At 43.4% G+C, this 281,472-nt stretch overlaps 10 protein-coding genes and 1 non-coding gene across 20 annotated transcripts; 3 read left to right on the forward strand and 8 right to left on the reverse strand.

Moving 5' to 3' along the window:
• Positions 1-11,902: 11,902 nt before the first annotated feature.
• Positions 11,903-14,407, forward strand: gadd45aa (growth arrest and DNA-damage-inducible, alpha, a). Of its 2 annotated transcripts, none has more exons than XM_046321841.1 (4): positions 11,903-12,068; positions 12,710-12,811; positions 12,954-13,167; positions 13,519-14,407. In XM_046321841.1, the coding sequence occupies exons 1-4, from the start codon at positions 12,019-12,021 to the stop codon at positions 13,630-13,632; spliced, it is 480 nt and encodes a 159-aa protein (XP_046177797.1). In that variant the 5' UTR covers positions 11,903-12,018; the 3' UTR covers positions 13,633-14,407. The 2 variants fall into 2 exon arrangements, with proteins under 2 accessions (XP_046177797.1, XP_046177798.1); XM_046321842.1 differs by lacking the exon at positions 11,903-12,068 and adding an exon at positions 12,107-12,317.
• Positions 14,408-19,814: 5,407 nt separating this feature from the next.
• Positions 19,815-74,973, reverse strand: gng12a (guanine nucleotide binding protein (G protein), gamma 12a). Of its 4 annotated transcripts, none has more exons than XM_046320676.1 (4): positions 74,649-74,973; positions 20,663-20,710; positions 20,446-20,554; positions 19,815-20,234 (listed from the first exon to the last, which is right to left on the reverse strand). In XM_046320676.1, exons 3-4 carry the CDS (start codon positions 20,536-20,538, stop codon positions 20,109-20,111), a joined length of 219 nt encoding a protein of 72 aa, XP_046176632.1. In that variant the 5' UTR covers positions 20,539-20,554; positions 20,663-20,710; positions 74,649-74,973; the 3' UTR covers positions 19,815-20,108. The 4 variants fall into 4 exon arrangements, with proteins under 4 accessions (XP_046176632.1, XP_046176631.1, XP_046176633.1 ...); XM_046320675.1 differs by lacking the exon at positions 74,649-74,973 and adding an exon at positions 34,599-34,657; XM_046320677.1 differs by lacking the exon at positions 74,649-74,973 and adding an exon at positions 24,742-24,825.
• Positions 74,974-84,832: 9,859 nt separating this feature from the next.
• Positions 84,833-113,841, reverse strand: LOC124009305 (protein wntless homolog). The gene is given in 13 exon segments (XM_046320969.1): positions 84,833-86,013; positions 87,375-87,528; positions 87,745-87,828; positions 89,951-90,094; positions 91,231-91,294; positions 91,581-91,678; positions 98,128-98,296; positions 102,030-102,166; positions 102,376-102,537; positions 102,827-102,951; positions 108,886-108,993; positions 108,996-109,157; positions 113,447-113,841. Coding segments are annotated over 13 exon segments (1,611 nt in total). The 5' UTR covers positions 113,553-113,841; the 3' UTR covers positions 84,833-85,915.
• Positions 113,842-115,339: 1,498 nt separating this feature from the next.
• On the reverse strand, positions 115,340-137,990 carry LOC124009349 (gelsolin-like). Its single transcript, XM_046321054.1, has 17 exons — positions 137,839-137,990; positions 134,398-134,585; positions 132,241-132,395; positions 126,585-126,746; positions 124,419-124,568; positions 123,615-123,704; positions 123,175-123,307; positions 122,789-122,877; positions 122,306-122,521; positions 121,896-122,029; positions 121,489-121,579; positions 120,099-120,269; positions 117,524-117,698; positions 117,076-117,191; positions 116,790-116,867; positions 116,607-116,667; positions 115,340-116,086 (listed from the first exon to the last, which is right to left on the reverse strand). Exons 2-17 carry the CDS (start codon positions 134,576-134,578, stop codon positions 115,926-115,928), a joined length of 2,163 nt encoding a protein of 720 aa, XP_046177010.1. The 5' UTR covers positions 134,579-134,585; positions 137,839-137,990; the 3' UTR covers positions 115,340-115,925.
• An 18,388-nt stretch (positions 137,991-156,378) lies between these two features.
• ccdc18 (coiled-coil domain containing 18) lies at positions 156,379-193,300 on the reverse strand. The gene is made up of 27 exons (XM_046321684.1): positions 192,711-193,300; positions 192,306-192,510; positions 191,946-192,101; positions 191,747-191,856; positions 191,479-191,607; positions 191,134-191,230; positions 190,923-191,044; positions 178,134-178,422; positions 177,888-177,975; positions 177,350-177,567; positions 177,112-177,222; positions 176,844-176,975; positions 176,412-176,546; positions 176,120-176,197; positions 175,726-175,842; positions 175,376-175,543; positions 168,880-169,022; positions 165,689-165,852; positions 165,270-165,483; positions 163,433-163,532; positions 163,162-163,278; positions 162,934-163,002; positions 162,414-162,554; positions 162,133-162,270; positions 161,456-161,668; positions 159,668-160,396; positions 156,379-157,678 (listed from the first exon to the last, which is right to left on the reverse strand). The coding sequence occupies exons 1-26, from the start codon at positions 192,812-192,814 to the stop codon at positions 159,695-159,697; spliced, it is 4,260 nt and encodes a 1,419-aa protein (XP_046177640.1). The 5' UTR covers positions 192,815-193,300; the 3' UTR covers positions 156,379-157,678; positions 159,668-159,694.
• A 7,058-nt stretch (positions 193,301-200,358) lies between these two features.
• mtf2 (metal response element binding transcription factor 2) lies at positions 200,359-210,962 on the reverse strand. Of its 6 annotated transcripts, XM_046321757.1 has the most exons (16): positions 210,746-210,962; positions 209,160-209,172; positions 208,825-209,038; positions 208,605-208,686; positions 206,931-207,026; positions 206,628-206,728; positions 206,240-206,376; positions 205,878-205,973; positions 205,688-205,756; positions 205,332-205,455; positions 204,757-204,824; positions 204,435-204,608; positions 204,174-204,282; positions 204,036-204,091; positions 203,817-203,924; positions 200,359-203,660 (listed from the first exon to the last, which is right to left on the reverse strand). In XM_046321757.1, exons 3-16 carry the CDS (start codon positions 208,915-208,917, stop codon positions 203,294-203,296), a joined length of 1,680 nt encoding a protein of 559 aa, XP_046177713.1. In that variant the 5' UTR covers positions 208,918-209,038; positions 209,160-209,172; positions 210,746-210,962; the 3' UTR covers positions 200,359-203,293. The 6 variants fall into 6 exon arrangements, with proteins under 6 accessions (XP_046177713.1, XP_046177711.1, XP_046177712.1 ...); XM_046321755.1 differs by lacking the exon at positions 209,160-209,172; XM_046321756.1 differs by lacking the exons at positions 209,160-209,172; positions 210,746-210,962 and adding an exon at positions 210,570-210,695 and having other exon boundaries at positions 206,240-206,373.
• Positions 210,963-214,053: 3,091 nt separating this feature from the next.
• Positions 214,054-222,244, forward strand: LOC124009495 (divergent protein kinase domain 1A-like). The gene is made up of 5 exons (XM_046321318.1): positions 214,054-214,394; positions 218,700-218,834; positions 219,125-219,232; positions 219,573-219,749; positions 219,958-222,244. Exons 1-5 carry the CDS (start codon positions 214,341-214,343, stop codon positions 220,768-220,770), a joined length of 1,287 nt encoding a protein of 428 aa, XP_046177274.1. The 5' UTR covers positions 214,054-214,340; the 3' UTR covers positions 220,771-222,244.
• A 253-nt stretch (positions 222,245-222,497) lies between these two features.
• LOC124009496 (60S ribosomal protein L5-like) lies at positions 222,498-227,169 on the reverse strand. The gene is made up of 8 exons (XM_046321319.1): positions 226,910-227,169; positions 225,674-225,743; positions 224,981-225,096; positions 224,744-224,878; positions 223,986-224,188; positions 223,300-223,477; positions 222,906-222,994; positions 222,498-222,631 (listed from the first exon to the last, which is right to left on the reverse strand). Exons 1-8 carry the CDS (start codon positions 226,910-226,912, stop codon positions 222,529-222,531), a joined length of 897 nt encoding a protein of 298 aa, XP_046177275.1. The 5' UTR covers positions 226,913-227,169; the 3' UTR covers positions 222,498-222,528.
• Positions 223,668-223,791, reverse strand: LOC124010268. Its single transcript, XR_006834404.1, has one exon. It is a non-coding gene; the product is annotated as a small nucleolar RNA SNORA26 (small nucleolar RNA).
• Positions 227,170-254,062: 26,893 nt separating the features above from the next.
• Positions 254,063-257,798, forward strand: LOC124010019 (zinc finger protein Gfi-1-like). Its single transcript, XM_046322322.1, has 6 exons — positions 254,063-254,244; positions 254,499-254,693; positions 254,944-255,338; positions 255,479-255,616; positions 256,045-256,210; positions 256,425-257,798. The coding sequence occupies exons 1-6, from the start codon at positions 254,133-254,135 to the stop codon at positions 256,601-256,603; spliced, it is 1,185 nt and encodes a 394-aa protein (XP_046178278.1). The 5' UTR covers positions 254,063-254,132; the 3' UTR covers positions 256,604-257,798.
• Positions 257,799-257,995: 197 nt separating this feature from the next.
• On the reverse strand, positions 257,996-268,568 carry rpap2 (RNA polymerase II associated protein 2). Its single transcript, XM_046322316.1, has 12 exons — positions 268,450-268,568; positions 268,128-268,176; positions 263,425-263,539; positions 263,051-263,149; positions 262,877-262,942; positions 262,676-262,764; positions 262,535-262,570; positions 261,173-262,262; positions 260,909-260,994; positions 260,605-260,685; positions 259,759-259,827; positions 257,996-258,534 (listed from the first exon to the last, which is right to left on the reverse strand). Exons 1-12 carry the CDS (start codon positions 268,502-268,504, stop codon positions 258,351-258,353), a joined length of 2,019 nt encoding a protein of 672 aa, XP_046178272.1. The 5' UTR covers positions 268,505-268,568; the 3' UTR covers positions 257,996-258,350.
• Between the last annotated feature and the right edge of the window lie 12,904 nt (positions 268,569-281,472).

The following is a 281,472-nucleotide window of genomic DNA, read 5'->3' on the forward strand; positions in this document are numbered from 1 at the left end:
GCCAGTTCTAGGAAGGGTCTTGGTGGTTCCAAACTTTTTCCATTTAAGAATGATGGAGGCCCCTGTGTTCTTGGGGACCTTCAATGCTGCAGACATTTTTTGGGTATCCTTCCCCAGATCTGTGCCTCGACACAATTCTGTCTCGGAGCTCTACGGACAATTCCTTCGACCTCATGGCTTGGTTTTTTCTCTGACATGCACTGTCAACTGTGGGATCTTATATAGACAGGTGTGTGCCATTCCAAATCTTGTCCAAACAATTGAATTTACCAGAGGTGGACTTGAATCAAGTTGTGGAAACATGTCAAGGATGATCAATGGAAACAGGATGCAACTGAGCTCAATTTTGAGTCTCATAGCAAAGGGTCTGAATACTTATGTAAATATCTGTTTTTTTTTTTTAATACATTGCAAACATTTCTAAAAACCTGTTTTCGCTTTGTCATTGTGGGGTATTGTATGCAGATTGATACCTTTTTTTATTTATTTAATCCATTTTAGAATAAGGCTGAAACGTAGCAAAATGTGGAAAAAGTCAAGGGGTCTGAATACTTTCCGAAGTCACAGTAACTCTGGTATATCAAAATGAAACATGTCTTTTTTTACAACCCAACAAAATGTCCCTTGCCAAACAGCTTTCTCTAGTTTCCTATATTGCTACACAATTTACCTTGCTGCAGTTTCCTGTATCTGTATTCGATTTGCTACCATATAGCAGCTCCATCCATAGACCCACAGGAGCAGAGAGGGCTCCACAACGTTGATGACATGATCCATTTCTCCCATGATAAATGTAGCAATCTCCCACCCTGTTGCACTGTCGGCCTAATGTGTTATGATGTGACACAGTGGAGGCTTGGTCGACTTGTTGCCAGTAGGGTCCAGCAGCTGAGTGGGATGAGAACTTCAAAAAAGACCAAGAGGCTGACAAAACGTTTCCTTGCTTTGATTTGTTTAGTTCTGGTGTCCAATTGATGGTTTGCAGTAGGCTAGTAGGCGTCATACTCAACGGGATTTAATTGCAGTTTTAAATCCACTATAGTTTTGGGTTTAAATGTAAAGTACAAACCGTGTATTGGGGAACATACTGGGAATATTCTCTGTCATTTGTCCTTTGAATATGGCCATAATCATAACCGCAAACCCAAGAACTTTGTCCAAGGGACATATAATGCATTCAGAAAGTATTCATACCCCTTGACTTATTCCAGATTTTGTTACAGCCTGAATTCAAAATGGATTGCATTGATTGTTTTCTGTCGCCATCTACACACAATACCCCATAATGACAAATGTATTGAAAATGAAATACAGAAATATCTCATTTACATAAGTACTCACACCCCTGAGTCAGTAAATGTTAGAATCACTTTTTGGCAGCGATTACAGCTGTGAGTCTTTCTGGGTAAGTCTCACCTGGATTGTACAATATTTGCATATTATTCTTTAGAAAGTTGTCAAGTTGGTTGTTGATCATTGCTAGACAGCCAGTTTTAAGCCGATTTATGTCAAAACTGTAACTAGGCCACTCAGGAACATTCAATGTCCAGTATATATTTGGCCTTGTGAAAGGTGAATTTGTCTCCCAGTGTTGGTTGGAAAGCAGACTGAACCAGGTTTTCCTCTAGGATTTTGCCTATGTTTAGCTCTATTCCATTTATTTTTATCCTAAATAAAGACGCTAGTCCTTGCCGATTACAAGCATACCCATAACATGATGCAGCCACCGCTCAAAAATATGAAGACGTACTCAATGATGTATTGGATTTGCCCCAAACATTTGTATACAGGACAAACATTTAATTTATTTGCCACAATTTTTGAAGTATTACTTTAGTGCCTTATTGCAAATAGGATGCAGGTTTTGGAATATTATTTTCTGTCCATGCTTATGTCTTTTCACTCTGTCATTTAGGTTAGTAATTGTGGAGTAACTACAATGTTGTTGATCCATCCTCAGTTTACTCCTATCACAGCCATTAATCACAGCCAGTTGTGATACAGCCTGGAATTGAACCAGGGTGTCTGTAGTGATGCCTCAAGCACTGAGATGCAGTGCCTCAGACTGCTGCGCAACTCGGGAGCCGAATTGGCCCAGGGTTGTTTAAACTCTGTAACTGTTTTTAAGTCACCATTGGCCTCATGGTGAAATCTCTGAGCGGTTTCCTTCCTCTCTGGCAACTGATTTAGGAATGATAACTGTATCTTTGTAGTGACTGGGTGTATTAATACACCATCCAAAATTGTAATGAATAGCTCCGCCATGGTCAAAGTGATATTTTTACCCATCTACCAATTCTCTGCAAGGCATTGGAAAAACCTCCCTGGTTGAATCTGTGTTTGAAATTCATTGCTCGACTGAGGGACCTCACAGATAATTGTATGTGTGGGGTACAGAGATGAGGTAGTCATTCAAAAATCATGTTGCACACAGAGTGAGTCCATGCAACTTTTTATTTTGACTTGTTAAGCAATATTTTACCCCTGAACTGAATTATGCTTGCCATAACAAAGGGGTGGAATACTTATTGACTCAGCTTTTCATTTTTATTAATTTGTAAACATGTGTAAAAACACAATTCGTGTGTGTTGGCCAGTGACGCAAAATCTCAATTGAATTAATTTCAAATTCAGACTGTTGACAAAACAAAAAGCAGAATAAACCCAGGGGTGTGAATATTTTCTGAAGGTACTGTATTGACAGCATAGCTGACACCTTCAGAGAAACAATGCACCCACTTCAGTGGGGCAGAAGTCTGTGTGTTGTAGTGATTCTGGATGGGCAGATAGCTAGCAACAATGACAAGACGCTCTTTTCAGCTCGTAGTATATCGTTATTGATACCATGTCTTGTTTTGAGGTGTTTTGACTCATGTCAAGTATATGCTAAAATGGCATAAAAAAATGGCTAGCTAGCTTAACCAACAACTGTAACAATGTATTTGAAAGACAACTAGTGCTCAATGAGCAAAAGTATGTATGTTTTCGGTAAACATTGGAGACAAAATATAGCTCCCACGTCGTCAACAATCTCAGCCAACTGTCTGTTTTGCCCGTTTGCCCGCGTGCGCAACGCGTCTGGTTTGTTGCTAAACAACCAACTCGTCTAGCTAGTATGAGTAGACTAACTAGTCCAAAAGCCCATCAGAATCATCTCTCTCCTCCCGTGGGTTAAAGGTCAAGTTAAAGCTGGGCAGGATGTGAGAAGTAGTGATGTACAGTTCGCGAACGATTCGTTCTTTTTGAACAACTCTTTTTACCAACTCGAGAGTCATGATTCGTTTTTCTGAGTGACTCGCGTTCATTTGCCCTGCTGGCCGCAGGAAAATACAACATGAGCATAGAGAAGAAAAATACACGGTTAGAACTGATAATTGATTGCATGGTGCAAGAATGACCGCAATTCATTAATAATGAAATGTTATGAGCGACACAGCCTCTGCTCAACAAACTCAAACTCGAGAACGAATCGTTTGGGGGGGGCTGCAGTTCGGGAACGACTGGACCTATCACCTTCGGCAGTCAAGCAAAGCATTCCGCCAAGAGTCGTTCAAAATCTAGTCCCTTCCGTGGCCACACATAGGCCTCGTTTCAAATGTACTAAGAAATAATCACATTTGTTTGCCTGGCAATCAACAAATGTACATTGTTTAAAGCACACGTTTACAAGTCTACAAATTACAGCTCCAATAAGCCCCCTATGGTGAACACCATGTGAACAAGAGGCTCGTAGAATCATGACTCTTTCAAGTTTTCAGTTCATCGTTTGCCGGTAAGGGGGACGCTGAAGTATAAGTAGGGAGGTCCTGCGTCTGCATGCTCTGGGCATGACGGAATCAAATGAACTAAATGAGTCGAAACATTTGTTCTTTTGACTGAACAAATCACTAGTAAGAAGACCCAGACCCGAGATCCACTGTAACAACAGGGCAGCGAACCACAACAGAGGATGAATCACCGAGCGGAGCAACAGTGAAATGTGTCACCTTTTGCTGCAGATCAATGATAATTACCTCCCTGACACGAGTATTACTTTACAGGATCAGGGACAGGGGGAGGAAGGGCTGGGGAGGGGCCACCGAGCTGGTCAATATTCTCTGAGATATGGCTCCTGTTGGCCCCGGGGCCTGACCTAATAGCAGCTCAACAAGACATTACAGCCTCCGCTGGTCTGGCAGGAAAACACTGTGTGTTAGTGTGTGTGTGTGTGTGTGTGTGTGTGTGTGTGTGTGTGTGTGTGTGTGTGTGTGTGTGTGTGTGTGTGTGTGTGTGTGTGTGTGTGTGTGTGTGTGTGTGTGTGTGTGTGTGTGTGTGTGTGTGTGTGTGTGTGTGTGTGTGTGTGTGTGTGCACGCACTAGTCCAACGGCATACCAATAGAAGCTTGTACAGATAGAGGCCGGAAAAACACATTGCTTTATCAACCCAACATAAAGTGTTACTAAATTGCTCCATTTAAAAACACATACTGTAAATGCATTGTGAGAGGGCATCTTACCATGTGGCCCTGAGTGAATAGTGAACACATGTTGATAAACATAATTCTTTTAGTAGCAGAGCTATTTCCCACAGCCTCAGTAATAATCATAACTCCCATTGTCAATGCACATCCTACTACCTGAGCACAGAGGGGTATGATAATCCACCAGCATGGCTTCTGTTGTTGCTGGATTGCTCAGATCTGTAATGCTCAGGTATTTACTTCACAGAAATATCACAGGTGCGGTAGTTAGGGGGAAGCCAGGTAATAGCCTATTGTATTCAGCAGGTGGTATACAAGCATTCTGTCACAGAATCTTAGCGCTTAAATTGGACTTGTAACAGATAACACTTGCAAAAACCTTTGACTACTTCCTCGCGATTAGTGGTACGGCTGATACACATACGTATGATACAATTTAGGAAAAGATCCACTGTGGACTAGGGTCAGTCCTTGTTCTCTCTGTTACAAAGAAAACCTCTTTTGGTAGCAGCCCAGCCCAGGGCAAACTGGCTTCATCTCTCTCCACCTATCCTCTCGGGTCCTTCTCCTCTCGCCTCGTGGCGAGAGAGCGGGCGCTCGACAGTCGGTGGGCTGCATGAATGTGGCTCTCGGTCTCCAAGACGGGATTTGGATTGTTCGGCCCTGATTTGAATCCTGGGGTTTTGAGGAGAGAGGCAGTCTGGCCAATCAGAAGGCTCTCCTCTGTAGGGGATAGAGGTCAGAGGTTGTATACGTAGATCCTCCACTTCCACTACTGTTTTTATCCCAACGGCGGTCTGTATAAAATAGTCTCTTTTATACGCTAATGTAAATGAAAATGACATGACCTCTTTTCCAAATCTAATGCAAATGTATGTTGGACAACTTTGTACCCAAGTTTTCTGTTTGATAGTAAACATACTTCATGGCATTGAAAGTAAATGTTTTTAACTTTCATGGATAGTTACACGGTTGTGCATTATATAACTCTGCTGTCTTTTGTACGCATAATGTAGTTCAAATAAAGTGTTACAGCACTAATACCCACCCCAACTGGCAGCTTTTATGCAGCTTAAATACTGGATACCAGTCTCCTTTGTTTCAGTATTATATCTGTCACTTGTTTGTTTAACTCATTTGCAATTCTGGTCAGGCTTATGTCCGCATCCTCTCTTATAACTTAAGGATCTTTTGTTATTATCTGTTTCCATTTGAAATGTTTTAACTTTAAGACTTAAAACTCTAGGACTTGGCTGCGTTTGCAGACTCTGAGCTTGTGTTCTTTTCTCTTAAATGAGTTGAGTTTCTTTGAATGCCCTACTGTTCATAATACAATTGATAAAGGAAGTCATAGCCATCCTTATCAACAAGTGGTTTACTTTTGGTGAAGAGTACCTCAAACGGTATGGTAAAGCAATGCATATTCTGTCCTGTAATTTAGACACTCATGACACGTGTAAAACTTCACACAGTTTGTTGTGTGTTTGAATATGCCTACTGCCGATGGTGTGCACATTTGACCATTACACATACTGTACAAAGTCAATTTATTTTACAGATGGGGGATCTGAAAATGAAGGCGGTTATCTGACTTGGAAAGTCAATCACAATTCCTCTTCTTCTGATACAGAGCTCAGTGCTGAGGATTGTTCCACATTCCTTATGCATACTCTCACAAACACAGTCTCTCTCTCTCTCTCCTTTTCTCTTCTCTCCATCCTGATCTCTCTCCCCTCTCTCTCCTCCACACTCGGTTCCTCTCTCACTTTATTAAACGACCTGTCTGCCTGTACAGGCTGTCTGTCCCAGGTGGCTCTGTATGTTCAATTCTATCATTAAAACCCATTACCCAGCTATCAAAACCCCCTGTAAATCCAGCTAATGACCTCATTTCCCTAAGTGTCACCTGTGTCAGTCAGCGGCAGGGACGCTTGCACTGGCGTACATCCAAAAAGGGTCCGGATGGAGTACCCCATAACGCTCCCTACCCTCCATTCCTCTCGCCTCTAAAAAGAGGTTAGAGAAATCAGTGGCCAACCAAAAATTACATGGCAAGGTGACGAGGGACAGTGTGTGTGTGACTACTCAAATATTCTACTTTAATAACTAGGCCAGATCAACTAGGGGCCCAATTTCAATACAATGAAGAAGAGAGAAATAGGTAAGAGGGGGTAATGGCTGCTGTTTGACTAAATCCATTCCAAATCCCATACACATCCATCATAAGTGAGGGTTTATGTACTCCGAAGGGGTGATAATAGCATATAGCATTTTCACACAGCTTCCCGTGTTCTGGATTTGAGTGGAGAGAACGAAGGGTGAAGAAAGTGGAGTAGGGGACGCGGGTCGTTTCTTTTCACCTCCTTCTTCCTCCTCTTCCTCCCCCTCACATGCTCCTTCCTCTCCTCTCCCACTCTTTGGGAAATCATTCCTTGAATTGGAAAAGGGGCCCTGGGGCCACCGGGGCGACCAGTCACTAGTTCTTTTACAGTGGATAATTGACTCCCTTCGCCTGGTAATTCATCGCTTGCATATGCCAGCTAATACATCAGTGGGAGAGAAGCTGCCGACCTCCCAACCTTCTCTACCCCCCCCTGCAAAACGCACACACACCACCTCACACACACACACCCCCCCTCTACAAAACGCACACGCACCACCGCCCACACACTCACACACACACACACACACACACACACACACACACACACACACACACACACACACACACACACACACACACACACACACACACACACACACACACACACACACACACACCCCCTACAAAACGCACACGCACCACCGCCAACACACTCTTACCTCACACGCACCACCTCACACACACTCTTACCTCACACACACCACCTCACACACACACACACACACACACACACACACACACACACACACACACACACACACAAACACACACACACACGCACCACCACACACGCACCACCTCACACACACACACACACACACACACACACACACACACACACACACACACACACACACACACACACACACACACACACACACACACACACACACACACACACACACACACCACCTCACACACACTCTTACCTCACACACACCACCGCCCACACACTCTTACCTCACACGCACCACCGCCCACACACTCTTACCTCACACACACCACCGCCCACACACACACACACACACACATACTCCAACTTCACACACCCCACTTTCCAACCTCACACACACACACGGGGCCCAGGCCGGGCCCCTCCTTACCAAAGAGCCAGGAGCTGGGAATGAGAAGAGGGAGCGAGGTGGCGGAGGAAAAACCTGAGATGATAGATGGGGCGTATTGTGGCATTATGAATGAATTATGCCTCCCAAATACCTTGAGCAGTGCAGACTGTCAGCCTGTATCTATACTAATCTGGGAGGAAATATGACTGTTTCCACATTAAAGAGGGCCGCAAAAGAACCAGCTATGGAATTAATTGAGCAATCAGGCCATTAGAAGGAAATGTCGTACACGGATTCTCTATCGCCGAGACCACATTTATCATCCTCGACTGGCGGCCCCATTCTTTTATGTGTTTTCCCCCCCTCCTCTCGCTTATCGTTTTAATGTACCCCTATCACCAAACAGATTAGGATTATTGTGACAAGACAAAGGTATATTTTTTTTCTTTTCGATAGTGGTGTCAGCACCTGATGCATTTATCATGGGTGTCACCCAGAACTATCCCCTTCAACTTCCGCGCCGCGCTCCATTTTCCTCTGTGTGGCACCGTCTTACTAATGCAACAAAAAGGACGTTTATTACTGCTGAATGGAGTTACAATGTTTGAATTCGATTTGTATTAAAGCCATAGTTGATCAAATTACGTCATTTTTAGACACATAATTCACAGATAAATGTTTCATCTTATATTTTTCTTGATTGAGGCCTAAACCCATCTTTATTTGTTTCTCTTGATGTATGTATATTTAATCATGTGCTTATACAGTATCACTTGAGCATGTCACCTTTCATTTGTTTTGTACAAGCAGCTCTAATTGGAGAAATAGGTTTTTGTGTTTGTTTAGCGTTTTCTTTTGTGTTGCTTTTACATACCTTTGTATGCGACTCCTCGGGTGAATTAGTTTATTTAATCGTTTTTAAAGTTTCCCTAACTTGATTTCGTCTCTAATTTTATGAAGCCCTTAAAACACCATTTCAGGAGTGGTCTAAGCCGACCACTAATATAACACAAGTTGAGGCGGAAGCGGTTGTGCAGTACAATAGTGATTTATCATCTGATGGTCCTGTATGGAAGTACATTAGGCTCCCACTCTCCGGTGTAGACTGGTGTAGGCTCCAGGCCACAGCGTTAACCTTGCCCTTGTTCCAGGCTGCGGGCTGGAGGAGAGAATAAAGTAAGAATGGGGCCGCTGGCTCCTCAAGGGTACTGTAGCTACTACTGCTCCCTGCTTAGAGAGAGGAGCTTTGAGCTTTTGCCCATTACAAAACACTCCCGGGGTTTTTTTTTTTTCATTAGACTCATAAAAGCTTTAAGTTTGATATAGCTTGCATGGGCTCCCTTCAGTAATTACATTAATATGATGTACTGTCATATTTTGATTGTATGCATTTCACATGTAAAATAAGGGCAGCTCAATATCCCACAATGCCAGTCACAAAATAAACACTGACTGTATACACGACGCTAGAGTATGAATTTTTGGAAAATATCAAATGTTTGACCATTTCTAGTGGGACGGCATTAGAAAAAAAATCATAATAATTCATATTCATTAAAAATACTATTATAGGTATAATATTATTAACCTACACAGTCTACTGGTAACATGACTTGGTAAAATATATATATTTTTCTTGATATAGTAGATAAAACAGTCATGTGTAACCAAATGCAACCTGATATTAAAGTATAGATAGGCTTGAAGCGTAGTGCTGAATATTCTCTGAGACAAACTGATGGCGTCAAAAGGCCAAAATCAAAGTTTGTTTTCTAGAAGTGAGCTCCATGCTGCTCTATGATCAATGAAGCTCTATCTCCCCCTGGAGTATAAAAAGGGACATTACATGAAACGATCCAACGTTCAAGGACTATACATTTATCGATCTTGAAGAAAATACATTTAATTCTAAAACAAAACATCTAAACTGTCATCATATTGCTTTGTACACCAAGTGACCAATATACTAAAGTCCAACAGAAAACCATGAAAACAGTTAAATAACACAGCGTAATCCCTGCCATGTTTCGGTAAGAACCTGAGGGATGGGGCTATAAATGTAACCACTCTCAGATTCATAGACAGCGATGGATGGAGAAACTGACCATCAATCCGTGATATCAAAATTGACATTTGAACCATATTTTTAGGCTATAATAGTTTAGATTTATTTTGTTTACAAACAAGCTTATATTTTGGGTTCTGATGCGGTACGAGTCGACAGTTGAACTAAATTCATGAGACATTTCTAAGTTATAGTCTGCAAGGACTCTATTCAATGCATATTGCAGAAATACAGCGTTCTAGCGTGATTGAAATGTAGAGGCAACGTTCCCACGTTGGTGGAGACTGTATTCACAGATTGAATCAACGGGTACATATAATTAATGTATAAATCAAAATTACTGTATATAGCAACTGCAGATTGCCCCTTTAAGATCGCGTTTTAACTCACCTTCAAGTTTTGTTCAGCCCTCTGAGCTTCCTTGGCGCCATGTTTATTTTATTTGATCTTTATTTAACGAGGCAAGTCAGTTAATTAAGAACAAATTCTTATTTTCAATGACGGCCTTGGAACAGTGGGCCTTGTTCAGGGTCAGAACGACAGATTTGTACCTTGTCATTTAGCTCTGTAGAGGAACCGAGTTTGGAGGAGAGAAATACCCATGAAAACTCAGCAGAGGGCAATGGAATTACATTTTGGTACCACTGGAACTAATTTTTCCAGGCATGCATTTGTCTTAAAAGCATAAAATTAGCTGGTTATGCCAAATGTAGATACAACTGTGTAAAGATGCTTCTGTAGATGCGTCCTTCTGTGCTAAAGATGCTGTAACGAAGAGGAAAGAATGTATGCACACATGACTGTAAGTTGCTTTGGATTCTACTTCTACCTGTGACATAACAGTCCATACCTACAAGCAGATGTCTAGACTGGACACCCACATACAGAGAATAAATACTATTCCACTGTGTCTTGAGAAACAAAAGCCTGAGAGAGCACTGGCCATTATCCCACTGTTGCCACCTATATAGTGATTGAGGAGGGAACCAGCAACTATGTAGTAATGGAACGTGTGCACTGTCACCTCTGCCATAAGGCCCGACCTCTTGTCAGAGGCCATAACATCTCTTGTCAGAGGCCGTAAACCAACACTCCCATAGGGAGACAGTAGTCAACGAGAAGAAGCACTGCATTTGATCCTTATAGGTCAATTGTATTTATATTGTCATCATACCAAAGATTACCGATATATTAATATTGACAACCATAATTCCCAGCTCATCTTAGTTGAAGATAAAATAGGCCTAATAATATACTTTTTTTCACCTTTCCTATTTGAAGATGGGCCTCTGAAATGTAGGCCTCATATTCCTTGACTCATATTTTTCTTCGTGCATGCCTAGGCCAGCCTACTTACCTCGCAAAGTCTTTGTCACCATTCTCGCGCCATGCGTTTGTACTTTCCCCTCCAGGAGCAGCGGTTTTGCACGCTCTGCCGACTGTCCAATCAGAAACCGGTAGCGTCTCGTTGCTCTGTCTCCATACCCGGCTCTTTCTCATAACCGGTGAGGTTGCATAATTTCCCTTGCAAAATACAGGTGATCAGGTCATCATATGTAGACCATTTCCATTTTCGATAATACAATTGATGAACGTATTTTTTTTCTGGTTTATGAAGTTGACTTCTTTGACAGACGTGGTATCTCATTCTATGATGGTTTAGCATACAGAGTAGCCTAGTAGTTCAGGGCAACTTTGGAGCACTTGCCACTTGATATTACCGCTCTCTTTTACTTGTCATCGTTCTTTAGACCCTTTGGGTACGTTTGCGTATGTGTGTGTTGTGTGCTTGTTACAAAATGCACAAATGCACTGACAGATAGCGATACGGTCAAAGCATTTCTTTCAAACTTTTGAAATATATATTTTTTATCTTGAATAACTAAATTGACCTTGAATAACACATTTTGACCGGTTTCCTAACGAGGCACAGCACCTCACATATTGTAGCTGCAACAGCTGGAGAGAAACCACGCCTCTCTAAAATCGTCTTCCAATCAGATTATCTCATTACTGTTGCCACTCAATTTACAGCCATTCCCCACCCAGAAAGGATCTTAGTAAATTAGCATGTGGCCAATGATGTTAAGTATGCAAATATTTGACATTATCCTAAGCACTTGCATTGTTCTTGCGATATTATCTGTGGACACCGGTTGTTGTCTCATTTCCAACAGCGATAAACAGAGTAGCTACAGTGTCACAACTTCACTAGCACTAACAGTGACATATCAGCAAGCAATATTGTTGTCTCGATTTTGATTTCATGTGCAAAATGACATTTGAGGAACTAAGTGGGGATTATTCTGCAGAAAGGTAAACTACTTTAAAGCGCTTTCGTCAATGCCAGTGCAACTTGCAAAAATGTCTCTCTTTTCACTTGAACTTGGCAAGCAATGCAATGCAAACATTTAGTGTAATTGTTATTCAGATATTTGACAACGTTGCTATGACTTGGTTAGTTGAAGTATTATTTGCAGTATTCGAATATATGTTGCGCTCGCGAGACGCGTTCCGGCCAGCCAATCTGCAGTTCGCCTAAACACTGTAAAACGCCGGTGTCAGGTAATTTTAGGGAAACACACAAACTTTTAAAACTTCAGTGTAATTCACTATCTTTGTACTCCTCGTTACAATTAGGAGTTTTTTTGTCAATTATGGATGTGACGTGCACCGAAAAACAAACGCGGTGTCAAAGAGTTTGAACTTGCAAATCAGTCAGTTGGCCTCGCAGCTTGGTCAAGGTACATAACTACCTCCGCTAGCTAGCTTAGCTAACGTTAATCCTCGTAAGTACAACGATAGCCAGCTCCTGCGCTTTGGCAGTAACGTTCGTTTGCCAGGTCAGATAGACGAGCCCTGGCAATTTTACCCTCCTTTTCAATAAGTTGAGCTTCGCCCATGCATATGTGAAAGTTGACGTGAGTTTTAATAATACACTTTTTTCTCTGTTTTAGGATGGATACAGTGGCAAAAGCATTGGAAGAGGTTCTCTCATTGGCATTACCCCAAGGATGCATTACAGTAGGGGTCTATGAAGCAGCAAAATCATTGAATGTGTAAGTAGGCTACACTTTAAAACCCATGAGAGTTCAAAGTTCCAATGATGTAGTTTTTGTCTATGCATGCTTGTTTACAATGTCTGCATTTCATGTTCTGTTACTGTGTTACTAACCACATATCTGTTACTTTCATCAATAGAGATCCAGATAATGTGGTTCTGTGCATCCTGGCAACAGATGACGAGGATGTAAAGGACGTGGCCCTTCAGATCCACTTCACCCTGATCCAGGCATTCTGCTGTGAGAATGACATCAGCATCCTGCGAGTTAACAACACCAGGCGTCTGGCAGAGATCCTGGGCGGAGGGACACAGGGGGGAGAGCCCATGGATCTGCACTGTGTCCTGGTCACTGTAAGTATCTATTTCCATTTTATTCACCTTATATTCACTCAAAAACCATAACTTTCAAACACAAACAGGTGCTAAAAATTATTTTATTTTACTGGGGCACATGAGACACTCTCTCTGGACATGCCAGAACATTCCCACACCCACTAATTACTCACTCCTTGTGTCCTGTAACCGAACAACTCAGTCTTGCTACTAATGACTTCTGTGGAATTTTAATTGAGGGAAATAACTTGAATTGCTCATCGTCTTGAAACTCCCAGGTGTTTATCTATTTTATTGCAGGCCATAAAATCAGGCATCAGAATACTTTTGCAACTATTGACTCTCTCTCTTTTTCTCTTGTCTTTGCAGAGCCCACACTCCTCCTCCTGGAAAGACCCAGCCCTGAGCAAAGTGAACCGCTTCTGCAGGGAGAGCCGGTGCATGGACCAGTGGGTACCCATCATTAACCTCCCTGAGCGATGAAGGGTCCCTCCAACAGCAAGACCTGTGAAGGACTCTCTCTGTACGGGAGTAGAGTGATCCCTGATGGACACACTACCCTGAGGAAAATTCCTGATGGAGGAAAAAGAAGACAAACAACTACAAAATAAAGCATTTTGAGAAGAAAAAAAAGAAGATCAGATCCAGCCATCTAGATGGGATACAAAAGGGGGTGGATGTCCACTGGGTCTGGTGGAGTTGAACTATCAGCTATGGCAGTCAGGGCGAGATGACGAGGCACTTTTTATGTTCAGTCACGAGACCGAAACCGACGTCTGTGCTTTTTAACGGAAGATGGACACACTGTACAGAAAGATAAAATCATGTATGGCAGAGCACTTCACCTTGTGGGGACTTAAAAGATTGAGAGAAACAAAAAGATGAGCTCTTTTGTAGCCACTGTTGTTAAGACAACCAAGGCCTCTCTTTTTGCCGAAACAGAGCACTTGTAGAAGCACTGGACTTGTTGTATTTTTGTATTCACAATGTTGATGTTGTCTTTACTATTGTTATATAATTATTTAAAAAGGGAAGGGCTAAATATCCAATGAACAGTGAAGATACTATGCATTCAGTCAGTGTTTCCATTGCCAACAGTTTTTTACACAAGTGAATAGTTCTTTTTTTACAGTTAAGTTATTTCTTATGATATTTAAATGTATTTATGTTTACAATTTTTATACCATTATCCCTCTGCAATTGTCTGTAAAGACACAGGTATATTATTGTTGTCAATAAAAAAGTATTGGAGCCAGAACTTGATGGTCCTCATTCATTTATTTTCTTCATTTCTGGAAATGTAACCAAGCTAGTTGAGCTTTGACCCCTCTGACAGTTGTATAGGGAATCACGTGTGGATCATGGAGGTCACACTGGCCTCTATGGACTCTGTGACATCCTCATCCCTGGGTGACAATAGCCCCCCTCCACTCCACTCTTTGTTCTGCTTGGGTCAGCAAGGCCGAGCTCATTCATCCGAACGGTTTTCACCCGTCCTGAGTTCAGCCCATGATTGAGCTGAGTGCCCTTTCTGCATACCTCTTTGAATGCATTACGTCTGCCTACCGCCTCACGAGGAAAAGTACTGCACGCACATTTGACACTCCGGGTTTCTGCTTGGTACAAATGCTTTGATTTTTCACTTGCGTGCCAAACTAGCTATTGAATTAGACAATAGTGAGTGCTCAGGTGAATAAAAGGTAGAATGGAAAAAGGAACAAAGTTCCTGGCTTCAACTAATAGTGTATGGCCAGTGGGGACATATTACATACAATACAGCATATTACAAAACCTCTGCTGGGGTAGGTAATAGTGTAAACTCATGCAAAAGCAAGGCTTTTTGAGCCGGTTCGTCTTTCACAGGGAAGGTGTGTTAGAGGACACATGACTGGAAGTCTTTGTAAAGCTTTGTAAGGGAGAATGCAGTGGGTGCAGATTGTGTAAACCACCCACTCCTTCCTCCACTTGCTATTGAGTGACATGCTCACATGTGACGCTGGTCGTCGAGTGTGGATGATGTCAGAGCTCATGTAAGGCAGGCTTACCCCCGTTTCATTATGATCACGAGAAGAGCTTGTCACCTTTGCAGAACAAAACCCAGTTTCTTTCCACATGAGAAGGATATTTCACTGTTGTGTGTTCATTGTAATTGGCTTTAAGAACCTTTTGGAATACTGTTAAAAATATTTAAAAACTCAAGATATTTCCAAAGCTCAATGATTTTTAATTTTTTTTTATATAGTTTTATTCTGGGAGCACAAACTAAAAAGAAGTTGTTTTAAATGGATTCTATTATGTTTTTATTAATAATATTGTATATTATATAGTAATAACACCGGATTGGGTAGCCTTCCCGACCGCACTGTGTTGAAGGTTACCATGATGTAACTTAGGTTTGTGACCTGGAGAATGTGGAGAATTCTAACACTGATGTCATGTGGTATTGTGTTGGTGTAGGGGAAAGGTTATTCTTTTATTATATATAATTAGGGTAGGGTTGATGTAAGTGTTATGTTGGTACTGGAGGAGTTCAAGCAAGGGATTTGACAATCCCCAGGCTTTAGTATCTACCCAATCTGCTCCTTGGGTACCCCTGTGCATTCAGGTTATCACAATCAACACACATTTTAGAAGGTTGTATAAGGCAATAAAGACTCAGGTGATGACAGATTTCATATTAATCAGACTCATATTTTCCACTCAAAGTATCTGGGGGGTCTTGAGACAATGTTTTACATCTACAGGACACTCAACGTGTTACACTTACGCAACAAAGAACACTAACTTGTGTAACAACAGTGTTATAATACCATGAGGGTGCACTGGTTGGTAGCAGCCAGTAGATTAGATGCCATGGTTGGCACGGGGGGGGGGGACTGCCAACAGTGCAGAGATTGAATCGACACTGCCCCGCCCCTCCCCGCATCCCCCACATCAGCACATTCCAACACACTGACACTGTAACTGCCAAGCTTTCACAGAGGGAGGCCCGCGGTCAGTCGGCCTGCCAGGCCTAAGCAATGTGCACACCAGGGTCGCCCTGGAACAACAATGATATTATGCTCACCAGGATTACACTGTGTGCTTCATGGCTGATATGTCTGCTTAGAGCTGATATCATTACACAGCTACTGTGCAGCCAGGCTTGTGCACGACACTGTGCCATAAGGATTCCACTGTGAGATGGTAAAACTGTGCCTAGCTTTCCCAGCTGCAAGAGGGAACCATAGCTAAGATGTCTCTTTTGGTTACGATCCACCATTTTCCTCATAGTGGAAAAAAACATGTTTACCCACCAGCTGCCCAAAGATAAGGACAGAAAATCAAGGGCAACAAGCTTCAGGCTATGCTGACAAATCCCCAAAATAGCTCCTCCTCTCTCGGAGAGCGGAAACAAGGTTTTCGTTACATTCTATGTTTAGCTCTCTCCTGTTCACTGGGCCCAGATGGCCATGGGCCAAGGCCTATTCTATTCTCTTCATGGTAAGGTATAAATACATGTCCGCTAGAACCCACGTAACGGGAGGAAGCAAGGCTAGGCCATAGATAACTTGCAGTAGCTCTCTTTAGGCCACATGACTGGAGCTGAGCCAAACTGCTGAGTGGGTGGGAGTCCTATGGATGAGCTTGGTCTGCATCCCCTTTTAATTTGAATGTTATTCCCTTCTGATCTGAGTGACATTGGATGCTACATTTAAATATTACATTTACATTTAAGTCATTTAGCAGACGCTCTTATCCAGAGCGACTTACAAATTGGTGCATTCACCTTATGACATCCAGTGGAACAGCCACTTTACAATAGTGCATCTAAATATTTTAAGGGGGGGGGGTGAGAAGGATTACTTTATCCTATCCTAAGTATTCCTTAAAGAGGTGGGGTTTCAGGTGTCTCCGGAAGGTGGTGATTGACTCCGCTGTCCTGGCGTCGTGAGGGAGTTTGTTCCACCATTGGGGAGCCAGAGCAGCGAACAGTTTTGACTGGGCTGAGCGGGAGCTGTACTTACTCAGTGGTAGGGAGACGAGCAGGCCAGAGGTGGATGACGCTTTCTGAGATTTATTGTTAGATTATCTTAACGTAATGGGCACAATTGAAAAAAATACTTCCCTGAGGGAAGCTAGCATGTTACGCGAGAAAGCAACAAAGAGGCAGACAAAACAAGGTGCGTTGATAAAACCATGTTTAATAACAGTAGGAGCGACTGTACTACGGCAGAGAGAGAACAAAGCCACATACAGATGTCTTTAATCCACCAGATTCACAAGGGTCACGTAAGAGTCTCCCAAAAGGTACATTAAGGCCATTTCTGGTATGCTGGTTGAATCAGAATTATCCGGTGATGGCACACAAATTGACGGTAGCCTGATTTAGCGTACTAAGTTTGTGGCAATTAAAACCCACCGTTAGAGAGAAACATAGTCGAGATACAATTGTCATCGCTGAAGAATTCGTAATGGATTACTGGGTTTCCTTGTCTCTGATTTCAAGACCGTTATGACTAATGAAGTACCTTTTAGAGGAGGGAGGCTAACACCAACAATACAAACAGTAGCACCAGGTAAGTACAATCAGACATGTTTTTGCTTCTCTTTTACTAGTGACAAAGGCGTAGACATAATGGCACGATTCAGTTAGAAATCACTGCAATCCAGCACAGAAAGATTCATTGTTCCCAAAAGATAATTGTACTTTCCAGCCCGTAGGTGCTAACCACACAGATACAGCTGGTTAGTTTCATCTAGATTTGTCACGGGGGACATGTTCCCAACAGCTGAACGACATACAGCACATTCTATTCCTTACTGTTCAACAGGACACTTATCTCTGGACTTTGGGGTCAGCCTTGAATACATGATATAGTGCACATGGTTGGAGTGAAAATCATTTATTACATTGTTAATTACAACCCACACGCCCAGCTGATGCATCTTCTATGGTCTCTCCCAACGGAATACTTGTACCTCTTTAAAATACCAAACTATACATTAATTATATGATCTCTATCATAAATAATACGTAAGGCGACTTGGCTCACAGTGTTAGGTTACGTAACACCTGGGAGGAGTGCTGTATACTAAGGTTGTCTAGGTGAATGACCTGCCTCGGCAATACATTGCAGTTTCCTATCCGACAATTGGCATTGAGTTGACATATGCACTGCACTAACCAAACACTTCTGCTCTTTACATTAATAGAAGGCTCTGATGATGTCTACTTCCTCCATTGGTCACTGACAACCCAGGTGACTCCCTGCTAAACCAGGAAGTTATTAATAAACAGCATGAGTCAATGGAGAGAAGATAATACAGTCAAATGTCCCAACCCTGACTCCAAAGACTGAAATACATTATATACGGTCATTGTAACAGACATGACAGCAGATACGATTGAAGACAAATAACAGACTTGTTAAAGTGATGGGTGGATACCATGGTTAAATCCACTGAGCTAAATCAGACAGACACTAACAGTCAGTGTCCCAATGTACACTGCCGTTCAAAAGTTTGGGGTTACTTAGAAATGGCCTTGTTTTAGAAAGGGCATTTTTCTGTCCATTACAATAACATCAAATTGATCAGAAATACAGTGTAGACATTGTTAATGTTGTAAATGACTATTGTGGCTGGAAACAGCTGCTTTTTAAAGGAATATCTACAGTTGAAGTTGGAAGTTTACATACACTTAGGTTGGAGTCATTACAACTCGTTTTTCAACCACTCCACAAATTTCTTGTTAACAAACTATAGTTTTGGCAAGTCGGTTAGGACATCTACTTTGTGCTACAAGTCGTATTTCCAACAATTGTTTACAGACAGATTATTTCACATATAATTCACTGTATCACAATTCCAGTGGGTCAGAAGTGTACATACACTAAGTTGACTGTGCCTTTAAACAGCTTGGAAAATTCCAGAAAATTATGTCATGGCTTTAGAAGCTTCTGATAGGCTAATTGACAAAATATGAGTCAATTGGAGATGTACCTGTGGATGTATTTCAAGGTCTACCTTCAAACACAGTGCCTCTTTGCTTGACATCATGGGAAAATCTAAAGGAATCAGCCAAAACCTCAGAAAAAAATTGTAGACCTCCACAAGTCTAGTTCATTCTTGGGAGCAATTTCCAAATCGCCTGAAGGTACCACGTTCATCTGTACAAACAATAGTAAGCAAGTATAAACACCATGTTGTGCACCAGGGCCTCCCACTCCTCTTTCTAGAGCTAGTTTGTTCTGTTCTGTGAAGGGAGTAGTACACAGCGTTGTTCGAGATCTTCAGTTTCCTGGCAATTTCTCATATGGAATAGCCTTAATTTATCAGAACAAGAACAGACTGACGAGTTTCAGAAGAAAGTTCTTTGTTTCTGGCCATTTTGAGCCTGTAAATCAAACCCACAAATGCTGATGCTCCAGATACGCAACTAGTCTAAAGAATGCCAGTTTATTTGCTTCTTTAATCAAAACAAAAGTTTTCAGCTGGGCTAACATAATTGCAAAAGGGTTTTCTAATGATCAATTAGCCTTTTAAAATGATCAACTTGGATTAACTAACACAACGTGCCATTGCAACACAGGAGTGATGGTGGCTGATAATGGGCCTCTGTACGCTAATGTAGATATTCCATTAAAAATCTGCCATTTCCAGTTACAATGGTCATTTACAACATTAACAATGTCTCCACTGTATTTCAGATTAATTTGATGTTATTTTAATGGACCATTCCTAAGTGACCCAAAACGTTTGAATGGTAGTGTATATTCTAACTGTTTACTGTATGTTATGTATGTAACTATGGCAAGTTCAAATTGAGTGATAAAATACAGCATTTTCATTAAAGGGAAATGTTACAGGCTTTAAGGCAAGATTGATGGATGAGCAGTGGTTTTAGATCCCAATTCTCCCCGGAAAATAAAACACAGGCAACATTAAGAAGCAAACAGATAAATAAAAAGGCTTCACTACAATATAGTGCAGGGCTTTTTATCCTTGAAGGGGTTCTCTGAGGCAGGTATGCCCATGAGCAGAGGGTCGTACTTGGCGTGTTCGCCACAGTAGTGCATGAGGTCCGCAGAGGCTTTGGATACCTACAGGACAGAGAGACATGAGAGTGTGAATGGGAGGGTTTCTGACGACACAGGAGTCTCACACATACACACCCATCCCACAAGCTCGCGTACACAGACACTCACTGACAACAGATCATCCTTAGCTGCAAGTCGGTGTCCATTAAGGGAGACATTTAGGTAAGGATGAACACACAACACTGCTTTCTACTCAGTCTAACTTTCAGCATACCTTTATCCTCTCAATACTGGCCTCTATCCTCAGCTGTTGTACTGTCCTCCTGGCTTGGGCTATGTTGTTAGCGCTTGGCATCTTCGATGACATCTTGGCCTCCACACCACTATATGCATTAAGTATAACAAAAGTGCCTCATAGAATATGAACGTATAATGAAAAAAAACACAAATATAAGTACTGCAAATATATAGACAAATTGGACAACACTTACCTAGTCAAAGACTTGAAATCCAACCTTATTGAGTCTTGGGAAAAAAACCTGCAGAGAAAAAAAAAGAAGAAAAAAAACCTGATTAAGGTTTCTGATTTCTTTTCAATCTGTATGGCTGAAGCATGACAGATTGCGCCATAGGAATGTAAAGGTAATTTCCACTTGAACCGACGGCATGCAGCGTTTTCCCTGAACGCGGGAACACTGCCTTTACATTTCAATTGGGCTTTAGTGCTGGACCTCTGCTATATGGACTGAATAGGGCCCTAAATCAACCTGCAATCATTTCATTAAAAGCATGACCACTCTCTTTAAAGCAAGCATTGGGACAAAACATTTCCCCCCCTCCATCTTGCCCCAGACATACATCCTACAAATCGGAAGGTAAAGACCAACACATCTTTGACACATGAGAAGCAGTTATGACACTTTTCCAGCCACTTGAAAAATCACCGTACGGTAGAGCATGTCAAAACAAAGCAGTCATATGTCGGCAAAAGGACCATAACGGTAAACAAATAATACAACGAAAGAGCACAGTGAGACGGTGGCTTTTGTGGAGGAGGGTTACTGTTGTGTCAACAAAGTGTGATGTCAATCAGTTCTCCATTATGTCTTTGCGTGATATAACCTGTTAAGACTCTAGGGGGCAGTATTTCATTTTTGGATAAAAAGACATGCCCGTTTTAAGCGCAATATTTTGTCACGAAAAGATGCTCGACTATGCTTGGAATTGATAGTTTTGGAAAGAAGACACTCTGACGTTTCCAGAACTGTAAAGATTTTCACTGTGAGTGCCATAGAACAGAATCTACAGGCAAAACCAAGATGTTTGAGTGACCAGGAAATCAACAGGACTTCTGGAGGCACGTTTTCCATGATCTCCTTATATGGCTGTGAATGCGACAGGAATGAACGGACACTTCCTATCGTTTCCCCAAGGTGTCTGCAGCATTGTGACGTATTTGTAGGCATATCATTGGAAGATTGACCATAAGAGCCTACAATTACCAAGTGTCCCGCACGGTGTCTGCGTGGAAATTGGTGCGCAAAAGTCAGGTACCAGTATTTTTCCATCCGAATCAGAGAAGAATGCACGCTTCCAGGGAAGGGATTTCAATGAAGAGATATATGACAAAACACCTTGAGGATTGATTCAAACAACGTTTTCCATGTTTCAGTCGATATTATGGAGTTAATTCGGAAAAAAGTTTGACGTTTAGGTGACTGAATTTTCGGTTAGTTTCGGTAGCCAAATGCATAGTAACAAAACGGAACGTTGTGTCCTACACAAGCATCTTTCAGGAAAAACTGGACATCTGCTATGTAACTGAGCGTCTCCTCATTGAAACATCTGAAGTTCTTCAAAGTTAAATTATTTTATTTGATCCCTTTGCTGGTTTTTGTGAATGTTGCGTGCTAAATGCTAACGCTAAATGCTAAGCTAGCTATCACCACTCTTACACAAATTATTGATTTTCTCTGGTTCTAAAGCATATTTTGAAAATCTGAGACGACAGGATTGTTAAGAAAAGGATAAGCTTGAGGATAGGCATATTTATTTCATTTAATTTGCAATTTTCAGAAATCGCTAATTTTGCGTTATGGTAATGAGCTTGAGGTTGTAGTCACGATCCCGGATCCGGGATAACGGTAAACAAATAATAGAACGAAAGAGCACAGTGAGACGGTGGCTTTTGTGGAGGAGGGTTACTGTTGTGTCAACAAAGTGTGATGTCAATCAGTTCTCCATTATGTCTTTTCGTGATATAACCATGTTTCAGTGGTAGGAGACATATTAAAAGAGGCGCTGCAGCCGGTTGCAACATGAGGGTTAACGGCTTCTGCTCACACACTTTCTCTTCTCAGGCTTTGTCCCATAAATAACATCACAAGGGCTTCCTCATTGTGCACAGAGACACACAACGCCAGAGTCGGTAGTACAAACCATTAAGACAAAACACGCACGCACGCACGCACGCACGCACACACGCACGCACGCACGCACGCACGCACGCACGCACACGCACACACACACACACACACACACACACACACACACACACACACACACACACACACACACACACACACACACACACACACACACACACACACACACACACACACACGCCGTGAGCAGCTGCCCCAAAGTAAGGTGGTGGAAACTGCCAAACTGAGCAAAATATCTTTTATAAATATTATATAAATAATATATATATAAATATCCTTTACATAAGAGAAGGTAGTTTAAGTGCACCAAAGTAGAGCATCGGATCTAAAGTATAGTCCTGAGTGGTCGTGAACAGTGGGGTGAAGTTCACAGTTGGTTTGGAGGAGACATTCTCTCTGAGCTATAATTCCACTTCCTGATAATCATTTACAGGGACGTTGGGAACATGCCTGGACACATCCTCTACTCGGCTTCCTGGGATCTCTGGTTTCGGTGTCTTTTTCACTCCCCCCCTCTCCCTCCCTCCCTCCCTCCCTCCCTCCCTCCCTCCCCTCCCTCCCTCCCTCCCCCACACACACACACACACTTTATCTTTTACTGCCAGAGACAGGAAACCTTTCGGCAGAATATATTGTGTAATAAACAGAAGCATCACATGTGCAATAAAGAGGCCCACATAAATGGAGCACTACCTCCATTAAAGAAAGGTCTGCCTCATTCCATGTGCTCTATAAGCTGAGACCGGTGGTGTTACTCAAATCCTCAACTAAGCCAATCAGCATCCACCGTTAACAGTCCTACAGTGTGTTCCTATTCCAAACACACTGTCGAGGAATTGCCGCAGACTGAAATGTAAGAACTAAACGTCTGCAATCAGTGCAGTCTTCAGAATGTCATAGGAGAGTTTGTAAAGAAATGCAATAAATAAGATGAAGAAGAAGTAAAGGACTTTACACACAACGTAACAATCAAAATACAAAAGTGTGCACAGGGCCAGAGCTGGGAGTCAAGCTCTCCTGTTCCTCCATTGGTTAGAGTGATTGGGTTGTTTTGATTGACCCCTGTGCCCAACAGGATGTGGTCCCTTCTGAGGGCTTTGATGCTACAACAGGAGTCCACTGTATCTCTCTTAGTGTCCAGGAAGGAGGGAGGACTCTTGTTTCCTGGCCTGACTGATTAAAGCACGACGCTCCGGAGCAAAAATAGCTCATTGGAAAAAGTGGGAGACAATAAGGATAGAACTTCAAAGCTTTGTTGCTGCAATAAATATGTCAGATACTTTCAATTACTTTCTTGATGTAGCTTTCCGTGTACAATACAACCAATGTAAAACATTTAAAAAAGAGTCAGTGCCACAAGTTCAATCTCTGCCAACCCCGCATGCCAGTGAAGATGAATCCATCTGAAACCAACAAAAAAACTATGCAGCTGTGTTTCTTATTAACTCTTCCGGAGACTCTTCTGGCCGAGAGTTCTGAGGGGTAAAAACTCCCTTTTCCCACCTAATGTTTTTTTTGCTGGGTCATTTCCTGGTGTTTAACTGACATAATGACCCAAGCTAACGGAGTTGAACAGTCAACGACCAGAGGAGAAAAGTATGTTGCATCGTCCTCGGACAAAAGCGTGATACCATATTTTTTGGGGACATATTCTGGTAATAAATGACTAGCTATTCCTTGTAAAAAAATCAATTACTCCAGCATCCTTGGTCTCCTTAGAAACCACGATGAGAGACTCATTGTGTAATATTCAGAGCAGGGCAAATACTGCCACAATGAAAAGAGCAACCTGTTCACAGTCAACAAGTTAAAGAACACCGTTAGAGTATCACTGGCGAAAGTAAAGACCCCTCCTGGAAGCAGTAAACAGCGACCAGATATTTATTTCCTGCTCTTGGAAAGAAGGAAATGTAGGCCAGAGCAGTTTAGCTAATTGTGTTCCGTTGTCCCTAAAGGAAGACCGTGCTTGCATTACCTAGGTCGAACGGGGTTCTGCTGATTCTGATAGTGCTGCAGTCAGTTGATGTTGGCTGTCACTTGGCAATATTTAAATTCAACCTGAAATTCGTAGAAGTTGACAGTGCATGCTTACAAAGAACAGAATATGGTATACAGGACCAGCTTACCAAATGACTGTGTAGCAGAGGTAAGCTGGTCTTGGATACTGAGTCCTCGTACAGCGATGGTACCTGAATTAACTGTCGCCCCCGAACCATTGAAACTCTTCTGTGGCTTCGAAAGACCAGTTCAACCAGCCTGTAGTGAAAGGGAGTTTTCAGACCTGCCCAAGTGAGTCAGGTTGGCAAGCCTCTAATCTGACGCCAACCAACACCACCACCATCCTAATTGACTTTGGGAGGGCACCCCCATCCCCCTGCAGTAACTCCAAGGCATGGGGCCACACAGGCTTCATCATACAGTAGTTCTACCGCCTGGGATCAGAGAGAGGACCACCCCATAACATAGCACACCCCATCGTCCCCCCAACACCACCCTCCAGCCCTCATATGTAAACCTCAACAGGACCACCAACAGCACGGAATAGAGCGGACCCACTATTCTACTGTACCTTACACACACACACACACACACACACACACACACACACACACACACACACACACACACACACACACACACACACACACACACACACACACACACACACACACACACACACACACACACACACACACACACACACACACACACGCTATTAATTAACATTACATTCCAAGCACAATGCTTGGGAGTCCTTGTGAGTCTCTAGAAAGAATAGAGTTTGCTCTGAATAGGCTCTGTAGCTCAGTTGATAGAGCATGTCACTTGCAATGCCACAATAGTGGGTTTGATTCCCGGGAACACCCATATGTAAAATGCATGCATGACTGTAAGTCCCCTTGGATAAAAGCATCTGCTAAATTACTTATATTACATTCAGCATATTACTTGACACCTCTGACAATATGTGTGCAGCTGTACAGCTTTGCCTGACGCCAGCACTTATAAACAAACATTTTTGCAGGAGTTTTTTTCCCAATAATTTAACGTCATCATGATTATATCTATAGAAGGCTATGGCTTATTGAAAGGTGTTCATTTAAGTTGTCTATAGACATCGTGTGAGGCTATGGGCGTGTGCCAAACAAGTGGTGACGCCAAAGTTTCCTCTTTTGCATGGAAACAGTGTAATGGCGCGATATTTGGAGTCTAGACAGAAGTCTGTCTCTTTGAACTTTTTTCGAGTTCAAAGCCCTGGGCTGCGAGCCAAAATCGGTCTCTCCCTCACAAACACAGGGTGTTTTTCAATATGCATATTACCGTGCTCCGAACACGCACATTGGAGCACAGGAGGGTCGGAGAATGAGTCCAAATCAAACTATCCGAAACGGAGCACCTATCCTGCTGTGTAAATTCTCCTAAACTGCTACAAAAAGTCAAATCTGACAAATGCTGTATCCCATCTAGGCAAAACCCATTATTTTTGCTTAAGCTAAATAAAATAAACTCTCACAGCTCATATGTTGCCTTACTACAATATTTGATACGTTAATAAATATATACTGTGTTAATTTTGGCATGTTTACCTGCCTACAATTCTCTTATTATGGGGCTTGTGCATAGATCAAGTCAGTAGGGCTAACTAGCTAGCAAGCTAGCCATGAAGAATTGACAGTTAGTCACCTAGCTTGATAACATTCGTTTTAGGTGATTTTTTGCTGTTAAACTAGCTGGCGAGCTAGATTATTACGATTCACATATATTAGGTTGTCGTTGGTGATGAAATATCACTTCCTTACATTATAAAACACTTTCCTTTTTTTTACATTACATTACATTTTTGTAATTTAGCCAAAGTTCTTAACCAGAGCGTCCTAGTGCATTCATCTGAAGATAGCTAGGTGGGACAACCACATATCACGGTCATAGTAAGTACACGTTTTCTCAATAAAGTATATATCAGCAAAGTCAGAGCAAGTAAGGGGAGTCTTCAAAGTTATTCCTGCAGGTGGCAAAAAGCAACATTTGCATGACGAGCTGAATTAAATCTAAAAAGCTTTGAAGATAAAAAGCTTGCGGTACGCTCAATGCTCCGTTGACATTTCACAGAGACACGCTTGTCTTTGTGAGAAGTCTTGGAGAAGAAGGATGACGAGTTGAACGGGAATACGAGCCTGTTAGGTAGTTCATTCTCGCACAGCATCCAGCCGAGCTGATGCAATTTTCCTTATTTTTTTACCACTTTTTCTTCTCTGGCCTCCATTGATTTAGTCACACAAATGTTGGCCATCATACAAGGGTAAAACTCCAATAACTCTTGAACAGATTATGATAGAGACATGAGGTCCATTTTCTTAGAGGATTATCTACACATGGCAAAAGTATGTGGACACCCCTTCGAATTAGTGGATTCGGCTAAACTCACCCGTTGCTGACAGGTGTATAACGTCGAGCACACAGCCATGCAATCTCCACAGACAAACATTGGCAGTAGATAGGGCTGTGGCGGTCATGAAATGTTGTCAGCCTGTGATTGTCAAGCAAATAACTGTAAAATGTGGTCTATTTCATAACAACAGAATAGCATATATGGCTATGGGCTACCCTAGTTCATTTAGCAGACATTTTTGGCATTTGGCATTATTTGGCATTATTTGGCATTATTTCACATTATTTTATAGTATGAAGAATACAATTGAATGTACCTGAGTAAAATGAACATAGCTGAGTAAAATACAAATTATATTTCCTCCAAATTATGCGCACATGTGGCTATTCTGTGTTGAGTGTTTAACAAAGAAACAGGTACTCCTATATGCTGAATTTAGAGTTATTTATGTAACTTTAGTTGTGATACAAACATTGGGCTATATGTTTTGATTAATAATACACTGTAAGGCTGCATGATGCGACTCTAATGATGATTTGAAAAAAGTTGCATGAACGTCGTGATCTCTGCTCTGTTATTTGCTGTAATAATAATAATATAATATATATATGCCATTTAGCAGCCGCTTTTATCCAAAGCGACTTACAGTCATGTGTGCATACATTCTACGTATGGGTGGTCCCGGGGATCGAACCCACTACCCTGGCTTTACAAGCGCCATGCTCTACCAAATGAGCTACAGAAGGACACGATTCATCAGTATCTCACTCACAATTTGACAAGCACTTGATAATGCATCGCATTTCCCAGCAGCATCCCCTTTGTGTGGCCGTAACGCCCCCTAAATAAACCCTTTTGTGGCCAGTGGCCGTTGTGCCCTTGGGCTGAACATAATAATTAGAATTCCCTTCTCCGGCTGCGTGCTACGAGGCACCTCTCACTCACATGACTATCCATCATGTGATCGGGTCTTTCTCACAGGCTACAAGTGAAGACAGACACATCAGGGATGCAACTGCAAGCGTCCTAATCCAATTCCGAGGCGCATGAAGATATTGGAAGATCTGTCCACATTTACTTTTCGTCAACCAACAGGATGAGTAAAGGCCTAACGAACAGCAAAAACACGAGCCTATGTCTACTATCCCCCATAGTACAATATTGACCTATTCTATTCTGTGCAAGAAATAAATATTCCAAGCATAGCCTGGGACAGTTGTGGGTATAACCGCGATTGTACCATTAGCAGGACAACACCCTTCTCAAAAATGACCGCAAATGTGATTATGCTTGTAATGCTTTTATTATAAAAGGTGCATTTATATGGTGAAAATTATCTTCCCCAAACTTGGAACTCACTCGGGTTTAAGATTAATGTGCTTCATTTTGCGAAGTTATTTGGCCACTTTAGTTGTGATTACAAACCTTATCAAATACAAATAGGCCTATGGGCTAGGCTACATGAGTTGTGCGACAATGTTTTTTTTTTTTTATCGCTAAGCTTTTTTGCCTTAAGTGGGGTATCATTCACAAGTGATAGGCTAATATTGTCACCCATCAGACTACTCTTGATTTAATAGTCTTGGCATATAAAAATTATATACAGTACCAGTCAAAAGTTTAGACACATAAATTCAAGGGTTTTTCTTTATTTTTACTGTTTCCTACACTGTAGAATAATAGCGAAGACATCAAAACTATGAAATAACACATATTGAGTAATGTAGTAACCAAAAAAAGTGTTTTTAGATTCTTCAAAGTAGCAACCATTTGCCTTGATGACAGCTTTGCACACTCTTGGTATTCTCTCAACCAGCTTCATGAGGAATGCTGTCTTGAAAGAGTTCCCACATATGCTGAGCACTTGTTGGCTGCTTTTCCTTCACTCCGCGGTCGAACCCATCCCAAACCATGTCAATTGGTTGAGGTCAGGTGATTGTGGAGGCCAGGTCATATGATGCAGCACTCCATCACTCTCGTTCTTGGTCAAATAGCCCTTACACAGTCAGGAGGTGTGTTTTGGGTCATTGTCCTGTTGAAAAACAAACGATAGACCCACTAAGCGTAAACCAGATGGGATGGCTTATCACTGCAGAATGCTGTGGTAGCCATGCTGGTTAAGTGTGCCTTGAATTCTAAATAAATCACAGACAGTGTCACCAGCAAAGAACCCTCACACATCACACCACCTCCTCCTCCAAGCTTCATGGTGGGAACCATACATGCGGAGATCATCCATTCACCTACTCTGCGTCTCACAAAGACACGGCAGTTGGAACCAAAAATCGCAAATTTGGACTCATCAGACCTAAGGACAAATTTCCACCAGTCGAATGTCCATTGCTCGTGTTTCTTGGCCCAAGCAAGTCCCTTCTTCTTATTGGTGTCCTTTAGTGGTGGTTTCTTTCCAGCAATTCAACCATGAAGGCCTGATTCACACAGTCTCCTCTGAATAGTTGATGTTGAGATGTCTGTTACTTGAACTCTGCGAGGTGCAATCTGAGGTGCAGTTAATTACTGATTTCTGAGGCTGGTAACTCTAATGAACTTATGCTCTGCAGCAGAGGTAACTCTTGAGTCTTCCTTTCCTGTGGCGGTCCTCATGAGAGACAGTGTCATCATGGCTCTTGATGGTTATTGCGACTGCATTTGAAAGTCCAACTGCACTTTTTACAGATTGACTGCACAATTTTACAGATTGACTGACCTTCATGTCTTAAAGTAATGATGGACTGTCATTTCTCTTTGCTTATTTGAGCTGTTCTTGCCATAGTATGGACTTGGTCTTTTACCAAATAGGGTTATCTTCTGTATACCACCCCTACCTTGTCACAACACAACTGATTGGCTCAAACACATTGAGGAAAGAAATTCCACAAATTCACTTTTAACAAGGCACACTTGAGAGAATGCCAAGAGTGTGCAACGCTGTCATCAAGGCAAAGGGTGAGAAACACCTTCAGTTTCACTCCACAGGTGTAAGATCTGAATTTGATCCCCCTGTTGCAGGATAACTTTCCTGCAATGCAGGACATTTAAAACAGGTACTGTACTTGAGGTTTAAAAGTGCCTCTGAAGTTTATAATTTCCTATTTGAAATGTTCCCTTACTAAAAATGTATCAACCCCTACAAAAAATGGTTAATTAATGCTAATCCACATCCATCATTCACATTTTCTGTTGCTGCAGTGTTGTTTTCCTGCTGTGGCAAGTTTGTCTCAAATTAAGATCCTACAGCTGTATGTTTGCTGCAGGAGTTCCCTTGTCTGCAGGGGAAAAGCTCAAAGTAGTTGTTCACACCAGTCGAGCCGTGCTCTTTTGCCAGTATGAGCATTTTCCAGCTGAGTCTGTGAATAAAATAAAATAGTTTTCTCCTACAACACCATCATTGTGGTTCATAGAAGAGCAGCCCCGCTGGCAATCACTTGTTTACAGTAAACACTTTGTCGTGTTCACTTCGTTACCCAGTTTACCGAACGCCATAAAAGACCATTGGTTTTGCTGAGTAAAGTAGGATAGTTTTACGAGTCGATGAGAGAGAGAAACAGAAAAGCTGCTGATGGTAGGAGCTTGTGTTTGTTGAAGTGTGAGAAACACCGAGGCACTGAGGAGCTAGAGAGGATGACATCATTCCATTCCCACCAGAAAAACTGCTCAGAGTTGTTTAGCCTTTAGCTTGCCAAGCAACTGTTGTCATGCACACTGGTTGGGACTGCACTGGTCCAGTCTTTCTGTTGGATACCTTTTGTCACCTAGGCCAATCGAATAGCTCGGACAACTCGAACAGTAGTCGGTGGATGTTAAAAATAGAAAGATTAGATCATGCAGACAACTCACAAGGTTCCAGTGTTTGGAAGAATGTAGTGCAGGGAGAGTTCAGTAACTTCATAAACCGAGTGGTTATTTGAGCTGTACCATTAGTAGGTTCACAGAGAAAAAGCTGCAGGGGTGAGACATTGGTGACGTCAGTTCTGGGGTAAAAGATGAGGAAAAAGTGCACCACCCAAAGAAGAGGGCATGGTTCCAGAGACAACTTAGCTTGGGTGACCCCACCCAGTCTGGTATTAGCATTGGTGGCAAATGAGAGTCAAAAAAGTAATCATTAAGGGCCTGTGTTCTTGGTACACCAAGACCGTGTTAGCCTGCTGACCTTAAGTCCTGATATTATCTCTGGAAGCCACCATAACACACCACAAGTATTCTGGTCTCAGACCAGGTGGCTCGTCACGCTATGCCAGCGAACTACCTCCACCGACTACGGAAGATTACTTGATATATTTCTGTTTCACACACACAAAAGACACTTGTCCAGTACTGTACTCATACAGTCATTTCCTTGTCCACACATATCTCCAGACATACATGCACACAGGCGCTCTTTATTAAAAAACGGTCGTGTTGCTTTTAGAGGTTTCACCCAATGCTCAGCAAGCTCTGGTCCAACAGCACAACACAGCTCTGTCTAGACAGCTGCCTCTAGACTGAACTCATTTCAGAAGAGTCGACAAATCCCAAATTCCCATGTAATTGCTTTAGGCTCATTTCTGCCCCATGCACTCTTCAACCCATGTTGAGTCTTTACTGACAGAGCAGCCATAAAAGTGTCCTCTAGAGATAGAATGCCCGCCTCTGGGAAGAAATGTTATCCTGTTAGCTGGACTATTTCTGCATTCAACATCGCTGTCGTAGAATCATTGGCATGACAATATCTCGTAGGCGAATAAATCAAATCAAATGTTCTTTTTCACATGTGCTGAATACAGTTTCTCAGTCGTGTACAAGCAATTTGTGTGGAAACGTGTCTAGCAGGACAGCGATGATCAAATGCTTAAATACATTTACAGAACTAATGATCATTTTCTTGCCTAATTACCCGACTTGCATATCTTATAACAACTTATGCAAAACTTTAAATAAAAATGTCATCAGTGAATACAAAATTCACTGTTAAGTGTTTTGTTCACAGAATTGAATACGTTGTTTCCCTCAGAAGAGAAATGTGTGCAATTGTGTTCCCTGTTTCCGGCAATCAGTACTTTTAAGTAACTTTAGGTAACTCATAAGACATCATCCTCGATACTAACCACGTTTTCATCCACAATTTTATGCCAGTTAAGTCATACTGACTAAAAAAATAATTCAGGACCGCATTGACGGAAACAGGAAGCTTCTGTATAATTTTACAAATGCCGACAGATAATTTGTTTGTTTGACATGGTGGGATCTTTTTATGTCGGTAAAATGTATAATGTGACCTCCCACTGGTGCAGTGGTCTAAGGCACTGGGGTTCGATCTCAGCCGGCTGTGCCTGGGAGACCCACGGCAGTGCCTGGCGGAGCACAATTGTCCCAGCTCCGTTCGGGTTTGGCTGGGGGGGGCTTTAGGAGCTCTAGCGTCTCCTTGTGGCGGGCCGGGCGCCTGCAAGCTGACTTCGGTCGTTAGTCGAACTTTGTTTCCTCCGACACATTGGTGCAGGCTGGCTTTCAGGTTAAGCGAGCAGTGTGTTGAGAAGCAGCGCAAATATTGATATTATGATATGGTGTGTGGTCCTCCCACTACGACTCAGGAAATCATGCAGTTTATTAGGCTACAATTAAATAACTGACGAAGAACTTCACAGGGTGGTGATAGTGAACGTTGATCTTGGTGCTCCTTTCCAATAAATATTGAGAGTCTGATTCTGGTGACATTATGATCGATGCTTGACTGTCGTTTGACAAATAAACATATTATCCATAATAACCTCCTACCCGCACAACTTTTCTGTACTGTATCTGTGAGCTGTTGGCTAGAGCACAGGTGTCAAGACTAGAGTGGTCACATTTACTAATAACACAACAGCTTTTGTGCCGAAACAGTAGAGTTGAAAATGTGATGGAAACTCGACATGGCGGGATCTTGTGAACTCTGTTTAGAAAATCTAAAACTTTGTTCCAAAATGTTTTACGTGTTTGAGAAACTCTAATGTTCTCATATGGATTGGGCCAAAATTCACCCAACATATTGTGGGAAGCTTGGGGAAGGCTACCTGAAACGTTTGACCCAAGTTAAACAATTGAAATGCAATGCTACCAAATACTAATTGAGTGTACGTAAACTTCTGACCCACTTGGAATGTGATGAAAGAAATAAAAGCTGAAATAAATCATTCTCTCTACTATTATTCTGACATTTCACATTCTTAAAATAAAGTGGTGACCCTAACTGACCTAAGACAGGGAATTTTTACTCGGATTAAATATCAGGAATTGTGAAAAACTGAGTTTAAATGTATTTGGCTAAGGTATATGTAAACTTCCAACTTCAACTGTAGTTCTAAAAGGGGGCTACATTTTCCAATTTCAGCATTTGAAATGTCCTTCCACCCAATGAAGTTCCTATGTTAGAATTGCCAGAACAATGAGATACCAAAAATATTGGAATCGTGGAATCACCAACTTATAATGTACTTTTATGGCTGTTGAATACCAATACATCGCGAAGCAACTGCTCTCGATGTATCCCATCTTGATCAAGCAATCTTCTGTCTCTTATGTAGCGGGCGTAAAAGAAACACAGTAGAACATTGGCCTGTTGGAAGCTACATCTCCCTACTACATCGCACAGTACCGGCATGATCTGATTTACCTCAGGATAAACTGCAGCGCATGTGCGCATTGAGCTCGCAGAGGAAAACGTAACGAAATGGAATTGAATTAGTTGTATAACTGACACACATGGTGAATTGCTCAGCACGACCAACTTGTAAAAAAAGCTATCCTTGTTCACCCTTTACTTGATGTAGGCCTAAGCATCTTAGAAATGCAAACAGTTCTGACCTTTCATCATTCCAGCCAGTGATTTCTTCAAGAAAGGAAGTGCATTGTTTAATATTTTAACAGGGCACTAGAGACCGTACACACACTGTTGTCATGGTCTTCCACAAGAACTACATTTATGTGCAGAATCATTTTTCCCCGAGTGTGGAGAAGGGGTCTTTAAAAGCCATTGAATCATTGCACTAGAATTTTGCTTCAGCGTTGGGGGTAAACCTAATGGAATTTCCCCATTGAACCATGCACGGAATTGAGTTATAAATAGCTTGTGTCAACTGACAGTTTCTTCTCCATGACCTCAGTGAAGGGGAATGCAGGCACCTGCCCCACATCACAAGACCATAATCACAAGGAGGAAAGGACAGAATGTTTATTATATATCCTGAAGCCTATTCACCTTACCCCTATATCTCCATTACTCCAGTATCCCTGCACATTGTAAATATGGTATTGGAACTGACTGACCTTCATTTGGAAAGTATACAGACCCCTTCGCCTTTCCCACATGTTGTTACATTACAGCCTTATTCTCAAATTGATTTTTAAAAATAAATAAATCATCAATCTACACACAATACCCCATAATGACGAAGCGAAAACAGGTTGTTAGAAATGTTTGCAAATTTAAAAAACCGAAATACCTTATTTACATAAGTATACAGACCCTTGGTTGTGTTTCCATTAATCATCCAAGAGACGTTTCTACAACTTGATTTGAGTGGTAAATCCACCTGTGGTAAATTCAACTGGTTAGAAATTATTTGAAAAGGCACATACCTGTCTATATAAGGCCCCATAGTTGACAGTGCATGTCAGAGCAAAAACCAAAAGCCAAGTCATGAGGTCGAAGGAATTGTCCATAGAGCTCCGGGACAGGATTGTGTCGAGGCATAGATCATGCTGTGGTGATTTTTCAGCTGCAGGGACTGGCAGACTAGTCAGGATCGATAAGATGAATGGAGCAAAGTACAGAGAGATCCTTGATGAAATCTGCTCCAGAGTGATCAGGACCTCAGACTGGGGCGAAGGTTCACCTTCCAACAGGACAACGACCCTAAGCCCACAGCCAAGACAACGCAGGAGTAGCTTTGGGACAAGTCTGTGAATGTCCATGAGTGGCCCAGGCAGAACCCGGACATGAACCTGATCGAACATCTCTGGAGAGACCTGAAAATAGCTGTGCAGCGACGCTCCCCATCCAACCGGACAGAGCTTGAGAGAATCTGCAGAGAACAATGAGAGAAACTCCACAAATACAGGTGTGCCAAGCTTATAGCCTCATACCCAAGAAGACTCAAGGCTGTAATCGCTGCTAAAGGTGCTTCACCAAAGTACTGAGTAAAGGTTCTGAATACTTATGTAAATGTCATATTTCCATTTGGGTTTGAGTTTTTGCAAACCTTTCTAACAACCTGTTTTTGCTTTGTCATTATGGGGTATTGTGTGTAGATTGATGAGGAATAAAAAACAATTGAATACATTCTAGAATAAGGCTGTAACGTAACATTTGGACAAAGTGAATGGGTCTGAATATTTTCGAATGCCCTGTGTTATGCTTACATACTTTCTTGTGTTCTTCTAATTTCTATTTCTTGTGTTTTTGTTCTACCTTGTTATTTTTTTCTATTATATTGTTATTATCACTGCAGTGTTGGGTTTTGAGCTTGCAAGGTATCTGTTCAACGTACGTGCGTAAGGCTCGCACCGGACACAAGGCATGTAACCTTTGTTGCTCTTCTGAAGGTGAAAAGGGAAATAGCTCAAAAACGAAGGACGTGTGGGACATAGCCATGAAAGTCATGGGACATAGCCATGAAAGTCATGGGACATAGCCATGACTTCATGGGACATAGCCAAGGGACATAGCCATTAAAGTCATGGGACATAGTCATGGGACATCACCTTAGAGTGGCCCGGGGAGAACTGAGTACAGGAAGGGTGTACGGATAACGCGTGGATGTCCCCAACACGTTTAGCCGAGGCCAAAGCCATGAGCATGGAGGTTTTGTAAGGGAGGATCGTCAGATGCAACCAACTCCAGAGGCTCAAAGGGACCTGCACACAGTGCCTCCAAAACCAGTGCCAAGTCCCTTGTGGGCGCAATACGTTTAAAGACCGGTCTGAAACGTTGTACACCTTTCAGAAATCACACAACCAGGGTGTGAGCCCCCGGTGAGACTCTGTAAACTCCCCCATGAAAGGATGAGATAGAGGCCATGTACACTTTTAGTGTGGATAAGTCCCACCCTGCTCGAAAAGCTCCTGTAGGAACATAGGATGCCCCTCTCAGAGCATTGAACTCAAGGTTGAAATCCTTTATCTTGTCACGAGAGTTCAAATGCGTGCCACTTATTTGGAGACAGCCCTCTTCTGGAGGGTACCTTTGCAGACTGAATGGTAGCATACCATTGTGAGGTAAACTTCTAGCCATCAGATTGGCCCTCTCGGGGCCCATAGGAACCAAATCTCTGGCCTTGCGTGCCAAACCCGCCAGTGCACCTAGGGCAACAGGTCCCTGCACAACTGAAGTTGCCACGGGTCCCCATTTAAAATGCAAATGATCTCTGTGAACAGGAAGCTGCAAGAATCAATGACAAGCCCTCCCGGTGCACCCTTTACAATGTGGGCTGAATAAGAACCATTGGCAGAAATGAGTAGAGGGTCCGAGGCCACTGGTGAACCAGAGTGTACTTTCCCAACCGGGCACTCGGGTCCTTCATTGAGGAAAATAGATGACACTGCATGTCTTCTCGCTATGCGTAAAGATCTATGTCGGCCCTGCCGAACCTTCTCCATATCTGGGCATCTACTCAGGGGTGTAGCCTCCACTGCTGAGAAAGATACCAACCCCCCGCAGATAGCAGATCCATACCCAAGTAGGGCCAACCAGGAACATGCATTGCTCGAATTGAGAGGAAATGCACACTGCTCCACAGCAACAGCAATGGGAAGTGAGCCCAGGTGGGAAGGGGGAGGGACCGAGTCCCCTCCTGCTTGTCGATGGTACGTCCATACTCCCCGAATTGAGTAACCCTCGAACAGCATACCTCAGCCTTAGGGGGACACATCTGTCATGACCACCTTGCAGGACAACACCTGGCCAATGAGAACCCCTTGAGACAGTAGCCAGGGATCCCTCCACTAGGCCATTACTGAAGGCATGTCGAGGACACCTGAAATCAACCAGTTTAGGTGGTGAGATGCATCCAAGCATGTTGTTAACACCCCAACACTGGAACAGCCACATCAATAACAGTCCCAGGGGAAAGCCATCATCCCCAGTAGAAGCAGGAACCTGCAAAAACTTACTGTGCGCCCCAACCAAAATTGGGCCAAGCAGAGCTGGAAACCGGACACACTGTCCATTCATAGAAAAGCGTGGTTTACGCATAAGTCTTTCTTGAGACGCAGGAATGGAATGCGCTGCAATGGGGTTAGACAGCTGGTGTACAATAATACCTAGAGACTGAACATGGAACACCAGCCTGGATGTGTGTAACACTGCTTGTTCCCTTGACTCTGCTGCTCTCAGCCAATCGTCCAGACACACTCAGCCCCTGGCCCTTCATAGGTGCCAGAGCCTCCTCCACCACCTTTGAAAAGACACGAGGCGATAGGGACAAGCTATCACTTCGCAATGGAACCTCAGGAACTTTATGTGACTGGGCACATGAATGTACGCATCCTTTAGGTCGAAGGTGGTGAACCGGGACACATGGACCGTAACAGCCGCCGGTTTGTGAGCATTTTAGACTTACAAACTCTGAGATGCTTGTTCAGGGCACGCATATCTAGAATGGGGCGCAAAACCCCATCCCTTTTGGGAAATACAGACTGTACCAGCCATCCTGAATTGTAGCCTCCAACCCGACACCATTGTTTGCATTACCCAGGGCGACACTACACATGCGCGCCATTGGTCGGAGCAGGCAGTAAGTCTCCCATGAAGTGACATCTGAGGGGGCATGATGCCCTCTCGTGGACTGTGAGAAATCATTTAAATGTATTTTTATTTAGAATCGGCACCATTCTCTTTAACCTTGTGTCTGGGGAAATGTTTTATTGAACTCACATGTTGAACTCGAAAACAATTGGGTTGAAACAATGTATTTAGATGCAAACGTTCGCCTGAAGCCTCATCCACTCTGGATTCGGGTGCTTCGACCATCCGTGACGTATCCCGATTGGCCGGCGGAGCTCTGCCTGTCGGCCTTCTGGAAGGTGCCCCTCCCCGGCATCCAAAGGACCACCGAGGGAGAAAAGCGGGCAACGCCTCTAACTGCTTATTTTTGGCTTGCATAGTCTCCAGGGCCGAACAACCCAATGGGAGCAATCGGCTAATCGTGCTACATCTGTCTGTCCCTCCACATGCTGTGCCACCACATGCTCTTCCCTAGCGGTGCACCAGGACATGCGCAGAATGGATCTCATCCAGGAGCTCTGTGTGGGGCTTACCTGTGGCCAAAGCCGTGCCCAGCTCCTCCAGCAATTCTGTCTGGTAAACCTGCAGCACAGTGACAGATGACAGTGATCGGGCAGCCACCCCCTCTGCACGATACACCTTATCCAGCTGAGCAGCCAAAAAGTGACAGTGCTTGTTAGGGAGCATAGAATATGCATTGCCATGGGCTAGGTACAGGGCTAGGTAACCAGATAGCTTGCCATACTATCTCCCTGCTGGGATGCTAATTCCACCTGTTCTGAACATTGCCCCAATTCCCTCACCGCTTCCTGCACCTCTGTCCCAGCCAAGGCACAGACATCCGGAAAAAGGAAAGTCACTATTGGTAACTCCAAGCTTCGTCAACAATGCTAGTCTTTTCAGGGAGTTTGCACGCAGTACATGGCAATGTGTCCACGGACTGGTTAGAGTGAGGGCCGCCTAAGCGTGTTCCAAGGTAAGAGAAACTATACACAAATCGTGAATATCTTTCAGAGAACTAGTATAACAGCATAACTGGGGGCATGTTCTCGACACCCAACCCGGCTTAGCCATCGTCATCTCGGTTGTTTTCTTAGCCAGCTTACTCATTCCTCCAGCAAATTGAAGAATAACTAATTGTTCTTGATAAGGAAGCAAATACAAACTTCAGCACACAACATCCAGGGAGTGAGCATGCTCTACCACTATGGGGTAGTTTAATTGGCGCAATATAAGACCATCGCGTTTTCCAATTGTTTGTTTTAGTAGCGTGAATCATTCCTGTTCACACTGAGGTGAAGAGCGGAATAACTGAACGAATGAATCCGAGCCTCACGCTCATCGCCTGTGAAAGGTGGGGCTACCAACGAGGCGTAGTTTTCATTGGTCTTGTCAAGCGCGATTGTAGATCCTTCAAGCGAAGTCGCGACAGTGCGACTCCCCATAGTATGTTGTACCGAAGTTGACTGACTGAATGGGAACCCAGCCAATGTGATGACAACATAAGCCTCATGCAGCAGTCCTAAAAATAGCCTGGCCAGTGGAACACCACGACCGGAGAGTAAGCAGGGAACAGGAGGAGTTGCCAGCTGGGTAGGATCCAGATTCCAGACAGTGGGTCTTCCAGCGAAGTGCACAGGAGCCCTAATTCTCCAGTAATGGGGCCATTATCAGGTCCCAGGCAGCCAAAACAAACAGAGGCTTTATGGGAGATAATGTCCCTAAGACGTCACCACAGACGCAAGAGGGTGACAGGCAGTAGCCACGGTGGCCAAGTGTCAAAGGCAATGCCTAACAGCCCTTCGGAAAACAAATGGCATTGTTTTGAAAACTAGGCATATACAGAACTAGGCCTATAAACCAGGGCCACAGAGCAAGATGATCACAATATATATATTTTTTTTTTGTGAAAACAGGGAAAGTTGTGAGGACTGGAGAATTAACACCTGAGGAATTTGGGAGAAGAGGAGATGAAGTGATAGAAAGAGGGGAGGGAAAGGAAAGTGGGAGGTGGAGGTGGGAGAGAACAAAGTAGAGACTGTGAAAAATAGAATAAGTGTGAATAGAAAGAGAGAAGCAGAGAAAGAGCGAGGGAGAGTTTGAAACAGAGTGAGCAGAGAGAGAGAGATAGAGTTCAGATGGGGAAAGCAAGCACTGCAGCTGTATGTGTGATGCCGTAGACTCCGTGCCAAAATCTGCTCCAGCAACAGTAGCACCATAAAACTTAAAGCTATTGTGTCCTCGTGCTCTCGCCTCTCCTCTACTGAATACTGCTATTCATGATGCAGGCGGAGTGATACTTCACGATTTCAACACCAATCTCCATCTCTCGCCCCAAGAGAGCCCTGACTGTATGGAACAATAAACAAAGTATTCTTCCTGTCCACTCCCAGAGCTAGTCCAGCTTCATGTACATTACTGCGTTACTGTTTCCAAAGAGAGTAGGTGGCATTTACAAGGCTAAAGGTCCACGGTGCACCCTGCATTCCGCCCTCTCCCTCCTCCCTCCCTCCATCCGGGGCAGGTTTAGGGGTGAGAGAGCGAGGGAGCAGGGACAGGAATAATGGCATGCGCACGTCATACCAAGCAGGACAACAAAGGGAGCGTCATAAAAATCGGGTTTATTTTCCATGTTGAGAGGAAGTTGGCTTAGTAGAACGTTGGAACAGGTTTGAGAGAGGGAGGAGAAGACAGACAGGAATACAGTAGGAGCGAGCCAACAAAGGACTTCAGTGCACATCAGCACACCATATGGGTCTTTGATATTTCGCTCCTGGCCAATCAGCAAGCAGGAACATTCAATTAGTGACAACATTCTGCCTGACAACATAACCCCTGCCAAATTCATGATATGCCACAGCCTCTTGTGCATGATCATTTTAGCACATGTTTATAAAAGAGCCATTAAACCATTCACTACAGATGGACACGAAAGAGAGAGAGAGTGGAGCCAAAGGAACCATTAAACCATTCACTACAGATGGACACGAAAGAGAGAGAGTGTAGCCAGTCCACATCACCTTTTATGAGACAACATCAGCTGCAGCCTCTGCCAAGAACAATCATTATAAGATCAATAGACATGCACTAAGCACACCACTGGGCCACTAAACTCAAAATGAAAAGTGATAAACTAACAAACATCACTATGAAAGGGTGGTCAAAAACAAAAATCACACATTTCCATGTTGGCACCATTTCCTCTGCAAGAAGCAAATGAATTTACCTGTTTACACATTTGCAGAATGCGCGTGTGCTGTGTAAGTACGTGTGTGTGTGCATACGAGCATGTTCATACGAGTAGCGCGTGTGCATGTGAGCAGTATGCATGTGTGAGAGAGTGCACATGCCTCAAACTACAGCACCGCCACCACGAGTTCATGGCAATCGTTAAAATCAAGAAACGTTTGAGAACATGCACATACTACATCTGTGTCAATAGTATGTTGACCTTTGCCCCTGCAGCTCAATAGTATGTTGACCTTTGCCCCTGCAGCTCTTTAGGCAGACTAGATATCGGTTTTCTGCCACCTGTCATGTTCTGAAACCACTGGAAGTGGCAAGGATCAAAGCAGAAGAGACACTCAACAAACTGACACTAATAGAATGCTAGACTGTTAGGTTCTGTATGTAAAGCTTCCTCCTAGTCCTTAGCTTTAAAAGGTGTGGAGTGAAGGGGGATGCTGCTTTCAACTCTTTTTAAAAACAAGAAAAGTATCTCATACACTTTTACAACAAACTCAATGAATGACAATAACAAAAAAAGGCAGGAAGAAAGGCAACAATTATCAATAAGTGTGTTGACAATAGCGAGACAGGGGTCGGCTCTCTGTGCGCACTCAAGTACTGAAGATCGACCGAATCATCCACCATCCACCAGGAGTTTTCTGAATGAGCCAGGTAGCCTTCCTCCACACATCAAATCTTCTAAATCAAATGTGATTCATCACATGCTTTATAAACAACAGGTTTAGACTAACAGTGAAATGCTTACTTTACTACAGGCCCTTCCCAACAATGCAGAGAGAAAGAAATAGAAAAGTAAAACACGTAATAAAAGCAATATTAAATACACAATGAGTAATGATAACTTGACTATATGCACAGGGTACCAAGTACCGAGTCGATGCGCAGGGGTACAAGGTAATTGAGGCAGATGCACTACATGACTAAAGGTATGTGGACATCTGCAAGTCAAACATCTCATTCCAAAATCATGGGCATTAATATGGAGTTGGTCCCCCCTTTGCTGCTATAACAGCTTTAACTCTTCTGTGAAGGCTTTCTACTAGATGTTGGAACATTGCTGTGGGGACTGGCTCGTGCGGTCGGGCACTGATGTTGGGCGATTAGGCCTGGCTCACAGTCGGCGTACCAATTCATTCCAAAGGTGTTTCGATGGATTTGAAGTTAGGGACAGTCAAGTTCATCCACACAATCTCAACAAACCACTTCTGTATGAACCTTGACGTGGTGAAGTTGAAGCCAGGTACAGAGAATGGACCAGACAAGGAATCCTCTGTAGCTCAGTTGGTAGAGCATGGCGCTTGTAACGCCAGGGTAGTGGGTTTGATTCCCGGGACCACCCATACGTAGAATGTATGCACACATGACTGTAAGTCGCTTTGGATAAACGCGTCTGCTAAATGGCATATATAATTATTATATTATTAAGGATAAATGTAATACTTTACTGAGAAAAGATAACATAAGGATCACAGTAACACAGGAGAACACAACAAACACCAGAACTAGAAACTCACTCAGGGGACGACCACACAGGGCGCCCGAAATCAAGCTTTTGCAGAAAGAACAGAAATCATAATAAGGAAATAGAAAACACCTGAGTGTAATAATAGTCTCTCTGCCGCCCTCTGGTGCCACAAAGTTGGAAGCGCAGAATCATCTAGAATGTTATTGTATGCTGTAGCATTAAGATTTCCCTTCACTGGAACTAAGGGGCCTAGCACGAACCATAAAAAACAACCCCATACCATTATTATTCCTCCACCAAACTTTACAGTTAGCACTAGGTAGCGTTCTCATGACATCCGCTATACCCAGATTTGGCCGTCGGATTGCCAGATGGTGACACGTGATTCATCACTCCAGAGAACGCGTTTTCATTGCTCCAGAGCCCAATGTCGGCAAGATTTACACCACTCCAGCCAACGCTTGACATGCGCATGGTGAACATAGGTTTGTGTGCAGCTGCTCTGCCATGGAAATCCATTTCATGAAGCTCCCGACAAAACAGTTATTGTGCTGACGTTGCTTCCAGAAGCAGTTTGGAACTCGGTGGTGAGTGTTGCAACTGAGGACAGACGATATTTATGCACTACGCGCTTCAGCACTCGGCAGTCCCGATCTGTGAGATTGTGTGGCCCACCACTTTGTGGCTGTGACATTGTTGCTCCTAGATGTTTTCACTTCACAATAACAGCACAAACAGTTGACCGGGGCAGCTCTAGCAGGGCAGAAATTTGACGAACTGACTTGTTGGAAATCCTATGACAGTGCCATGTTGAAAGTCACTGAGCTCTTCAGTAAGGCCATTCTACTGCCAATGTTTGTCTATGGAGATTGCATGCCTGTGTGCTCAATTTTATACACCTCCACAAATTCCACAAATTTGAAGGGGTGTCCAGATACTTTTGTATCTAAAAATATAAACAGAACTTGCAACAACTTTGATTTGATTTGATTGAGTTACAGTTCATATAAGGAAATCAGTCAATTCAAATGAATGTATTAGGCCACCATCATCTATGGATTTCACATGACTGGGAATACTTTGGTCACAGCAAACCGCTCGCCAACACGACGCCATACACACTGTCTGCCATCTGCTCGGTATAGTTGAAACTGGGATTCACCCGTAAAGACCACACCTCTCCAGCGTACCAGTGGCCATCAAAGGTTAGCATTTGCCTACTGAAGTCCGTTACGACACTGAACTGCAGTCAAGGTCAAGAGTCTAATGAGGGCGATGAGCATCCCTGAGATGGTTTCTGACAGTTTGTGCAGAAATGATTGGTTTGTGCAGCTGTCCAGGGGCTAGTCTCAGACGATTCCGCTGGTGAAGTAGCCAGATGAGGTCTTGGGCTGGCGTGATTACACGTGGTCTACAGTTGTGATGCCGGTTAGATGTACTGCCAAATTCTGAAATTACGTTGGAGGCAGCTTATGGTTGAGAAACTAACATTCAATTCTCTAGCAACAGCTCCAGTGGACATTCCTGCAGTTAGCGTGTTAATTTCATGCGCCCTCAAAACTTGAGACATCTGTGGCCTTGTGTTTTGACAAAACTGCACATTTTTGAGAATTTTTATTTTGGTATTTTAATTTGGCCTTTTATTGTCCCCAGTACATGGTGCACCTGTGTAATAATCATGCTGTTCAATCAGCTTCATGATATGCCATACCTCTTCGGTGGATGGATCATCTTGGCAAAGGAGAAATGCTCACTAAACAGGGATGTAAACACATTTGTGCAAAATATTTGAGAGAAATAAGCTTTTTGTGCATATGGAACATTTTTGGGGGACCTTTTATTTCAGCTCATGAAATATGGGGCCAAAACTTTACATGTTGCGTTGAGATTTTTGTTCAGTTTACATATAACTAGGAATAAAGTGACAAATAATCAAAAGTAGTAACAGTGTATGTAATGTGTCCAAAAAGTTGGTGCAAAAAGGTTCAATGCAGACAGTCTGGGTTGATATTTAATTATTTACCAGTCTTATGGCTTGGGGGCAGAAGCTTTTCAGGGGACGGTTAGTTCCAGACTTCGTGCATCGGTACCGCTTGCCATGCGGTAGCAGAGAGAACAGTCTTTGACTTTGGTGGCAGGAGTCTTTGACAATTTTTAGGGCCTTCCTCTGACACCGCCTGGTGTCAGGTCCAGGATGGCAGGGAGCTCGGCCCCAGTGATGTACTGGACCCTACGCATTACCCTCCGTAGTGCATTGTGGTAGGATGCCAAGCATTTTCCATACCAGAATGCAGAATGCAGCCAGTCAAGATGCTCTCAACGGTGCAGCTGCATAACCTTCTGAGGATCTGAGGGCCCGTGCCAAATCTTGTCGGCCACGCAGTCATGGGGAACAGGGAGTACAGGAGGGGATGAAGCACGCACCCCTGAGGGGCCCCGGTGTTGAGGGTCAGCGTGGAAGATGTGTTATTGACTACCCTCGTCAACTGGGGGGCGGCCCATCAGGATGTACCGGATCCAGTTGCAGAAGATGTTCAGTCCCAGGGTCCATAGTTTAGTAATGGGCTTGGAGGGCACTATAGTGTTAAACGCTGAGTTGGAGTCAATGAACGGCATTCTTACATAGGTGTTCCTCTTGTCCAGGTGAGAAAGGGTGCAATAGAGATTGTGTAGTGCAATAGAGATTGCGTCCTCTGTGGATCTGTTGGGGCGGTAAGCGAATTGGAGTGGGTCCATGGTGTCTAGGTGTTGATGTGAGCCAAGACCAGCCTTTTAAAGCATTTCATGGCTACAAATGTGAGTGCTACCGGGTGATCGTCATTTAGACAGGTTACCTTTGCGTTCCTGGACACAGATACTATGGTGGTCTACTTGAAACATATGTATTACAGACTGGGTCAGGGAGAGGTTGAAAATATCAGTGAAGAAGCTTGCCAGCTAGTCAGCGCATGCTCTGAGTATGCGCCCTGGTAATCCGTCTGGCGCTGAGGCCTTGTGAATGCTAACCTGTTTAAAGGTCTCACTCACATTGGCTACGGAGAGAGTGATCACACAGTCTACCAGAAAATATGGTGCTCTCATGCATGGTTCAGTGTTGCTTGCCTCGAAAATAGATCATAGAAGGCATTTAGCTCATCTCGTAAATTCCAATCACTGGGCTGCTCGTGGCTGAGTTTCCCTTTGTAATCTGTGAAAGTTTACAGGCTCTACCACACCCGACGAGCATCAGAGCCGGTGCAGTAAGATTCGATCTTAGTCCTGTATTGACCCTTTGTCTGTTTGATGGTTCGTCGGAAAGCGTGGCGTAATCCGGATTGGCATCCGGATTAATGTCCCGCTCTTTGAAAGTGGCAGCTCCTGCCTTTAGCTCAGTGCGGATGTTACCTGTAATCCATGGCTTCTGGTTGCGATATGTACGTGCAATCACTGTGGGGACATTGTCGTCAATATTAATGAAGCAGGTGACCGATTAAACTCATTAATGCGGATGAATTGGATGAATCCCGGAACATATTCCAATCTGTTCTAGCGAAACAGTCCTGTAGTTTAGCATCCACTTCATTGGACCACTTCCGTATTGAGCACGTTACTGGTACTTCCTGTTTGAGTTTTTGCTTGTAAGCGAGAATCAGTAGGATAGAGTTATGGTCAGATTTCCCAAATAGAGGGCAAGGGAGAGTTTTGTATGCATTTCTGTGTGTGGAGTAAAGGTGATCTAGAGTTTATTTTGCCTCTAGTTGCACAGGTGACATGCTAGTAGAAATGAGGTAAAATGAATTTTGTTTTTCCTGTATTAAAATCACCGGCCACTAGGAATGCCGCTTCTGGATATTTTTCTTGTTTGTTTGTCTATACAACTCGTTGTGTGTGGTCTTAGTGCCAGCATCGGTTTGTGGTGGTAAATAGACAGCTACGAAAAATATAGATAAACTCTCTTGGTAAATAGTATGGTCTTCAGTTTATATTGAGGTATTCTAACTCAAGTTAGCAGGACCTCGAGCTTTCCTTAATATTAAAGATCATGCAGCAGCTGTTGTTAACAAAGAGACACACACCTCCTCCTTTGAGCTTACCCGAAACTGCCATTCTGTCCTGCTGGTGCATAGAACAACCAGCTAGATGTACTGTATTATTATTTTCCATGTCTTTGGTCAGCGATGACTCCGAGAATCATAGGATATTACACTTCTTCGGTTCCCGTCGATAGGATAGTCTCGAACGGAGCTCGTCCAGTATGTTCTTCAGTGATTGTACTTTTGCCAATAGAACGGAGGGTAGAGGCGGCTTATGTTATCCCAGATGTAGTTTCGTCAGGGTGCCCGCACGTCGGCCTCTATTACGCCGCCTTTTTCTTTTTCTAGTCTCTGGGATTAGGGCCTTATCCAGGTTGAGCAGTATGTCCCGAGCCTCCAACTCAATGAAGTAGAAATCTTTATCCAAATCAAGGTAAGTGATCGCTGTTTTTTTAGTCACAGGAAACGATGGCGGAAACATTACGTACAAAAAAAGTTTACGCTGCAATATGTAACTTATTGGGCAACCCAACCAAATTCACATAGAAATGTAACTTATTGGGCAACCCAACCAAATTCACATAGAAATGTAACTTATTGGGCAACCCAACCAAAGTCACATAGAAATGTAACTTATTGGGCAACCCAACCAAATTCACATAGAAATGTAACTTATTGGGCAACCCAACCAAATTCACATAGAAATGTAACTTATTGGGCAACCCAACCAAATTCACATAGAAATGTAACTTATTGGGCAACCCAACCAAATTCACATAGAAATGTAACTTATTGGGCAACCCAACCAAATTCACATAGAAATGTGACTTATTGGGCAACCCAACCAAATTCACATAGAAATGTGACTTATTGGGCAACCCAACCAAATTCACATAGAAATGTGACTTATTGGGCAACCCAACCAAATTCACATAGAAATGTGACTTATTGGGCAACCCAACCAAATTCACATAGAAATGTGACTTATTGGGCAACCCAACCAAATTCACATAGAAATGTAACTTATTGGGCAACCCAACCAAATTCACATAGAAATGTAACTTATTGGGCAACCCAACCAAATTCACATAGAAATGTGACTTAAGTCTAAGAAGAGGTAGATCTGTTCTATGTGCTCTATTTCCATGCTTAAGTTTTATTTTATTTTACATTCTGTTTTGTACACCAGCTTCAAACAGTTGAAAATACAATATTTTTGGTTATGGAAAACATATTTCACAACGGTGTAAATGATACAATGATTCTCTACACTATGCTTGCTAGTTGTCACACAAACTGAAATGAGGTAAATCATTAGAATTGTAGCAGCCAAGAAATGGCGGCGCGATTTCTGCATAGTGTATCATGAAGAGCAGCACAAAAAATATATTAAAAAATAGGTCAGGAGCCCATAACAATATACATTGTAGCGCCATGCTCTAACTGGCAAAGGGATTGTTCAAGGAGGATCCCATGAAAGGAAAGAGCCAGTCATAACTCAAGAGTTACTGTAGGACATGCGTGTACTGTGACCTAATCAATGGAAATCCCCAGTTATTAGTGTCACATGAAAACAGTGTCACTCCGAGAAAAAAATACAATTGGGTTATTGGCATGAAAGTTGCTTCAGGGGCCTCCAGGGGCCTCAATGCAAACGTCTAGGCGAAACACTGACAAAGTCAACACAACGAAGAAAAGGTAGAAATGTAATATAAGAGCAGCCCTATTGCATTTGCTGCAATATCATGTCGTCGTTGCATTTGTATTCAGATGATACTACACAGCTGCTACGCTAAAGGCATGTTTGTGATTTTATGATTTTATGACAGGTTCAAGGAAAGGGCAGGGAAGCGGGAATGGGCAGGGCCAGGTCATGAGAGTTCAACCCAGTAACATCTGACTAAGGGAAAACAGAGAGTGAAAGGAGAAGAATGTAACAGTACAAGAATGTAGGCCTAGGAATGCCAACCAATGTGTCAAGACTTCAAGACATTTTCAAGTGGATTTCACATGAAGTTTCCAACAATGTATCATCGCCTGCTCAAAATCACACAGATATTACAGAATTATAGAAAACAAGCTTTTTTGAGATGGAGGACAAGAGACACAGAGGAAGGAAGATGAAGGCTTTTGGATTTGCTTTTCAGACATTGAGATGGAGGACAAGAGACACAGAGGAAGATGAAGGCTTTTGGATTTGCTTTTCAGACATTGAGATGGAGGACAAGAGACACAGAGGAAGATGAAGGCTTTTGGATTTGCTTTTCAGACATTGAGATGGAGGACAAGAGACACAGAGGAAGATGAAGGCTTTTGGATTTGCTTTTCAGACATTGAGATGGAGGACAAGAGACACAGAGGAAGATGAAGGCTTTTGGATTTGCTTTTCAGACATTGAGATGGAGGACAAGAGACACAGAGGAAGATGAAGGCTTTTGGATTTGCTTTTCAGACATTGAGATGGAGGACAAGAGACACAGAGGAAGATGAAGGCTTTTGGATTTGCTTTTCAGACATGAGCGAGGGGTGAAGAAAGAGAAAGGGGCCACTGACAGTGCAGTTTTGTCATGCAACACAATGTTTCAAGTTTTTTTACCCCCTTTTCTCCCCCTTTTCATGGTATCCAATGAAATTGGTATCTTGTCTCATCGCTACAACTCCCGTATGGGCTCGGGAGAGACAAAAGCCATGCTTCCCCCGAAACACAACCCAACCAAGCCACACTGCTTCTTAACACAGCAGAGGAAACACTGTGCACCTGGCAACCTGGTTAGCGCGCACTGTGCCCAGCCTTCCACAGGAGTCGCTGGTGCACAATGAGACAAGGATATCACTTCCGGCCAAACCCTCCCTAACCTGGACAATGCTAGGCCAATTGTGCATCGCCCCATGTACCTCCCGGCAGCGACAGAGCCTGGGCACGAACCCAGAGTCTCTGGTGGCACAGCTAGCACTGCAATGCAGTTTCCTAGACCACTGCGCCACCCGGGAGCATGTCTCAAGTTTTGAGGGAGTGTACAGTTGGTATGCTGACTGCAGGACTGTCTACCAGAGCTGTTGCCAGAGAATTTAATATTCATGTCTACCATAAGCCACCTCCAATGTCATTCTAGGAAGTTTGGCAGTATGTCCAACTTGCCTCACAACCGCAGACCACGTGTATGGTGTTGTGTGGCTGAGCGGTTCGACGTCAACGTTATGAAGAATGCCCTGTGGTGGGGATATGGCATGGGCAGGCATAAGCTACGGGCAATAAACACCATTGCATTTTAGCAATGGCTATTTGAATGCACAGAAATGTGCATGCTCAGATGCATATCTGTACTCCCAGTCATGTGAAATCCATAGATTAGTGCCTAATTTATTTCCATTGACTGACTTCCTCATGTGAACACAGTAATCTTTGAAATTGTTATGGATATTTTTGTTCATTATACTTGTTGCCCTAAATTATGGCCATGCCCTCAGTTTGCTATTAACGCTAAATGCTATGGCTCCTGCTATTGCTCCTTTGTTCTAATTATGTTGGTATTCCTCCATTTATAGATCACGTTAAGCCCATATTCACCTGGCACTACTAGGATTTCATGCATCGCTTTTTTTTATGTGTACCTAATGTTTCCCTTCTATATTGCCCTTCCAGACCACCACATCCTTCCTATCCAACCTAAAGGTCTTACAAACACAACTCCTAACACCCCCCCCCCCCATGCGGTAATGTCAGGGATCCAAGGGAGTGGGGGTGGACAACACGGGGTCAAACTGAGGTCACTTCCTGGAGAGACCACCCTGATATCTGTCACAATGATGCCCTTTACATCCCCTAACCCTTTGCTCTCGTCTCACCACTACATGGGGCTGTGGTCAAGGCTGCACCTTTCACACTACCATAAAGATGGAGCAAGTTGTGTTTAAAGATGGAGCAAGTTGTGTTTAAAGATGGAGCAAGTTGTGTTTAAAGATGGAGCAAGTTGTGTTTAAAGATGGAGCAAGTTGTGTTTAAAGATGGAGCAAGTTGTGTTTAAAGATGGAGCAAGTTGTGTTTAAAGATGGAGCAAGTTGTGTTTAAAGATGGAGCAAGTTGTGTTTAAAGATGGAGCAAGTTGTGTTTAAAGATGGAGCAAGTTGTGTTTAAAGATGGAGCAAGTTGTGTTTAAAGATGGAGCAAGTTGTGTTTAAAGATGGAGCAAGTTGTGTTTAAAGATGGAGCAAGTTGTGTTTAAAGATGGAGCAAGTTGTGTTTAAAGATGGAGCAAGTTGTGTTTAAAGATGGAGCAAGTTGTGTTTAAAGATGGAGCAAGTTGTGTTTAAAGATGGAGCAAGTTGTGTTTAAAGATGGAGCAAGTTGTGTTTAAAGATGGAGCAAGTTGTGTTTAAAGATGGAGCAAGTTGTGTTTAAAGATGGAGCAAGTTGTGTTTAAAGATGGAGCAAGTTGTGTTTAAAGATGGAGCAAGTTGTGTTTAAAGATGGAGCAAGTTGTGTTTAAAGATGGAGCAAGTTGTGTTTAAAGATGGAGCAAGTTGTGTTTAAAGATGGAGCAAGTTGTGATATCAATTCTGAGCATTCTGAAGCCTGAGCTCCACAAAGAGAATAGTTTACAGAAGATGGCGCTGCAGATTGGCAGCACAAGAAACACTTCAATGTCAGCACATTATCGTATCACTTTCATTGCCCATGCTTTTATCAACTTGACTGCCTGTCATGTGCATTTGAGTCACTTCAGCCGACCCTCTTAGGGTTAAATGCCTATCTCAAGGGCACAATAACAACATTTTCACCTAGTGGGATCAGGGATTCAAACCAGCAACCTTTTGGTTACTGGCCAAACACTCTTAACTGCTAGGCTACCTGCCACCCTACGTGCTCTTGAACTTCCTGTATTTGAATGTCATCAAACAAATGCATTATTTATACCACTTCCTCCATATCGGCCCATCCCAGGTGAAGACATATCTACTCTATGACATTTACCTTTCTGGCAGGAAGTTGGTGGCTCCGCCCCTTAGGGGAAATGCCCATATAAGGAAAATCGGGTTAAGAAATACTGTAGTGTGCAGGCCAGTGTCAATACTAATATTTGTGCATGTTAGAGAGAGTTGGTGTCTTTATGAAAGGTGTGTCTTCCTGAGTCGACCTGACAGGAGTCTACATAACTCTTGGCCCAAAGATACACTCACGGGAAGCCTTTTATGCAACTCTGACACGGCCTACACAAAGGAGACCTATAAACCATGGAAATATATGGATCCAAAAAAGGGCGAATTGCAAACTGACAGGAAATGTGCTAGTGGTGATCGCAGGTAAATTGGGTAAATTTAACACTCGCAAAACATCTAAAATCACCAAGAGAAAATGGAAAATGACAGTAGCCTAAACACATTTCATGAGAAAGTTATCATTGGCAGTCTGAGTTCGAGAATAGAAAATAACACCTGCCAGTGTTTCATCAAGCAAACCACGAAGCAATAGGCTATACAGTGTACACATGTTTTCTTAGAGTAAACGAAACACTGTTTGAGCCACCAGCAACCCACAGTGTTATCAGAGCTGGTGACAGCATAGTGGGATCAATAAACGAGAGACACATACACACTCCACAGGGCTGCTAGAGGCTACTTTAATGGCGCCAGGTCGCCCGGATATCCAGACAGCGTAAACTTTACCTCAGTGACCCAACTGTCGTTTGTATAACACACAGACACACACTACTCTACCGTGTGTGTGTTTGAGAGAGGATAGGAGAGAAAACAGTATGAAAGGGCAGTGGATGAGACTCAGGAACGGTTGAAGTTAGCCCACCTGGCAATGCCAAGTTGGCAGAAGGAGGAGGGAGGGAGAGAAGGATTGTCAGGACACCTGGACCATGTAGTAAAGCCCCTCGTCCCTGTTTCCATAGTAACACGTGACGTGGGGTTAACGAAATCCCACAATGCATAACTTCCCATCCTGACTGCATCATTAACTAACAGGGAACTATGCACCTGCAAATGAGGACCCTATTACCCTAGTGACTAAGTGCATTGAATTTAACACACATTAACATAACGTTGTCCTCTACCAAACAAAGCAACCTAGTTTCAAGAATAGGACATTTAGCAGAGTTGTGGACTCGAATTACAATGACATGGATTTGAGTGACAAATTTGACTTGACAGAAAATAAAATAACTTGAGAGACTTGACATGGAGCTTCAAGACTCGTATTTGACGATTTTAAATGATCTGGCGAGGTTGTTACTCATTATGTGGCGCAGATTCTCTCTGGATTACTCTCCACGCAGCCAGCGACAGTAGCTGCAGCAGCGCCTTTGCAAAAAAAAAAATGTGCAACAGATTAGCTAGTGAAAAGCACACTCGGCCATATGATTGGACCAGTCAATCCACACAGGTCGGGTGAGTTAGCAAACGGATTACTGATTTGCTGTGCAGCTAACTGATTGGGTGCAGCGCAAATGACAAATTGTAGGGAGAGAGGATTGCCATAAATAAATATGCAGCTCCAAAAGATGTTGGTGATCCAGAATATTAACTGTTTACTTTGCAAACTCACCAGCATAGGGGCGTCAACCAATAATTACTACCTTTGGCCTACTGGTCTTTTGGTATGTCAAAATTGCTTGCAATTGATCATTTACTTATGAAGCTTGCCGTAAATGCGTCTCCACTTATGCTCTCGAAACTCTTCCCTGTGGAGACCCCGTTGGTCTCTTGTTGAAACGCTTGCTGTTGCATTCACACGTTTAAATGCATCTGTGGGAAATCTATATTCCATCTAATCCTACAATAATTGCTAGCGTTTCATCATTCCCGTACCATTTACCGCAACACTTAGACATTTCTGTTTCATGTTTGATGTGATACAATTTAATTGACTGTTTCTTACCCTCACGTTGGCGCAGTGGTCTAAGGCACTGCATCTCAGTGCAAGAAGCATCCCTGGTTCAAATCCAGGCTGTATCACATCTGACTGTGTTTGCGCAATTGGTCCAGTGTTGTCTGGGTTTGGCCGTCATTGTAAATAAGGATTTGTTCTTAACTGACTTGCCTAGTTAAATTAAAAAGGAGAATAATCCTGGTTTGTGTCTTTCAGTGCTTTCAAGACAACTGGGAACTCTGGGGAAAAAAACAAGGTCAAATGATGACATCAGTGACCTTCAGGTCGGGAAGTAGCTCTAGTTTTGGAAGATGCCCAAGTTTCTGACTTGGAATTCCACATTGGAAAAAACAGTCAAAGCTCATGTTGTCACGTGTTCCCAGTTGATTTGAATGCACTTAAATCAGAGATTAGAGTTTTGAAAGCGGCGTGTGTCCTATAGATGTGGTAAAGCAGACATTCCATTGATCATATCGGCTCACATTCAACAAATCTGATGTAGCAAAGTGAGTATTTGTCTAATCCGTCATGAATGTGGTTACTAAGTCCGATTTGGATATAAATTCAGCAAAATTAAGAAACGTCCTCTCACTGTCAAGTGAGTTTATTAACTAAACATGTGTAAATATTTCTATCAACATAAGATTCAACTACGAAGACATAAACTGAACATGTTCCACAGACATGATTTGCACCTGATTTGCACCTGATTTGCCAGTTCTTGCTGTGAGATGTTACCCCACTCTTCCACCAAGGCATCTGCAAGTTCCCTGACATTTCTGTGGGGAATGGCCCTAGCCCTTTACCCTCCGATCCAACAGGTCCCAGACGTGCTCTATGGGATTGAGATCCAGGCTCTTCGCTGGCCATGCTACAACACTGACATTTCTGTCTTGCAGCTAATCACGCACAGAACGAGCAGTATAGCTGATGGCATTGTCATGCTGGAGGGTCATGTCAGGATGAGCCTTCCAGGAAGGGTACCACATGAGGGAGGAGGATGTCATCCCTATAACACACAGCGCTGAGATTGCCTGCAATGACAACACGCTCAGTCCGATGATGCTGTGACACACCGCCCCAGACCATGACAGACCCTCCACCTACAAATCGATCCCGCTCCAGAGTACAGGCCTCGGTGTAATGCTCATTCCTTCGACGATAAATGCGAAAATCGACCATAACCCCTGGTGAGACCAAACTGCAACTCGTCAGTGAAGAGCACTTTTTGCCAGTCCTGTCTGGTCCAGCGAGGGTGGGTTTGTGCCCATAGGTGATGTCTGGTAAGGACCTGCCTTTACAACAGGCCTACGAGCCCTGTCCAGTCTCTCTCAGCCTATTGCCAACAGTCGGAGCACTGATGCAGGGATTGTGCGTTTCTGGTGTAACTCGGGCTGTTGTTGTTGCCATCCTGTACCTGTCCCGCAGGTGTGGTGTTCGGATGTATCGATCCTGTGAAGCTGTTGTTACACGTGGAAGACGATCTGCTGTCCGTCCTGTCTCCCTGTAGAGCTGTCTTAGGCGTCTCAGTACGGACATCCCTCGCCACATCTGCAGTCCTCATGCCTCCTTGCTGCATGCCTAAGGCACGTTCACACAGATGAGCAGGGACCCTGGGCATCTTTCTTTTGGTGTTTTTCAGAGTCAGTAGAAAGGCCTCTTTAGTGGCCTAAGTTTTCATAACTGTGACCTTAATTGCCTACCGTCTGTAAGTTGTTATTGTCTTAACGACCGTTCCACAGGTGCATGTTCTTTAATTGTTTATGGTACATTGAACAAGCATGGGACACAGTGTTTAAACCCTTTACAATGAAGATCTGTGAAGTTATTTAGATTTTTACGAATTATCTTTGAAAGACAGGGTCCTGAAAAAGGGACGTTTATTTTATTTGGCTTTTTTCGCTGCATAACATGAAGAAGTTGTCCCTTTTCAGGTCTACAAGTGACTGCTAAATGCTAACTCATGTTCATATAAACTGGTTAGCATAGCTAGCATTCATAAATCAGTGGTGGAAGTCAAAGTTGTTTTTAACTGTAATGCAGTTGATTGGTGATGATGACTTGAACATGTATCGGGGTCGACATCGATACAAGCGTTATACTCAGATTTTTACCTCAACATCAGTGTGAAATTCACATATAAACAATAGCCTAAATGCTAATTTTGCTAAGGGCAATGAGGAGACTTTGGACAGCCCTTTCCTCCTTGCATTTCCATGGCAATTCCATTGTTTAGGTCGAGTTCAACTTGGCCTTGACTTGAGACTCGACCCCATTCTAGTTGGGACTCGAATTGATAGTCGGATCTTGTGACTTGCTTGTGAGTCGAATAATAGGGACCTGGTCCTACCTCCGGTATTTATTTAGTCTAAGGTGTGACTTTAGTGTATTTACATTCTTTAATCCACATTTATGCACACGAGACAGTTATCTAAGGCAGCAAATCCTCACATAAGCACAACATCAGAGTGATGTGATGTATTATCCAAATATTATATCTCACTATAAGCAAGGTACAATGCACTACAGCAGGAAAATGTATACTGCCTGATTGCACAGATAATGTGAGACGGGTGGGAATGTGGTCTACTGCGCCATTAAGTGGCCATAAAGAGGAATTGCCACATATGAGCCATGCCAACACTAACCTCAAACATGCTAATTCCGGCTGATTGTAAAGGCCCAGTGCAGTCAAAAACATGATATTTGTATGTTTTATATATATTTCCACACTGAGGTTGGAATAATACAGTGGAATTGTGAAAGGTGTGATAATGCCATTTTTAGTGTAAGCTGTTTGAAAACACAGTGTGAAATCTCTGCCTGTTTTGGTGGGATGGCGTTTTGGCCTGCCTGGTGATGTCACAAACGTTCCCCTCAACACTCCCAGACAGCCGAAGCTAAATTCTTGCTTGAGAATTGCTCTTTGCTAAGAAGCTATTTCTGTGTCTTTTTTTTAACCATTTTAATTGAAAACAAATCACAGTTTTACCCAGAAATGATTTGATATCGAGATATAAATGGCTGCAATGGACCTTTAAGAAAATAAAGTGTAATTAACTTAATTATTACCTATGTTTCTCTCAAGTACATGTAATGTCAGGACAATGTTTTAGAGAAGTGATACCTTTGAGAAAGTGGCCCTTTTCGAGGGATGAAATGTCACTGACAAAAACAATGGCAACCTTTCATAATCTGAGATGCTATAACATAAAAGCAAAGTTTCAGCAACAAAGTTCCACAGTAAAATGATCACTTTTTCCCACGAGGGGCACAGAGACAGAAACAACCCCTAGCTAGCCCCGACAATCGTGTTGATGGCTTTGAAGCGGTAACGGTAAAAGCTACATTTTGCCCCCATTTTGCCCACCAAGTGGAACTTCTGCCATATTAATTATACCTATCCTATCCTTTCAGATCTACACACGTGCCTTTGACCAGGGCAAGGAATTATTTATAGACAGCACCACCAACATATTAATTACATCATTTAATACACATTGTATTGCACACATATTTTGCATACTTAGCAAAATACACATACAGTTTAGCATTTGTTTTGAATGTGCTCTGTGATTGACTGTTGGTCTTCCTGCTTGCAGGTTTTAAAGGTACAGTGCATTCAGAAAGTATTCAGACCCCTTGATTTTTTTCCACATTTTGTTACGTTACAGTCTTATTCTGAAATGTATTCAAATGTTTTTCTCCCTCATCAATCTAAACAAAATACTCCATAATGACGCAGCAAAAAACAGTTTCGTTTTTTTGTGGGGAAATATTATGTTTACATAAATATTTCAGACCCTTTACTCAGTATTTTGTTGAAGCACCTTTGGCAGCGATTACAACCTCAAGTCTTCTTGGCACACCTGTATTTGGGGAGTTTCTCCTATTCTTCTCTGCAGATCCTCTCAAGCTCCGTCAGGTCTCTCTAGAGATGTTCAATCGGGTTCAAGTCTGGGCTGTGACTGGGCCACTCAAGGACACTCAAGAGACTTCTCCCGAAGCAACTCCTGAGTTGTCTTGGCTGTGTGCTTAGAGTGGGTGTCCTTTTGGAAGGTGAACCTTCGCCCCGGCCTTCTTCACCACACTGTCTATGTGGGTGGACCATTTCAGTTTGTCCGTGATGCGTACGCCGGGGACCTTAAAACTTTCCACCTCCACTGCTGTCCCGTTGATGTGGATACGGGGGTGCTCGCTCTGCTGTTTCCTGAAGTCCACGATCATCTCCCTTGTTTTGTTGCCGTTGAGTGAAAGGTTGTTTTCCTGACACCACACTTCGAAAGCCCTCACCTCCTCCCTGTAGGCCGTCTCGTCGTTGTTGGTAATTAAGCTTACTACTGTTGTGTCGTCTGCTAAATTTGATGATTGAGTTGGAGGCGTGCAGGGCCACGCAGTCATGGGTGAACAGGAAGTACAGGAGGGGGCTGAGCATGCACGCCAGTGTTGAGGATCAGCGAAGTGGAGATGTTGTTTCCTACCTTCACCACCTAGGGGAGGCCCGTCAGGAAGTCCAGGACCCAGTTGCACAGGGCACGGTTGAGACCAGGGCTTTAAGCTTAATGATGAGCTTGGAGGGTACAATGGTGTTGAATGCTGAGCTGTAGTCAATGAACAGCATTCTTACATAGGTATTCCTCTTGTTCAGGTGGGATAGGGCAGTGTGGAGTGTGATGGTGACTGCATCGTCTATGGACCTATTGCGGCGGTAAGCAAATTGAAGTGGGTCTAAGGTGACAGGTAAGGTGGAGGTGATATGATCCTTAACCAGCCTCTCAAAGCAATTCATGATGACAGAAGTGAGCGCTACGGGGCAATAGTCATTTAGTTCAGTAACCTTTGCATTATTGGGTACAGGAACAATGGTGACCATCTTGAAGCAAGTGGGGACAACAGACTGGGATAGTGAGAGTTGAATATGTCCGTAAAACACACCAGCCAGCTGGCCTGCGCATGCTCTGAGGACACGGATAGGTATGCCGTTTGGGCCAGCAGCCTTACGAGGGTTAACACGTTTAAAATGTCTTAGTCACGTCGGCCACAGAGAAGGAGAGCCCACAGTCCTTGGTAGCGGGCCACGTCGGTGGCACTGTATTATCCTGAAAGCGGGCAAAGAAGGCGTTTGAATTTGTCTGGAAGCAAAGACACCGGTGTCCGTGGCGTGGCTGGTTCTCCTTTTGTAGTCCGTGAGAATCTGTAGACCCTGCCACAATCTTGAAGCGTGGATTCCAATTAGTCAGACCAGCGTTGAATAGTCCTTAGCATGGGTACTTCCTGTTTGAGTTTCTGCCTATAGGAAAGGAGGAGCAAAATGGAGTCATGGTCAGATTTGCAGAAAGGAGGGCGCGGGAGGGCCTTGTATGCATCGTGAAAGTTAGAGTAGCAGTGATCCAGTGTATTGCCTTCATGAGTGCTACAAACAATATGCTGATAGAATTTAGGTAGCCTTGTTCTCAAATTAGCTTTGTTAAAGTCCCCAGCTACAATAAATGCAGCCTCAGGATATATGGTTTCCAGTTTGCATAAAGTCCAATGAAGTTCCTTGAGGGCCATCGTGGTATCAGCTTGAGGGGGGATATACACGGCTGTGACAATAACAGAAGATAATTCTCTTGGGAGATAATATGTCTTCCTCTTTTCCGGCAGCGTAGTTTTGGGTCGGCCTGGGTGCTGCGGACAAAGGATCCGCATCAGGAAAGTCGTATTCCTGGTCGTAGTGCTGATAAGCTGACGTCGCTCTGATATCTAATAGTTCTTCCCGGCTGTGTGTAATAACAAACACTTAAGATTTTCTGGGCTAACAGTGTAAGAAATAATACAATTTTAAAAAACGAAATATTGCAAAATTTTCTAAGGACTAGAAGCAAGGCAGCCCTCTGTCAGGGGTCATCATCGTCCTGAGTGCCTTTTACTCAGGAGTGGCTCCCGTCTGGCCATTCTACCATAAAGTCCTGATTGGTGGAGTGCTGTGGTGATGGTTGTCCTTCCTTAAGGTTATCCCATCTCCACATAGAAACGCTATAGCTCTGTCAGAGTGACCATCGAGTTCTTGTTCACCTCCCTGACCAAGGCCCTGCTGCCCCGATTGCTCAGTTTGGCCGGGCGGCAAGCTCTAGGAAGAGTATTGGTGGTTTCAGAAACTTCTTCCAGTTAAGAATGATGGAGGCCCCTGTGTTCTTGGGGACCTTCAATGCTGCAGACAAATATTTTGGTACCCTTCCACAGATCTGTGCCTCTACACAATCCTGTCTTGGAATTCCTTCAACCTCATGGCTTGGTTTTTCCTCTGACATGCACTTTCAAATGTGGGACCTTATAGACAGTTGCCCTTTCCAAATCATGTCCAATCAATTGAATTTACCACAGGTGGACTCCAAGTTGTAGAAACACCTCAAGGATGGTCAATGGAAACTGGATGCACCTGAGCTAAGTTTGGAGTCTCATAGCAAAAGGTCTGAATACTAGCCCCGGGACTGCTAGCGATCTGAATCGCCGTGTCTCTGGCTCACCTAGCTACTCTCTGGACCCTAAGATCACTCGGCTACGCATGCCTCTCCCTAATGTCAACATGCCTTGTCCATGGCTGTTTTGGTCAGTGATTATTGTCTTATTTCACTGCAGAGCCTCCAGCCCTGCTTAATATGCCTTAGCTAGCCCTTTTGTTCCACCTCCCACACATGTGGTGACCTCACCTGGTTTAAATGGTGTCTCTAGAGACAAAGCCTCTCTCATTGTCACTCAATGCCTAGGTTTACCTCCACCCTATTCACATGCTACCATACCCTTGTTTATACATTACACCTTGAATCTATTCTTCCGCGCCCAGAAACTGCTAATTTTACTCTCGGTTTCGAATGCACCAGACGACCAGTTCTTATAGCCTTTAGCATTACCCTGTAGAGGTCAATCCAGGCCCCGCAGAGTCTAGCTCTACTCCCATTCCCCAGGTGATCTCATTTGTTGACTTCTGCAGCCGTAAAAGCCTTTGTTTCATGCATGTTAACATGAGAAGCCTCCTTCCTAAGTTTGCTTTATTCACTGCTTTAGCACACTCTGCCAACCCGGATGTCTTAGCCATGTCTGAATTCTGGCTTAGGAAGGCTACCAAAAATCCTGAAATTTCCATCCCTAACTATAACATTTTCTGACAAGATCTAACTGCCAAAGGAGGTGGAGTTGCAATCTACTGCAGAGATAGCCTGCAGAGTTATGTCATACTATCCAGGTCTGTGCCCAAATAATTCAAGTTTCTACTTTAAAAAATTCAACTTTCCAGAAACAAGTCTATCACCGTTGCCCCCAGCTGTGCCCTGGACACCATATGTGAATTGATTTCCCCCCATCTATTTTCAGAGCTCGTAGTACAGTTTGGTGACCTAAACTGGGACATGCTTAAAACCCTGGCCATCCTACAATCTAAGCTAGATGCCCTCAATCTCATACAAATTATCAATGAACCTACCAGGTACAACACCAAATCCGTAAACACGGGCACATTCATAGATATCATCCTGACTAACCTGCCCTCTAAATACACCTCTGCTGTCTTCAACCAGGATGTCAGCGATCACTGCCTCATTGCCTGCGTCCGTAATGGGTCTGCGGTCAAATGAACACCCCTCATCACTGTCAAACACTCCCTAAATCACTTCAGCGGGCAGGCCTTTCTTTCCCCCGTGATATGCAACTTTTCAGGGAAGTTAGGAACCAATATACTCAGGCAGTTAGGAAAGCAAACAGAAATTTGAATCCTGTGGCACAAACTCCAAACGATTCTGGGACACTTAAGTCCATGGAGAAAAAGAGCATCTCCTCCCAGCTGCCTCCTGCACTGAGGCTAGGAAACACTGTCACCACCATCACTGGTCAACATAGCAGCACCCACCCGTAGCACGCGCTCCAGCAGGTATATTTCACTGGTCACCCCCAAAGCCAATTTCTTCCAGTTCTCTGCTGCCAATGACTGGAACGAATTGCAAAAATCACTGAAGCTGGAGACTCATATCTCCCTCACTTTCCTTCCAGTTCTCTGCTGCCAATGACTGGAACGAATTGCAAAAATCACTGAAGCTGGAGACTCATATCTCCCTCACTAACTTTAAGAATCATCTGTCAGAGCAGCTTACAGATCATTGCACCTGTACATAGCCCATCTGTAAATAGCCAATCCAACTACCTCATCCCCATATTGTTATTTATTTATTTTTGATCCTTTGCACCCCAGTATCTCTCCTTGCACATTCATCTTCTGCACAATTATCATTCCAGTGTTTAATTGCTAAATTGTAATTACTTCACCACTAAGGCCTATTTATTGCCTTACCTCCCTAATCTTACCTCATTTGCACACACTGTATATAGACTTTTTTCTATTGTGTTATTGACTGTACATTTGTTTATTCCATGTGTAACTCTGTGTTGTTGTTTGTGTCACACTACTTTGCTTTATCTTGGCCAGGTCGCAGTTGTAAATGAGAACGTGTTCTCAACTAGCCTACCTGGTTAAATAAAGGTGTTCTCAACTAGCCTACCTGGTTAAATAAAGGTGTTCTCAACTAGCCTACCTGGTTAAATAAAGGTGTTCTCAACTAGCCTACCTGGTTAAATAAAGGTGTTCTCAACTAGCCTACCTGGTTAAATAAAGGTGTTCTCAACTAGCCTACCTGGTTAAATAAAGGTGTTCTCAACTAGCCTACCTGGTTAAATAAAGGTGTTCTCAACTAGCCTACCTGGTTAAATAAAGGTGAAATACATTTTTTTACTTATGTAAATAAGGTATTTCTGTTTTTTATTAGTAATACATTTGCAAACATATCTAAATACCTGTTTTAGATTTGTAATTGTGGAGTTTGTGTGTAGATATGAGGGAAATGTATTATTTAATCAATTTTAGAACAAGGTTATAAAATAACCAAATCTGGAAAAAGTCAGGGGTCTGAATAATTTACGGATGCACCGTAATTGAGCTCCCTTTAAAAGAGGAACACATGGTGTGCTCCGGGGGCTGATAGGTAGATAGGGAGACGAAGCCAGCGGTCGGGATCCAAGCTGGCATGCCGCTCTCCCGCAAGGGCGATTTTTAGTGTTCTTATTGAGCTTCATTGTTAAAGTGAAATTAAGGTAAAGAATATTGGCTGTTGCTTGGCAACTTGGAGAACAACCAGCTAAAGCGCAGAGTTTTTATTGCATTTCATGCTGTGAACATTCTACATTTGCCTAGAGCCATAATATTTAGTACAGTCAAGGCCAAAAGTTGAGAATGACACAAATATAAATTTTCACAAAGTCTGCTGCCTCAGTTTGTATGACGGGAATTTGCATATACTCCAGAATGTTATGAAGAGTGATAAGATTAATTGTAATTAATTGCAAAGTCCCTCTTTGCCATCCAAATTAACTGAATTCCCAAAAAACATTTCCACTTCATTTCAGCCCTGCCACAAAAGGACCAGCTGACATCATGTCAGTGATTCTCTCATTAACACAGGTGTGAGTGTTGATGAGGACAAGGCTGGAGATCACTCTGTCATGCTGATTGAGTTCTAATAACAGACTGGAAGCTTCAAAAGGAGAGTGGTGCTTGGAATCATTGTTTTTCCTCTGTCATCCATGGTTACCTGCAAGTAAACAGGTGCTGTTATCATTGCTTTGCACAAAAAGAGCAACTTCTCCCAACCATCCAGGAACAGTTTGGTGATGAACAATGCCTTTTCCAGCATGATAGAGCACCTTGACATAAGGCAAAAGTGATAACTAAGTAGCTCGGGAAACAAAACATCGATATTTTGGGTCCATGGCCAGGAAACTCCCCAGACCCTAATCCCATTGAGAATTTGTGGTCAATCCTCAAGAGGAGGGTGGACAAACAAAAACCCACAAATTCTGACTAACTCCAAGCATTGATTATGCAGAAATGGGCTGCTATCAGTCAGGATGTAGCCCAGAGTTAATTGACAGCATGCCAGGGTGGATTGCAGAGGTCTTGAAAAAGAAGGGTCAACACTGCAATATTGACTCTTTGCATCAACTTCATGTAATTGTCAATAAAAGCCTTTGACACTTATGAAATGCTTGTAATTATACTTCAGTATTCCATAGTAACATCTAACAAAAATATCTAAAGACACTGAGGCAGCAGACTGTGAAAATGTATATTTGCGTCATTCTCAAAACTTTTGGTCACAACTGTAGTTGTACTTATTGCTCCTGAGTGGTACAGCAGTTTAAGGCACTGCATCTCAGTGCTAGAGGCGACACTACAGACAACCTGGTTTGAATCCAGTCTGTATCCCAACTGGCCGTGATTGGGAGACCCATAAGGCGGTGCACAATTAGCCCAGCGTCGTCCGGGTTTGGCCGGTGTAGGCCATCATTGGAAGTAAGAATTTATTCTTAACCGACTTGCCTAGTTAGATATACATTTCTTTTAAAAAATTGCGATTAACTTGAACTTTTGTGTGGCATCCTCACGTTTGCTGTGCTAGTTTGCTGCGTATCCACTGAACCTAACCGGAATGCTGTGTATTCACTAGAAATCTACCATGTGCTGTGCTATATTTATTTATCTTTGTACCCAGTTCAAGTCTACATTGGCAGTCTACAGTCTACATCAACACTACTTCTAGGCCCGAACAGCAAGGAGGTTCCAAAATCGCATTCATGGTAAACGCTGCGCATTTATTTCAGCTCCAGCGTAAATTACCTTTCAAAGTCAGAGAGCAATGCGTTGCCTTATATTGAATCCTGGCCCTAGTCTTCCAACATGATGAAGAAGAAGCATTAGAACAGTGACGAGGACACTTGTCGTGGTCTGAGCCCAGAGCTCCATATCAACCACAGAACGATGTTGACGTTAGCCTGAGCCGCTCACCGGACGAGAGACTCAACTGTTATGACAGGAGCCACAAATTAAGAAGCAATATTGTATCCCCCTCAGACTGGTTTAACATATCTGCCTTTAGGAAATGAATATCACACTTCCTGAGATCCTTGGTTTGGATTGGATCCACTGTATCAACCTCAGTGGTTCTAAATCACTATACAAACACTGCCAGATAGCACAATAAGGAAATGGACTGCAGGCTATGTCAAACAGCCACCCTTCACTTTCTTGGCTAGTACTAGTCTTCTCACAATCCCACAAAATGGTGTCAGAGAAGGGATAAATAATCAAGGAGGGGCTATGCATCCTATGGAAAATTTTGCATTGAATGCATAGCCCCTTGTTAATCATCCCTTTCATACCATGGATATAATTGAACACATTTGCTGGTAGAAATGTGTGCAACATCCACTGAAATAGCTAGGGCTCAAACCACCCAGTTTATAAGTCCTTGTAAACCATATTGTCTAAGTGGATAGAGCATCTTGGCTGAGTTTTCACTGCTTACTGTACCTGTGTCTTTGAATTGAATAACAGCAACCTATGGGCTAACTATGTGATCAATAGTATAGTATTATATTTAAGCAATAAGGCCCGAGGGGGTATTGTATATGGCCAATATACCATGACTAAGGGCTGTTCTTCAGCACCTCGCAACATATGGTATATATATATATATTTTAATATACCACAAAACCCAGAGGTGCCTTATTGCTAATTTAAGTTGGTTACCAACGTACAGTTGAAGTCGGAAGATTACATACACCTTAGCCAAGTACATTTAAACTCAGTTTTTCACAATTCCTGTCATTTAATTTAGTACAAATTCCCTGTATTAGGTCAGTTAGGATCACCACTTTATTTTAAGAATATGAAATGTCAGAATAATAGTAGAGAGAATGATTTATTTCAGCTTTTATTTCTTTCATCACATTCCCAGTGGGTCAGAAGTTTACATACACTCAATTAGTATTAGGTAGCATTGCCTTTCAATTGTTTAACTTGGGTCAAACGTTTTGGGTAGCCTTCCACAAGCTTCCCACAATAAGTTGGGTGAATTTTGGCCCATTCCTCCTGACAGAGCTGATATAACGGAGTCAGGTTTGTAGGCCTCCTTGCTCGCACCCGCTTTTTCAGTTCTGCCCACACATTTTCTATAGGATTGAGGTCAGGGCTCTGTGATGGCCACTCCAATACCTTAACTTTGTTGTCCTTAAGTCATTTTGCCACAACTTTAGAAGTATGCTTGGGGTCATTGTCCATTTGGAAGATCCATTTGTGACCAAACTTTAACTTCCTGACTGATGTCTTGAGACGTTACTTCAATATATCCACGGAATTTTCCTTCTCATGAAGCCATCTATTTTGTGAATTGCACCAGGATCTCCTGCAGCAAAGCGCCCCCACAACATGATGCTGACACCCCCGTGCTTCACGGTTGGGATGGTGTTCTTCAGCTTGTAAGCCTCCCCCTTTTTCCTCTAAATATAACAATGGTAATTATGGCCAAACAGTTCTATTTTTGTTTCATCAGACCAGAAGACATTTCTCCAAAAAGTATGATATTTGTCCCCATGTGCAGCTTTTTTTGCGGTTTTGGAGCAGTGGCTTCTTCCTTTCTGAGCGGCCATTCAGGTTATGTCAATATAGGACTCGTTTTACTGTGGATATAGATACTTTTGTACTTGTTTCCTCCAGCATCTTCACAGGGTCCTCTGCTGTTGTTCTGGGATTGATTTGCACTTTTTACACCAAAGTACGTTAATCTCTAGGATACAGCGTCTCCTTCCTGCCTGGTATGATGGCTGCGTGGTCCCATGGTGTTTATACTTGTGTACCATTGTCTGGACAGATGAACGTGGTACTTTCAGGCATTTGGAAAGTGCTCCCAAGGATGAACCAGACTACAATTCTACAATTGTTTTTCTGAGGTCTTTTGGCTGATTTCTTTTGATTTTCCCATGATGTCAAGCAAAGAGGAACTGAGTTTGAAGGTAGGCCTTGAAATACATCCACAGGTACACCTCCAATCGACTCAAATTATGAGGCTTCTAAAGCCATGACATCATTTTCTGGAATTTTCCAAGCTGTTTAAAGGCACAGTCAACTTAGTGTATGTAAACTTCTGACCCACTGGGATTGTGATTCAGTGAATTTTAAGTTAAATAATCTGTCTGTAAACAATTGTTGGAAAAATGACATGTGTCAAGCACAAAGTAGATGTCCTAACTGACATGCCAAAACTATAGTTTGTTAACAAGACATTTGTGGAGTGGTTGAAAAACAAGTCTGAATGACTCCAACATAAGTGTACAAACTTCCGACTTCAACTGTATATATTTTTTATTTAAAATAAATAAATGTTTTGTCATACCCTGAATGCTGAATGGCTGAAAGCAGTGGTATATCAGACCATATACCACGGCTTTCAGCCAATAAGCATTCATGGCTCAAACCACCCAGTTAATAATGATTAATAAGACATCCTCCCTGGGTTTGGACAAGCAATCAGTTATTATTGGCGTTACCCTCAGTATCCACAGCTGCTCACCTCACTCGGATGCATTCAAAAAGCCAGGCTATGAGTGCCCAGGGATTGATCTGAGCTTCCCATAGACTGCCTTAAATTAAATGAAAATGCCATTGTTTCATAACAGCTGTGTGTGTGTGTGTGTGTTCTGTGTGTCTGTGTGTGTGTGAGTGGCGTCAGTGCATGTGTAAATTCATTGAGAACCATTCCTTCACCATAAGTACAGTGCGTGAAAGAGAGGGGGAGAGAGAGCACCAGGTGGAAGACAAAGTCCACTGAAAAGGTCTCTGCATGGGACAGCTCCTACATGGCAACCACTCACGTGGTCACGGCGACGGCACGTGGCACAATGCTGCATGCACCCAAAAATAACCCCTTTTCATATCCCGCTTTTCTTTGTGGTCTTCTCATCAATCCTCTCATCCCCCTTCTAGCGGACATCTGAGAATTACTTTTGAAGGGTATTTTACACTAAACAAAAATAGAAACGCAACATGTGAAGTGTTGGTCCCATGTTTCATGAGCTGAAATAAAAGATGACAGAATTTTACATACGCACAAAAAGCTTAACTGGTTTTCTTATATGAACTGTAACTTAGCCAGAACCTGAACCAGCCAATCAGAATTGGTTTTTCCCCCACAAAATGTCTTTATTACAGACAAAAATACTCCTCAGCACTCCCTCAGACTGATGTGGAGTTTCTGGGCTGGCGTGGTTACATGTGGTCTGCGATTGTGAGGCCGGTTGGACGTACTGCCAAATTCTCTAAAACGACGTTGGGCGGCTTATGGTAGAGACATTAAATTCTCTGGCAACAGCTCGAGTGGACGCTTCTTCAAGACTGTGTTGTGTGACACAACTGCACATTTTAGAGTGGCCTTTTATTGTCCCCAGCACAAGGTGCACCTGTGTAATGATCATGCAGTTTCATCAGCTGCTTGATAAGCCACACCTGTCAGGTGGGTGAATTATCTTGGCAAATTAGTAATACTCACTAACAGGGATGTACAGAGTCAAATTGAGTAAAATAAGCTTTTTGAGCATGTGGAACATTTCTGGGACATTTTATTTCAGCTCATGAAACATGGAACCAACAATTTACATGTTGCTTTTATATTTTTGTTCAGTGTAGAATACATGACCAAAACTGAGTATTACCCATGTAGCTGATGGAAATAGCGAGAGAAATTGCTAGAAAGGAAGGGAAGAAGAATACATTAGACAGTGACAGTGTCACACAGGGGTTATAAGGACGAAACACAACATGTTACAAAACGCCGGAGATGATGACTACACAAATTAGGAGGGAAAATGAAGTCGGCTTCTACCCATCTCAGATGGTTGCTACGACAACCCCTCAGTTAGCGCAGCACGCGTTTGGTCTTCATTCAAATCAGATTAAAATATCAGTCCAGACACACTTCCTGCATCCTGCAGAGAGGAAGATGTGTTTATCTATTATATGTCATTTCCTGTGAAGTAATATGTAGTTCTTTATAAAATTGAGGGGGGGTGTGGCTAAAAAGAAACAACTCTCAGGGCACAAAGGTTGTTATAACACAATTTTGTCTGTAAAATATTACCCTGTTGGTGCATTGATTCCTTGGGCATTGATACTGTATCTGAGACTGACAGATGCATATCTGTATCCCAGTCATAGATAAGGCCCTACTTAATGTATTTGAATTGACTGATTTCCTTAGGCAAATCTATCGTTTTGGGTGAGACGAAATGTGACTCAAGCACCAATAAAGGCGAATAATCTATTGTCGGATTCACTGAATTGAAATGATCATTTTTAAACTTAAACTTTAAACTCAACTGAAAAGGTGCTATTGATGTTCCACAGCATTATGATATTGTCTTGGGGATAACAGTTGACGGATTGCAATTAGGCTGTGGAGTGAGCAGTCATATCCTCTGACTAATACTAGATACGCGGTAGAGAGATTTAAATACTAAAGAAGGTTAATCAATCACCCACATAAACGTGGACTGACTGGAAGAGAGGAAGTGAGTTGGAGAGAGTGTGTTCACACACGTTTGGATCACTGGCAAGACTGTTAATATTAAACTGTATCAACAAGAACTTAAGGCCTCGCAAGCAGAACACACACAAACAACCGAGCAAATATCGCATGGCATCCATTGCAATATGAAGAAACATAGCCTAACCCTAAACAATGTTTAATTCTCTAAGCTCGGCCTTCCTCGTACACAAACCTGAGAGTTTCAGTCCAAAACGGGAAGGAAGGAAGACAGATTAGATTCAAAGTGAAATTACTACTAGTAGATTCAAAGAAATTACTACTACTAGATTCAAAGTGAAATTACTACTACTAGTTTCAAAGAATTTACTACTACTAGTTTCAAAGTGAAATGACTACTACTAGTTTCAAAGAATTTACTACTACTAGTTTCAAAGTGAAATTACTACTACTAGTTTCAAAGTGAAACTACTACTACTAGTTTTAAAGAAATTACTACTACTAGTTTCAAAGTGAAATTACTACTACTAGTTTCAAAGTGAAATTACTACTACTAGTTTCAAAGAATTTACTACTACTACTAGTTTCAAAGAATTTACTACTACTACTAGTTTCAAAGAATTTACTACTACTACTAGTTTCAAAGAATTTACTACTACTACTAGTTTCAAAGTGAAATTACTACTACTACTAGTTTCAAAGTGAAATTACTACTACTAGTTTCAAAGTGAAATTACTACTACTACTAGTTTCAAAGTGAAATTACTACCACTAGTTTGAATATGAAATTACTACTTTTAAAATAAAACTACTAATACTAGTTTTAAAATTAAAGCTACAATGAAAGCTTATGTACAGTGGGGAGAACAAGTATTTGATACACTGCCTATTTTGCAGGTTTTCCTACTTACATGTAGAGGTCTGTAATCTTTATCATAGGTACACTTCAACTGTGTGAGACGGAATCTAAAACAACAATCCAGAAAATCACATTGTATGATTTTTAAGTAATTAATTTGCATTTTATTGCAGCTCGTTGTGGCTGGGTCTTCCAGCATGACAACGACCCGAAACACACAGCCAGGGCAACTAAGGAGTGGCTCCGTAAGAAGCATCTCAAGGTCCTGGAGTGGCCTAGCCAGTCTCCAGACCTGAACCCAATAGAAAATCTTTGGAGGGAGCTGAAAGTCCGTATTGCCCAGCGACAGCCCCGAAACCTGAAGGATCTGGAGAAGATCTGTGTGGAGGAGTGGGCCAAAATCCCTGCTGTAGTGTGTGTAAACCTGGTCAAGAACTACAGGAAACGTATGATCTCTGTAATTGCAAACAAAGGTTTCTGTACCAAATATTAAGTTCTGCTTTGCTGATGTATCAAATACTTATGTCATGCAATAAAATGCAAATTAATTACTTAAAAATCATACAATGTGATTTTCTGGATTTGTGTTTTAGATTCCGCCTCTCACAGTTGAAGTGTACCTATGATAAAAATGACAGACCTCTACATGCTTTGTAAGTAGGAAAACCTACAAAATCGGCAGTGTATCAAATACTTGTTCTCCCCACTGTATGTAGTCATAAATACCTCAAATTGGAAGTTACAGGAAATTCTTAGAATGACAATGAAGCATTCTTAGAATAATTGTTTTATCAGTAACTGGACCGATATTCCAAGAACAGGCTGGGGAGCCTTATGACCAGACAAGCCATGGTTTGACTAGACAGCCTTCTCTGAAGAGCTCCCTCATTCATAGAAAAACAATTATGCCAGAGGCAGTGCCAACAGCGACAGCCTGTCTGTTCCCGATTGAGGGTCAAGATAAGATTATTTTATCTTGTGGGACTTTTTCTGGCCACAGATGAGCACATGAAGAGTTTATTTCAAAAACACCAATTTTCAAGAAATTAATATTTATGGTTACTTTATGTCTGTGTAAAATAATCATGTGTTTTGATGCTAAATGCTATATATCCATTGTTTACCTGGAATTGAATGTTCTTATCCTGTAGATTTAAAAAAATAAATAATAAAAAAAGGATTTTCATCAAAAACCAGATATTATAGTGAAACGGAAATTCTAGTCTTCATTTTGAGAGTTCGTTGAAAAAGTTGTATTTTTTAGTAAATCTGTCCATTCTCCCCTAGCGGTTCAAATCAGGTGCCTCTATGTCATCTCAAGGGTGGGGTTCGGTATGAAATACGCTCCCTTCTAGATGTGCTGGGTGGTACCACCTCAAGGCTTACTCAAGGCTCCAGAGTGGCGCAGCGGTCTAAAGCACTGCATCTCAGTGCTTGAAGTGTCACTACAGACACCCTGGTTTGAATACAGGCTGTATCACAACTGGCTATGATTGGGAGTCCCACAATTGACCAGCCGCCGTCCGGGTTTGGCCGGTGTAGGCCGTCATTGTAAATAAGAATTTGTACTTAACTGACTTGCCTAGTTAAATAAAGGTTCAATAAAAAAGATATACAGTTGAAGTCGGAAGTTTACATACACTTAGGTTGGAGTCATTAAAACGTATTTTTCAACCACTCCACAAATGTCTTGTTAACAAACTATAGATTTGGCAAGTCTGTTAGGACATATACTTTGTGCATGAAACAAGTAATTTTTCCAACAATTGTTTACAGATAGATTATTTCACTTATAATTCACTGTATCACAATTCCAGTGGGTCAGAAGTTTACATACACTAAGTTGACTGTGCCTTTAAACAACTTGAAAAATTCCAGAAAACAATGTCGTGGCTTTAGAAGCTTCTGATTGGCTAATTGACATCGTTTGAATCAATTGGAGGTGTACCTGTGGATATATTTCAAGGCCTACCTTCACACCCAGTGCCTCTTTGCTTGACATCATGGGAAAATCTAAAGAAATCAGCCAAAACCTCAGAAAAAAATTGTAGATCTCCACAAGTCTGGTTCATCCTTGGGAGCAATTTCCAAATGCCTGAAGGTACCACGTTCGTCTGTACAAACAATAGTACGCAAGTATAAACACCATGGGACCACGCAGCCGTCATCTCGCTCAGGAAGGAGACGCGTTCTGTCTCCTAGAGATGAACGTACTTTGTTGCGAAAAGTGCAAATCAATCCCAGAACAACAGCAGAGGACCTTGTGAAGATGCTGGAGGAAACCGGTACAAAAGCATCTATATCCACAGTAAAACGAGTCCTATATCGACAACCTGAAAGGCCGCTCAGCAAGGAGGAAGCCACTGCTCCAAAACCGGCATAAAAAAAGCCAGACTACGGTTTGCAACTGCACATGGGGACAAAGATCGTAATTTTTGGAGAAATGTCCTCTGGTCTGATGAAACAAAAATAGAACTGTTTGGCCATAATGACCATTGTTATATTTGGAGTAAAAAGGGTGAGGTTTGCAAGCCGAAGAACACCATCCCAACCGTGAAGCACAGGGGTGGCAGCATCATGTTGTGGGGGTGCTTTGCTGCAGGAGATCCTGGTGCAATTCACAAAATAGATGGCACCATGAGGAATTAAAATGATGTGGATATATTGAAGCAAGATCTCGTAACATCAGTCAGGAACTTAAAGCTTGGTCACAAATGGGTCTTCCAAATGGACAATGACCCCAAGCATACTTCCAAAGTTGTGGCATAATGGCGTAAGGACAACAAAGTCAAGGTATTGGAGTGGCCATCACAGAGCAATGACCTCAATCCTATAGAAAATTTGTGGGCAGAACTGAAAAAGCGTTTGTGAGCAAGGAGAACTACAAACCTGACTCAGTTACACCAGCTCTGTCAGGAGGAATGCCCCAAAATTCACCCAACATATTGTGGGAAGCTTGGGGAAGGCTACCTGAAACGTTTGACCCAAGTTAAACAATTGAAATGCAATGCTACCAAATACTAATTGAGTGTACGTAAACTTCTGACACACTTGGAATGTGATGAAAGAAATAGAAGCTGAAATAAATCATTCTCTCTACTATTATTCTGACATCTCACATTCCTATAATAAAATGGTGATCCTAACTGAAGTAATACAGGGACTTTTTACTCAGATTAAATGTCAAGAATTGTAAAACAAAACTGAGTTTAAATGTACTTGCCTAAGGTGTATGTAAACCTCCAACTTCAACTGTACATGCCTGTCATTGAACAACCAAATGCCATTTAAAAATTATTATTTTTACAGATGACACTGATGTGTTGGTCTCATTGGTCTTCTGGCACAGAGTGAGAGGATATAATGTAGGCCTATACATCCTCAACTTAAACACTGATCAATGCTGTGCCTGTGTCCACTCTTTGATGGGCGAGAGAACACATAGTGGGTTATTGTCTGTGTATAAACGCCTTGGCAGAGGAGCTCCAGTGCTGGCCATAATTCAGCTGCATCATCCATCTCAGAGTCCAAACTGGTCTCAGAGCATTTCATATTATTATCTATGTAAATCTGAGACACTCCATTTAGTATGATATGCTACGTTTCATATGTTATGTATTCATTTGTGGATGTCTATCACCCATTTCGTATGATGTCTTACGAATTACAATTTGTATTTTATGTTAAGAATGTGCAAACGTATCATATTTTATGAATTTTAAAAACGTATGATACAGATAGTTAAGAATTCTAGCTAGGTGGCTAACGTTGCCTAGCTGGCTAACATTAGCTAGGCTAGGGTTTAGGCTTAAGGTTGAGTTTAGGAGTTAGGTTAACCGGTTAGGGTTAGCTAAAAGGGTTAAGGTTCCGGGAAGGGTTAGTTAACAATGAAAGTAGTTTCAAAGCAGCTAAAAAATTAGAAAGTAGCTGAAAAGTTGTTAATTACCTAAAATGTTAAAGTTGTCCATATGAGATTTGAACTTGCATGTTTGTGTTATACGCCCACTAATCCACCCCGACCAGCCGTCCTATTTCCTTTTTGAGATAAATAACCATCTGTCTTATGTAACCATACCAAATGTAACATATCATACTAATTTCAAAGGCACGCATTTACATTTACTATGTTCCGCCTAGTCTATGAGACCAGGCTGCAAAGTCAGTGCTGTTGTTGTGAGGATAAGAAACACATTGGACAGAACTGAGCTCACAGGTCTGTCAAACTTACCTTAAGAAGCCAAGAGCATACAATCGTGCACTTTTTTTTAATGGGTTAAAAATGTGGAATTCGTCATAGAGCTGTCATGTGCCATGTTAGCGACTAACCTCAACTCCACGATTAATGATGTTGTTGAGCTGCAACTAGTGTGTGCGGACTGTAAAATTGGACAATATTGCATGCTATTCTTTGGGTGCTGAAATCCATAGTAATCGATCAAAATAAATGGTATGTGATGTCGGAGCTCCAGTCCGCCCAGACTAGCCGCTGCTCAACTCCATCGTAACTCTTGGAGTTGAATTTAGTCGACTAATGCCATGTAATGGTTGCTCGGCTAACTGGTTTAGTACAGTAGGCTATGTATTGCCTTTTCACAAGAGATCTGATTATCTATTGTATGCATATGATTAACAATGGTTCGCTAACAAGTCGCCCCGCATGGTCTGTTGAAAGACGAATTGGAAAGATGAACCGCACAATGTACAGTGTTTATTACACAATTAGACTATTGCAACTCGTTCTTGGTCAGAAGTGCGATTACTGTCGACGCCCAAAATCATAGCATACCATTCTCACGGCAATAATTTATTCGCATATTACGCACGCTAGAAATGTGACATAATATGTCTGAATGCACGCATAATTGGCAACAATGTCAATATTTTATGTTGTCAATATGGGTGACGCAGGAGTACAAATGAAGACTAACATTTGAATGGCAACAGTTATCTTTCTGAACGTTTTGTAGCGCGTAAAACTGTGAATGTTATAGGCCTATTGATAAAGCCTTATGACTTCCAAGGTAGACTGACACGACACACTTACCTGGCCAGGACAACGTACAGGCTCCGTGTCGCCTACTGTAACCGTCACCAACTAGGAGGACACCTCCCTCAGTAACAGCCCTCTATGGGGACAGCTATGAAAAGCAGATCAAACGACGGTCTTTGGGAATGCCAACTGGTGCCACTTTCACACTGTGTTGGCTGTCGCTTATAGTCAATATCGTTCACTTGTTATTTTCTCCACCTTTTTGCGCGTAGGAATACGCTCTCCTCCGCGTCGCGAGGAAAACAAACGAACCGTGACGGGTGGAGAAATGGAGATTCACAGAATAGTGGGAAGGAACATCGCGGATGTTTGAGAATGTTATGTTTTGCGGTCTCTGCTCCTTTATTTATTGGCGCCTCCAATGCGCCCTCTGTCTGTGCAATAGCGTTTCTTACACAGACAGTGTTTACTAAGGCTTTAGAGAGCAATGGCGTCTTTTTTAAGCACTAATGGCTGGTTGGAATCTTATTTATAAGGCTAATGGCAACTACTTCTAAACTTCCAACGAGCCAATCAACCATAGACAAAGGATAGTATACCTAGCGTCACGTTAAAACGATGTCCTTTGGGCAAATCAGATGTCAATGTAGCCTACATAAACACAACCTTACTCCTGGCGAATTAACTTTAACACATAGCTTGTGTAAGAAAAGTTCTGAGTTCATTTGAAATATTAACTGCTATTTAGGTGTGTAAAAAAGTGAGTATGGAAGCTGATCAATGTCTAAATGTGTTGACATGATAGCTCAGCTGAACAACTTGTTTCCATGGCTAAGCAGGGTACATAAGAGTTAGGCTACTAGATGGTCAACTTGTTTCCATGGCTAAGCAGGGTACATAAGAGTTAGGCTACTGGATGGTCAACTTGTTTTCAAGTAAGTGCATTGCCCCTCATATACACTGCTCCAAAAAATAAAGGGAACACTTAAACAACACAATGTAACTCCAAGTCAATCACACTTCTGTGAAATCAAACTGTCCACTTAGGAAGCAACACTGATTGACAATAAATTTCACATGCTTTTGTGCAAATGGAATAGACAACAGGTGGAAATTATAGGCAATTAGCAAGACACCCCCGATACAGGAGTGGTTCTGCAGGTGGTGACCGCAGACCACTTCTCAGTTCCTATGCTTCCTGGCTGATGTTTTGGTCACTTTTGAATGCTGGCGGTGCTTTCACTCTAGTGGTAGCATGAGACGGAGTCTACAACCCACACAAATGGCTCAGGTAGTGCAGCTCATCCGGGATGGCACATCAATGCGAGCTGTGGCAAGAAGGTTTGCTGTGTCTGTCAGTGTAGTGTCCAGAGCATGGAGGCGATACCAGGAGACAGGCCGTAGGAACGTGGAGGCCGTAGGAAGGCAACAACCCAGCAGCAGGACCGCTACCTCCGTCTTTGTGCAAGGAGGAGCAGGAGGAGCACTGCCAGAGCCCTGCAAAATGACCTCCAGCAGGCCACAAATGTGCATGTGTCTGCTCAAACGGTCAGAAACAGACTCCATGAGGGTGGTATGAGGGCCCGACGTCCACAGGTGGGGGTTGTGCTTACAGCCCAACACCGTGCAGGACATTTGGCATTTGCCAGAGAACACCAAGATTGGCAAATTCGCCACTGGCTCTCTGTGCTCTTCACAGATGAAAACAGGTCCACACTGAGCACGTGACAGAGTCTGGAGATACCGTGGAGAACGTTCTGCTGCCTGCAACATCCTCCAGCATGACCGGTTTGGCAGTGGGTCAGTCATGGTGTGGTGTGGCATTTCTTTGGGGGGCCGCACAGCCCTCCATGTGCTCACCAGAGGTAGCCTGACTGCCATTAGGTACCGAGATGAGATCCTCAGACCCCTTGTGAGACCATATGCTGGTGCGGTTGGCCCTGGGTTCCTCCTAATGCAAGACAATGCTAGACCTCATGTGACTGGAGTGTGTCAGCAGTTCCTGCAAGAGGAAGGCATTGATGCTATGGACTGGCCCGCCCGTTCCCCAGACCTGAATCCAATTGAGCACATCTGGGACATCATGTCTCGCTCCATCCACCAACGCCACGTTGCACCACTGACTGTCCAGGAGTTGGCGGATGCTTTAGTCCAGGTCTGGGAGGAGATCCCTCAGGAGACCATCCGCCACCTCATCAGGAGCATGCCCAGGCGTTGTAGGGAGGTCATACAGGCACGTGGAGGCCATACACACTACTGAGCCTCATTTTGACTTGTTTTAAGGACATTACATCAAAGTTGGATCAGCCTGTAGTGTGGTTTTCCACTTTAATTTTGAGTGTCACTCCAAATCCAGACCTCCATGGGTTGATAAATTTGATTTCCATTGATAATTTTTGTGTGATTTTGTTGTCAGCACATTCAACTATGTAAAGAAAAAAGTATTTAATAAGAATATTTCATTCACTCAGATCTAGGATGTGTTATTATATAGTGTTCCCTTTATTTTTTTTGAGAAGTGTACCAGGAGTCACTGTTCAGGCAGGAATCATTGGACTGTGGCTTTACATTTTATTTCAAAATTAATCTATTTAGGTTGACGTCATGACGTTGAAACAATGACGTTTATTCAAACACCATTTTACTATTAACATTGAAACAAGGTCAAATAACGTGTCTAAATGAAATATGAAATTCAACACCTGCATTGTTTGCTGTTTGGGGTTTTAGGCTGGGTTTCTGTACAGCACTTTGAGATATCAGCTGATGTACGAAGGGCTATATAAATAAATTTGATTTGATTTGACCTACATTTCAACGAATTGCAACATTGCTGAATTTGGAGACTTATTTCCCTCACCAACTTTAAACATCAGCTATTGGAGCAGCTGACCGATCGCTGCAGCTGTACATAGTCCATCTGTAAATAGCCCACCCAATCCACCTACCTCATCCCCATACTGTTTTTATTTTATTTACTTGTCTGCTCTTTTGCACACTAGTATCTCTACTTGCACATCATCATCTGCTCATTTATCACTCCAGTGTTAATCTGCTAAATTGTAATTATTCGCTCCTATGGCCTATTTATTGCCTACCTCATGCCTTTTGCACACACAGTATATACACTTTCTTTTTCTACTGTGTCATTGACTTGTTTTGTGTGTTATTGGCTTGTTTATTGTTTACTCCATGTGTAACTGTGTTGTTGTCTGTGTCACACCACTTTGCTTTATCTTGGTCAGGTCGCAGTTGTAAATGAGAACTTGTTCTGAACTAGCCTACCTGGTTAAATGAAGGTGAAATAACAAATAAATAAATAAACCACCCAACTCAACGGACAGTTTATTAGGTACACCCATTTAGAATCAGGTCGGAACCGCCTTTGCCTCCAGAACAACCTGGATTATTCGGGGCATTCTACAAGGTGTTGGAAACTTTCCGCTGTGATGTTGGTTTGACCGGTGTAGGTTCCCTCTGCGAACATATTCAGACCCCTTGACTTTTTCCACATTTTGTTTTGTGGAAAAAGTCACAACCTTTATTTAATCAATTTTAGAATTGTTTTTCCTCATCAATTTACACACAATACCCCGTAATAAAGTGAAAACAGGTCTTTCAAAATCTTTGCAAATTTATTACAAATAGAAAACAGAAATACCTTATTTACATAAGTATTCAGACCCTTTGCTATGAGACTTGAAATTGAGCTCAGGTGCATCCTGTTTCCATTGATCATCCTTGAGATGTTCAACTTAATTGGAGTCCACCTGTGGTAAATTCAATTGATTGGACATGATTTGGAAAGGCACACACCTGTCTATAAAAGATGTCACAGATGACAGTGAATATCAGAGCAAAAACCAAGCCATGAGGAATTGTCTGTAGAAATCCAAGACAGGATTGTGTTGAGGCACAGATCTGGGGAAGGGTACCAAAAAATATCTGCAGCATTGAAGGTCCCCAAGAACACAGTGGCTTCCATCATTCTTAAATGGAAGAAGTTTGGAAACACCAAGACTCTTCCTAGAGCTGTCCGCCCGGGAGATAAGCCTTGGTCAGGGAGGTGATCAAGAACATCATCCCTACGATGAAGCATGGTTTGGCAGCATCATGTTGTGGGGATGTTTTTCAGAGGCAGGGACTGGGAAACGAGTCAAGATCGAGGGCAAGATGAACGGAGCAAAGTCCAGGGAGATCCTTGATGAAAACCTGTTCCAGAGCTCACAGGACCTCAGACTGGGGTGAAGGTTCACCTTCCAACAGGACAACGACCCTAAGCACACAGCCAAGACAATGCAGGAGTGGCTTCGGGACAAGTCTCTGAATGTCCTTGAGTGGCCCAGCGAGAGCCCGGACTTGAACCTGATCAAACATCTATGGAAAGACCTGAAAATAGCTCTGCAGCAACGCTCCCCATCCAACCTAACAGAGCTTGAGAGGATCTGCAAAGAAGAATGGGAGAAAATCCCCAAATACAGGTGTGCCAAGCTTGTAGCCTCATACCCAAGAAGACTCAAGGCTGTAATCGCTGCTAAAGGTGCTTCAACAATGTACTGAGTAAAGGTTCTGAGTACTTATGTAAATGTGGTATTTCCATTTTTTACTTTGTATAAATTAGCAAACATTTCTAAAAAACTTATTGTAATGGAATTTTTATTGTTTGTGCTTTTCTTCAAACTAATGTCTATTCATGTGCTGTTATATAAACCAATGTCTGTGTTCATTCAAGTGTCTGACTGTACAAATCCTCACTATCAGTAGCTGCTATTTGGCAGTACGCCCAGACCTGGTTTTGCGAACGAACGATATCTCAGTTTCAAGGTCTCAGCTTAGAGAGAAGAAGCCTCAAGAGGTGTTGGTCTGTCACATGTTATGAAACAGTATTGGTCAGTCACATGAATGAAACAAGATGGTAATTATGAATTAATTATGCTAAATCATGCAAATATAACTTGTATGTGTATAGCCGTATATATAAAACAACTGCTGGGTCTGCCCAGGCAGAGCTCCTGATTGTACAATGTGTACAATGGTGCATTGAGTTGGTTGGAACCTCTCCAGCTCTCCTCTCACTGATAATAAACAATGATTAATTTAAGATTGACTTTCAATGTTCCCGTGTAAGAATTTCCACGACACTGTTTGCTTTGGCATTATGGGGTATTGTGTGTAGATTGGTGAGGGGGGAAAAACTATATAAATCCATTTTAGAATAAGACTAACGTATCAAAATGTTGAAAAAGTCAAGGGGTCTGAATACTTTCCGAATTCACTGTATGACCAAAAGATCAGGGTTGGTGTTGATCTTTTCTGATAAAAAAAACTAACACCCATAAATGAAATGTTGTGCTGCCCTTATGCACCAACTCCTCTCTTCCACATAGATACAATACAGGTCCGCAAATAAGAATAACAATTGTCTACCTAGATGACACAATATAGTGCAATGTACAGTAGAACCTATGGGCCTTGGATAGCCAACTTTCATAAACATAAAAACTAACAGTAAAATATTGTCAAAATAACAAAAACACATGACATACCTGATAAAGAAACAAACATCCATAAATGAAATGCTGTGCTGCCCTTGTGAACCAACTCCTTTGTAAAGTACAAATGAACAACAGGGGACTTGAATAGCCATGCTAGCCCAATGACAACATGTAGCATTCAGTAGAAAGTAAAGCTCTCTAGCTAGCATGTACAGCGTTCACAAATCAACAGATGAAAAGTGAAGAAATTCATAAATATCCCAATATACTAGTAGATCATAATATTACAATGTCAGTGACAATATAAACTCAATATCGGTGTATTAACATAGGATTGAATATGTTTTTGTAACCTACCTCTTCCACATGGATACAGTAGACAGGGACGAGGTAAGGGGGCAAGGGATGTTTGAGGGGGAATGCAGAAGGAAGTGTGGATAGTATGAAAATAACTCAAAACTTCTCAACATCTAAGTTTATTCCCTTATCAATAACAGGGGACTCTGTCCAATCAATGCCCTTTGGCGTTTACAATTTGTTGTACCATAGACTATCAGTCTTTAATCCACTTCCAGTCTACACATTTCCAAACCTAGAAGTGGGGTGACGTTTCTGTTCCACAGTCAGGGTGAAGAGGGGCTTTGTGATGGAGGAACATCCGGGGATAAACTGCTGGTAGTAAAGGACCATCCCTAGGATGATCTCACTGTCTTCTGTGATACCTTTCAATCGACTGAACACAACTTCAAGGCATCGCAAAGACTCTTACTCTGAAGGATGAAAGACGAGCATATCATCCAGGTAGCGCAGAAGGCTGGAAAAGTTGAGGTCACCAAAAATGCTGAGCATCATCCTCAAGAAGGGGCGGCAGCGTAGCCTAGTGGTTAGAGCGTTGGACTAGTAACCGGAAGGTTGCGAGTTCAAACCCCCGAGCTGACAAGGTACAAATCTGTCGTTCTGCCCCTGAACAGGCAGTTAACCCACTGTTCCCAGGCCGTCATTGAAAATAAGAATGTGTTCTTAACTGACTTGCCTGCTTCAAATAAAGGTAAAATTAAAAATTTAAAAAATTTAAAAAGAAGGACGCCGGACTGTTGCACAAATCTTGTGGAAGCCTATTGTACTCATACAAGCCCAGGGGTGTCAGACTCATGGAGAGGGACATTGTAGAACCCTGACCTGAGGTCCATGGTGCTGAAATAGGCATTTCTACCAAGGGCAGCCAGGTGAGGTGGCAAAGGGTGAATGTCCTTGATGGTCCTCGCGTTGCGCACGCAGAAGTCAGTGCAGATCCCAGTTCCTTTTCCAGACCATGACCAGTGGCGAGGCTGACTCACTGACTCACTTGGTGATGAGTTGTTTCTCATCCATTTTGCTCAACACTTCTCTCAACTCGATAGTGTGAAGGAGAGACACGGCAGTAGGAAAGCCTGAAAGGACGGTCGTCGGAGAGGTGAATGCGGTGCACAAAGTCCTTCGGTCCTTCGTCCCTCCCCACAGTTCAGCTTGTCCTTCGAGAAGACATCTTGGTACTTCACGAGGATCTCGGCCAGCTTTCCACTCAGCCTCGATATTCCCACCGCTCAAACCACAGTGCTTCAGCAGCTGTGTGGGATCAGCCAACTCTTGTGGAGAAGTGGCAAGACTTGGGGTGTCACACTGTCGCTGCAGCCCCTGAGGGACAGGCATATCCTCAACTGCTAGGCAAGGAGACCTCCGCTAGCTTTGCGTTGCGGCACAGTATGACCGGGTCCAGTGACGCGTTCAGGACTTTCATTGGGACCCAGCGACCTCCCCACATGGGTGTTATGACTCTCCCTGCCAGAATGTTATTTGGGGCTGAGTGGGCGGAGGTGGGCTCAACAATGGCAGTGCTCCGAGATGACACACGAGCACCGCTTGGCAACTTCCCCCATACGAGGTACTCCTGCTGTGGAAGGAGAGTAACAGCTTGCCGACTCGGGGCCTGCCCTGTCTGAGGAACTGCTCACACTCGGGGAGGAGATGCCTTCCCAGTACTTCTTATTAGACTTCATCTTCTGAAGGACAAACTTGATCATGATTTTTCCCCAAGATAAACATCTCGTTGGCCAGAGAGGGCACAGTGAACTTTGATTAGTAAACTTTTATTTCCAGGTCATACAGTATTTACATTTGGGCTTCGTAGTCAGACCATCACAACTGACAAAAACCGGGAAGAACATCAGCAGCTTTCAGTCTCGACACTGCCTCTTCACTGATTGTGCATGACAGAGACTGAGTCCAACATTACATGCAATGTTAACTGGCCACTAACTAGTACTGGGGCATAAAAACGCTCACTATGCCCTTCTAGTCTCCATGGTCCGACAAAAATGGCTTTCTGGTCGTCTGACAGCAGCCTACAGCTGCCTACACCTTTATTTAACTAGGCAAGTCAGTTAAGAACAAATTCTTATTTTCAATGACGGCCAAGGAACAGTGGGTTAACTGGTGCATAGACACAGAGGAATGCAGACAATCCAGTAGCGGAGAGAGGAAGGGGGTCCAGTGGTGATGGAGCAATCCGGCGATCATGCGAGCGGTGATCTTGTAGATCTGAAAGGAAACGGCAACAACTGTGACCGGTGTAGATTGCCTCGGTGTTGTGTTTTGATCGGCGTGCATATGACCAAAGGATCAGGGTTGGTGTTGATCTTTTATTCTGATAGACACAAACAACATCCATAAATTAAATGCTTTGCCGCCCTTTTAGCGCCAACGACTCTATTCCACATGGATACAGCTACTTGAGTGAAAGTAAATATACCTTAAAAAAGAAAATCAAGCAAGTAAAAGTGAAAGTCACCCAGTAAAATACTGGTTTTTAGCTGATAGGAGTGGAACCCGGTGAGGTCATCTGCTGAAATGGCCAATCCGTGACAAGGACCGAAGAGTTGTGTGTTCCGAGATGCCGTTCTGCACACCACTATTGACTGCGCCATTATTTGTCTGTTTTTGTCCCGCCTGTTAAAGAACTTGCAAGATTATTGCCATTCTCCTTTGACCTCTCATCAATGAGCTGTTTTCGCCCACAGGACTGCCGCTGACTGGATGTTGTTGCTTTGTCGGACACATTTTTTGGTAAAAACCCGAGACATGGTCGTGCGTGAAAACCCCAGGAGGGTGGGCGTTTCTGAGATACTGAATCCTGGGTGTCTGGCACCGACAATCATACCAAGCTCATAGTCGCTTAAGTCACTCGTTTTGCCCATTGTAATGTTAAAACAAACAGTAGCTGAATGCCTAGATGCCAGCCTGCCTGCTTTATATAGCAAGCCACGGCCACGTGACTCCGTCTGTAGGAGCAATCTATTTTCATGAACGTGGTGGTGTACCTAATAAACGGGTGTATTTTTATATTGGATCAAGGATAAAAAAATATTTGATGTTTATGCAATTTCAACATTTACATAGTTCTGATGATTATGTTGAAATGACGTTGTAACAACCTGTTAGTCCGGTTAAATCAATGTATTCACAAGTTGTTGAAACAACATTGATTCAACTCTCAGTTCCTTCTGCAATCACAGCGAAGAAACAGCAACTTCTTTTAGAAAGACAATTGTTTGCCAAAGATTAGTTAGCTTTCATATATGAACCGCAATTTCATGCCAGGTGAGACATTTCCATTTAATCTATTTTTAAAATCCCAAATTTATAGAACATTGAGTAGAAATGGGATAACAAAAAATTTAATCCAGGTATGTTGGCTGTGCTTGTTTTACACCAAGCAATTATACTATAGATTTGTTCTCATGAATCAATACTTTTTATTGATGATATCTGAAAGGAAAAAGTAATGGATGAGAATACAACTTCTCTTCTCCAACTTTTTGTTTGTGTTGCCATGGTTTCTTTCAGACCAGATTTCACCTGAGGTTTTTTAACTTGATCTCGATAGGTGGGAATCCATGAGTATGCTTACACTGCCTTCGAAAGCTCCCCGTCCTTATCACTTAATGGAAGCTTTACTTCCATAAGCAGCATAGACACTGCAGCATCTAGGACTTCACATGTCTCCTGTCTGGCAGACCAGATCTTTGGCCAGGTCCTCGATAAGGCAGCTATTTAAAAGTACTCTAGAGGAGCAAAGCCTGTCCAACACAGAGAAAACATCTGGGGTTCCCCCTTTCAACCAGAGCCGCCAGTGAGCTCTGTGGCCCCTCAGGATGGCATGCTTCTGGCTGAGGCCTCACTGCAGCAGCCTATGGTGATGTGCTGACCACTGGCGGAAACATGCACTCCTTCAAAGCAGCCATGTAGCAGGGGAGACCAAGGCAGCAGAGAAAGAACTGTCCTCCACCAGCCTCTCCACTGCTACAGGTGAGAGGAAAAATACTGTAGGAACTGGCTGCTTCCAGGGACTATGGAGAGCACTGACTGGAGACAGAGGAAAGAGGAAGCCTGTAAGCATGACATATTGTACCGTTGTACTCCATATTTAATTTATCTAATACTGTAGCAACACTTCCTGTCAACACAGGATATTGAAACGACAAATTTGTGAATAACAGTTTTCTTTTTTCTCCCCAGGCTCATTGAGTTGCTAAGGTAGATAAACTACTGCAAGCACGAGAGGAATAATTCCCATGTTCAGTAAACTTTTGTAATTCTTTTGTAAAACGGTTTGTTTTTCCAATTAAATTATAAGTACTGTCTGATACATTAATTAAGAACATTATCAAAAAAATAAACTGACAAAGAAAATTCAATACAAAAACGTGAGTGAATATACTTTACTTAGCAAATATTAAAATACATGGCATAAAGTTAGTTAAATTAGCATAGTGTAATACAATCTTCAAATTTCAAAACTTTATCTTTTGCCAACAGACAGTAAGTTATACAGCATGTCAATATTCCATACAGTTGAGAATAAGCACTTTATAAAAAATATATATCTAGATGGTAACAATGAACTTGGTGTTTCACAAAAAAAGACCTTGTGGTTTGTACATTTTCCCCACAATCCAAAAAGGCAACCCCCACTTGTAAGTGATAGACAAGTGAATCCAGTAGTCTAGAACTCTCCATGGACGTGTACAGGATAGAGTGAGTGCAGACAGAAGTGACAATAAAGCTTGCCGTTATTAATGACAACTTGCGGAGACGTGCTTTCTTTTGACAGATCTTCCGAAAGTGGCCATGTTGGACGTTGTACGATGAGGCATATACACTCTTGTATATCCTACTGATTATTTTCAATGTAAAACTGCTGAGGTGGTCAGAAACAGCATCGACACAAACATTTGTTCCCTCTAAATAACAAATTAATGTCTTCAGTGAGGCAACCAGTTACGCCTCAGAAAGCAGTTACCGCTGGACACTGATTTAAGGTCAGATTTGTACTCCCTCCCCCTAATGGATACATTTATGATTTTGGGGAGGGTAAACTGATCCTAGAACTGTGCCTGAGGGCAACATTACCTGGAGCACGATTTCCTCCACAACTCCCTCTTATGGCCACCAGACGGTGTCCTTCTACTTCGTTTCCATTTCAAAAGCAGCTAGTCCACAACCTGGACATCTTAAGGAAGAGTGTACAGGTGTGTAAAAACATTACAAACACCGATAGTTAACAGACTGTGTCAAATGTCAAAGAGGGATATACAATCCGGCCCCCATGTCTGCAATGAAATTAAATGGACCGTAGGCCTACAGAAAAGTTGCTTTTGAACTTTTGGGACAGTGACTGGAAGGGGGACATTGGGATTTGGTTAAAGAAAGCAGAGCCAGGGTTCGAGGGAGGGACTTTTGTAGGGTAGGTATTAGAAGGTGGGAGGTCCAGGGGTGGGGTGGGGGGGGCTACTCTTGGGCCTCTTTGCCCGTCATCTTGTAGATCTCGGTGGGTCCGTCCACGTGGGTGATGGTGGTGGTCAGCTGGATGTCCTCCCCACTGGCTCCTGAACAGAGCACAGTGACCAATAGACAAATCAGTACACAGTACAATCTGGGTCATCTGCGTCGAGCTCGTTAGGCACCAAACGGTAGAAAACGGAGCGATACAAGAAAAGCTTGTCGTCTTCAGTTGAAGTGTGTCAAGAAAAGATCTCTATCCCGAGAGCCCTGATGGTTCTGAACAAACCTTGTGCTGTTGTGCTTCCCATTTCAGTCACAATGTATAAAACTGGACTTATTTTGTCCCCCGAAGCAGGCTTTTAACACAGCAATGCATTATTTTTTTTTTAAAGACACAGCTTTTGTTAAAACATTTCCTTGTCAATTTGCTCTTTATGTCAGGCCCTTTGGTTCACGGCAGACGTCATTTATTACTTTGTCTTTTGAAACAGTGACCTGATTAAATGTACAGAGAGGGAGAAAGAGATAAGGCGAGACACCACTCCGGGCTAACGCATTTCAGGGAACCGTTTCCTGAACTCCAGGTATTGAATTATCCCTACATAGGCCAAAGTGATTTAGAGTTGTTAAAACGGGAGTGACGGGTGTGTTGCTGTTACGGTAGTATTGTCCAATGTCCGCTTTCAACAACCATGAGAATTGGTTAAAAAAATAAAAAAAGTTGTGCATGTCAACATATTAGGCAATAACTAAGAGTAGGCAAAGTGATGGTGTCAGAGGAAAGCTCAACATTTTACCATTGCAACATTTGATGTAGTCACATCCACAGTGGTTGTCTGAAGCGCGCTAGATTCCACAGCCGGCGATGCCTCGTAGAGATTATTGCAAATGATGAGGAATAACCATGTCAATGTTGCAGTACCGCACTGAGTTTTTTTGAGTTGATTTTACTCCTGGCTCAGAGTTTGCCTGGGCAGTGTCTTAACGTCCTCCTATAACAAGGGTAGGCAACTCGGTTCCTGGAGTGCCGCAGGATTTTGTTCCAACTAGGCACCACACCTGACCAATTGAGGTAATTGATTAGTTCAGGCCTAAATTCAACACACCTGGTCTACCAGATTGGTTGAATCAAAAAATATTTAGTGCCTGTGGCACTCCAGGACCAGGGTTACCTACCCCTGTCCTATAAGCTACTCTGAGCTGGGAGTTTCTTTAGTCTTGAAACAGGTTTTGACAGGATTCCCAGGATCTTCTCTGAGATTCTTTGTCCATCAGACACACCAGATTCCCTTAACCTCAGATAGACTGAAATGTCCACAAGAAACATACATCTGAAAGTAACGTTACTACCTCAAAAAGGAGTCAATATTTGCTCACCACAGTGAAGTTTATTGGAACTCTTATGATGTCCTTTAAATAGCATTTGACCTATTGACCTTTAGAGGCGGGTGTTCGCTGGACTCACCCCTGGACTGCTCATCTCCGTAGCGTTTGTGTGAGGGAGCATACAGGAACATGATGGCAAACACGTAGAGGTTCCACATTCCGTAGATCCCTGTGAAGAAGGCACTGTTCACCTGCACCGTGTAGTCTCCCCAGTGCCAGTGGCCCTCGTTCACCTAGACACACACACACAATATGGGTTGTGTTCAGTAGGTACAACATTTAAGAAAACACCACGAAACTATCTGAACTTGGTCCAATAACAGTTGTTTTCGATTTCCGATACAACACATTTTGTAATGGAGTTCCCTAATTAGCATGACCCTGCTTCAAAACCTAACCCTCTCCAGAGGATTCTGGGATACCCCTGGAGGCACACAGGCAGAACTCACCTGACTGATGATGAAGAAGATGACAGTCATGGCAGCGCAGGTCAGAGTGACCAACATGAGGAACTTGAACCGGAAGATGAGCCCCTTCGAGAGGAAGATTAGAGTTAATACTACTATCCATGAAAAAATTAAAAACACAGACACACCAAATTCATTGAAGATACAAATGTTTAAGTCTGTGGAGGCTGCTGAAGGGAAGACGGCTCAGAATTGCTGTAACGGAGCAAATTAAATAGCATCAAACGCATGGAAACCATGTGTCTGAAACCATTCCACTTATTCCACTCCAGCCATTACCACATGCCCGTCCTTCCCAATTAAGCCGTCACCATACTCCTGTGATTTAGGTACATAGAGTACACACATTTAGACAGGGACTTAAAGTGCCTTCGGGAAGTATTCATACCCCTCGTCTTATTCCACAACTTGTTACAGTCTGAATTCAAAATGGATTAAATTGTTTCTCTCACCCATCTACACACAATACCCCATAATGACAGTGAAAACATGTTTTTAGAAATGTTAGTAAATGCATTGAAAAGGAGATATATACATCTCATTTACATAAGCAGTCACACCCTAAGTCAATACTTTGTAGAAGCACCTTTTGCGGCGATTACAGTTTTGAGTCGCCTTGGGTATGTCTATATCAGCTCAGCACATTTTCTCTTAACTTAGATGGGGAGCACGGCCTCCCGAGTGGCGCAGTGGTCTAAGGCACTGCATCGCAGTGCTAGCTGTGCCACAAGAGACTCTGGGTTCGAGCCCAGGCTTGAACTTGGGAGGCCCACAATTGGCATAGCGTCATCCGGGTTAGGGAGGGCTTGGCCGGGCTTGGAGTCGCACACTAGCGACTCCAGGTTGGATGCGCGCTGTATTAAGAAGCAGTGCGGCTTGGTTGGAGGATGCGTGCTCTCGACCTTCACCTCTCCCGAGTCTGTACGGGAGTTACAGCGATTAGACAAGACTAACCACGAAAAATAGATGGGGAGCGGCGGCGAACAGCAATCTTCAAGTCTTTACACAGATTTTCAGATGGGATTCAAGTCTGGGCTTTGGCTGCACTTCAAGGACATTCTTGTTCTGAAGCCATTGCAGTGTTGCTTTGGCTGTACGCTAGGGGTCATTGTCCTGTTGGATCGTAAATCTTCGCCTCAGTCTAAGGACGTTTTACTCTGAAGCAGTTTCTTATCAAGGATTTACCTGTATTGGTCCCTCTATCCTTCCCAGTCTCCTAGTCCCTGCCCTTTCAAAAGCATCCCCATAGCATGATGCTGCCTCCACCATGCTTCACAGTAGGCATGGTGTTAGATGGGTGATGAGCTGTGCCTGCTTTGCATTCAGGCCAAAGTGTCACATTTTTGTCTAATCAGACCACAGAATCTTTTGCCTTATATTCTTTTTTAACCTTAGTCTTTCACGTGCCTTTTTGCCAACTCCAGGTGTGCGGTCATGTGCCTTTTCCTCAGGAATGGCTTCCGTCTGGCCGTCTCCCATAACGCCCAGAGTGGTGTAGTGTAGAGACTTGTCCTTCTGGCAGGTTCTCCCATCTCAGCCAAGGAACTCTGTTGTTCTGTCAGAGTGGTCATTGGGTTCTCGTTCACTTCCTTGACCAAGGCTCTTCTTGCCCAGTTTGGTCGGACGGCCAGCTCTAGGCAAAGTCTCGGCAGTTCCAGATGTTTTGTTTCCCAATGACGGAGACCACTGTGCTCTTGGAAATGTTTGGTTTCATACCTTTCTCCAGATATACACTACCGGTGAAAAGTTTTAGAACACCTACTCATTCAAGGGTTTTTCTTTATTTTTTACATTGTAGAATAATAGCGAAGACATCACAACTATGAAATAACACATATGGAGTCATGTAGTAAGCAAAAAAGTGTTATATTTTTAAAAAAAAAAAAATGTTTTTGAGATTCTTCAAATAGCCCCCCTTTGCCTTGACAGCTTTTCACACTCTTGGCATTCAAGTTGCAGGGGATGATCAAAGGATGCGCCGGAGCTCAATTTGGAGTGTCATAGCAAAGAGGTGTGAATACTTCTGTGAATTATTTTCCAACAAAATCTAAAAAAACACATTTTCACTTGGGTGTCCACACTGAATTCAGGCTGTAACAACAAAATGTGAAATAAGTCCATGGGTATGAATACCTTCTGAAGGCTCTGCATGTCCCGTTTACACACACACATTTATGTACACACAAACCTCATAGTGCAGGCGTCTGGCCTTGGACATGGCGGGCAGGGAGGACCTCTTCCCACTGATGTTGCGGAACACTTGGAACACCATGAAGCACAGGAAGAGGAAGTAGAGACAGGCACAGATACCCGCCACGATGATGAACGCCATCTGTAAATCAACCTCAGTCAAGGAGCTAACGTGCATGGTGACACTAATAATACAACATTGTGTAATCGAACGATTTATTAAGCTAATTGAAAGATTAGACTCTTACCATTAGACAGGACTGACCATAACTGAAGCCCCATATATAGACCCCCAGCTCTAGCCTGACACATCTTAATGCACAGTAGCAGTAAAAGTACATTTTCAGACATTCCACTTAATTCTAGGAACACTAAATAGAAACCACCATGCTTGATAGAGATGGCCATAGTTTTTATTTTAGTTCATACTTATACCCCTTTTTCTCCCTAATTGGTAGTTAGTCTTGTCCCGTAGCTGCAACTCCCCGATGGACTCGTGAGAGGCGGAGGTCGAGAGTCAATGAGGCCTCCGAAACACGACCTCGCCAAGCCGCACTGCTTCTTGACACACTGCTCGCTTAACCAGGAAGCCAGCCGCACGAACCAGGAAGCCAGCCGGGGACAAGGAAACCCCCGGCTGGCCAAACCCTCCCGTAACCCGGACAACGCTGGGCATCGCCTCATGGGTCTCCCTGTCACGACCAACTTCTTAAAGGGATTTTTTTCTCCCACTGGACTGGAGAGTGAGCAAAAAGAGAGCGAAAGAGAGAGGGACTGCTAGAGAGGGAGAGAGGTGAAGCAGTGATTTAGCAAAAGCTTCTTGCTGCTACTAGTTTCTGATGGGGGTTGTTCTGATGAATCTTGCATGACCTAGGCCTGCGGGTTACCCCTAAAGTGTTAAATAAAACACACACACACAAAGAGAGAGGAGGCTGGGAGAGGGTAAAAAAGGAGGAGATGGCCCAAGGCAGGAGTAGGCACTGCCAGCACCACTGAATTATTGCTAACTTCAGGACAGAACACAGTGATGAGAGGGAGCTGTGACTGTGAAACTAACAGAGGAGACGTGCTCTGATTAATGTTAGTATGTTGATGTCAAATGCTGATACACAATCTGGCCCTAAGTTGAAGAAAAAAAAGGATAATATAAATAATTCCAGGACACACTTGAAACTTGTATGGGGATATACAGTACGGATGGACACATGCTTTTTCAGACAAGAGATAATTCATCCCTAATTTAGTCTCCTTTGGGCCATCAACGTAATCAAAGGATACAGCCAACTCAGTCCCCACGTCGGAAGCCCAAATACTGTAGAAAGGGTTCTTCAACTGGACTCCCCTGGTGGGGAAATAATATAATAATAATAAATATGCCATTTAGCAGACGCTTTTATCCAAAGCGACTTACAGTCATGTGTGCATACATTCTACGTATGGGTGGTCCCGGGGATCGAACCCACTACCCTGGCGTTACAAGCGCCATGCTCTACCAACTGAGCTACAGAAGGACCCAGGGAAAACAAATACGGCAGAAATGGTCGCTGGAAATCTGTGGGGATAACCTTTAAATAGTTTTGAGCTTTGTTTTGAAGTGTGGTGAAGTGTGTGTGTGTGTTCAGCCTCACCTCTCACACATGTCGAAGATGAAGAGGCAGAAGGAGCCGAAGACAATGGGTCCCACCTGCTTCCAGTAGATTGAGAAACGGTTCCTCTCCATCTGGTCCTGGGGAGAAATTATAAAAAAGTGAGACAGAACAGTAGGACAGGGGGATAAAATAATAAAATGCAGTTAAAAATACAAATGTATCCAACTACCATGGATACATTTACACTTTAGTCAACGTTATTATCCAGAGCGACTTACAAGAGCAATTAGGGTTAAGGCACAGACTTTTCACCTGGGTTCAGCGACCTTTTGGTTACCTGTCCAACGCGCTTATCCGCTAGGGTACCTGCTGCCCGAATTAAATGGATACCAGTCATAGTAAGTCGATGGATACTAAAAGTCATACCAAGTCAATGGATACTCAAGGTAGTTTTAAAATCCTTCAAATTCGGCCCAGACTCCCCCAAACCCAACTCATCAGAATGCCCCACTCAATGACCGAACTGGATCAGTCCGATGTGGTCCTGATGTCATGCAAAAAAGGAACAAGGCCTGTACATTATGTATAGGAGCCTTGATCGGCCTGAAACATCAAATATAATGTTACCTGAACCCAATGAGCCCTACAAAAATACATGTTGAGTCCAAGCCAGAAAAAGCCCAAATGATTGTGCCGTTAACCAATACATACATGACCAAAAGTATGTGGACGCCTGCTCATCGAACATCTCATTCCAAAATCATGGGCATTAATATGGAGTTGGTCCCCTCTTTGCAGCCTCCACTCTTCTGGGAAGGCTTTCCACTAGATGTGGGGACATGCTTCCATTCAGCCACAAGAGCATTAGTGAGGTCGGGCACTGATGTTGGGCGATTAGGCCTGGCTCGCAGTCGGCGTTCCAATTCATCCCAAAGGTATTCGATGGGTTGAGGTCAGGGCACGTTGAGGTTCGTTCCTTGTCAATTATTGGCTCATTGGTGAAATTAGCATTCAGACCTTAATTAATGCAATTGTAGACAGAAGTTGACAACAGGAACATAGCGCGCACGTTTCCGAGTAAGTTCTGCACCTAAAGACACAGCTCATGCTATACGTGTGATCACTCCCTAGTGGTATGATCAGCTACGTCAACGTATGTGTGTATCAATAAGCCTGAGCTTACCTTATTAGGTAAACTTTTTCAGTAGCTTCTTAGAATTGATTTGAATCACAAGATCAAAACCTGACCGTGGTTACTTCTCTTTATCTAATTTCAGTCTGACTCACACCCAGCCTGCAAGCACACTCTCGCAACAGCCAGGGCTTAACCACAAAGACTAATATAGATGGCTTGTGCAACATATAGTGGCAGAGTTTTTAGACACATAGAAACAGTATCTTATTATAAGGTCTGCAGAAAAACATAGGAATCTTAAGGTCCCCTTAATCAATAAAGGGGAGGGTCTTTGGGACCCACCCCCTACAGGCTCTGTGCTGGCCAGCCAAGTTCTTCCACACCGATCTCGACAAACTATTTCTTTATGGACCACTCTTTGTGCACGAGGGCAGTGTCATGCTGAAACAGGAAAGGGCCTTACCCAAATTGTTGCCAAAAAGTTGGAAGCACAGAATAGTCTAGAATGTAAATTGTATACTGTAGAGTTAAGATTTCCCTTCACTGGAACTAAGGGGCCTGAACTATGAGAAACAGCCCCAGAAATGTATTCCTCCCCCAAATACTACAGATAGAGTTCTCCTGGCATCCACCAAACCCAGATTCATCTGTCGGACCGCCAGATGGTGAAGTGTGATTCAGCACTATAGAAAACGCCTTGGCATTGTGCATGGTGATCTTAAGCTTTTGTGCGGCTGCTCGGCCAAGGAACAGTTATTGTGCTGACGTTGCTTCCAGAGGCAGTTTGGAACTCGGTAGTGAGTGTTGCTTCCAGAGGCAGTTTGGAACTCGGTAGTGAGTGTTGCTTCCAGAGGCAGTTTGGAACTCGGTAGTGAGTGTTGCAACCGAGGGCAGACGATTCTTACACGCTACCCACTTCAGCACTCGGTGGTGCCAATCTGTGAGCTTGTGGGGCCTACCACTTCATGGTTGAGCCACTGTTGCTCCTCGACGTTTCCACTTCACAATAACAGCACTTACAGTTGTCCAGGGCAGCTCTAGCAGGGCAGAAATTTTACGGATTGTCTTTTTGGAAAGGTGGCATCCTATGACGGTGCCACGTTGAAAGTCACTGAGCTCTTCAGTTAGGCCATTCTACTGCTCATGTTAGTCTGTGGAGATTGCATGGCTGTGTGCTCGATGTTATACACCTGTCAGCAACGGGTGAGTTTAGCCGAATCCACTAATTTGAAGGGGTGTCCACATACTTTTGTATATATAGTGTATGATTGGCTACATTACACAAGACATCAAATCTTAAAAACCCCATAGATGTATGCTGTCTTGGGAACATCTAGTCATCTTATTCATTGCATGTGGACTGCATTATATGTACTGGAATTACACACCTCTTTCAAATAATGAAGCTGGGATAAAACACGCACTGCTGATGGTTCATTGATTTGTGCAGGACATGCAGCCTACAAAGTTAAAATGATAGGTTAGTCAATTTGAGTGAATTTGTTTATAATCACAGGGCCTATTTAACACGTACAGTGCAGTAGGAAAGCATTAAGACCCCTTCAGTTTGTTACGTTACAGCCTTATTCTAAAATGGATAAAATATATATTTTTTAAATCCGCTACACATAATTTAAAAAATTCCCTACTTCATTATGGGTATGTTAGCACATTTATTCTAAATAAAAAACAGGAACACCTTAATTATTCAGACCCTTTGCAATGAGAGTCGAAATGGAGCTCAGGTGCACCCTGTTTCCATTGATCATCCTTGAGATGTTTCTACAACTTGGAGTCCACCTGTGGTAAATGCAATTGATTGGACATGATTTGGAAAGGCACACACCTGTCTATAAAGGTGCCACAGATGACAGTGAATATCAGAGCAAAAACCAAGCCATGAGGTCGAAGGAATTGTCCACAGAGCTCAGAGACAGGATTGTGTCGAGGCACAGACCTGGGGAACGGATACCAAAAAAATGACTGATACATTCATTAAAGGCCCCCAAGAACACAGGGGCCTCCATCATTATTTAAATGGAAGAAGTTTGGAACCACCAAGACCAGGCGGAAGCCACTCGTCAGAAAAAGGCACATGACAGCCGCTTGGAGTTTGCCAAAAGGCACATAAGACTCCCAGACCCTGAGAAACAAGATTCTCTAGTCTGATGAAACCAGATTGAACTCTTTGGCCTGAATACCAAGCGTCATGTCTGGAGGAAACCTGGAACCATCCCTACTGTAAAGCATGACAGCATCATGCTGTGGGGATGTCTTTTAGCGGCAGGGACTTGGAAACTAGTCAGGATCAAGGGCAAGATGAACGGCGCAAAGTACAGAGAGATCCTTGACGAAAACCTGCTCCAGAGCGCTCAGTACCTCAGACTGTGGCGTAGGTTCACCTTCCAACAGGACAATGACCCTAAGCACACAGCTAAGACAACACAGGAGTGGCTTCGGGACAAGTCTCTGAATGTCCTTGAGTGGCCCAACCAGAGCCCGGACTTGAACCCGTTCGAACATCTCTGGAGAGACCTGAAAATAGCTGTGCAGCAACGCTCCCCATCCAACCTGACAGAGCTTGAGAGGATCTTCAGAGAAGAATGGGAGAAACTCCCCAAATATAGGTGTACCAAGCTCATAGTGGCATGCCAAAGAAGACTAAAGGCTGTAATCACTGCCAATGGTGCTTTAACAAGTACTGAGTAAAGGGTCTGAATACTTAAGGTTGAAGTTGGAAATTTACATACACTTAGGTTGGAGTCATTAAACATTTTTTTCAACCACTCAACAAATTTCTTGTTAACAAACTAGTTATGGCAAGTCGGTTAGGACATCTACTTTGTGCATGACAAGTAATTTTTCCAACAATTGATAATAGACAGTGAAATAATCTATCACAATTCCAGTGGGTCAGAAGTTTACATACACTAAGTTGACTGTGCCTTTAAACAGCTTGGAAAATTACAGAAAATGTCATGGCTTTAGAAGATTCTGATAGGCTAATTAGGCTAATTGACATCATTTGAATCAATTGGAGGTGTACCAGTGGATATATTTCAAAGCCTGCCTTCAAACTCAGTACCTCTTTGCTTGACATCATGGGAAAAATCAAAAGAAATCAGCCAAGACCTCAGAAAAGAAATTGTAGACCTCCACAAGTCGTTCATCCGTGGGAGCAATTTCCAAAACGCCTGAAGGTACCACGTTCATCTGTACAAACAATATTACGCAAGTATAAACACCATGGGACCACCAGTCGTCATACCGCTTAGGAAGGAGACGCTTTCTGTCTCCTAGAGATGAATGTACTTTGGTGCGAAAAGTGCAAACCCACCATAAAAAAGCCAGACTACGGTTTGCAACTGCACATGGGGACAAAGATTGTACTTCTTGGAGAAATGTCCTCTGGTCTGATGGAAAGAACAGAACTGTTTGGCCATAATGACCATCGTTATGTTTGGAGGAAAAAGGGGGAGGCTTGCAAGCTGAAGAACATCATCCCAACCGTCAAGCCCAGGGGTGGCAGCATCATGTTGTGGGGTTGCTTTGCTGCAGGAGGGACTGGTGCACTTCCCAAAATAGATGGCATCATGAGGTAGGAAAATTATGTGGATATATTGAAGCATCATCTCAAGACATCAGTCAGGAAGTTCAAGCTTGGTCGCAAATGGGTCTTCCAAATGGACAATGACCCCAATCATTCTTCCAAAGTTGTGGCAAAATGGCTTAAGGACAACAGAGTCAAGGTATTGGAGTGGCCATCACAAAGCCCGACCTTAATCCTATAGAAAATGTGTGGGCAGAACTGAAAAAGCGTGTTCGAGCAAGGAGGCCTACAAACCTGAATCAGTTACACCAGCTCTGTCAGGAGGAATGAGCCAAAATTCACCCAACTTATTGTGGGAAGCTTGTGGAAGGCTACCCGAAACATTTGACCCAAGTTAAACAATTGAAAGGCAATGCTACCTAATACTAATTGAGTGTATGTAAACTTCTGACCCACTGGGAATGTGATGAAAGAAATAGAAGCTGAAATTAATAATTCTCTACTATTATTCTGACATTTCATATTCTTAAAATTAAGTGGTGATCCCAACTGTCCTAATACATGGATGATTTTTTACTAGGATTAAATGTCAGGAATTGTGAAAAACTGAGTTTAAATATATTTGGCTAAGGTGTATGTAAACTTCCGACTTCAACTGTATGTAAACGTGATCCGTTTGTTATTTTTAATACATTTGCAAAGATTTCTAAAAACCTGTTTTCATTGCCATTATGGGGCATTGTGTATAGATTGAGGGGGGAAAAAAACAATTGAATCAATTTTAGAATAAAGGCTGTAACGTAACAAAATGTGGAAAAAAGTCCAGCGGTCTGAATACTTTCCGAATGCACCTTTCCGAATGCACCTTTCCGAATGCACCTTTCCGAATGCACCTTTCCGAATGCACCTTTCCGAATGCACCTTTCCGAATGCACCTTTCCGAATGTTGCGTGTCGTCCTTCTCTTTATTATCGTAGCGACATGCTTGAATAATATAGGACTAGAATAGGATCCAACGGCTTTTGCGTCTTCACAAAGATGGAATAGTTACGGTCTAAATACATAACTGCTATATCCATTTAGACCATCACACATTCTCTCCTTTCAACATTTATTTTGGCGGGCCTTCTTTTACATTCAGCAAACAAGAGCAAGCTTGTTTATTTTTATTTTACAAGGTAAGTTGACTGAGAACCTAATACAGTATGTCGTCAAGCTTGCATTTCTCTTCGAATGAAAATGAGCCTTACGTAAGGTTCCAAAAACAAAGAATTGTATTGTTGTTTGAAAGGGAGTACAAAACTCTAGTCTCAGCTGTAAACTGCAGCGGAATATGTATTTTAAATAAAACGCTCAAAAGCTCTACGTATTGAATACACGTTTCATTCCGAATTAACTGCATCTAGCCTAGGCCAAGTTAGGCAACCACTTGGAGAAGTCTACTCGACAGTTTACAAGGTACAGAAATGCAATTTGAATGGACCGATTTAAAGCAATGATATTACTATAGGCTATGTTCTGCAGCAAATTTACCTGTCACAAGAAAATACAACAAAAAAAAGTTACCAACTGGTGAGATACATCCATTGTGAACTGCGCTCCATATCAAGACGCTCCATATTCCCCCACGTGGGACCAATGACATGCTTTGGGAACAGTGATTGGCTCCTGATTTGCTAGTGTCAAACTGACGACCTCATCAGGTTTTCCGGGAGAATGTCAGCCAACGCCCTCCAACACACTCGCGTCATGCTCCAAGTTTGTATTCACAGTACTTAACTCTTCCGAGTTGGCTACATTTATATTCTCCTTATGTCACACTCAAGCCATATTAACTCAAAAGGATAGATACTAAGACATCAGAAGAATACTTGGGAGAGGTGAAAAGACCGGCGACAAACCATGAGGTGCTCTCCACAGAAGATGATCCAGAAGGAGAGCAGCATGGCGTAGAAGATGCCCTGCCGGATATCCCCGAACAGTAGCATCCAGGTCCAGTTGAACCCCACAGAGAACCACTCCACCGGGATGTTGATGAAAGTCATGCACAAGCCCAGGGCGAAGATCACCCTGGAGGACACAGCAGCATCATCAGCAGCAGCGGTACCACCGAAATTAACAGGTTCAATTAAAATACCAGTCGTCACCATAACACACTATATTAACATAATGATCATAATCAATATCATTATTATGTCCGTTAGTTTTATTTAATGGTCAGAATTGTAAAAAAAAAAGATAAAAAAAAGTGAACAATCTCCTTTGTCATTCAAATCAAAATGCTATTTGTCACATGCTTACAGTGAAATGCTTACTTACAGGCCCTTCCCAACAACGCAGAGAAAGAAAAGAGACGATAGAAAAGTAATAATAAATACACCATGAGTAACGATAACTTGGCTGTATTACACGGGGTAGCAGAACCGAGTCCAGGTAATGGAGGTAGATCTGTACATAACTAGGAATAAAGTGACGAGGCAACAGGATAGAGAAACAGTACCTGCAGTGTATGTGATGAGTGAAAAAGGTTTGTGCCAAAAGGATCAACGCAGATAGTTAAATTGTTAACCAAATAGCTACCTGGACTAACTATTTATCTGTCTTATGGCTTGGGGGTAGAAGCTTTTCAGGGACCTGTTAGTTCCAGACTTGCCGTTTGCCGTGTGGTAGCAGAGAGAACAGTCTATGACGTATGGCTGGAGTCTGAACATTTTTGGGGCCTTCCTCTTACACCGCCTGGTATAGAGATCCTGGATGGCAGGGAGCTCGAACCCAGTGATGTACTGGGCCGTACACACTACCCTCTGTGTAGCGCTTTGCGGTCGGACAGTTTCCATACCAAGTGATGATGCAGCAAGTCAAGATGCTCTCAATGGTGCAGCTGTAGAACTTTTGAGGATCTGAGGGCCCATGCCAAATCTCCACCACAGCCCCGTCGATGTGAATGGAAGTTGGCCTGGCCCTCCATTTCCTGTAGTCCACGATCAGCTCGTTTGTTTTGCTGATGTTGGGAGGGAGAGGCTGCCGTCCTGGTACCACATTGCCAGTTCTCTCACCTCCTCCCTATAGGCGGGGTCTCATCGTCGTCGGTGATCAGGCCTACCACCGTGCCGTCGTCAGCTAACTGAATAATGGTGTTGGGAGTTGTGCGCGGCCATTCATTCGGTAATAGACGACATCCGCTGAGAAGGCATTGGCGCCATCAGAAACACTTGGGACACAGAACCCCAGTGTGTAGCAGGAGAACTTATACCTGGACGTTTCTCCGTAGACCCCTCAGGGAGCCGTGGGGTAGGACCTCCGGGAGACTCCATACTCCATCTCTCCAGTCACTGGACCACGCTGCTATGATAAATCACACTGGCTAAAATAAATAAATCAAACCAACCTATTACAGACACAGAACAAGGCTTCTCTGTTCAACCGCTGCAAGTCCCCGCATGCCGGGACAAGATGAAAGGATAATCGCATAGAGGGGAGAAAAGGAGGGAGGGGGGGGTGCAGTTGAGGGATAGAGAAGGGGGTGTATTGCAGGGAGGGGAAGGGGGTGGAACACGGGCTGAGGGAAATGGTGGTGTGTGGATGGGGGAGGGGATTGGGGGGGGGGGGGGGGGGGTGCAATTGACTCTTAAAAACATTAATCACATTCCAGAAGAGCTGGCAGCGAGATACGTTCCATTGGGCTAGTATGAATGGAATGTCCTGCGCTCTGTGAATATACAGATGGGAGAGATAGAGGTGTGTGTTTGTATAAAGAGCACTTAAACTAAACAAGCTGCAGAGCTAGCTCCATAACTTGTAAGAGAGACATAAGCAGCAAGAGGACTCAACCTACAACCTGGGGAAATAAGAGCACTAACTACCGTATATAAAGGAATAGCTTTGGTGGAAACAGACTTGACATGCACTGCGTGTACAAAACATTAGGAACGCCTGCTCTTTCCACAACAGACTGACCAGGTGAAAACTATACAAGGACTGTACATGTGTGCCATTCAGAAGGTGATTGGGCAAGACAAAAGATTTAAGTGCCTTTGAACGGGGTACGGTGGTGTGTGCCAGGCGCACCGGTTTGCCAGTCACGAAGCGATTCGCTGCTGGGTTTTTCATGCTCAACAGTTTCCTGTGTGTGTCAAGAATGGTCCGCCGCCCAAAATGGGGTGCAACTCAATATTAGGAGGGTGTTCCTAATGTTTTGTACTCTGTGTAGACTCGTTTATTATTTCAGTGTGGACTACTGCCATTTCTTCCAGTGCTTTAACAAGGCCAATTACTGATAAATGACCTTCATGTACTTTCCACAAACAGAGTTCGAGTGCGGGAGGAGAGGTTGGGGGTAGAAGTGTTAGCGGAGTGCTAGAAGATTGTGGAGCGCGTGTCGCGCTTGGACGAACGTTCCTGCTGGGGTGAACGCAGCGCCACACTGATATACCCTCCCAGCGCCGCACTGATATACCCTCCCAGCGCCCAGCGCCGCACTGACATACCCTCCCAGCGCCGCACTGACATACCCTCCCAGCGCCGCACTGACATACCCTCCCAGCGCCGCACTGACATACCCTCCCAGCGCCGCACTGACATACCCTCCCAGCGCCGCACTGACATACCCTCCCAGCGCCGCACTGACATACCCTCCCAGCGCCGCACTGATATACCCTCCCAGCGCCGCACTGATATACCCTCCCAGCGCCGCACTGATATACCCTCCCAGCGCCGCACTGATATACCCTCCCAGCGCCGCACTGATATACCCTCCCAGCGCCGCACTGATATACCCTCCCAGCGCCGCACTGATATACCCTCCCAGCGCCGCACTGATATACCCTCCCAGCGCCGCACTGATATACCCTCCCAGCGCCGCACTGATATACCCTCCCGCCGCAGCGCCACACTGATATACCCTCCCAGCGCCACACTGATATACCCTCCCAGCGCCACACTGATATACCCTCCCAGCGCCACACTGATATACCCTCCCAGCGCCACACTGATATACCCTCCCAGCGCCACACTGATATACCCTCCCAGCGCCACACTGATATACCCTCCCAGCGCCACACTGATATACCCTCCCAGCGCCACACTGATATACCCTCCCAGCGCCACACTGATATACCCTCCCAGCGCCACACTGATATACCCTCCCAGCGCCACACTGATATACCCTCCCAGCGTCGCGGGGGACAAACCAAACTGAACACATAGCGCTCGGCACAGGGTATCAGTCTACATTACATTGGTACATCATTTCAATCTGGCGTTAGTTATCGTTTGGAATAAAGTTGTCACCACTACAGGTCTTGAAAAAGCTACACCTGGTTCTCATTTAACAGTGTAGCTGCCCAACTGCTGCTCTAGGATCAGTTTTTGTCTTTTTAGATCATTATGAATAAGATTACATGACAAACAAGTGGGACCTGATCCTAGATCAGCACTCCTGCCCTGAGACACTTGATGAATACGGGGCCCAGGACTGAGAACATCTGACCTAGATGCACAATCCGTCCATAGCGAATCGAACGGCATGTCTCCTCCTGTTCTTGCTAACGTTGCCATAAGCCCAAGACCTAACTGGTATCCGCTGGGGGTTAGTGAGTTCTACCCTGGCTGAAGACCTTACTCGCATGTATGAAGCTAGGACAAGGATATCCATGCATTTTGGATTCGAGATCAATCCAATGCACACCTACACGGTGCACCAGCTCACGAAGCAACCAGCGCCAATAGATGACTGAAACGACGTAATACACAACAAAGAACCATCCCAGTTCACAGTCCCATAAACAAGATGGCGGCCTTTTACTTTTCCAACAGCACAGGAGGTCGCGTCATGAGGGTGATGCGTCTCCAGTACCACACCAAGACGATGAGGATGCTGGGCGTGAGGACGGTCTTCATGGCAAACCACACCTTGGTGAAACCGCCGTTCTGATGGATACCCTGATAGGAGAAGGAAATTAAAAACGTCAGCCAGACTTTCACACGGTTCACCTCAACATCTCGTTCGGCCATTTTGTTTTTTGAAGTATCTCCACACGTGTCCAAGACAAAAACGTAAAGGATATTCAATGATCGCAGATATTTTAGGAATAGCTTTGACTTCATTGAGTCGCTCTTCCAGCACCCACACACACACACACACTACTAACCACCAGACGGATGTCCTTGATCTCCCCGATGCCCACGTTGATCTTATTGCGTTCGCTGACTGGCAGGCGGATGTTGAGCAGGTAGTACTTGTGGGCCACATTGCCCAGTTCCATGAAGGGCAGCAGGTCACACTCGTAGTAGCGACCCTCGTTCTCATACGTCTACAGGGCACAGCGAGAGATGACTTAGACACGTCTGACAGGACACCAACTATACAGGATTTCTTTTAAAACACTCAATTCTATTTAAAATCAGCTGAAACCACAGAACTTTGGGAGACTGATTTAAAACCTGAATGATCACGTGTGGACTAACCAACCAATACTATAATAAAAAAACAGAGCAATCAAGTGATTAAAACCAGTAGCACAAAAAAACTTTTAGGACTGGAAGTGTTTAACCCCAGAGGGAAGGGAACAGTTGGAACACTCCACAGTGTCCTGTGTTTACCTTGGTGGTGGTGAAGTTGCAGCTAAGCTTCCGTCGCTCTATGGAGTGGGCCATCTCTGTCCATTCACTGAGCATGTCATCCCTGTAGGCCACACCTACATCAATGGTGGCCACTGCTCCATCCTCTGTAGGAGGAAGATGTCAATACATCACACTTTAGGGAGATCCTAAAGGTTTACCGACTACCAAATTTTATATAGATGCCCAATTTGTAAGTCGCTCTGGATAAGAGCGTCTGCTAAATGACTTAAATGTAAATGTAAAATGCCAAATAACAGTTGGGGAGACTTCATTATAATGGCATATATATCCTGTTTTTGCTCTACGCGTGTCTTAACAAGCAGGTAAGCATTGAAGTGTGGATTTGCAATGAAAATCAAATTCTCCGCCTGCAATTACCTATTGCGTAACTCAATTTATAGCCATGACAACAATACTTTGGTGTAAACCAGCGGTGACTGGGGTGAAATAAGTCTCGGATGACAGACAGTCACAGCCTTTCGGGAAAAGACCAGAGGAAGCAACGTCTAGAGCTATGAAAAGAATGCATTCAACGCTGTAAATCCACAATCTGGACTGCTACACATACAATCTGTGCTAAGAGCAACACTGGGTCATTTTCATGCCGTCAAATTAGCAGACACTTCATTTGCTTTCACTTAGCATGAAATGCTATTCATTTCCTAGACAATGCATCCACTATAGACGACGAGTGCAACTTTAAACTATTCCAAAGGCTACAACATGTGGTACTGGGCTTATTAAAAGGGATAGATCAGCCCACAAAAAGTTTGTCAGTTAGATTTCAGTTAATATCTTGAAAATGTGTCCTAAAAAAGGTGGCTCATCTGGAGTTTGAGACTGTTTGAGATATGAAAACATTGGAGAAACTTTCAAGGGGTGATCTATCCCTTTAACTTTCAAAGTATGCAGGAAAGAATGCATGTAATGAAAAATACTAACAAGACAGAACAGATTAGAGGTCGGCCGATTAAATCGGAATGGCCGATTAATTAGGGCTGATTTCAAGTTTTCATAACAATCGATAATAGGTATTTCTGGACACCGATTTGCCGATTTTTTTTAATATATTTTTTTACACCTTTATTTAACTAGGCAAGTCAGTTAAAAACACATTCTTATTTTCAATGAAGGCCATGGAACGGTGGGTTAACTGCCTTGTTCAGGGGAAGAACGACATATTTTTTACCTTGTCAGCTCAGGGATTCGTTTTTGCAACCTTTCAGTTACTAGTCCAACAGCTCCAGCTAACCACCTGCCTCTCATTGCACTCCAGGAGGAGCCTGCGTGGCAGGCTGACTACCTGTTACGCAAGGGCAGCAACGAGCCAAGTTAAGTTGCTAGCTAGCATTAAACTTATCTTATAAAAAACAAATTAGTCCTAACATAATCACTAGTTAACTACACATGGTTGATGATATTACTAGTTTATATAGCTTGTCCTGCGTTGCATATAATCGATGCGGTGCCTGTTCATTTCTCATTGAATCACAGCCTACTTGAACAAATGGGTGATGATTTAACAAGCACATTTGCGAAAAAAAAGCACTGTCGTTGCACCAATGTACCGAACCATAAACATCAACAACTTTCTTTAAAATCAATGCACAAGTATATATTTTTAAACCTGAATATTTAGTTAATATTGTCTGCTAACATGAATTTCTTACAACTAGGGAAATTGTCACTTCTCTTGCGTTCCGTGCAAGCAGTACATGCAGCAGTTTGGGCCGCCTGGCTCATTGCGAACTGTGTGAAGTCCATTTATTCCTAACAAAGGCCGTAATTAATTTGCCAGAAATGTACATAATTATGACATAACATTGAAGTTTGTGCAATGTAACAGGAATATTAAGATTTATGGATGCCATCCATTAGATAAAATACAGAACGGTTCCGCATTTCACTGAAAGAACAAACATTTTGATTTAGAAATTATAGTTTCCGGATTTTACCATTTTAATGACCAAAGGCTCATATTTCTGTGTGTTATTATGTTATAATTAAGTCTATGATTTGATAGAGCAGTCTGACTGAGCGATGGTAGGCACCAGCAGGCTCTTATCAATGCACAAACCGCACAAAAGTGCTGTTTGAAATGAATGCTTGACTTCAAGCCTATCAACTCCTGAGATTAGGCTGGTGTAACCGATGTAAAATGGCTAGCTAGTTAGCGGGATGCGCGCTGATAGCTTTTCAAACGTCACTCCCTCTGAGACTTGGAGTAGTTGTCCCCCTTGCATTTGCATACATTCTACGGGTAACGCCCACTACCCTGGCATTACAAGCGCCATGCTCTACCAATTGAGCTGGCTGTTGTCAATGTGTTCCTGGTTCGAGCCCAGGAGGGGAGGGACGGAAGCCATACTGTTACACTGGCAATACTAAAGTGCCTATAAGAACATCCAATAGTCAAAAGTATATGAAATACAAAATGGTATAGAGAGAAATAGTCCTATAAACCTAAAACTTGTTACCTGGGAATATTGAAGACTCATGTTAAAAAGAACCACCAACTTTCAAATGTTCTCGTGTTCTGAGCAAGGAACTGAAACGTTAGCTTTCTTACATGGCACATATTGCACTTTTACTTTCTTCTCCAACACTTTGTTTTTGCATTATTTAAACCAAATTGAACACGTTTCATTATTTATTTGAGGCTAAATAGATTTTATTGAGTTATTATATTAAGTTCAAATAAGTGTTCATTCAGTATTGTTGTAATTGTCATTATTACAAATAAATAAATAATCGGCCTCATTAGTCGGTATCAGCTTTTTTTGGTCCTCCAATAATCAGTATCGGCATTGAAAAATCATAAATCTGTCAACCTCTAGAACAGATGCACCAAAATCTCACATCGGCGTGCCATGTTGATCCCAAAATAGTCCAAGGATGATTAATGATCCAAAACATTTCCCTGTTGAGGGGCTTAAAGATAGTTTACGTAAGGCCTTCAGTTCAGTCTCCTATACAGTTGGTAATGATACAATATTACTGACTTGAAGGTGCAAAACGTTGAGCTGAACCTGGTTTTGTGTAGCTCAGTTGGTAGAGCATGGCGCTTGTAACACCAGGGTAGTGGGTTCAATCCCCGGGACCACCCATACGTAGAATGTATGCACACATGACTGTTAGTCGCTTTGGATAAAAGAGTCTGCTAAATGGCATATATTATATTATTATAAGTGCCTAGAGAAACAAAATGGCCGTCGGAATGCCAACACAGGCTTTAGATCTGTGCTTCACCCTTCCAAAGAGACTCATGTGGTTATGAAACAAGTTGGAGAGCCCTGAAAGAAACCCGGTGCCCTGACCGGGAGAGGGGGAAGAGAGGGAGGAGTTATTGGCAGTCCGCTCTCCTCTACTGTCTCCATATACCCCTCTTTCCCACCCCTCAAGTGAACACCGCCAAATATCCTGAATGTCAGCTTACCGCACACAAACATTCCACCCTAGTGCACTGCCCATCGCCACTAAGCCTTCTCAACAGCTGTGTTATTGCTGGACCCCTGCCAGGGGTGGCTGTTGCCTGGGTGGAGTGGGGAGGGGGAGAAAGAAAAGGGGACAATTCATCTCAGGGACCAACCTTCGGCATGGTAAATGTCTAAAGAAAGTGGTTCTGGTTGAGTTATAGACAGGCCGACGCCATTTTGACACACGCAGGGTTCTGGTTTTCATTGCTTACCTCTCAGAGAGATTTGGATGCCGTGAGAAAGTAAATCACGAAGAGCTCAATGTCAATAGCTTTGCTGGAAGTTCTATTCTTTGAACAAACTGTTTGCAGAGACGAGCCACAAATGAAGAACATTCCGGCCTGAGACCATCTGACCTCTGTTGAGACCAAAATGAGACCTAAGAGCTCAGCAAGCTAATGTGGTCTTGAGTGGCAAGGACAACCTGGATTTGATTTGCGATCGGTTACATTACAGCTACACGTTTCAGCACTGAAGCTGAATGCGTCGTTTTATATGCAGCCGCATGCTATTTCTGTGCATGGCGACTCTTAAATTTGTATTTATTTTTAAAGCACAGGCAATCTGTCCATTTCTCCTCTGTGGCTCGGTCATAGACAGCTGTTGACATCAGGGTGATCCTCAGGCCCCCACACAGTAAAACCTCTGGCAGGGGATCAGAGGCAGTCTGCCCAGGCGGATTAGCGTGGGGCGGACAACCGTCCCAGAATTCTTGGACGGGGTATTGAAATCGATGAGTAGTCTGGCAGCACAAGCTGTAAACAAACGCCCTGCCTGGGACTGGAGGTTTTTTGTTTTTTAAATGACTCGACATCTTGAGGAGTAACAGTACATACTGAAACACAGCTACAGTTCAAATTGGAGTACACAGTTCAACCTAGAGTCAAACAAGATCAAACTTTACTTTTAGCTTTTCTATTGTGGTAAAAATGCAGTGCGTCACTGCTCTAAACTATACTTTGCAATGCATCTTTGGTGAGAGGAGGATGTTACGGAGTGCCTCGTGCCCTACTGTACATGCCGTGCAGTCCATGCTGTAGGTCATCCTGCAAGACATCTGTAACAACATAAGAAGTTGGTCCCCATCTCTGCCCCCGTCACTTTCCCAGGCCGGCACGCCAACCCCCCCTTCGTTAGTCCTCCGTCATCCCTCGAATCCCTTCTTTCACAGCCCCAGACCAGGCGCAGCTCCGATTCCCGCCCTGTCAGTGGCCTCTCCTTAACAACCAGAGATATTCCACTTGCCGTCAAGGAAGTCGAGGAAGGGAGCTCAAGCTTCCATATGACCCTTAATGCCAGATCAGAAGACTGTTGCCATGTCTGACTCTTTGTCTGAATGTAATAACTGTGCACACTTCAAAACAAACCCTCATCCCTACACCTGGGCTCTTCTGGGAGAAAGGGACTGGAATTGGTGTAAGAAAGATGGTGACATTTTCCTATGTCTATTGCCATATTGTAATGGGTGTACAGGAAGTACATTGGGTTCTGATTGAAATTGGGGACAGATCTGAAGGGTACCATGTTCAGATAAGGACCATGGCAAACCCTTCCTTGGTCTGAACATAAAGGAATATTAAGAGATACAGGGAGATGTGGGATGTCTGCTTTGATGATGTAGCTTTTATCAGATCAGGTGACAGTTAATTGAGCAAACACATGCTGCCAAAAATGACTCAATATTTCAAGAGCTTTTATTTTCTAATTTTACACTGACCTCAAGGATACACTACCCTGCAATGGAAAGTGAGAAATTCCCCCCCAACACTCCAAGTGATGTACCAAATACCATGTTACAATTCATCGTAGGGATAAGCAAAGCGAAGGGGTGAAAAATGTGCACAGCAAAGTGTTATTCCACTCCATAATAGGAAATTGCAAAGCTATCAGTGTCCAATTTGAAACAGCCCACCACAGTTCGAGCAGCCCCCAGCTACCTGTTCTATAGAGACTATAAGCCACTGACATGGAGCCCTGAGGCTTGTATCGCTATGGAGAACCAGCAGCATATCCATCATTGTTAGGCCTTTCTCTCAGTGCGAGGAAAATCCAATCTACCGAGAGAAGAGAAAAGGCACATTCCTCTGGGTGCTCATGCATTCGTCACAATAAACAGGACAGAAGCAGGCGATACTCTGAGGTGACAGGGGGGACACTAATATTAACAGCATCTACATACACACACACATCTGAATACTTTATCAATTGGATCCACAAGGAGCGTAAGGGCTAGCAACCAAAACAGGTCAATAAATTACATTAAAAGGGCAAAGCACCCAAATATTTTAGCGGTAATACAGATGCTTGTACGTGTGAATCGTCATGAATCACTGACACAACAAAGACATACCAGACAGAGAGACAGACAATTAACATCCTAAAGAAAAACACAATTGACAGAAACACAGACACAACATATCCCCCCCCCCCCCCAGACACAACATAACACAAAAAGAGACAACGATCAAAGATAAGAATGACTTGACAATAAAATAACACACAGTCAAAAAAAAATGAAAGAAAATCAACACCAATCACATTGAGTCTGCAGTTTCCCCTTACCTATCTGGTTGTACATTTTGAAGGCGATGTCAAACTGCAAGATGACCAGCATGAACTGGAACCAGGGGCTCATCTCCTTGTTGGGCAGGGGGATGTGGACGGCAAAACGATGTTGTTGGCCTCGATCTTCTTGGACATAGCCTCATCAAAGTCCTGGATCTTGTCGCACTGGTTAGGGCCCCAGGGCATGAACCACCTGCCACTCTGGTGACGTTTGACCGCGTCCACACATTTGGTAGCCAGGTAGTGGACTGCCGTGGTGGGGCCGGGAGCTACAGGGAGAGGGGAGTTGCTAGGTTACTGCCCGATCACTATGGTGGTTGACCTAGGTCCATAAGATGTCCTAGTCATCTGTCCTGAGGATGAGACCTTTTGTGGAGAAATAAAAAAAAATGGTAATTCTCATCTAATACTATGTTTGATGGTATAAGCTATAGAAAAACCTGAATAAGCGTTTTGGGGGAATTTTTCTTTGCGGACCACACTGGCAATTTTGTTTAGGTTCTCATTTCATTGCTTGGCTCCCGAGTGGCGCATCAGTCTAAGGCACTGCATCTCAGTGCTAGAGGCGTCACTGCAGACCCTGGTTCAATTCCAGGCTGTATCACAGCCGGCCGTGATTGGAAGTCCCATAGGGCAGTGCACAATTGGCCCAGCGGGTATGGCCGTCATTGTAAATATGAATTTGTTCTTAAGCGACTTGCCTAGTTAAATAAAAGGTTTAAAAAATATATATATATGCTGTATGTGTATTGTGTAACTTTTTATTATTGTGCTGAAATATAAAGCCCATGTGCAATCATCGGGGGAAAAAAATGTAAAAGCCTATTATATTCTTCAATTACAGAAAGCACTAGAAATAATTAATTCACAGTTAGGCTAATGGTGAGGTTTTAAACATTAATACATTTCCAAACTCATAATCAAAGCGTTGTTCCGGAGTTTAACTTGTGTCAGACGGCTACCAAGCTCAACAAAGTACGCACACGCGAAGAAGTTGAGTTTAAGATCAAACCGAGCCAAATCCTGGTGAAACAAAGTGACAATTCATTCTAACCATGTTGACAGAACACCCTGTGGTAAAGGCCCAATCCCTTTAAAAGGTGGCTCCCGGGAAAGCCCCCAGCACTCAAGTCATAATACTGTATCCGTATAGAGATTCATGAGCCAAATGAGGTTGGCCACTCTCTCATAGGATTTCACTAGTCGTTGGGAAAGGTCCTAAACATTAGCATTAGAAAGCGGAGGATATGGTTGAAGTAAAAAAAAAACACAAAAAACACATGAACTGTGCCGTGATAGAGCAAGGAGGCTTGAGGGATGAAAGACGGAATAGGTTTGAGGACTAGAAAAGGGTATCATCGACCGGGTCAGAAAAGGTGTCGGAGGTGTGATTAAGCAGTGGTTAAGACCCTCTTGGTCACTAAGGGGACCGTAGGTCCATAAAAAGGACCAGGGTGTATTGATAATAGGTATCAACAAGAGCCAGACCCTTAGGGCCAGATACAGACATTAGCCATGAACAAAATGACTTCTAAACTCTACCATGTATACATCAGTGAGGTATACATCAGTGAGGTATACATCAGTGAGTAATACATCAGTGAGTAATACATCAGTGAGTAATACATCAGTGAGGTATACATCAGTGAGGTATACATCAGTGAGGTATACATCAGTGAGTAATACATCAGTGAGTAATACATCAGTGAGTAATACATCAGTGAGGTATACATCAGTGAGGTATACATCAGTGAGGTATACATCAGTGAGGTATACATCAGTGAGTATACATCAGTGAGGTATACATCAGTGAGGTATACATCAGTGAGGTATACATCAGTGAGTATACATCAGTGAGTAATACATCAGTGAGTAATACATCAGTGAGTAATACATCAGTGAGTAATACATCAGTGAGGTATACATCAGTGAGTAATACATCAGTGAGTAATACATCAGTGAGGTATACATCAGTGAGGTATACATCAGTGAGTATACATCAGTGAGTATACATCAGTGAGTAATACATCAGTGAGGTATACATCAGTGAGGTATACATCAGTGAGTAATACATCAGTGAGGTATACATCAGTGAGGTATACATCAGTGAGTATACATCAGTGAGTAATACATCAGTGAGGTATACATCAGTGAGTATACATCAGTGAGTAATACATCAGTGAGGTATACATCAGTGAGTATACATCAGTGAGTATACATCAGTGAGTATACATCAGTGAGTATACATCAGTGAGTATACATCAGTGAGGTATACATCAGTGAGTAATACATCAGTGAGGTATACATCAGTGAGTATACATCAGTGAGTATACATCAGTGAGTATACATCAGTGAGTATACATCAGTGAGTATACATCAGTGAGTATACATCAGTGAGTATACATCAGTGAGGTATACATCAGTGAGTAATACATCAGTGAGGTATACATCAGTGAGTATACATCAGTGAGTATACATCAGTGAGTATACATCAGTGAGTATACATCAGTGAGTATACATCAGTGAGTATACATCAGTGAGTATACATCAGTGAGTATACATCAGTGAGTATACATCAGTGAGTATACATCAGTGAGTAATACATCAGTGAGTATACATCAGTGAGTATACATCAGTGAGTATACATCAGTGAGTATACATCAGTGAGTATACATCAGTGAGTATACATCAGTGCCACTATAATTCACTTTAAAACCTGCTCAAAGTGAAGGAATACGGGACACCTGCAATGCACCGAGTTTGCAGGAGTTACTTCAGTTCTAAAATCTCATATACTCTTGATAACTTATCCTGCTAAAACAAGGAAACGCGTCTGATTACAATGCCATGGTCGGTGCTGATCGCCCCTACTTAACACTGTGGATAGTCCATTTTTAGTTGCTCTACAGACTCGAGTGACATTTCAACTTACCATCTACCAACCCTAACCCTTATTCTAAACCTAACGCTAACCCTAAGCGTAACCTTAGCAACCAACTTTGCTTATCAACAGATAGTTTGACCATGTAGAGCATCTACAGATGGACTATCCAAATCAAGTGTGACCGGTCTCGATTACTAGCAGACGTTGAGCCCATTTACTCTCAATAGGGTAAAAGACAAAAACATAAACACAGCATAAAATCACCCTTGAGGCTGGGCCTTTGGCACCCCCCTCAGAAGTAATCCAAGGCCATCTTGAGAAGAGTATCAACTACACTCGCAGAGAGAGAGAGAGAGAGAGAGAGAGAGAGAGAGAGAGAGAGAGAGAGAGAGAGAGAGAGAGAGAGAGAGAGAGAGAGAGAGAGAGAGAGAGAGAGAGAGAGAGAGAGAGAGAGAGAGAGATGTCTTCTTAGCTAGGTGCGCCAATGTCGCCTCACAATGGACTTGGGCCTACTCGGGAACAAGCACAGACACGCCAAATTGAATTAAACCAGCTCCACGGAACCCTCAGAGTTCAATTATCCTGGCACCCTGAGAATCTGGGAGCACACGGCTCCTCCAGTCTCCACCCCAGTGTGTCCGCAATAATGGCCGCCTCTCAGCCCAGTGACCTCACGCTGTGTTGGAATTGTCCAATAACAGGGGGAGACGAACGCCTTTCTACTCAATTACCCTGGCTGGCCCCGGCCACCGGGCAAATACAAAAGGCATCCGGCTTCATTAAAACTATCTTGGGCAGGAGTAGCCCAAACAAGCTCATTTATCAGCAGCCACCCAGCTCTAGAGAGGAGAGGAGACAGACTGGCTGACTGGAGTGTTTTGCCAAAACTAACCAGAGATTGGGATCTGTAACAACAAGCCTCATAGGACTCAACTACTGAGGCATTGAGTTTGTGGCAGTTTGTATGAGTATGTATGTGCGTGAGTGTGTGTGTGTGTCAGTGGGGAGCAGAGTCATGCAAATGGCACAGGCAGAAGTCAAAATATGCAATGCTGAGAGGGGTTTGTGATTTATGGAGAGAGGGAGATGCAAGGGGGAAATAAAGGGATGGTGCCTGCCTGGGGCTACGGAGCAGACATACATAATGAGAGGAAGGTGGAGAGAAGTGGGGCAGACAACATTCTGTGCTGGATCGGAGTTAAGTTATACACACCAATTCCTATGGTGTTTTACAGTCAAATATGTCATTCTTCAAGAGAAAACAAAACTATGCAAATTAAAAGTGAATTCACTCAACACTTTACAATAACGGTATTATTAAATATAGGAAAGGTGCTTTGTATTAGTAAATGCAAATACAGAGGGGAAATATTGAGTTGGAGGCAGACGAATACCACCAGTAAGTTATTTTTCTTGCAACTTATCAAAAATTGATACGTTTGATACAATGCAACTTCGTTAAAGGCTACATTGTTAGTAGTTACATAGACAACACTTTCACATGACAAATCGCATCAGTGATAGACTAAATAATTAAATTGTTTTCATTATTTGATAGGCCTTACATAGAATACTCAATGTACTCGACAAATAGTGGACATTCAACCGCCGATGTCGAATAACAAAGCCAGAGGTTGCAACAGGAGAGAGAACAATTGGGAAAACCATGCTTACCAATCAAACCACCGACCATAAAAGAAAACGCTTGGAACAAAAGCAGAATCACTCCCACGATCACCAACTTTTTGGTGCTCATGTTTTCAATAATTGCCCCGGCCATCTTAAAAAAAAAGTTGTTGAAAACTACGCCGGGTGAGGAAAAATAAGGTGAGTCGGGACGAAAGTCACCGCATCTAGTTAGCACTCTAGATGCCGAGATTGAGGAGGCACCAGCACTGCCTCGCTTGAAAATCAACTTCGAAGGAGGACTGTAAAGGAAGAAAAAAGGTGAATCACATGACGGAATAGCACGCCTGCCTGTCCCTTTTCTCGAACACTACACTGCAGGAATATATGTGGAGCGCCGCAGCGTAGCAATAGTGGTTCGTAATGCCAGGTTGCTTTTGTCCGAATAATAACATAACAGCCTCTATTATACCAGCCAAGGGCTATGCAAAGGAACGTTTTCAGTGAAGCTTGATGTGTTTTGGTCTTGACGTGATTTTCCCCTCATTGCCAATGTTAAAAACTCTTATCAGTCCCATAAATGTCCGAAGTCTGAATATTTGTGATATTTATGGATGAGCCTATACAAAAAAAGTATCATATCACGCATCTTTAGAGAAATTCATGTGTGAAGATTTCATGCAAATTATTGAATTGAAAGTTATGAACTCCTTATGCAAATATTAAAGCTTATGCACACTTTAGCTTACTGTTTTGTTCCACCTATAAGTCACTTATCTTTTTTTTTTAGATAGTGTTGGAGGGAGGCGAGCTTCAAGGAGTGGGCGTATTTGTCACGCGCGCAAGCGGTTACAGGACAAATGTCACTTTACTTGGTGACAAGAGAAGGAGTCCAAGGCCTAGCTACAGAAGCTTACACCTGTGGTAGAAGACAGTATTTTTTATTTAACTAGGCAAGCCAGTTAAGAACCAATTTTGATTTTAAATTGATAGCCTACCACGGCCAAACCCTCCCCTAACCCGGACGATGCTGGGCCATTAGTGATACAGCCCAGGATCGAACCGGCGTATGTAGCGACACCTCTTGCATTGAGATGCTGTGCCACTTGGGAGCCAGACTACCTGAGTCCCAATTAATGACCTTGGTGTATCCTACTGAAGATTAAAAGCCTAGCTACAATATCAAACACTTAGATGAGGCCTAACCAAAAGCTTTCAACCTATTAAAAGGCACTCAGCATATTTATTTTACCAGAATGCCTTACCTACACAGGCCTGCCATGTGGGTCACTCACTCACACATATATATATATAGGCCTACTCTATAGGCTTATTCCTCTCTTGCAGAAAAACAGAAAGCTTTCAGCTCTTTGTTTCTCTATGAACCTTTCTCAGTTTCTCATGAAGTCCCCTTAGGCCTGTACAGCTGTGAAAGCGATTGTATAAGAAGCTTTCATGTCATTTCTTCGAGCCACGGCAAGCAGCAAACCGTTTTCACTTTCCCGAAGAGTGACGGGAAAGATCTGTCCGCCCAGGCTCCCGCGAGACTGGCTGATGAGCAGTTCGATCAAGGTCACCCTGTCAATCATGCCAAGCGCTCTGCCACTGTCGCTCTACAAGCCGGAAGAAGGAATTCAGCCAATTCTCCTTAGCCAAATGAAGCGTAAAGGGGAAACATTCTCTTGGCGTCTTCCTTTTTCAAAAGTATCCTAGACGGCTACTATGGTTGTCTGTTCTCATAAGTTAGATACGTTTTTTCCCCCCACCATTTGACCAACTTCAGAAGACAGAGAAATGTTACATGGAAGCAAGAGGTTGTACTGATATTAAAAGTGTGAAACGGGCCTGCTGTCATTCCTGTCCGTGTGGCCTCCTGTCAACATAGAAAATGTAGGCTACCAACATGTTCTTATTTCTACCACAGTCCACAGAAGACAATCCTTTAAAATACTAGGAATTTATTTAAAAGCCATCTGTAATAGCATTTCAGAATAATCAAAAAATAATGTAAAAAAGATATCATGTATTTCTTCAGTTAGATACACTACATATACAAAAGTATGTGGACACCGTTCAAATGAGTGGATTTCAGCCACACCTATTGCTGACGGATGTATCAAAACGAGCACACAATCTCCATAGACAAACATGGACCAACTCCATATTAATGTCCATGATTTTTGAATGAGATGTTCGATGAGCAGGTCCACATACTTTTGGCCATGTAGTTTATCTTGTTATTAAAATGCAGCATGGCATCAAATATCAAGACGAAGTGCAAAAAAAAATTGGGGGGAGTCAAAACACTAGGCCTACTGGAGTGAGAAGGCTCCCAAATATATGCTCTAACAGGAAAGGTAAAAACATGCTAGGCAGACATTTCATACATCTTTAAAAAATGACAACATTATGTCATTTTTTTCAAGCTAGTGCAATGCACTGGTACAGAATAGAGGCAGAAACTCCCAAACAGCAGTGCATGGGAGTGGCAAGGGAATGGGTATGGGCAAGTGGTGGAGTTATGCATTTAGAACGCTGCACGGATTCTCTCCAGAGGGTCTGTTTCCCACATTTTGGGGTCCCAAGCCTGGAACCAGCCAGTGAAGGTTGGGGGTTCTGCCCCCTGTTTGATGGTGGAGATGGGCAGCCCTCTGCGTCCAGAGGGGTCTGAGTCCACATAGTCCTTAGCTAGAGGGGAGATAGAGAGAGGGATGGGGAGAGAGAGAGGGGGAGGGGAGAGAGGAGAGGGGGAGAGAGAGAGAGAGGGGAGAGAGAGATGAGGGAGAGGGAGAGAGGGGAGAGAGAGAGAGAGGGGAGGGCGGGTGGGGGGAGGGAGGGAGCATAAACATTATTCCTGTATATTGACAGTCCAAGTCTCTAGTTAAAGAGAGAAACCAGAAATACAGTACTGTTATGTTATGTCACAAAAGGAACTCATCATATGCATTGATCCAGAAAATATTTTTATGAAGGCCACAGAAAGTGAAGCTTTTAACCATAGGCTGAAACCAATTTCAAGTTCAACTGTATGCAATGGTGAGCGTCGGAGGGAGAAAACAACATTTTACAAATATAAAGGTTTTGATTATATAGGTAGATACAATGAGTGTCATAAGATAACTCATGTTCTCCTTAATCGGTTGTGACCCCCGTCTGGATCCTAAGTAGGGGCCACTGTAAAAGTTTGTTTCTCTGCGTGTTCTCGTACCTATTTTGGGTGCTCCAGACCTCTCTTCCGCATTCGCATCGTTACCGATCCAGAGGAAGATCTGTTGGGAGGCCACACATGCTGTTAGCTTGTAGACTTTCAGATTCACTCTGCATTGTTTTTTTGAGAGCAGAAGATGAACAAGCTTGTGAATTAGGATTATGACGGGGGAGCTTCACTCACCTGGTCCCAGGTGTCCAGCAACATGACATCATCAGTGGCCAGGTCAGACTGTTGGAAGTCTCCGGGAACCTCTTCCACCTGGTGATTGGAGGATTAAAATGCAGCACTGTGGAACATGGGGCACATTGGACTTTTGCATTGTATTATTCCACATTGTGTTACCTATGCAATGTTCTCTCCTTCTGAGTGACACTGAATTTCTCATTGCGGGTTGAATTGAGTAGTCATCTATCTATCCAAGCGAGACGCTACGATAGACACACTCATCAACACTCCCATCACTTACACTGAGGCATCCGCTCTTGTTGGAGCAGCCAAACAGGCGTGGAGGTTTGACCATGTTCTGCAGACCCTTGGAGGTCTGGTACTCCTTCTTTCCTCCAAGGGCAGACCAGAACCCAGCTAGGACAGGTAAAACCAGCATAGATTAATTTAATTGGTTCTTTGTTGTGATATTAGCATGTGTGATGTTATCTCTTCCCTGTGTTGTTTTTGGGGCACATTTCAATTGTCTAAAGTTGTTTCCTCTCCTTGTAACCTTTCCTTCATCAACACTGATCTGAAAAAAAAGTTAAGATAGTCAAGCAAATACATGAGAGGAAGCCACCACCAAATAGCCTTTACCTATCCTGTGATTTCAGCCTAGTGTAGATGAAGGAGGTAAGACAAGAAGAGGAAGACACGTTAGACTATGAAGATGCGCCCCACTAATACAATAAAGATGGAATCCTTACCTGGCTCCTTGCCCTCAGACACATCACTGGCACTGCCACCCAGGATGCCCACCACATGCTTGGCGGCGGCCATTTCGTCCTCGCTGGCGCCCATCCCCCTCCACACAAACATGGCATCGGGAGATTTGAGCACAAACACGTCATTGGCATTCAGGAAGGAAGCGGAGGGCTCTACCTGACAGGGAGAAAAAGACAAGAGGTGTTCAAAAGTGGTCTGGTAAAATTAGAATCCTACTTCTTATCCTACACTGTTTCTATACTTCTACTAGATTATAGTCTTAGATGTTCTTCTGTCAATCCTCCACCCACACCAATGGTCATTATCTCAACTTTTTATTTGGTTTGTAATTTATTCAGAAGGGTGTTACAGCATAGCGCTGTGGCGGTCATACAATTTTGTCAGACGGTTATTGTTCTCACGGTAATTGACCCGTTAATTCATATAAACACATTCAGTATCACCAGGCCTCCACGCATGCAAGCCACTGATGCGAGCCTTTGGAACATCTACATTGACAAAAGTCTAATAAAGCAATTTAATATACGCCATAACAATACATCCATTATTTTAGTCAGGTCTAAAGAAACATGATATGAATGAAGAAAATGTATTTCCGAAGAACAGAATAGGAGTTGGCCTCCTCTTTGTCTGGCTATGCGCCATGCCATAGGCTGTAGGCTTGTTTATGTAGCAGATAAGTTACGCTTATAAGTCCCATGTCATTATTTTATATCATATGATTTTATAGTAAGAAGAATATAATTGAACTTAGCTGAATAAAATAGAGACGATATTTTTCCCATTCCAGAACGAGTGTGCAGATGAAGTGGCTAAATTGAGCATAAAAGTGCTCATTTGAAACAGGTCCTATAAACTAGATTTAGAGTTATTTGGCATCTTTAGTTGTGAATGATTACAAACCTTAGAACGTCGTAGAAATCAAAACATACATGGGCTGCATGATGGGACTACAGGCTACTGATGATTTGAGAAAGTCGCAAAAAAAAATCATGAGCTCTGCTCCTTGCCTCAGGCTGCACATGTTGTTCTCTCATCAAGTGATCCTATTTTCACCCATCAGACTATTCTCAATGTAATCTTATCTTTAATAATATGTCAAATGAGTTTCGATTTAGAATGGACCATTTTCAAATGGGCAGGAACAGGGGAAAAACGACGTCATCCATATGCACTCGAATAGCGAATGGAGGCCACTTTCCCGCCTGTTCGTTTTTCAATCATGCCAGGTAGGCTACTCCGGTTATTTCACCTCACGCATCAACCACGCTGGGCTACAGGTTATATTCCGACCAAACGCCATGCCATGGGCTCTCCAACCCTGTTCCTGCAGGTAGCCAGTGCTTAATTTGGGAAACCAAGTGAAATCTGTTCTGAAACATCAATAGCAACTAAATATATTTCATGAAACTGTTGCCAGCCCCTCTCTCTGCGCACTGGAGAATGGAATGAAGGAGAGAGGGCATGAGATGGAAACGCATGATGATGAGATATTCAGTAGCTAAAGGTAATGTGACAGCCTATCAATGAATTTAAAATATATTTTTTTAAATCCATATTACTAGGCTATTCCAAATCAAATACAAATTCACTATAATTGTAGGCTAACTCTATAAGCCGCCCTGCATAATCAATGATCCAACAGCATCGCCTAGGCCTATTCAGTACGTTCTCTCCCAGACTCTTAAATAGGACGTTTGGAGCATAGAATAAGGTAACCAGTCCATCCAATATGCATAACAATACAGTCCACAATCAAAGGCGATTACTATAATTAGTTTAATTTTGAAGTATATTCTAGATCAATTATGTACGTAGGACATCTTAAATCTGTTTTTTTATATGTTTTTCTGACATGTGCAATATGTGATAGGCTATGTACTGTATAATGGCACAATCAATATTTTAATTTCGGTATTATTTGGGGCATGGGCTCATATATACATAGGCATATGCGTATGCATAAGCTCTAATATGCGTTTGGATGTACCAGACCATTAAGACTGATGGAGGGACAATATAGCCCTGAGTACCAGACCATTAAGACTGATGGAGCAACAATAGTGCCCTGAGTACCAGGCCATTAGGACATGATGGAGAGATAATAGAGCCCTGAGTACCAGGCCATTAGGACCTGATGGAGGGACAATATAGCCCTGAGTACCAGACCATTAGGACGTGATGGAGGAACAATAGAGTCCTGAGTACCAGACTATTGGCGACCTGGTGGTCATTAGCGAGATGGGTACTACCAAGCATGCCCAGAGTGCATAAAAGGAGATTACCGTTACTCAGCGGTCCCGTGGAGTTTTACTGCGGTCATGACACATGACTGCCAGTGTGGCGGTAAAATGATTAACCCAACAGCCCTAGTTACGGGTACAGGTATAACATTCAAAGTCATATTAATTCAGATATATTCATATATTCAGTTATCATATTTGCATTTCATATTTTCACATATATTTTCTTGTACCCATAAATAATATACCCCTGTTGAACCCGACCGGACTTATCTGGTCCTCTCCCTCACACATAGACACACTGAGAACTCACCTCTACAGCTCGTGTAGCGCGGGTGGAGGACTGCCGAATGTGGAAGAGTCGTGTGCTGCCAGTGCCCGTCTGTCCTCCTTTACGGGACGTTCCTCCAATGTGGACCATCATGGGCTTGCCCTGGAACAGGCTCATCAGGTGGGGGGGTTCCTGGCCCTGGGTCACACGCACCTGATGGGGGAAATAGACAAACATGGACGCATAATGATGTAGATTAAGAAAAAACATTCTAAAGTGATGGGTCATTCTGTTGATTTAATGAAAATTGAGGCAAAGGTTGCTTTCCTTAATATACCGAACTGTCACGATGTAACATTATGTGCCAATATGGTGGTACCCATGAAAATGTTAAACACAAAACTGCTTGAAACACCCAACTGGAAGCAAAACCAAGAGTGATTGCCCTCTGCTGGTCAGTATCAAAACCTTTCCACGCAATTATTCCGTCTATAAAGACAGGACAAAGTGCATAAGAGACTCAATAATATGACCTCGTTTGCTAGAGACTGGATACCAACGCAGCAGCTGCCTTTGGCAAAAGATCATACATGCACAGGCAAACTGTATGCAGTCAATCACAGTGCCATCCGTTTTGTCACCAAAGCCCCATATACCATCCACCACTGCGACCTCTATGCTCTCGTCAGCTGGCCCTCGCTACCTATTCGACGCCAGATCCACTGGCTCCAGGTCATCTATAAGTCTTTCCTAGGTAAAGCTCCGCCTTATCTCAGCTTACTGGTCACCATAACAACACCCACCCGTAGCACGCGCTCCAGCAGGTATATCTCACTGTTCATCCCCAAAGCCAACACCTCCTTTGGCCACCTTTCCTTACAGTTCTCTGCTGTCAATGACTGGAGCTAATTGCAAAAATCGCTGAAGCTGGAGACTTATAATCTCCCTCACTAACTTTAAGCATCAGCTATCTGAGCAGCTCACCGATCGCTGCAGCTGTACACAGCCCATCTGTAAATGGCCCATCCAACTACCTACCTCATCCCCATATTATTGCCTTATTGCCTTACCTCCTGACTCCATTTGCACACACTGTATATAGATTTTTCAATTGTTATTGACTGTACTTTTGTTATCCCATGTGTAACTCTGTGTTGTTGTTTTTTGTCACACTGCTTTGCTTTATCTTGGCCAGGTCGCCGTTATAAATGAGAACTTGTTCTCAACTGGCCTACCTGGTTAATAATTTTTTATCATTTTTATTTTATCTGCGTTATGAACCACAATAAATGCAACGGCTTGACAACCTTTGAACTATTGACTGAAAGTGCTTTGCCCAGTGCCCTTACGAATAAAAATGCCACACCGTCATAGCTATTGACACGGATTGCGTTGGGGACAGGAAGATGAGCTGGAGATTAAAGAGACCCACCTGAACAGGGGCTCCTCCCATAGAGTCATCCAGCTTCACTGTCATGAAGGCAGAGGCAGCCAGCTCATCCTGGGTGCACTTCAGCCCCTGCCTGATACACACACACACACACACACACACACACACACACACACACACACACACACACACACACACACACACACACACACACACACACACACACACACACACACACACACACACACACACACAACCCCATTGTGTAATTGATTTGTTGTACACAAACCTGGCGTCGATGTAATTTGCACTGTCCAGGTGCACAGTAGATGATTAGTCATTTGCACTGTCCAGGTGCACAGTAGATGATTAGTCATTTGCACTCACTAGGTGTAAATAAATGATACCATGTTTACAGCATAGTTGTGGATGATGTCATATGTACTGACCAGGTGTAGATGATGTGCTGCTCCCTGCCTCCCAGTCTGTAGCTGTAGAGGATGAGGTAACAGTCTCCTCCATAGAACTGGCCATAGGAGGAGGGATCCACAGCCACTTTATCACCATCCTCAACACGCCAGATCTGAAACCAAAGCAATAGTTAGTGGTGCTCAATCACAATACAATTTTCAACGTTTATGTTGCTGCCCTGATTTGTTCTGAAAGTGCCCAGCACCCTGACTGCTGACTTAGTTCAGGGGTCTGAAACGTTCGGGTGGTGGGCCAGATCCGGCCCACCAGCCGATATAATACGGCCCGTGGTTGTCTATGTAAATATAAACAGACAGACCCTGGGAAAAATTAGTTTGAGACCCTTGACTTAGTTATTTCCATTGTAGTCCAGTATTATGTGTTTTACCTGGACTTTGCCTTTACCATCATCCACCATGCCGTGCTGGGCGGCCATGTTTTTGTTGGAGTGGAGGGTGGAGACGTCGAAGGGCACCTGCTCCACCTTGGCAATGCGGCCGATGCTGTAGGCCTTACTGGGACCTGTGGTCTGGTCCTTGTCCTTCCAGTCACTGAAGAACTGCTTGAAAAGAGTGGTCTCGCCTCCTGCTGGAAGTACCTGGATCTGCAGGGCCGAAGAAGAAACGCACATATTTTTTTTGTTTGCCATAAACCACAAATTCATCTCATGTTCGTTCCAATAGCTGAGTGATAAATGAGACTTGGAATTATGGTCAATCTTTCTTTATATTCAAAAGTTGAAGTCACTTTTTTGTTTGTTGAAAATGGACATGGCTAACAACATTTGGACCATTTCCATTGCCTGAGCAAGACCTAGGAATGGTCCAAATGTTTTTTCAAAATTAAACTTCCCGTTATTGCATCAGTGTACCTGTGTCTTATCGGAGTAGCCCTTCTCTTTGATGAACTTCTGGGCTGCTGACATGGCTGCTTTACGTTCCGATGTGTTGGCCTTGGGTCCTGTGATGGGGAAACAGATAGGGATGCTGAATTATCAACCCAACAAGACTCTGAAAAAAACACAGACGATCGCGAAAACAAACACGTAAAGAGAGAACTCTGAAAAGAATGCTGTAAAACATTACACGTTGAGGTAGCCATTTATGCCCCGAAACTATTTTTGACCAGACAGAGCCATTTCCCCAGAAGTTACATATTTTACGATAATCGACTTTCCTCGTCAAAGTGCGTCACATAACGATCAATATCCAAATGTTTCAAAAGCAGAGAGGAGAGGAGAGGAGAGGAGTAGCCTACCTTTCCATACAAAGACGTTCTTGTCCACTCCGTTGTCCAAGATGTAGCACTCCTCAGCGGTCAGCATGGCCTGTTTGAAGGGGCTGGACGAGGCCACCGACGACGACTTCATAGAGCCAGAGGCATCAGAGATCTACAGAACACAGGGATTAGATATCAACAGACACATACTCATCCTGTACATACGTTGACAGTACTCCCTTGAAAAGCCATGTGTTCTTCTCTACGGACTCCCATGTATAAATAAGGGATCAAATATGGAATCAACAAATAGATACAACATCAGAGATCTACAATGTACGTCAATAAGCTTGAGAGATCAACGGTACGTGAGAAGTGAAATGGATAACCCCATAATCAAGAGAAGACAACAATGCGATAAGAGCAATGACAAATCACGATGCTGATGCTAAACAGCAAAGTGCAGTAACATCAGTTACCATGTAGAGGGCACCCTTCTTCCTGTTGGAGGTGTCCACCTTCTCATCATCCGGGGTGCCAGGGGGGATACTGGGTTTGGGCCCCAGAGCCTATGAGGATCCAACATGGAAGATCAGCTTCATACAGAAAGACAGAGAATCCTTGTTGCTGGCCACATACACATGCATGGCCAGTCTCTCTTTTCTCTCTCTTATTCACGTTCTCTATCTCTCTCCCCCATTTTATTTATCCTTTTCTCTCTCGTTAGTCTTAGAGACAATTGCCATATACTTGTTTGGGGGGGGGGCAGTTTAGCAAAAGGCTAAGGCATAGAAGTGGCACAGGGTACAAAAAAAGGCATTTGTACCCATCTGCATTCCCACGGTGAAGGCGATTTCAATAACCAGGAAACGCCTAAAAAAATGCCATTTTATGATATGTTATACAGTAATTACCACGTCCAATGATGAATATTTGAATGTTGTTTGAATGTTACTTGGATACTGTACATCTCTATAAGTATGATTGAGTGTGTGTGTGTGTTGGTACATGCATCCGTGTGTGTGTGTGTGTGTGTGTGTGTGTGTGTGTGTGTGTGTGTGTGTGTGTGTGTGTGTGTGTGTGTGTGTGTGTGTGTGTGTGTGTGTGTGTGTGTGTGTGTGTGTGTGTGTGTGTACATGCATCCGTGTGTGTGTGTGTGTGTGTGTGTGTGTGTGTGTGTGTGTGTGTGTGTGTGTGTGTGTGTGTGTGTGTGTGTGTGTGTGTGTGTGTGTGTGTGTGTGTGTGTGTGTGTGTGTGTGTGTGTGTGTATCCCTATCCTTCACCTCAGTAAGTGCCTGTGGCTCAGCCCCATCCTCCACCATGTGGAGTTTGGCCCTGCCGTTCCTCTCGTTGTCCCTGATGTCGATGGCCACCTGGGAGGCCTTCAGACGCTCAAAACGGTTACACTCACTGCCACACCACTGGTAGATGTCCTGAGGAAGAGGTCGAGTGGAGAAGATGAGGAACTAAAAGGTTTAGCTAGCTTTCCAGTGTCACCTAGTTACATGTCTTTTCGATGCCTAAGGGATCTATACGTGTATTGAAATTCAGCTATGTGATTTCTGGTGTACATCATTTTTGCTTCTCATGTTACTTAGCTATTGCCCTTCAGGCTTGAACTCCTATTCTGAGACGCCTAACTTTAAATGTTATGCAAATAATCATTGACGTCAATGCTTGATTTACACAGAGATGTGAGGTGCTGTAAATATGTGTTCAGGTTAATGGTGATGATTTCACCAATTCTACCGACTACAGAGTCCCTTCAAAGGTGTAGCCACATCATTTTGCTCATCATATAACTTAGCTAAAAGCTCTGACTCTAGCTTTCAAATACCAACACCTACATCATCATTCAAAGGTTTTAGAACACCTACTCATTCAAGGGTTTTTCTTAATTTTTTACTATTTTCTACATTCTATAATAATAGTGAAGACATCAAAACTATGAAATAACACATATGGAATCATGTAGTAACCAAAGAAAAGTGTTAAACAAATCAAAATATATTTTATATTTAAGATTATTCAAATAGCCACCCCTTTGCACACTCTTGGCATTCTCTCAACTAGCTTCATCTGGAATGCTTTTCCAGCAGTCTTGAAGGAGTTCCCAAATATGCTGAGCACTTGTTGGCTGCTTTTCCTTCACTCTGCGGTCCAACTCATTCCAAACTATCTCAATTTGGTTGAGGTCGGGTGATTGAGGAGGCCATGTCATCTAATAAAGCACTCCATCACTCTCCTTCTTGCTAAAATATCCCTTACACAGCCTGGAGGTGTGTTGGGTCATTGTCATGATGAATAAAAAATTATAGTCCCACTAAGCCCAAACCAGATGGGATGGCATATCGCTGCAGAATGCTGTGGTAGCCATGCTGGTTAAGTGTGCCTTGAATTCTAAATAAACACAGACAGTGTTACCAGAAAAGCACACCCACACCATAACACCACCTCCTACATGCTCTATGTTGGGAACCACACATGCAGAGGTCATCCGTTCACCCACAACGCATCTCACAAAGATGGGAACCAAATATCTCCAATTTGGACTCCAGACCAAAGGACACATTTCCACCGGCTTAATGTCCATTGCTTGTGTTTCTTGGCCTAAGCAAGTCTCTTCTTATTATTGGTGTCATTTATTAGTGGTTTCTTTGCAGCAATTTGACCATGAAGGCCTGATTCTCACAGTCTCCTCTGAAGAGTTGATGTTGTGATGTGTCTGTTACTTGAACTCTGTGAAGCATTTATTTGGGCTGCAGTTTCTGAGGCTGGTAATGAACTTATCCTCTGCAGCAGAGGTAACTCTGGGTCTTCCATTCCTGTGGCTGTCCTCATGAGAGCCAGTTTCATCATAGCGCTTGATGATTTTTGCAACTGCACTTGAAGAAACTTTCAAAGTTCTTGACATTTTCTGTATTGACTGGCCTTCATGTCTTAAAGAGATGATGGACTGTCGTTTCTCTTTGCTTATTTGAGCTGTTCTAGACATAATATGGACTTGGTCTTTTACCAAATCTTCTCTATACCCCCTTCCTTGTCACAACACAACTGACTGTTCAAACGCATTAAGAAGGAAAGAAATTCCACAAATTAACTTTTAAGAAGGCACACCTGTTAATTGAAATACATTCCAGGTGACTACCTCATGAAGCTGGTTGAGAGAATGCCGAGAGTGTGCAAAGCTGACATCAAGGCAATGGTTGGCTATTTAAAGAATCTCAAATATAAAATATATTTTGATTTGTATAACACTTTTTGGTACTACATGGTTCCATATGTGTTATTTCATTGTTTTGATGTCTTTGCTATTATTCTACAATGTAGAAAATAGTAAAAATAAAGAAAAAACTTTTTAATGAGTAGGTGTTGTAAAACTTTAGATCGGTAGTGTATATACACAGGTCTACATTTCACCAAGGCTGTACTGCGTAGACGAGTGTTACCTTTCCCAGGTCCACGATAAAGCAGTCTCCCTGGTTGAAGCTAGCCCAGGACAGGGCCACCTCTGTGGCTCGGATGGCCCGCCTCCCCTTGATGTGCAACAGGCGCTTCACGCTCATGTCATTGGTCACGACGTGTTGGAAGCCTGAGGCCACACCCCCTTGCTGTGATGGGAGGGGTCAGATTAGGTGAAAGCGTGAAGAGGAGATCAGAGTCTGTTTTTCCTGGTGGGTCTCTCGATAAACTAGGGTACCAGTGAGTGTTTCTTGTCCTGGACAACTGTTTGGAGCTGTCACAAAGTCATTAGTAATCATTTGCCTTTTTTTCCTCATGTGAATACATTAAGATATAAAGAGGTGACATAGATACATTCAATATAATTCATGAGTTGAATCAAAAACCTATGTTTAAACTACCTTTCTTTCCTTACATTTATCATACTGCTGTTTGTTATTATATCATATACTAAGCATTTAACAATTGAATTACACATCGAATGACAAAATCCATGATATTGCTGTTGGACTCCTTGTATGGCGATCTCGGAAGTGCACTGTGTGAAAACAGTTTTCATGGGCACACATATCCCAAACAATGTATGGATTGCAAAGTCAAATGCCTCTAACAGAAAGAATATTGTAACTTTAACCAGATGAATCAAACAAAAATCAATCCTGTCATTTAAAGGGGTTCTTTAATTGTTACGCATATAACAGTTGTTTGATGAGCATTTGATGTCTAGCTCTTTAGTTATGTGGGGAAATTACCGTGCAACATCAGCCGATTCAGGAAAGGATTTTCTGAGTGAGAATCAAGTGATAAACAGCCAGTGTCAGTGGCGACCAGTCATTCAGGGCAGGTGGAGCAGAGCCTGTTTTGAGCCACACGTTCTTTATTGGTCTTGCCTGTTTTGAGCCACACGTTCTTTACTGGTCTTGCCTGTTTTGAGCCACACGTTCTTTATTGGTCTTGCCTGTTTTGAGCCATACGTTCTTTACTGGTCTTGCCTGTTTTGAGCCACACGTTCTTTATTGGTCTTGCCTGTTTTGAGCCACACGTTCTTTACTGGTCTTGCCTGTTTTGAGCCACACGTTCTTTACTGGTCTTGCCTGTTTTGAGCCACACGTTCTTTATTGGTCTTGCCTGTTTTGAGCCACACGTTCTTTATTGGTCTTGCCTGTTTTGAGCCACACGTTCTTTATTGGTCTTGCCTGTTTTGAGCCACACGTTCTTTATTGGTCTTGCCTGTTTTGAGCCACTTTACTGGTTCTTTCTTTACTGGTCTTGCCTGTTTTGAGCCACACGTTCTTTATTGGTCTTGCCTGTTTTGAGCCACACGTTCTTTACTGGTCTTGCCTGTTTTGAGCCACACGTTCTTTATTGGTCTTGCCTGTTTTGAGCCACACGTTCTTTACTGGTCTTGCCTGTTTTGAGCCACTTGCCTGTTTTGAGCCACACGTTCTTTACTGGTCTTGCCTGTTTTGAGCCACACGTTCTTTATTGGTCTTGCCTGTTTTGAGCCACACGTTCTTTATTGGTCTTGCCTGTTTTGAGCCACACGTTCTTTATTGGTCTTGCCTGTTTTGAGCCACACGTTCTTTACTGGTCTTGCCTGTTTTGAGCCACACGTTCTTTACTGGTCTTGCCTGTTTTGAGCCACACGTTCTTTACTGGTCTTGCCTGTTTTGAGCCACACGTTCTTTACTGGTCTTGCCTGTTTTGAGCCACCACCACACGTTCTTTATTGTTCTTTATTGGTCTTGTTTTGAGCCTGTTTTTATTGGTCTTGCCTGTTTTGAGCCACACGTTCTTTACTGGTCTTGCCTGTTTTGAGCCACACGTTCTTTACTGGTCTTGCCTGTTTTGAGCCACACGTTCTTTACTGGTCTTGCCTGTTTTGAGCCACACGTTCTTTACTGGTCTTGCCTGTTTTGAGCCACACGTTCTTTATTGGTCTTGCCTGTTTTGAGCCACACGTTCTTTATTGGTCTTGCCTGTTTTGAGCCACACGTTCTTTATTGGTCTTGCCTGTTTTAAGCCACACGTTCTTTACTGGTCTTGCCTGTTTTGAGCTTCTTTATTGGTCTTGCCTGTTTTGAGCCACACGTTCTTTATTGGTCTTGCCTGTTTTGAGCCACACGTTCTTTATTGGTCTTGCCTGTTTTGAGCCACTTGCCGTTCTTTACTGGTCTTGCCTGTTTTGAGCCACACGTTCTTTATTGGTCTTGCCTGTTTTGAGCCACACGTTCTTTATCTTGGTCTTGCCTGTTTTGAGCCACACGTTCTTTATTGGTCTTGCCTGTTTTGAGCCACACGTTCTTTATTTTATTGGTCTTGCCTGTTTTGAGCCACACGTTCTTTATTGGTCTTGCCTGTTTTGAGCCACACGTTCTTTATTGGTCTTGCCTGTTTTGAGCCACACGTTCTTTATTGGTCTTGCCTGTTTTGAGCCACACGTTCTTTATTGGTCTTGCCTGTTTTGAGCCACACGTTCTTTATTGGTCTTGCCTGTTTTTTGAGCCACACGTTCTTTATTGGTCTTGCCTGTTTTGAGCCACACGTTCTTTACTGGTCTTGCCTGTTTTGAGCCACACGTTCTTTATTGGTCTTGCCTGTTTTGAGCCACACGTTCTTTACTGGTCTTGCCTGTTTTGAGCCACACGTTCTTTATTTGTCTTCCCTGTTTTGCATCTTATTTTGGCATTAATACATGTCACATATCAGTTTGCAAACAATGTAAAAAAAACTGAAATAAGAGCGTAGACATTGTTAATGTTGTAAATGACTATTGTAGCTGGAACCGGCTGATTTTTTAATGTAATATCTACGTAGGCGTACAGAGGCCCATTATCAGCAACCATCACTCCTGTGTTCAAATGGCACGTTGTGTTAGCTAATCCAAGTTAATCATTTTAAAAGGCTAATTGATCATTAGAAAACCCTCATTCATGGGGACACTATGTCACCTCCAAGTCTAATTGTGGACTTAGAAAATTCCAGCCCCTTGGATGATGCCATAGAGTTACATTAGGAGCGCCCATCCAAGAAGGCTCAAGGTCATTGGCCACAGATAAAATGACGTCATTTCGCGTTATATCTACAGTAGCTTTGATTGGACTGTCAACATCATACTTTCCAAATCTTAGCTAGCAGTCATCATTATCATCACGAATCAAGTTGACAATCTACTGGCAAATCCTTTTTAATCCTTGTCATATGAAGATAAATAATGACGAGATATTATAGATAAAATGTATCGGTGCTCATCGGCCATTGTACATAAACATTACACAACCAGTTGGAAATCGTAAATTCAACAATGAGTGGTTTTGGAAGGAATCTGTGAGTTCAAGACAACTGGGAACTCGGGAAAACAAGCTACTAATGGGAAAATACGTTCTGAACTTTAATCCAATTCGGGAATTTTAAATGAGGAACTCAGGCCTCTTTCTAGAGCTATGATCTGAAGATCACTGACGTCATCATGACTTGACAATTTTTCCAGAGGTCCCAGTTGTCTTGAAAGCACCATAAATCCAGAGAATGCCAGACTTTGATGACAAAGTTTGATGACGAAATTTGCCCACGAAGCACCGCCGCGCTACCTTCCTGTTCGACCGCTACCTTCCTGTTCGACCGCTACCTTCCTGTTCGACCCCTACCTTCCTGTTCGACCGCTACCTTCCTGTTCGACCGCTACCTTCCTGTGAGTTCAATTGCACAACAAGGTGAGTCCAAAAATGTATTGTATGCTGTTGCATGAATGATGTAATATGTGAAGGGGATATGTATACTGTAGCTAAGAAAGTAATACTAAGTGTATGTTGTGTAGTAAGCTGTTAGTAGCCCATGTGCCTCATCCTAATAATTTGGTCTATTTTCCCCTCTTAATTTTGCCTACTGTTCTGACTTGGTGATGCACATGTTTTTGAGAAATGTAATCATAGAATATTGTAAGAGCTTTCATTGTTTGCTTATATGCCCCCTTTATTTTTCCTATGATTCGGACTTGGTGTACAGGGAGAACACTGAATTCTATCGCTGTACATTTCAAAAGTGCTGAACAAATAGTTATATTGACTAGCGTCCGTCCTAGTTCGCTCATTGGTGTCGATATCAAAATTACGGATTGCCTCTTATCCGCTCAGGGAAAGTTATTTTCATTAAATAAACACACACAGTGATTTATTAGACATACAGCGATGATTTAAAAAAGACTGCATGGGGGCTTTAATAGTTGAATCTCAATTGCATTTTCTTCATTAGTCGCATCCGCACTCCTTCTCAAAACTCATTGGATGAGAAGGTCAGAGGTCCTTCCCTGGTTTCCCCCATTCCTCACCTACCTCTCAAAGCACATTGGGAGAGAGGAGTGAAGGTTCCTCCCCTCAGGCTGCAATGCACTTTCAAGAGCATTCATTTGTCGTTTTTAGACACAGACTTTGCCAGATATGAATATAAAAACAGATTTCCGTTTGCAAATCATAGATATCACAGTCCAAACTACAATTTAACTCAAATCATTTTAGGTTTCCACCATTGATAATGCTTGGTTTTTCTTTTCCTCTTAAGGGAATTCAAAGCTTGTTGTCATGTGGCTATTAATGAAATTGCCAAAATGAGAAACAGATCCAGTCTGAGGAAGAGAGGTTCTCCTGAGAAAAACAGAGAACTTTCCATGGCATAGATGCAGCAGGAAGGAATGTTTTATGACTGCAGTGTAACAAAGGCCTCAGATATTCAGCCCTAGCTTCTCTCTCTCTCTCTTATGCTCTCTCTCTCTTATGCTCTCTCTCTCCCTCAAGGACACAGTGTGCAACTCTAAAATAGAAGGAAGTTTCCAGTTTCCAATGGTAAACAGAAATGATTCAATTACTGTGGCTTTTATGGAAACATAAAACAGATGGTGAGAGGAACAACAAGGGGCAAAACTCTCAAACCCCATGGTTGTAGTATTATAACAGAGATGTTACTGTATTACAGGCCACTACGACCAACCCCTCTTGCTCTAACCCTTACCACTTCCTTATCATCAACTGACTGCTCTCGTTCAAAATGTCTGCTCTCGTTCAAAATGTCTGCTCTCGTTCAAAATGTCTGCTCTCGTTCAAAATGTCTGCTCTCGTGCAAAATGACTGCTCTCATGCAAAATGACTGCTCTCATTCAAAATGACTGCTCTCATTCAAATGACTGCTCTCATGCAAAATGACTGCTCTCATTCAAAATGACTGCTCTCATGCAAAATGACTGCTCTCATGCAAAATGACTGCTCTCATTCAAATGACTGCTCTCATTCAAAATGACTGCTCTCATTCAAATGACTGATATCATTCAAAATGACTGCTCTCATTCAAATGACTGCTCTCATTCAAAATGACTAATATCATTCAAATGACTAATATCATTCAAATGACTGCTCTCATTCAAAATGACTAATATCATTCAAATGACTGCTCTCATTCAAAATGACTAATATCATTCAAATGACTGCTCTCATTCAAAATGACTAATATCATTCAAATGACTGCTCTCATTCAAATGACTGCTCTCATTCAAAATGACTAATATCATTCAAAATGTCATTAGTGGACCATACATTGGAAAATAGTTGCTCTCCCAACTCATATCTGTCTGATTGTTAGTTGAAAGCGACTGACCTTGTACTTGATGCCAGACTTGAAGTAGCCCATGAAGGTGATGGACTCATTGTTCTGGACCTCTCTGAACTGGACCGGCCCTCCACCCAGGAAGTCATCCAGCTGCGTGGCAAAGATGGCCGCCGCTCCGCTCTCATCCTGAGAACACTCATCACCTGGAGAAAAGAAAGAGAAGAGGGGAGAAAGTGAGACATCAATCATGCACATACCAAAGACTTGCACAGACCAAAGACTCGCTTCCAAGCATTTATTCAAAGTGTTCTCATTTGAACCGCGGAGTACAGTCTGAGGACGGCCTGTTTTGGTTCTGGACAATTCTTTAGAGAGTGCTCCAAGCTAACGGAATGAGACTTCATGCCAAAGTTTACATACAAAAAATGAGTACAAGAAAATGCCCATAGTAGAACTGGTTTGATCTGATCCACCAAGGGCCAGTCTATCCTTTATTACGGGTAAACGTTGCTGTGGTTGGGCCCCAGGGCTCCAACATGGGGTTAAACCGTGGTGGGTGGAGTTGTTCGCCATTTTGCATTGACCCCTCACAGATCTCGAACGGGGGGGATAGAGAATGTCAGATCTGTAATGCCAGCACCACAGTAAAGAAATGAAGCATTGTTAGCAAGGTACCACATAAACACGTCCAGACCCATCTGTCTATTGTGAGTGGGTAATGACTACCCGGAACTGGTATGCCATGTGCGGGAGAACGGCTCGGCACGGCTCGGCACGCACACTGGGTTCACTCTGGTTTGAAGTTTATAGCAGAGGAGAGATGGAGGGAAGGGAAGACAGCAAGAGAGAAAGAGACAGACAGAGAGAGAGAGAAGCAAGGAAATGAGAGGAGAGAGAGTTTTCTAATTTGATGTGGGCTTTCTTTAAAGATAAGTGTACTTGTATGTAGCCTACCATGCCCCGAAAGATCTTTAGCCAATTGAATTAAGCTAATAGACAAGACAGGAAAGCAAGAGGGCAAATAGATTTACACAAATAGATTTCACACATGAGTGTGAGTACAAGGAAGGAGAGTTTCAACATCACTGTTATCGCAACACAACATTGCCAAAGCATCATAGTGATGTGTTGCTGGGAATGCTTTCTCATGTGGTCACCTCACTTCAAACCAAGTGTGAGAAAGCGGAACATTTTCTGCACAAGCAATTCCTGCTCTATATAGATTTACCAAAGTGTCTACATGTAAATTGACCACAGCTGAAGGGTGTTACTCTTTACACACATACACACTCTGAAAAAGTCACGTTTTCTACGAGTGTAACTCATGATTGGGAAAGAACACGACATCCGCTCTTATTGAAATTCATACGGGTGTACTTCAGAGGAGGCTGGTAGGAGGAGCTATAGGAGGACGGGCTCACTGTAATGTCTGGAATGGAATCAATGACATGGTCCCAAACACATCTAGCGCATGGAAACAACGTGCTTGACTCGGTTCCATCGATTCCATTCAAGCCATTCCAATGAGTCCGTCCTCCTATAGCTCCCCCCACCAGCCTCCTCTGGTGTATTTGTCTGTGGGAATATCTATAACCCATCCATATGTCCATACTAGTCTGTCTGTGTCATGTCTGCCGGTGACCCAGATCCAATAACTCCTCTCTTTCTCAAAGTAACCATTGACCTAAGAAGACTGGAAGAAAGCAAGTCCTCCACTACATAGCTTTCTCTACTACATAGCCTCCACTACATAGCTTTCACTACTACATAGCCTCCACTACATAGCTTTCCCTACTACATAGCCTCCACTACATAGCTTTCACTACTACATAGCCTCCACTACATAGCTTTCACTACTACATAGCCTCCACTACATAGCTTTCTCAAGTCCAGTCCATCTCTGATCAGTAGTTACTTTGAGGAATGTGAGTATTATCAAAGCATGTGAGCTGGGGGGGTCAGTGACATTTCTTCAACATCTAAAGAAATGGCTGTTAAGAGCCCAGTAGGTGTAGTGTGTGTGTGTGTGTGTGTGTGTGTGTGTGTGTGTGTGTGTGTGTGTGTGTGTGTGTGTGTGTGTGTGTGTGTGTGTGTGTGTGTGTGTGTGTGTGTGTGTGTGTGTGTGTGTGTGTGTGTGTGTGTGTGTGTGTGTGTGTGTGTGTGTGGTGTGTGTGTGGTGTGTGTGCGTGTGTGTGTGTGTCTTACCCATCCACATGTGTATGTAGTGGGAGGGGGCTGCGGTGGTGTAGAGGAGGATGTACGCGTCTCCTGTGAAAAAGTTGCCGTGTAGGGCCTTGGGGACTGGCCTCAGGTCCATGTTCTCAATACGCCACACCTGCAGCCCTGTCTCCTTCCCAGCGGCCACAAATTCCTTGTGGGACACCATGATGACTCTGAGAGGAAGAGAGAACATGATCGTATCTCAATGTTCCTCAAAAATGGTGACAGTTTCTCATTTCTAACCTTTACCGTCACTGTTTTCATCATTGCATTGTCTGTTGTAATTAGACTGCATATACCATCTTTTAGATGAAAAAGACAGGCTTTTAAAAGAGAAATGGACAAAGAGAGAGAGAAAGAGAGAGAGAGAGAGAGAGAGAGAGAGAGAGAGAGAGAGAGAGAGAGAGAGAGAGAGAGAGAGAGAGAGAGAGAGAGAGAGAGGAGACCTGTCATAAATGTTGTTTGGGGAACCAAAGCTATCGCCTATCTCAACAGGACCTCAGGTAGGGTTTGTTAGTCTAGGGTTGTAGTAGTCAACTAACAACAGTCATTACTGAGGTTATAAATACCCATGTTATCTTGACCACCTAGTTGATCATTTTGTGAGAAGCGATTATATTTGAAGCCCTAGACACCGAAAGCATTAACACAACTCTATATGTGAAAACGTGCTACTTCCTCTGAAAGTAGTGGTGGCCTACGGCAAAGAAATTAGATTGGTATCACAGGCGCACAGGACAAGATTATGGTGACATAAACCTGGCTTCAGTATGCTTTCTTTACATTTACATGACACAAGGACGATGAGGGAGACTAATTTAAGTTTAAAATGACATGTCTTCATTTGGCTTATGTATGCTACGGGATACACATGGTATTCACTGTCCAACAAAATGCTTACTTACAGGTTCCTTCTCCACAATGCAACGACAATAAGAATTAATACAACATAAGATTACGAACATGAAGAAAATGGTTCAGATTCAACTGAAAATAGAAGCAAAGATAATGATGAAACCACTACTTCGACTGGTGCATTTCACATCAGCGATGTTATTGTATGATAACTGTAAAAACCAATCATTACACATCATTACACTGTAAAAACCAATCATTACACATCATTACACTGTAAAACCAATCATTACACATCATTACACTGTAAAACCAATCATTACACATCATTACACTGTAAAACCAATCATTACACATCATTACACTGTAAAACCAATCATTACACATCATTACACTGTAAAACCAATCATTACACATCATTACACTGTAAAACCAATCATTACACATCATTACACTGTAAAAACCAATCATTACACATCATTACACTGTAAAACCAATCATTACACATCATTACACTGTAAAACCAATCATTACACATCATTACACTGTAAAACCAATCATTACACATCATTACACTGTAAAACCAATCATTACACATCATTACACTGTAAAACCAATCATTACACATCATTACACTGTAAAACCAATCATTACACATCATTACACTGTAAAACCAATCATTACACATCATTACACTGTAAAACCAATCATTACACATCATTACACTGTAAAACCAATCATTACACATCATTACACTGTAAAACCAATCATTACACATCATTACACTGTAAAACCAATCATTACACATCATTACACTGTAAAACCAATCATTACACATCATTACACTGTAAAACCAATCATTACACATCATTACACTGTAAAACCAATCATTACACTGTAAAACCAATCATTACACATCATTACACTGTAAAACCAATCATTACACATCATTACACTGTAAAACCAATCATTACACATCATTACACTGTAAAACCAATCATTACACATCATTACACTGTAAAACCAATCATTACACATCATTACACTGTAAAACCAATCATTACACATCATTACACTGTAAAAATCATTACAATCATTACACTGTAAAACCAATCATTACACTTACACTGTAAAACCAATCATTACACATCATTACACTGTAAAACCAATCATTACACATCATTACACTGTAAAACCAATCATTACACATCATTACACTGTAAAACCAATCATTACACATCATTACACTGTAAAACCAATCATTACACATCATTACACTGTAAAACCAATCATTACACATCATTACACTGTAACACCAATCATTACACATCATTACACTGTAAAACCAATCATTACACATCATTACACTGTAAAACCAATCATTGTAAACACTGTGAAGGTATTGAAAGTTTAAATGAAAGCCTGTCACAGTGTTTAGATTGTAAACACCAGAACATATTTATTTGCTGTGTGACTTTTTAATCACATGAACACAGTACAAGGCATTAGGATTTTAAACACTAAACACTGGGGGTGTTGTTTGAACACTGTATGATGTAAAACCCCTGTATTTTTGCATATTTCCCAGCATGCCTTTCTAGTGAACGTGAAAGATCACTTAGGATATATATATGTTCTCCTGGTTGGAAACTGACTCGAAAAATCTGCATATCATGTTTAATCTTGCATTCTCAACACCTGTGTTTAAGATGCGAACACGTATTGGCAAATATTAATGCGTATTGTTTCAGTTTTAAAGACTGAGATTTAGGTTATAAACATGCAAAACCATGAAACATGTGACACTGTAGAAATAGTGCGCTCCTCTACCAGTAACCTCAGCTGGTTCTGCTCGGACGAGATAGATGAGAAACTATCTTCGCACTCAAATCAACAACACCTTGGGATAATGCACATGTGTTAGGTGAGATATGATAACTATCTACTGAACATACATTTGGTTGTCACTGTGCATGACCAAATATTAAAATACATTTCTCTCTCACACAGACACAGACCGAGAATCTGAGACACACGCAAACACACCCACACCAACACACAACTCAATAATGACACTTTTCTCTTCCAGGGAATGTGTTGTATAACTGAAGCAGCCTATGCCTGGAAATTATATCAAGCCGAGTAACAAGTTGTCCGTGCACGACTCTCTTTCACTATGACTGACCTATTTACACAACTGGTAAAATAAAGGCATTAGTTTGGCTTTTAGACAACTACAAAAAGCAATAAGCAGTTGAAGAGATCATGTTTCAGTCGATTTCGGTTCAAATGTAGGTTACAAGAGAGGAATAGAGCGAATGCACGATCAGTCTCACATATGACTTCATGTGAAACTTTGCGCAAAACTGTTGAAGAATGAAGGCCAATCTTCAACAGGCCTACAACATATATTGCGCACGACAATTTTGACAAAACTCGATATAAATCTATGCGTTATACAGTTTCCATATATGGACATTTGCAGGTTCAAACAAGAGGTCACGCAACAACGAATAAAAGTCAACCAAATTATAATTAAAAATGCATTAATTCATATAAAAAGTAACTCACCGCTTGACAGACGTATAACGGAGGGTACGAGAATGTGTGTTGAGCGAGCAGATGTGGACGCGTATGCGACTTCTCTTCCAGAGGCAAAGAGCCTTGTTAATTGCTTGTGGGAGGGTTTAGCCGTTTATGGGAGCAGCCTACTGCCCCCCCCCCCACACACACACACACACAAAGACACGAACGCACGCACGCACACACACACGCACGCACACACACGTACACAAGGAAGGAGGCTATGCAGACAGTAAATGGTCAAGGTCAGAGACAAGCATGTAATTCTCCTTCTGTAACCTTTCGACTTGATTGACTTGCAGCTCTTTGGTCAGAGCCAACTGAAACAGTACAGACAAACTAAATCTTATTTTGAGATAAAGGACATTGACATCATGAGCTGCTTCCTGGACCAGGGTAATATTTAGGCTGTGTTTGAGGGACTTCCCTTCCCACTAGAGGTAGCATACAGATTATGACTTTGGGTAGCCTATAACCCACTAGCCTATAACCCACTACCTATAATCCCCCCCACACACACACACACACACACACACACACACACACACACACACACACACACACACACACACACACACACACACACAGTAACCAGTTCAGTTAGTCAAACAAACACACAGAAACCATTCCCCCAAAACAAGCCTTAAAGTATATGTTACCAGCTCACACCCACTGACCCTCCCTCTCCCCCTCTGTATAAAGGGCTTTAGGTGGAACCCAAAAGGATTCTGCCTGGAACCAAAAAGGGTTATTCAAAGGGTTCTACTGGGGACAGCCGAAGAACCCTTAAAGGTTCTAGACTAAGATTCCCAACGTTCACACTAGAAGTGAGTAATAGGAGAGATATGTGCCTTGCCCTGGTTGGGAAGTGCTATATAGCATGTGATCCTGTGAATGAGGGCATACAACCCACAGGAGGAGCAAACCCACACAAAGGCATGGTAAACTAAAACAGATGCTATGGGACAGTAGCTGGTCAATGCCAGTAAGAGGTTCTCCGTTCCCTGGCTCAACCAAAAAGACAATCCTCTCAGAATGGCCTCTGAAGATACCAAAAACTCAAAGAGCTGAAGGCTTCACAGTGAAAGGATGACTCACTAAACTTAGCTCCAAATTCAATTGAACTTTCTGAGAACTGGCTGTTCTTTAAAGACTCCCTCATGATCTGCAGTGATTGCAGTCTGTCTGGTAGAAACTCCCTCTGAAGTTTTTTTTATTTTTTTTTATTAATTGGACCAGTTGATTTAATAATGACTGGAACATTCCACAAAATATTCTGCATCAGCTTTTACCATGGTCATTTCAGGACCAGTGAATTGCATTCCTATTCAGAAAGTCTGTGTCCTATTCAACATAACCCACATGCTGGTGATAAGAGATATGCTGTACAGAGATTTGATAGACTGATAATGGGTACATATGCAAATTCGACCCGTTTCAGTGAAACCACAGAAAGCGAATGTCCCACAACAACCCAAAACAAGTATCTACACAGCAACCAGCAAATGGGGAAACATCTGTGCTACTGTCTTTGTGTTTGATATCCGATTACAAGAGGAAGTACTTTTGTCTCTCACGATAGCCTCACTATGACAGTGATGGCTGCGGGAGCTGTCACAGAGAAAGCGCACGGTCTTTGAAGCACGAGGGGAAAGTGATGTCACTGCAGGACTGAGTGGCAGTCGCCTGGCTGACCGGAATGTAGCGTGCCACACATTGATAGGACTTCCGTTCCCAAAAGGCACCCGAGTCCCTACATAGTGCACATAGGACTCTGGTCAAAATAAGGGACCCAGACAGGGAGTTGATACACAGTATTACAGACCCCGAGGGACAATGCAACCACCTCACTACCCTGGCTTTAGGGATTTGCCTCGCTAAGCCACCCACTGTCTGCCGTAATATGGTCCGATCGAAATACGCTCACACTTAATACACGTGTTATTACACATCGCTTCACAAACAGTACTGAAGCATGTGCTTGTTTGTAGCGCTGGTTAAGGAGCTAACGCCTCCTGAAATTGATTTCGACTCAAAATGAACGTTGGACTTTATGACGAGTTCAACGAACCCAATAAACTTGAAAACCAGGCGTAAAAATGCTGATTTGTCTGAGGTTTAAGCCCTGGAACCATGGTTAGTAAAATGACACAGTAATGAATATTCTGCATTCTCTTCAGGCCTTGACTGCTCAGACAGCAATGTGACTTCACCACAAGCACAACCGGATAAGTATCCCCCTCAACCAAAGACCACGTGGTGGAAGTGACCAAAACGATCATGATAAGGATTTTTTAGATAGAGGGTCAACGACAATACTAAAGGATCACAGAGCAGGCGCGTTCGCGAACGCACGCACGCACACACGCACACACGCACACACACACACACACACACACACACACTTCAGTTTGATCCTCCAGCAAGCAAACAGATAGCCAATGTGTCCTCAACTAGCTTCTACGTCTACTGAAAATCTGCCAATAATACATTCTCAGGCAGAGTATAGCGAATTCCATGCTTCTCTAAACTCTATGAATGAACCCCTTCATTTCACCTTTAACTATGACCCATCACAAATCACTTTTTCTTGATGTGATGAATATTAGGGACACAACCTCCCTCTATAGATTTCTATAGGGAACCTACGGAGAAGAATACCCTCCTTAGAGGTGACAGCTTTCGTCTACTTAATAAAAGTACATTCAGTCCGCATCGGAAGAATATGCAGGTCCGATGCTTCTTCTCAGAAACGGACCAGGGACCTCACACAAAGGTTGAAGGAAACGGAGTACAAAGACAATTGGGTAAAGCAATGATCGTTCTGAAGGACTAACACAGTTGGAAAGCCTTCAACCAAAAGTTAAAGAAAAAGCAGAACATGTCCCATCATGCTTCACCCAACACTCACCATTGGGGAAGGCATTCAAGGACGATTATCAGGAAAAATGGACTCACAATTGAAACCCATTTTTACATGTCCCCCACATATATGGTCTTTTAAAAGACCCCCAAACGTGAGAGACATTGCGGTTTAAATCTGATTACCCTCCAGAGAAAAGGGAAACTTTCTTGGACAAGGTTCCGGAGGGTAATTACAAATGTAGCAAATGTGCTCAATGCAAAAGAAATATGAGCTATTTTTAAAGGAAATGTGTTAATAAATCTTTTCCAAAAGAAAGGAAAAATGTGCTGAATGCAGCTTCACGTACAAATGTAACTCATTTACCTGCATGTCCACCAATGTTATTTCCATGTTGAAATGTCTTTTACATAGGGAAAACCCGTAGAAGCCTTAAGACACGGATCAGTGAGCACCGCAGCCATATACAGACAGGTGAGACAACAATTCCGCTTGCTGTTCATTTTGTACACGCTGCACATCCTATTAGTTCTCTGAGATACATTGGAATATAGATGGACAAGATGTCACACAGGGGAGGGGACAATGACAGGAAACTTCTTCAAAGGGAATCTTTCTGAATCCACAGGCTCAACACACTGCTTCCTCTTGGCCTTAACGACGAGTTTGACTTAAAACCGTTTATTATAGTTTTAAAATGACCAAATTGTGCTTTAAAAAAAATCCTAAATGAATCATTTCATGCATGTTACTGTAAATATTGATCACATTTTTATTTATTTATTTCACCTTTATTTAACCAGGTAGGCAAGTTGAGAACAAGTTCTCATTTACAATTGCGACCTGGCCAAGATAAAGCAAAGCAGTTCGACAGATACAACGACACAGAGTTACACATGGAGTAAAACAAACATACAGTCAATAATACAGTATAAACAAGTCTATATACAATGTGAGCAAATGAGGTGAGAAGGGAGGTAAAGGCAAAAAAGGCCATGGTGGCAAAGTAAATACAATATAGCAAGTAAAACACTGGAATGGTAGTTTTGCAATGGAAGAATGTGCAAAGTAGACATAAAAATAATGGGGTGCAAAGGAGCAAAATAAATAAATAAATTAAATACAGTTGGGAAAGAGGTAGTTGTTTGGGCTAAATTATAGGTGGGCTATGTACAGGTGCAGTAATCTGTAAGATGCTATGACAGTTGGTGCTTAAAGCTAGTGAGGGAGATAAGTGTTTCCAGTTTCAGAGATTTTTGCAGTTCGTTCCAGTCACTGGCAGCAGAGAACTGGAAGGAGAGGCGGCCAAAGAAAGAATTGGTTTTGGGGGTGACCAGAGAGATATACCTGCTGGAGCGTGTGCTACAGGTGGGAGATGCTATGGTGACCAGCGAGCTGAGATAAGGGGGACTTTACCTAGCAGGGTCTTGTAGATGACATGGAGCCAGTGGGTTTGGCGACGAGTATGAAGCGAGGGCCAGCCAACGAGAGCGTACAGGTCGCAATGGTGGGTAGTATATGGGGCTTTGGTGACAAAACGGATTGCACTGTGATAGACTGCATCCAATTTGTTGAGTAGGGTATTGGAGGCTATTTTGTAAATGACATCGCCAAAGTCGAGGATTGGTAGGATGGTCAGTTTTACAAGGGTATGTTTGGCAGCATGAGTGAAGGATGCTTTGTTGCGAAATAGGAAGCCAATTCTAGATTTAACTTTGGATTGGAGATGTTTGATATGGGTCTGGAAGGAGAGTTTACAGTCTAACCAGACACCTAAGTATTTGTAGTTGTCCACGTATTCTAAGTCAGAGCCGTCCAGAGTAGTGATGTTGGACAGGCGGGTAGGTGCAGGTAGCGATCGGTTGAAGAGCATGGATTTAGTTTTACTTGTATTTAAGAGCAATTGGAGGCCACGGAAGGAGAGTTGTATGGCATTGAAGCTTGCCTGGAGGGTTGTTAACACAGTGTCCAAAGAAGGGCCGGAAGTATACAGAATGGTGTCGTCTGCGTAGAGGTGGATCAGGGACTCACCAGCAGCAAGAGCGACCTCATTGATGTATACAGAGAAGAGAGTCGGTCCAAGAATTGAACCCTGTGGCACCCCCATAGAGACTGCCAGAGGTCCGGACAGCAGACCCTCCGATTTGACACACTGAACTCTATCAGAGAAATAGTTGGTGAACCAGGCGAAGCAATCATTTGAGAAACCAAGGCTGTCGAGTCTGCCGATGAGGATGTGGTGGTTGACAGAATCGAAAGCCTTGGCCAGATCAATGAATACGGCTGCACAGTAATGTTTCTTAACGATAGCGGTTAAGATATCGTTTAGGACCTTGAGCGTGGCTGAGGTGCACCCATGACCAGCTCTGAAACCAGATTGCATAGCAGAGAAGGTATGGTTAGATTCGAAATGGTCGGTAATCTGTTTGTTGACTTGGCTTTCGAAGACCTTAGAAAGGCATGGTAGGATAGATATAGGTCTGTAGCAGTTTGGGTCAAGAGTGTCCCCCCCTTTGAAGAGGGGGATGACCGCAGCTGCTTTCCAATCTTTGGGAATCTCAGACGACACGAAAGAGAGGTTGAACAGGCTAGTAATAGGGGTGGCAACAATTTCGGCAGATAATTTTAGAAAGAAAGGGTCCAGATTGTCTAGCCCGGATGATTTGTAGGGGTCCAGATTTTTCAGCTCTTTCAGAACATCAGCTGAATGGATTTGGGAGAAGGAGAAATGGGGAAGGCTTGGGCGAGTTGCTGTTGGGGGTGCAGTGCTGTTGACCGGGGTAGGAGTAGCCAGGTGGAAAGCATGGCCAGCCGTAGAAAAATGCTTATTGAAATTCTCAATTATGGTGGATTTATCAGTGGTGACAGTGTTTCCTATCTTCAGTGCAGTGGGCAGCTGGGAGGAGGTGTTCTTATTCTCCATGGACTTTACAGTGTCCCAGAACTTTTTTGAGTTAGTGTTGCAGGAAGCAAATTTCTGCTTGAAAAAGCTAGCCTTAGCTTTTCTAACTGCCTGTGTATAATGGTTTCTAGCTTCCCTGAATAGCTGCATATCATGTATGATCATACATTTTGAAACATTTAATGTTAATATTGTGAAACTGTTATAAAAAAATGTACCTCCTGTTTCAGGAAGGATGTCAGCGAGTACTGCCCCTAGATATAGGACCTTCCACCCCCACCTGGGATATGGATGCCTGATGAAGACCTAAGGGTCAAAACGTTATAAATAAATATCACCTGGGAGCATGAGAAGCAGTGTGTGGCATTTCCCTTTCTGTTTTCCCAGGGCATAGCCAGGTAGCCAAAAGAATGGCCTGCCCAGCATTTTTATACATGACCCTAAGTATTATGGGATGTTCATTTCTTAATTAACTCAGGAACAACACTCGTATAGTCCAGTCAAAACTGTTCGCTGCTCTGGCCCCCCAATGGTGGAACAAACTCCCTCACGACGCCAGGACAGCGGAGTCAATCACCACCTTCCGGAGACACCTGAAACCCCACCTCTTTAAGGAATACCTAGGATAGGATAAGTAATCCCTCTCACCCCCCCCCTTTAAGATTTAGATGCACTATTGTAAAGTGACTGTTCCACTGGATGTCATAAGGTGAATGCACCAATTTGTAAGTCGCTCTGGATAAGAGCGTCTGCTAAATGACTTAAATGTAATGTAATGTAATGTATAGAAGCACCTGCTGTCAATATACTCTGTATCCCTCATTTACTCAAGTGTTTCCATCATTTTGGTTGTTACCTGTAGCTTGAATAGGTAGTTATTTCGTTGTGTTTTAAACAAGGAAATTGAAGCTGCCTCCTTGACGTGTAGGTAGAGCATTCCGGAGCGGAGGGGCCACGTGAGAAGGCCCCGTCACCCACCATGCTGCAAAAGGTTTGTGGCTGGTGTTTCCACGTTGTTTGAGTCTGATGATCAGTGTATCTTCAGAACATATGTATTTAGGTGGATCACCCTTTAGGGCCTTAAAGGCAGTGCTGGAATAGTACTCAATTGTCGTACTTGAGTAAAAGTAACAAGTAAAACTAAAATGCTATACATCAAATCCCTTATATTAAGCAAACCAGACGGCACTATTTTTATTTGGTATTTTACAGCCAGGGGCACACGCCAGCACTCAGACATCATTTACAAATGCATTGTTTGTGTTTTGTGAGTTCGCCAGATCAGAGGCAGTAGGGAAGACATAGTGGTGGAAAAAGTACCCAATTGTCATAGTTGAATAAAAAAGTAAAGACACCTTAATAGAAAATGACTCAAGTAAAAGTCACCCAGTGAAATACAACTTGAGTAAAAGTCTAAAATGATTTAGTTTTAAATATACTTAAGTATCAAAAGTAAAAGTAATTTCAAATTCCTTATATTAAGCAAAGCAAACGGCCACATTTTCTAGTTAAATTTTTTTTTTTTTTTTTTACAGATAGCCAGGGGCACACTCCAACACTGTGTTTCGTGAATCTTCCAGATGAGAGGCAGTAGTGTGTGAACTTGATAAGTGTGTGAATTTGAATATTTTCCTATCATGCTAAGCATTCAAAATGTAACTAATTATTTTGGGTGTCAGGGAAAATGTATGGAGTAAAAAATACATAATTTTCTTTAGGAATGTAGTGAAGTAAAAGTAGTCAAAAATATAAATAGTGAAGTACAGATACCCAAAAAAATGACTTAAGTAGTACTTTAAAGTATTTTTACTTAAGTACTTTACAGAACTGGGAAGATAATAGATAAAATTGATAGGTATGGAATCAGACCATATTGCTGGCCTGCCTGGGTATTCAAAATCTAACGAGTACTTTTGGGTTTCAGGGAAAATGTATGGAGTAAAAAGTACATATTTTCCTTAAGAATGTAGTAGAGTAAAAGTAAGTTGTAAAAAAAAAATGAATTCTCAAGTAAATTACAGATCCCCCTAAAAAAAACTTAAGTGGTACTTCAAAGTATTTTTAATGAGTTACTTTAGACCATTGGTTAAAGGTGAGCAGCAGAATCTTACTTTTGGTCCTGTATTGAACAGAAAGCCAATGGAGGTTGAATAAAACATGGGCGATGTGAGTTTTTTTGTGTGTGGTTCGTGAGCATCCTGTCAGCTGCATTCTGGATCCTCTGGAGTTGAGACTCGTCTTACTGGGATGCCAGTCAGCAGTGCATTACAGCAGTCAAACTGAGATGTTACCAGGGCATGCACAAGCTTCTCAGCAGCCGCAACGGACAAGAAGGACCCGATTCAAGTTGATGTTGCGCAGGTGGGAAAACAACACTCATGATGTTGCAGATGTCTGCTTCAAATGAGGCTAGAGTCTAAACACCAAGGCTTCTGCAGTTGGGAAAGCTTTGATGGTGTCATCAGCTAGCGAAAGAAAGAATGTGCTCATCTTGCTCCATGCACTCTTGGAGCCAATAAGCACAAGTTCTGTTTTAGTGCAATCAATTTTTTAGGAAGTTCAACTGCATCCATCTCTTAATTGCATCTAAACAGTTAGCCAGTTTGGTTGTTACGCTCTCAGTGTCCACTTTTGTCCTCATGTACACTGACTGTACAAAACATTAGGAACATCATCCTAATATTGAGTTGTACCCCCTTTTGCCCTCAGAATAACCTTGATTCATCGGGCATGGACTCGACAAGGTCTCAAAACCATTCAACTTGACACAACTCTCTTTTTAGGGCTGTCTCTGTACTGTGCCATGCATGGAAGCTGAACTAGAAGGGTTCATGCAGGTTGTTGGTAGAAAGTTACAGTAGTTATGTAGCTGTATTGAGACCACACTTTCAAGGACCTTTGATGGACAGGGCAGGTGGAAATTAATATGTAATTGCTTCAGGTGTCCAGTCCAGGTCTTTTCAAGGTTGGTGTAATGGAGGCAGTTTTCAGGGAATTAGGCACAGTGCCTGAATTAAGAAAGTGATTTACACTACCGGTCAAAAGTTTTAGAACACCTACTCATTCAAAGGTTTTTCTTTATTTTTACTATTTTCTACACTGTAGAACAATAGTAAAGACATCAAAACTCTGAAATAAAATATATGGAATCATATAGTAACCAAAAGGTGTTAAACAAATCAATATATATTTTTTAAAGTAGCCACCCTTTCCCTTGATAACAGCGTTGCGCACTCTTGGCATTCTCTCAACCAGCTACACCTGGAATGATTTTCCAAAAGTCTTGAAGGAGTTCCCACATATGCGGAGCACTTGTTGGCTGCTTTTCCTTCACTCTGCGGTCCAACTCATCCCAAACCATCTCAATTGGGTTGAGGTCGGGTGATTGTGGAGGCCAGGTCATCTGATGTAGTACTCCCATCACACTCCTTCTTGGTCAAATAGCCCTTACACAGTCTGGAGATGTGTTGGGTCATTGTTCTGTTGAAAAACAAATGATAGTCCCACTAAGCCCAAACCAGATGGGATGGCGTATCGCTGCAGAAGGCTGTGGTAGCCATGCTGGTTAAGTGTGCCTTGAATTCTAAATAAACACAGACAGTGTTACCAGCAAAGCACACCCACACCATAACACCTCCTCCTCCATGCTCTATGGTGGGAAATACACATGCAGAGATCATCCGTTCACCCACAAAGCATCTCATAAAGATGGGAACCAAATATCTCCAATTTGGACTCCAGACCAAAGGTCAAATTTCCACCGGTCTAATGTCCATTGCTCATGTTTCTTGGCCCAAGCAAGTCTCTTCTTCTTATTGGTGTCCTTTAGTAGTGTTTTCTTTGCAGCAATTCGACCACGACGGCCTGATTTACACAGTCTCCTCTGAACAGTTGATGGTGAGGTGTGTCTGTTACTTGAACTCTGAAGCATTTATTTGGGCTACAATTTCTGAGGCTGGTAACTAATGAACTTATCCTCTGCAGCAGAGGTAACTCTGCTGTTTCATCATAGCGCTTGAAGGTTTTTGCGACTGTACTTGATCACTGAAATGCATTCCAGATGACTACCTTATGAAGCTGGTTGAGAGAATGCCAAGAGTGTGCAAAGCTGTCATCAAGGCAAAGGTTGACTATTTGAAGAATCTCAAATATAAAATATATTTGGATTTGGTCAACACTTTTTTTGGTTGCTACATGATTCCATGTGTTATTTAATAGTTTGTCTTCACTATTATCCTACAATGTAGAAAATAGTACAAATAAAGAAAAATCCTTGAATGAGTAGGTGTTCTAAACCTTTGGACCAGTAGTGTATGATTTTGGTTATAGTTTAACTGAGAAGAGAGAGTCTGGATTTTATGAGCGCTGTGGGAATAGGGTTCAAGGGTCAGATATTTGACTTCATATTTTTTTTTTCAATTTAAGATACAGATGTTGGAGGTGTCAATGAGAATTTGTTGAAACTGCAGCTGGGAGGCTCAGTATGAAGCAGAGGAGCAGGTCCCAAGCAAGGGGTCATTTGTACAGTACATGTCCTTGATTTTGGATGGGAAAAGGTCAAGGAAATGCTTGGATTGCTCAATGGAAGAGTTATCTGTGGGTTTAACATTTCTTTCCAATAGAAAATAGAATTCTGGGGTTCCCCTTTCCATTGGAAATGAGATTGGTATAGTATAACTTCAGTGCCTCTTTGTATGCCGTCCAATGATATGGCAGTTAGTTTTGTTTTCCTCCATATTCTTTTCAATTCACACTCAGCAGCAGAATGTAGATATCTCCAGAGTTTTTAATGTGGCAGTGATATCAATAACTGTGCACAGTCCCCTGGTTATATTGTTCAACTGCCATTTCAAGTGAGGATGAGGGAAGTAATTGCACGTCAGATAATGCTTCTGTAAGTGAGTGGGAGTGACTGATATCCTTCCAGAATCTGAAATCTGTCTCTTTTTAAACAGTGCTGGTATTGGGATGGAGACAGTCAAGAGAAGGGCCCTGTTGTCAGATAAGCCCAACCCAGGTAGCACATTTGGTTCCTTGGAATTTGTGCGAACGTACGTTTTTAGTTTCCCCATTGGTTCTGGGGTTGAAGCCATATGTTTCCTGAGCAGTAAAACGGAATGTTTTCAAACGTTCTGAGAACGGAAGTGAAAACGTTGCTTGTTCTTGGAACATACATTTTTAGGTTGTTGGGAGGTTCTAAGAACATTTTTACTATGGTTCCATGAAAGTTTTTTCTGGGAGGTTTTCTTAACGTTCCGAGAATGGAAAACATAGCATGCCATGTTTGTTTTTTTACTCATACAAAGCTGTTAATTTTAGTCTATTCAAACAGATCCCATTTCAAAGGAAACAGGCACTTAATAAGATCAGGTGTGGCCAATTAGTAAGCATGGCCAACCCACCTGAACACACTTAACAAGATAAAGGATAGGGAGAGTTTTGTTGAGGCTGAGAACGGAATGTATGGTTAATTAACATTCTTAAAACGTTCTTTGAATGTTACTAATGTTTTCTTGTGGTTTTTATGAAAAATTATCTTAATGTTCTGAGAACATTACTTTAAATAGAACCATTAGGAAACCATTTACATTTAAGTCATTTAGCAGACGCTCTTATCCAGAGCGACTTACAAATGGGTGCATTCACCTTATGACATCCAGTGGAACAGTCACTTTACAATAGTGCATCTAAATCTTAAAGGGGGGGTGAGAGGGATTACTTATCCTATCCTAGGTATTCCTTAAAGAGGTGGGGTTTCAGGTGTCTCCGGAAGGTGGTGATTGACTCCGCTGTCCTGGCGTCGTGAGGGAGTTTGTTCCACCATTGGGGGGCCAGAGCAGCGAAAAGTTTTGCCTGGGCTGAGCGGGAACTGTACTTCCTCAGTGGTAGGGAGGCGAGCAGGCCAGAGGTGGATGAACGCAGTGCCCTTGTTTGGGTGTAGGGCCTGATCAGAGCCTGGAGGTACTGAGGTGCCGTTCCCTTCACAGCTCCGTAGGCAAGCACCATGGTCTTGTAGCGGATGCGAGCTTCAACTGGAAGCCAGTGGAGAGAGCGGAGGAGCGGGGTGACGTGAGAGAACTTGGGAAGGTTGAACACCAGACGGGCTGCGGCGTTCTGGATGAGTTGTAGGGGTTTAATGGCACAGGCAGGGAGCCCAGCCAACAGCGAGTTGCAGTAATCCAGACGGGAGATGACAAGTGCCTGGATTAGGACCTGCGCCGCTTCCTGTGTGAGGCAGGGTCGTACTCTGCGGATGTTGTAGAGCATGAACCTACAGGAACGGGCCACCGCCTTGATGTTAGTTGAGAACGACAGGGTGTTGTCCAGGATCACGCCAAGGTTCTTAGCGCTCTGGGAGGAGGACACAATGGAGTTGTCAACCGTGATGGCGAGATCATGGAACGGGCAGTCCTTCCCCGGGAGGAAGAGCAGCTCCGTCTTGCCGAAGTTCAGCTTGAGGTGGTGATCCGTCATCCACACTGATATGTCTGCCAGACATGCAGAGATGCGATTCGCCACCTGGTCATCAGAAGGGGGAAAGGAGAAAATTAATTGTGTGTCGTCTGCATAGCAATGATAGGAGAGACCATGTGTAGGAGAGGGCCTAGAACAGAGCCCTGGGGGACACCAGTCGTGAGAGCGCGTGGTGAGGAGACAGATTCTCGCCACGCCACCTGGTAGGAGCGACCTGTCAGGTAGGACGCAATCCAAGCGTGGGCCGCGCCGGAGATGCCCAACTCGGAGAGGGTGGAGAGGAGGATCTGATGGTTCACAGTATCGAAGGCAGCCGATAGATCTAGAAGGATGAGAGCAGAGGAGAGAGAGTTAGCTTTAGCAGTGCGGAGCGCCTCCGTGATACAGAGGAGAGCAGTCTCAGTTGAATAACTAGTCTTGAAACCTGACTGATTTGGATCAAGAAGGTCATTCAGAGAGAGATAGCGGGAGAGCTGGCCAAGGACGGCACGTTCAAGAGTTTTGGAGAGAAAAGAAAGAAGGGATACTGGTCTGTAGTTGTTGACATCTGAGGGATCGAGTGTAGGTTTTTTCAGAAGGGGTGCAACTCTCGCTCTCTTGAAGACGGAAGGGACGTAGCCAGCGGTCAGAGATGAGTTGATGAGCGAGGTGAGGTAAGGGAGAAGGTCTCCGGAAATGGTCTGGAGAAGAGAGGAGGGGATAGGGTCAAGCGGGCAGGTTGTTGGGCGGCCGGCCATCACAAGACGCGAGATTTCATCTGGAGAGAGAGGGGAGAAAGAGGTCAGAGCACAGGGTAGGGCAGTGTGAGCAGAACCAGCGGTGTCGTTTGACTTAGCAAACGAGGATCGGATGTCGTCGACCTTCTTTTCAAAATGGTTGATGAAGTCATCTGCAGAGAGGGAGGAGGGGGGGGAGTAGGATTCAGGAGGGAGGAGAAGGTGGCAAAGAGCTTCCTAGGGTTAGAGGCAGATGCTTGGAATTTAGAGTGGTAGAAAGTGGCTTTAGCAGCAGAGACAGAGGAGGAAAATGTAGAGAGGAGGGAGTGAAAGGATGCCAGGTCTTGCCTGCCTTGTGAGTAGGGGGGGGGGGAAGGTGAGAGGGTGAGGTCAAAAGAGGAGAGGAGTGGAAAGAAGGAGGCAGAGAGGAATGAGTCAAAGGTAGACGTGGGAAGGTTAAAGTCGCCCAGAACTGTGAGAGGTGAGCCGTCCTCAGGAAAGGAGCTTATCAAGGCATCAAGCTCATTGATGAACTCTCCGAGGGAACCTGGAGGGCGATAAATGATAAGGATGTTAAGTTTGAAAGGGCTGGTAACTGTGACAGCATGGAATTCAAAGGAGGCGATAGACAGATTGGTAAGGGGAGAAAGAGAGAATGACCACTTGGGAGAGATGAGGATCCCGGTGCCACCACCCCGCTGACCAGAAGCTCTCGGGGTGTGCGAGAACACGTGGGCGGACGAAGAGAGAGCAGTAGGAGTAGCAGTGTTGTCTGTGGTGATCCATGTTTCCGTCAGTGTCAAGAAGTCGAGGGACTGGAGGGAGGCATAGGCTGAGATGAACTTGTTGGCCGCAGATCGGCAGTTCCAGAGGCTACCGGAGACCTGGAACTCCATGTGGGTCGTGCGCGCTGGGACCACCAGATTAGGGTGGCCGCGGCCACGCGGTGTGGAGCGTTTGTATGGTCTGTGCAGAGAGGAGAGAACAGGGATAGACAGACACATAGTTGACAGGCTACAGAAGAGGCTACGCTAATGCAAAGGAGATTGGAATGACAAGTGGACTACACGTCTCGAATGTTCAGAAAGTTAAGCTTACGTAGCAAGAATCTTATTGACTAAAATGATTAAAATGATACAGTACTGCTGAAGTAGGCTAGCTGGCAGTGGCTGCGTTGTTGACTTTGTAGGCTAGCTGGCAGTGGCTGCGTTGTTGACACTACACTAATCAAGTCGTTCCGTTGAGTGTAATAGTTTCGACAGTGCTGCTATTCGGGGGCTAGCTGGCTAGCTAGCAGTGTTGATTACGTTACGTTGCATTAAAAGAACGACAATAGCTAGCTAGCTAACCTAGAAAATCGCTCTAGACTACACAATTATCTTTGATACAAAGACGGCTATGTAGCTAGCTATGTAGCTAGCTACGATCAAACAAATCAAACCGTTGTACTGTAATGAAATGAAATGAAAATGTGATACTACCTGTGAATGCGACCGGGTTGTTGAGTGCGGAAGTTCTATTCAGTAGACGTTGGCTAGCTGTTGGCTAGCTGTTGGCTAGCTAGCAGAGTCTCCTACTTTAAGGACGACAAATAGCTGGCTAGCTAACCTCGGTAAATTAAGATAATCACTCTAAGACTACACACTCTAAACTACACAATTATCTTGGATACGAAGACAGCAAAAACAGCTATGTAGCTAACCTCGGTAAATTAAGATAATCACTCTAAGACTACACACTCTAAACTACACAATTATCTTGGATACGAAGACAGCAAAAACAGCTATGTAGCTAGCTAACACTACACTAATCAAGTCGTTCAGTTGAGTGTAATAGTTTCTACAGTGCAGCTAATCGGTGGACGTTAGCTAGCTGGCTAGCTGGCTAGCTGCTGGGCAGAGCAGTGAAGACTACGTTAGGATGGCGAAATACGATAATTACGCAATTATCTTTGATACAAAGATGGCTATGTAGCTAGCTAAGAAGAAATTGCTAAGATTAGACAAATCAAACCGTTGTGCTATGATGAAATGTAATGAAAAATTTATACTACCTGCGGAGCGAAGTGCCGATGCGACCGCTCGCTCCAACCCGGAAGTTGTACACACTAGAAACGTTATGCTAAAGTACTGAAATTCCCACAGAAGAACGTTGTTCCTAATATTCTCTGAACAATTTGACAACATTACTTTATATAGAACCATGAGGAAACGTTATGCTGAAGCACTGAAATTCCCACCTAAGAAACATATGGTTCTCAGAACATTATATGCTAGCTGGGAAGTCAACTGACTGGTTTTATATTATTCATTCATAATACTGTGAATATATAGTTTCAGACATATTGTTGAATTTTTTTCTGGTTTGTGCAACATTGTTAAGAATAATATAAAACCAGTCTGCACACCACCAAAGTGAATTGGGTTTGGTCTTGCCTCTTGGTTGACAGTGTTGGGGGATGGGTAATGTATTGATGTTTGAGCACCAAATCAAATTTGTTTCTATTTGTCTTTGTTATTTTTATTTATTTATGAGTCTTATTTTTGTACATATTTTTATATTGATATAGTTTTAAATGACATGATTATTTATTTGTGTTGTTCCAAATGTCTGAATAAAAATTACAGTTAGTGCAGAATGGTGCTTTTGGGGGGCGGAGCCATACAAACTAGAACCGCCACTGCGTACAACATTTCTGCATGCGCCATTTCTGAAAAGTCCGCGCACAATACGAAAATATTGAGATGTATAAAAGGCACGTCATACCACGTTCCTCGTTATAACTCAGACCTGACATAAAACGGTCCACGCGCTGAACGAGCATTACAACTCCACCTGGAAAAAGATTACTGTCTAAATTATTTTAGAATCTAAAAAGAGAAGGGATTTTCGCTCCTCTCACTAATGGTTGCATACTTGTTTATATGGTTGTCCTGTTTTGACTTTTATTTGTTATTAATCAGCTTTTCATCATATCCCCCATTTGCACAAAATACTTACTTGCCAGCTTGCAGTAGCCGACAACACCACCAGCAGATGTGTATATGCACGGTCTAAACTTTACAGGGAGGCGAGCACATTCTCATGTCAAATTGCATCCTGCCTAAGAACAGCCCTTAGACGTAGTATATTGGCCATATACCACAGCTCCTCGGGCCTTATTGATTAAATATCCATGAGGAGTCCTCTATCTCTATGACAATATATGGGCATTATGATCCTATTGATTGATAATTACTTGAGTGCTGCCAGCTGCCACCATGGAAACTGTTACCCTACCCTTCATTCCATGACATACCATTTTTAAAAAAACTTTATGACCAAAATGATCCTATTGACACTTTGTAGTCAGTGTTGACACCAGAATACATGTCTGACTCATATCGATGCCACAGGCCATTTTCAAAATGAATAGTTGCTTTCTAGGGGCAGTCGCTCTTTATTTTTTTTAAAGACATTCAAAACAAGGCAGGGTTTTAGAATAGACTTTACTATCCCACCTCCTGTGGCTGAGCATTGTGCTGAAAGCCAAGGGGCACGGCCTGGTGAAGTAGCATGTAATAATTTGGCTGTTGCCAAGTCCCAAATAAATAGCTGTTTGAATTTGGGATGGCGCCAACTTCTTCAGTGTAGAATTTGTCATTGTCAAAACAAAATCAACCTGTCAAAGTTTGAGTGCTCATCACTGAACGGTTCAGTACGGTTTGGTTTCTTTTTCCTCATTAGAATACCTCTATTTTAAGTAGGCCACAAAACCCTTGCCACGTATAAAACAATGGTGCCAAGAACGGAAGTTGTTCTTTTTGTAGAGCTGTAGTTTCACTGTCGTAACCGGGACAACCGGTACCAGATGTGGTGAGTGAGCGTGTGGCACAGGAACCACCCACACTTCTCTCTTTCACATCTACCTCAAATCATCCCCGGCCTGCACGAACCACTGTACCCAAGCATTTTCAACCATCTCTGAGCTCAATGCAAGAGGGTCCTTTTTCACCGACATGTATTGCTACATAAGCTAATGTCAGCATCTTACAAAATGTCTCAAATTTAAAACGTTACCACACACACACACACACACACACACACACACACACACACACACACACACACACACACACACACACACACACACACACACACACACAAAGAATGACAACAGTGGGAAGTTAGAAGCGGAAGACAGGGGTTTATGTATACAATTAGGAATTTGAATAGTAAAAAAAAAAGACGTATTAGGTTGCTTCTGCACCACAAGACATTTTCAAAATGTGACCACATCTTTCTTTACTGAGAGCTGCACACTCAGATCCTCCACCTTGGGAATCCACGACAGTGAGAGCGGAAGAGGGGAGGAAAAGAGAGACCGAGTCAGAGAGAGAGACACACACACATATCTACACTACAATCAAGTACTAAAACAGCTAGTTAGTGGTGGCTGGAAGAAACAGATCCGCACCCAAAAACTGTTCAGGACAAAAGATTCACTGATCAAGAGCACCAATTAAAACGCGTCACAGTACTAACATTGTAGGGGGGAAAAAGGGCCAGTGCTGCTGCTTTTGGAGAAGAGGTTTTTGTTATCCCACAATTGAAAGTCATGCAGGCTGGTTGCTAACGGTGATGTCCATGTTCCGTCCTTGTCTGAAGTGTCAACACACATTACGCCCCCACCCACCCACCCACCCACCCACCCACCCACACACACACACAGAGAGAAATGGCACAGGCAGGCAACACATACAGGCAGACAAACACACAGACACACACAGAGAGAGAAATGGCACAGGCAGGCAACACATACAGGCAGACAAACACACAGACACACACAGAGAGAGAAAGAAAATGGCATTTTTCCAGTAACCTTCAGAAACAAATGGCACAAGCAGGCAACACATACAGGCAGACAAACACAAAGGCAGACTGTCCAAATAGCAAACCCACATTTGTACACCAAGCATTGTGTTTTGTGTAGCGGTATCGGTTGTGTTTCCTTTTGGCTTGTCATGACATTGATGTTACTCTGCTGCAATTCATTAGGCTTGTAAATGTCAACTATACATTTCATAGGTCCCCTATCATCAGTCTAATTTTAATTCAGTAAAATCCCATTTTTTCCCTCTTTGTCAAGAAATAACTAGGAGTATCATATGTATTCAATTGGTGGGCATGTGTTGAGCACAGATAAAATCACAATAACGTAGCTCACAATCTTGTTAGCGAAAATATTATTTTTCTCTAGTTTGAACTTTCCATCAACTCTAACTTGAGTATTGAACATTTGACAATTGGCTTATCCACAAGAGTTTGGGATGCTAAAAATACTAATTCTACACAACTTTTATTCTTGTTTTTTAAATCCCCTCTGGGCGCCCAATCAAACGCAGCAAGTCGGGCTGTCATTTTGTTCCAACATGACCACCGTCTAGACCACAAATTCTTAGTTGGGCCTTGCAAGTTCCAAAAGCATCAAAGGGAAGTTCAGGTTAAAAATTAAAAATAAAGTGCATTTTCTTTTGCTAAAATAAAATGAGGAGCCCCATTTCACACAAGAAGTCATATTTAAATATCAAAAATGTATTCTACTAAAAATGATTTAATTGAATTCAGATTGAAAATAGATAACGTACACATTTATACTTAAAAGATATACAGTTAGCTCTAAAAGTATTTGGATAGTGACATTTTTCGTTGTTGTTATGGCTCTGTATTCCAGCACTTTGGATTGGAAATTATAGAATGACTATGACGTTAAAGGGCAGACTGTCAGCTTTAACATGAGGATATTTTCACCCATATCGGGGGAACCGTTCAGAAATTAGAGCACTTTTTGTACACAGTCCCCCCGTTTTAGGGGACCAAAAGTATAGAGACAGATTCACTTATATGTGTATTAAAGTAGTTAAACATTTAGTATTTGGTCCCATATTCCTTGCATGCACTGACTACATCAAGCTTGTTGAGTGCATTTGCTGTTGGTTTCAGATTTGTTTCAGATTATTTTGTGCCCAATAGAAGTTAATGGTAAATAATGTATTGTCATTTTGGAGTCACTTTTATTATACATTTTTATTGTAAATAGAAATAAAATGTTTCTAAACACTTGTATATTAATATGGATGCTACCATGATTACGGATATTCCTGAATGAATTCTAAATAATGACGAGTGAGAAAGTTAGACGCACAAATATCATACCTCCCCCTGCCCCAAAAAACTACTAACCTCCCGTTATTGTAATGGTGAGAGCTTAGCATGTCTTCGGGGTATGATATTTGTGCATCTGTCTCGCACTCATCATTATTCACGAATCATTCAGGACTATCCGTAATCATAGTAGATGTAATCATTGCGTGCTAGGAATATGGGACCAAATACTAAACTTTTGACTACTTCAATACACATAAGTGAATTTGTCCCAATACATTTGGTCCCCAAAAATGGTGAGACTACGTCCAAAAAGTGCTGTAAATTTTTCAACGGTTCCCCCGATATGGATGAAAATAGCCTCAAATTAAAGCTGACAGTCTGCACTAACTTCACAGTCATTGTATCGTTTCTAAATCCAAAGTGCTGGAGTACAGAGCCAAAACAACAACAAATGTATCACTATCCCAATACTTCTGGAGCCTCACTGTATATATATTACATGTGTCCAGGTAAAAGAGCATGAACCTTGGCAGCCATATACAGGGCAAGCCTGAGCTGGAGTGAAATGTAATGAAACCAATTCCTACCAGACAGTAGTGTGGCCTGATGCTTCATTCACAAACACACAAACAAGCAAAACCACACACTAAGTCTTCAAAAGTCTAAATGGGTCACACTATCATACGGTCCCCCGTAGATCAGCATCCACCATCTTTAAAGGTCCCTCTGAAAATGAAAGACCGATAAGGATTAGTGAAATAACAGAGGTGTCCATTGTGGGAGAAAAGAATTCTGTTGATTAGAGCCTAAACGTAAAACAGCATTACTATACTATTGCGAAGGGGTGAGCTTGTCACGCCTTGGTCTTATTGTTTTGTGTTTTCGTTATATATTTGGTCAGACCAAATCAAATCAAATTTTATTTGTCACATACACATGGTTAGCAGATGTTAAATGCGAGTGTAGCGAAATGCTTGTGCTTCTAGTTCCGACAATGCAGTGATAACCAACAAGTAATCTAACTAACAATTCTAACTAACAATTCCAAAACTACTGGGTGTGACATGGGTTTATGTTATATGTTATATTGTATTTTCGTATTGGGGTTTGTAGTATTTGGGATCGCGGCTGATTAGGGGTGTTGTATAGGCTTGGCTGCCTGAGGCGGTTCTCAATCAGAGTCAGGTGATTCTCGTTGTCTCTGATTGGGAACCGTATTTAGGTAGCCTGGTTTCGCTGTGTATTTTGTGGGTGAATGTTCCTCTCTCTGTGTAGTGTTCACCAGACAGGCTGTAATAGGTTTCTCGTTCCGTTTGTTGTTTTGTATTTGTATAGTTATTTCATGTTACGCTCTTCATTCATTAAAGTCATGAGTAACTACCACGCTGCATTTCGGTCCGACTCTCTTTCCACAGACAAAGAACGACGTTACAGAGCTCTTCACTACAAGGACATTGTTTAGTTAATGTATTTATTGCTTATTTATTGGATAAACCAAGTTGTATGCAGAATCCCTTTCATTTGAACCATTCATCATTCCATGCAATTAATACTATAGCTACAATGTCAATTGCACAGAATTGCATCATTGGAAACGTACGGCAGGGGTTCCCAAACATTTTTGCTTTGTGACCCACCAATTGAGGTGTCGTGAGTCGCGACCTACCATAAGGGTTGAGCGGTCATTTTTTGTTTTTTAGACACACAGATCAAAGAATAAGAAAAAAAAGATAGCATTTTCCAAACCAATTTCCTACAATTCTATGTATTTTGGCATGGCTGGCGTTCTCACGCTCAAAACATTACAACATGAAATGGGGGCTAAATTGTCTAGCTTTTATTTTGCAGATTGTAAATTCTCAAAGATTGTAGGCCATTATTGAAAAATGTATAGGTCCACTATCTTTGCTAAATAGTTTTAGTCGTTTTAAGTTCACACTGAAAATGTTCTCCTATCCCGAAAATGTTTTTTTAACATTTTTAATATCAATGTCGTTCCGCGACTCACCTGGACCCCTGTCGCCACGTAGGGTGTGTTCTCGGTGCTGGTCTGGATGGAGCTGGATATGTTCAAGTCGCGTCGAAGACAATGTTAGCATTTTAGCTAACCCTTTCTCTAAACTTAACCAATTTGCCGAACCTGCCACGTTAATTCTCCTAACCTGCTACGAAAAGTCACGTCTGTTAATCAAAACCGCCAGGCCTGCCCCTGAGAACCACGTGGGTTCCGAATAACGTGATACTCCGTCAATTGCACCTCTTCCCTAATTGGTTCTGTATCCTGTTTGGTTAGTTAATTGAGTGGATGTTTGAATACAGGCCTCTGACCTAATTATTAAAGGAACCGCTTTTAACAACAGGTGTGTCATTATTTGAGAGATCCGTGTGTGTGTGTGTGTGTGTGTGTGTGTGTGTGTGTGTGTGTGTGTGTGTGTGTGTGTGTGTGTGTGTGTGTGTGTGTGTGTGTGTGTGTGTGTGTGTGTGTGTGTGTGTGTGTGTGTGTGTGTGTAAGGTGAGCCACAGTTTTCGGTCTGTTTACAACATTTTTTTGTTAAGAGAGGCAGCCGGCTCTCAACTACCTATACAAAAGCCATTAAACAGGCACCAACCATTTCATCAAATCACCACAATTACACATTGCCAATGCTAAAACTACAGCTACGTGTACCACCTCGTTTCATCCTTCGTACCCCAGAGAGAGTTGCTCATGCTAACCTGCAGTGTGAGGGTGTGCTCAGCCTCTCAGAGGCCAGCGGAGCCACAGAGAGACGGGTCCTCCTGCAGGGCCAGCGTCTGGTTGACAAAACTCAGCATGCCCGTCAGGGAGCTCATGTCCATCTCCTCCTGGGTCTCCTGCCTGAGGGGGGACTCTCTCTCCTCCCTCTCCTCCGACATTTTGTCCACCATGTAGGTGAGGGGGTTGAAGGAGAGGTCTGAGGCAGAGGTGGCCTCCAGTCGGCTGAGGCCCTGCCAGCTGTGGTCAGGCTGGTACGGTGTGGGGGACATGAAGGAGGTGTCCCAGGGGAGGTGCTGACCCAGGGCTTCCCGTAACGTGGCCTTCAGGTTCTGAGGGAGATCAAGGGAGGAGTCCACACTGCTGCACTCCACGGGCCAGTCTGGAGTGTGGGTTTGGGGTGGGCGAGGAGGGGAATGGTGTTGTATGTGGTGGGGTGAAGGGGAACGGGTGTGAGAGTGAGTGGGTGGTGGAGAAGGGTGGGAGAGTTTGTGAGGGGAGTGGGTGTGAGTGGGTGGGGAGAAGCAGGTGTGTTTATGAGGAGAGTGGGTGCATGAGTGAGTGTGTGGGGGAGAATGGTGGTGTGTGTGAGGGGGCGGAGGGGATGAGGGCAGGGTGATCTCTGGGTGAAGGTGGAACGTGGCGTGGTGGAGCTCTGTAGCTCTCTCCAGACTGGAAATTCTGGCCTGTAGGCGGGTGACTTCAGACTCCTGAAGGGATGAGAAGAGTCAGTCATTCAGTAGCTAGGATTTATTTTTTTCCACCAGAGGTGTTTCCATCAACCTGACTTGTTGCGGATAAAAGGCTGTGTGTGACAACGTAGGTCACATTAAAAGCACTTTCACGCGTAATTTCCGAATAAAAAAACTAAACACAAACAACAGAAGTTTAACTTTTCGTCACATTTTCAACCGATGGTTTTGTGACACAAACTGTTGGGATAAATAGCTAATTTGCCCAATCTGGTTTTGAGGCATGCTCTCTAGACAAGGGGCAGGTTATATGGTGAGGTCCTTTTATTTGATAATTGGCAGCCAATCACCTATCATCATGTCACAAACATTCAAATAATGGTCTACCTTCGATATTTAATGAAAATGTGCATGATCACCGTACACTGAACCATGTGAAATGCATCATAACTCATTTAACCTGCCTATTAACGTTGAATGCTTTTCCACGTCATGGTGGTAGGCCTACAACGTAACATATCATTGCGTGACTCCAAGTTTACTTCGATATGATGGTTCATCATATGAATATTTGTGTATAAATGTGTTTCCACCGCAAATTGTCACGTAATCCATTTCCAAATCCAAATTCTCCTTGTCCAGCGGATTTTATTCTGTCAACATTTTCATTATAAATGGCCTGTTGTGACTTCTTTTTTTATCCGTCAGGTCATTCATCCGCATGAAATGGATGGATAGAAACCTGGTTACTGACAATGAGGTAAAACTATCAGCTAGGCCAATAGTTAATAACATCAAATGAAATAAAGGCGCACCAGAAGAATTGCATGTTTAAATCTAGGAACCAAAGTGTTGGTCAGTGTTTCCCAGGGGACCCTAATCACATTTGAATAGAAGCTGCCCTGACTCCTTCACCATTTCTTAATACCTTGTAGAATGAGGCAATTTTATCTCTCTAAAAATATCCTCCATCTTGGAGGAAGACAGCACAATGAAACTGGAGTATATGTTCATGCCCAGTAAGGGGAGGGGGGGGGACTCTTTCACTAGCCCAGTCCCAGGCTTACGGTACTCTACCTTGATGAGCAGGGCCTCGCGGGCGCTCTGCAGGCTGGTCTGGGTGGCGTGGAGCTGGGCCTGCAGGTGGGCCGCCTGGGCCCTGGTCTGCTCTAGCTGCAGCTGGCTCTGCTGCAGTCTGGAGGCCAGGTGCTCCTGGGAGCTCCGCAGGCTGCAGCTCATCTGCTCCGACACCTTCAGGAGCTGGCCCCGCGTCTGCTGCAGGGAATAGAGCTGGGGGAGGGGCAACAGAGAAAGGAGGAAGGAGAGCGAAGTTAGAAGCGCGTACTGTAGGAACTTTAGCAGTTATTGCATGTGTAAAAGGACTGGTGATTAGGGAAATGACGAGAAACAAAGAAGTGAAAGAGGGACTGGGGAAGAGATTGATGAGGTGATATATACAGTAGTGCCCTCAAAAACTCAACTCTGGACCTCGAAGCCAGTTCCACTGCGTCTCTCCCCCCATTGTTCACATGAGACACCAGGTGGGTGATACTAATTATCAGGTGGGAACAGAAAAACAGCAGGCTTCGGACCTCGTAGAATAACCCTGCAGTAGAGGACGACAGAAACGGAAGAACAGTGGAGAAAGAGGAAGATGGGAGTGTGCGTGTGAGAGAGAAAGAGAAAGCCAAATGAACAGACAGAGATGGACAGAGGCTGCATAGACATCCACAGTTCCTGGGGCCCCGTTGTACCTCCTTGCTGTGCTGTTCCCTCTCCTGCTCCAGCTCCTGCTGTAGGGAGGAGATGGTGACTTGCAGTCTGGCTTCCCCCTGGACCCAGCGGCCCTCCCTGGCAGACAGCTTCTCCTCTAGACTCCTCACCTGCGCCTCCTATATGAGACCCAACAACACAGTTAAGGTCATCATCTGGCCATAGAAGAATGAACAGAAATACCACAATTTGTTATTATGGATAAACAGCGAGAATACATGGATTTATTAGGCATTTACAGACAACCAAACGAAGGTTTCACCTTTTCCCTGGCATGTTGAGTGATGCTGTCCAGCTCTTCGGTCAGGCTCTCGCAGCGAGTCTGTGTGTCCCGCAGCTCTTGCGTTGTTCTCTGCAGCTCCTCCCGACACACACGCAGGTTCTGGCCCTGCTCCAGAAAGTCCTGGAGCAAAAGGTCAAAGGTTAAATCAGACGGAGCCTAGACGGTCAGTCCATCGATTTTTTTTTTTAGAGCATTTACTTTATGGATTACTCCAAATAGACATTAAGATTGTCCAGGGTTCATTCAAAAAGGTTCCCGGAAAGGGAACAGTGAACAATGCATGATAGTCCATTATGAGGTTATCGATCCAGAGACATCTTGCCAATTGCTATAGCTTCTAAGTTGAATGCTGTCGGTGGTATTTATTTAACTTCTCTGTTCAACCATCTATCTGTCCCACCATGAGAATAATGATACCATAAGTATTACCCATCTTTCCGTACTTCAACGTAAGCCTCCATCTATCAACAGATCCATTCATCGCCTCATCCCACCATACCTTCTCGGAATCCTCCTTCCCTTGTAGTTGTGCCTTTAGCAGGTCTAACCTCTCACTCAAAAACGCCACCTGGGGAGGCAAAACATGAGGCGATAGTCAACTACAGTACTTCAGCTATAACACTATAGCAGAACGGAGAGTACTTGTAACGGGTATATGCTTTTCCAGGGGCAACAAATGACTCCCGAATTACACAGATTGAAGAATAGAGGTGTGTGTGTAATTTACCCGTTTGTCTCGGGCTTTGACCTCTCCCTCTCTTTGGTCCAGAGTCTGCTGTAGGGCCTGAACCTTCTTGTCCATCTCCACCTTATGGTCTCTGATGGCCACGTCCAACTGGCCCAGCTGAGGAAGAGGGAGACACCCATATGGAGAGAAGCTCTGGATTTCTTCGCATCCCACTCATTAAAGACTATGACCATATTCAAGTGGAATAAACCTCATATGGCACGCCATGAAATGTTGCCTCGGTTTAGTGTGTGTGTGTGTGTGTACGTACCAGCTGTGCTCTCTGCTGGAGCTCCCCCTGTCTCTCCTTCAATGCTGTGTCCATGTCCAACACCTCGTGATTCCTCTCCTCCAACTCCCTCTGGCTTTCCCTGCAGTGCACACGCAGACAGTGAAATCACTGTACACCAGGGGCCTATTTCACACAGAAGATCTCAACAGCTGATCGCAGCTGTGTAGCAGGCATTTTGTTTCACACACACACACACACACACACACACACACACACACACACACACACACACACACACACACACACACACACACACACACACACACACACACACACACACACTCAAAGGGAAACTACTTGAGACTAACGCAGCGATATTGTGCGTGTTTGAGATCAGTGGTTTAGACTTCAATGTAGTTGATGTGAAAATCCCCTTGCATCCCAAATAACTACTCATTGTGTGGTCAAGACTGGTGATTCTGCGCCGTGCCTTGCTCAAAATGATCCCCCCCAAACATACTTTCTTTTTTTAGGCCTTTACTTTTACATACATTTCATCAGTGGTTGAGGTTCAGCAATGTAGCTGCTCAATAGGGTTTACAGATCAGGTGTTACTGTTCCTGTTGTATGTTTGAATGACAGTGAGAGATAATCCACTTGTAAAACTGCCAAAGCTTCACAATAATACCTCGCCATTACATTCACCTAATTAGAACGTGCCCTTAGACAGTTCGTCATATTGGCTGGTGGCATGTTGGGTGGGGGACAATTGTGTATTTAACAACGATGTTCACCAGAAATGAACTGGTTGGTATCAGATGGAGGGTTTTAATCAATTAAGCAGACAAATATGAGTGATATTATAACTCCTGTTCTGTGTTCCTATTTACACAAAGAGATCATGTGAATGAAATGATTAACGACTCCCGTGGGAGCTCGGTATCCGTGTGGGCCGTGTGTGTGTGTGCCACCAAAGTAAACTGCAGTTTGTTCACCGACTGCAACAAAACCTCAAAACAATACACAATTTATTTTGAAAATAATACATTTCAACAAAATAATAAGAGCATGATACATATTATGAATGCCAGAGGCTAGCTCAGCCAGGGGCTAGCTCAGCCAGAGGCTGGCTCAGCCAGAGGCTAGCTCAGCCAGAGGCTGGCTCAGCCAGGGGCTAGCTCAGCCAGAGGCTGGCTCAGCCAGGGCTAGCTCAGCCAGAGGCTAGCTCAGGCAGGGGCTAGCTCAGCCAGAGGCTAACTACACATAGCTAGCCTATTCTCTTGAAACAGAGGCTTTCCCTCGATGATGAGCTCACATCAGGTTTTAGTGCAAAGAAAAGTTACGTTATTTAACATTGCAACTAATGCTCAACAAACACAAATGTGCACAGTACATAATATTTACTTAAATATTTCTAGACATATTACATAATATATTATATTTACTAATTATATAATAAAAAGTGACAGTTAAAGACGAAAAAGGTCACCCAAAATCAATTATTCTTAAACCTGACCAAAGAACGTCTAAACATATGACTTTTGATTTCAGTCTTCCCAAATCGCCCGTCAACGAGGTCTCAGACACAAATCCACAGACCTCGACTGGTCAGTGGTTGCCATGGTTACACGGTCTGTTGAAAGCGTGTGTGACTTCCGGCGTGTGGGCAGGGCTTCTTCAATGATATGAAGATCTTTACCTTCAAAACGGCTCTGCAAAAATTACTTCGATTTTTATTTATGTGTTCTGAGTTTATTTTGTTTAGGAAGCATTTCCTAAAGATTTGAGGGGAGACGTGTTCTGTTCAGCAGAGCAACAAATGGACAACCCCGGTCAAGGCCCCTCCCCCCGTCGGGAGGTTGGCAGAGAGGCTCACCTGAGCTCGGCCGACAATTTCTCCAGTGATGTCTGTCGTTCGTCTGCGCTGACCTGCGTGTGCTGTAACAGCTCTCTCAGCTCCTGTAGGTTCTCTAGGGTGTTGTGCATCTCACTGCGCACCCCCTGTAGCTGTCCCTCCAGAGTCTCCGCCCGCTGCACAGAGTTCCGCCTGTCCTCCTCGCAGCGGTGGAGCTTCTCCTCCAAGTCCACAACTGCAGGGGGGAGGAGGGGAGAAAGGGCTTCCACGATGACTATAGATGTGGTAGAGAGGTCAGTGGAATGCAGACCATGGCGGATATATACAGTAATCACGAAAAATTGAAATAAAATTGGCCCCAACTTTGATTGAATGAATGAAGAATTGAAGAAAGACCAGAAACTAAAATAATCTCCAATCCCCCCCCTAGTGTGTTTTACCCGCGTCATTCTTCTTCTCCAGTAGGCCCTGGGTCTGCTGCAGGGTCTCCTCCATGCAACTGAGCTGGGAGGACTTCATGCTGGCGTCCTTCCGCAGCCTTTGCAGCTCCTGCTCCATGGATGACAGCTCCCCACGACACCGATTCATCTCAGACGACAGCTGACTGGAATACACACACGCACGCACGCAGTTAGCATACAAGTATCCTAACACGGACAAGATACTTGTACAGATGACATGCAGAGATTCACACCCTGCACTCACACACATCCTAGACACCCTCCATCTGGCCCCTACCGAACTGGGCACAAATGTGCTCGCATTAGGAATCCTCTCAGCAACCTAGGCCACTGCACTACCCGCAAAAAATATATAAAAATGGAGCCTACTCAGGTTCTATATGACTTGGACAGAACTAGAGTACTAACAGAGTAACCTGAACTAGAGTAGTAACCTGAACTAGAGTACTAACAGAGTAACCTGAACTAGAGTAGTAACCTGAACTAGAGTACTAACCGAGTAACCTGAACTAGAGTACTAACCTGAACTAGAGTACTAACCTGAACTAGAGTACTAACCTGAACTAGAGTACTAACTGACTAACAACAAGTAGAGTACTAACAACAAGTAGAGTACTAACTGACTAACAACAAGTAGAGTACTAACTGACTAACAACAAGTAGAGTACTAACTGACTAACAACAAGTAGAGTAGAGTACTAACTGACTAACAACAAGTAGAGTACTAACTGACTAACAACAAGTAGAGTAGAGTACTAACTGACTAACAACAAGTAGAGTAGAGTACTAACAACAAGTAGAGTACTAACTGACTAACAACAAGTAGAGTACTAACTGACTAACAACAAGTAGAGTACTAACTGACTAACAACAAGTAGAGTAGATTACTGACTAACAACAAGTAGAGTAGAGTACTAACTGACTAACAACAAGTAGAGTAGAGTACTAACTGACTAACAACAAGTAGAGTAGAGTACTAACTGACTAACAACAAGTAGAGTAGAGTACTAACTGACTAACAACAAGTAGAGTAGAGTACTAACTGACTAACAACAAGTAGAGTAGAGTACTACCAACAAGTAGAGTAGAGTACTAACTGACTAACAACAAGTAGAGTAGAGTACTAACTGACTAACAACAAGTAGAGTAGAGTACTAACTGACTAACAACAAGTAGAGTAGAGTACTAACTGACTAACAACAAGTAGAGTAGAGTACTAACTGACTAACAACAAGTAGAGTAGAGTTCTAACAACAAGTAGAGTAGAGTACTAACTGACTAACAACAAGTAGAGTAGAGTACTAACTGACTAACAACAAGTAGAGTAGAGTACTAACTGACTAACAACAAGTAGAGTAGAGTACTAACTGACTAACAACAACTACAGTACTAAGTAACTTGAACTAGAGTACTAACAGAGTAACTTGAACTAGAGTACTAACTGAGTCACCTGAACTAGAGTACTGAGTCACCTGAACTAGAGTACTGAGTCACCTGAACTAGAGTACTGAGTCACCTGAACTAGAGTACTGAGTCACCTGAACTAGAGTACTGAGTCACCTGAACTAGAGTACTAACTGAGTCACCTGAACTAGAGTACTAACTGAGTCACCTGAACTAGAGTACTGAGTCACCTGAACTAGAGTACTAACTGAGTCACCTGAACTAGAGTACTAACTGAGTCACCTGAACTAGAGTACTAACTGAGTCACCTGAACTAGAGTACTAACTGAGTCACCTGAACTAGAGTACTAACTGAGTCACCTGAACTAGAGTACTAACTGAGTCACACTGAACTAGAGTACTAACTGAACTAGTCAACTGAACTAGAGTACTAACTGAGTCACCTGAACTACTGAGTCACCTGAACTGAGTAAGTCACCTGAACTAGAGTCACTGAACTAGAGTACTGACACTGAACTAGAGTACTGAGTCACCTGAACTAGAGTACTGAGTCACCTGAACTAGAGTACTGAGTCACCTGAACTAGAGTACTAACTGAGTCACCTGAACTAGAGTACTGAGTCACCTGAACTAGAGTACTAACTGAGTAACCTGAACTAGAGTACTGAGTCACCTGAACTAGAGTACTGAGTCACCTGAACTAGAGTACTAACTGAGTAACAACTACTATACTAATTAAGTAACCTGAACTACAGTACTAACTGAGTCACCTGAACTAGAGTACTAACTGAGTCACCTGAACTAGAGTACTGACTGAGTAACAACTACTATACTAATTAAGTAACCTGAACTAGAGTACTGAGTCACCTGAACTAGAGTACTGAGTCACCTGAACTAGAGTACTAACTGAGTAACCTGAACTAGAGTACTAACTGAGTAACAACTACTATACTAATTAAGTAACCTGAACTACAGTACTAACTCAGTAACCTGAACTAGAGTGCTAACTGAGTAACCAGAGTTAGAACTCTGAGTAAGATCTCTGTATCGATCCTCCCTAAGTAGTGACTTAATAGACAAAGCAATGTTCTTTCCTAGTCAAAGTGCTCCTCTATGCTTCGCTCCGCTCCCTCATTAAGTGTTAAACTGCACCCTAAGATAAGCTCTCGCTCTAAGGAGAACGCTTCAGAGAGGAGCGGTGTATATATACCCCCAATATATACCCCCTGACAAAGGGAGGAGCGCGTGGGGGGGGGGGAGATGAGACACACACAATAAACCCCCTGGTTGTTGAGGCACTAGAGTCATGGGACTGTCTTATTCTGTCAGCACTATGCCGATGGGAACATTTCTCTCCTCCTCGCTCTCTTTCTGCTACAGGGCAGGAACTGCTCGGTCTGGCCTGAACTCCAACCACTCCCACTGACCGACAGAGAACAGTTGCAATATACACACGGAGAGGATTTTGTGAGGTCTTATCTTAAGGTCATACAAAGTTAGTATGATATGCATCAACGTGGCGCAAAAGCTTGAAAAATATTTTACACTATCTTTCAACGGCTAAGATATCATAAAAATGTGTTTGTTTTGGGGGGTAAGCAAAACAAATAAGCGTATTTGAATGGCTTCATTAACGAATCAGACGTGAGTGCAATGTCTGAATTCAATCACATTTAGTGAATTGTGTGACTGAAGCATTCTATATCAAACTAAGCAATGACAAATGCTTAATTGGAATGAATACAAAATCTTCTGTGGTGTCTTACGTGACAGAGCCAGAAAGCTGTGCAGCCTGTCGCCTCTTCTCCTGCACCTCCTTGTCAGCCTCCTGCACCACCTCCTCTCTCCTCCTCAGCTCCTCCTCCAGAGACAAGCGCGCCCGCTCCACCTCCTGCTCCAACGCAGACACCTGGCAACAAATATCATTCATATTATACAGTAGCAGTCAAAAGTTCGGACACATCTACACTCATTCAAGGGTTTTCCTATCTTTTTACAATTTTCTAGATTGTAGAATAATAGTAGAGACGTCACAACTATGAAATAACACATATGGAATAAGTAGTAACCAAAAAAACTAAAAAGTGTTAAAGATCTTCAAAGTAACCACTCTTTGCCTTGATGACAGCTTTTGCACACTCTTGGCATTCTAAATCACTAAAGTTGGAGACTTATATAGTTGAGGTCGGAAGTTTACATACACCTCAGCCAAATACATTTAAACTCAGTTTCACAATTCCTGACATTTAATCCGAGTAAAAAATCCCTGTCTTCGGTCAGTTAGGATCACCACTTCATTTTAAGAATGTGAAACGTCAGAATAATAGCAAGACAGAATGATTTATTTCAGATTTTATTTCTTTCATCAAATCCCCAGCGGGTCAGAAGATTACATACACCTTAGCCAAATTACATAGAATTAGTATTTGGTAGCATTGCCTTTCAATTGCTTAACTTGGGTCAAACGTTTTGGGTAGCCTTTCACAGGCTTCCCACAATAAGTTGGGTGAATTTTGGCACATTCCTCTTGGCAGAAATGGTGTGACTGAGTCAGGTTTGTAGGCCTCCTTGCTCGAACACGCTTTTTCAGTTCTGCCCACACATTTCCTATGGGATTGAGGTCAGGGCTTTGTGATGGCCACTCCAACACCTCGACTTTGTTGTCCTTAAGCCATTTTGCCACAACTTTGGAAGAATTACATTTACATTTACATTTAAGTCATTTAGCAGACGCTCTTATCCAGAGCGACTTACAAATTGGTGCATTCACCTTATGACATCCAGTGGAACAGTCACTTTACAATAGTGCATCTAAATCTTAATGGGTCCATTTGGAAGACCCATTAGGAATCAAGCTTGAACTTCCTGACTGATGTCTTGAGATGTTACTTCAATATATCCACAATTTTCCTCCCTCAAGATTGGCATCTTTTTTGTGAAGTGCACCAGTCCCTCCTGCAGCAAAGCACCCCCACAACATGATACTGCCACCCCCATGCTTCACAGCTTGCAATCCTCCCCCCTTTTCCTCCAAACATAACGATGGTCATTATGGCCAAACAGTTCCATTTTTGTTTCATCAGACCAGGGAACATTTCTCCAAAAAGTATGATTTTTGTCCCCATGTGCAGTTGCAAACCGTAGTCTGGCGGTTTTGGAGCAGTGGCTTCTTCCTTGCTGAGTGGCCTTTCAGGTTGTCGATATAGGACTCATTTTACTGTGGATATAGATACTTTTGTACCCGTTTCCTCCAGCATCTTCACAAGGTCCTTTGTTGTTGTTCTGGGATTGATTTGCACTTTTCGCACCAAAGTACGTTCATCTCTAGGAGACAGAATGCGTCTCCTTCCTGAGCGGTATGATGGCTGTGTGGTCCCATAGTGTTTATACTTGCGTACTATTGTTTGTGCAGATGATAGTGGTACCTTCAGCCGTTTGGAAATTGCTCCCAAGGATGAACCAGACATGTGGAGGTCTACAAAAACAATGTTAGATCTTGGCTGATTTCTCTTGATTTCCCCATGATGTCAAGCAAAGAGGCACTTTCTTTTGAAGGTAGGATTTGAAATACATCTACAGGTACATCTCCAATTGATTCAAATTATGTCAATTAGCCTATCAGAAGCTTCTAAAGCCATGACATCATTTTCTGGAATTTTCCAAGCTGTTTAAAGGCACAGTCAACTTAGCGTACGTAAACTTCTGACCCACTGGAATTGTGATACAGTGAATTATAAATTAAATAATCTGTCTTTAAACAATTGTTGGATAAATTATTTTTGTCATGCACAAAGTAGATGTCCTAACTGACTTGCCAAAACTATAGTTTGTTAACAAGACATTTGTGGAGTGGTTGAAAAATAAGTTTTAATGACTCCAACCTAAGTGTATGTAAACTTCCGACTGCATCACCCTCACTAACTTTAAGCGTCAGCTGTCAGAGCAGCTTACCGATCACTGCAGCTGTACATAGCCCATCTGTAAATAGCCCATCCAACCAACTACATACCCCATCCCCATATTTGTTTTCCTGCTCTTTTGCACACCAGTATTTCTACTGGCACAACCTCATCTGCACATATCACTCCAGTGTAAATTGCTAAATTGTAATTACTTCGCCACTATTAACCTATTTATTGCCTTACCTCCTTACTTCATTTGCACACACTGTATACAGATGTTTCTATTGTGTTATTGACTGTACGTTTGTTTATCCCATGTGAAGTCTGTGTTGTTTTTGTCATACTGCTTTGCTTTATCCTGGCCAGGTCGCAGTTGTAAATGAGAACTTGTTCTCAACTGGCCTAAAAATGGTGAAATAAAATAAATAAAAATTTCAACCAGCTAAGCCTGGAATGCTTTTTCAACAGTCTTGAAGGAGTTCCCACATATGCTGAGCACTTCTTGACTGCTTTTCCTTCACTCTGCGGTCCGACTCATCCCAAACCATCTCAATTGGGTTGAGGTCGGGTGATTGTGGAGGCCAGATCATCTGGTACAGCACTCAATCACTCTTCTTCTTGATCAAATAGCTCTTACACAGCCTGGAAGTGTGTTTTGGGTCATTGTCCTGGTGAAAAAAGTAATGACAGTCCCACTAAGCCCAAACCAGATGGGATGGCGTATCACTGCAGAATGCTGTGGAAGCCATGCTGGCTAAGAGTGCCTTGAATTCTAAATAAATCACAGACAGTGTCACCAGCAAAGCACGCCATAATATGGACTTGGTCTTTTACCAAATAGGGCTATTTTCTGTATACCACTCTTACAAATGATTGTCTCAAACGCATTAAGGAAAGACATTGCACAAATTAACAAGTCACACCTGCCTGGTACGGCAATTACTCGGCCTCCGACCGCAAGGCACTACAGAGGGTAGTGCGTACGGCCCAGTACATCACTGGGGCTAAGCTGCCTGACATCCAGGACCTCTACACCAGGCGGTTTCAGAGGAAGGCCCTAAAAAATGTCAAAGACCCCAGCCACCCGTCATAGACTGTTCTCTCTACTACCGCACAGCAAGCGGTACCGGAGTGCCAAGTCTAGGACAAAAAGGCTTCTCAACAGTTTTTACCCCCAAGCCATAAGATTCCTGAACAGGTAATCAAATGGCTACCCGGACTATTTGCATTGTGTCCCCCCCCCAACCCCTCTTTTACGCTGCAGCTACTCTGTTTATCATATATGAATAGTCACTAACTATACATTCATGTACATACTACCTCAATCAGCCCGACTAACCGGTGTCTGTATGTAGCCTCGCTACTTTTATAGCCTCGCTACTGTATAAAGATAGTATTTTTACTGCCTCAGACAACAGCACAAAGGGCAAGAAGGTAAAGACAACAATAAATCAAACAAGGCAGCCACAACTGTCAGTAAGTGTGTCCATGTTGGAGTCTGAATGAAGAGATGGAGATAAAACGGTCCAGTTTGAGTGTTTGTTGCAGCTCGTTCCAGTCGCTAACTGCAGCGAACCGAAAAGAGGAGCGACCCAGGGATGTATGCGCTTTGGGGACCTTTAACAGAATGTGACTGGCAGAATGGGTGTTGTATGTGGAGGGTGAGGGCTGCAGTAGAAATATAAATTATAAATATAAATATGAATCAACCAGTGGGTCTTGCGACGGGTATACAGAGATGACCAGTTTACAGAGGAGTATAGAGTGCAGTGACGAGTCCTATACTGGCGCGTTGGTGGCAAATCTGATGGCCGAATGGTAAAGGACATCGAGTCGCTCGAGAGCACCCTTACCTGCCGATCTATGAATTAGTCTAGCATGGGTGGGATGGTCATCTAAATCAGGGTTAGTTTGGCAGCTGGGGTGAAAGAGGAGCGATTACGATAGAGAAAACCAAGTCTAGTTTAACCTTAGCCTGCAGCTTTGATATGTGCTTAGAGAAGGACAGAGTACCATCAAGCCATAATCCCAAGTACTTGTATGGAGGTGACTACCTCAAGCTCTAAATCCTCAGATGAAGGAGTAACACCGGTGAGGGGCATTCTTCTTACCAAACAACAAGACCTTAGTTTGGAGGTGTTCAGAACAAGGTTAAGGGCAGAGAAAGATTTTTGGACACCAAGAAAGCTTTGTTGTAAAGCATTTAACACAAAACCCAGGGAGGGGCCAGCTGAGTATAAGTGTGTATCATCTGCATATAAATGGATGAGAGAGCTTCCAACTGCCGGAGCTATGTTGCTGATGTAAATTGAGAAGAGCGTGGGGCCTAGGATCAAGTCTTGGGGTACTCCCTTGGTGACAGGCAGCGGCTGAGACAGAAGATGTTCTGACTTTATACACTGCACTCTTTGAGAGAGGTAGTTAGCAAACCAGGCCAAAGACCCCTCTGAGATACCAATATACCTGAGGGGCGTCGGCTGGCTTTAGAGAGTTGGGCTAGTAACCGAAAGGCTGACAAGATAAAAATCTTCCCTTTCCTTAGCCGGCCCACAATAATGGAATGGTCTACCGTATCAAAAGCTTTGACCAAGTTAATAAAAATAGCAGCACCACATTGCTTAAAATCAAGGGCAATGGTGACATCATTGAGGACCTTTAAGGTTGCAGTGACACATCCATAACCTGAGTGGAAACTAGATTGCGTACCCGAAGAGAATACTATAGAGGTCAAGAAAGCCAGTCAGTTGATTATTGACAAGTTTTTCCAACCCTTTTGATAAACAGGGCAAAATATAAATTGGCCTAGTTAGGATCAGCTTGATCTCCCCCTTTAAATAAAGGACAGACCGTGGCTGCCTTCCAAGCAATGGGAACCTCCCCAGAGAGGAGAGACAGGTTAAAAAGGTCAGCGATGGGCTTGGAGATGATAGGGGCATCAACCCTAAAGAAGAAAGGGAGCTCCTTTGGCACCTCGGACTCCGTGACCGCCTGCAGGGAGACATTTTGTAGGAGATGAGGAAACATTGGACGGGCAAGGAGGCTTTTTTTTAAATGTACTTTTCCTTGATTACATTATTTGATCTGTCGTTCTCTTTCCTAGAAAGAGAGAAGAAATGAAATAAGGGAGAGTGAGACTGTCTGGCCAAAAATATTGAAAGATAAAAGTGGCATACAGGAAGTAGATGATAAATCAGGAAGTGTCCATGAGAATGAGGAAGAACGACAGGCTGCATACTTTGAAGAATCTCAAATATACTGTATTTTGATTTGTTTAACACTTTTTTTGTTTACTACATGATTCCATGTGTGTTATTTCATAGTTTTGATGTCTTAACAAATACTCTACAATGTAGAAATAGAAAAACCCTTGAATGAGTAGGTGTTTTAAAACTTTTGACCGGTAGTGTGTGTGTGTGTGTGTGTGTGTGTGTGTGTGTGTGTGTGTGTGTGTGTGTGTGTGTGTGTGTGTGTGTGTGTGTGTGTGTGTGTGTGTGTGTGTGTATGTTTGGCCCTACCTGTTCAGTGTGTGTGTGTGTGTGTGTGTGTGTGTGTGTGTGTGTGTGTGTATGTTTGGCCCTACCTGTTCAGTGTGTGTGTGTGTGTGTGTGTGTGTGTGTGTGTGTGTGTGTGTGTGTGTGTGTGTGTGTGTGTGTGTGTGTGTGTGTGTGTGTGTGTGTGTGTGTGTGTGTGTGTGTGTGTGTGTGTGTGTATATATATATCCCATATTCAATTAGTAATACCAAATACTGTAATACAACTGGTTTTACTTTAAGTTGCATTTCTGTGTATAATGGTTTTTGATACGGTAAAATACCCACTTAAATTATTCCCCTTAAAACAAATGGAAGACTTGATGATAACCTAGTTGACAAAAGGTTTACACAGAAAGCATGTTGCCTGTGGGAAATTCAGCTCTCATGTTCCCTGTCAAGCCACGCTTTGTAGGCAGAAAAGTCCCGCCCGCAAGTGAATAGATTTATACTGGCTTTGGTTAATGGACTCATTGTACTATGTTTTTTTGTTAAGGGGAGTTTTGAGAAAAAGAAAAAAAATTAACAGCGTGGTCAAATACTAAAATGAGTTGAAGTGAATTAATAGAATATACGCATTTCCTTTTCAGGGAGTCTTTCTGGAAGTGGTTTGCACTGTAACACAGAGGTCAATATAATAGGCTGTGTCCTGCTTATTCAGCTGCATGAAGACTACTTGACCATTGAGATACAACCTGGGTCAAGTCCCCATGTGTGTTTTACCTTCGCTGTCACTGCGATGTCAGGAGGCCGCCCTGTCTACAAGACACATGTTCCTACCTGGCGTCTAGGTAGAGCATCCGTTAGTCTCTCCAAGCAGGCATCCGTACCTGTCCCTGTAGCTGGCTCTGGCTTTCCTCCAGTTCGGCCACACGGGTGCTGCTCTCCTGTAGCATGCTCTGCTGCCGCTGCAGGGAGTACTGAAGCTGGACACAGCGCTCACTGGAACGGCCACACACCAGAGCGCTGCTACGCAACTCCTCCTGCAGAGACGACAGCTGTGGAGTAGAGCGAGAGAGAGACAGGGGTTTATACACACACACAGACATGGACTCTCTCACATGTACACACAGACGACAAGGTGAGACACACATACACAAGCACGGTAACGGAGCGTGTCAGACAGTCACAACGGAGTATAAGCAACAGGGCGGTAGCAACACGGAACATAGACGCACACCTCTTTGCCCTTGAGGTCCAGCTGTCTCTGATAGTGCTGCTTAGCGTCCTCCGTCTGCAGTAGGCGGGAGCTCAGCTCATCCCGACAGGACGACAGGGCCGTCTCCAGCTGCCTCACCTGACACACGTCATATACACAGAACATGAAATACGGTCCGTGTCGAGCCACACATGTTCCCGTCCTCTTTGCTTTGCCATACATCCCTTGTGAAGCTCGTACGCGCCCTTGTCAACGATCTACGGTAAGATGGCGGTAAGACACTCGGTTTGATATTGATATGTCGTCACCACGCGTCTTTGCAGAGTACAGTACGGTACAGTTGATTTGCATTTAAACTGAGTGCTAGAAAAACCTGGGTATAGCATTCAACACAGTGTCTTCCATTTATTGTTACCTTGGTGGAAGACTCGGTGACCTGCTCTCTGACACTCCGTAGAGCCTCCTCGCCGTGTCTCACTTTGGTCTCTCTCTCCTGGTGATAAGTACATTGGGATCTCATGACAAGGTGCACAGCACACAAGCAAGCCATTCATTCCATTAACGCCATGGCTTCACGTACGGTCATGAAATGTCATTTCATGAGTGTTCTGGCACAAAATGGCTGCCGTGCCATGCATCCCAGTTACATAGTAGTGGTTCCTGAGAGGATGTGTAGGATTAAACTGTATAGCTGCGGTGGTTCTGACCTGTGTGAGCTGGTCCAGGGAAACCTGCAATAGGTGGGCTGTGCTCTGGGCCTCGTGTCTCTCCCTCTGGGCACAACACACAGCCTGTTCCAGCTCTGAGACCTGGGCCCGGGTCTGGTCCAGAGACAACTGCAGCTGGAGACAGGGAAGGAGGAAGAGAGGGAGAGAGGGACAGAGGCAAAGAGATAAAAAGGGAGAAAGCCACTACTACCGAGAGAGCCCACAACGACATGTTTTTATTTTTATTTTGTACTTTTGCTTGATTCCATTATTTGTACAGTTCCTAGAAAATAGAGGAAATGAGAGAAGGAAGAGGGAGACTGTCTGGCCCCATAAAAAGTCAACGGTAAAGCGGCATAGGAAGTTGACGATGAATCAGGAACTGTACATAAGAATGAGGAAGAAAGATCCACACACAAACACGAGACTCACCAGTTCCACTCTGTCCTGCAGTTCCTTGCACTGGTCAGCACGGGCCTTTTTACTTTTGTCCAGAGCCTGTTGGAAGTCCCTCTGCTTCTTGTTCATCACAGACTGGTAGTGCTGGATAGCACTGGCCTTCTCCTGGGATGAGAGAAAGAGAGAGAGAGAAAAAAAGGGAGAGAGAAAGAGAAGTAGAGAAAGAGAGTACCTCATAACAATGAGCATGCTTTATGAGGCACTTAATGTGACGTGTGTGTGTGTATGTATGTGCGCGTACCAGCAGCTCCTGCTCCAGCTGAGTGTTCTTCAGAGCAGCCAGTGAGTAGGCAGAGCTCTTCTCCTGCAGTTGTTTCTCCAGAGCCGCCACACGAGCACTCTTCTTCTTCAACTGTAGCAGGACAGCAAGACCACCGTGGGGTGACGGTTCAACAAATACGACTCACACATCAGATACACGCAGCACGCACGCACACACACTCGGCACACCTCACCACTTCCCCACTCACTCTCCTCACCTCCTTCTCGGCATCGGTAGCCAGGCTGGCCCTCTGGAGCAGCTCGCTGTGGACCTGCTGGTAGTGGGAGGCCCTCTGGGCCATGGAGCTGTGCAGGGAGGAGACTTCCTCCTGGGCTTTAGACAGCCTCTCCTGGAGCCTGGAGGCCAGGGAGCTCTGTCTGCCCCGCTCTGCCTCCACCGCCTGGAGCACTGGGAGCAGCTGCTGGTATCGCTCACCTGGAGGAGTGGGGGGAGGGGGGTGTAGAGGGAGAAGGGGGAGATGGATGGATTGGAAGAGGGGGTAGGTAGAAGAGAACGAGATTATTTTTTTATTTATCACACAGCCCAACAACCATAGGCTACCAAATAAATACATCAACTCAGTACAAAGACAAAACATCTGGTTCACAGGAGGCTGGTGAAGGGAGGACGGCTCATAATGATGAACAAACTTGTGATACCATTCCATCAATTCCGTTCCAGTCATTACTATGAACCTTTCCTCCCCAATGAATGTGCCACCAGCCGCCTGGGATTTGGTTGTACTGCACACACACCTGGCTTGGTTCTGAGTGGGTCTGTCGTTCCTATGTAATCCACTGGGAGCAGCATACAGGGCTTCACACAGAGAGGTCCCTCATCACCCTGTAACAACACAACCCCATCAAGTGGCTAAATAAGTATCTCCCTATCACCCCATGTTGACGGTCTGTTTTTGTGCATATAAATATATGTCTGAATGTGAGTGACTGTACGTGGCAAAGTACGTGCGTGTACGTGCGCATGTCCCCAATCCTCCATACCTCTCGGAGGTGCAGCAAAGCCAATATACTCTCCAGACTAGATAATTCAGCCAGGCTCTGCTGGGCCTCTCTCTGGCATTGGACCAGCCTGTGTTCCTGGCACTGGGTAAGGGCCCGGAGGTCCTCAGTCTCCCTGCGGAGAGAGGTCAGCTCCTTGGCCTCCAAGGCCCTCTCCCCCAGCTCCATCTCCAGCCGCGAGGCACGCTGTGCAGCCTCCTCCAGACGTCCTTGGAGCTCAGAGGTTTTTGTGTTGAGTGTGCGCGCCTGGGTGACCTCCTCCTTCAGCTCACTAAAGAGATGGTTTCAATGACATACAGTGGCATTCAGAAAGTATTCATACCCCCTTGACTTATTCCACATGTTGTTGTGTTAAAGCCTGAAATCAAAATGGATTCAATAGATAGTGTGTAAAACAACACCACATAATTACAAAGAAAAAGCATGTTTGCAAATATATTGAAAATTAAATACAGCAATAACTCATTTACATAAGTATTCACACCAGACTCAATACTTTGTAGAATACTTTGTAGAATCAGCTTTGGCAGAGCTTTCCACACCTAGATTGTGCAATATTGGCCAATATAAAAATATATATATTTGTCACATGGCCGAATACAACAACCTTACAGTGAAATGCTTACATACAAGCCCTTAACCAACAATGCAGTTTTAAAGAAAATACTCCCCAAAAAGTAAGACATAAGAATAACAAATAATTAAAGAGCAGCAGTAAACACCACGAGGCTATATACAGGGGGTACCGGTACAGAGTCAGTGTGAGGGAGCACTAGTGTCGAGGTAATATGTACATGTAGGTAAAGTTATTAAAATGACTATGCACAGACAATAACAGAGTAGCAGCAGCGTAGAAGGGGGGACTGCTCCGGCACCGCTTGCCGTGAGGTAGGGTGGCTGGAGCCTAGGGTGGCTGGAGTCTGGGCCTTCCTCTAACACCGCCTGGTTTTGAAGTCCTGGATGGCAGGAAGCTTGGCCCCGGTGATGGACTGGGCCATATGCACTACCCTCAGTAGTGCCTTGCAGTCGGAGGACAAGCAGTTGCCATACCAGGCAGTGATGCAACCGGTCAGGATGCTCTCGATGGTGCAGCTGTAAAACTTTTTGAGGATCTGAAAACCCATGCCAAATTTTTTCAGTCTCCTAAGGGGGGAATAGGTTATGTCGTGCCCTCTTGACGACTGTCTTGGTGTGCTTGGACCATGTTAGTATGTTGGTGATGTGGACACCAAGGAACTTGAAGCTCTCCACCTGCTCCACTACAGCCCTGGCGATGAGAATGGGGGCATGCACGGTCCTCCTTTTTCTGTAGTCCACAACCATCTCCTTTGTCTTGATCGCGTTGAGGGAGAGGTTGTTGTCCTTGCACCACACAGTCAGGTCTCTGACTTCCTCCCTATAGGCTGTCTCATTGTTGTCGGTGATCAGGCCTACCACTGTTGTGTAATCAGAAAACTTAATGGTGTTGGAATCGTGCCTGGCCGTGCAGTCATGAGTGAACAGGGAGTATCGGAGGGGGCTGAGCACGCACCCCTGTGGGGCCCCCATATTGAGGATCAGCGTGGCGGATGTGTTGTTACCTATCCTTACCACCTGGGGGCGGCCCATCACCAAAAACAGGATCTAGTTGCAGAGGGAGGTGTTTAGTCCCAGGGTCCTTAGCTAAGTAATGAGCTTTAAGGGCACTATGGTGTTGAATGCTGAGCTGTAGTCAATGAATAGCATTCTCACATAGGTGTTCCTTTTGTCCAGGTAGGAAAGGGCAGTGTGGAGTGCAATGGAGATTGCATCATCTGTGGATCTGTTGAGGCGGTATGCAAATTGGAGTGGGTCTAGGGTTTCTGGGGTAATGGTGTTGTGAGCCATGACCAGCCTTTCAAAGCATTTCATGGCTACAGACGCAAGTGCTACAGGTTGGTAGTCATTTAGGCATGTTACCTTAGTGTTCTTGGGCACAGGGACTATGGTGGTCTGCTTGAAACATGTTGGTATTACAGACTCAGACAGGGAGAAGTTGAAAATGTCAGTGAAAACACTTGCCAGTTGGTCAGCGCATGCTTTGAGTACACGTCCTGGTAATCCGTCTGGTCCTGCGGCCTTGTGAATATTGACCTGTTCAAAGGTCTTACTCACATCGGCTGAGGAGAGCGTGATCACACAGTCGTCCGGAACAGCTGACGCTCTCATGCATGTTTGTGTTATTTGCCTCGAAGCGAGGATAGAAGTCATTTAGCTCGTCTGATAGGCTCGTGTCACTGGGCAGCTCTCAGCTGTGCTTCCCTTTGTAGTCTGTAATAGTTTACAAGCCCTGCCACATCCAACGAGCGTCGGAGACGGTGAAGTACGATTCGATCTTAGTCCCGTATTGACGCTTTGTCTGTTTGACAGTTCGGAGGGCATAGCGGGATTTCTTATAAGCTTCCGGGTTAGAGTGCCGCTCCTTGAAAGCGGAAGCTCTAGCCTTTAACTCAGTGCGGATGTGGCCTGTAATCCATGGCTTCTGGTTGGGGTATGTACGTACAGTCACTGTTGGGACGACGTCATCGATGCACTTATTGATGAAGCCAGTGACTGATGCGATGTACTCCTCAATGCCATCGGAAGAATCCCGGAACATATTCCAGTTTGTGCAAGCAGTCCCATAGTTTAGCAACTGTTTCAACTGACCACTTTTTTTAATAGACAGTCACTAGTGCTTCCTGCTTTAATATTTGCTTGTAAGCAGGAATCAGGAGGATAGATTTATGGTCAAATTTGCCAAATGGAGGGCGAGGGAGAGCTTTGTGCGTGTCTCTGTGTGTGGCATAAAGGTGGTCAAGAGTTTGCTTCCCCTCTGGTTGCACATTTAACATGCTGATAGAAATTATTTAAATTTCCCCGCATTAAAGTCCCCGGCCACTAGTAGCGCCTCCTCTGGATGAGCGTTTTCTTGTTTGCTTATGGCGGTATACAGCTCATTGAGTGCGGTTTTAGTGCCAGCATCAGTCTGTGGTGGAATGTTGGCAGCTATAAAAAAAATACACTGAAAACTCTCTAGGTAGATAGTGTGGTCTACAGCTTATCATGAGATGCTCTACCTCAGGCGAGCAACAGCTGAGACTTCCTTAGATATCGTGCACCAGCTGTTGTTTACAAATATGCATATGCCCCGTGTCTTACCAGAGGCTGCTGTTCTATCCAGACGATAGTGTGTATAACCCGCCAGCTGTATGTTATTAATGTCGTCGTTCAGTCACGACTTGGTGAAACATAAGATACTACAGTTATTAATGTCCCATTGGTAGGAAATTTTGTCCCAATTATTTTCTACCAAATGAACGTTAGCTAACAGTACAGATGGCAGCGGCAGATTAGCCACTTGTCGCCTGATCCTCACAAGGTACCCCGATCTCTTTCCGTGAAATCTCTGTTTGTTTCTCCTGCAAATGATGGGGATGAGGGCCTGTTCAGGTGTTTGGAGTATATCCTTCCCGCCAGTCTCATTAAAGAAAGATGCTTCGTCCAATTCGAGGTGAATAATCGCTGTTGTGATGTCCAGAAGCTCTTTTCGGTCATACGATACAGTAGCAGCAACATTATGAACAAAATATGTTTAACAATGCGAAAAAACAAACAAAATAGCACGGTTGGTGAAGAGCCAATAAAACGGCAGCCATCCCCTCCGGCGCCATCTTCCTAGATATTTTCCCATGATTCTTTAAAAAATTATTCAAGCTCTGTCAAATTGGTTGTTGATTGGCTGGACAAACATTTTTAGGTCTTGCCATAGACTTTCAAGTAAATTTAAGTCAAAACTGTAAATCGGCCACTCAGAAACATTCACAGCAACTTGGGTTTCAGGTTTTTGTCCTGCTGAAAGGTGAATTCATCTCCTAGTGTCTGGTGGAAAGCAAAATTAACCAAGTTTTCCTCCAGGATTTTACCTGTGCATAGATTCATTCCATTTATTTTTTATCCTAAAAAACTCCTCAGTCTTTAATGATTACAAGCATACCCATAACATGATGCAGCCGTCACTACGCATGACAATATGGACTATGGTACTCAGTAATGTGTTATATTGGATTTGCCCCAAACACAACACTTTGTATACAGGACAAAAAGTGAATTGCTTTGCCACATTTTTTGCAGTATACATTAGTGCCCCGTTGCAAACAGATTTCATGTTTTGTAATATTTGTTTTCTGTACAGGCTTCCTTCTTTTCACTCTGTCAATTAGGTTAATATTGTGGTGTATTTACAACGTTGTTGATCCATCCTCAGTTCTCCTCTCACAGACATTAACTTTTTAAAGTCACAATTGTCCTCATGGTGAAATCCCTGAGCAGTTTTCTTCCTCTCCAGCAACTGAGTTTGGAAGGACGCCTGTATCTTTGTACTGACTGGGGCAGGGTTTCCGTTTGGAAAATGTGGCACTTGACATTTTAAATTTGCCTGACAATTGAGAAATGTACCAGACCCATATGCATTGGGTTCTTAACCTGATTAGAGCATCCACCTACATTGATCAGAATGAGAGAAATGACACTTAGAATATGGTAATTCATATTAATTAAAACCTCTACAGGATTGGTGGGTCCCCTGCGGGACGGTTGAGCTAACATATGCTAATCACATTAGCCTGAAGATGTAAGTAACAAGAATATCTCCCAGGACATAGACATATCTGATATTGAAAGAAAGCTGACATTCTTGTTAATCTAACTGTACTGCCCAAATAACAGTCACTATTACAGTGAAAGAATACCATGCTATTGTTTTAGAGTGCACAGTTATGAACTTGAAAATGAATTAATAAACCAATTAGCCACATTTAGTCAGTCTTGAAACAACATTTTGAACAGAAATGCAACGATCAGTCTAAAATGTTGCATATACAGTTGAAGTCAGAAGTTTACATACACCTTAGCAAAGTACATTTAAACTCAGTTTTTCACAATTCCTGACATTTAATCCCAATAAAAAATCCATGTCTTAGGATCACCACAATATTTTAATTATGTGAAATGTCAGAATAATAGTAGACAGAATTATTTATTTTAGCTTTTATTTCTTTCATCACATTCCCAGTGGGTCAGAAGTTTACATACACTCAATTTGTATTTGGTAGCATTGCCTTTCAATCGTTTAACTTGGGTGAAACGTTTCAGGTAACTTCTCACAATAAGTTGGGTGAATTCTGTCCCATTCCTCCTGACAGAAATGGTGTAACTGAGTCAGGTTTTGTAGGCTTCCTTGCTCACACACGCTTTTTCAGTTCTGCCCACATTTTCTATATGGATGAGGTCAGGGCTTTGTGATGGCCACTCCAATACCTTGACTTTGTTGTCCCTAAGCCATTTTGCCACAACTTTAGAAGAAGGCTTGGGGTCATTGTAAATTTTGAAGACCTATTTGAAACCAAGCTTGAACTTCCTGACTGATGTCTTGAGATATTGCTTCAATATATCCACATCATTTCCTTCACTCATGATGCCATCTATTTTGTGAAATGCACCAGTCCCTCCTGCAACAAAGCACCCCCACAACATTATGCTGCCACCCCCATGCTTCACTGTTGGGATGGTGTTCATCGGCTTGCAAGCCTCCCCACTTTTCCTCCAAACATAACAATGGTCATTATGGCCAAACAGTTCTATTTTTGATTCATCAGACCAGAGGACATTTCTCCAAAAAAGTACAATCTTTGTCCCCATATGCAGTTGCAAACCGTAGTCTGGCTAATTTATGGCGGTTTTGGAGCAGTGGCTTCTTCCTTGCTGAGCGGCCTTTCACGTTATGTCGATATAAGAGACTTGTTTAACCGTGGATTATATATATTTTTGTACATTTTTTTACATTTTTGTATGAACAGACGTATTGCGTCAAATAGCAACATTGACGAATACGCCGATTCGGTGTGCGAGTTCATTAGAACGTACGTTGAAGATGTCGTTCCCATAGCAACGATTAAAACATTCCCAACCCAGAAACCGTGGATTGATGGCAGCATTCGCGTGAAACTGAAAGCGCGAACCACTGCTTTTAATCAGGGCAAGGTGACCGGAAACATGACCGAATACAAACAGTGTAGCTATTCCCTCCGCAAGGCAATCAAACAAGCTAAGCGTCAGTATAGAGACTAAGTAGAATCTCAATTCAACGGCTCAGACACAAGAGGTATGTGGCAAGGTCTACAGTCAATCACGGATTACAAGAAGAAACCCAGCCCAGGCACGGACCAGGATGTCTTGCTCCCAGACAGACTAAATAACTTTTTTGCCCGCTTTGAGGACAATACAGTGCCACTGACACGGCCCACAACCAAAACATGCGGACTCTCCTTCACTGCAGCCGACGTGAGGAAAACATTTAAACATGTTAACCCTCGCAAGGCTGCAGGCCCAGACTGCATCCCCAGCCGCGCCCTCAGAGCATGCGCAGACCAGCTGGCTGGTGTTTCCAGTCTCCTGTTCCCACATGCTTCAAGAGGGCCACCATTGTTCCTGTTCCCAAGAAAGCTAAGGTAACTGAGCTAAATGACTACCGCCCCGTAGCACTCACTTCCGTCATCATGAAGTGCTTTGAGAGACTAGTCAAGGACCATATCACCTCCACCCTACCTGACACCCTAGACCCACTCCAATTTGCTTACCGCCCAAATAGGTCCACAGACGATGCAATCTCAACCACACTGCACACTGCCCTAACCCATCTGGACAAGAGGAATACCTACGTGAGAATGCTGTTCATCGACTACAGCTCGGCATTTAACACCATAGTACCCTCCAAGCTCGTCATCAAGCTCGAGACCCTGGGTCTCGACCCCGCCCAGTGCAACTGGGTACTGGACTTCCTGACGGCCGCCCCCAGGTGGTGAAGGTAGGCAACAACATCTCCACCCCGCTGATCCTCAACACTGGGGCCCCACAAGGGTGCGTTCTGAGCCCTCTCCTGTACTCCCTGTTCACCCACGACTGCGTGGCCACGCACGCCTCCAACTCAATCATCAAGTTTGCGAACGACAACAGTGGTAGGCTTGATTACCAACAACGACGAGACGGCCTACAGGGAGGAGGTGAGGGCCCTCGGAGTGTGGTGTCAGGAAAATAACCTCACACTCAACGTCAACAAAACTAAGGAGATGATTGTGGACTTCAGGAAACAACAGAGGGAACACCCCCCTATCCACATCGATGGAACAGTAGTGGAGAGGGTAGTAAGTTTTAAGTTCCTCGGCGTACACATCACAGACAAACTGAATTGGTCCACCCACACAGACAGCATCGTGAAGAAGGCGCAGCAGCGCCTCTTCAACCTCAGGAGGCTGAAGAAATTTGGCTTGTCACCAAAACTTCTACAGATACATAATCGAGAGCATCCTGGCAGGCTGTATCACCGCCTGGTACTGCAACTGCTCCGCCCACAACCATAAGGCTCTCCAGAGGTTAGTGAGGTCTGCACAACGCATCACCATAAAGATCATCAAGGACAACAACCACCCGAGCCACTGCCTGTTCACCCCGCTATCATCCAGAAGGCGAGGTCAGTACAGGTGCATCAAAGCTGGGACCGAGAGACTGAAAAACAGCTTCTATCTCAAGGCCATCAGACTGTTAAACAGCCACCACTAACATTGAGTGGCTGCTGCCAACACACTGACACTAACTCAACTCCAGCCACTTTAATAATGGGAATTGATGGGAAATGATGTAAAATATATAACTAGCCACTTTAAACAATGCTACCTAATATAATGTTTACATACCCTACATCATTCATCTCATATGTATACGTATATACTGTACTCTATATCATCTATTGCATCTTTATGTAATGCATGTATCACTAGCCAATTTAACTATGCCACTTTGTTTACATACTCATCTCATATGAATATACTGTACTCGATACCATCTACTGTATCTTGCCTATGCCGCTCTGTACCATCAGTCATTCATATATCTTTATGTACATATTCTTTATCCCCTTACACTTGTGTCTATAAGGTAGTAGTTTTGGAATTGTTAGGTTAGATTACTCATTGGTTATTACTGCATTGTCGGAACTAGAAGCACAAGCATTTCGCTACACTCGCATTAATATCTGCTAAACATGTTTATGTTACAAATACATTTGATTTGATTTGTTTGGAAATTGCTCCCAAGGATGAACCAGACACTGAGTTTGAAGGTAAGCCTTGAAATATCTCTACAGGTAAACCTACAATTGACTCAAATGATGCCAATCAGAAGCTTCTAAAGCCATGACATTTTCTGGAATTTCCCAAGCTGTTTAAAGGCACAGTCAACTTAGTGTATGTAAACTTCTGACCCACTGGAATTGTGATACAGTGAATCATAAGTGAAATAAACTGTCAGTAAACAATTGTTGGGAAGATTACTTGTGTCATGCCCAAAGTAGATGTCCTAACCAACTTGCCAAAACTTCAGTTTGCTAACAAGAAATTTGTGGAGTGGTTGATAAAGTAGTTTTAATGACTCCAACCTAAGTGTATGTAAACTTCTGACTTCAACTGTACACTACATTTCAAAAGTTTGGGGTCACTTACATGTTTCTTTTGTTTTTGAAAGAAAATCACATTTTTTGTCCATTTAAAATAACATCAAATTGATCACAAATACAGTGTAGACATTGTTAATGTTGTAAATGACTATTGTAGCTGGAAACGGCTGACATTTAATGGAATATCTACATAGGCGTACAGAGGCCCATTATCAGCAACCATCACTCCTGTGTTCCATTGGCACGTTGAGTTAGCTAATCCAAATGTATAATTTTAAAGGGCTACTTGATCATTATAAAACCCTATTGCAATTATGTTAGCACAGCTGAAAACTGTTGTTCTGATTAAAAAAACAATAAAACTGGCCTTCTTTCGACATGTTGAGTATCTGAAGCATCAGCATTTGTGGGTTCAATTACAGGCTCAAAATGGCCAGAAACAAAGACCTTTCCTCTGAAACTTGTCAATCTAATCTTCTTCTGAGAAATTAAGGCTATTCCATGCGAGAAATTGCCAAGAAACTGAATCTCATACAACGCTATGTACTACTCGCTTCACAGAACAGCGCAAACTGGCCCTAACCAGAATAGAAAGAGTGGGAGGCCTCGGTGCACAACTGAGCAAGAGGATAAGTACATTAGAGTGTCTAGTTTGAGAAATAGACACCTCACAAGTCCTCAAATGGCATCTTCATTAAATAGTACCCGCAGAACACCCGTCTCAACGTCAACAGTGAAGAGGCGACTCCGGGATGCTGACCTTCTAGGCAGAGTTGCAAAGAAAAAGCCATATCTCAGACTGGCCAATAAAACAAAAAAGATTAAGATGGGAAAAGAACAGACACAGGAAGATTGGAAAAAAGTGTTATGGACAGATTCATCGAAGTTTGTGATGTTCGGATCGCAAAGAAGAACATTCGTGAGATGCAGAGAAAATGAAAAGATGCTAGAGGACTGCTTGACGCCATCTGTCAAGCATGGTGGAGGCAATGTGATGGTCTGGGGGTGCTTTGGTGGTGGTAAAGTGGGAGATTTGTACAGGGTAAATGGGTTCTTGAAGAAGGAAGGCTATCACTCCATTTTGCAACACCATGTCATACCCTGTGGACGGCGCTTTTAATTGGAGCCAATTTCCTCCAACAACAGGACAATGACCCAAAAGCACAGCTCCAAACTATGCAATAACTATTTAGGGAAGAAGCAGTCAGCTGGTATTCTGTCTATGGCCTGCACAGTCACTGGATCGCAACCCTATTGATCTGTTGTGGGAACAGCTTGACCGTATGGTACGTAAGAAGTCCCCATCTGTAATTGCTGCAAATTGAGGATTCTTTGACAAAAGCAACATTTGAAGGACACAATTATTATTTCAAGTAAAAATCATTTATTTATAACCTTGTCAAGATCTTGACAATATTTCCTATTCATGTTGCAACTCATTTCATGTATGTTTTCAAGTGACCCAAACTTTTGAATGGTAGTGTACGCTGCTGCCATCTAGTGGTCAAAATGTAGAGGTTTTAACAGAACATGTAAATCGAGGATACAACGATATGCAGACTTTCTTACCGAATTCTGAGCCAACAAGACGAGTAAAAAACAGCAAAATCACTCACCTATGTCAATCTACTTTAGTAGAAAAGTTTAGGCTACCTATTCTATTGGTCAGCTTGTCAAGAAATAGCCTATTCCAAACAGACTCTGGGACAGTCGTGGGACGATAGATCCCAAGTTCAAACAACCACGGCTACATTTTGAAAAAATAAATGAGTCTGATCAAACAGATCAGAATGCTTAGCTTAAAATGTTGATGAACTATTATTTCTTCACATTGTATGCGCAAGCAAAGCTCACAAGGCAGTAGGCTACACACACACACATCTTCGTTCCATAATGCATTTAGAGGGAACACAGTTGTCAAAAGGGCATTGCACGCGAGCGGTGTCACGTGACAAGAGATGAAATTTAGAAAGAGAGGATATCTAATAGGCTACTTTGAAGCGAGGCAAAAAATGCCTCATTATATGAGTGTGGTGTCAGGAAAATAACCTCACGCTCAACGTCAACAAAACAAAGGAGATGATCATGGACTTAAGGAAACAGCAGAGTGAGCACCCCCCTATCCACATTGACAGTACAGTAGTGGAGAGGGTAGAAAGTTAAGTTCCTCGGCGTACACATCACGGACAAACAATTGGTCCACCCACACAGACAGTGTGGTGAAGAAGGTGCAGCAGCACCTCTTCAACCTCAGGAGGCTGAAGAAATTTGGTTTGTCACCAAAAGCACTCACAAACGTTTACAGATGCACAATCGAGAGTATCCTGGCGGGCTGTATCACCGCCTGGTACGGCAACTGCTCCACCCACATCCGTAAGGCTCTCCAGAGGGTAGTGAGGTCTACACAACGCATCACCGGGGGCAAACTACCTGCTCTCCAGGACACCTACACCACCCGATGTCACGAGCCACTGCCTGTTCACCCCGCTATCATCCAGAAAGCGAGGTCAGTGCAGGTGCATCAAAGCAGGGACTGAGAGACTGAAAAACAGCTTCTATCTCAAGGCCATCAGACTGTTAAACAGCCACCACTAACATTGAGTAGCTGCTGCCAACATACTGCATGGCTGACTCGACTCCAGCCACTTTAATAATGGAAGAATTGATGTAAAAAATGTATCACTAGCCACTTTAAACAATGCCACTTAATATAATGTTTACATACCCTGCATTACTCATCTCATATGTATATACTGTACTCAATACCATCTACTGCATCTTGCCCATGCTGTTCTGTACCATCACTTGTGTGTGTATAAGGTAGCTGTTGTGAAAAATTGTTAGGTTAGATTACTCGTTGGTTATTACTGCATTGTCGGAACTAGAAGCACAAGCATTTCGCTACACTCGCATTAACATCTGCTAACCATGTGTATGTGACAAATAAGATTTGATTTGAATGGTCATCCAAATCGGAATTTGTATATTTCAGAGTTCCCAGTTGTCTTGGAAGAACAACAAGATGCTGCAGCAGCTCAAATGTTCCACTCTGTATCTGTGTGCTGTACGCGTGTGATAAATAAGATGCATAACGAATACCGTACACACAACCTAATTTAATTCCACAAATATTATTGAAATTCCCTTAAAGACTGATAAGCATGCCCATTCAATAAACAAAAATATTTCCATCGACTGGTATTTCTACCAATGAATAGGCTAAAAAACATTTTTTGGAAATAGGATTTTTTGGGGGTATTATTATCATTTATGGGGTTTTCCAAAAAACAATATTGGACAAAGGTTGGCTACTAGCGGCTAATGGAAATCCTGGACTGGGTGTATTGATACACCATCCAAAGTGTAATTAATAACACCACCATGCTCAAAGGGATATTCAATGTCAGCTTTTATTGACCCATCTACCAATAGGTGCCCTTCTTTGTGATGCATTGGAAAACCTGCCTGGTCTTTGTGGTTGAATCTGTGTTTGAAATTGACTGCTTGACTGGGGGATCTTACAGATAATTGTATGTGTGGGGTACAGAGATGAGGTAGTCATTCAAAAATCATGTTAAACACTATTACTGCACACAGAGTGAGTCTATGCAACTTATTATGGGTCTTGTTACGCACATTTTTACTACTAAACTTACTTAGGCTTGCCATAACAAAGGTGTTGAATACTTATTGACTCAAGACATTTCAGCTTTTCATTTTTAATTAATTGGTCCCAAAAAATATCTGAAAGCATAATTCCACTTTTACATTATTGTGTGTAGGCCAAAATCTCAATTCAACACCACGAACCGTATAGCTAGCTACTCAACTCCGTGATGATCAGGGCTTTAAATTAACTTGTGTTCACCAGCCACTTACGTCAGGTAGATACTAACACCTATCACCCACTCAGATTTTTTTACCAATCAAAAGATTTCTGTTCGGTTTAATTACACCAACAAAACAGATGCGCATGCTTTGTAATGTTTCTAAAAACTAATGTATAACTAGTAAGAAGTAGTGGTAAATTGAAACAAAAAGGCAGAAATACTTTGAAAACAGCTACTGCAGTATTTATTTTGCTCTAAATACGATCATATGTAGTTATTTTTATTCACAAGTGCGAGTGAACTGCGTGCACTGTGGAGCCCTGGCCACCCACCAACGTGGCTGGTGAGTAGACATATTACCCGCCAATGTCCAACTCCACCCACATTTGGCAGGTGGTAATTTTAGGGCCTGTTGATGATAATGCCCACACCCACCTGATGGTTTGGCCCTGCTCCTCTCGCGCTCTCTCCAACACGGTGCACTTGCTCTCCAGCTCCTCTCTCTCTCGGTCACACACGATGAGACTCTCCTTCAGTTTGCTCTCGCTCTCCATGACCTTGGAAACACAGTCGAGGCATAAGGTCAAAGGGGCGGTCACTACTCATTATTTCCTACGCTGAACGAAGTAAGGGTTCAATGAGTTACCTTTTTCAGCTTAATGGAAATATTTGTCTTGTAGTCTTTGAAAGCGTCTGTGAGTTTCTCCGCATTGCGAAGGGCTTGGTTCCTTTGTTGCTCCGCTCTGTAAGAAACGAGACAGCTCAGTACATTGTCGTTATTTCACACTAAAAGACATTGTTATGCCTGTGAATGAGCAACAAGTGTCAGTGTTTTCCTTAGTTGGATTGTTGCCTATGTCCGGGCACAAAGGACCATCCTAGGATGCCAGCAACAAAATCAATTGAGAACAATGGGGGACAAATTATTTTAGATGGGGAGAATCAAAGCTAAAACAAATTAATGCAAGGGGAAACAAGTGCCAAGTGTTACCGTTTTCCTTGTCTGGTTGTGTCGGTAAGCTCTGTTCTGAGCATGCTCAGTTCGTCTCTGAGTTCGGCTACCTGTCTGTCACTTTGAGTTGCTGCCTGCTGGCTCTGCTCTGCCTTCAACTCTGCAGTCCTAAATCAACAACAAGTCAACAACATACAATTCAGTTCTATTTTCATTCTGAAAAAGATATTGGAAAATACAAATTCAGTGAGACTTAATCACAATCTTACATTTAAAGACACAGCAATAAAAAAATATGCCTACTGACCGGAGTTCTTTGGCCTGGGCCTCCACCTCAGCCTCCAAGCCCAGGATCTGCTCCCTCATGACGGTCACACTGGAGGTCTTAGCCCCTACTGTGGAGCCCAGGAGACGGGCCTGAAGAAAGAGCAGATACACCGACCATTTAGCATCTCTCCTAGTGAATGTCAATGATCTTTACATGCATGGTTGTTCTCACTTAGTACCTTGGTTTTAGAGCTGGCCAGTTCAATCTGGGTCGCCTCCAGGTCACTGATGAGCTGTCTGTTCTCCAGAGCCAGGGAGGCATTCTCCTGACGCAGGCAGCCTAGCTTCTTCCTGAGGGGGGCAACCTCCATCTCCACTGCCCTAGACGAGGAGCACTGATGGATACAGAGGTATAGACAGGTTAAGACATGAACCACAAACCCAACTCACACACAAACATCAAAGACAAGAAACACACTCAACTCAGATTGTCAAGCAAACAGACAAAGTCTGTGACATTATAGCTACAGAGTTAGTGTACAAATGACCACACACATAGACCAGTCCATCTGTAAATAAAGTGGCGGTCTCTCTCTCACCCTGGAGTCAGTACTGGTGGGTAGGCTTTCACAGGCCTGTCTCTCAGCTGTCCTACTTCTGTGGAGGGGTCTCTCAAGACTTGGGTTGTCAGGTGGAGGATGTGGGACATCAGGCCGCTGTAGGTCCTCTAGGGACAGAAGACCTGGCAACCCATGTACTAAACTCCTCTCAGACCGCTCACTGTGACTCTCATGTCCTGAGTGACTTGGAGGATGGCAAAAAGGCATGTCAAATTAAGTGCTACACCTGTTGGACTTTCAGAGGACCTAACAGTCTGTTAGTCAATTGGGCTATGTGCGTGAGGAAGTTGCATTGACTTGCACCTACCTGTGACTAAATTGGGGAAATCAAGTTAGCCAAGTAACGTTATATTGACACCTAAGCAGCAAGTTAGCGTCGCTTACCTTAATTGCTCTCCCAAACTTTGCAAACTAATCTCCGTCAATCGCAATTGATTCCTTAAACTGGCCACATCTTCGACAAGATCCTCGTCGTCGTTGTTAAACATTGGTGGCTGTCATTTGCATACGCTAACGTTAGCTAGCTAGCTAACATCAACAACTCGCGTAGCCAGTTTATCAATCAACAGGTTGCTAGGGTTATTTGTTAGCTAGCTAGTTGGCTAACTGAAGACGTATAGCAACTATGTGCTGTGGTACTCTGGATAAAGTTACTTCGCTAGTGGAATAGGAACCTACGCGGTAATCTTTGAAAAGGTTCATAAAGTTTAAACATCTTTTACTGTTTGGCGGTTCAGTCGCTCACTGCCAAAAAAATGTAAACATCGCTCAGCATCGCGTCATTCGATTGGACGAGAGGGAACTGTGTGAAAAGTGATTGGTTTCACGAAGAGGTCGTGACCTGCAAAGGCCGCGAATGGTGGCGCGTTTTGGCTGACCAATCCAAACGCATATATATGCATCCCGGACTCCTATAATTTTCCTTTCTGTCTGTGTTGGTTTCTGGCAAATTCCTGGCGAATTCTTATTCATCTCAATTTGTGGAGCAGAAATATGCAGAATGACGAAATATAGTGGATAATAAGAAATAAAAAAATTATGCATAGATTGTTTACTTTTGATTCATGTAGTTGACAACAACATATCATATCATGAGTCATAGCTGAATAAATTCCCTTCAAAATGTGAGACTGACCCTCAGACATCTTAATAAATAGAGAAAACGTTTCTCACAGGAACCTTTTGACACAAGTCATCATTGATAGCCCAATCATAAAAATTGCATTTACTTTGAAAGTAATTTAAGAGGAAGGAAAGAAACGCCATATATACAGTTTAATACAATATTCAATTGAATGCGCCAATATGCCACGATGTATGAGTGCCATTTCACATACATATGTTTCTATCACGTGTGGCTTCATTCGTTAGACATGCAATATACAGCTTAATTCCAGGAATCGACCACCTACAGTACCTTCAGAAAGTATTTACCTACCTTGACTTTTTCCACATTTTGTAGTGTTTTGTGGTGTTACAACCTGAATTTAAATGGATTATATTGAGTTTGTCACTAGCCTATACAAAATATCCCATAATATCAAAGTGGAATTATGTTTTTCGCTATTTATACAAATTAATTAATTCAACTTCTTTGTTATGGCAAGCCTAAGTTCAGTAGTGAAAATGTGCTTAACAAGTCACATAATACGTTGCATAGACTCACTCTGTGTGCAGTAATAATGTTTAACATGATTTTTGAATGATTACCTCATCTCTGTACCCCACGCATACAATTATCTGTAATTGTATTGAATCAATACACCCAGTCACTACAAAGATAGGCGTCCTTCCTAACTCAGTTGCCGGAGAGGAAGGAAACTGCTCAGGGATTTCACCATGAGAACAATGGTGACTTTAAAACAGTTACAGAGTTTAATGTCTGTGATAACAGAACTGAGGATGGCTCAACAACATTGTAGTTTCTCTACAATACTAACCTACTTGACACAGTGAAAAGAAGCAAGCCTGTACAGAATACAAATATTCCAGAACATGCATCCTGTTTGCGGCAAGGCACTAAAGAAACACTGCAAAAAATATTGAAAAACAGATTAGTGTCCCTGCTTCCCAAAACACTTGAGCGTACTGTCTATAATAACAACAGTTTATCTCTCTCAGAATGATCTTCTTGACGGAGGTTCTCCGCTCTGCCAAAGCTGATTCTCTCTCCTATGTTCTCATCCTCCTAGATCTATCCACTGCCTCGACACCGTGAACCATCAGATCCTCCTCTCCACCCTCTCAAGACCTGGCGTCTCAGGCTCTGCACATTCCTGGATTGCATTCTACCTGACAGGTCGCTCCTACCAGGTGATGTGGAGAGGATCTGTCTGCACCACATGCTCTCACTATTGAGGTTCCCCAAGTCTCGGTTCTCGGTCCTCTCCTCTTTTCTCTATACACCAAGTCACTCGGCTCAGTCCTATCCTCACATGGTCGCCCCTATCATTGCTATGCAGATTACTCTCAACTATTCAGACCCTTTACTCAGTACTTTGTTGAAGCACCTTTAGCAGCGACTACAGCCTTAGGTATGACGCTACAACCTTGGCACACCTGTATTTGGGGAGTTTCTCCCATTCCTCTCTGCAGATCCTCAAGCCTTGTCCGGTTGGATAGGGAGTATCGCTGAACAGTTATTTTCAGGTCTCTCCAGAGATGTTCAATCCTGACTAGTCTCCCAGTCCCTGCCACTGAAAACATCCCCACAGTATGATGCTGCCACCACCATGCTTAACCGTAGAGATGGTGCAGGTTTCTTCCAGACGTGACGCTTCGCATTCAGGCAAAAGAGTTCAATCTCGGTTTCATCAGACCAGAGAATTTTGTTTCTCATGGTTTGCGTCCTTTAGGTGCCTTTTGGCAAACTCCAAGCGGGCTGTCATGTGCCTTTTACTGAGGAGTGGCTTCCGTCTGGCCACTCTACCATAAAGGCCTGATTGGTGGAGTGCTTCAGAGATGGTTGTCCTTCTGGAAGGTTCTCCCATCTCCACATAAGAACTTTGAAGCGCTGTCAGATTGACCATTGGGTTCTTTGTCACCTCCCTGACCAAGGCCCTTCTCTACCGATTGCTCAGTTTGGTCGGGAGGCCAGCTCTAGGAAGAGTTTTGGTGGTTCCAAACTTCTTCCATTAAAGAATGGTGGAGGCTACTGTGTTCTTGGGGACCTTCAATGCTGCAGAAATATGTTGGTACCCTTGCCCAGATCTGTGCCTCGACACAATCCTGTCTCGGAGCTCTGCAGACGATTCCTTCGACCTCATGGCTTTGTTTTTGCTCTGACATGCACTTCTTCTTCGGTGGGGTTTATTGCCAGTTGGCATCCAACATTATGATGCATTACCGCCACCTACTGTACTGGAGTGTGAGCAAGAAAAGGGGAGAAACTAAATCCTACCTGCCAGCCCCGTTGCTCTTAAAAAAGATAACATATTTGAGACTCTATCTAATGACGTTCTACTCAATATACTATTTAAACTAATTTCCCGTATTCCCTTCTCCCTCATACTAGATCTCAGCCTCTCTCTTTCCCTCTGATACAGTCCACAATGTATACATGCTCCACGGTCTCGGTTTCCTGGCAATAATCACACCTTCCTGTTTGATGCTTTCCTATCACATTTAACGTCGTATTCAACCGGCTGTGTCGCACCCTTAATCTTGTAAAATAGCCTCCTCTCTTCTGTCCCTTCCTGCCATCCTCCCCTCTGTGACTTTCCTCTGTACTTGAAATAAATGCCTGCTCTGAGTATCTCTATTCCACTGCTCCTGCCATCTCTGCACCGTCACTGTCCATATCAGGCTTTTTCCTCTGCCTTGCTCATTGAAACTATGACATCAACATTCCCACTTCCAAGTGCTTGTTTAGCCAGTACGTCAACTGCCTCGTTCCCCTTCACCCCCACTTTTTTTAACCTTTATTTTACTAGGCAAGTCAGTTAAGAACAAATTCTTATTTTTTTATTTTCTTATTTTTTTGGTTACTAGTCCAACGCTCTAACCACTAGGCTACCCTGCCGCCCCACATGGGCTGGGACCCAAGTAAATCTTATCTGTATACCCATCTGCCTAATCCTACCATGGGTTTGTAGCACCTCATAAAGCAGGTCTTGTCTGCTACAAGACCTACAGGACTGGAGACTCATTAACACTGCACATGAATCAGAGCAAATAACTACTCTGTCTGTCTTGACTTCCTCCACCCACTGCAAGGCCAACAGTATGGCCATCAGCTCCACCATATATACAGCCAGATGATCTGTAATACGTTTCCTGACTTCTACCCCATATTCCTGCACCACAAATGCTGACCCAGTGCATCCTGTCCTTGGATCTTTTGAACCATCTGTATAAATGGCCACAAAATCCTGATACACAGAATCCAGAAGTCTCTTAAACAAATCAGATGGATCAGCCCCCTCCCTATCTTTCTGTCGTCTCTCCAATGCTTCTAGATCAACTACTGGAGGTGGGAGGAGCCATGGTGGATTAACAGGAATAGCTACAGTTGGGCAAAACTCCCTTCCATACAGTTCCATCTTCTTCCTCTGGGTATTACCCACCCACCAAAAGCTTGTGTTCTGTCTTCGCTCATGTCCCCAGCATGCCTGTAAAATCCCTTTTGCAAAATGAGACACCCATGTCCCTGTAGATTGACCCAACAATTAATTGCCAGCTGCTGTCTCCTAAACTGCAATGGCATATCCCCCATCTACACCTGTAGTGCAGCCACTGGGGACGTACGAAACGCCCCGCTACATATTCCGAGTCCTTGCCCCTGTGTGACATCTATCCTTTCCAAGGATGTCCGGGCTGCCGAACCGTACGCTATACTACCATAGTCTATTACAGGTCGGATCAATGCAACATACATGGTCCTTAATGAGAAACGCCCAGCCCCCCCCCCCACTCCTTCCACGTCAGACAGCCCATCACATTTAGCACCTTCTTACACTTTCCCACCACTCTCTCAATGTGTTCTGCCCAGGTCAGTCTAGTGTCAAAACCCCTAGGAACCTGAAGGCCTCCACCCTTTCCAAGTTTCTCCCATATAACCTCAAGCATACCTCATCTCCCACCTTCCTCCTAGTAAAGAACTGTATTTTCTCTACAGAGAACCTGAATCCCCACATTAATGCCCACCGCTCTACCTCATCAATTGCTTCCTGTACCTTCCTGACTATGTATGGCACATTTCTTCCCCTCTTCCATAAGGCCCCATCATCTGCAAATAACGACCTCCGAATATCCCGCTGTACCTGAGAGCAAACGCCATTGATCATGATTGAGAACAGCAGAGGACTAATCACACTCCCCTGTGGTGTACCGTTATCCACAGGTAGTTGCCTGATACCGACTTTCCCAGCCTCACCTGGATCGACCTTCCAAACATGAAATCCTTTATCTAGTTGTACCTTCTTCCTCCTACCCCCATAATATCAAGCTTGAATAACAATCCCTCCTTCTCCACATCAAAAAAGACAGCTACAACAGTCTCCTTGTTCACCTGAGCCTTCCTGACCTCTGCTTCTAAGCAGAACACTGGGTCCAAAGTTCCCCTTTCCTGAACCTACTCTGATGTAGCGATACCAGCCCCCTGCTCTCCAGGAAGTAAGTTAGCCTCTCTGTAATCATACGTTTCATAATCTTACATACATGTGATGTTAAAGCTATTGGCCAATAGCTTGTTGGCCTCGTTGGGTCCTTCCCTGGCTTCCGGATTGGTACCACTACTGCCTCCTTCCAACTGCCTGGTAGTTTCCCCTCCTCCCACACTGTGTTGTGCAACACCAAAACCTTAACCAGTGCCTCATCACTAAGATGGGACAACATAACATAGCACACCTCCTCTTTCCCAGGTGAAATTAACCCAGCCTTACCTGTTGCCCTTTTCACCTCTGCCATGGTAAATGGTGCATTCAATGCATCATTTACATCCTCCCTCCTACCCAGCACTTCAGGATGCTCCTCTCTCGTTATCTCTCTCCCACTCTTCCCCTACTCTGACAAATTGGCCGAGCTATGCACATCGACTTCGACAAACGCTTTGGCCATCATCTCTTCCTTCTCATCGGTTACTGCCACATCCTTCCCACTAGTGAACACTGGATAATCCCACTCCCTTCTGACCCCACTCATCCTCTTAATCATCCCCCACTGGTGTCACAGAACCGACGCCAACATGACCTCTTTGCCTGACGAATAGTTCTCTTCACCAGGGCCTGCTTATACTGAATCTGATGTTGGAAGTTATGCATCCTTTTCAGTATACTAAATGCCCTGTTCCTATACCTCACCATTTCCCCAAACTCCTCCATCCAACTTGGGACTGCTTTCATCCTCCTCCCTGAACTCTAAAGTATAGCCTCCGTAGCTGCCCCCACCCAGCTATTCATACTATCCACATCCCCCCTCATATCCACCCGAGCCATCACCTGCTCACTCAGCTCCTGAAACTGATCCCACTTTGCCCTTCCAAACACCCACCTGCCTACCCCATCCACTGACACTTCCTCCTCCTTCCGCCCACGTGTTCTCGCAGCTTCTGGTCAGCGGGGTGGTGGCATAGGGATCCTTATCTCTCCCATATGCCTACTGTTCCAGGTCCCCTCGGGAGAGTTCATCAATGAGCTTGATGCCTTGATAAGCTCCTTTCCTGAGGACGGCTCACCTCTCACAGTTCTGGGCGACTTTAACCTCCCCACGCATACTATGAGGTAATGATCACTCCCTACTGTCGACTCCTCCCATTTCTCCCACTCACAGATTCCTGCCATTGCACTAGATACCAGTGAGGTCCAAGGCACTTTCCCTGTGGTTACATCAATCCTGGTCCCTCAGCCATCATTCAGGAACACCAGATTTGTTTATTTCTATTAGATTTTCCATGACATGGCATTTCCATCCATCCGTTTCCCCCCCAGAGCGTGTTGGCAGCATTTTATCATGGCCCTCCACCCTCTCCAGCACTTCCAAGTCCAATATCTGACACAGATTATTGTAGTTCAATAGCACATATTCCTGTTCAATAGCACATATTCCTGTTCAATACCTCAGTCTAGCATCCTGTAGGGAAGTCCTTGCTTTATAAAGGTAGTCTGACATACGCTGTTCAACTGTGAATCCTTATATAGACAGGTGTGTGCCTTTCCAAATCCTGTCCAATCAAGTTGCAGAAACATCTCAAGGATGATCAATGGAAACAGGATGCACCTGAGCTCAATTTTGAGTCTCAAAGCAAAGGGTCTGAATACTTATGTACATAAAAACATATATATATATAAATTAGCGACATTTTCTAAGCCTTTTTTCACTTTTGTCATTATGGGACATTGTGTATATTGATGGGGGGGGGGTACTTTTATCCATTTTAGAATAAGGGTGTAACGTAACAAAAAGCTCTACACTTGTATTCGGCGCATGTGACAAAGTTTGATTTGAAAAAGTGAAGGGGTCTGAACACTTGCTGAATGCACTGTGTAACTTCACTGTGATTTTTTTTTTTTTTATCGTCAAAAAGAAACAGCTTCTACGAAAGAGCAATTTCTCAGCACTGTCTGGGAGTGTTCTGTGTTGAGAACAAGCTGTTATTGGCAGAGGGGTTTGGAACTCTTTCCTATTGGACTATTACCTAATTAACTGCCTGGTGATGTCACCAGGGAGGCCAAAACTCCATCCAACCAAAAACAGGCTGAAATTTCAGGTGGTGTTTTCAAACAACTCTTATACTAAATTCCAACCTGTGTGGAAATGGAAAAATCATGTTTTAATGCACTGGACTTTTAAGAATGTATTTCTGGTGTAATGTTAATGAGCTAGCTGGTAATAATGCATCACCGGAATGACTAATCTACATCGTCTTCAAGTAAATGTTACATGCCATTCATTTCTTTCTGTCAAGATGACCTGATTCATAAAATAATACATCTAACTGGCATAAACATGCAGTGGAACTCATGTTATTTCTACCAAAAGTGCCAATTTAATAGACGGCAAGTATTTTTCAAAAAATAAACAATGAATTCAGAACTAGGGCTTTTAAATATTTATTATGTGGCTGAAGAAGCCTGCTCAAAGCCAGTAGAAAAAAAGATCTAGGGTCTAACACTGGCACAATGACAATCAGGAGAAAAGCTTCAAATAAAAACTCATTTTTTTAAATAGAGAGAACATCAAGATCCAACTCCACTGCCTGAAGGGGAAAATGGCTTTTTCTGAGAATAACGTAGCACATCCAACACCAAGAGGCATTAACTGCTTGAACTCTTAAAATGAAACAAGGAGCTCAGAAGAAACTTTATTTTCCAGAGATAAGTGGAAGAAATGTTATTGGATAAACAAATCATTTTTGACCCTGTAGCATAATGGACTGAATTTCAGTCTTTTTCAAAACAACCAGTCACATAGGAATGTCTAAATTAATGCGACCATTTTTTTTAATGAACATATCAATGAAATACTTACACCACAAAATGTTCCATCCCATTAATACCTCAATTTTACATTCCACATCTTTGCTGGAGTTCTATGAGCACGTTATACATACAGTGAAGTTACTGCGCATGTCCTGAGTGGGTTCTAGGTGAGCTTGGCTGTACCAGCAGAAGTCTAAGTGCACAGTTGAGGAGAAAGTGAAATAAATAGCACCTGAAATAAAATCAAAGCCTGACTTAAACAAAAAATATTGTTGTTGCCGTTAAGTGATTGAAATACAAAAGCAACCATTTTTTTAGGGTCGAGTTGCATAGGCGGCTATGAGAACGGAATTCAGTTTTAAAAAGTACAAGGTCCAAGAGCTTTTTTGTAGTCAGTGTTCTAACGAACTTATCAATGTCATAAAATACAACAGCAGCCTGACAGAAATGAAGGAACAAAGTCCTGGTTGGGGCGTTTATAAAAATGTAAGGGGTAGATTGAGTATGCAAAATACAGCAACGATTTAGATCTTCAGAACATATAGAACACATGTAGGTACATCACACAACCTTTCAAATGTAATAACACGAAGACCTTACGTCCGACTAAGTTACCACTTTACACTTGAAGTCACTCTTAACATCCCTTCTCACAAGCTCAGCCCTCAAAGCAAATTCACCTCGTTTTATTCATGAATCGTGTGTTCGGAGAAGGAAAAAAAAGCATTTGACCCCTGTAAGTAAATCTGGACACTTGAACTATAACACAGTGAAAATAACACTGTTCATAGTGAGATGATTTGCAGAACATGAAGCAGAGGTTCGAGCTAGAGGTTACACACTTTCAGCTGAGAGAGGGAAAGGAGACAACGCGCATCTCCGCCCCTCGGTGAATTAATAAGCTTGCCTATCACGTGTTTAGGAGAATGGTTTTACGGTACATCAGGCTGAACTTGATGTGCAATCAAATCCAAATTGTAAAAAAAAGAAATGTACTGCGCCTCACTGGACACTGACATGAGTAAATACAAGTAGAAAAGTAAATAATAATAAAACTGGTTTGCAGCAGCACAAATCTCTGTCGTTGAGTCCCTCTCGAACATCAACTACTTGCAAACAGGCACACTTTCGACACACCAGGTCAGGCGCCAAGGCACCCAAACACCATTCAACCCCCCCCCCCCCTCCCCCATCTAACCCGTTTACATTCTGCCTAAACTGGTCTCTCCACCCCCTTCAGTTCACAAAATCTAAACAGATCTGAAGCACTGAAGTCAACGAGTCACAGAAAAGAGCATATCACTGGACGAAAAGGAAAAACTAAAATAGGGAAACTCAAGCTCCCTCCCTGACCGGGCAACACGGAGGCCCGTTCTCAGAAGGCGAGGGGTTAAAAGTGATAATGGCCGTGAAGCCAGTTTTTTTGGAGGATATATTGGCACGAGTGCTAGGCCCGAGACAAAGTCAAGGGCTGGCAAACGGTGCCAATACATCCTCCTAACTCTGGCTTCGAGGGCATTATCACTTTTATACAACGGGTTAACATATTAAAAATTATGATTTACATATTTTCATTAACGTTACTTTTATGAATTTATTCACACCATTTCATCCTTCCACAAGATATAGTCCCGACACAAATCTAGGGTTGCTACCCAAGCCGGCTGGTCATCCATTCTATCGGTTTGGTTGGCAGTCATTACATTTTGTTCTGAATCTATGGACACGACCGAGTCGTTTGTTCTAAATGTTTTATTACCATACTGGCTGGTAACATTCTTATCCCTTGCTCGCTAGCTAGCCAACTATGGCTAACTTACAGTCATGCCAAACAGTGCAGCCAGAATAACAGAGTAGCTGCATTGGCGTTTGTTTAAGCAGCTTTCTAGTGACATTTATTTGGATACATCCTTAACAATCAGCTATGGATGTGCGACTTCACCTGGCGTTGAAAATGTGCTCTCTTGTCAGGACACTGTTGTTCAGAGGAGCTAGCCAACACAGCTAACACAATAACTTCAAACTGACTGCATCTAGTTTCATTTGACCTGTTTTCTATTGATATCTCTTTGTATATATATATATATATCGATAAAAATGATGCGGATTCACGATTTCGACCGACTGAGAAAAGCTGCCTGCCAGTCTCATCCCGATTCTTGACACGTTCATTACTATGCGATAGCTGGTGATTGAATTTGAATATTGAAACAATGTTGCAAATGTCGGAGACAGACAGCAAGGTTTAAACAAATCTCCACTGTTGAAAACAAAACGTTAGTCTAAAAGAAAAGTTAGATAATATCTAGATGCTTCTTATAGTGGAGACCTTGTTTATAAATCGCTTGGCTGGGCTGAAGAGACAGTGGATTGCGCAGTCAGATAGAACTGAGTAAATAGGCATTTTAACGTCGTAGATTTAGCCGGTGGTAACTTGCGGAATAGACACTGGCAGGAATGCGGTTTTAACCAATCAACATTCAGGATTAGACCCGCTCGTTGTATAATGCTTTATAAGCGCTGTGTAAACACGTAAGCGCTGCGAGACGTTCAGGAGGCAGTGACGCCCTCCCATTCTACCAGGTACTGGACCTTGCCATCCAGGGTGACCCGGCGGGCCAGGACGCGGTACTTCTCCCCGCACTCCAGGCGGCCTGCCGCCCCAAAGTAGCTGCTGATTGAGCTCTTGAGGTGGGACAACTGGCCGCCTGGGCCCAGGCCGTGCACTATATCCGTGGAGTGGAGCCCCGGCAAGGTGTTTTGGGGCTCTGGGGCATGGGGGCCTGGGTGTTGAGGGGGAATTGCATGGTTGGGGGGCTGCAGGGGGACCCGTCGTGGCCGGCCCCGTCTTCTCTTCAGGGGGGGCTTGGCAATGGGCCAGTGGCGGCCCGTGCGCGTCTTACTGGAGATGCACAGGCTGGGGTGGAATAGGGGAGGGAGAAAGATTAGAAAAACACTTAGGAGGTACTCCCAATTACCTACCATACAATGACTACAATCAATACAACAGTACAATGACTTTCTATGTGAATATGTGAGAGCCTGAGTGTGAATCTGATCATGTAGAATGTACCTGGACTGCCTGGAGAGGTTAGTTGAGGTAGTTTCAGTGGTGCTGACGGCACCGACGGAGTCCACGTCCGAGGTACTGGAGGATGGCAGAGATCTGTCGGTCCTGCTGCTGGGAGTAAAGGGGAAACTGTTAACAACACTGTTAACAACACCATTCAACAGTTTTCTCAAATTGAGCAACTGTTCTCACAAATTAATTTGAGGGGGGGGGATAACTGACCTAGAGGCTAAGAGATCCAACGAGTGGGAATCAAGCAATTGTGGTGGTGTCACATCCTTCAGGGGGAATAAAAAGACATGACATCTCAATTTATAAACAACATGCCTCAAATGTTTCAAGTTTGGGTAAAGGTGTTACCTGCGCCAAAAGTTCACTGGAGCGCCTTAGCTTGGCCAGAGTCTCCAGCGAGTGACCTCCCTGCTTCTTCCTCTTCTTGGCTTTCTTCACCACGCCATTGGTTAATTCACTGGAACAAGATTTAAAATCGTAAAACTGAGTCATCAGTTTCCCTTCTGCTACTTTAAAACCTGTGGCCACCCAAACAAAAACTCAAACTAAAAAAAAAGCCTTAACAGGGTATATAGCATGCAAAAGTGTCGAAAGAAAGATGGGTCTCACCTGGTGTTGGTCAGCGGTTGGATAGCCTTCCTGCCTTTGATTTTGATCTCATTGGAGGCCCTCTCTGGCTCCCCTCTGTCGGCCAGCACCTCAGAGCTCTGGGGACCTGGAGGAAAACGGATCCTCAGCCCAAAGAGGTGCTTCTTCTTCTTAATCTCCTTCCCCGACATGAACCTGGGAGAGAGAGGGGGGGGTGAGAGAGAGAGAGCAGGATGGAGAAGTGGAGGAGAGAGGAAGGGAAAGGGGATGGACTGTACATGAGAATAGTTATGCTGACATGATTGGAACAATCATGAAATCATAGGGAGAGGGTGTAACTCACATGCTGTGGTTGCTATTCAGTGCTTCCAGAATACTTTCATATCGGTCCGACTGAGGAGTAGCTGAAAGCTGGAAAAAGGCAATAGTAAGATTAATTCGAGAGGTTATTACGGAGGTTATTATATATTACGGTGTCAAATAAAATATAAAACGCAACACGCAACAATTTCAAAGATTTTACTGAGTTACAGTTCATATAAAGACATCAGTCAATTGAAATAAAGTCATTTGTCCTTAATCTATGGATTTCACATGACTTTACAGGGGCGCAGCCATGGCTGGGCATAGGCATAGCAAGGCCCAGACAAAGCCCAGCCAATCAGAATGAGTTTTTCCCCCACAAAAAGGCTTTATTACAGACAGGAATACTCTTCAATTAAAAGAGAAATAAACTTTTTGTGCATATGGAACATTTCTGTGATCTTTTATTTCAGCTCATGAAACATAGGACCAGCACTTTACATGTTGCGTTTATATTTTTGTTCCGTGTAGATTATTATTAATTTTTTTTATATTTGAGAAGTTAATTAAGTTAATTAATGAATGCTTCTCCAACTGCGTCAAGGTTTGTCCTACCTCCCGGAGCTGTAGTTGATTCCAGTTGTCGTTGATGTAAGTCATCAGCTCCAGCTCGGAATCAAAGTACTTCTTCTTGTGAATCACACTCAGATTGTAGAGGCTCAGGTGTGCAACATCCACCCTGTTGGAGAGAATCAAAGATGGAAGCTCAAAACGGTCTAAATTCAATAGGATTTTTTTAAACGATTCGTGTGCAATGGAATTGAATTGCTCAATTTTTCCTAGAGGGAACTTCTGTTTCATCAAACAATCCATACACTGATTTTGCTTGTTCCAATACAGGAAATAATAGATCAATTGAAGAACATCAATCCATTGCGTACACAAATCTCTTCTACACGAGTTCCACTCACCATCGAAGAGGCAGTCGTTTGAGGTACTCCGGTCCACTATTGCAAACTGAACAAATAAATAGATAGAACCTGGTGAGAAAGAAGCACAAGCGCTTGTTTATTTTCTGGCACCGCATTGGCAGCCAGCACATGCTTCCTGAAAGATGACGTATTGTGAGGCTTTAAAAAGGGGGGTGGGGCTGTTTCGTACCTGTCTCCATAGAGCATGGGCGTCTTAAAACACTGGATACATGCCTCGTGGAACCACTGCTTACACCTGTTGCACTGCAGCATCTTCAGGTACCAGCTAAAGGAGAGAGGGGAGAAGGGTTATAACAGAGGATGTGAGTGTGTGTGTGTGTGTCTGTCTGTGTGTCTATGTCTGTGTGTGTGTGTCTATGTCTGTCTGTGTGTCTGTGTGTCTGTGTGTCTGTGTGTCTGTGTGTCTGTGTGTCTGTGTGTCTGTGTGTCTGTGTGTCTGTGTGTCTGTGTGTCTGTGTGAGTGAGTGAGTGAGTGAGTGAGTGAGTGAGTGAGTGAGTGAGTGAGTGAGTGAGTGAGTGAGTGAGACTCACTCTCCAGGTCCTCCACAGTAGCAGTAGCATTGCTGGCTGTTGGTTTTGTGGCCGTGGTCCCACACCAGGTACTCCAGGGCATAAGGCAAAGAGTGGTTCATCTCCTGCTGGGCTCTAGGACCCTTCAGCGCGCCCTTCTGTCAGAGAACACACACACACCCAACTGTGAGCTCAATTGGTTGGAGCGTCCCCCCCTCAACATTTATTACAACCTTTTCACACAGCGGTTCGGAGTCTGTAAGGTCAAGACATGTGAATGCGTGTGTTCACTTTTAGTTATTGTCATATTGCATTATTTGTATTATAGTGTGTTGGTTTGTGTACCTTGCATGCTGAACTCACAAAATTAATTTCCATGGAAATATAGGTTATTGTATAGTTATCGTACATTTGCTGTTGTGGCCAACACACACTCCCCACAGAGCCACTTCTCGTCGGTGTCGATCAGACTGGAGTCGATGACGGGGGAGTGGCAGAGCTGGTGATATCCTGAAAAGGGAAAGATTGGATCACAGTTAAGAGAGAATTACTATTGTATTGATGTGTTTCCAGAGGTGGGACCTCTAATAACCAGATAAACAAGGACTCCTTAACTTGGATATGAACCAGCAAACATTTTGTCCCAGGTGAAATTTCTGAACCTGGTCAGGTTAAAGGAAGGAAGGGGTCAGGATGGTGATTGTGTCCTAACCTTGTCCACACTTGTCGCAGATGACAATCTCGTTTGGCTCCTCAGAGCACTCGTCCTGGCATATTGTGCAGACCATGTCCTCCCCTCCCTCGTCCCCTGAAAACAGACAGGACGGGTCACTCCTCTAGATAACCGCACACCGCCCTTTAATTCATAAAAGGGAACAGCCGGGCAACCAGCATCACACAGCAAAGAAAAGAGAAAACATTTCAAGAAAGAGAGAGCTTCAGGGAGGAGATTGAAGAGATAGAACGAACGATAACGAGAGCTCAATAACGCAGAACAGTTCACACTTGTGCTTTGTAACTGACAAAAAAAAAAGTGTGAGAGACCGAGGTGGGAAATCCCCATTTTACTAATGTGATGTGCACACAGGATATATGAGGTCATATCTCCACAAACACATCCCCATTTGCTTCCAATCCAACGTAAATCGAATAAGCTGTTGCTTTCACCCAAAGTTGATCAATTAAAATATGTCATTCATATCCAGCCCAAACAGAGAAGGGACATTTTTGGGGGGGCAACAACTGCAACTTTGCAGAGTAAAATGACAAGATAAACACCAGTGAAAATAACTTTCTAGGGCCCTATAAAATCATTTTTATTTTTTGTTATCAACAATTAATTTAGAAGGTTTTTTGGGAAAGCCTTTCCATCTACCAGAATACTTTTCATTAGCATCATCGCATACGGCTACACACAGAGCAGTAGAAGTGTGCGCCATACAAAGACAGGGAAATTCTCGTTGCCTCTCTACAGAAATTTGCAAGAAATATGAATCACGGATGCATTCTGTTCAGGTCTTATTTTGGCAAATCAATACATTTGGTTTGATTCCCTACATTTTTTTGAATATAGTTGAATTCCGTTTTAATGTCTGGATTCTATAGGGCCCTAACCTTTACTACTTAGAGGGACTTCAGTTGAGGGGCCTACCATCATAAGAATTCATACTCAAATACCACTGGGGGTGCCATTTGAGGTTCAACATAACACAGTCACGAGATCCCATTTCCTGCCACTTAGACCAAAAAAAGATTGCCCAATTCCAGTATGTCAAACATTAGTCATGTGTCATCTAACTGAAAACGGGCATGCCCGTCTAATGTCTAGGCCCCTCACTGAAGTGTAACCAATTAGTATGTGAACTGAACAATGAACACAGTAGTAATACAAGCTGAGGAGTACCTTCCCTATGCTTGTCTCGCGGCTCCGTGGGGAACTTAAGGTTTGGCGTGAGCCCAGAATCTTTGTGGTCAGTTGACTGTCAGGGACAAGATTACAAAAGATAAACCCGGCCTGAACGGAGGAGATAGAAGAAAACTCAACCAAGGATATCAACCCAACCGGAGATAGAATGAATGAGGGCAAGCCAAACGGCATTAATGAACACACGTTTAACTGAAAACTGCCTGGAGAATAATTACACATTCTAAAGGGAAAATTCGAAGGATTCTGCCCATCGTGTATTGGGAATATCTGTGGAGAAAATAGAAAGGCACGTATTGTTCTTAGCAGATGGCTTTATTATTATTTAGAGTGTAATACAAGCATATTACACAGATGGCAAATATGCAAGAAGTTGCACGGTCAACATATCAAGCGTAAAACTGTTCATCCCGTTGACTATCGAACAAAATGGCACCATGTCTTGGGAGGAGAACTACTTGCCTGTCTGAATGTCCTTCCACAGGACCCAGGACTTCGAACGATCTTCAAAGACAACAAAACAGCGCTGCTTCCCCTTATTTATCTGAGGGAGGGATAATTTTTTTAGTACACGATCCTTTTCTGCAAAATGACACAAGATACGGCTGAAATGGCATTTTATAGAACATGTGAAAAATAACATCGAATGGAAACTTTCCACCTATTAGCAACAGCTGCTTACCTTTGTGATAATCCCCAAATAAAACAGGCCATCCGACCATCGGGCTAGGACCTCTTGTCCCTCTTTAAACTTGTCGTTGAGGTTGGTGTCCATATTCCCTCCATGTCCATCCTCGGCAGGTTCGACGCTGGTCAGGGACACCGGCGTCTTGTGCTGCCGATTGGAATTTGCTTTCCGCTGGTGGACCGGCAAATGCTCTAATTCTGTTGAGTCTCTGTCATATTGGGAGAGAGAGGTGAATTAGCCTAATTCCTACATTGTACCCCCCCAAAAGAATTAGGTGTCACTGTCAAGCATTGTCATTGTATTAAAGCTACAGGCGAGTGGAGTCTCACCATGAGAGCATCTCTGACATTGCCAAAATATTCAAGGGAGACACAGAATAAAGGAGAATTATTTCAACAGAAACACTGGAAAGCCTAAATCACATATTTTTGAGAAACTGTTGCAGATTAGAATAGTTGCATAGAATTTGACAGGCTGGCAACTCAGCTGCCAAGTAACTCATCATACGAACTGTTAGTTCCAATTAACAAGGCTGTAATACACAATTGATCGCTTATTTACAGCCTGAAACTAATACCTGCAAAATCATGAATGTTCCTTACAGGCTAGATGGTTGAATAAATTACATTTAAAAGCTGCAGTATGTAACTTTTTGGGAAACCCAACCAAATGCACATAAAAATATGAGTTATATATCTGTCATTCTCATTGAATGCAAGTCTAGGAAGCAGTTGATATTGTAATGAAACAGGCAGGGAGCAGGTATAGAACCCTCGACCTTCTAGCCCGAAGTCCGGCGCGCTATCGACTGTGCCGCAAAAAGCATGCTCATGCGGTAGAGTCGACATCCGCGCTAATAAACCCAGGGTCGTTGCAATAAGTTCTACTGCTATGCATTTCCTTCTTACGTTTAGTTTGTCTTTTACTTTAGTTCGTGTACATCAACTTCAAACAAGCTGAAAATATTTTTTTGTGTATTGAAAATATATATTTTTTTCGCACAGGGGTTTAGATGGTAAAATGGTTTTCTACACATTGCTTTTTCGTGTCATATCCTGAAATGAGACGAACTATTAGAGTTTTAGCGACCAGGAAATGGAGAAGCGATTCCTGCATATGGCACCTTTAAACTTACTCTACCGGTTGTCTGTGCAGTGTGTCCTTCAGCTGCTCTAAATTTGAGACAAATATCCACTGGAAAGTATTGTTCGCCCTACTTTTTAGCTAGCCAGTCGGTAGTATGTGGTTCAGTTTGGCACCCCGAGGTAAAACTCGTTTTATACTGGATATTCGGTTCTTTCGTCAATTAGATATTGACCCAAGCATGACAAGATTTACATTTTAAATATATTTTTTAAATCACACATAACAAGTGTCAATTGTTCTGCATCCTCCCCTGATTCAGAATATATAATTAATTATTGAAGAGGAGAACGCACAGACAACCGGTCTAGTAACTTTAAAATGTAATTTTATTCAATATTCTGGCTTGTACATAACATTGACACGATTTTGCAGGTATTAGTTTCAGGCTGTATATACCAATTACTTGTTTATAACAGCCTGATTAATCAGACTAACAAGTTTAAAGTTTAAAATTTAATAAAAAGCGTTAATTGGTTTTAAAATGGGGGTGTTCGATTCGAACCCTATCCCACTGTGCACCGTCACCGTTTCCTTTTGTTCGTGGGCTGTCAGGACATTGCATCCAGGATGAATTAATGAATGGATACATTTACCTGCACATACGTTCTCAGTTCAACGAGTAAGATCGATGCAGCATGCATGCAATTAGTCTTAACGGTTGTCTAGGCTAAAAACAAGTGACAGACAGGTCTCGAGCTATCACAGACGGAATGACTCTGGAGCGCACCCACACCCCCAATATAAAAACATCGTAATGTTGATAAGGTACCTCATTCGGTCAGTTCGGAGGGTCAAAATGCCACATATATTGAAATACTCGGTCGTAAATCGGTGCTTGGCCTCGTGTCCGAGTAGCGTTAAATCTCTTTGAAATGCACCTCTCTTAATATGACACACTACCAAGGTTTTTTAGAAAATAACAAACGGGTCATTTTCCCCTAATACATTCGCCATTTTGGTTTCCCGCTGATCTGGGAGTGCATTGTGGGAGTCGTTCGCTCGACCAGCCACTAACCACTTTTTTTTTCATACATTTGAAAATGTAGGCAGGACTTTTTCCTCCACGGCCCACTTGAACCTTTTTTTAAATGATTTAGACTTGAGTCGAAGGACCGATCCAACGTTGATGATCTACATTCATTTTATAGTCTCACCTTGACTGTATATCTAGGTCGTGAGCCCACAACTTCATTCTAACCTACTTTTCTGGAATTTGGGGGGAAAGTTATAGGAAATGTAGAGCTGTAGTAGAATGGCCTATCAGTAGTATTATTAATAACACGGTTGATACATCCATATCTTTGATGGGAAATTAAAAAATACTATTACTTCCCATCGAGGATATGGATGCATCAACTGTCCACTTGTCGGCGCTTGAGAACCATAAACTGGACCATTTTCACCGCGGCGTTACAATGTAACAAAGTAGTAACGTTCATATATTGTAACAGTTCCTTATTTGTTAAAATTAATAGCTGCGACATTGTTGCTTTTTTTAAACAGCGAGCTGCTGTTGGCCATCCCTTTTCAAACATTTACATTGTATGGCAAATCCCAGCATTCATGAAATTCTGAATTAGTGACAGAGAAAAATAGTTATAATTGATTAATGTATGATTATTTCCTAGTAATTATAATGCTTTAATATCATATATTTCATACAGGAAATTATGGCTATCCATTGCTATAAACAGAGGGGATCAAAGCTTTTGCGTCGGCAAAAAAAATCGTCCCTCAGCCTTTAATTTCTGCAGTCCTTGTGAGATACAGCATGTGGCTGGCTGCTAGTGGTAAAATCCTTTCTCCTTGCACCAGGATATTATTCTGGCAGCACGGTTGCGGATAAATGTTTTTCTCAAAATAAGAGTCCCCTTGCAAAGACATGCTAAACTTTGTGACTATCGATTATTATTTTTGCACTCTGGTGCAGTAAAACTGTTTTTCAAACCATTGCTACCAACTTTGAAAAATAAATGGATAATCTAAACAATTTTTGTATATAATGTTTCCGTCATCTTTTCCTATGACCGAAAGGAGCTTCTGGACATCAGGACAGCGATCACTAACCTTGTTAGTATATACTGTACTCTATATCATCGACTGCATCCTTATGTAATACATGTATCACTAGCCACTTTAACTATGACAGTTTGTTTACATACTCATCTCATATGTATATACTGTACTCGATACCATCTACTGTATCTTGCCTATGCTGCTCTGTACCATCACTCATTCATATATCCTTATGTACATATTCTTTATCCCCTTACACTGTGTATAAGACAGTAGTTTTGGAATTGTTAGTTAGATTACTTGTTGGTTATTACTGCATTGTCGGAACTAGAAGCACAAGCATTTCGCTACACTCGCATTAACATCTGCTAACCATGTGTATGTGATTTGATTTTGATTTGATTAGGATGAACGCCTCCGACTCAGGACATACTGCTCACCCTGGACCAAGGCCTAATACTCAAAAGAAAAAGGCGGCGTAAAGAGAGAAGGCCAGTACCCTGACGAAACTACGTCGGCGAGTACATGAAAAGCGCCTCTATCCTCTGTTCTATTGGTGAAAGTACAATCACTGCAGAACAAATTGGACAAGCTTCGTTCGAGTCTATCCTATCCACTAGACCTGAAGAACTGTGATATCCTATGTTTCACGGAGTCGTGGCTGAACAAGGACATTGACAATATACACTGAGGAACACCTATGTGTGAATGCCATTCACTGACTACCGCTCACCGTTCAGCATCATAGTGCCCTCCAAGCTCAGGACCCTGGGACTGAACACCTCCCTCAGAAACTGTTTCAAGTTTTAATGTCGTGCACAAGTACAGTGAAATGTCTTCCTGACGGGCCGCCCCCAGGTGGCCAGGGTAGGCAACAGCACACTTAGTCCACCCTCCTGTACTGCCTGTTCACCCACAACTGCGTGGCCGAGCACAACTCCAAAACCATTGTTAAGTTTGCCAACGACATGACAGTGGTGGGCCTGATTACAGACGACGATGGTGGACCACACACACACCGACACAGTCATGAAGAGAGCACAAACATCAAATCTTTCCCCCTCAGGAGGCTGAAAAGATTTGGCATGGGCCCTCAGATCCTCAAAAGGTTCTACAGCTGCACCATCGAGAGCATCTTTGACTGGCTTCATCACCGCTTGTTATGGCAACTGCTTGGCATCTGATCACAAGGCGCTAGCTGCGCTACAGAGGATACAGCGTACAGCCCAGTGCATCACTGGGGGCTGAGCTCCCTGCCATCCAGGACCTCAATACCAGGCGGTGTCAGAGGAAGGCCCTATAGAGGATACGCGTACAGCCCAGTGCATCACTGGGGGCTAAGCTCCCTGCCATCCAGGACCTCAATACCAGGCGGTGTCAGAGGAAGGCCCTATAGAGGATAGCGCGTACAGCCCAGTGCATCACTGGGGGCTAAGCTCCCTGCCATCCAGGACCTCAATACCAGGCGGTGTCAGAGGAAGGCCTGTGAATAATGACATTTTATTTTTTGTTGTTTATTGTTTTATTCACAGCATCATTTATTTTGAAAGTTTACACACACATAATCGTATGTTGAAAGCTGTTGTGTAGACTGTATTTAAAGAAATACACAAATGCATGTTATTGGAATTACTTGGTTGAGTCTGGAAAACTTGGAAAAGTTATCTCTACAAGCCAATATGTATCCCATGTACAGGCTATTACAGGATACGTATGGCACAGTCCCCCCTCCAAAACGACACATATTTGAGACCCAACTGAGTATATTCCACCCCACTTTAGCTGAGAACGGTAGAAAAGTTTCCTGCAGCCCAATATTCCTAACATGCCAGTGTCAACGATAGTGTTTTTTCATTGTTGGTTAAAAAAAAAGAAATTAAACCAGATTTGGTATTTGTTTTCACAAATTACTAATTGCCTTTCCTTGCAGGCCATTGATTAAAATGTAATATATTTTGAACAAGTTATCCACATTGCAATATTTTGAAATGTGTGGTTTTATTTTGAAGGTTTTCTCATGACCATATGAGCGTGACGTCATTCGTTGTGCTGCTGGCAGAATTACTGGTCAGCTGCACGAGCAAGACAGCAGCGCTGCCAGACCCGTGAACTGCGTAAAGGAGCCGGTCTTTGGCTCTACACAAATGGAGAACTAAGAATAATTGGGTACCGGGAGATGTTCGATGTCAGAATATATTTTGTGAAATCTAGAATGCGCTTAAAACGCATTGGAAACTGAACATTGTGTAGCCTACGAACACGGACAGTCTCTTCATGAGCTCCAGCTTCATTCCATTTATTTGGATTCTCTTTCGCAGTTCCACGTATTGAGATGGTCTATTTTTGTGATGGCGAGAGGTCTGTTTCCACGGGCCTGGATAAAGAAATCATTCTTTTTCCAGGTAAAACAGTGCTATTCTAACGCGTTTTACACATTTTATATTGACAGAGCTTGCAGTCAATAAGATTGACACCGTGTGGTTACTGTCATTGATTGTTGTAACTAGTGTATGCATTTTTTTCGTGCAGACTCTTACAATTCTGACGGGACTAAAATGTTCATTTAATTGTAGCCTACACCAGCAGTTCATGGAGGTAGAAAACATTTGGCTGCGATGCATATTCTTGCATGCTGAAATTGTTGACGCTACAATGAGATGCGTCAATTTGGTTTGGAAAAATAGTCTCCCTAAGAACTAGCAGAAATAAATTAGGCCTGTTATTATGTTATGGGACTAGGGCATTATGCTACAGTTTATTACATATAGCTTAATACACTCTTATTGAATGTACTCAAATTAATTTGGGCTACCACCTTTGTCCTTGCCTGAGGCCACCAGTGGAATATGTGATTCTGCAGCTGCAACAGTTTGTTTATCCAGTGCCGCGGCAGGAATGATCTGCTGTGCTGGATAATAAGGCTGAACCAAGAGTATTGGGCACTGGGGGGGGGGGGGGGGGCTGCAATTCCCATATACCAGGGATCATCAACAAAACTGAACAAAAATACAAACGCAACATGCAACAGTTTAAAAGAGTTCGCTGAGTTACAGTTCATATAAGGAAATCAGTCAATTGGAATACATTCATTAGGCCCTAATCTATCGATTTCACATGACTGGGAATAATGAAGTAATGCAACTGTTGGTTACAGATACCTTAGAAAATAGGTAAGGGCGTGAAACAGAAATCTAGTCCGTATCTGGTGTGACCACCATTTGCCTCATGCAGCGCGACACATCTCCTTCACATAGAGTTGATCAGGCTGTTGATTATGGCCTGGCGAATTTTGTCCCACTCTTTGAATGGCTTTGCGAAGTTGCTGGATATTGGCGTGAACTGGAACACGCTGTCGTACACGTCGATCCATAGCATCCCAAACATCCTCAATGGGTGTCATGTCTAGTGAGTATGCAGGCCATGGAAGAACTGGGACATTTTCAGCTTCCAGGAATTGTGTACAGATCCTTGCGACATGGGGCATTATATCATGCTAAAACATGAGATGATGGCGTTGGATGAATGGCATGGTAATGGACCTCAGGATCTCTTCACGGTATCTCTGTGCTTTGAAATTGCCATCGGTACAATTAAATTGTGTTCATTGTCCGTAGCTTATGCCTGCCAATACCATCACCCCACCGTCACCTTGGGGCAAACCGCTGACCCTCACAACGCCATACACTTGGTCTGCGGTTGTGAGGCCAGTTTGACATACTGCTAAATTCTCTAATACAACGTGGCAGAGAAATTAACATTAAATTATTTGGCAACAGCTCTGGTGGACATTCCTACAGTCAAGCATGCCAATTGCACACACCCTTAACACTTGAGACATCTGTGGTGTTGTGACAAAACTGCACATTTTAGAGTGACCTTTTATTGTCCCCAGCACAAGGTTAACCTGTGTAATGATCATGCTGTTAATCAGCTTCTTGATATGCCACACCTGTCAGGTGGATAGATTATCTTGGCAAAGGAGAAATTCTCACTAACAGGGATGTAAACAAATTTGTGGAACATTTTGAGAGAAATTTGCTTTTTGTGCGTATGGAACATTTATGGGATCTTTTATTTCAGTTTACATTTTTGTTTAGTGTAGATTCAGCCTTTTTCTTACGCAGATGGTCGGGGAGCCGGAACGTAGAAGCCAAAATGGATATAATATCTGTCTAAAACGTATTAATTTCAAACCTTGCTTACAATTGTATACTGTCACGTCTCTCTATTATGCGTGGGAATACTTGTACAGATTTCCAAAATTAAAATCACTTGGAGCTGATTACCTGGTGTTTTTAGTCTTTTATGTCCAACAGTGAATTTTTTAAAATATATGTATGTATGGGGGAACCTAGCCCTATACCATAAGAGGCTTAGTGGGAAGAGGGAGAGACGGACCATATGCACTAATGCACGGAACACGCGCTGTGAGTGTGTCTGTCTGTTTTGGGTTGGATAGAATGTAAAAAATTATATTTGGCTTGGATGTGACTCTGGCCAGTGATGCACAGCCTATTACAATGGTTCCCAATCCATCACTATGGTAATGTTGACATTGCTCTCAATGTCTGACATGCTTATTATTATAATTTAACATCTATTTAACTAGGCAAGTCAGTTAAGAACAAATTCTTATTTACAATGACTACCCGCCAAACCCGGATGACGCTGGGCCAATTGTGCGCCGCCCTATGAGACTCCCAATCACAGCTGGTTGTGATACAGCCTGGAATTGAACCAGGGTCTCTATTGACACCTCTAGCACTGAGACTGCCTTAGACTGCTGCGCCACCTGGGAGCCCAATGTTTTTGTTAAATATGTAATAGACTTATATAATATGTAACTTATTCAAACCACAGAATACATTTTAGAGGACTTTCTTTTGCAGTATGTTGAGTGCATTCAATAGCACATGATTGTATTTAGGGCTTGTAATTGCCAGGGACCTCATGATACGATATTATAACCATACTTAGGTGCTGATAGGATATGTATTGCAATTCTCACGATTCTATATGTGTTGCGATTCAGTACTGTGATTTTATGGCGATTCAATTTTCCAAACATATTGCTCACTACTACAAAGAGACGAGAGAGCCTGAGAAAACAAGTTTTGATTAGTCATGGAAATAAAAGTTCTGAAAACAAATTGGCTCCCTTTAAAAAAAAGAAAATGGAGAACTAGCTAAGAAGGGAATATACTGGCATTTGGTGCAAACATTCAGGCAACTAGTGCAAAAATAATATTACAATATTGTCAAAACGATATGATGTATTGTCAAAATAATATCCCAATATGTAACTGTTTTGATTCCCCCCCATCTCTTACTGTATTATGTTCCCATGTTTTGCTGTATTCAGTGATGTGAAATGCTCTGAACATTGCAGATAGAACTAGAACAAGTAGAGCAGACATGATTACATTTGCAGATAGAAATAGAACAAGTAGAGCAGATATGATTAAATCGCTCCATATGATTTTGTTTGTTCTTTCTGACAGGCAATCCTATCTGTTTTACTCAACATTTCAATCCGAACTTTCTCTAACTTTACATCCTCCTGAAGAGATGTTGCTGTTAGAACAATACTTTACTGCTCACTGTAGAATGAGGCCTGGCTTGTGACTCGACCAACAGTGACTTGGTCCTACCTCTGGAGGCCCCTCTCTCTCTAACCCCTTTAAGCCATAACTCCCTCATGGTTCAAGCTTATTCTTCTCATCCCAAAACAACACCGCTCTAAGCTCCAGGCTTGATCATAGAGTCCTGACTAGAAACACTTAGAGAAAATCAAAGGTGATTTGTCCCTTTCCCCTCACAAGTATCTTATTGGTCACAGTTTACCTCTCAGACATACTCTGATTCTGTTTTAATATCCACACATAGTATGATGCAATTTATTGGCAGGGCAGTCGATCTCTGATTAGGCATGCATTCTATTATAGGGAGTATGCTAGTGTGGACATTGGAACGTAAGCATCTGACTGCACACGGGCCGGGCCGTTCGTTATCTTGTCATGTGATATGAGGCCTGTGACAGCCTATAGCCTAGGTCTGTAACTCAATTGATTTAGAACCATGTCTGGAGTCTGGTTACGTTAAGATCAAACCAACACTTAGCCCCAGAACTCTTGTTTATAGTCTCAACGGGTCATTGTTGGACCACTGTGGTTGAGATCAATAGCTTGATTATGTGAACCCCACTGTCACCGTGGAAACTACAGTACCGCTGGTTGTCTGTTGTTGGTCACATGACGGTGTTGATTAGGAAGCGCTAATTAGTATACCGCCATTGACCAGGCTGGCCTCATTTTTTGACTCTCACGGCACAATAGGGGTTTGTTCTCTCTCTCGCTCTCCATTCGTTTGTAGATGCATGTGAATGTGTACCGTTAAAAGTCCAGAATCCTAACTGAAAACCTCACTCAACTCACGCCATTAACGAAAAAGACGCCATTTCAGATGAAAATCGAACGCTTACTGACAACTGCACTTTAGAATTAGATGGAGTGGTGTCGTACTGTGTAGGGCGGGGGGACTCGGCACACTATTTTACAACACGATGTGGTAGATTGAACATGGTGGTTAAACATTGTGCACTTAATGCTCTACTCATTGATGCATTGGTGCATGCTTATGCATTTTGAAAGGGAAGGCGAAGAATAAAGTAACCAACTAACCCAGTTTGCTCTGTTTGACCCCTGTAGGCTCGCATCTCCTTTGTGCGGGTGAAATACCTGTTCCTCACCTGGCTGACGGTGTTTGTTGGGGGCTGGGTGATCTATGTCCAGTATTCTAACTACACCGAGCTGTGCAGAGGACACGAGTGCAAGAACGCCATAGTGAGTACGGACACATCGGTCATATCCATGATCCACTTTGTTTTTGTTGTTGTTGTCCTTTACACATTTTGCTGTATTTATTGATAGACAGGAGGAGTGTTTTGAACAGGCAGTGGAGCCAGATTGGTATGACAACACTGCGTGTGTGTGGGGGGGCGCACGCATCTCACAGCATCGTCACAAGTGGTCCGCCCTCTATAGATCTCACTTTGTAAAATCTGGTGTACTGTTGTAGAGTAAAGGCAATGGAGAGAGAGACTAACACCGACCCATGTCCACTGCTCCCCCAGTGTGACAAATACAGGAGAGGCATCATTGACGGCTCGGCCTGCAGCAGCCTTTGTGACAAAGACACCCTCTACCTGGGCAGGTGCCTCTCCACCAGCCCCAACAACCAGGTGTGGTAACAGACCGTGCACCCTACCTCTGAGCTGTTGTCTTGGTCTGTACCAAGTACAGGTCCAGGATCAGTAAAAACCAACCTTAGATCAGTGCATCAACCTAGGACCCGGACCTACAGCCCTAATGTTGACTCAAGAAGGCGCTTCAGCAAGTTCCTGTATGTGGCCAATGGTTTTATTGAAGGGCGTGGTGTCTTCAGTAGAAGTTCACTACAGTATTTCTATGCACCGTCAGTTCAGGACAATAATCCAGTACCATCAGTTTTTCTTATCGACTGTAGGTGTATAAATAATGTAATGCCACTCTCTGGTTGTCCCTCTTGCCTGGGGCTCTCAGGTGTACACAGGTGGCTGGGGTGACGTGGACGGGGTGATCCGCTGCCAGGTGGGGGAGGTGCTGCACTATGAGCTCGGAGAGGAGCCGGAGCCCCGGAGAGAGGCCGCAGTCTTCGACAAACCCACCCGCGGAACGTCTGTGGAGAAGTTCCGAGAGATGGTCTTCAATCACCTCAAGGTCTTGGAACTATTGCCGCTTTTGACTTCAGCAGATGCTGTCGCAAATAATCAGCATACCGTTTTGACATGAGTTTTTGTCTCCATCGAAGTCCTTTGATGCTTTGGTTATTTATTGTACCAACATTTTTACCAGAAATCTGTATAGTTTATAGAGGATACCAGCTAAACCTCTATGTCCTTCCTCCCACTTTCTCTCCCATCTCCAGTCAAAACTGGGCGAGCAAGCTAATCTGGCCAGCCTGGTGACCCAAATACTCAGCGTCGCCGACGGCAACAAGGACGGCCACGTCTCGCTCCCAGAGGCCCGTTCGGCCTGGGCTCTTCTCCAGTTGGACGAGGTGCTGCTGGGCCTGCTCCTCCAGGAACGGGGCCACACCCCTCGTCTGATGGGCTTCTGTGGAGACCTGTACGTGACCGAGAGGGTACCCTATGGCCCCCTTTACGGTGTCAGCCTCCCCTGGCCCCTGGAGGCCTGGGTCCCCAGTGGGGCCCGACGCAGCATGGACCAGTGGTTCACCCCCTCGTGGCCCCGCAAAGCCAAGATCTCCATGGGTCTCCTGGAGCTGGTGGAGGACATCTTCCACGGCAACTACGGCAGCTTCCTCATGTGCGACCTGAGCGCCGGCCACTTCGGCTACACGGACCGCCACGACCTCCGCCTCACTGACCCGCGGGCCATCGTCTCTGAGGACGCGTTCAGGCGAACCATGCGCGCGCTGCACTGCGAGAAGGACGACGACTGCTTGTTTGGGGCGGACTGCCGGACGTCGTGCGACGTGGCTCAGAAACGATGCAGGGAGGAGGTGACCCAGCCCAACCTGGCCAAGGCGTGCAGGGCTCTGAGGGACTACCTCCTGAGGGGAACACCGTCGGAGCTGAGGGAGGAGCTAGAGAGGCAGCTGTATGCCTGCATGGCCCTCAGGGGTTCAGCGGGCCAGATGGACATGGAACACTCGCTCATCCTGAACAACCTCAAAGCTCTGCTGTGGAGACAGATCTCTCATACTAAAGACTCATGATGTAATTGACAAGTCTGCTACTGGCACATTGGCTTGGTTAGAGGAGCCTTTGAGGAAAGTATTTCTAAAAACTCAACCACTTTTGGTGGATTGTTCATTCAAGACTATATTGTGTTATCTACCACCCGTTTTTATGTTGCATAGCAGTTGTTTTGGCGGTGTAACTGCATTAGAGCTGTCAAACCCACAAGCGGCTCCTGGCATACCTATTTGAAAGGAAATTGATGTGGAACTACCTTTTTAGAAAGCTTTTTTCACAACTTTGTTTTGTAGTAAAACAGAGGAAGAAAAAGTGTTTCCAGTGACATCGGTGAGCGTCGTGTAATTTTAACCATTATAGACATTGCCTACTAATTGGTTGTCATTGGAAATCTTCCTTTTTTTAAATGACTAAGCAACAAATGTGCCATTTTCACATTTTGATGTTGGCGTGGTGCTGGAGATAAATTTTTTCCTTTTAATGAAAACACTAATTTCAGATTTAGTCTACACCTCGATTAGACGGATGAATGATTTTGAATTTGAGCATCATTTCTATATAGCCTACACTTTCTCGCTCTGAACTTCTAACGCGAGTGGCTTCATGACAATCGAAAGCAGCCGCTCACCGATTTGACAGCTCCACCTCAAGACACCGTCAAAACATTAGCTATGCGGCTATCGCTGGTTAAAGCTTGATCCGATTAAATCTAGACATGGGTCGTTGGACGAATGGACTACCACAATTCATATTCAGGATGCTGGGAAACTGTAGAGATATTTGCTGTTTATGAAGGAGCTCATGGAACATTTTGAAGCGATAGTATGAACTACACTTGCACATTACATGAAGACAATGTGACCAAAATATCTGAGGAAAGCGTATACAAGTCTACGGCTTTGTCCCAATCTTTCCTGCCATGTTTTGAAATGACCAGTATTACCAGTTTGTCCATACCTTGACTGATCCTTTGCTTTTAGATTCATGGGAAGTAGTGGAACGAGTGTATACTTCAGGAGGTCAGATACTGGGACACACCCCATGGAGTCATCCACTTTGCTGGACGTTTCACCACCCTTCCTCACTTGATGATTTGCATTGGCATATAGCAGTGCTGCATCAAAACTGGACTAATAAGTCTCTTCTACACCCTCTGATAAATGCCAGTTTGCATACCGTGTACATTTGTCATTTCCACTATGTAGCATCCTAGTGCCATATTCTGTACAAGCTAGATAGAGATCATGCTGAAAACACCAGACTTGTTATCTTCCACTTGAGGTAGAGTACATGAACTACATTTGACTTGCCGTTTCTACATCCTTAAGCTCAAACTGTACATCTTTTAAAATGGAAACCCAGTCCGATGTGGATTCTGAAGGAGTTAAATGCAGCTGTGACCTTCAGTTGAGGGATGAATTGCAATGTAGATGTATGTTTACCTTGAAGTTTGAACCAGCATGATTTTGCACAATAAAAACCACATACCACTCACCACTGTGGTCTCAGTCAAGTTGAGAGTGGATTATCCTGACCGTCTGTGCAGTGAGTATGGAAAAAAATATGCAGACTAACAAAGGTTTATAAAGGATGTTAAAAATGGAATGTGTGGGATAACCTGCTAAATCAACTCATTCAATCACACCAGAATTTCCCTCAAATATAAAAACTGCAGTATACAGGAAGCCATTCTCGCAAACTGCCAGGACGGTGCCTCCGCAGGGAGCAAAGTGACGGTGAAACAAAGTCGTTTGCAATACATTTATTAAGCCAGTGGTCTAACCATCCGCCGCATCTGCTTCCTGTGCTCGTAGAAAGCTGGCCTTTTTCTGGGCAACGCGGTCCTTTCTCTGTGCCAACGAGAGTTTGGCGCGGTTCCACCTGTGACAAAAAAAAACAATATCCCCATTAACCATCAGCACAGCGAATGAGATTAAAGGCCGATAGCTCAATATTGACACTACCAGTGGAACTACAATATACAGTCGCTTCTCTCAGCCCCGTCTTGAAAGGACAATGGACATCAGCTGTTGCAAATGAAGGACCAACTACATTTTGCTCAGCATACTTCGTATCATCATAAAGAAGCACTACCCCAATGCACAATATGCAAATGTTCCCAAGTGTAAAGCCAGAAACGGTGTACCAAACCCACCTCTTCTTTTTGACGTCTTTTTTGGGTTTCTTTTCGTGGACTGGGTTCTCTCTAATGGCGGCGTGTGCTTTCTTGTACATCTGCTCTACCTGAAAGAACACATGGTTCAGGCGGAGGTAAACAGTCCAGGACCAGGGTCCACAGAAAACCAACAGCCCTTCAGCATTATCTGGTAATTAATCTCGCTTCTCTCAGCCCCGTCTTGAAAGAACAAAAAAACATCAGCCGTCGCAAATGAAGGACCAACTACAATCTGCTCAGAGATCTTGGGATCATCATCAAGAAGCAGCTAATTTCAATAAGAGTTGCCAAACCAACTGATTTACTCTCCCATTACAGGATGTGGAGTACAGGCTTCTCCGTCACTAATGTCTGAGCTGTAAAACGGCCTTACCGTGTCTGGCGTGACGCCGTTCTTTATGAAGCGGGAGAACTGTTTCTTGTAGGAGTCTTCGTCCTCCTCCATCAGGTAGCTCATGTAGTCCGACACGTTCATGCCCATGATGTGTTTGCGATGCATCTCTGCGTTGAACTCTTTGCTCTCCATGTCATAGCCTGGGAAACGTTTTGTGCTGAGGAGCGAGAAGCACCACACCGATTACTTTGGTTGATTTAGTGTACAGTGACTTTGAATACCGGTAGTCATAATTTTTTTCTTTCCATAATCACATTTTAAAATAACAAAGTCTTATTGCAGAATTGATAGTCTAGTTTTGGGCAAACATTTTCCCGATAAAGCGCAAGAGAAGAGACGTGGACACATTTTGTATCTCCCGACAGGATCCGCAGTGAGGTGTTCAGCCTTCACTACAGGTTTATGAGAGAACTATAATGCTTTACCCCTCTGTGTTGGTCATATAGAACATTTCAAGTCCTAGATGGACAAAAAAGGGGAATCCATGTTCAGCTTCAACCTGCACTAAACTGTGAGGAATTGAGAGGCCACCTTTAGTGCTCAGCTTCAACCTGCACTAACCTGTGAGGAATTGAGAGGCCACCTTTAGTGCTCAGCTTCAACCTGCACTAACCTGTGAGGATTTGAGAGGCCACCTTTAGTGCTCAGCTTCAACCTGCACTAACCTGTGAGGAATTGAGAGGCCACCGCCGACAGCACCCTTTAGTGCTCCGAACACTTTGTTGCCCGTCGACGTCCTGGCAAGCCCGGCGTCTAGAAAACATGTGAAGGCCCCCGGCTGGCCGTCTATACTCTCCACGTTGAACTCATCTCCCGTCACCTCCACCTGGCCCTCATACACCGGGTCCAGACCAAACTTGTTCAGCAGCTGAGGAGCGAGAGAGAACGATGTTTCATTAGAGAAATGCAAATGTATGTCCTCAAATAGTAGCTTGCCATACTGAAATTAATTGCATTCAATGATAGACGGGAGGCCACACGACTGTAAAAGCAGGTAAAGAATATCCCCATACCAGCGTCACAGGTTTCCGCGGGAAAAAAAGTATTAGAGAAAATGATACGCTTCAGAAAACTGTACACACAGATCGGTCTTCCCTTCTCAGCATAATGATACTGGTACAGGATGCAGTGGTAGGTTTTAATTTTTAAAATCAATTAATTTGCCAGTGCAGATGAATGGCTACACAGGTGCCAACAATACCCTGACAAACAACTTTACGCAGGATGAAGTCATTCCAGTTCTATTACAGTGACGTCAACCAGCTTCCACATGAAAACACGAGAACATTTTTTTTGCGCAAGTGTGCACGCTTGCGTATGTGTATCTATAGGATTGCCACAGGTGTGTGAATGCAGCTATGCATTCCTCTATGTGTATGAGCGCGAGGCGTGTGTATGCATACAGTATGTGTGTGTCCCTTACCCTGCGAGCCAGCAGTAGGCCTGTGCAGTAGGCTGCAGCATAGTTTGTCAGTCCCACTGTGATGCCGTACTTTGGCAGTTCATGGGAGTAGGCGGCACTGACAATCTGGTCACCCTCAATCTTGGCATAAGCAATCTGAAACAAGAGAGAAGTGGTGAGGGTCTGGATGTGGTAAAAAAAATGTTTACCAAGATTCTTAGAGCTGGGCAGGGACAAAAGCCTGCACACTGCACTCACCTGACAGCAGATATCTCTGTTGGAGAACCTCACGATCATCCTGTACTTGGGAGTGTTGTACTTGTTCTTGTCTTGTATGACCAGGCGCTTACGGGCAAAGTAGTCAGTCTTCCCCTCTGTCAAAGACAATCACACCAAACACACAACTGGCTAGTATGCCAGAATCAGCCAATCACTTGACTGTTTATCTTCAGCACTTCATTCATCTCGCTTCTCTCAGCCCCGTCTTGAAAGAACAAAAAAACATCAGCCGTCGCAAATGAAGGACCAACTACAATCTGCTCAGAGATCTTGGGATCATCATCAAGAAGCAGCGAATTTATCACATTCAGACAACTGGTTAGTACATTTGTCATAAAAATAAACACATGTTTATTCTCCATTCTATTTAGTCGGTGGCTGCATTCCAAACACTTAACAGACACACCCTCTCCCCTCGGGGCAAGTGAATTTTAAATGGACCACCCTTGCCCGGAAATTTGTCGCCCGAAGTGTACATAATTGTACACTTGCAAACTCCATTAAAAACTAGGACTGAGGGGCTTACATTGCAAACTTCCCTTGCTTGGCTAATAATTTGTACCAAAGACAAATAGGGTGTGTCTTTTGAGTTTGAATCGCAGCCAGAAGTTGGAGAGAATATGATACATAAAAGGGTGCGTGAATGTGCATTACATATCAAGACAAATGTACCTCGCCTTCTCCTGAACTTCACCTGGTATCTCTTGAAGTAGGCCTTACTTTTAACGACTTTCACAAAGCCCTGTAGAGAGAAAGAGGTGAGACAGCTGCCATTGCAGACTTCTGGCGAATGGTTCAGGCGTGTCAGCTAACATGCAATACACATTTCTGCAGTCTGGGCCCCAAATAATGTGCATAAGCACAATGAATATAATGTAGGCCAAACCCCACCGAGGATAATATGCAGGAGCTTCTCACAAACCACTTAATGTCACCTCCCCAACACTTTAATAGTTGCCACTACTCCTGCTCAACAAAAAATGTAATCAGTCTCATCACAATTTATGTCACTCCAAAATGACTGAGGTAGGGTGGCGTTTTACCCCAAGTTGGTCTACAATTGACCCGTTATATATTTAGCGCCACTCTCCGCTATGAAGTCACCGCAAATTGCAACGCATAATGTACTGAACATGCTGTCGCTAAGACTTCCTAGTTTAAAAATGGTACAGCTCGCGTGGATATTAGAAACGGAAGACGGGATCCCCACCTTAACACATGTCATTAAAACTGCGACAGTAACGAATAGTTGTGCATTGACTGCTTGTACGAACACACGTTTCCCTCCCTATTGCACTCATAATTAGATTAATATTTCTCTGAGAATACAACATGCCCACTAGGTAAAAATATAGACTATTCTACTATGGGGTCGTCTTGTCTTTCTATTCGTTATTACAAGTTTTCCCTGCACATGTGGACTGTTGTAGCATCTTCAAAGTGCACCTCGGCAGAAACTTTCTTCTTGTTCCATTTCTTTTTTGGTTGAGGGCAAAAGTAAAACTAGCACGACTGTATGCATTACTTTAGTGATTTCAGTACACAGTACAAAATCAGGCAGAAAACAACGCGAAGGCAAAAGTTGAATTATTTTAGTCCTGTTTACCGTGGAGGCTGACGGAATTCACCGCCAGGCTTAAACAATGACATCTGGTTTGCCGTCTACCTCGTACCATCTAAACACAGCATTTAGGCTGACATTGGAAATGTTGAGGTAGGCCTTTGAGCGCCATATCGCCACGCTGGAACCTCGCCTGCAGTAAACATACAGCAAACCCGCGAAAGTATGCTGCACAAATCCACCCTCATCCATTTCCAACGAAACGTCTATCCGACATGACAATGCATATTACATGTATACGAGGAACATGTTTAGGATTGTCATCATATTATGACAAAATTACTGACCATTTTTTGAAAAATGTCCAACTTCACAGTTGAAAGTCTTCCCGAATAGCTGCAGAGTTGGTCAAAAATGCTGACGTCGCAAACAGGATACAGCTTTCTATGAATAGAAACGGTAAAGCACGCCACCTACTGGATGGGAGGAAAATTGTATGAATATTATTTTATTCGTCCTAGTCTCGGGAAATCCCAGACTTTAGTGCATTCCAAACACTTTAAAAGAAACACCATATACCCTCAACCCTCAAATTAGGTGGACACATCTAATGAGTTTTACATGGCGTCTGACGTGTGTGCAGGGCGAGGGAGGAAGGAATGGGTTTTAAATGGACCGCCCTTGCCCGAAAATTCGTCACTCGATCATCCCGCCCTGATGTGATAATAGTAAAAATGGTGTTTATTTTTGCATTTCCCGGTGCACTAGGTGCGTAAAACCTTCACTTAAGGGCCAAGGGAACGGTCTAAAATTAGCAAACTCAGCTCAACCGGGGTACCGGGTCATGCAAAACGAATCCCACCAATATCAAAATCAACCAGATTCAGCCTGTCTCAATCGGAGGGGATTTATTTCGCCCAAAATCTGTCCGCGGGAGATAAACCCATTTTGTATGGCGTTCTATGAGAGTGTCGAATTACGTGAGGCTTATTTGATCGAATACACGTTTCTTAATGCTTAGGCTGTTACAAATGTACTTATATAGGTGGATGATGCGCGGGGCATTTCTGCAACTTTTAGAAAAACAACTTAATTGTGCCTGTTGTTCACACGTTTATCTGCCCTCTTATTGGCGAGAGTGGTCCCACCTGCTCTTTCCTGCCTTCAATCATTGAGAACATGTATTTCCATTAGAGCAGTCACTTGGCTATCTTGACAATATAATATATATTTTTGTCTAAACGCAGCTTGTATAGGGCAACAGAACATTGTTCATGTGGGAGGCAACCTGTCTGCCTGGGGACTAGAGAGACTACTAGCCTCGGCCCCCAGATAAAAGCCTGGGCAGAGGGTAGAATATTACAGTCTCTGATGTCTCTCCTACCTGTGCAAGCAAGGTTGCAAAATGTGAGTCTTTTGCAAGAATAACCTATGTTGGTCTCTCAATTATTAACTTCACCATAATGAAGGCAAAGCCACAATACACACAACACAGGAAATAAAACGACCACCCTTTTAAACTACAGTCAAAGCAAATTCACAGTAAGCAAAGCATCCTTGTACTTCTACATGAACATTTCAAACAGTGTCTGGTGAAACCAGCTCTTTATTTGTGTACCCTCGCACCAGATGGCGCTGCAGTGTATAGCAGCCATTTTACGGGCTCCTGACCAGTTCTGCTATTTTGTGTTTTTTTTATGCTGATCGTAACGTTAAAAAAAAAAAAAAATCATAATGTCTCCATTGTGTCATTGTAAATAAGATTGTGTTCTTAACTGGTTTGCCTAGTCAAAAAAAAAAAAAAGCTGAAGAACATACAGGGGTTGGAGTTGTAAAAACGATTGGTCGCTAAACCCGGAGAAAGGACAGACCATGGAAAAACTGTTGGTCTCTAAACCCTGAGAAAGGACAGACCATGTGAGAAACTGTTGGTCTCTAAACCCTGAGAAAGGACAGACCATGTGAGAAACTGTTGGTCTCAACCCTGAGAAAGGACAGACCATGTGAAAAACTGTTGGTCTCTAACCCCTGAGAAAGGACAGACCATGTGAAAAACTGTTGGTCTCTAACCCCTGAGAAAGGACAGACCATGTGAGAAACTGTTGGTCTCTAAACCCTGAGAAAGGACAGACCATGTGAGAAACTGTTGGTCTCTAACCCCTGAGAAAGGACAGACCATGTGAGAAACTGTTGGTCTCTAAACCCTGAGAAAGGACAGACCATGTGAGAAACTGTTGGTCTCTCAACCCTGAGAAAGGACAGACCATGTGAAAAACTGTTGGTCTCTAACCCCTGAGAAAGGACAGACCATGTGAAAAACTGTTGGTCTCTAACCCCTGAGAAAGGACAGACCATGTGAAAAACTGTTAGTCTCTAAACCCGGAGAAAGGACAGACCATGTGAAAAACTGTTGTCTCTAAATCCGGCTAGAAGGACCACGTAAAAACAGTTGTCTGGTACGCCCTCACCCGCTCTGTACTTCTAACTGATTGGTTTGGTTCTGTCCTCTATAGTGCTGTCCTGTTACTACATGATGTTGAGGCCCATCACTGTACTCTTGGTAGTCACCACCGCACACTCGCAGACACAGCTGTTTCCATTTGAAAATGTTTATATGATTTTGGTCATCCGAATGACTTGGAATCTTTTTGTGGTGGCTCTATAAGACAACGATATGAACACAGGTAAACAGTATTAGTTAAGGGTTGTAACTACGCAATATATGTACATGAATAAATGACAAATGGCATTACACTTATAACATGTCTCTAAAGGGCTATGAACACAGCACCAATATAAACTGAAACAGTCACCTCTTAGAGAGAAAGAGAAGACAGACAATTACTTAGGGTGCCATAAATCCTGACCCTTTGGCAACCATTGCTCCAAGAACTGTCTGGGATGACTCTAAAGCTCCCCATGACAGCGCAATAAAACACCTTAATAAAGGCCACTAAAGGCCACTGTGTTAGCGTGCGCATGTAAAATACTATGTTTACCAATACAATAATTAAACCCTTTCGGCAAAACTCCTTGTGCAACCAATGCAATAACACTTACGGCAGTACGGAATAATACTACATGCAATAAACAATAGGCAAATCAGTATTGGCAACTCTAACATTGAAGAATAGTAACATCCATACAGTAGAACATATGTCTGGAAGCTATCAAAGTAACAGGAAGCCATTGGTGGTAATTGCCTTCACAAGACATTCGTGTTACTGCCGACAATAAAATGTCCTCAGAAACTTGTGTCTTCTCCCTTCGGATGACGATAACACTCGGGACCTGAGTGGGAGGATACAGTGTCCAGATGCACATTTCCAAGCGCTCTGATTGATTGGGAATGGCAGGTCTATGATGGGTTAGGGATAATTTAGGTAGGCTGAGTAGCCAAACGAACAGGACTTAAGGGAAACTGAAAAATAAGAAGGAAAACGCTGCACACTTGTTATCATAAAATCACCTGGGATCATGAGAAGCAGTGTGCAGCGTTTTCCTTTGTATTTTACATAATGTCTCTGCCATCCTTTCCTATGACTGAAAACAGCTTATGGTCATCAGAAAAGTGATCACTAACCTCTATTTGGATGACCATTTCTACTTAAACGAGTTGGCAGCTATAGACCTTCTGCTTACTCGGACCAGGCACTAATCCCCGGGACTCGAAAGAGGAAGCGATGGCGCAAGAGAGGCAGATGAGCCGGCATCCTTACGAGACTACGTTAGCGAGTAAATAAACTACCTCTACCCTCCGTTCTGTTGCCGAACATACAGTCACAAGAGAACAAACTGGACGAGCTCCGTTCGAGACTATCCTATCAACGAGACTATGCTATCAACGGGAATATTCTATGGACATCTGACATGGATTAGAATATGTTCCGGTATTATTCTGATGGTATTGAAGATTTTACCATATCAGTCACCGGCGTCATTAATAAGTGGATCGACGAAGTCATCCCCACAGTGACCATACGTATATATCCCAACCAGAAGCCGTGGATTACAGGCAACATCTGAGCTAAAGGCTAGAGCTGCCGCCTTCAAGGAGCGGGACACTAATCCGGATGCTTATAAGAAATCTTGCATCGCCCTACAACGAGTCATCAAAAAGGCAAAGCGTCAATAGAGGAGTAATATTGAATCCTACTATGTCGGCTCTGACGCTCGTCGTATGTGGCAGGGCTTGCAAACTATCACAGGTTATAAAGGGAAACCCAGCCACAAACTGCCCAGTGACGCTAGTCTACCAGACAAACTGAATGCTTTCAATGCTGCAATTTAGGCAAGCAACACTGAACCATGCATGAGAGCACCAGCTGTTGCAGTGTGATCTCGCTCTCCGTAGCCGGTGTGAGTAAGACCTTTAAAAAGGTTAACACTCACAAGGCCACGGGACCAGACTGATTACCAGGTGTGTACTCAGAACATGTGTTGACCAGCTGGCAAGTGTCTTCACTGATATGTCAGAGGAAGACCCTAAAAATGGTCAAAGACTCCAGCCACCCAAGTCATGGACTGTTCTCTCTGCTACCACATGGCAAGATGTACCGAGTCACCAAGTCTGGAACCAACAGGACCATGAACCCTCAAGCCATAAGACTGATAAATGGTTAACCAAATAGCTACCCAGACTATCTGCATTGGCCATTTTTGCACAAACTATTTTGACTTATTACATATGCTGCTGCTACTGTTTATTATCTATCCTGTTGCCTAGTCACTTTCTGCATTGTTGGGAAGGGCCCGTAAGTAAGCATTTCACTGTTAGTCTACACCTGTTGTTTACGAAGGATGTAACAAATACAATTGTATTTTATTTGTGTCACGACTTCTGCCAAAGTCGAGGCCTCTCCTTGTTCGGGCGGTGCTCGGCGGTCAACGTCACCGGTCTTCAAGCCGTCATTGTTCCTTTTGACATTTTACATTGGTTTTGTCTCGTCTTCCCACACACCTGGTTCCAATCCCATTCATTACCTGTTGTGTATTTAACCCTCTGTTTCCCCTCATGTCCTTGTCAGAGATTGTTTGTTTGTATTGGTACGCGTCGGGTCCTCGTACCCACTTTGTTTTGCTTTGCTTTGATTATGTATTAAGGTTTTGGAGCTGTGTTTTAAGTTATTAAACCAAGTTCGATTCTCCTGTGCCTGATTTCCCTGCCACCTATACACACGTTGATGACAATTTGAGTGTTGGTGAGTAACTGGTTACATGTAATCAGTTTAAAAAAAATGTTTTATGTAATCAGTTACATTACCAGCAAAACTATTGTAATCAGATTACAGCTACTTTTGAAAAACTAGATGATTACTTCTTGGATTAGGCCTACTTTTAAATTCAGAGAGGATGTTTGTGAAAAAATACAAGGACACCTTTCTGTTTTCTCAATGACATTTAATTTAGCATTGAAAGCACGTTTAAGTTTTTTCCACTTGAACAAGTCTGAACACAAGTCAGAGAGAACTGATGGCACACTAAATGCATTTGATGGATCCTTTTTGTCTTCTAATGCTCCTTAACGTGAACATCATGTAAAAGTAACTGAAAGTAATCAGATTACGCTACAGAGATGTTTTTCTATCCAAATTACCGATTACAATTTTGGACAGGTAACTACTAACTGTAACGGATTAACTTTACCCAACCCTGACTAACGCCACTGGCTGTACTTAGTATGGGTGATAATCATGGAGGGTAAGTCACTGGCCTGCTTGTGCTCTTCCATCCTTCCTGTCCTCGGGCTTGTCCGGTGGGGAGATCTTCGTGGGATATACTCGGCCTTGTCTCGGTATTATGTTAGTGGCCTGTTGATATCCCTTTAGTGGTGCGGGGGCTGTGCTTTGCCAAAGTGAGTGGGGTTATATCATGCCTGGTTGTCGCTGTCCGGGGGTAACTTTGCTGCAATAGTCTATGGGATGGGGGCTAGGGTTAGTCTGTTATATCTAGTGTAATTCTCCTGTCTTATCTGGTGTCCTCTGATCTTAGACATGCTCCCTTAAATTCTCTCTCTCTCGCCCCCCCCTCTCAGAGGACCAGAGCCCTAGGACCATGCATAAAGACTACCCTGACAACAACTGGCTGTCCCTAGTCCACCTGGTTGTACTGCTGACCCAGTTTCTGCTGTTCTGCCTGTGCCATGGAACCCTGACCTGTTCACCAGACCCTCCCACCCCGCACATGCTGTCTCGACCTCTAAACACTATGTAAAGCCAACTGATATTAACTCCCGAGGTGCTGACCTCTTGCACCCTCTACAACCACTGTGATTATTATTTGACTCTGCTGGTCATCTATAAACGTTTGAACATCTTGAAGAACGATCTGGCCTTTATGGCCATGTACTGTTATAATATCCACCTGGCTTTTTCCTACCCAATGTGCCTCTACATCTGGGGTTTTAGGCTCAGTTTCTGTATAAGCACTTTGTGACAACTGCTGTTGAATACATTTGATTTACTGATCATTTATGAAGTGGGCCGGGTGCTGGTACCTATGAGCCAGGCAGAGCTGAGACCCAGTATCTTTGGTTATGCAAATGTTTTATTATCTGATGAAACATTGTTGCCCACATTTAATTTTCTTCAGTCAATATCACGAGAAAGCAACAGCAAAATCTGACAATCCCATGGTGTAACTGTTTATCTATTCAATAGGTCAGCTCTTGCTGTAACGTTTTTCTTCTGTGGACGAAGGATCGGACCAAAGCGCAGCGTGGTTTGAGTTCAACATGTTAAATAAAGACCATAAACGTGAACACTACAAAATACCACAACAACAAATGTGAAAAATCGAAAGAGTCCTATCTGGTGCATAGACACAAAGACAGAAGACAACCACCCACAAAACCCAACACAAAACAGGCTACCTAAATATGGTTCCCAATCAGAGACAATGACTAACACCTGCCTCTGATTGAGAACCATATCAGGCCAAACATAGAAATGGGAAAACTAGACACACAACATAGAATGCCCACTCAGTTCACGTCCTGACCAACACTAAAACAAAGAAAACACAAAAGAACTATGGTCAGAACGTGACAGTCGCATTCTATGAGTGAAAATAATATCCTCTCAAAGCTCACTCAAATTGCGAGTTCCGCACAGAACAGAAATCATGCCCAGTCATTGTACAACATTCTTAATGCAGTTGTGGGAAAACACACCTCTGAAAAGAGGAGGATTACAGAGCTATTTAGTGTTACTACACTTATTTCTCAAATCCCCAAAATATGCAAACTGCACCATTTTAGAATCAGTGTTCTTCTCTGGTATAATGGCGTTCACAAACATTGAATGTGCATTCCACCACCTACTTAATGCGTAGTGGAGACCGGGGCTGAATGTACCAGGTAGGCCTACATAATATTCACGCTACATGATCCTTGGCTGAGTGCTGACTGGGAATACAGATATACAGCTGTCGGTCACAGATACCTTTAAAAAAACTAAAGGTAGGGGTGTGGATCAGAAAAATAGTATCTTGTGTGACCACCATTTGTCAGGCAGCGCGACACTTCTTCTTTGAATAGAGTTTGATCAGGCTGTGCGAAGTTGCTGGATATTGGCCGGCACTGGAACACACTGTCGTACATGTCAATCCAGAGCATCCCAAACATGCTTAATGGCTGACATGTCTGGTGAGTATGCAAGCCATGGAAGAACTGGGACATTTTCAGCTACCAGGAATTGTGTACAAATCCTTGCTACATGGGGCCGTGCATTCTCATGCTGAAACATGAGGTGATGGCGGCGGATGAATGGCATGACAATGGGCCTCAGGATCTCATAACAGTATCTCTGTGCATTCAAATTTCCATCTATAAAATGCAATTGTGTTCGTTGTCCATAGCTTAAACCTGCCCATACCACAACCCCACCGCCACCATGGGGCACTCTGTTCACAACGTTGACATCAGCCAACCGCTCGCCCACACGACACCATACACACTGTCTGCCATCTGCCAGGTACAGTTGAAACCGGGATTAATCCGGGAAGAGCACACTTCTCCAGGTGCCAGTGGCGATCCAAGGTGAACATTTTCCCATTGAGGTCAGTTACTACGCTGAACTGTCTGCGGTTGTGAGGCTGGTTTGACATACTACCAAATTCTCTAAAATTACATTGGAGGTGGCTTATGGTAGAGAAATAAACATTAAATTCTCTGGCGACAGCTCTGGTGCACATTCCTACAGTCAGCATGCTAATTGCACACTCCCTCAACTTGAAACATGTGATGCATTGTGTTGTGTGACAAAATTGCACATTTTAGAGTGGCCTTGTATTGTCCCCGGCCCAAGGTGCACCGTAGTAAGGTTCAAACTGTGTAATCAGCTTCTTGATATGCCACACCTGTCAGGTGGATAATATTATCTTGGAAAAGGAGAAACGCTCACTGACAGGGATGTAAACAAACGTGTGCACAACGTTTGAGAGAAATACTATTTTTGAGCTTATGGAACATTTCTGGGATTTTTTAAATTCAGCCGATGAAACACGAGACCAACACATTACATGTTACGTTTATATTTGTGTTCAGTGTATGTAAGTATAGCCACTATGCTTGCATCAGTTGAGCTGCAACAAGTGATAATGCTTATCGTTAAATATTACACCTGCCTGATAATATGGACCAATATGTTATTGGGCTCATTCCTTCATTTTGGAGTAGGATGTCCTTTTTTTTTAAAGTCACAAGAATTCACCTTCTCACAGTTATTATCTCCACAGACCGCCTGCCTGTATGCTGTGATATGTGCTTTTAGTATATTATATCAGTAACACTTTACTTAACCATGTCATTCCAGCTAACATAATTTGTCATAACCTGTCGTAATATGGTCACACCACTGTCATGACCCATATATTTACACCTGTTGAGACATATATTGTGTTATTTTATGACAGAATATGACACCTACAAAAAAAAAGTGTCAAAACCCACATTTATTCAAATGTATTTTTCCCCTACCAAGAAGTTTCCTATCTTTCGAAAGTTTGTTTCTTAAATCCTTCGTTGTTTTAATGAATTCTTTAAAATCGTGTTTTTACACTCTATGACACTGTCAAGAAGCATTATGACCATCAGAATCGTATAAGCCAGATAGGCCTATCACGTACATGCCCTTATGTCAGTCATCCGTCAAAAAGAGGGTGTCTTGTCCTGCTCCTGAAATCTGCTCCTGTATTCATCCCAGTCATCAGCAACAGAGAATTGGTGTAGGTGCATGTCTGACATAACGTGTGCGCAATTACAATGACTATTTAATATGGTGCATTTCAGAAAATGTCATATAACATAAAAATACTGTTGACAAGTGGGCTGTGGTGTAACGGAATGTTGTTGATTTTTGGGAGGGGGGGTCGTTTTTGGGGAGAGCATCTACAGCTCACTCCCTGCGTTTCTAGCCGTCTCCGATCATAACATACACATATGTCCTCTTTTGTGTTTTACACTTCCAGCAGAATAACACAATGTCTGAGTGCAGGATTTCACTGGTTTCACTGGCATATGGTACATTCTATGACCGGTGGTGGCTGGTCCACTCCAGAAGTGAGGTGCGAGAGGTTCCTCCGCCTCCTCTGGACATGAGAGGGCCCCGGTGTACTCTGTTCAGTGTACTCCGCTCCATACTGGATTCGAGGCGTCGGGCGAGGGGCCTTCAGTATCACGTGGAGTGGGAGGGGTAACGGTCCGGAGGAGAGGTGCTGGGTTCCGGTCGAGGACGTGTTGGACCCTTTAATGCTGCAGGAGTTCCACCGTCTTCGTCCGGATCGCCCTGCGCCTCGCCCTCCGGGTCGTCCCGAGGCCCTCCGGGTCGTCCCCCCGGCTGGAGCCACGCGTCAAGGGGGGGTACTGTCACGACTGCCTAGTTCACTATGTATAGCTACATGTTTAGCATGTAGCCTAGGGAGTGGCTCAAATGCCTTATTCTGAGATCACAAACTGTAGGGCTACTTACTGTACATTGAAATGGGTTGCTGCTGCTCTCTGCTGGTGTCTTGGTAAATGTAAGCCGGTACAATTACATTTACCAAGACATATAATGGTACCACTTTACTTGACACTCAGTGTCCTAACACGTTATGATACAGCAGTGGTGGGAAAAGTACATCATTGTCATACTTGAGTGAAAGAAAAGATACTCTATGGTAGAATGCCCAATCATGTTCATATAAGATATAAGACATAAATTACTGCAGATCTAGTTTGGTGAAGAAGCGCGCCCTGTGCATTGACTCAATCTCTGTGGCTATGAGTGGTAGTGGGTAACTATACCTCACAGTGATCTGGTTCAGACCCAGATAGTCAATACACGGGCGCAGATCTCCCTCCTTCTCCTTCACAAAAAAAATGTTTTATTTGAGGAGGCGTGTGAAGTGGATGACCGAATGTACCCCTGACGCAGTGATTCGGAGACATATGTTTCCATAGCCTCTGTCTCCGCCTGTGAGAGGGGATACATGTGACTCCTGGGAAGTGCAGCGTCTCCAAGGAGATTTATCGCACAATCGCCCCGTCGATGAGGTGATAATTGAGTCGCCTTCTTTTTGGAGAAGGCGAGAGCCAAATTGGCATATTCAGGGGGAATGCGCACAGTGGAGACCTGGTCTGGACTCTCCTCTGTAGTAGCACCAACGGAAACCCCTAAACACCTCCCAGTGCACTCTCGCGACCACCCCAAGAGAGCCCTCTGTGGCCAAGAAACAGTGGGGTCATGACAAACTAACCAGGGTAGGCCTACCACTGGATACACAGGAGAGTCAATAAAGAAGAGACCAATTCTCTCCTCGTGACCCCCCTGCTTCACCATGCCCAGAGGAGCGGTGGCCTCCCTGATCAACCCTGACCCTAATGGTCGACTATCTAAGGGGTGAACGGGGAAAGGCACAGCCACGGGAACAATGGGGATCCCTAAACTATGGGCGAATGATCTATCTATAAAATTCCCAGCCACGCCTGAATCGACGAGCGCCTTATGCTGGTAATGGGGGGGAAAAAAGTTACATACACAAACATATGTGCGACAGAGGGCTCTGGGTGAGAATGATGCCGGGTCACCAGGTGGTGACGCCAGAGCGCCTTGCCCGATACCTCGATACCCAGAGGAACCAACCCTGCACCGACCGGCAGTGTGACCTCTGCGGCCACAGATGGTGCACAAGCTGGAACCCCCTCCGGTCTCCCTGCGCACCGCCCCTCCCAGCTCCATGGGTATCGGAGAGGGGGTGCGGGGGGATGGAACCAACAGACCCCGATCTGAACGTCCGTAGGCAGCCAGCAGGTTGTCCAGCCGGATGGACAGGTCCACCACCTGGTCAAACGTGAGTGTGGTGTCTCTGCAGGCCAACTCCCGTTGGATGTCCTCTCGCAGACTACAGCGATAATGGTCGATCAGGGCCCAGTCGTTCCATCCAGCGCCCGGCAGCCAGGGTCCAAAACTCCAGGGCGAACTCCTGGGCGCTCCTCGTCCCATGCCTCAGATGGAATAGGCTTTCACCCGCCCCTCTACCCTCGGGCAGGTGGTCCTCAAACTGGTCCAATGCCGCAACTCCCTCTCTCCACACAGTGTTGGCCCACTCCAGGGCTTTCCCGGTGAGGCACGAGACGATGTCCAGGTGCAAGAGGAACCCCTGGCAGTTTGCAGCCGTCCCATTGTATTCCTGGGGAAGGGAGAGACGAATCTCACTGGGACCAGGAGAAGGAGGGGCGCGTATTGGAGACCCCGGCTGTGCTGGTGGAGGTGCTGGGAGAACTCCCTGTCTCTCCCAGCGGTCCATTGTTTGGACAACGCGGTCCATGGCGGTGCCAAGATGGTGGAGCATTGCTGCGTGCTCCCGGGCGCGCTCCTCCAACCCTATACCCGGGGTACCTGCTCATGCTACCTCTATAAATTTGGTCTGGTATTCTGTAAGGGGTGCGTACTGGCGGCAGAGAAGTCAGACGCAGTTTAATCATTTAAAAAACACTGGAAAACAAAACAATCAAGAAATGGGGACATAACCCGACCCACACCAGCCATAACGTGCACAAGCACTTACAATAAACAATACCGGACAAGGACATGGGGGGGAACAGAGAGTTAAATACACAACATGTAATTGATGGGATTGAAACCAGGTGTGTGGGAAGACAAGACAAAACAAATGGAAAATGAAAGGTGGATCGGCGATGGCTAGAAGACCGGTGACGTCGACTGCCATACGTCGCCCGAACAAGGAGGGGGACCGACTTCGGAGGAAGTCATGACAGTTAAGCTGTATATTACCTTAATTATGACATGTTTTGTCTTTACACGGTCAAATAACTCAAGCATAGATTGGTAACTTTTCTAATTTCGACATACAGAAACTGGCCATGAGTAACTTGGTCAAAAATAATGGCACTAATTGGCCAATAGGGGGTTCTGTTATAAGCAGTCTCACTTAAACCCTCATATCCGTCACCCCATTTTAATCTAGAGACTTGAAACTTTGAATGTAGGTGGTTTTCCTCATGGTGAAAAAATGTCCCTCAAGGACCCATAAGGTCCATCAGCATAGATTTTCCTCCACCTTGGAAATTTTGGAAAACGTTTCTGCTCATGAGCAATAAGTCCAAATGACACCAACTTCGGTATTAATTCAGTTTTAGAAAAACTAAGGGATTGGTTAAGAGATGGCTGAATTATTGATAAATCAGGAAATAATTTAAATCCTTTGTAAATCCACTCCACAATGGCCTATCAACTTGAAGAGTTTAGGGTCATCACAGACATTACCATAATGAACCTTGTTAAGTTTGGCATTGATATCTTAAATTCACAATTCACGTTGTGTTACTATGTAACACTAATGCTTAAAATAATCCATAAAATATCTTCTTCTCAAAGACTAAAAGTCCGATTCACTCCAAATTTGGTCTTTAGACTCATCACTAGTCTCATCACTAGTCCTTATTGACTATCATCAATAGTCCTTAAAGAGTTTGAGAAAATAACGTTGATGCATTGAAAGATGGCCATACGATACCAGTAGATGCATATTAGCACACATGCTAATGTAACACTGGTGCTCAAAATCATCTGCAATCATCTTCACCTCATTAACCCTACATGAGATTCACTCCAGATATTGTGTTTAGACATTACATCAGTCTTTAAAATGGTTTTGAGAAAAAAAGTCGCTGCATTCAAAAATGTCCGCACCTATAAGTGCACATTAGCACATATGCTAATGTACACTTATTAAAAATGTTAACCATAATCCAGATTGATTTGGTATATACCCTACCGGTCAAACGTTTTAGAACATCTACTCATTTAAGGCTTTTTCTTTATTTCTTACAATTTTCTACATTGTAGAGTAATTGTGAAGACATCAAAACTGTGAAATAACACATATGGAATCATGCACTAACCAAAAAAGTGTTAAACAAATCTAAATATATTTGAGATTTGATATTTTTCAAATAGCCACCCTTTGCCTTGATGACAGCATTGCACACGCTCGACATTCTCTCAACCAGCTCATGAGGTGCACAGGCGTGCCTTCTTCAAAGTTTATTTGTGGAATTTCTTTCCTTAATGCGTTTGAGACAATCAGTTGTGTTGTGACAAGGTAGGGGATGGGGGATATACAGAAGATAGCCTTATTTGGTAAAAGACCAAGTCCATATTATGTGAAGAACAGCTCAAATTAGCAAAGAGAAATGACAGTCCATCATTACTTTAAGACATGAAGGTCAGTCAATCTGGAAAATTTCAAGAACTTAGAACGTTTCTTCAAGTGCAGTCGCAAAAACCATCAAACGCTATGATGAAACTGGCTCTCGTGAGAACCGCCACAGGAAATGAAGACCCAGAGTTACCTCTGCTGCAGAGGATACATTTATTAGAGTTTCCAGCCTCAGAAATTGCAGCTCAAATAAATGCTTCACAGAGTTCAAATAACAGACACATCTCAACATCAACTGTTCAGAGGAGACTGTGTGAATCAGGCCTTCATGGTCAAATTGCTGTAAAGTTACCACTACTAAAGGACACCAATAAGAAAAAGAGACTTGATTGGGCCAAGAAACACGAGCAATGGACATTAGACTGGTGGAAATCTGTCCTTTGGTCTGATAAGTCAAAATTTGCGATTTTAAGCTCCAACTCCAGCTCCAGGACAATGACCCAACACACCTCCAGACTGTGTAAGGGCTATTTGACCAAGAAGCAGAGTGATGGAGTGCTACATCAGATGACCTGGCCTCCACAATCCCCAGACCTCAACCCAATTGAGATGGTTTGTAATGAGTTGGACTGCAGAGTGAAGGAGAAGCAGCCAACAAGTTCTCAGCATCAAGACTGTTGGAAAAGCATTCCTCGTGAAGCTGGTTGAGAGAGTGTGCAAAGTTGTCATCAAGGAAAGGGTGGCTACTTTGAAGAATCTAAAATCCAAAATATATTTGGATTTGTTTAACACTTTTTTGGTTACTACATGATTCCATATGTGCCATTTTATTGTTCTGATGTCTTCACTATTATTCTACAATGTAGAAAATAGTAAAAATAAAGAAATACCCTTGAATTATTAGGTGTGTCCAAACTTTTGACTGGTACTTTATATATATGTTTTTTTTTTAAGAAATCACCATCTCACAAACTGCATTGTGAAATATCTTCAGACTCATGAGAATGTTGAGTTGAATTTAAGAACGCTTAATGTCCAAATAATCAGTCAGTTCCTCATTGGTTGATGGAGACAAATCTGTGAACTCTATTTGACTTTTTTTTTTTTTTTACAGCAGCAGCCACCTATTATGAGTGAATTTAAAAGTAACTTCTGCCCACAGGTCTGAGTCAACATATGAGTCTATTTCCACTGATCAGAGTGTGAGCCATTGTGAATATATTGAGCTGCGTCATCATAAGAGGTTATGTCAATATAACATGTCTTATGCATTTTGGATGTACACACCCTGCTGGACGTACACACCCTGCTGGACGTACACACCCTGCTGGACGTCCACACCCTGGCTACTGAACCATTGTTCCACTTGGTTGCCCATGTATATCTGCTACTCTGTGGCTTCAAAGTCCTGCAGTGATGGCAGGGACAGCCACACCCAGTTCAGCTAGAGTGACTATATTTTAAGAACCTAACATAAGAAATTTGTTTTGCCAAAACGTGTTCACTATTGGAATCGGGTTCTTCAACAACAAAAAACAGCCACGTTCCAGTACCCTTACTAAGTATAACATTTAGAATACATTCATGCTAGTGTGAATTTCTTGGGTCAGAGTCAATGACTCCCTTGTCGTTGAAGCAGCCCAGTGAAGTGTCCACTCTGCTGATCCTGCTCCTCCCTGGCAGGGCCAGTTGGTGATGAGTAGAGATCATTACCCTATATGTGAAGACTCACCCAATGAGCACTCTACTGTGATTAATCAGTGCAGTGTCATGCTGCAGTCACGCCTCCAGGAGGCCTTACTCCACGGGTCACAGGGGTCAACTATAGGACAGGGTGCTTGAAACGTTGATTTAAAAGAAGTCATTACTGTGTGTGTACCTCAGGGCCGGCCTTACCCTCCAAATAAAATATTAAAATATTGATCATTTATTTGATCGAGACGCACGCCCAAAGAAAGTTGCATCAATCTCAGATAAAGCTTCCGAGCGAGCGAAACAGCGCCCCTCTGTTTCTGTATGTGTAGATGACCAAAAGAGCATGGCATGTCATAGTATTTCTGACCAGACAGCATCAGATACATGGGCTAACTGTAGAGGCGCTGTTTTGCTCACTCGGATGCTTTCTCATGGTGTCATACAGTAGTTTCAGCAGAGAGTAAGAGGCGAAGTGCGAGGGTTCACTCTCAGCTAAATCTGATCTGTGGTGTCAGCGTTTTGCGAATTGGAAAGGAAGTTGGAGGATGCTTGCTTGCCCTGAAGTAAAATGGCTGTTTTTGCCAAAATTATATTTACTCTTGTCTAAATTAAAACATTCAAAGTACTTCACCAGAGAGCATGACTTAGCCACAGAGGATCATTAGTTTATTTATTTTTTAATTGCTGTGGATTCTTTCAAATTACATGCTTATGCATATGCCTATTTGTGAATCCCGCAATACTTATTTTACACCATAATTTGCAAATAAATTCATTAAAAATCCTACAAAGTGATTTTCTTGATTTTTTCTCATTGTCTGTCATAGTTGAAGTGTACCTATGATGAAAATTACAGGCCTCTCTCATCTTTTTAAGTGGGAGAACTTGCACAATTGGTGGCTGACTAAATACTTTTTTTGCCCCAGTAGGCCTAGTAAATGTACCATCATGTTTTTATTTGGTTACATACATTTGTGTTAATGAATGTATTATTTACAGTCCTATACCATTCTCATTCTCATAGTGGAAACGTTGTTTACAGAGTTCACAACCTGCTACACTTGTGAGAAACAGGTTTTAGTTCATTTCATAACCATTAAGAGTCAATCTTTTCGATGTCTTTTGTTTGGAGTGCTCCATGATCAACGAGCACGCTTCTGGTTTCTCTGTCCTGATAACATTGAGGGAGCAAGCGGTCTGAGCATAGAAGTAGACCTACCTGGCCTCCTGCATGCAAATGTGAGAAAGTGACCATTAGGAAATGTCTGATTGTCGTAACTCACCACGTCCACCACCAATCAAGTGAGCTTCCCAGTCATTTTTTCTTCACCTCACACATTGCTAACGAAGTCTGTTTTTTTTAACATCCATTGCAAATGATAGTTCCTCAGTATTAAAAAAAAAAAAAACGTTCAAACACTCGGGGCCTCAATAATCACCAAGCCTCAGTATGAAAGAGGAAACTATTATAATCCAATGATCCCATATATCCAGTGGAAACATTTTTAAAAAAACAGCTGTCTGTCCCAAGCTTACTGGCAAAGGAAAATGAGGGCCTGGAACAGACTAGTTGATACAATGTTGCAAGTTCGCTAGAGACAGTTTGGAGCTGGATCCAGCTGATGATTTGATACAATGTTGCACTTCACCAGCAATAACTCTAGTCAAGAAAGATATACAGAAAGAGACAGGCAGAGTGGGGAGATGTATTAGATTGAAAGAACCGGAATTTTCTCAACTGTTTTAATTGTCGGCTTTATGTATTTTACTTAGTTGACGATGGAAGTTATATGCCTACTGTTGCATTGGCCTATAAGCTATATTTGAGTTATGTGCGTTCATAGGCGGTCCAAGTGAAAAAATGTCCCTCTATTTGATAATAAAAACAAAAAAATTACCAGACATATTGAAGTATTCTTTATATTCAAATCCAATTACCCGGCCATCCACAATAAGTAAACATTTTCCACCTCCTTGTCATGTTTGTGAAAAGGCTTTTGAGATAAGATGCAAAAGGTCAACAGTTCAGTTGAAGAACATTCAAAACATTTTGGAACATTAAGGATTTTGTAAAAATTTCTCTAAAATTTTAGAAAAAGCTGTTGCGCAGCAACTCATTGCCTTCCTGAAGACAAACAATGTATACGAAACGCTTCAGTCTGGTTTTTCAACCCCATCATAGCACTGAGACTGCACTTGTGAAGGTGGTAAATTACCTTTTAATTGCGTCAGACCGAGGCTCTGCATCTGTCCTCGTGCTCCTAGACCTTGGTGCTGCTTTTGATACCATCAATCACCACATTCTTTTGGACAGATTGGAAACCCAAATGGGTCTACACGGACAAGTTCTGGCCTGGTTTAGATCTTATCTGTCGGAAAGATATGAGTTTGTCTCTGTGGATGGTTTGGCCTCTGACATATCAACTGTAAATTTCGGTGTTCCTCAAGGCTCTGTTTTAGGACCACTATTGTTTTCACTATATATTTTACCTCTTGGTGATGTCATTCGGAAACATAATGTTAACTTTCACTGCTATGCGGACGACACACAGCTGTACATTTCAATGAAACATGGTGAAGCCCCATAATTGTTAATTCTCTATGTTGGTTGGGGCGTGATAGTGACTAGGGTGGGTCATCTAGGTGAATTGTATTTCTATGGTGGTCTGATATGGTTCCCAATCATAGGCAGCTGTTTATCGTTGTCTCTGATTGGGGATTATATTTAGGTAGCCATTTCCACTTCAGGCGACAGTTTCCAGTCCAGAGCTTCCGGTGACAGTTTCAAGTCCAGAGCTCCCGGTGACAGTTTCCTGTCCAGAGCTTCCGGTGACAGTTTCCAGTCCAGAGCTTCTGGCGATGTTTCACAGTCAGGAACCTCCTGAGACGGTCTACTGTCCGGAACCTCCTGAGACGGTCTACTGTCCGGAACCTCCTGAGACGGTCTACTGTCCGGAACCTCCTGAGACGGTCTACGGTCTGGAGACTTCAGCAACGGCCTGGGATCCTGACTTCCAGCGACGGTCTGTGGTCCGGAGCCTCCAGCGACGGTCTGCAGTCCGGAGCCTTCAGCAGGGGTTCTCAGTCCAGAGCCTCCTGCAACAATCTACGGTCCGGTGCCTCCAGCAACGACCCACGGTCCAGACCTTCAGCCGACAACCCACAGTCCGGAGCTTCCTGCAACAATCCCCGCACCAGAGCCACCATGGATAAAGACGTATCTGCGAGCGGAGTGGGTACTTCGCCCCGCACCGGAGCCCCCCCGACGGTAGATGCCCACCCGGACCCTCTCCTATTGAGTCAGGTTTTGCGGTCGGAGTCCGCACCTTTGGGGGGGGCATAGAAAGCTGTTTATTCTATATGTTTATTGGGGCGTGATAGTGACTAGAGTGGGTCATCTAGGTGAATTGTATTTCTATGGTGGTCTGATATGGTTCCCAATCAGAGGCAGCTGTTTATCGTTGTCTCTGATTGGGGATTATATTTAGGTAGCCATTTCCTCATTGTGCTTTGTGGGATCTTGTTTACGGTGCTACTGTGTGCACCAGTAGCTTCACGTTTTGTTTGTGCTTGTTTGTTTTGTTTTGGTGAGTTTCGATTAATTAAAATATGTGGAACTCTACGCACACTGTGCCTTGGTCCAATCATTGTAATGATCGTGACAAATCTTGATGGTTGTACAGTCGTCTCAAATACAACTGTGAAGGACCTCAGCGTTACTCTGGACCCTGATCTCTCTTTTGACGAACATATCAAGACTGTTTCAAGGACAGCTTTTTTTCCATCTACGTAACATTGCAAAAATCAGAAACTTTCTGTCCAAAAATGATGCAGAAAAATGTATCCATGTTTTTGTCACTTCTACGTTAGACTACTGCAATGCTCTACTTTCCGGCTACCCGGATAAAACACTAAATGAACTACAGTTAGTGCTAAACACGGCTGCAGAATCTTGACTAGAACCAAAAATTTCATCATATTACTCCAGTGCTAGCCTCTCTATACTGGCTTCCTGTTAAGGCAAGGGCTGATTTCAAGGCTTTACTGCTAACCTACAAAGCATTACATTGGCTTGCTCCTACCTATCTTTCCGATTTGGTCCTGCCGTACATACCTACACATACGTTACGGTCACAAGACACAGGACTTCTTACTGTCCTAGAATTTCTAAGCAAACAGCTGGAGGCAGGGCTTTCTCCTATAGAGGTCCATTTTTATGGTATGGTCTGCCTATCCATGTGAGAGACGCAGACTCTGTCTCAACCTTTAAGTCTTTATTGAAGACTCATCTCTTCAGTAGGTCCTATGATTGAGTGTAGTCTGGCCCAGGAGTGTGAAGGTGAACGGAAAGGCACTGGAGCAATGAACCGCCCTTGCTGTCTCTGCCTGGCTTGTTCCCCTCTCTCCACTAGGATTCTCTGCCTCTAACCCTATTACAGGGGCTGAGTCACTGGCTTACTGGTGCTTTTCCATGCCGTCCCTAGGAGGGGTGCGTCACTTGAGTGGGCTGAGTCACTGACGTGATCTTTCTGTCCGGGTTGGCGCCACCCCTTGGGTTGTGCCGTGAGGGAGATATTTGTGGGCTATACTCAGCCTTGTCTCAGGATGGTAAATTGGTGGTTGAAGATATCCCTTTAGTGGTGTGGGGGCTGTGCTTTGGTAAAGTAGAGGGGGTTATATCCTGCCTGTTTGACCTTGTCTGGGGGTATCGTCGGACGGGGCCACAGTGTCTCCCGACCCCTCCTGTCTCAGCCTTCAGTATTTATGCTGCAGTAGTTTTTGTGTCGGGGGGCTAAGGTTAGTCTGTTATATCTGGAGTATTTCTCCTGTCTTATCCGGTGTCCTGTGTGAATTGAATTATGCTCTCTCTAATTCTCTCTCTTTTTCTCTTTCTTTCTTTCTCTGGGAGGACCTGAGCCCTAGGACCATGCCTCAGGACTACCTGGCCTGATGACTCCTTGCTGTCCCCAGTCCACCTGGTCGTGCTGCTGCTCCAGTTTCAACTGTTCTGCCTGAAACCTTGATTAGCCAAATGATGTTCTCATGGCACAATAAAGGCAAGCATTACAGTGTTTCTCATTTGTAATGGTATACACTGAGTACAGCAAACATTAGAAACACCTTCCTAATATTGAGTTGCACCCAAAGAGCCAAAACAACAAAACATGTGCCACTGTATACTTTTTGAGCTCACTGTAGATGATAAAACACTAGCACACCAATGAAGAATCAACTATTAAGTAACATTTTCCAGAGTTTGATAAGTCTATTCAAGGTACATAACCAACAACCGCCTGGCCGGGTTTACTCAAACCCTTTTCTCCCAATAGAAAGATAAAAACATTCCCGATTTCTTCATCGCGCTATGATTTTGTTCAAATAATCCCTATTTATAGATCACGTAACCCCAAAAAGGAACCAGGATCTTCTCCTTTTCTGGCTAAAATGACAGACAAGATTGTTCTCTCTCACTCTCAGCGAGAACACCACTGCTGTTGTTCAGCTACATTGGGTAACTGAACATCAGCCTCTGTTCCGAAGCTCTGTTCTGCAGAACTGATGTCACAAGAGAGGGCAGCCATGGGAGTGGTACAGTCCAGTCATCTAATAGTGGCTGTAATAGGCCTATTGGTAGTTGAGTTACAAGCAGTCCATGGTCAGCTGGTGCTGCAAGAGAATGGTTTTATGTGGGCCTAAGTGCAATAAATGGCTGTACAAATATAAGTACATTTGAGAAAAAAAACTGGGACTTGCCAAATACATCGGAAATAGCTGAGACGGTGTCGCGATCAAGCAAAACCTAGATCTTTGTGACACATTGACCAGACTTTTTACACCTAGAGAAAGACGAGCGGAGAGACATCATTTATTCTCAGAGCCAAAACAAAGATTTGAGTGCATCAGTGAATGTTTTCCTATTAGTGTATTCCTGCATGTCCTTGTATGTCCATGTTTTTGTATGGTAAAGAAAAAGTTTTTTATTGCTATCCAAACAAGTAAAAGATCTCATCAATGTCAACAACAAGCAAAAGGTCCTGATGTCCTGTTGAGAATGCTTTTAATGATGGAGACCACCTCTAACATTATCAATACCATGAGGACAGCCAAGTGCATCAGAAAACCAAGCGGAGAGTGTGGTTGAACCCTGACCTCTAAGCAACAAAATCCAGCATGCTCCTAAACAGGGGCACAATAACTAGGAAATTCGGAGTAGATTTCCACACGCTTCCATGATTCCTAGTACTTGCTCATTTTGGATCATTTACACCCAGAAGCTGTCCTGGCGTCTTGCTAAAGAGGGGTCTTGTTGATCAGTAAGATCGATGAGGGTCTCCTTTTCTGAGGTGGAGATTTGTAAATAGTTATTTTATTTTGAAAGCCACATTTGACCACTTTCTTGACTTAATCTGTCTTGCTTCGTAGTCTTTCAACAGTGAATATGGGGAAACCTCAACAAAAGAAGAAGGGTGAGTTGTTGATAGAGAAACTGTAAAGATACACACTGATTCAAAGAAATGACAGTTGGAGAAGAAACTAGACAAGGTGTGGACATAAGGGGCCTCTAAGGGTATTTTGTTTTCCTCATAGCCACTCATTTAATAGTTTTGATGACAAAATGTGAAGGAAAAACCAGATGTTAACCCTGAAAGAAGAACTGTCTTGCTGTTTTGTTTTGACTGGAACACAGTAAGACATGCATTGTGCTGGCATTTTGGGGGTTCGGTCAGATTTGGCTTGCCGTTTCCATTGGGCTGTGGTTGAACGAGGGGAGCCTGTGGGTGAAGTTAAAGTAAGATCAGATCCTTTTTTTGTGTGTGTGTGTGTGTGTTTCTTTAGCCATTCACATTTGTGTGTGCGTGTGCGTGTGCGTGTGCGCGTGTGTGTGTGTGTGTGTGTGTGTGTGTGTGTGTGTGTGTGTGTGTGTGTGTGTGTGTGTGTGTGTGTGTGTGTGTGTGTGTGTGTGTGTGTGTGTGTGTGTGTGTGTGTGTGTGTGTGTGTGTGTTTCTTTAGCCATTCACATTTGTGTGGTTTGTGTGAGTGGGCCAGAGGAGGCCAGAGTGCCATGTTGTTTTTATAGAGATGTCTCAACACTGTGGAGGCTTCACAACAGGCTCTGCTCACTGGAGGATTCCAAACCCCCTGATCTACCTTTGTCTGCTTGATTTAGGGAGACTATTTTGATATACTGAATATAGTTAAATATTCTATGGTAAATTGGACAATAATTCCAAATTTGCTTAAGTTAATTTGCATGAGATTCAAAATGAACTGTGGGGGCTCACAGTCAAGAAGATTCTCTTGAAAACTTTCAATGCCGGATTTCCAGCCAAGATTAAGCCTAGTCCTGGATTTAACAGCACTTTCAATGGATAATCTCCATTTAGCTTGCTTTTTAGTCTAGGAATAGCAGGCTTAATCTGCGTCTGGGAAACCGAACCATCAAATAACTAACATATTGCACAGTAAATTATTTTTGAATAGGCTCTTTTGAACTGAAACACTATCTTCTTGAAGATTGACATGTAGGGCATATGTGGTGTAGAAGCGACAGCCTTGCGCACGAAAAATACTATATTAATATATAGGAACAGCAGTCACATACTTTCTCACTATGCACATATGGGTTGAAGAACTTTAGCTTGAGCAGCAGAAATAGACTGGTGTTTCAGAGACGCAAGCTAAAGCCTACGTTTATTTCTATAGCATGTTTGAGAAAGCTGAAAGGAAAAAAAACACAAGCTGTTATCACAGCGATTCTTTGCAGCGATTTCAATCACGTGTTTCGCTAAGAGACTGTAGCGTATACCGTCAAGATCTCTGTATGGTGAAAAAAATAAAGTACAAAAGAGCTTGGCTGACCTGCCACAGCAGCACTGATTTCCTGTTCTGTCTCAAGAGAGTTTACACTCTCCAATTCCAAGGATAGATACACTACATCATCAAAAGTATGTGGACCCCTGCTCGTCGAACATCTCATTCCAAAATCATGGCCATTAATGTGGAGTTGGTCCCCCCATTGCTGCTATAACAGCCTACACTCTTCTGGGAAGGCTTTCCATTAGATATTGGAACATTGCTGCGGGACCTGCTTCCATTCAGCAACAAAATCATTAATGAGGTTGGTAACCGATGTTGAGCGATTATGTCTGGCTCGCAGTCGCCGTTCCAATTCATCCCAAAGATGTTCGATGGGGTTGAGGTTAGGGCCCTGTGTTGGCCAGTCCAGTTCTTCTCGACAAACCATTTCTGTATGGACCTTGCTTTGTGCACCGGCTCATTGTCAAGCTGAAACAGGAAAGCGCCTTCCCCAAACTTTTGCCACAAAGTTGGAAGCACAGAATCGTCTACAATGTCATTGTATGCTGTAGCGTTAAGATGGTCCTTCACTGGAACTAAGGGGTCTAGCCCGAACCATGAAAATCAGCCCCAGACCATTATTCCTCCTCCACCAAACTTTACAGTTGGCACTATGCATTCGGGCAGGAAGCGTTCTACTGGCATCCGCCAAACCCAGATTAGTCTGTCAAACTGCCAGATGGTGAAGCGTGATTCATCACTCCAAACAACACATTTTCACTGTTCCAGAGTCCAATGGCAGCGAGTTTTACCCCACTCCAGCCAACGCTTGGCGTTGCCCATATGGTGATCTTAGTCTTGTGTGAGGCTGCTCAGCCATGGAAACCCATTTCATGAAGCTCCCGACGAACAGTTATTTTGCTGAATTCGGTAGTGAGTGTTGCAACCGAGGACAGACCATTTATACACGCTTCAGCACTAGTAGGTTCTGTGTGGCCTACCACTTCGTGGCTGAGCCGTTGTTACTCCTAGACGTTTCCACTTCACAATAACAGCACTTACAGTTGACCGTGACAGCTCTAGCAGGGCAGAAATTTGACGAACTGACTTGTTGGAAAGCTGGAATGACGGTGCCATGTTGAAAGTCACTGAGCTCTTCAGCATGGGCCACTTTACTGCCAATATTTGTCTATGGAGATTGCATGGCTGTGTGTTCGATTTCATACACCTGTCAGCAACGTGTGTGGCTGAAATAGCCGAATCCACTAATTTGATGGGCTGTCCACATCCCTTAGGTAGTGTATCACTCTGCAACACTGCACAAGGTCAGTCTACTCTGTGTTTTCGTCAATGTAGTGTGATTCATATTGACTGTTAATAAGGACAGAAGGAGGTTTGTGAAATTGTGCCCATTTCATTTTTTATATGGCTGATATGGTTGTTATTACAGACAGAGTGTGGGGCTTAGTGTATTGCAGACACACCATGTTAAGTCTGCGCAGAATTGTACATGTCAAGCTATTTGTTCAATCAGTCTCATTCTCAAGACCCTAAAAGGCACATGTAGGTAAATCCTCCGCTGAGGAAAGGGAACGGATGTGGGATATTTCCCTCCAGATATTCTGGATAAAACTTCAGGGGAACAAAAAACTCTTTAGATTAAACAGATTTCACAGACCCGGGTTCAAATAGTAGTTGATATGTTTTCTTTCAAGTCTTTTGAGTGTTTGAGTAAGTCTGTCTGGAGTGCCAGATGGGCAAGGTTTGCACCCGGGTCTATTCCGTTTGGTTCCATTTCACCAGGCAAGCTCAATCAAGCCAACTAAATGATTTGAACCTAGGTCTGATATCAAATCCATAAAGGGAAACAATGAAGGCCACAATTGGCCTGCTCTGTGTGTAAGAGTAGGCATGGGTGGAACCAGTGACAGTCCTTCTGGCTCTAACAGTGGAAGCCCTCATGCCCGTGAACTGCCACCTGTAGGAAGAGTGAAAAACAGGAGAGAAGACAACAATGGGCTATTCATTTCAGTCAAGATGCCTGGTCAATTAAGTACACAAATAGTACAGATAATGAATGGATATGATATCCATTTAAAGGAATGTGTAGGACCTGTCTGAAATGACACAGCTTCTGTGTGGGCAGTGGCACGGTCACGGCTAAGGACGAGTCTAGCCAGGCTAGGTCTAATATTGGACACATAATTACAAACGCACAGCCCCACCTTGAGCTGTAAATAGACAAGCAGAGTCAAATTGGGATATGACTTGGAGCATGGTTTCTCTGTGGGGATTTTTAAATTATGATTCATTGGGAGTTGTTGGTAATGAAAGAGGATTTATAACCTTGCTATAGCACTAAATCAAATGGGTTAAAGCCATTTCATATGACTTGATTTTCAAACAAGGTAGGCCAATTGAAATAGGTGTACAAATGATTACAATAGACTTTATGTCATGGCTATTAGCGATAAGGCCAAATAATCAATGTCTATCTGCTGAAAGTTGTGAAAAAAAATCGGACTTTCAGGAAGTTCTCCGTTAATTAAGGGTCATGACTGCCGCTATGTTCAGATGAGAGAGGAGGGGCGCTGTGAGCTGAGTCTATGTGAATAGTGTGTACAGTAAGGTCACCATGCATTAGACATGAAATAACACATATTATATATTTTGGAAATGTGACTGAAGTCGTTTTGTTTCTTGACAAGTTTAATAATATAATAACTGTTAATGCTTCTATGTGTACGTGGTTGAGTGTCAAATGTTTTTTTAGTGGAGGAAATATGGTACGCAGAAGAGATGAGCAATTAATTAAAGTTGCAATGTAGCTCTGTGTGTCACGTTCTGACCATAGTTCTTTTGTGTTTTCCTTGCTTTAGTGTTGGTCAGGACGTGAGCTGGGTGGGCATTCTATGTTGTGTGTCTAGTTTGTCTGTTTCTATGTTTGGCCTGATATGGTTCTCAATCAGAGGCAGGTGTTAGTCATTATCTCTGATTGGGAACCATATTTAGGTAGCCTGTTTTGTGTTGGGTTTTGTGGGTGGTTGTTCCCTGTCTTCGTGTTTTATGCACAAAGATAGGGCTGTTTCGGTTGTGCAGTTTGTTCATGTTGTGTCACTTATTAAAGAACCATGAACTTCAACCACGTTGCGTTTTGGTCCTCCTCTCCTTCCCAGGAAGAAACCCTGTGGGGGATGTTATTTGTAACTCAAATTGCCCTGTCAAAAGAAATATAATAATCTAAGAGCGGTTAAGCAATTTCGGCTGTTGGGTATCGCGCATATGTTCCAACTTTACCTTTCCTAAGTTGTTCTACAGGTACAACCAACAACGTTATTTCATGGCCGAGAAATCGATATCACTTTGCTTTCAGGCATTCTTGAACACGAAATTCCTCGCAATGGTTTCATTTGAAGCGTTCTGATGTCTGAAATAGGCAAAATGACAACATCTCAGTTCACTCCGACTTTTGTTTTATCAGGGAGATCCTACTGAAATCATAATTGGGCCTTGCCATACATTGGCATTTGAATATTAAGAGCTTGAGAGGACATTTAGTTATTGACTTAGCCTTGTTCTGTTCAATGTTCTCTACCAATATAGTACTCTAAATACAGCAATTTAATGTTAAGTTAAAAAATAATACAAGATTTTAAAAAATGGCTCACACTATTCAAACCAATGATGTTTCGGGAACTTTAAAGTCAATCTCAGAGTCATCTTTTTGCAGATATAACCTTATATTCCCAAGCTTTCGATACGATAGATCCAATAACTTCGTCCAAATGTATCTGGATGAATGAGCCAGCACGTTAACTGACGAAGGCTCTTGTAAGGGATACCTCATGTCCGCATCGGCAGGCTGCTACATGGAGTGCGTCATTAACGGGATATCATCGCCGGTGAGCTCTGATGAGAGGAGGTACCGCAGGATCCGTTTACATCGCCATGAGCCTTGTTGCATGGGCCATGAGGAAGGGAGGGTTGTGGGCTTAAAAGTCACAAATAGTCTAAATATTCCACATTATAGCCTAGTCAAGGGAAAGTTCCAGTAAGTTTATACCCATTTTAACCCGTCAACCACGGTAAAATATAAACCAAATACGATCATGTCATCTGATTCTGAACCAACGCAAATGTCACCTGCCATTATAGGAAATAAATATGTGTTCTCTAAATGATATTTTAGAAAATATATTAAGTTGTGGTTTACAATCACAAACGGAGACCGTGGGGGGGGGGGCAGTGGTCCCTTTCGCCACCTGCCTCACATGCTCACAAAACCTTGTAAACGCGCACGCGCCTTTTCAACCAATGGTGTTAAAATCTTTCCGGAGATAAAATAGGCGGCGTGGACGGAGAGGATGTCATCACAAGTGACCAGGGACCTTGAGAGTCACGCAGCGAATAGTAACCATGCCGAGGTCATTTTTGGTGAAGAGTAAACGGGCACATAGCTACCACCAACCCCGATACCTGGATGATGAGTACATAAAACTGGATACTAATGTATCCCTTATATGCGCAGGTGCGTCCATTTATGATGTTGCAGTACTTTGAATAAATGTCATGCGTAATTGTTATCCATGAGCCTTTACGCACACAAGGAATAATTAGCCTACGTTTGTTTTAAAAACCTACCTGTAATGATGTTTCTCATTTCGCTAAATTCGCGTGGAATGTATTATGTTTCACTTTAGAATTCACAACTACAATATAAATCTGAGACGGATATTATGAGCTTGAATTAAGTGCTAATCTTTGCTTTCTCTGAAACTGTAGAGCGCAAACCGCAAGTTGAGGGGAGCTGTGACGCGCAGGATGCTCATAACCATGGCAAGCGCTCCCCCGAGTCCTATCTAGTGCGCACGGCTGACCTGTTATCCACCTCCCGGCTGAGCCACGAGGGCAACGTGTGCGACCGCTTCCCGCACTATGACTACTACTGGCGCCCTCCATCTCCATCTGTATCACAAGGTCTGTATTTACAGTTTGTTCTGATGTCTATCTTTGCTCTGTCCTTGGTCACCATTACGCATATGCGCAATGCATCTCCAAACATGGTTATCTGAGAATATCCCTCAGCTTTTAATATTTATCACTTTTCATCCTGCCCCATGGGGGTTTACCTGCATATTAAAAGGCTGTATTATTGAGTCATTATTGGCTATTTTTTGTAAACCGTATATGGAAACGTGACGACTCATATCGTCTAAATGTTTTCCAGATTCGGAACATTGTTTCAATCCGTCAGTAGACAACGCTCAACCTTTCGCCATTCCATTCCGCCCTTATGCATGGACTACCTACTCTGGTTCCAAGCTCAGGCACCTTGTGCAGCGAACATACCAACAGAATCTCTCCACAACTCTGGAGCCTGACACACAGATGGTTATCGATGGATCCGAGGATGGTGCCTCCAACTCCCCCATTTACGCACAGCGGGGCCCGCACACAGGATTTTACCGGGACTTTGGGTCTACGGTGTTCCCTACCTTTAAAATGTGGGACGCCGACCAATTATACTCGGACCTCAAGGTCTCTAAAATCAAGTCTGAATCCGATCTCATCTGTTCCCGTATAGAGCCAAGCAGATCGTACAAATGCATTAAGTGTTGCAAGGTAAGCCTATCCATACTCCTCCACCATAATGCATACTAAGGTAAATTGTTCGATTTGAATGAGATGGTTTCCACTAATAAACACATTCGGCATCAATCTGGTAGGCTATTAACTATGATCGCTTTCATCTTCTCCAAAAGGTCTTCTCGACACCGCACGGGTTGGAAGTTCACGTCCGTCGGTCGCACAGCGGAGCACGACCCTTCACCTGTGGAATGTGTTGGAAAACATTTGGGCACGCAGTGAGCTTGGAACAACATAAAGCCGTTCACTCACAGGTAATTAGGGCTCAAATGCCTCCGTATTTGCTAAAATAAACGTGAACGAAATCCTAAACTGTAGATGGCAACCAGTCGCACTCACATTGTCATGCAGGTGAAAGAGGACCCAAAAGCGACTTAACAGAAACAGAGTTTATTTAAGTCTAAGGCCGTAGTAGACAGAGACACCTGCTCACACGCAGCATCTGATGAAGGCAAAAACACGACAGGACAGGGCGATACACAATCACAGCAAAAACACGACAGGACAGGGCGAAACGCAATCACAGCATGGTGAATACTAAACAAGGAACCGACGGGACAGGAACGGAAATCAGGGAAACGATGAACGAAATCCTAAACTGTAGATGGGGAACCAAGACATGATAATAAATGACAAACATGACACATATACTTGACTTTCTCACATCTTACCTGATTCTCAGGAGAGGAGCTTCGACTGCAAAATCTGTTGCAAAAGCTTCAAGCGATCGTCCACGCTGTCCACGCACCTGCTCATCCACTCGGACACGCGCCCCTACCCCTGTCAGTACTGCGGTAAGAGATTCCATCAGAAGTCGGACATGAAGAAACACACCTTCATCCATACAGGTGAGAGATTACGCTCCCACCACACGTTCATTATTTAAAAAATAATATACACGGTTTTGTATTAGTCAATTATTCAAAAGTGGTCAACCAAACAAAAAGTAAGTTAACATATTAAGTTTCTAAGTCAGACAATTACGAGAAGAATAACAGCACATCAATATGGAGAGCTCAAATGGACACTTTCAAAATGCAACTTGTTTGTTTACATTATCAGGTGAGAAACCGCACAAGTGCCAGGTATGCGGGAAGGCCTTCAGTCAGAGCTCCAACCTCATCACGCACAGCCGCAAGCACACGGGCTATAAACCGTTCTGCTGCGACCTCTGCGTCAAGGGATTCCAACGGAAAGTGGATCTGAGGCGGCACAAAGACACACAACATGGATTTAAATGAAAAACCGCGAACAGCAAAACTTGTGCCTGGAGGATTGAGAAGAAAACAGGCTAATGGAAGTAAATGTCAGAGGAAGGATTAACGAATTAATTTTAATAGTATATGCAATTATGTCAATTTCAAAATACATTTATGCAATACTAGTATTGTTATAGGCCAAATTGTCTTTAAATTTTACACAACACAAAATACATGATTTAGAAGTTTTGTTTGTGCTTAATCTTTAGTTTTTTTCCCCTGGCAGAAGAAAACGATTAAATGCAATACTCAGCAATTTCATGCTTAGTAGGATATTTGTGAAAATGTCATATATTAATCAATGCCCATTCTATTCCAGCTTAAATTATAACACTGTCACACTATAAGTTTTAATGTGTAACAAAATCCAATATACATTTAATGGCCCCTTATCTTTTGTAAAAACTTAAGTTCAAAAGTGCAGGAATCTAAACCAAACATGCTAAAATATATTCTTAATGAATAGTAGACCTGTCAGTGAGTTGAATGAAGGTGGTGCAGTGGAATTGTCAATTGTTTAAACCTTCTGTATCAACACATTCTTGAAATGAGCAAGAGGGGAAAAGATGAATAAACTCACACCAACAAAATGAACATATTTTACTCAAGGCCTACAAGCAAAATGCTTCAGAACTACTAGGCTATATCTGTATGATCCTAAAATGTTTGAATCAAATAAAATTATTCACGTTCATTTCTAATTCGTGCGCGTTACCTGGTCCAAACCAAATATTATCAGACACACGCTTTAACACACTTGGAACAAATGAGATTACACTGCCAGGAAGTTGGGAGAAACAGCATCACTTTTATTGCACCATCCTCTTAGAGTTAGGCAACAACACATGACGTTTTTAGACAAAGTGTAAAACCTGAGTGTGATTTTATTTGGTTGTATAGAGGCACAGGGTTAAACATTGGAGGCTTGTAAACTTTAAAGATTTGATTTAGACATTTACAGCATCAGATTCACTGTATCAACAGTTTCACTCAACTATGCACTAGTGTAAGAATTGATGTTTGAAAACAAGCCTCGTCAGTGATACAGTATGCCTACACGGTCTTCATTTCTGGGAACTACAACATCAACTGTACATTGCCCTAGAGAAGACAAAGCACTGTACATTGCCCTAGAGAAGACGAAGCACTGTACATTGCCCTAGAGAAGACGAAGCACTGTACATTGCCCTACTGTACATTGCCCTAGAGAAGACGAAGCACTGTACATTGCCCTACTGTACATTGCCCTAGAGAAGACGAAGCACTGTACATTGCCCTAGAGAAGACGAAGCACTGTACATTGCCCTAGAGAAGACAAAGCACTGTACATTGCCCTAGAGAAGACGAAGCACTGTACATTGCCCTAGAAAGACTGTACATTGCCCGAGAGAAGACGAAAGTCATTATTTTACTCTTAATTCCCAATAACACAACACAAGCAATCAACAAATATAAAATCAACAAAACCGAAAAAGCAACCAAAATAAATAAAAAGGATAACCGGACTGACGTCTCCCTTCCCCCGCAGTTCTTATAATAGGGGACAATGTTGTCCAGAAGACAGACAGACACCATTAGTACAGACAGACCCCATCAGTTCTTATAATAGGGGACAATGTTGTCCAGAAGACAGACAGACAGCATTAGTCCAGACAGACACCATTAGTCCAGACAGACACCATCAGTTCTTATAATAGGGGACAATGTTGTCCAGAAGAAGAATAGACTTTCATTGATTTGTCTGCCGTTTTTCTGTGTGCTCGTGTGGACAGAGCTCTGCGGTTCTGAGTAGCTGGACCAGGCTCTGCAGGTCCCGGTCCAGCAGTGGGAGCTCCTGCATCAGAGTAGAGAGGTAATCGACTGAGGCCGGCCTCTCCAGGGCCTCCCGCACCACTGGGGACACCTCTGATAACCTGCAAAACAAACACGGAAAAAAACGAAGGCCTCTGTAGTAAAGAAATATTAAGTACAAGACATCTAGATGGCAGTAACGGCTAACTTGACCATTTGACCAACTTGACAAATCTCATCAACAGCGACATGCACGTTTTTCAAAGTTTAAGGGCAAATTGACCAGGATTTGGGAGTGACTGGAAATCCACCTTGTGAACAGGTATAATGCTTTACGGTGAGCTTATAGCGCAAGACGTGTTCATAAGAGTCTCTCTCGTAGGCGTCTTATTATGACCGCGTCTAAATGCTCAGGGCTAAGTAACAGAGATTGTGAGTCAGCCGAAATCAAACTGCGCCTGAGAGCAGCGCCACTTTCAAATCGTTGTGAGAACCGTCAGTTTCGTCAGCATCTTACTCGATAGGGCGTGTTGCTTTACTCGTAAGCGACTACAGGACTGGATCAAGACCACTTTAGCCCCCATCCCCCCCCATTTATTTTGACCTCTAAAATCAAGGCTATAAAATCTCATCTCTGGGGGGTGCACACAGTGGGTCTGCTAGGGATGGGGTGGAATGTTTCCCAGGGCCTGCCTGTGTGTGCATCGTCCCTGGCTGGGGGAGAGGGGGAAATCAGGTGGATGAGGTAAGGCAGAGAGGTGTCTGTGTGTACACAAACGGGAGCAGCATGGAACTGTCCCACACAGCGCCTGCTAACGCCCTGACCGGGGAAGTGGCGCGCACACACACACACGCGCCATCTGGCACAGGGCACACAACGCAAGGGAACGCAAACACTGTAGATTGGAGATGCCACACACACACAAACCAGAGAGTGCCATATACTGTATACCGCACTGTGTGTGTGTAAATATCACAGACCACCATAAACATGCAGGTGCACACACACACACATAAACCTTTGCTGCATCTACGAGGGCCTGTGTATGCGTTTTTCAGAATAATGTACACATTCTATGCATATGTTGATAAATTAAATCATACTTTGTTACAGGTTGACTTCCAGTTTGTTTGCGATCTATCAAAGAGGACATCCAAAATAACACACACACACCCACTTCTCTGCAGTGCTCCCTGGACACACACACAGATAAATCCCTCTAGGTAGAGTTTGTTGAGAGGGTGTTCCTCCAGGGATTTCTCTCTCCCTCCCTGGTTTCCTCTGTACTGATCCTAGGCTCTCCAGCTGTTCCTGCAACAGGACAAACACGGGAAGAAGCACTTACAAATGGAGGAGCACCACTGCAATCAGGGTCCACTCTGGGCCTTTGTGGATGATGTTGGTGTTTGTAAACCTGCCATGGAAACAAAAGAGACAATATAGTAAAATAAATAATCTATAAAACACAGGTTTTGAGAAGCTGAAAGAAATGAGTACTGCCATTAGGCCTGACAACACTATGATTCTCCATGAAATAAAAACAAAGTCTAGAAATATGTGGCCTTTCCTTCAACTTGGCAGTCCAAATCACCAGTCCAACCATATGTCAGAGACAAAATCATACAGACAAAACAATTATAGTTGTTCGATATGACAGTTGTTGGAGCTCAGGGGGCCTGCAGGACTCAGGAGCTAGTGGTGAATTCCTGGAAACAGTCATCTCACTAAAGGTGTGACAAGTGGTATGCTATTCAAAAAGACAAAAACCCCTGAGCTACAGGAAGTCAATAGCACTCTGCCAATCACTGCTTCCTGTTGACTGCACCTAAAAATCAGCCAATCCGACCCTAGTTAGTGCCCACGGCAGGAGCAGAGTTCATTTCTGGCCCGTTTGGGGCCCCCCAGAAAGTACACGCAGTTAGTGGAAGCCTTGATACCACATAACTTCTCCATAAATACCGTACTTACAGTGTCTCATAGTAGGAGTGCTGATCTAGGAACAGCCCCCCCATGTCATGTCATCTTATTATGATCTAAAAGAGCAAAACTGATCCTAGATCAGCACTTCTACTTTGTTACGGTTTATGAATACATGCCCAGGTAAAATACGGACTCTACAACGTTCCAGTCTCCCGGACGCAGTCTGGGGACGTTGTAGAAGGTGTGTTAAAAAGGTCACACTGGCGCTGACCTGAAGGTTCTGACCAGCCTGTTGAGGTCACTGGAGACATCAGTCATGGTGAGACGCAGAGGACCCACGATGTCTCTCAGGCTTCGGACCGCAAAGAGAAACAGACAGAACAACTTTGTTTACTTTCTTCATATGAGCAGACGCTAAGTTAAATTCGCCAAGCTTAAAGACTAAGCCAGTCCTCTTCAATGCTTCTGTAATATTGCTGTTTGTCAATTGTCAGCACATCAGGTGACCATATATTAATCGCAGAAACCCAGTTCTTTGCACTTTGAAAACCGTTGCAGTGTTTTTACACACACACCCTTTAGTGAGCTTCTCCACTGTAATCCGTTTCTGGATGAGGTGCTGGGCATGGGAGTCAACCAACGGGAGTGCCCCACCCTGGTTCTGGAGAGGAGGACAGGAATACAATGAGTGAGTGAGACAGACAGACACAGGGAGAGAGACAGGGAGAGAGAAGGACGACAGACAGGAGATAGTTTCATGTCACATCTCTCCAATGCTTATACAGAGTGCCCCCATCTGTACACTGGCAGTTGCTACAATACACTCCTCCCCCACTCACCTCTGAGTCTCCGCCTCTGGCATGTTGTTTCCCTGACAACCGCTGGACTTCCTTCGTCCCTTCGTAGAACTCCCTCACCCTCAGCCCCATCTCCTCTGTCTCCCTGCGTAGGGTGTCGTAGTCTGGGGCCGGGGCCAAGGGCCTTCCTGGACCCACTTGGGAGTCAGTCTCACGTCCCTCCCCACCATCCTTCACAATGTCCTCCAAGTCATCTTCATCTAGCTCCTCTTCCTCCTCCTCCTTTGTTTCTATCAGTGTTTTACTAAAGTGGTCTGGGCCATATAGGAACTTCATAGTCTCCTCAGTCATCCATTCAGTGAAGGTCCTCCTTAGGCCTTCTAGAAGGTTCAGCCGGACCGAGACAGGTTTAGTCCCGGCTTCGTGGCCCTTGAGGAGCCCCCGGAGCCCCTGGGCTCCCCTTCTGCTCATGCCCACCTGGGTGATGTTGATGCCAGGCTGGGTGGGCTGTGCTGGGTCCCCCCGTGGACTGGGGTTTGGAGCTGGTTCTTGATTCTGTACACTGTAGGCTGTTAGTGCAGAAGACGTAGCTGTGGCTGGGTCTCGATCCTGTATTGTAACTTGGCTCAATAGCTCTGCAGCTTCCTCCATAGACTGGCCCTCTGGCGACCCTCTCTCTCCCAGGAAAGATTGCTGCTCACTCTGGTGGTTCGTATCTGTGGTGTGCTGTTGGCGTCCATCTGTCCCATTGCTTGGCTTCCTTTGTGCTTTCTGTGATTCTTCTGTATTCTCCTGGTCTTCCGCCTCGTTTGTTTGTATTTGCTTGGGCACTGTTGTGTCCTTCCCTCCCGACCTTCTCTCCCTGTCCTCCCCCTCTCCAGGTTCCCTACCCTCCCCTTCGACGGTGCGCTTGGGCAGATCGCCCCAGTGCACCCTGGGTCCCCGTCGCTGGGAGACCACGCTTGAGACAAAGTCGTGTTCTGCGTCGCTGTCGTCGCTGTGGCCGGCTGTAGGGGAGCGCCTGGGGTCCTCTGGGGCCTCGGAGGACACGGAGTCCAAGGGAAGGGGGTTCTCCACATCGTCCTCTCTGAGACGTCTCTCAGCCAGCCTCACCTCCTCTCCGGTGCTACCGCTAAACAGAGGGGGAGGGAATCCGGGGGAAGTCAGTCAGTCAAGCAAATCACTCAATCGATATATCAATGGTTCCGTAGTAACTTTTTTTTTTAATGTTCACAGTCTGTGAATTACTGCATTTTTGTGCCGTAAACGATTGAGGAATGGATTTGATAAATAGATCGCTACCTATCTATCCATCCAAACCTTCTAAATCAGTTGAATGACAGCTCCACATCGTATTAATTCATCCAGACTGAATGACATTGTGGGAAAAAGTTATGTACTTACCCATCTCCTTTCTTCATTAATTTCACATCTGGGGGGCTACAAATGACGAGAGGAGTTAACATTTAGGTCAAATTTGGACCTAAAGAAAAATGGCTGCCTACCTCAGCACTGATATGCTGAAGTAAAATAGTGCAGGCTTACCTCTCGTGCTGCCTCAGCCACAGAGGGCTCTTTGATATCTGCAGCTCAAAGGACTTGGAGGCTTTGTAGCAGAAGTTACTGCAGAAGCTCTGTGTCAGAGAGGGAAAGGGCCGCGTTTCGGTCTTGCGTCAGTCACGTTCTTTCGCAGTGCTGGGCACAACACAGCAAAGTATCTGACTCTGTGTCTGACTGAGCACTTACCTTGCGTTCCGTGATGTCATAGACTTTATTGGTTTTGGTGGAAATTTTGAACTGTTGAGTGGAGACCTAGTAAAAAAATAAAATAAAAATACCTGATATAAGTTAGTTTTGACCAATCATGAACTGGAAGGCAAGTAAAAAGGTAAAGCCCTTTAGAAATACACAAATCCTTACCTTGCCCAGTTTGTTTGAACAGACAGGATAACCGCACAGCTTCACAATGGACCTCTCCTCAACTGTGTCTTTGTAATTGGCAGCAGTGATTAACCTTGCCTGCAAATAAATCAAAGACATTGAAAGGAACATCATGAACACATGGCAGATGCCCCCACACCACCTCAAAATAACAATGCCGTGCTCCTCCACCAACTGATATCTATGGACTGTGAATCTTTCCACGGGGTCACAGATCCTCTTCTAATTCACAAGACTGGAACCGCTCCAACTCTGCGCGCTTCATTCATTCGTGGTCACAGTGGTCACCCACAGATCGCCCTGCAGCATTGACCACAGGAGGTAGACAGCGTATTGACCTCCACGGTACTCACACAGTCAACCAGGAAGTCGTCTGCTACGCTGTCCTCCAAGAGACGCTCCACCACCTGCAGAGCCCTCTTCTCCAGATCCAGCTTCTCTCTCAGGGTCTCCCTCACTGCCTCTCTCCTGGGGTTAGGGAGACAGGGGTTCTACGCGGTCAGCGCCACAGTCAGAGAGACGCATTGGGGGGGGGGGGGGGGGGGGGGGGTATGACCATATCAGAGACAAACACGGCTCACAGATGGGAGTCGAGCAACATTGGCATTCAACCCCCAAAAATATGAAGACAACAGCAACCTTCGTATATTTGGGATCCACTGATGTCACAGTAGCCTGAAATCCAGACCCGTTGCACTAACATTCCACTCCTTGTACTCTGTGTCATATCGACAAATTGTTTGGCATGACAAGGCGTGGTTTGTTCAGTGTCTTCAGAAAGTACTCACACGCTTTCCCCCCACGTTTTGTTGTGTTACAGCCTAAACGTAAATTAAGTACAATTGCGATTGTGTCCTGGCCTACACGCAAGGCCCCATAATGTCAAAGTGGAATTATGTTTTTAGAAATGTTAACAAATTAAAAAGATGAAAATGTCTTGAGTCAATAAGTATTCCACCCCTTTGTTATCGCAAGCCTAAATATGTTAAGGAGTAAACATTTGCATAATAAATTACATGTACTAACTAACTGTGCAATAAGTGTTTAACATGATTTTTGAATGACTACCTCATCTCAGTACCCCAAACATACAATAACCTGTAAGGTCCCTCAGTAGAGCAGTTCATTTCAAACACAGGTTCAACCAAAGACCAGGGAGGTTTTCCAATGCATCCACAAAAAAGGCACTTACTGGTTAATGGTTAAAAAATGTAAAAAGCAGACATTAAATATCCCTTTGAACATGGTGAAGTTATTAATTACACGTTGGATGGTGTATCAATACACCCAGTCACTACAAAGATACAGGCGTCCTTCCTAACTCAGTTGCCAGAGAGGAAGGAAACTGCTCAGGGATTTCACCATGAGGCCAATGGTGACTTTAAAACAGTTAAGAGTTTAATGGCTGTGGAGGAGAGAACGGATCAACAACATTGTAGTTACTTCACAATACTAACCTAATTGACAGAGTGAAAAGGAAACCTGGACAGAATAAAAAATATTCCAAAACATGCACCCTGTTTGCAACAAGGCACTAAAGTAATACTGCAAAAATGTGACAAAGCAATTAAGTTCTTGTCCTGAATACAAAGTGTTATGTTTGGGGCAAATCCAATACAACACATTACAGAGTACCACTTCACATTTTCAAGCATAGTGGTGGATGCTATCAGTATGCTCGTCATCGGCAAGGACTAGGGACATTGCTGGATCTAGGGAATGGTACCAAAACATGTCTGCAGCATTGAAGGTCCCCAAGAACACAGTGGCCTCCATCATTCTTAAATGGAAGAAGTTTGGAAGCACCAAGACTCTTCCTAGAGCTGGCAGCCCAGCCAAACTGAGCAATCGGGGAGAAGGACCTAGGTCAGGGAGGTGAACAAGAACCCGATGGTCACTCTGACAGAGCTCCAGAGTTCCTCTGTGGAGATGGTTGTCCTTCTGGAAGGTTCTCCCATCTCTGCAGCACCCCACCAATCAGACCTTTATGGTAAAGTGGCCAGACAGAAGCCACTCCTCAGTAAAAGGCACATGACAGCTCACTTGGAGTTTGCCAAAAGGCACCTAAAGGACTCTCAGACCATGTGAAACAAGACTCACTGGTCTGAGGAAACCAAGATTGAACTCTTTGGCCTGAAAGCCAAGTGTCACGTCTGGAGGAAACCTGGCACCATCCCTACGGTGAAGCATGTTGGTGGAAGCATTATGCTGTGGGGATGTTTTTCAGGGACTGGGAGACTAGTCAGGTTCGAGAGAAAGATGAACACAGCAATGTACAGAGAGATCCTTGATGAAAACCTGATCCAGAGCGCTCAGGACTTCAGACTGGGACGAAGGTTCACCTTCCAACAGGACAACGACCCTAAGCACACAGCAAAGACAACGCAGGAGTGACTTCGGGACAAGTCTCTGAAAGTCCTTGAGTGGCCCAGCCAGAGCCCAGACTTGAACCCGATCGAACATCTCTGGAGAGACCTGAAAATAGCTGTGCAGTGACAGACCTTGAGAGGATCTGCAGAGAAGAATATGAGAAACTCTCCAAATACAGGTGTGCCAAGCTTGTAGTATCATACCCAAGAAGACTTGAGGCTGTAATCACTGCCAAAAGTGCCTCAACAAAGTACTGAGTAAAGGGCCTGAAAATGGCCTCCCGAGTGGCGCAGTGGTTAAGGGCGCTGTACTGCAGCGCCAGCTGTGCCATCAGAGTCCCTGGGTTCGCGCCCAGGCTCTGTCGTAACCGGCCGTGACCGAGAGGTCCGTGGGGCGACGCACAATTGGCCTAGCGTCGTCCGGGTTAGGGAGGGCTTGGTCGGTAGGGATGTCCATGTCTCATCACGCACCAGCGACTCCTGTGGCGGGCTGGGAGAAGTGTGTGCTAACCAAGGTTGCCAGGTGCACGGTGTAGCCTCCAACACATTGGTGCGGCTGGCTTCCAGGTTGGATGCGCGTGGTCCTTCTGTAGCTCAGTTGGTAGAGCATGGCGCTTGTAACGCCAGGGTAGTGGGTTCGATCCCCGGGACCACCCATACGTAGAATGTATGCACACATGACTAAGTCGCTTTGGATAAAAGCGTCTGCTAAATGGCATATATTATTATTATTATTATATATTATAAGAAGCAGTACAGTTGGCTGGGTTGTGTATCGGAGGACGCGTGACTTTCAACCGGTCTGACTGTTGAACACCCCATATACTGAGCATTATTTTTGTAGTGAAAATATTATACAATAGCTTAAAATGAAAAGAGTGAATTGATTCATCGGTTGTTGCTTTGTATATCAGTTCATAAACCCGATGCCATGGTATTGGGGCAACAATCTTGAATTTTATGTGGCATAGTTGTTAACCCCCTAGACCGTAAGTGAAACTGATACATTTGACAATTTATATTAGTCATTTTAAGCCATTTATTAAAAAAAATATTGGTTGCAGACAAACTAATTAATAATCTTTTCTAAGTAATTGCCTTTTCCATTTTTGTGGCAGCAATGAGTTGGTAGAGTGCCTATAAGAACATCCAATAGTCAAAGGTATATGAAATACAAATGGTATAGAGGGAAATAGTCCAATAATTCCTATAATAACAACAACAACCTAAAACTTCTTACCTGGGAATATTGAAGACTCATGTTAAAAGGAACTACCAGCTTGTTGCTTTCTTACATGGCACATATTGCACTTTGCAAATAGTCCTATAATTCCTATAATAACTACAACCTAAATCTTCTTACCTGGGAATATTGAAGACTCATGTTAAAAGGAACCACCAGCTTTCATATGTTCTTATGTTCTGAGCAAGGAACTGAAACGTTAGCTTTCTTACATGGCACATATTGCACTTTTACTTTCTTCTCCAACACTTTGTTTTTGCATTATTTAAACCAAATTTAACAATTTTATTTTTTATTTGAGACTAAATTGATTTTATTGATGTATTATATTACGTTAAATTAAGTGTTTATTCAGTATTGTTGTAATTGTATTATTGCAAATTAATCGGTATCGTTTTTTTTTGGGTCCTCCAATAAATCGGTATGATTTTTCAACGCCGATAATCGGTCGAACTCTAATACAGATGCTGCCTCTTCTGGGAGGATACAAGTGGAATTCTAACCAACTCTGTATAGCTTCAATTCAAAATAAGGACAAACTGCCTCCTGAGTGGCGCAGCGGTCTAAGACTGTCCGGGCACCTGCAAGCTGATTTCGGTCACCAGCTGGACGGTGTTTCCTCCAACACATTGGTGCGGCTGTCTTCTGGGTTAAGTGATTAGTGTGTCAAGAAGCAGTGCTTCGCATCTCCTGAGTCCATAGGGGAGTTGCAGCGATGGGACAAGACTGTATCTACCAATTGGATATCAGGAAAATTGGGGAGAAAAAGGGGTAAAAAGTACAAAAGTCAAATCAAGGGGAAACGCAATAGTGCTGTGCACAGGCAAAATCCCAAAGGAAAACCTGGTTCAGTCTACTTTCTAGCAGACACTGGGAATAAGAGCGTCTGCTAAATGACTTAAATGTAAATGTAAATTCACCTTCCAGCAGGACATTAACCTAAAACACAAGGCCAAATACACGCTGGAACGCTTATCAAGATGACATTGAATGTCCTTCAGTGGCCTAGTTACAGTTTACATAAATCTGCTTGAAAATGGCTGTTTAGCAATTATCAACAACCAACTTGACAGAGCTTGAACAATTTTTTAAAGAATAATGTGCAAATATCGTACAATCCAGGTGTGCAAAGCTCTTAGAGACTTACCCAGAAAGACTCACAGCTGTAATCGTTGCCAAAGGTGATTCTAATGTGTATTGACTCGGGGGTGGGAATACTTATATACAGATATTTCTGTATTTCATTTTCAAACAATTGACAAAATGTAAAAAAAAAAAAAAACATGTTTTGACTTTGTCATTATGCAGTAGTGTGTAGATGATTGAGAAGAAAAACATATTTAATAAATTTCATAATTTAGGCTGTAACACAACAAAATGTGGAATAAGTCAAGGGGTATGAATACTAGCACAAGAGACTGGTACCCAGGCTATCGTTAAATACCTTCTTGCTTCCTCTGCAGCGGCCTGTGCTTCTTTTACACTCTTCCCATCTGTCAAATAAGTGAAATTAGGTGTCAGTGCTCATAAGGAAGTTGGCTGTATACTGTAATTTACCCATAAAAGTAACGTTAGCCAGTCAACGTTATGCTATGGTTGCATTTGCAGCTAGCTAGCTAAATTAGCTAGAGCTACGTAAACACAACCGTAACGTTAGTTGAAAGAACGACAGCTTCGTTTCCATCACTTTTTGAGGACCCACAGAGACCCAACAATATCTAAACACAATGTTAATACCGGTCTGATGATATCTTATAAAAACAAACCCCTTTTGCCTGGTTTTGAAGAGCGAGCGACTCTTTTTCGTGGGACGTTCTCCATGCTGGTCAAATATTTTGTCACAGATAGAACGAGACAGATATTTCTCCGGATGTTTAAATGTGAAGCTTCCGGTTGGCGTTTCTACTCACTACCAAATATGGCGGGCAGTGAGAGACGATAGAACGAGATGGATTTTGGCCGGCATTCTGCAAATCTTCTTTTCGGTTCCCAAAACTAAAATATGTTATGAACAGAACGGACTAAGTTTAGTAGACTTCACCCTTTGCAAAAGTGTTTTTATTAAATCGCGCTGTTTAGGAGTGCAAAGGCGAAGTGAGTTATTGCACACGCGCACTTCACAGAGTAGGCGTTCCCTAACGGAAATATGCATCTGTCACTAGAGCATGCCGATTGGTTATCGCTAGCGCGTCCTTGGCTCTGCCCTCCTCCTTTTGCTTGTTCTCGTATGCCCACTGTGACTCATTTGTTCCCATTCGAATCGACAAGATGTGGTCTATCTTGGTTTAGTTATACAAATATTTGGTTTTGTGCTAATTTTTTACAATAAATCGACAGCAAGCATCAGAGTCAACGCAGCAAAAACGGATGGATGGATTGATTGTCTGAATGGAACATCCTCCATGTTGTTTGATATTCTTGATGATCCCTCCCATACCTTATTTCCTACCACTCTTTTAATCCACACAGCCCTTACCCTACCCACTTTCTTACCTCTTTCCTACTGCGGCTATAATACCTTCCTTCTCACGTCCTCTCCTCTCTGACCAACCGTCTTACCCTTTGCCCCTCTTCACACTTCCCTGTCTACTCCATCACTCTCTCCCACCCATTCCCCACCCTGACCCCTCTCTCTTACTGTCCCCACCTCTTCACCCTCTTCATTGTTTCGGCTGGGCAGCCCGGAAGGCCTCCTCGCCACCCTGCTGGGCCAGGCGGCCAGGCTGCCCGTGCCCCAGACCAAGGAACAGGAGGAGGACGACATGTTCGGCCCGTGCAGCTGCTGGTCGGCCCTCCTGGTCTTCTTCAGACCCTTTACGGGAGGCCGAGCCGGCAGGCCGGTATTACCAACAGGACGCCCACGGTCAAAGAGGATGAGCTGAGGACAGAACAGCTCAAGTTGTAGGTGGCGTTGTTAATATTTTGTTGTCATACCTTATCAGATTAGCAATTAAAGTACAGTTCGGTCTGTGCTTCTATGTGGAGTGTACAGTATGTTATGTAGTTGCATGAATAGAGTCTCTGTCTATAGCGTGTGTGTATGTTGTCTCCCTAGCAGTATGAAGAGTCTTTGTGAACCTCTTCTGGATGTGCAGCTGAAGGGTCCTGAAACCCTAGCAGAATCTCCCCTTTGCCACATAGATTCTGGTAAGAATCCTGCTCAGATTGTGACCATAGCCTGGTTCCTGATCTGTTTGTGTTGCATATGATATAAGGTATATCCAAATCCCATTGACAAGGACCGTAGGGGCCGGTTAATTGTGGCTATACAGCACAAACAGATCTGGAAACAGGCTAGCTCTTTCATACTATTCTTGATAATTATATTTGACTTTCACACAAGTTCTCTCATTCAACTAGAGGTAACTTCACCCTGTATAGGGGTAGGCATAACTAATATAGGGCTAACCCTACTTCTCCTGTAATTGTGTGTGTTCTGCAGGGCATCCTGTCGGGCATTGGGGAATCCCTCCCTGACCAGCTTCATGAGGTAGTCACATGGAATGCGTTTCAATTAACAGGTGTGCCTTGTTAAATGTTAATTTGAGAAATGTCTTTCCTTAATGCGTTTGAGCCAATCAGTTGTGTTGTGACAAGGTAGGGGAGGGGGGGGGTATACATAACATAACCCTATTTGGTAAAAGACCAAGTCCATATTATGGCAAGAACAGCTGAAATAAACAAAGAGAAATGACAGTCCATCATTACTTTATGACATGAAGGTCAGTCAATGAGGAAAAGTTCAAGAACTTTTAATGTTTCTTCAAATGCAGTCGCAAGCGCTATAATGAAACTGGCTCTCATGAGTACCTCCACAGGAAAGGAAGACCCATAGTTCTCTGCTGCAGAGGATAGATTCATTACAGTTACCAGCCTTAGAAATTGCAGCCCAAATAAATGCTTCACAGAGTTCGAGTAACATCAACTGTTCAGAGGAGACTGTGTGAATCAGGCCTTCATGGTCAAATTACTGCAAAGAAACCACTACTAAAAGACCCCAATAAGAAGAAGAGACTTGCTTGGGCCAAGAAACATGAGCAATGGACGGATGATCTCTGCATGTGTGGTTTCCACCGTGAAGCATGGAGGTGGTGGTGTGATGGTGCTTTGCTGGCGACACTGTCTGTAACACTTAACCAGCATGGCTACCACAGCGATACGGCATCCCATCTGGTTTGCACTTTTAAAAATGTTTTATTTATTTAACCTTGTATTTAACTAGGCAAGTCAGTTAAGCACAAATTCTTATTTACAATGACAGCCTAGGAACAGTGGGTTAACTGCCTTGTTCAGGGACAGAACGACAGATTTTTAACTTGTCAGCTCAGGGATTCGATCTAGCAGCCTTTCGGTTACTGGCCCAACGCTCTAACCACTAGGCTATCTCCCGCCCTACTTAATGGGACTATTATTAGTATTTCAACAGGACAATGACCCAACACACCTCCAGGCTATGTAAGGACTATTTGACCAAGAAGAGGAGTGATGGAGTGCAGCATCAGATGACCTGGCCTCCACAATCACCCGACCTCAAACCAATTGCGATGTTTTGGGATGAGTCGGACCGTAGAGTGAAGGAAAAGTAGCCTTCAAGTGCTCAGCATATGTGGGAACTCCAAGACTGCTGGAAAAGCATTCCAAGTGAATATCCACCCTTTGCCGTTGACAGCTTTGCACATTCGTGGCATTCTCTCAACCAGCTTCACCTGGAATGTTTTTCCAAAGGTCTTGAAGTAGTTCCCACATATGCTGAGCACTTGTTGGCTGCTTTTCCTTCACTCCGCTGTCCAACTCATCCCAAACAATCTCAATCTGGTTGAGGATTGTGGAGGCCAGGTCATCTGATGCAGCACTCCATCGCTTCCCTTCTTGGCAAAATAGCCCTTACACAGCCTGGAGGTGTGTTGGGTCATTGTCCTGTTGAAAAACAAATGATAGTCCCACTAAAAACAAACCAGATGGGATGGCGTATCGCTGCAGAATGCTGTGGTAGCCATGCTGGTTAAGTGTGCCTTGAATTCTAACTAAATCAGACAGTGTCACCAGCAAAGCACACCCACACAATAACACCACCTCCTCCATGCTTTACGGTGGGAAATACACATGCAGAGATCATCCTTTCACCCACGTTGTGTCTCACAAAGATTGGAACCAATCTGGACTCCAGACCAAAAGACAAATTTCCACCGGTCTAAGGTACATTGCTGGTGTTTATTGGCCCAAGCAAGTCTTTTATTATTGGTGTCCTTTAGTAGTGGTTTCTTTGCAGCAAATCGACCATGAAGGCCTGATTCACACAGTTGAAGTTGAGATGTGTCTGTTACTTGAACTCTGGGCTGCAATATCTGAGACTGGTAACTCTAATGAACTTATCCTCTACAGCAGAGGGAACTTTGGGTCTTCCTTTCCTGTGGAGGTACTCATGAGAGCCAGTTTCATCATAGCTCTTGATGGTTTTTGCGACTGCACTTGAAGAAACTTTAAATGTTCTTAATGTTCTGTATTGACTATATTATTCTGTATTATTCTACAATGTAGAAAATAGTACAAAATTAAGCAAAACCCTTGAACGAGTAGGTTACTCTAAAAGTTCTGACCGGTAGTGTATGTAAACGTGATATTTACCTTTCTTTATTTTGTCATTATGGGGTATGGTGTGTAGATTGATGAGGGTAAAAAACTGTCCATACAGCCTGATTCAAAAATGTATTACAATGTGTAAAAAGTGAATGGGTCTGAATACTTTCGGAATGCGCTGTATAGGTATTCATTGGACAAATAGGAGAGCTATAGCTTGTCTTTAAGGAAGAACCCCCATTACGCCACTTCCTAGTAGTCCAGTCAGCCAAAGAGACGGCTGTAAAGTGGAAGGACTGTACAGTACAGTGGAGTCCTCCATTGAGCTGGATGTGAAGATGGTAATTGTAAAGTTCTGGATGGGAAAAGTTCCAGATCACGATGACGAATTGTTTCTAAACGGATACTGCACTATTTTACAACCTGCAGTGAAACCTGTGATAAATGTGGGATCTGGTGGTACGCAAGTACAAAACCACAAGCGGGCAGCCAATACCAATTGTCAAGGTGACCAGTATGGTCCGCCTCCCAGACGGCCCTACTCGGTTCACACACACGCGTGGGTAGCATGTGGATCTTCTCTTTACCAAACAGGGTGGGGAAACTCACACCGCGGGTTGTATGCCTGGAACGAGCTTCTTTCCCGGTCAGGGTGCGTCCTTGTCTTTCTACCCTAAACTATTTTAGCGTGGTCCGGGCGTGTAATCTCGCCATTCACGCAGGGTACGTTCAGCGAAGGGGTTAAACTATTTTTCTTTTTAAAATAATCGTGGCATAATCTCAGACACTCCTTCTAGTGACTGGTCTTCTCCTTTTCTAGTTGACCAGACAACACCATTACGGGTGAGTCACAAATCGTTATAGAGTTTCAGCTAAAACTAACTTCTTTGAATGAATTCGTAAGTGAATGCAGGGGTTCAGCACTTCGTCTGAGTAAGGACAAACTATAGATACTCAGTACTCCTTTTGTGTACTTTTTACACAGTTACCCTAGTGCTCCCCTGTGGTTTCCTGCTCAAGCCCACAATATGGTCTGGCCTTGGGCCACCTAAGGTGAACCCCCTGAGCCTATAATTGTAATAATGATACTTTTCTTCTTCAGCACTTTATTTAACTAGTGAATGAAAAACCAGTAACACTTCCCTTTTGGTTCCACAACTTCACAACTGATGGATTTATTTTTTAAATTTTTTTTTTTAAAGACGGCAATTACAATGGGACTTCTAGCGATAGAAATTAAGTTCTGTTCTTACCTTACTCAAAGTCTGCTAACACATCAATCAGCTCCTGATCGGTCTTCCCCAGAATCTCCGCCCTTTCCCTATCTTTTACATTGGTTTTTATACCCATGCCTCTTGACTACAGCCACACAACACATCCTCCCACCCTACAAGTGACATTTCAGCAAAGTTACATAAAACATTGTCACCTTTTACACGTGATGTCTACACAGAGTCAGGTAACACATTGGTTCCTTTGTAGGTGACGACAGTCTGTGGTGTCATCTGCTTCATGGTAGGCCCACGTGCCACCAAGCAGCTCTACCAGCTCCATCCCAGGGCTGAGATGTTATGGGGGTTTCGCCATATAGGATGTTCCTCTGCCGGAGGGCGTAGGTTCATCTGCATACAGTCTACCCGTCATTTCCTCTCTGCTTTTGACTGGGTTTTGCAGCTCTCCAGCCATTGTGGTTGAGGCCTCTTCCTGTACTCCTGCTTCTTCTTGATCTTTCTTGTTTCAGTGTTACCAGAGTTCTGTCTGGAGACTGGATGAGTCCTACTGACTAGGCTCATTCATGAAACAATCCCTAACTCCATCTCTGGGCCTTTACAACGGGAAGATCTCCTACCTTGGACAGACCCCTCAGTGTTACATCTGCCAGAGGCTAGTGCACCCTGTATGCAAAAGAGGGGCATGACTTTTTCAAGTGTCCCGTCTTATGACTATAAATTAGGGTGGGTCCCCAATCCAGCTCAGGGGGAAGAGCCGGAAGAAGGGAGAGAGTTATTTTTTATTTTATCCCTTTTTGTCCCCAATTTCGTGGTATCGTGGAAGGTCGGGAGCTGTGCATCGTCCGAAACACAGCCAAGCCACACTGCATCTTGACACAATGCCCGCTTAACCCGGAAGCCAGCCATACCAATGTGTCAGAGGAAAGACTGTACACCTGACGACCGTGTCGGCGTGCATGCGCCCGGCCCGACACAGGAGTCGCTAGAGTGCGATGGGACAAGGACATCCTGGCCGGCCAAACCCTCCCCTAACCCAGACAACAATAGGCCAATTGTGTGCCGACCCATGGGTCTCCCGGTCGTGGCCGGCTGTGACAGAGTCTGGACTCGAACCACTCGGGAGAGAGAGTTAGACCCGAGAGTGAGTTCCATCCCCTGCGCGACGGCAGAGCGTGAGTTACCACAACAGGTCAAAGTGCAGCTGAGAGGCAGGTGCAAGTGAATGAGAGAGAAGCTGAGGGCGCTGAATCCAAACGTGAGGTCGACCAGATCTCTGAGGAAGGTGTTGACGGGAGTATCCAATCCTCCAGGTTCAGCCGCAGTGAGAGTGAAGAAGAAGAGTCCTTTGAGCACGCGAGCAAGTCAGACTTCAGTGCCAATCTCCCGACCCCCGAAAGAGAGCGATCTAATCTCCCTCTGCTTCCTTCCCCGCCAGAGTTAGTTCCCCCCCACCACTCAAGCAGGTGGAGTGAAACGCCTCCCACACTTCCCAATCCAAAGCCAAGTTTAAAAATTAATATGAGGGGCCTCCCAGTGGCGCATCGTTCTAGGGCACTGCATCACAGGGTTTGGGCATCACTACAGCCTGGGGTTCGGCTGTGTCATAAATGGCCATGACCGGGAGTCCCAAAGGGCGGTGCACATTTGGCCCAGCGTTGTCCGGGTTAAGGGAGTGTTTGGCCGGTGGGGCTTTACTTGGGTCATCGCGCTGTGGCGGGCCTGGCGCCTGCAGGCTGACTTCAGTAGTCAGTTGAACGGTGTTTCCTCCGACACATCGGTGCAGCTGGCTTCCGGGCTAAGTGGGCGGGTGTTAAGAAGCGCGGATTGGCGGGACATGTTTCTGGGGGACGCATGACTTCACCTTCGCCTTTCCCGTTGGGAAGTTGCAGCGAGATCGTAATCACGAAAAAGGGGGTGACAATTACAACAACAAAAAAAGATGGGAAGCCAAATCCCGAAGGTAAGCAAAATAATAAGTCATCTTAAAAGACCTTAGAATAAGACTTTGCAGCCAGATGATTTAACATCATCAATGCTTCTCTAGAGAAACCAACATGAGTGTTTAACATCATCAATGCTTCTCTAGAGAAACCAACATGAGTGTTTAACATCATCAATGCTTCTCTAGAGAAACCAACATGAGTGTTTAAATGTCTATACAGCAAATGATGCAATTAAGAAAACAATTTAATGATGAAACTATGGGGCTATTCATGTGTGGGATATTCAGTACATTTACATTTAAGTCATTTAGCAGACGCTCTTATCCAGAGCGACTTACAAGTATTATATGTGGGGATTTTAATATGGTGATGGAAGCAAATGATCGGGGATCTCAGACATATAAATATTAACTTGAACAAAACTATTTAAAAAGTGATCTCTTATTCAGTATATGGAGGTGAAGTCACCTGACCCATGTAGAAACAAAATCATGTTAAAAATCTACTCAGTGATACTGCCAGGTTGATACGTCGTACGACGTTTACCATTGGGTGCTGTAGTAAAGTTGTTTTGTCAAAAGTAAATTGTGTTCTATGCCTAATTCTCATGATGGAGAGTTCAGAACACCCTTTTAGCTACAGAACTAAAGAGATATGCTGATGAGAATTATCGGTTTGATGTACAGTGTCTTCAGAAACATCATAGCTCAGGCAGTAGAAGGCTCTCTCATACATTTATATGCAGATAGTCTTATACTCAGCTGGCCCCTCCCTGGATTTTGTGTAAAACGCTTTACAACAAAGCTTTCTTCGTGTCCAACAAGCTTTCTCTGACCTTAACCTTGTTCTGAACACCTCCAAAACAAAGGTCATGTGGTTTAGTAAAAAGAATGCTTGAGGTAGTCACCTCATACAAGTACTTGGGAGATTGGCTAGATGGTACACTGTCCTTTTCTCAGCACATATCAAAGCTGCAGGCTTACGTTAAATCTGGACTTGGTTTCCTCTGTCGTAATCGCTCCTCTTTCACCCCAGCTGCCAAACTAACCCTGATTCAGATGACCATCCTACCCATGCTAGATTAGAGGCGTAATTTATAGATCGGCAGGTACGGGTGCTGTTCTTCACCATTCGGCCATCATATTTGCCACCAATACTCCTTATAGGACACATCACTGCACTCTAAACTACTCTGTAAACTGGTCATCTCTGCATAACTGTCGCAAGACCCACTGGTTGATGCTTATTTATAAAACCCTCTTAGGCCTCACTCCTCCCTATCTGAGACATCTACTGCAGCCCTCATCCTCCACATACAACACCCATTCTGCCAGTCACATGCTGTTAAAGGTCCCCAAAGCACAAACTTCCTTGGTTCACTCGTCTTTTCAGTTTGCTGCAGCTAGCGACTGGAACGAGCTGCAACAAACACTCAAACTGGACAGTTTTATCTCAATCTCTTCATTCAAAGCTTCAATCAAGGACACTCTTACTGAGAGTTGTGGCTGCTTTTGTGTGATGTCTTGTTGTCTCTACCTTCTTGCCCTTTGCTTTTGTCTGCTCAATAATGTTTGTACACTGTTTTGTACTGCTACCATGTTATGCTGCTGCCATGTTTCTACCATGCTGTGCTGTCTTGTTGCTCCCATGCTATGTTGTTGTCATAGGTCTCTCTTTATGTAGTGTTGTCTCTTCTCGTGATGTGTTTTGTCTTATTTATTTGAATTTTTAATCCTAGCCCCCAACCCCGCAGGAGGCCTTTTGGTAAGCTGTCATTGTAAATAAGACTTTGTTCTTAACTGACTTGCCTAGTTAAATAAAGTATTCACACCCCTTGACTTTTTCCACATTGTGTTACAAGGTTGGATTCAAAATGATTTAATTGTAATTTTTTTGTCAACAATCTACAAAAAATGGAGGAAAAAATGTAACATTTGTGATTAAATTCATGAAAAATAAAACAAACATATCTTCATTATATAAATATTCAACCCAGAGTCAATAAATGTTAGTCACCTTTGGCAGTGATGCGTCCTCTAGAGTCATGCGTCCTCTAGAGTCTTTCTGGGTAAGTCTCTAAGAGCTTTGCACACCTGGATTGTACAATGTCCGCATATTCTTAAAACAATTCTTAAAGCTCTATTAAATTGGTGGTTGTTCATTGCTAGACAACCATTTTCAAGTCTTGCCATAGATCTTCAAGCAGATTTAAGTCAAAACTGTAACTAGGCCACTCGGGAACATTCAATGTCGCCTTGGTAAGTAACTCCAGTGTACAGTTGAAGTCGGAAGTTTACATACACTTAGGTTGGACTCATTAACTCGTTTTTAAAACACTCCACAAATTTCTTGTTAAAACTAGTATGTTAGGACATGTACTTTGCATGACAATACATTTTTCCAACAATTGTTTACAGACAGATGATTTCACTATTAATTCACTGTTTCACAATTCCAGTGAGTCAGAAGTTTACATACACTAAGTTGACTGTGCCTTTAAACAGCTTGGAAAATTCATCATTTGAGACAATTGGAGGTGTACCTGTGGATGTATTTCAAGGCCTACCTTCAAACTCAGTGCCTCTTTGCTTGACATCATGGGAAAACCAAAAGGAATCAGCCAAGACCTCAGCAAAAAATGTGTAGACCTCCAAGTATGGTTCATCCTTGGGAGCAATTTCCAAACGCCTGAAGGTACCACGTTCATCTGTACAAACAATCGTACGCAAGTAAAAACACCATGGGACCACGCAGCCGTCATACCGCTCAGGAAGGAGACGCGTTCTGTCTCCTAGAGATGAATGTACTTTGGTGTGAAAAGTGCAACTCAATCGCAGAACAACAGCAAAGGACCTTGTGACGATGCTGGAGGAAACGGGTACACAAGTATCTATATCCACAACCTGAAACTCAGCAAGGAAGAAGCCCTTGCTCCAAAACCGCCATAAAAAAGCCAGACCATGGTTTGCAACTGCACATGGGGACAAATATTGTACTTTTTGGAGAAATGTCCTCTGGTCTGATGAAACAAAAATAGAACTGTTTGGCCATAATGACCATTGTTAGGTTTGGAGTAAAAAGGGTGAGGCTTGCAAGCCGAAGATCACCATCCCAACCGTGAAGCACGGGGGTGGCAGCATCATGTTGTGGGGCTGCTTTGCTGCAGGAGGGACTGGTGCACTTCACAAAATAGATGGCATCATGAGGTAGGAAATTTATGTGGATATATTGTAGCAACATTTCAAGACATCAGTCAGAAAGTTAAAGCTTGGTCGCAAATGAGTCTTCAAAATGGACAATGACCCCAAGCATACTTCCAAAGTAGTGACAACATGGCTTAAGGACAACAAAGTCAAGGTATTGGAGTGGCCATCACAAAGCCCTGACCTCAATCCTATAGAAAATTTGTGGGCAGAACTGAAATGGTGTGTGCAAGCAAGGAGGCCTACAAACCTGACTCAGTTACACCAGCTGTCAGAAGGAATGGGCCAAAATTCACCCAACTTATTGTGGAAGCTTGTGGAAGGCTACCTGAAACGTTTGACCCAAGTGAAAAAATTGAAAGGCAATTTTACCAAATACTAATTGAGTGTATGTAAACTTCTGACCCACTGGGAATGTGATGAAAGAAATAAAAGCTGAAATAAATCATTCTTTCATCTCATATTCTCTAATATTATTCTGACATTTCACATTCTTAAAATAAAGTGGTGATCCTAACTGATCTAATACAGGGAATTTTTACTAGGATTAAATGTCAGGAATTGTGAAAAACTGAGTTGAAATGTATTTGGCTGAGGTGTATGTATACTTCTGACTTCAACTGTATTTATGGCCTTGTGTTTTAGGTTATTGTCCTACTGAAAGGTGAATTTGTCTCACAGTGTCGGTTGGAAAGCAGACTGAACCAGGTTTTCCTCTGTGCTTAGCTCCCTTTCCTTGTTGTCCTTGCCGATGACTCAATACATGATGTAGCAATCGCCATGCTTGAAAATAGGAAGTGGTACTCAGTGATATGTTGTTAGATTTGCCCCAAACATAACGCTTTGTATTCAGGACGAAGTTCAGTTCTTTGCCACATTTTTGGCCGTATTTAGTGCCTTATTGCAAACAGGATGCATGTTCTGGAATATTTTTATTCTGTACAGGCTTCCTTATTTTCACTCTGTCAGCTAGGTTAGCAATGTTGCTTCATCTTCAGCTTTCAATCACAGCCATTAAACTCTAACTGTTTTAAAGTCACCATTGGCCTCATGGTGAGATCCCTGAGAGGTTTCCTTCCTCTCCGGCAACTGAGCTAGAAGGGACGCCTTTATCTTTGTAGTGACTGGGTGTGTTGATACACCATCAAAAGTGTAATTAGTAAATTCACCATGTTCAAAGGGATATTCCATGTCTGCTTTTTACATTTTTCTTACCAATAAGTGCCCTTTCTTGTGGAGGCATTGAAATCTCCCTGGTCTTTGTGGTTGAATCTGTTTTAAAATGAACTGCTCAACTAAGGGACCTTACAGGTAATTCTGTGTGTGGGGTACAGAGATGTGCGAGTCATTCAAAAATCAAGTTAAACACTTATCGCACACAGAGTGAGTCCATGCAACTTATTATGTGACTTGTTAAGCATATTTTTTACTCCTGAACTTACCTAAGCTTGCCATAACAAAGGGGTTGAATACTTAGACTCGAGACATTTCAGCTTTTCATTACTAATTAACTTGTCGAAATTTGAATATAAATATTATCTGAAGGCACTGTTTGTATAAATCACAAGTCTGTCTTTCACTGTTTCTCAGATTCACATGGATGACATAGCTAAATAATTATTGTGGACAATAATATGCATTGACTTTACTAAATAACTATGGTGGAAAATATTGTGAACAGTATACTTTGGGAAACAAGATGCATTATGACTATAAAAAAAACTTTTTGTCAAAATGGAACTAAAATTAGCTGGACTCTAAAACCTTCCATGGACACTATTAAATTGGCCACAGATAAAATGTCAACATCATACTTTCAAAATCTTAGCTAGAGAGCTAGACAATCAGTCATCATCATGAATCAAGTCAACAATCTACTGGCAAATCCTTTTCATATGAAGAGAAATCATAGATTTGTTTTTTTTTATTTTTTTACCTTTATTTTACTAGGCAAGTCAGTTAAGAACAAAATCCTATTTACAATGACAGCCTAGGAACAGTGGGTGAACCGCCTTGTTCAGGGGCAGAACAACAGATTTTTACTTTGTCAGCTCGGGAATTTGATCTAGCAACCTTTCAGTTACTGGCCCAAAGAGCGTCTGCTAAATGACTTAAATGTAAATGTAACACTCTAACCACTAGGCTACCTGCGCCCCGTATCGGTGCTCATTGGCCGTTGGAAATCAGAAATTCAACAATGAGTGGTTTGGAAGGAATCAGTGGATAACTGTAAGCGTTGCAAAGCAATCACTAGCCTGCTATTCAGTGAAGAGGGTGTGTGGTCCAAGTCTGGGTTTAAGAGTCTCTTTTCCAAGCTTAAAAGGATAAACATTCACATGCAACACCATGGGCCAGAAAATGTTAAATACATTTGCCATGCTGTCAATCCTGCATGACTTCTGCCATGTTCAAAACAACTGAAAAAATAGGAACAGGAAAATCTCAGACTTCAGTGAGTTCAAGACAACTGGGAACCCGGAAAAAAAACAAGCTCTGACTGGGAAAATAAGTTTTGAACTGTAATCCAACTCGGAATTCCAAGGGAACTTGGGCTTCTTTTTAGAGCAACCTTTTCCCGAGTTCCCAGTTGTTTGAAAGCACCATAAATCCAGAGAATGCCAGAGTTTGATTACAACATTTGACCACAAGAATGACTGCCGCGCCACTGTCCTTGTTCAATTGGGCAACAAGGTGAGTCCAAAAATGTCTTATATGCTTCTGCAGAAATGATGTAATATGTGAAGGGGATATGTATACTGTGGTTAAGAAAGTAATACTAAGTGTATGTTGTGTAGTAGCTGTTAGTAGCCCATGTGCCTCATCCTAATAATTTG

The sequence above is a fragment of the Oncorhynchus gorbuscha genome, linkage group LG22, assembly GCF_021184085.1.
Source record: "Oncorhynchus gorbuscha isolate QuinsamMale2020 ecotype Even-year linkage group LG22, OgorEven_v1.0, whole genome shotgun sequence".
Classification (NCBI taxonomy): Eukaryota; Metazoa; Chordata; class Actinopteri; order Salmoniformes; family Salmonidae; genus Oncorhynchus; species Oncorhynchus gorbuscha.

Bases quoted from the DNA above. Each gene is read 5' to 3' on its own strand.
- LOC124009349 (XM_046321054.1), bottom strand. From the start codon at position 134,578: ATGGTGTCCCACAAGGAATTTGTGGCCGCTGGGAAGGAGACAGGGCTG. The intron at 132,396-134,397 runs GTAAGACACACA...TCTTTTCTCCAG, and splicing joins CTACATACACATGTGGATGG to GTGATGAGTGTTCTCAGGAT. The intron at 123,705-124,418 runs GTGAAGGATAGG...GGATCCTCATAG, and splicing joins AGCCACAGGCACTTACTGAG to GCTCTGGGGCCCAAACCCAG.
- LOC124009496 (XM_046321319.1), bottom strand. The intron at 224,189-224,743 runs GTAAGGGACACA...CTCGCTCCTCAG, and splicing joins GCCTACTGCTGGCTCGCAGG to CTGCTGAACAAGTTTGGTCT. The intron at 222,995-223,299 runs GTAAGGCCGTTT...GTGTTCTTTCAG, and splicing joins ACGGCGTCACGCCAGACACG to GTAGAGCAGATGTACAAGAA.
- mtf2 (XM_046321753.1), bottom strand. The intron at 208,687-208,824 runs GTAAGCAGCTGT...TCCCTCCCTCAG, and splicing joins ATTTGGGGATTATCACAAAG to ATAAATAAGGGGAAGCAGCG. The intron at 204,609-204,756 runs GTGAGTTACACC...TCTCTCTCCCAG, and splicing joins CTGAATAGCAACCACAGCAT to GTTCATGTCGGGGAAGGAGA.
- gadd45aa (XM_046321841.1), top strand. From the start codon at position 12,019: ATGTGCAAAATGACATTTGAGGAACTAAGTGGGGATTATTCTGCAGAA. The intron at 12,812-12,953 runs GTAAGTAGGCTA...TTTCATCAATAG, and splicing joins GCAGCAAAATCATTGAATGT to AGATCCAGATAATGTGGTTC. The intron at 13,168-13,518 runs GTAAGTATCTAT...TTGTCTTTGCAG, and splicing joins TGCACTGTGTCCTGGTCACT to AGCCCACACTCCTCCTCCTG.
- ccdc18 (XM_046321684.1), bottom strand. From the start codon at position 192,814: ATGTTTAACAACGACGACGAGGATCTTGTCGAAGATGTGGCCAGTTTA. The intron at 192,511-192,710 runs GTAAGCGACGCT...CCATCCTCCAAG, and splicing joins AGTTTGGGAGAGCAATTAAG to TCACTCAGGACATGAGAGTC. The intron at 163,003-163,161 runs GTAAATTACACA...TTGCCTCCCCAG, and splicing joins TCAAAGCCCGAGACAAACGG to GTGGCGTTTTTGAGTGAGAG.
- LOC124010019 (XM_046322322.1), top strand. From the start codon at position 254,133: ATGCCGAGGTCATTTTTGGTGAAGAGTAAACGGGCACATAGCTACCAC. The intron at 254,694-254,943 runs GTCTGTATTTAC...AATGTTTTCCAG, and splicing joins ATCTCCATCTGTATCACAAG to ATTCGGAACATTGTTTCAAT. The intron at 255,339-255,478 runs GTAAGCCTATCC...CTTCTCCAAAAG, and splicing joins AATGCATTAAGTGTTGCAAG to GTCTTCTCGACACCGCACGG.
- LOC124009495 (XM_046321318.1), top strand. From the start codon at position 214,341: ATGGCGAGAGGTCTGTTTCCACGGGCCTGGATAAAGAAATCATTCTTT. The intron at 214,395-218,699 runs GTAAAACAGTGC...TGACCCCTGTAG, and splicing joins AGAAATCATTCTTTTTCCAG to GCTCGCATCTCCTTTGTGCG. The intron at 218,835-219,124 runs GTGAGTACGGAC...CTGCTCCCCCAG, and splicing joins ACGAGTGCAAGAACGCCATA to TGTGACAAATACAGGAGAGG.
- rpap2 (XM_046322316.1), bottom strand. From the start codon at position 268,504: ATGGAGAACGTCCCACGAAAAAGAGTCGCTCGCTCTTCAAAACCAGGC. The intron at 263,150-263,424 runs GTGAGTACCGTG...ATTTATTTGCAG, and splicing joins ACGACTTCCTGGTTGACTGT to GCAAGGTTAATCACTGCTGC. The intron at 262,571-262,675 runs GTAAGCCTGCAC...CGTCATTTGTAG, and splicing joins TGGCTGAGGCAGCACGAGAG to CCCCCCAGATGTGAAATTAA.
- gng12a (XM_046320674.1), bottom strand. From the start codon at position 22,935: ATGCTCTACTTTGGTGCACTTAAACTACCTTCTCTTAT. The intron at 20,711-22,897 runs GTAAAGGATATT...TTTTCTCTGCAG, and splicing joins CTTAAACTACCTTCTCTTAT to GTTTTTTTCCCAAGACTCAA. The intron at 20,235-20,445 runs GTATGCTGAAAG...TCTGTCCTGTAG, and splicing joins CCAGTATTGAGAGGATAAAG to GTATCCAAAGCCTCTGCGGA.